Source organism: Argopecten irradians, chromosome 10 (assembly GCF_041381155.1).
Source record: "Argopecten irradians isolate NY chromosome 10, Ai_NY, whole genome shotgun sequence".
Taxonomy (NCBI): Eukaryota; Metazoa; Mollusca; class Bivalvia; order Pectinida; family Pectinidae; genus Argopecten; species Argopecten irradians.
In genome coordinates this window covers 17,576,431-17,864,788 of record NC_091143.1, presented here as the reverse complement: position 1 = coordinate 17,864,788, position 288,358 = coordinate 17,576,431, and the positions used below count along the sequence as shown (strand labels likewise).

The window sequence follows — 288,358 nt, the reverse complement described above, 5'->3', positions numbered from 1 at the left end:
CGTTTCGAAGCAAAAATTAAACAAACAAAAAATATTGGTAACACGATGATGTAAGAACATATACCTATGATTTGACACTAAACAAACTGGGTTTAAAGATCCATGGCAATGCGTCGTACCTTGATGTAGTGATATATAATCAACTATTGGGGGATAATGAGGACGACGCCTGGAACATAAGACCATTATGGAAATTAACAGTTAATTTATCTTTGTAGAATTGTTCTGGTTGTAACGCAATAAGTGTATGATTTACGCGGTAGAGTAATAACTTTAGGAAAACAGTTGTCAAACTCGTTTTGCAGCTAATTAAAAAAATAATAATAAGTCGTTTCGGTTGAAGAATGTACTTTTAAATTTATTTTAGTTGTTATCTTCCCAGAATTTTAGCTACCATTGATGATAAAGTGTTACGTCCTACCATTTATTAGAATTAATGTTGTAAACAATTATTGCTGATCGATTTATCATCATATATATTACGACACATATAATTTTGCGAAATCATTTTACGAATGGCTGATTGTTGTGTTGTTTCTTTTAACTTAGCGTTCTATCAACAGCCGGGGTCATTTAAGGACGATGTCCTCTGTATGTGTGTTGCGTGTGTAAACACGTTAAATGTTCTTTTAATCCATTTTCCTGTCAAACATTAATATAATAAATATTCCGATTAAAATAGAACATTTTTTGTGCTATGAAATTTATATCTGCAAGTTAGAGAGAGAAAGAGAAGGAAGAAAAATAATATCTTAACAATATTTTTCAATTTAGATAAAAACAAAACTACTTGTGTTCTTTATTTATTTTTCTTCCCAGTAATTTAATCAAACATAGTCCTACTCATTACATACGTAATTAATGCAACTGCAAACGGTCATGGTTTGATTGTTAGCATTATAAAACATGTTATACCTCGTTGCAGTATTCCAAGCAATTATCAAGCAACGTACATCATTATATGTTAGCCATTTGTGAATTACAAAGTATACAGATTGTTACTTAGCACGAAAGTCATTCTGATCAAATGCATTACAAACTTTTCCGAAATAATCCAGTTTGACATGCGACCGAGGCTTCGTAAAGATCATCCCGGCGAACCTAAAGAGACTCTCTGAGGAGTACCTGGGCCACATCATAGCCCTGCTTTGTCCGATTCTTGGATTGCCATTTGGATTCCCAAACTTTGCAAAATTTGACCAATAAATTAAAAGTTCGTCGGCGATCCGCTGATCTTCCAGGGATAATTGAAATCCACTGCGATGAACGGTTTGGAACAGATAGGGGATTTCTGCGGAATGACAAGCCTTGCCTCGACAAACAGGTATAAATCGGCTAGAATTGACAAATTGAGGATAATCGAACACGTACAGCCAGGTTGCCCTGCGTCTCCCATGATCTCGCGCTACTTTCCTCGCAGAACATGTGAATACGAGATCTGTCAATAGTTGAGAAACTTCCTCTCTTGATTCTGTCGCACTTCTTGGATAATATCTGAGAAATAATTTCAGGGCAATTTTCGGTTTTAGAAGCAACAAAAATCCAAAGAAACCACGTCGACTTAAGGGTGCCTGAAATAACCCGTATGTGTATGACGTTGCCTCGTTTGCTGTTGACCCGATCATCACGGGCTTACGTACAAATACTCCACTCGCAAACGCGGCTTGTGTGTCCATTGGAACCTCATTTCCATCTAAGTGGGGTATCCATGGCACTAAGCGCTGCACAAAGGTTTCCGTTGACGCTGTTGTGTTTTTCTGAGCGTCAATAATTTCCAATGCGGATTTTTGTTTCATACATTCCATATCTTGGTGTGGACACCCCAAAGCTGAACTGAAACTTTTTCCTTGTGTTAATGCGAGTTCGTATGTTTTAAATGGAACGCTGAAAATCGCGCTCTGTATAATAGCCCTCTGGAATAAATGTTCCGCCTTTCCGGATGTAAGGTGTATGGCGACTGAGGAAGCACCGGCACTTTGTCCAAACAGCGTTACCTAAATACAAATCGTCATTGATTAACAATACATATTTCAATTTTCGTGGCAAGAAAATCGCTATTCTAATATATCAGGGTTACTTACTTCCCTTCGTTTAGCAACATCTACTGTAATAGTGATACAAGAAATCCAAAAAGATAAGAATGGGAATTGCTATGTGATACATAATTATATAAATAGGCACCTGTACAAGTTATAGCTGTGTATCTGTAATTATACAAGAATGTGTTCATAGTGGTATAATACATACTTCGTACGTCCTCACTTCCAACGTTATAACTCGTTTTACAGAAGAAGTTTTATCTGTATCTTAGTTTGAATGGTTGAATGGTTTTTATTGTGTCACATGGAACTTGCAGTATGTTTGTGAAATTATCTGTCACAACTAATTTTTTGTTTAAAGCTGACAATGCAAGTTAAAATTATTAAAATGATTTTTTTTTAAATAAGCATACTCGTTTTTTCAAAAATCGTTTATGAGACATTCCCCGGTTGAGGACAGCCATTTTTGTTTTACATTCCGACGACTCACCGACCCCTATAGAAAGCGCGTGAATCGACACACGTGCGCTCATTCATGTACGTATACACCTAGCAATCTACAGTATATATCACCGACAAATATGTAAACAAAACCCTCACCTGTAAAACTATATGGGACTTTTTTAGCAAGAAAACATGTCAACTCCTCTAAGTTGTCATCTAGATGTTTCTCAAAATAAAATTCCAACGCAAGTAAATAGAAATCCAAACAATAATCCGTCCACATATCTTCACATATATTATCGTACCCGATGCACTCAACTGACCATATACACGTGACTACGTACCTGACCCGAACGAGCGACAACTATCAAGGACACACACGTGTCGTTGTACATGTACGTGTAAAACTTAGTGTATATTGAAGTGTTTTATTAGTTCGTATTGGACATATGTTGGGATATAGCTGACAACACATGCATCTATTACTTCAATGAAATATTGTCAGGTAAGTGCAGTGTTTATTTTCAATTTGCCATTGTAATTTGCAATATCGGGGCATGTGTATCTGAGACAAGACATGTTTAGAATGATACACGTGTGTCAAGTGTCCCGTGCTTTATATAGGGGTATGGCCAGTGAAGGTTACTAAGCAGAGCAAAAGAAAAATGGCTGCCACTTCCTTAGATACCACACTGTCATAACTAGGGGATATCTCAGAAACAATTTTTGAAAAAAAAATATTTCGTTAATATATATATTTTTTTAAAATTTCAAATGCATGTTTTAACTTGCATTGTCAGCTTTAAGATAAGAACCAATCAACTGGTAGGAGACTACATCTTATGCACCTTAAATTCACATCCGAAAAAGCGATATCATGTAGTCTTAACAAAGCATGCAAATTATACCTTGAAATATTAAAGCTGACAATGCAAGTTAAAATTATTAACATGATTTTTTTTTAAATAAGTATACTTGTTTTCCAAGAATCGTTTATGAGACATTCCCCGGTTGAGGACAGCCATTTTTGTTTTACATTCCGACGACTCACCGACCCCTATAGAAAGCGCGTGAATCGACACACGTGCGCTCATTCATGTACGTATACACCTAGCAATCTACAGTATATATCACCGACAAATATGTAAACAAAACCCTCACCTGTAAAACTATATGGGACATTTTTTAGCAAGAAAACATTTCAACTCCTCTAAGTTGTCATTTAGATGTTTCTCAAAATAAAATTCCAACGCAAGTGAATAGAAATCCAAAAATAATCCGTCCACATATCTCCACGTATATCATCGTACCCGACGCACTCAACTGACCATATACACGTGACTACGTACCTGACCCGAACGAGCGACAACTATCAAGGACACACACGTGTCGTTGTACATGTACGTGTAAAACTTAGTGTATATTGAAGTGTTTTATTAGTTCGTATTGGACATATGTTGGGATATAGCTGACAACACATTCATCTATTACTTCAATGAAATATTGTCAGGTGAGTGCAGTGTTTATTTTCAATTTGACATTGTTATTTGCAATATCGGGGCATGTGTATCTTAGTCCGCTAAACCTGCCTATATTATTAGGCTTTTTTAAAAAAAATTTTTGCCTAATATATAGTCAGCTCGCGGTACCTCTTACAAATGTGAAATCGTAGGCCAGATTTGGCCTACGCTACGTCAGCGGTATATTTCTAATATATCGTCCATGAAATGCCGGGAAAACATACACATATACCTATATATTGGGATCTTATGTACTCCACTGCCCCCATGTTACATCCCATTTATGAAATTAAACAACTCTGTACAATGAAATACTTCCGAGACCCTTCTATTTCACACATTTGTAATGGCCGCCGTATACACATTTAGTAGAGCAAACGGCAGCCAATCAACTTCGCTTCCGGTTTTATTTTTTAAAAAACCACGTGTAGTTGAAAGATAAACAAAATGCTAGCTAGTTAGAGTTTTTATAGTGAAATTATGGTCGACATACACGACATGTTGTCAAATATTCAAATTGAACACGACTATTGCTGGTACCGCATCACTTTCGCGATATTCACGTTGCATATATACATGTAGCATATACACAGTTGAATTTTGTTTATCTTTCAACTACACGTGGTTTTTTTAAAATAAAACCGGAAGCGAAGTTGATTGGCTGCCGTTTGCTCTGCTAAATGTGTATACGGCGGCCATTACAAATGTGTGAAATAGAAGGGTCTCGGAAGTATTTCATTGTGCAGAGTTGTTTAATTTCATAAATGGGATGTAACATGGGGGCAGTGGAGTACATAAGATCCCAATATATAGGTATGTGTATGTTTTCCCGGCATTTCATGGACGATATATTAGAAATATACCGCTGACGTAGCGTAGGCCAAATCTGGCCTACGATTTCACATTTTTAAGAGGTACCGCGAGCTGACTATATATTAGGCAAAAAAAAAATTAAAAAAGCCTAATAATATAGGCAGGTTTAGCGGACTATGTGTATCTGAGACAAGATATGTTTAGAATGATACACGTGCAATGGGGACAACCTACGTCACCGGAAGTGATATCGGACACACAAAAACAATGAAAAAACGCCCGCTTCAAGATGAAAATCGGCTGAAATTATGACATAAAAGCAATGCATCTTCTTAACCTATCGTGCGTCAAAGACAGTGTATTGTTAGAGACTCTGTGAAATTATTAGATGTCGTCAAACTAGCTCAGATTATGCAAACACCTCGACACAATATTTTTTGACAGCAGGGATATCGGTCACATTATATTCACTAAAACGTAATAAATTGCAAACAAATAAATTTTGCTGCCACAAAACTGTCCCGTTTACTAATATGTAATATATGGCTGTTGGAAGAAAATATTTCATTCATATTATCTGCTAGTGGAGAATCATATACAGTGCTTAATTAGAAGTTATGAAAGTGATATCGGTCACACTTAGAACTTTAGGGATGACGGTCACATCCAAAGTTACGAAAACTGTGGATAAGACGCCAAAATACTTTTATTGAATTTATCTGATCTTGAAAGACGACTTTTGAACCCCATATCAGCAAATGGTTAACGAGCTATTGAAATCGCTTTTCGTCTATTGCTCATCATCCGTGTCTTTTTTTTCACAGCGTGGCTATTGGTCACATTTTATTCACCGAAAATATGTCAAGTGTAATTTTTTTTAACTTTACTGTTATTTATTGATATAAATTACCTTATTTTTCAAATAGTAGCTATAGCTCATTTTATCCGCTACAAAAGTGACAATACATGTATAACCTAGTTGGCGTTTTTAAAAAAGGATGTCGTTCACAGGGTAACGGTCACATCCAAATATTTTGAAATGCTTTGTCGCTTCGTAAAGATTGCTGAAATATTGCAGCGTTGTTTTCCCTAACTAATCATTCAGGTAAAGAGGAAATACTACCGAGATACATGATACATCATGAACTATTATCGTAACTATTTTTTGCTGAATACTTTGGTTATTCGTACACTACATATATTGTTTAGTTTTTGTCTATACATGTATTTGTACACACCCTTTGTTCTTACATTGTCTTTGCGTATAATTTAAAAACTTCGCAGTGACAATATAGAAGACACTACATAAAACTTAAAGATGTAAAGGCATCCGATGTAAACAAAAGTAAAACCACACTGATCTATAAGCTACAGAAATACGTGAATACATGATAGACAGGATAACTGAGGGTTTTTAGCTGATAGCGTTAGTACAGTTCTGCATGTCAGTTCACTGATAGTTTCTCCACAGATTAAACACACAATAACGATTGAAAAGGTACTTAGAATATATCTTAACAACAATAGCACAAATGATCATATGCAAACAAATTATGAAAGCAAATCAGTTGATAACGAGTTCAACATCATACTTCATAGTTCAGATGTTTATATACAAGTGTATCCTATAGAATATTGACCAATAATCTAGTTCTTATATACCTGTTCAGGATCCCCTCCAAAGTTGTGAATATTGGTTTTGACCCACTCCAAGGCAAGCCTCTGATCGCGTATCCCGTAATTCCCTCTGGCGGTACCGGGTTCGCTTCCGGTCACAAGAAATCCCATTGCACCTACGTACATTAAAACATTAAAATATGTTGTATTCGTTAGTATGAATTAACAATTATACATAAATGATTAGGCTAGGTAATCATTGGCTAGGTAATGTACATCACATGAGTTGTAATATAATACAAACAGGCGAAGATTGATTGTATTTGTATTTTTATTTTTCTTGATCAATTTGCTAATACACAAATTATAACTTACCTAATCGATAGTTTAGAGTGACAAGTATGACGTCACTCTTGCTAACGAAGCGTTCACCGTTATAGGCCTCGCCACCGGCGGTGTCAGTTTCGAACGTTCCACCGGGGATAAATACCATCACAGATTTATAAATCCCGGGCCCGGTGTCATGGGGGACGTATATGTTCAGGTACAAACAATCCTCTGACATCTGAATTAGATAATGACATAAAATCTTACGTGACCACCTGTCTTAAGCGATATCTTTTTTTTAAATTAACTATGTAACTATTGATATCACATGTACTAATAAACTTTACATATTCGTGATTTGTATTTGTTTAGGTATAATCATAACAGTGAACTACTGGTCACAATACTAACACGTCAAGTATAACAGCTATTTACAATCACGTCAAGTATTACAGCTATTTTCCATCACGTCAAGTATAACAGTTTTTTACTAATACGTCAAGTATAACAGTTATTTACTATTACGTCAAGTATAACAGCTATTTACTAACACGTCAAGTATAACAGTTATTTACTATCACGCAGGTATAACAGCTATTTACTATCACGTCAAGTATAACAGTTATTTACTATTCAATATAACAGTATATACGTCAAGTATAACAAGTTATTTACTATCACGTCAAGTATAACAGTTATTTACTAACACGTCAAGTATAACAGTTATTTACTAACACGTCAAGTATAACAGTTATTTACTAACACGTCAAGTATAACAGTTATTTACTAATACGTCAAGTATAACAGCTATTTACTATTACGTCAAGTATATTAACATATTTACTATGTACTTTCACGTCAAGTTAAAAAGCTATTTACTAATCACGTCAAGTATAACAGCTATTTACTAACACGTAACAACTATCATACAACACTATGTACTTCAAATTAAAAAGCTATTTACTATCACGTCAGGTATAACAGCTATTTACTAACACGTCAAGTAAACAACTATTTACTATCAAGTCAATTAAAACAACCATTTACTATCACGTCAAGTATTACAGCTATTTCTTTCATACCTACAGGTGTAATAGTAGCTGGTCTAGGGCAATACACTCATGTGGCTTGAGGCTGTATTGCATGGCTACCCATGCAATAAAGCCTCGTGACGTCACGGCGTCAACAAAATTTCTATTTCCTCGGTAAAATTTTAACATTTTTTTCACAAACTTGACTGGTTTTACAATAAAAGATGCAAACAACGGAATTTATGTTAAAATATCACGTAATTTTTCAAAATTTACTTTCATCCGTGGATTTCTTTGAAATTATTTCAAAATGGTGGGATATTATAGTTGTAAAATCGCAATAAAACATCGAGGTATGAAAGAAAAATACTCTTTCATAAGTGGATAAGAAGGATAGGGATATTCTACCCTCGAGATCACAAAATGTTGCAAAACCCTCGGCAAGCCTCGAGTTTTGCTACGTTTTATGACCCTCGGGTAGAATATTCCTATCCTTCATATCCACATATGAAAGAGTCTTATATTACTATCACTTCATGTATAACAGCTTAGGGTAAATACACCTTCATACCACACTGCCACCGGGGTCATAAATGCACAATATGACGTCAGGAACAATGACGTGACATCGGGATTACGAGGATGGCGGGACAAAATGGCGACCTCGGATTACACTTTGGTGTGAAATTCTTTGTTATGTAGGTATTTGTAGTTATGTGATAAAAAGTATCTTAAATTTGTGTTCATTTGATATGAGGTTTTATGAAACTCGTCTCGAAGTTTTCATGTTTGCTCGCCAAGGCTCGAAAAAATCAAAACTTCTTCGACTCGTTTCATAAAATCTCATATCAAGTGAACACTTAAACATGTAAAATCCCATATGTCTAAAAAGCATTGGCATAGTATGTTTAATAACGGCAAGTTTCAGGACATATCTGTAGAATAAAATACACCGATCAATGCATTGAATAGTAGCGTTTTCTTCATACATTTTAAAATTGAAACTGAAATAATTTAGTCTTTTAGCGATGTGTCAGCTGTCCTGAAACAGTAGTCACATAACAAGGGTGTCATTAAGTAAAACAATTACACTCACTTGAAATTGACATCTTTTCTTGTTTGCTTGAAATTTTACTCAAAATCAATTTGAATACGGCGAAATGTTAACTGAAAAGTGACGTAATGATAGTCTGGTGTTGCTATATGTTTCGGTATACACCTTATACAGTATATGTAGACACATTTTACCTGTGGTAGACAGTATTCTGGGATAGCTCTACATTCGGCCTGTAAACACATGGGGCGAGGGTAAGTGGCGTCCCATACCCCGACCCACCGGCGAGGGGACTGAGAGTGCTGCCATCTATAATTTAAATGAACACGCAAAATTATAACTATTAGTTAAAAGCAGCAGCAGCAATAATAACAAAATTTGCAACAACCCCAATATGAACAACAAGCAAAAGCAATATTAATAGCAACAGCAAAAAAATCAACAGAATGATATTCTGACTATCGTCAATGGTAGCGTACATAAATACCTTGGTATGTCTTTAAACAAATTCAATGACAAAAACATCAGTAAAGGCGACTGAATCATTAAAGAAACTAGCAGCAAGAACAGAAGACAGCTTGAGATAGCGAAGCTGAGAAAGAGGCAGCAGGAACAGTAGATAGCGAATCTGAGGAAGAGGCAGCAAGAGCAGTAGACAGCATAAGATAGCGAATCTGAGGAAGAGGCAGTAAGCGCCGTAGACAGCATAAGATAGCGAATCTGAGGAAGAGGCAGCAAGAGCAGTATATAGCGAATCTGAGGAAGAATATGAAACAACAATTTCTGCATTGTCGGAGCTGAGGAGGACCATCAGAGGGTAAGTTAGATATATATATTGTGAAGGGAGAAGTAAACGGAGAAGAAAGGATGGACAAAGGAAGAAGGAATCCACAAGCACTCTCTTTCAAACTACAGTATTTATTTAGTAAGCACCGAAGGGAAGGTATTTCTTGCTATACTGTCATGAATAAAGACCAATGAGTTTATAGACATCGCTGTGCAGAAAGGAGGAGTAACACAAATTATCAAAGATGCCAATGAAATAAAAAGAGATATGGCTGTCATCTGAATATACCTGACCAGTGTGCTTTGTCCAACCCAGATTCGCCATCTCTTCTAACGAACGTCTTTTAGTAGATATATGTTTTCATTGCATATCTTCACACCCAACTGCAAGAGTCTAGAAAGTTGTATAGTTACCGGACGCACTTTATCAATGATTAACAGTGTCTGAGAAACAAGTATAACATATTGATGTATATAAAGACTCATTGAGCGATGCCAAGAACGAAAGACACACTACCAGCTAGATACGTGGAAGAATTTATCAACATGGCCTCCATTAGTGTATGAAGTGGAAATGCCGACAGTTGAGACAGTGGGGCAGATACATTAACTCCACCCTGTAGATAATATTTAGAAATAGAGGTAACTACATCAAAGCAACACGAACTATATATATACTCCTTACTACTACGATAAACCACTTTATTGTCGAGAGACACAAATAGAGTTCGAACGTAAATTTACAAATGCTTCGCGAATAAATGTATCAAACGTATAGATGAATGCACGATAATCAGTAAGAGCCATTGATCGCGAATTGATGCTGAAAATAACGAAGATGTGAAATATTGTTTACGCGAATATATAGTTATTTACAGTATTAGGATTTAGATTACATAATTATCACTGCCACTGTTGTAACAGATATTACGTCAGATTTTCGGTAGTTATTTTAGTTATAGTACGTACCTTTCTGGTGGTGAAGCGTAAGGTATTCCTTGGAACACTTTTGCTTCTGGCGTGGTGAAACCGCGCACCCAACCGTACAGGGTTTCAACCAATACACACTGACAGGCGGTAACACAGACCAGTAACACGAGAAGTACTGTCGTCATGTAAGGTATCCCCATGGTAAACACTATATCCAGGCAAACGAAAATATAAAATTAGAAAATACTGTCATAACATAATAAATAAATTCCATACGTTACACTCATTTCTATTGGTCTATTTCTATTATTGTAGAAATACAGATATCTTTATTTTTAATACAGATGTCTCTATTTGAGTTAAAGATATCTTAATTTGACATGAAATAGAGGTATTCGTATTTAACCATTCAATAGGAAAAACGACTGCTCCCTTGACTGTCCGTTTTGTGCATGACGGAAGTAAAGCAGTAGTGACGAAAAATGATGGGGAATACAGACCGTGTTACAACCTATCCACTTTTGATATTATTCAGTTAAAGCTGCACCATTTCGCTCTGTTGATCGGAGAGCAGTTGCCGTGTTCTGTACGTAAGAAATTCCCACCGAATAGCACGTTCATCGGTTCAATAGACCTACAGTTATTATACATGCATATGGATTCTTAAAATCCAATTTAATTGCAAGCGTTTCAGCAACATTGATCAGGATAAAGGAATTGTCATATTTTTTGTGTGTTTCACATTAATCTTCGTACCGAGCAAACACTTGTAAATACAGATATCTTGAATTCAAAAAGAGATATCTCTATTTTAAATAGAGATATCTGTATTGCAAAGTAATTGCAGATATTTCTAATTCAATAGAGATATCTGTATTTGAAATAGAGATATCTGTATTTGAATGAGAGATATCTGTATTTAAAATGAAGACATCTCTATATAAACATAATGAAAGATATTTTTGTTTAAAATAGGGATATCTTTAATTCAAATAGAGATATCTCAATTACAATTAAAGATATCCGTAATTCAAATAGATATATCTGAATTTGAAATAGAGATATCTGTAATTTAAAAGAAAATATCTCTATCTTTATTTAAATAGGGATATTTTTATCTAAATTACAGATATCTTTAATTAAATAGAGATATCCTTATTTTAAATAGAGATATCTTTAATCAAATATAGATATCATCATTTCAATTGGTACAAATCCAAACGGTTTGCCATATATACTGATACTTCAAATAAAATAAACACTAATTCCTACATATATAATACAGTTGAACAAAATATGCCGAAAGTGTGTTTTCCCTATGTAAACCATAGTAAACTTTCTCGCTTCCCGGGGACTACCATGATACTCACAGGGCGGACGGACGACGCTGGACAAAAGTCCATCAAAAGTCATTTGAAACTTACTCTCGTATGGAGCTTAACCATCTGAGTCATAAAAGGACGCAGCCATCATGGATAAGAGCATGCATAACATTTAGATGTTGATTACTCCTACTATAAATGATTTAACCAATAATATTTCTCAAATACATAACTTTTGAGGATGAATAATTACCCGGTTTTTTTTTACCTTTTATAAACATCTATAAATTCAAACTGCGGATATCCATGAGAAAATACATATCATTTCAAACAAGATTAAGTTCTTGTAATGGAAATAACACTGAACACTTGTATGAGAGTTTATGTATAGTCCTATAATAGACATAATTGAAAGAAATTTAGCATTTTATGTTATAAAAAAAGTTATTTTTAAAAAAAAGTTAAAATACGTAACATTACAAGCAAAACGCAGACAGATGATTTCCTCGCTACTGAGTTAACACGGCAAGTATTTCTATGGGATCTCAGCCAGTATAGGGACCGAAGAATCAAACCAAAAATAGATTCCTGGAAATCCCCTTTTGGGCACAAGATTTCATAGAGAGGTGAATGTTTCGGAGCCTGCTGATTGGGTATTCAGGGTGCATCAGTTTAAAATGTTAATGTGTGGGTTGGGCAATACATGTAGATGTAAAATATATAAAGAAATTTTAAAATTCTGTCAAGTGTGTGTCTGTCAGGGGGAGGTAATCAATATTGGAATTTCATGAATATTTTGGTCATTTTTTGGTGCGGAATTCAACATAAGATGGCACCCCCCACATAAAAGTTTAGCAAGATGGTAGATCTTTATTTCTTTTTATTCACATGTATGCGAGATGCCATTCTTCAAAATTAGTGACAGGTGACCAGACTTGAAAACTCCATTTAACCTTGAGAGTGGCAAACGTTAATATATCGTATATAGCGAAATCATTTGGTTCTGCGGTCTCTAAATCACTGTAATCGATTCCCGGTGTCATATCTTCGTATTGTAGAAAATATTTTTGAATAAAAGTACACGGAATACAAGTGATGTTGTCAGATCTTCTATGAAAGGAGTGAGGATTTGTATATTAGTCTGATTGCGTAACCACTACCATAACATCTGGAGGTTTGTTTTTGTGTATAATCCATAAATTGAACAATAACAAGTTTATAAAGTTTGCGAGTTAACACGTTTTCCAAATTTTACCTTCTTTTTTATCAATATGTACTTTAGATATGAAAAGCCATACAGTTATAAAGTATTCAATAATATCACTTTGTTAGAAGCATATTTCAATAATTGAGAAATGAGCGGATATTTTTTTCTTAGTAATAATAATATCAATAAATGAATATTTAAACATGATAAAATTTGCCATTCAAAATATATCTGGGGAACGTTATATCAAGGGGAAATAAATATATAGTCATCAAAAACGAATCTGGGGAAACTTGTATTATATCTACGGTAAATATACGAACGAATCATATTTGGTGAATCTAGCTCCCGCTAGATACTTTCTTGATGACCATCAAACATTCTATCCCAAAATAGATATTATACAGTTAGTCCCTTAATATGTAGACACATTTATATATTGACTTAATGCCATCTTTGAATATTAATAGGAAATATATACTGCTCCAGCAGATTCAAAGTTGCTTTATAGTTTAGGAAAAGAAAATTGATGTACCTTAATGGGAAAGGTTGATGTGCAAGCATCAACAGAGGTAAACACGGATACTGTTTTATCTTGATCGCATAGATAATTTCTCTAAATAGAATCATCAGAATCATTCGATAAAATGCCAAATACATATACTTCTTCCCAGGTAATCCAAACTAGCTTACTTCTGAGATGCAATTGTATAAATTGTACAAAAAAAATAATGGACCCACAAAATAATGAACTTGAATCTGTAACTGATACTCTGATAGAACCATTCTATTGGCCAGTGTAAGTTATGAGGTAAGACTTAACGCTATTTTCTCCCAAAAAATATTACAGTAGGTCAAAAGCTTGTCAGTAAATGGAAATCAATTCCACAAGGACAAAGTAATAGTTTTACTTGATAAAAGCTATGCAATTAATTTTGGCTGCGAAGCAAGTTTTTTATTGTTCTATGGCCCCGTAGTCCCTCAATAAATTGGTAACTTACTTCAGCTTTAGTATATTCAGTTATAAAGACTTATATTTTATTATCATTAACACAAATACAAAAAGCAGTGTATATGTGTTGCTTTGCCGTTATTTAGGGTACATTCTGATTTTTGTGATGTTGCTATATATCATAAAATAACATTCAAGTTAAAATTCTTGTAACTTAATCTCTTAATGTATATGTACTAGTTCTACCGTGAAATTCCATATTTCTTGGAGGACTATTTTCTCAGTGTAATCATTACGTCGATGAGCCAATCAACTGTGTTACTTGCAAAAATGAATTATATTAGCCGCACTTTCCGTTGTTTATTGCTAGGGTTTAATACATGGAATCAGACCCAACAATCCAATCCAGGTTGGATTTGTCATTACAATAATTACTAAGGATATATCAAAAGTGATGGTTCAGCTTCCAATATTGGAATATTATAGACATCAAGGGACACCATTGTCAGTAACGAAAACTATGGACCATGAACATCAAATGACTGTCATTAACGGTCCGAAAATCCGTTGGAGAAGATCTGCGATAAGCTGCAGGTAATTTGAGAGTTTACGTTTCCAAGCCAGATAATTTTTACCGTAGGTTTATATATGCCATACGTACAATTATGCATACTATACGTTAATATTTACATTATGAACAGTGATATAAATATTAAATTAGCATATGCATTATGTACAGTGTATGCCTTTATCCACAATCATGTCATGGTATTTTACTCATACTCTAAAGCGAAATTAATAAACAATAGAAATGTATTCTTTCATATTACGATTCAGAGTAGCCTTTAAAATAATCAAAAAAAAATCAATACTTGAAATATTGTCAATGAATCAATATATCTTATTGTCCATAACAATAGTATATTCAAACATTTGCGTGCATAATTTAGTGTTTATAAACCATAAATGTATAGAAATTGTTTTACCTCTTTAGCCTGGCCAATCCTAATAGTATGTGAACGTGTGATAGTGAGCTGTTCACAAGTTTGAACCAGAGCCGGCGATCAACGACCACTCAATGGTATATTTCTTGCGATAAGTACGTATTAAAGTATGATATATAAGTGTGTGATACAAATGTATGTCAATGAACCACCTTGAACTAACAAATATGCTAAATCATATTGAGTATTTTAGGGTTTTGGATAATTATATATGTCTTTTTTTACCTATAAGTCGATCGATCTGGTGTCGCTCGCTGGAAAGGCGATACAATTATGTAAGTGCATGTATATAAATTATATCGAGTCGTAAAGGGATATGATAATCAGAACACACCGCTGTCAATAGATAAGTATTGTTAAAACATGGCTGTGATGTCATCTTTTGTTGTCCCCAGTACTTTATTTAGACTATTGTTCAAGTACTTGTTCTGTCTGTAGATTAGTACACCTTTCACTGTACATTATTTTACCTGTAGCCGTAGATTAGTTTCAACTAATCTACAGTTCCAGGTAAACTAATGTACAATGAAAAGGAAGCGAGTAACACTACATACAGCAATGTAAAATTGGACAGATAAATAACAAGTAGATGTAATCAAATTCAACATAAATGTAATAGAAAACTTCAATAATACATATCATTACATATTTTCTGTTTTATATATTGATTCGTGGACATCGGCATAAATCCAATCACATCAACCACAACGCATAAAATTACTCCTTGTGTTGAAAATCAAGACTCTTTAGTATTTCGACAGCACAGGCATTCCTACAACGATGTTTTGATTTTAAATAGAAATGTGTACTTTCTTTCTTTGAAAATTGAATGAATGCTTTCGGTGTATTTCCAAATAATTTCACTGTTAATTGCTTCATTTCTTGAGTACATACACGTAACACTTAAATCCACGTTTTCCGAATTGAATAATTTCGGTATAATTCCTTATCCAAGAATCACACAAAGCCTAATGAACAAATTTGAAATTTTAAGCTTTCTTTTCATCACTTTGCCGTTTTCACTCAATTTCGGTTAAAAGCGGTTATTAAGGGTTTATGATGAGATGAGTTTTGCGTTATAACTCCATATCAATATAAAAAGATATTCAAGTTAATCCTTATAATTCAATCTATTCAATCTATTCCCGTAAAATCTAAAAATTCATGATGGACTCTATTTTCTATGAAATCAATGCGCCTTTATTTCAACAAATCACAAAGGACGTTACAAACGTCAACGTCATTGTTTAGGCTATGAGATGATATAAAATGAAATATACTTTTAAATTCAAGTCGTTACAAGAAAGTATGAATAATGAAACAAAAATTTTCATTATTTATTCATTAAAGGTAGGTTTCGCCCAGTCAAGTTTTTTTTCTGTAAAATCCGACAAGCCGAAGAAAATATGAAAAAAATGTATTTAAAATATCTCTATTTAATTTATGTATGCGTATGAGATTGAACGAATGTCTTGAACACAATGTTGATAGAAATCCATGATTAATTACGATGTCACACTGACAGTATGCAAATAAACCTGTGAGGGATTGATTTGTCGAAGTTTCGCGCATGCGCATTGTTACGTCCTAAAAGTCAACAAAATGGCTGAACGAAAGCATGCGAGAAAAAAAATGTATCTGAATCGGCAATAAAGAGGAGGAATTAAGAATGGAATCGATCGATAGCACCCTAGGATATCTCTAGGGAATGAAAGTCAGAGATGGCATGTAGCAAAAGAAGAAACAGAAGCCACATATCAAGCGGAACTTGCCCGGACTCTGCCCGGACTCGTGTTGAGGTAAATTTCTGCCAGCAGACATGCAGTGGCAGACTAACTACATACATGTTTAATGTACTAAGCTAGCGAGCGCATATCAGTAACATGAAGTATTTTAGATTATATGATGTGTATAAACAATCAATCGCACTTCGATTTGTTGTTGTTCCTTTTCTTTTTGACTAAACATACTGTGGCAAGACTCACTGCTATCTGACATTTTGTTGCAGGCTTCCGTTTGTTGATGCCTCGAAAAAATACGTCATGCTCTATGTAAAGCTTGACTTCGCTCTATTTTTAGAGGAGTATTTTCCTGGTCAAGCTAGGCAACTGACCACCCATATTGTTCGATATATACATTAAAAATGATCTGAAGATTATATCTTTGTACAGGATAAATTTTATTTTCGTAGTCTTTATATTTCATTCGGCGAAACCTACCTTTAATTATCATTTACCTTTTCAGCTATCATATCAACAAACTTTATAATGGAGGTAAATATATAGTTAATATTCTTTGTTTTCTCAATAATTTTTGAACACTTCAGTATGAAAATATTATAGTACGAACAATATGATTATGAATAACTGAACGAATTTTGGGCTATGCATTTTTGTCATTTATGAACTGTCTGTATAGAAATACATGTACAATGCATTTACTGTACCATATTTTATAAAACACTTGCTGGTATCACTCAGTTTTACAAAAAGGACTGTTTTAATGACCAGTTTTATTTTACGTCTTTATTGAATACATTTTCTTATAAATTTAAAGACACTTTATTCCAAAATCAACCATTGCCATCCGTACAAAACATAAATATAAAGCTTCATTTTATTTCGATTGCAAGCTATACAGATTTGGTATTTAGCAAATATCATTACAATTCATATTATATTATATACGCAGTAGTTTATTGTAATGTAACCATTTTAAGATATTCCGTCTTTATATTATGTTACAGAGTTAGTTCCCTTGCGGGTAGGTATCGAATCCTACGTTATTATTTTGTGAGTGCATATTCACGTCGTTTTCTCCGAAAATTAGACATTACACTCACAAACACATGACATCACAATCAGTACCTACCCACCTAATCGCAAAGGCAGATAACTCTGTTGTATTATGCAAATACGGAATATTTATACATTGAAGCTGCATTATCAGCAATAATCATGCAGCGTGCATCCTCGTAATTAACGGCTAGTCATTTCAAAATTCGACACGGATTGTCCATTAAATAATGGGCACGTTAATTCATACTATTAAATAATGTCACTTAGCACGAAAGTCATTCTGATTAAAGGCATTACAGACTACTCCGAAATAATCCAGTTCGACATGTGATCGAGGCTTCGTAAACACCATCCCGGCGAACCTGAATGGGCCTCTGGAGGAATACCTTGGCCACGATAGAGTTCTATTCTGTACGGTTTCTGCTGTTGGGTCGCCATTTGGATTTTCAAACTTTGCAAAATTTGACCAATAAATTAGAAGTTCGTCTGCGATCTGCTGATCTTCCATCGATAACTGAAAACCTCCACGGTGTACTGTTTGGAACAGAAATGGGATTTCCGCAGCATGACAAGCCTTGTCTCGACAGTAAGGTACAAATCGGCTTGAATTAAGGAACTTCCATGGATAATCGAACACATACAGCCATGTAGTATTTCGTCTCTCAAGATCTCGTGCAATTTTCCTGGCAGGACATGTGAATACGAGATCTGTCGCTAGTTGGGAAAATTCCTCCCTTGCATCCGCCACACTTCTTGGATAATATCTTAGAAATAAATTCATGGCAACTTTCGGTTTCAGAAGCAACAACATAGCCGAAAAGGCACCGCGACTTAAGGGTGCCTGGAATGTCTTATATATGTATGAGGTTCCCTCGTCTGCCGCTGTCCCGATCATAACGGGCTTACGTACAAAAACGCCCCTCGCAAACGCTGCTTGTATGTCCATTGGAACCTCATTTCCATCTAAATGTGGCATCCATGGCATGAAACGCTGAAGAATTGTTCCTGATGTTGTAGTCTTTTTCTGGGCATCAATGATTTCTAGTGCGGTTTTCTGTTTCATACACCCTAGATCCTGTTGTGAGCACCCCAAAGCCTCACTGAAACTCTTCCCTTGCGCTAATGCCTGTTCGTATGTTTTAAAGGGGATACTGAACGGCGCACTCTGTATAATAGCTCTCTTGAATAAATGTTCCGCATTTCCGGAAGTCAGGTGTATGGCGACTGAGGTAGCACCGGCACTTTGTCCAAACAACGTTACCTAAATATGCAAATGAAGAATCTTCCTTGATTTGATAACTAAAAACACGCATTGTAACTTTCATTTCATGAAACCTGTTATCATAAAAAAACAGATAAGAAATGGTATGCAATTATCATATATATGGTCAATTGTAATGAAATATACATTGCAATGTACATCTCTAAATACAATTATCAGAAACATATAAACATAGGTATAGATGTTTCTGCTATTATATAGATATAAAATATTTATATGCATTTAAAAATAATGGCAGAGAGATAATCTACCCCAAGTAAATTTTTGTTTTAGACATTAATCAAACAACTGGTAGTAGATGCACTTTTAAACTTATAGAAATACTTTCTGAAAATATTTTGCACGTTATGTTCACATTTTAAAAGATGACACATCGTAGTTAGCATTGGTAATAAACCATGTTAATTATGTTAAATTAACAAAAATATTGTGCAAAAAACAAAACAACGCAAAAACGGCTTACTCAGATGACAATACAAACATCAGTTATTATATTGATTACCAAAGTCTAATATACCTGTTCAGGATCCCCTCCAAAGTTGCGAATATTGTTTTTGACCCACTCCAAGGCAAGCCTCTGATCACGTATCCCATAATTCCCTCTAGCGGTTCCAGAATCGCTTCCGGTTACAAGGAATCCTAGTGCTCCTATTGTAAATCATAAAAAATATTTTTGTTAGTAAAAGTGTTTGCTGTCAACAAAATTTAGGTTCTAGTATACATACTTGGCATATTACAGAGTTAGCTGTCTTGCTAGTAGGACGTCACACTCAAAAACACATTACGTAACAATCAATACCTACCCTCAAGGCCAGATAACTATAAATATTCAAATACAGAGGTAGCAGTTCACAGTTAGACCAAATGGCCATGGGTGAGATTTTTATCAAGCAGAAAGACCCAGTTTTATTATAAACATAAAGAAAATTAAAAAAATTTGTCCTAAAATTGGTGAATTTAATCTAGAAAATTATATGCAGGTTTCACAATTGCATAAAGAAATTCAACGAAATGGGTTCGAGATTAATAGTTTAGAGAGTATCCGAATGTGCGTCTAAGATGGTAAAACTCAATACTGTAGCAGCATAAATTGATAGCCGCGGTACGAGGTAAGATTGCTCAAAAGTTTAACCTCAAAAGTTATAACTATGTCGAAATAGGCTCAGTTCCGCTATCACGACAGTGATGCTTGATTTTAAACTGTGTCCAATGTGTTTTCATCAAAAAACCAAATTTGGTTACCATGGTTTTTACAGGCTCACAAAACCTCAAAAACAGACCTGTCCAAAAATGAACTCTGCATAATAATTGCAAATGTTTTGTAGATTAAATATATATATATACTTTTATATAGGTGTTATTTAATGTTAAAAAGCTGTTTGCACATAATTAAAGCCTGCAATTTATTTTGCTGACATGCTAACAGGCGAACATTTACTGTCTGTGAAACACAGATCTATTCGCTAATGCACTTGTCAGTGGCCACCACACCAACTATATCTTACCCAGTCTATAGTTGAAAGTGACCAGTATGACGTCACTCTTGTTAACGAATCGTTCGCCGTTATAAATTTCGGCGCCGGCAGTGTACGAGTCAAACCCTCCACCGTGGATAAAGACCATCACGGATTTATTACCCCCGGGCCTGGCGTCCTGGGGGACGTATATGTTCAGGTACAAACAATCCTCTGACATCTGAATTAGAAAATAACATATCATACCTGTGCTATATTTATCTATTAAACATACACGTACATTCAGTGTGCTCTCTTTGTATATTTTTCATGTACTAAGTATTTACGAAATGAAATGAAAGAAAAATGTACCTGTGGAAGACAAACCCCTGGGACATCGTCAGATCCACATTCGGCCTGTAAACACATGGGGCGAGGCTGGGTGGCGTCCCATACCCCGACCCATCGGGGAGGGGGCTGAGAGTGCTGCCATCTATAAATTTTGATAAATTATTTATATTGGTTACTGATGACATTAAAATGAAAAGACAACAATAACAATTATTATCTTCTTACCTCGGAAATGTAAACTAAATTCTATATATCTTTCTTTAATAGAACAACTGTTACATATTCCTTATAATTCAATATTACATGCAATAATCATTTTCATTGGCTTAAAAATTATGATATCAGCACATGATGTAAAAAATGACATTGCCATTTATCACGTCGTATTTGATTGGTTGATATGGTAGCGTAATAATTTCAAAGAGAAAGGAGTCCGTCAACAATAGTGGAATTATACGTAAAATATTTAATTTTAAGGATAAATTAGAATATAATTACATATTATGGAGATTATAAAACAAGAATCAGAGTGTACTACGTATTTAAAGGAGACTCAAAGTTTGCGTTATATCTTCGTAACACAAAAACATTGTCAAGTTGGAATTTTCATTTTCATTGTTGATGCTGCAAAATGCAGCAAATTTTCTATCGCGTAGGATGTTTCTTTCGAAAATATGAAAACAGTAATTACAAATCGATCAATGAATATTTAATTTGCAACTTAAGGACAACATACGTACCTTTCTGGAGGTGAGGCGTAAGGTATTCCGAGGAACGCGATTGCTTCCGGTGTGACTAGCCCGCGTACCCAGCCGTAAAGGGTTTCCGCGTAGACACACAGACAGACAGGAACACAACTCAGTACCACAAGAAGTACAAATGTTGTTGTCACATAATTTACTCCCATGGTATTCACTACTTTCAGATAAAAATGAAAACAATAAAAAAAAAAATTGTGTGATTTAATATCAATTTTGAGCCTTGAATAATGTCCGTTCTTTATCGGTAATTAGTCAAAATTAAATCAATAATAAGTAATCCCGCGAATATATGTTGTAGTTGTTAAACATACACGATATTCAAAGCAGCAAATAATGTGTCCAATACATTGCACTGCTATCTAGCATTAATCTCGTTTACCACAATGAAATAAAATGAAGCAGCTTTTCCTCCGAAATTACTGATCCACTTTCGAAAAAAACATCCCTCCAATTCTTTCAAACGACAGCCGGTCGACGACACAAATGGTTCCAGGTTATTGCGTTCTTGAATCAGACGGCCCAATTATAAGAAGAATCAGGTAAACTACTTAGTACTGAAGTCGGTATCAATGTTTATCTGGTTCTCTGAGTGTGGGGGAATTGATACACAGTCCAGTAACATTAATGACCTTGTTGTCATCCATCAGCCTTTGACCCAAACGCATGTCAGGACATTATTACCCCAAGATGGACAGTGGTCAATTATTAGTTATTGGTCTACATACTAGTAATAGACTTTCCCTAATACACATACCGATGGTTAGTGTGTGCACCCACTTCCGGTCTGATTTACGTCACGTTAAAGATCTGAAACAGTACCGGAAGTTCTTTAACGTAGTTTATTTTTCTTTCTATGAATCAGATAAACGATTTCCGAACTGTGGTGAACGATACTGCTACTCATGATTTAGGTATCCATGTTGACTCAGAGAGAGTTGGTAATATCCAACATTACATATGTATAACATAAAATGTATTAATACATAAATGAACACAACAATGTAATATGGAATGGAAATATTTCAACTGTGGTAACATACATCTTAAAGTCTTCACGTTTATAAGCTAGGTTCAGATTTTTCGAAACAAACTTTATTCAAACACCGACTTAAGTCAGGGTGTTTTCACATAAGTTAAATTAGGTGAAAATCTGAAGTTTTGAATTAAGTCTGCACTTTTGTTTCAAGAAAATAAAGCCAGAAAAGACTTGAGCATAGAATGTAGAGTGAACCCCCAATAATCCGAAAAATTCACAATCCGGACGTAACTTTTATAACAATTACACTAAGAAACGCATTTGATTATTGCATAAGTAAACGACCGTCATGAACATTCGCAATCCATACGGTTTCAGCTTGGAGCGCAAGTGTTCGGATGATCGAGGAGCCATTATAATTATAAAATAATAGTGATATGATATAAAATGGACATAGATCGACCAGTAATAATGATTATCATTCGATTAAAGGCACTATTATATGTATATACATAGTGCCTGTGGCTATACGACGGACTGTAATTGTTCAGCCGTAAATAACTCTCTACTGGTTGGGTAATAACATCTATTGATGTAAAAACTTGTGCACTATATAACTATTTTCAAAGTTATTCATCAAGGATATACTTAGGCTGTGACGCTGTGGTTTATTTTTGCAATGACAATCAATCTCACTTCATTTATAATTTTTTTTAATTATCTCAGATAAATGTTGGTATGTTGGACCACCAAATTTCCATCATTAGACCAGTATAATGTGTTCATTTACCGCATATTCTCATATTTGTTAACAGGGTGGGTGACAAAATCTGTTTAATATTTCTCTGATGAAGGAATTTCTAATACACATGAAGACTTTTAAATAATATATATATTACAACAATTAAGATAATGATATTTCCATTACAATCTGTATCTAAAATAATAGAGGCTATCAGATGAAAACAGATCACAGCTAACAATGCACATATTGAAATTAAAGTATATGTTTTATATAATATGTAAATATCCGTGTACTCCTCAGTATTTGATAGTTTAATTAGATAGTGATATTTTAAAAGATAACACAATACACCCCAACATTATGCATAGTGTATACAAAACGGTAGTGTAACAACTAAGATATAAAACAATTCTTTTTAATATAAATCACGATTTAAACATGAAACAAAGCATAAATATCTTCAAACAATCAGCGTATGAATAGCTATATGTTTTAGTTCTGATTTCGCGTCACATTAGTAAATATATAGACACACGTATATTATTGAACCATTTCGTATATTTCTATGCCCCAGGGTGCATAATTGACCTATATTAACGTCATCAGCGAGGATCGTCACCATCCATCATAACATAATTTACGTATGGCGTGCTGTTAATAAAGAGTTATCTCCCTTAAGCTTTTACAATTTCTCCATTACACCAGGGAAAGTTCTGTACTGAATATGCACTTACATGACTTATAAAGCGCACTTAAGAGCACTCTGGTATACTAGACTTAGTTACTTGCCTTCGTGAAACGAATTCGAAGGGAAGTAACTGTTGTAAAAATCTTTCCTCTAAACGTTTATATTTTTCCCATTAATCCTATTTTAGGGATGCGTTTCAGACGTATTGCGCTAAAATATCATTGAATTTTCTCTACAGCTATTATAGAAATTCTTACAAATTCGCGAATTCACCGATGCACAATCTGTCCAAAATCACATTTGCGCTAAAATTAGAATTACGCCAAAATAAGTTATCTTAAAAATTTAGTCTTATTGTGTTTTTATCTTAGATATAAAAAGAAGAACTATTTTAATTAGATTGAATGTTGTACACAAACCGTCGACAGGCAACTGAAAAAAAATATTACTTGAAAATCAAGACTTGAAATTGTCTTGAAGATCATGACAAAAGAAGTATAGATAAGTTACTATGATAAATAATCGCCTTTTATGTGGTCTTTTATATAGAACAACCCCTTCTTCATGAAATTATATCTTTTTTCGACGATATGTGTTGGTGATATCTTTATAAGCTATAACCTCTCGTGTAGTTCTATGTAAAATACCAATGCAATTTTACATTGTAGTACATGGCAGACAAGTTATATCCTCTTGTCGAAATGAATTAAGGCAACACATTGTGTGATTTTGTTTAATATATATATGCGACCATGGTCTGTACATGTATAATTATCACATTCATTTGAGAATTTTAGATCAGTTGATGCCTTTGCTAATAAATCGTGTTCTATGTAAATATAAATACCATTAATAATACAACTGACAATACAATAACAATACAATATAAATCCTCTCAATAGTAACCAGACTTCAATTATACATAGTTCAGTTTCGTTAATTATTCGTCTTGTTTCGCATATTTTGCGTCCTGCATCTTTTCAAATGCTTTCTGGTGTATATATATGATGACTTGCCTCTAATGTCAGTGTCCTCTAGAAGTCTCACTTCAGAAACAGAATCATATTTACACATTACGCAATGTTCCACCGCTAACTACACGTGCAGTTAGACTAATCAGTAATATGTATAGTTAGTTTCCGGTAGGGCGGTCCTAATGCTGCTATACCTAGTTGGAATAGTACCAGTTCTAGATTTGTCCTCGTAAATCTCTGACCTATCGTAGCTGGACATGCCTCCCTTGTTGGAGTTTATACAGAGTACACAGCCGAATATCCCCAGGACCAGTAGGGTCAGTAGAACGAGCCATACTATAAAACCAATGATGGTATTGCCACTGACCAGTCCAGAGCTGTATTCACATTTAGACTTTTCGTTTTGTGCTGCAGCTGCAAAACAAAAGGTCATGTAGGTAAAGGAAATCAATCTACATACTTAAAACACACATATTATTCTGCATTTGCATATTTCAGAGTTATCTGCCCGTTTGGGTAGGCGTTGATTGTCATGTCATGTATTTTATGGGTATCATCATTTTTGTTCAGAGAAAACGACGTAATTTGTGCTCAGAATGTAATGACGTTATAATCGATACTTATCCGCAAGGGAGATAACTCTGTATTATACAAAAATAGAACACTGGTACTCTTTACTAAATTAATCCAAATGCTTATCTAATATATATTGTTATGTTTTTGTTTTTTAGTTTAGATTTAACTTTTGTGTAGTGTTTTGTTTACATGAGTTTTTGTGTGGAGTATGTGTGTCTTTGTGTTCGTGTGTTTATTCTTTTCTGTTTGTATGTAGAAGTATGATTGATGTAATATTGTGTATTTAAGCATTGAATTAACTATTTTTTATTTCAACGTGGTATGAAAGAAATATTGCAAACTGTGTGAATCCGCGTACGCGTAGCGGATTCTCACAAAAGTTTTCTAACAAAATTTATTTCATACCCCGATGAAATTAAAAAATAGTGACTTCAATGTTTATAATTAATTTTCCAGGCTAATTTATAAAATGAAATACGTTTACACGTACGAGTCCATTGATTTTTCCAAGGGATTATTATTGCCAAATCAATACGCAACGTAAATGTTTCTATTGTGACGTGACGACAAAATCGGAATTCCGCGCCATTCCCGGATTTTTTTATCGTGGAATGCCAATTAGATAGCCAGAAACGAAATAAAATTAATTATTTTATGATAAATTGGAAAAATAAAAGAAATATATTTAAAAAAAAAAGATTTGCAAAACATCGATTTTTTTTCTTCGTCCACAAAGACATCAGTGGATGTTTGATAACCTTGAGCTTTTCTACCTGATGTAAATGAGTTGACTTGCATCAACAATGAAAACCTATTTATAATCCTTCAAGTGTAATCTTACCATTGGTACAGGCTAGAAGGGCGGCGTTATCCACTGTTGACGGCACACAGATACTAGCCCCGGGGGTATTGATACACACCTCGTTCGAGGCACATCCTCCCTGTGTCGAGTTAGAACACTCATTCTGATCTACACACCAAAAAATAATAATCATGATCTAATTGTGACAAGTGCGGTCACATAAAGTTCCCCCAATCTCCACAGAGCCTAATTTGACAAGAGTGACCTCCCCTGAATGGTGACGTGACATTGTTTTTAAATACCGGTAAATAAACTTTATTTCGCAGAAGAAAAATGGTTTTTGAAATGTCATATAAAAGTTAATATATTAGGCACAGCAATAATGTCTTTAATTGTGTTATATTTGTGTTCTTAACAATGTTCCTTTTCGTTCAATTTTGATCAATTGCATGCCGTGGCAGCCATCGTAACTCCTGGTCTGCAAAGGTTGCCCCAAAAAATAACCTCAAACTTGTTTTATGTCACTAGTAACATTATGATCTACAACTTAGCAAATACAACAAAAATGAAATGGACCTAAAAATGATCCCTACTGACCAGTGAATAAAGGGAGATAACTCTTACTTTTTTTTTAAAAAAGAAAATTTGAAACAGTCACAAAATTTGCTTTTTTACTCATAATTTTGGTATTTTTTACTTTAAAAATTTAGATTTGATTTTAACTACATATTGAAACTGATTCCAGACAAATCGGACCAGTAGTTAAACACATATAAGCAGTTCAATTTTGAACAATGAAAGGCTGTGGCTGCCATCTTGGATGCTGGTCGGAAAAAATGAAACCGGTCGACAGATCTGTAGGTCACTAGAAATGACCGCACACAATTTCATGGCGATTCGACTTATAGTTTTCGAGAAAATAGTCGGGCAAAGTCGTGGCGGAAAAAGAAGACTAGAAGAAGAAGAAGAAGAAGAAACGGAGCAAACTAGTTAGGGGAACTAATTAATTAACAAGATATCCAAGAGGGATCTTGGCGCCCACCAAAGAATTATCTATGTCTGACATTTGAAAGAGATAATTCCTCTGCTTTTTAAACTTTGACTATCAAAATCCAAGGTGGTAGCTTGTCGGCCATATTGTTGCATGATCAGTCCCAAAATGCATTAAGCAAATCTAGGGCCGATGTGGAGTTTATACATGTTAAATTTGAGAATGAGCCCTTCATACTTTCTCAGAAATAGCGGTTACAACATTCAACTATCAAAATCCAAGATGGCAGCCTTTTGGCAAAGTTGACAGGTCGGTCCTGAAAATGCAATATGCACAAAAATGGCGTTAGGGACATCTAGATATGAAATATGAGACAAACCCATAGTTATGATTTTTTTCACTCTTCATCATTTTAGACATTTTTACGAAATCATTATGATGTTCAAGGATGAAATTTGTTGAGAAAGGAAATAATTGACATATTTACGAAAACTCTGTTGAACTAGATATTGTGTCATCATCAAACGCACTAGTGCCTAAACGCTGTCTTCTTCTATATTCATAGATTTAAGTCACCAATTTACTTCAGCAAATTGAAATTCAAATTGAAATTCGTTCTTAGAATTTTCCGTCACAAGTCTGTTAAATAGACATATATAAACAGAAATCTTACCTATACATGAATGTCTGTCGGGTCCCAGGTCGTACCCACTGTTACAGCTACACACGTACCCTCCTGTCCTCTCACCACACGTGTGCTGACACCCTCCATTTTGTACACGACACTCCAGAGACTCTGAACAAAAACAACAGATTAACTACACCACACATGGAGCAGAGCTTACAGGCTGGGGACGGGGAAAACAAACTACAACACCTACAATATTTTTTCCCAAATAATTTTGGGACAAGCCGCGTGATTTTATATACTTTCGTGTCTGCGTTTTTGTATCTGGTTTTGTAACAACTCGGGATTTTTTATCCCTTAAAATGATTTTGAGAAGGCTGAGATCCATTTTGTTTCAACCCTGGGAGATGAGCGATAAACTTTCATTACTAATTCCTTCCCTTACCAACTTAAGGATTAGAGAAAAAGACGTCGTATAATTTCTCTGCAATAATCCTCTGTCCTCTTATGCCTAGTTCGAATATTTTGCCGTTCTATCGTAATTTTATTACTTTATGGCTTCCTGTGAAATATGAAACCTCTACAACTTTACAAAGTATTACAATTATTTACCGACACACGTGGAGTTGTCATTTATTAGGTTGTAGCCTGCATTGCACGTACAATAGTAACTGCCAACCGTGTTCACACAATTATGGGCACAGATGCTGGCATTCCTGCATTCATCGTCGTCTGCAAAACAAATATAGTTTCAGCATTGATTAATTTGTTAAGAAATTCTCATTCGGTAAAGAGATTCTCACTCGGTAAAGAATTTCTCATTCGGTAAAGAGATTCTCATTCTCGAAAACCATTTGTTTCAATTCCAACTTTGTAAGATTGGTGTATTCCATCTCTCAATGTTATTCTAATTACCAATTTGGTAAAAAAGTGAAATTATAAGTGACAATATAAAACAAGAGGCCCATGGGCCTTAACGGTCACATCATACTTGATACAAATTAGTTATGTAATTTATAAGCCAGCAGATGTTTTTTGTTCACGAATTAGGAACATGGATCTAATATGTCTACATACAAAGTTTCATTAGCTCGGTTTATATTTACTCAAGTTATCGTGATTACAAGGTCCAATAACGATTATGCAAAGGGCAATAACTCCGTAAATTACTGTATAAAGCTAATTTTCGAACTCGTCTTGAGATATTTCCAATGTTAGTCTACATACAAAATTTCATTAATCTCGATTTATATTTACTCAAGTTATCGTGTTGACAAGGTCCAATAATAATTATTAGTGCAAAGGGCAATAACTCCGTAAATTACTGTAGTATCAAGCTAATCTTCGAACAAATCCGAGATGTTTCCAATGTTAGTCTACATATAAAGTGTTATTAAGCTAGGTTTATTTTTAGCTCAAGTTATCGCGTTCACAAGGAAATGTTAACGCACGACGACGGAAAAAGACTATCGCAATAGGTCACTATGACTTATGGTCAGATGACCTAAAAATCCAAAAACAATAGAATCTTCTACTTGTATATTTTAAAGACAACTCATTAACCTTTACACTTTGGTGTACTTATGCTGCCTGGTCATTTGTTTGTTTAAAGTGACAGGTTACACATCTGACTAGTCATCAAAGCGTCACTCTGGTTATGTAACGATATCACTACATAAACCCATACCTTCCAACATGAAGAAAATGGTTTAATGGTTTAAAATATTGAAACATTTACCTTGAAATGCTGGGCCCTGAAGTCCTGTGTCCCCTTCGGGGCCAGTATCGCCCACGGCACCCTTTATTCCCGTGGCTCCCTCGGGGCCCTCACTTCCCTTTGCCCCAACCGGCCCCGCTTGACCGGCAACACCCTGAATTCCCGGAATTCCATTAGTACCGGATGGACCCGTTTCACCTAAGAACACCGAATGTAAATTCAATTACAGCATTTTGACAGGACGATGTGTATCTAACTGTGGAAATAAATATGAATGCTTATCTTGTTGTTCTCAATATTATAACTGGAAAGCTAAGAAAATATACTTGCAATATTCAAATAAAAGTCAATCGAGCTCCACTTCAAATGTTTGAAGTGACTAGAAATGATACAAAGAATGAATTTAAAAGAAAAAAAACACATTTGAAATTTTGAACGCAAAAATGAATTCCGACTGTTCCATATATCGTCCTTTAGTGGTTCGTCAGTATACTTAAGACCCCAACTACAATTGATGATTATAGAAACGAAGCCATAGAACGCCCACACCTGTATCTCCCTTTCTCTTTATGATTATAGAAACGAAGCCATAGAACGCCCACACCTGTATCTCCCTTTCTCTTTAATGATTATAGAAACGAAGTCATAGAGCGCCCATACCTGTATCTCCCTTCTCTCCCTTTGGACCTGTAGTGCCATTTAGTCCGTTTAGTCCCTGTGGTCCTGTAGCTCCAGTTACCCCTATCGCTCCTACCGCTCCCATGGGTCCTGCAGGTCCGACGGATCCACCCACTCCCTTAGGACCTTGTGCTCCGGTAATTCCCTGTATTCCAGTGGCCCCTTCCGGTCCCGTTAAACCAACAAGGCCTGTCGCTCCAACTGCACCCTTGATACCTTGTGAACCAGTTGCACCCTTGATAGTTGTAGAAGAATACATGTTTTTGTTTTTGGTATTGGTGTTTAAATTTTATATAATCCTTTATAACATTTCTCTTTTAATTAAAATCTTTAGGAGCATGAAAAGCACATTCCGGAGCAAAACATAGGAGGCCAATTCTATTTATCATGGCAGAACATTTAGCACTACAGTTAAGTTCTTTTATAAATAAACGTACTTGTATATGATTTAACACCGAATACAATAGACAAGTCCACGCATTTATAGTTGGATATGGTATGAGATTCCATTCAATCTATCAACCTTACCATGGTCATCAGACTCATCACCTGGAAAGCAAACTAGAACACAATCATATCAGAATTACAAGAGCGCGATTCACTTGGTATTTACCCATATTGATAAATATTTACAATCGCCACTGTTTCTGTATCGGTAAATCATGTTTGGGCAGATCTGGTTATTTCCCAATAACATGAGTGCAGAACGTGACCCGATTCGGTGCGTATGAATACCTGAAAACATTGGCGAGCTTCCTTTGACAATCCTCAAAATCACATGCCACTCTTTACAATTAACACATGTACGAGACAATGGGAGACATACAATAAAACACCTTTTCAATGTATTATTGCTATTTGCCATCAATAAAATAACTGAAATATGAAAACTATTTTTGTGACGTCATGAAAAAAGGCGGGATTAAGCGATTAGTCAACGACGCGCTTTTTTGAATTTCGTTGTTTAAAGAAAATATTGTAAATATAAGGATTAACCTCTTACTTTGCTTAGTTTACGAGATGATAAACCCAATTTACCTCGTGCTCCATTGGGTTTATTATCTCATAAACTAAGCAAAGTAAGAGGTTAATTCTTAAATAAATTATAGTAATACCATAGTGGTATAAATAACCTTTGATATGTGGGAACCGACATGTCGACTGATAAACAGACATCGGATTCATCGACAGACTCTCCAGAACAGCAGCAAGGAAGTCTGGGTAAAATCCAAAGACATGGTTTATTATCATCGCGTTGGTAGTTTTATTTTGGCGCTTCATAGCTCTGGTTTTGAAGCACGTATACATGTACGGCGTTAACTTATTTAAAAAGGTACTGAAACACTAAATTGATCATAATTTACATTTTTCACATTTGCGCTCAAATTGACTACGCTAATATAAGTAATCAGAGTGGTGCGTAAGCTTGTTCTATAGTCGTTAAGTAAACGCAAACGTGGATTTGATAGGATCAGAAAAGTGAGATTTATGCATAGCTCGACAGGATTATACACATGCTGATTACACATGCTTAGCTTTTGAACCACAAGAATATGATGGATATGGACATTTTTTGGATATTGTGAACGTACATATATTTTTACTGTATTCGGCACTGACAGGTTGCGGGTAGTTGTCTTTTCTCTGCCTGTTCATCGTCACGGGCAGCGGTGTCTGTCCTTCTGCCTTTCGTCACCTTGTGGCTAGCACTGTTGCTGGTGACCAATCCACTTCTTCCCCTCTTCCTCCAGATCCAACTGGAAGCAACTTCTGTCTGCCTGCTAACTGCTGCTATCGGGTTCCTCCGGTCTGCTCCGGTTACCCCTAATAGGCGTAGGGCTCTCCATTATGATTTGCCGGGGAAACCCCTGCATCCTATCTCTATCGGTAAGCACCATGTCTTCCATCCTCGACGTTGGCTTTCTTCCACCAGCTGCTGGTATTTCTTTTGCTTCCGTTCATTGGCCTCCTCCATCATGTCTTCCCATGGTACTGTTAGTTCCACCAAGACTACTTGCTGCAAGACCATAACACAACATCGTGGCAGGAGTGGTGTTGAAGCCATCTCTGCTGGGAAAACCATCCTCTGCTGGATGTCTGCCCTCATTTCCCAGTCTCTTGCTGTTGTGAGTTTCCCACCAGCCTCTACGCTTCCTGTAGCCCGGGTTCCAGACTTCACAAATGTGATAAACTTTGGCCCTTTCGATATCGTCCGCTTTTTTCCTCCTTGCACGGTCTAGACTTGCTGCTACCTCCTTGAGGGCCTGGTCGTGGCGCCATGTGTATCTTCCATCTGAAAGTGCCACCTGGCATGATGTGAGGACATGTGCCAGGTTATGTGGATTTTGCAAAGTACACACTCAGTGTTGTCCTTGATTCCCCAGGTGAATAGGTTCACCTGCCTAGCCTCCTCATCCATCGATCTTATCTCTGCCTGGGCCATGTCCCTACGTGTCCGTTGGTTTGCACTTCCCCACTTTGGCCTTGTGATGGTCCCCAGGCCAAGACGCCCTGATGCCATGGACCCTACGATATCACACTGCGTAAGTCTTGCCTCTGCTTCCTTCAAAGCCTGTTTAGCGTCCCACTTTCTTCCTGTTCGTGTAACGACCCTCGCTTCTCTGACCTTGTCATCCGCACTGTCCCTCAACATGATGACCTGACGTACTTTGGTAACCTTGAACTCCTCCGTTAACAATTTGAGCGGGAGTTGGAGTTTGGTCCCTGAGCTGTACAAGCCTACACTGCTGAAGCTGCGTGGAATGTTCAGCCATCTTCGAAGGTGTCCACTGATCATCCTCTCCATTGCCTCTACAGAAGTAAGTGGTACTTCGTAGACAAGCAATGGCCACAAGAGTCCGAGTAGTACGCCATGCTGAAATGTCCAGGATTTGAATTTCCCTGGGAGTCCACTCTTCTCAACTGCCTTCATCCATTCTTCTGCATGCTTCCTCATCTCCACTACACTGTTCCTGTCGTTGAGTGAACCATCCAACCACATGCCAAGGCTCTTCACTGGCTTCTCTGTAACAGTTGGTGTGTCCACTATTCCGATCTGAAACCTTTCATCCTTCACCTTGCCTGCCTTAAGAACGAGACTCCGGGACTTGGCTGGTTTGAACCTCATGCGGGCCCAAGTGATCTGCTCTTCTAGATCCCTCAGGGTCCACCTTCGTCGTCACCGTCATATCTTCCATAAACGCTCTAGTTGGCGGTTGCCTGCTAACCTACTTCCGAGGCGAAACAGTATTTAAAAGACGGACAAATTGACAACAATGTTGGCATCTTTCACCTTAAATGTGTTTGATTGAATGTTGCAGGATAAAAGTATGGATAGTCATGCTTCATTTGTGCCATGGTATTCCCGCATTGTATCCATTTCTGAGCATATCAGGGGTTGCAATCACACTGAGAGGAATTAAAGTGAGATTGGCCATTTGTATATATAGATATTCTAAGGAAACAGATATTGTTTGAAGCACAGTTAAAGAATATTCATAAAAATGTGACCATTGATTTATTCTTACTTTTAACATTTTCAACTTTACTGACCATAAGGAATGAGTATGACCACCCAAAAGTAGCAGAGGCGGCTTAACTACTTCTAAACCATGAACTTTGTGGATATAAAGGACCGCATCCAGTTCATAGCAAGGAGCTTATGGCCCTAAACATTCCAAATGATCAGGTCACAAGGCTACTAGGTTGCAGCATCCGCACATGTTTATAACCTCCTTCAACACGTACAGTCGGGTAATGCTACCATCAGGAGACAACCTAGCGAAGTAGCATAATAAATCTCTAAATCGTATGACGAACGGTCTCATTTAACAAGTATTCCTCACGAAGCGTGACACTGGCTTACGGCTAAAGACATGGCGAAACCACAATGTGCTTAGGCAACTTACAGATACATTGCAGAGGGACAGGAAGAAGGCGAAGCAGGGGTTGGAGGGGCAGAAAATGCCAACATTAATGCAGTTTCGAAAGAAATGGTAGCATCAGTGCAAACGGCAAAAAACACCAATCTAGGAAGTGCGGGAGACTAGGAGATGCAAGTGAACAAGAAAGGGAAGAAGTCAGCCTTCCTAGAGGTAATAGAGACAGCATTCCGACCAGACATAGTACTGTTATCTAGTATTAAATGGTTGAACTAACTAACCCTGTGCTGCGAGACAAGATGTGAATCTACCTATGAGAAGGGAAAGACAACGTATACGGAGCTTACGGACAAATGCGGAAAGAATTACTAGCAGGCATGTAACATCTCTGTGGATGTGGGTTGTCGAGGAATCACCAATCAGTTATGTTGGGTGATGTTTGGGGCCCTACACATCACGGTGACATGTAGAATACTGTCGCTGTATACTAGACTAGTGAGTGTTGTTGAAAGAAGCAGAGAGGATTGAGGTTCACAGAGGCTAGAGTAGCTGGCTGGATGGAAAACAGCCGTCGATGAAGATGGACTTATCACTCTTACTGACCCACAATTCGGAAAGAGTTCCAGGATTAGGGTTTAAACCCTTGGATGGACCTGACTGACGACGACGGTTAAGCAGCACCACCAACAGCTGTATTCAGGTACTTATTAATAAGTACTAATCAGAGCCAATGAGAAAAAAGTCACAAAGAAATGCCAATAAATGTACATATAACACGACGCCAACGGAATCAATTGCTAATATCGTCATTTTTAGCTTTTATTGTTGCCAAAACTGAAAAAGATCTCGAGACTCAGAGATAATTGCGTAAATAATGAAAGATATCAAATTAGTTTGGTGAATGTAACACAATCTAAAATATTCATTGCCACCGATATACTTTTAGCGACAACGATACAGTGGCCTCCTTCGGCGTGGTAAATTAAAGTACACGGAAATAAATGCGCGATAGATTTTTGTTCTTTCTGTAGTACTGGAAATATCAGCATTGAAGTTGTAAGTAAATCTGAGCGTAGATTTTATATACCTTTGAAGTGAAGATTGATATAATATCTTTGTTAAAAATACATGTCATCATGTAGAAGTGTGAACAAACCCAATCCTATTGTCTTCGCAAAAACCTCAACCTCAGTATATCAGAAACGATGACGGTACCGACAGATTCAATATCCACATCATCTTTATTGATACCTATACTACTAGTAACTACTAAAATTATTTTAATTAACGTACGACTGTCATAAATGATGTCCAATGACGGAATTTTGAACATTTTTCTATGTCGCCAGACATTCATTCATCATGGTATGTTTATTGTTGATTAAATGATGCCTCTCCCAAGGGCGCCACGTTTACATGTATATGTCGCTGTTAGAAAGGCACCGAGTAAGTGAAGTCTCTCATAGTTTAATTGAGAATTTTGAATAACGTTTAAGTATTTTTAGCATTTAATGTTTATTTTCATCTCGTACGAACTGTCGATCGTTGCGCTTCTCAGCCGAGGGAGTATTGCAGGTTATATATAATAACAGAGTAGGGCGAATTGATGAAGTAAAATCGAACACCAACAGATTTAATAACTGTCTGTTAACCAATTTTACCTTTTACAAAGTGGTTATCAGTAAATTCTATCGCTGTAGTTTCAAATGTCCCATTAATAAGTAGTCTTGACATTTGATCACCCTTTTCTGCTTCTGATGATTTCAGTTTACCTGCTGACCTATCGGCCCCGTTGCCCCAACAACGCCTTTTTGACCCTTTGAACCCTGAAGTCCTCTTTCACCTTTCACTCCCGTCATCCCCTGCTCCCCAATAAAAGCGTTCAGGTCATTGTCTGCGAGAAATATCATCATGTCTTAATATACACAAACATTGAATAAATATTTGTGAATAATTAAATCTAACAACATCATATGTTTTATTTTGACCACAAAAATATTCATTTTTAACAAGATGAACGACAACTATGTTACAGAATGCATAAATGTACATCAACAGAAACTCATTTATAAAATTATTGATTACATTGTAGAGAAATGTCTTTTTTCATTATTATTCCAAATAATAAAGGCTTACCAAGATTCGTGAAATACTATTTCTGGTATAAAAACATACTAACCGACACATGAATATCCGTTACTCTGAAGTGTGAACCCTGGTAGGCAGGAGCATTCATACCCTGTGATGGTATCTGAACAGTTATGGCTACAATGACTGTCTCCAAAATTGGCACATGTACGCTGAACTGGCACTGAAATCGTAACAGATAGCCAAATGTGACATTTCGTGTTAAGTGTTAAGTTTCCTTAAGTGAATAACGGGACATTTAGCATTTAACAGTTTTTTAGAGTGTGGCGCCGCTTACAATTGTATAATTGCAGTCAAAGAGAGGCGCATTACAAACAGAAGTAATTGTACTTTTAAAGGAACATGCCTTGGGATGAAACGTTTTAGGAAGTTGAAATGAAACTTGATGGGAATTGTGATTCATGGATATGGATATATAAGTGCATAGCCATAGGTCAATAGATAACGGAATCGGTGTGTATCGTAGCTATAATCAACGTTGGTGGAGGCCTGCTCTTAGATCATGAGTGACCACTTTAATACGTTAAACTGGTGAAAGGTACAGTGAAAAGTATACTGTTTACCTGCTTAATACACTGATTTATTCATGTTAACAATCTATAGCGGTGTGTAACACTCTGAAATCAGGAGACTGGACAGAAGTGTTACTAGTTACCTCGAAAAATGTTTGTTTACGCTACATTAATTCCTTGTATTATTCGACCACTGATTATATCACCGATAGCCATTGCAACATGTGTTGATATATCAACTTTAAATCAAGCATGCATTCATGTGTTTGATTTCAACACTTTCCTAATGTCAAATTACAAACTTTAATGTCCGTTTAAAGTTTCTTTACCACTGACAAAATTGGAAAACTGTCTGTTGTTTCTTTTTCAACAAAACAATACGGAGTAATATATAGACTTACCACATGTGCATTATTAGAATATACGAATATACGTACCTGGCCTACTGTCTTTCTAAAGGCGGCGTCATTATCTGTCTTAAAGTCTTTTGAGCTACAATATTGCAGCTAGTGCAGTAAATTGTCCGTTGTTTCTTTTTCCACAAAACGGAGTAATGTCTAGACTTACCACAAGTCGCATTATGTATTGTCTATACTGTTGAAAAATTAGAAAATTGTCTGTTGTTTCTTTATCTACATTACGGAGTAATATCTGGGCTTACCACATGTCGCATTGTCTGCTGGATTCAACTCGTAAAAGGCAGCACAACTACAGTAGTAACCATTGACGTCATCAGTACATAGCTGATCGCACACACTGTTACCTCCTCCCTGGCACGTGGTCACTGTCCTGGTGGCTGTGATAAACAACCAAAGTTTAACATTAAATATATCAATGACAGATTCTTCAATCAGAAGGGAGATCCACCTGGGCTTTGAATACAAATGGGAGCTTCACTGATGAAATGTTTCTAGAACCTGATGTAACTGACCGATAGCCAGGTAATCCGCTAATCATGCCTATATGCATTTTATAATTTCTATATGTATTCGGCAATAAAAACCTATTACATAGGCAGGTTAAGCGGGCTAATTGCCAGGCAGTATGTATCCACACCTCGTGCTCGTACACAAACGTGTTTCCATTGAATATCTGACCATACCACTTTCTTCGGTAACAATATCAATTACAGTCTTAATAGCCACCTCTGTTTAAGACCATCTGGTTATTAAGATCACTTTTCTTGGGTCCGAAATGACCAATTTCAACAATTCAGTCTGTGTATAATGCCTATCTGATTATAAAGACCATTTTCCTCTGTGTCTGTGCACACTACAATCACATCATCTCATCATTTACCACGAAACTTCGTCCACAGACGTTGGTGATGTGTTCCGGTTATGGATACGTGGTATACATGTATGACTCGGCCTTTCGGTAAACTATACAGTGTCAAAGTGATTATCGGTAAATTTTATCAAGGTAAAAATCGATTGTCGAAGTGATTATCGGTAAATTCTATCGTAATAGAGCCTTGCAGATAGGGCGTTAGAATTGTACCTGCTGCCCCTATTGCATGATCGTAAAAGGCAACTAAATTTAGGATCTTATCTTTTCTTCCTAACTGACTTTATCTTTCCTAATGCTTTCCTTGGCACCGCCTCACTTTTGGCCTTGCGTTGAGCGTTCGCCCCTGTGAGGAAGGCTCTGGGTTCTTTCCCCTGGCCGAGACACACCAGAGTCTATAAAAGTGGTAGTTTCTGCTCCTGCTTAGCGCTCAGCAAACGGGGAGTGAGACGACTGGTTCGCCCGTTGTCAGTATAATGTGACCGGGTGGGGCGTGTTGCTTGGTGTCTTCGGCGGCATGTTTCAGTGATATAGCACTATAAAAAGGGCAATAGTTCCACTATACAAGAAGACATAACATGAATTTACCGCAGTCTCCCAAAACACGCACCTCGCACAACATACACGCAACACACCGCATACATGGGAGGCCGTCCTTACAAGACCATAGCTGTTAATAGGACGTTAATCAATCAAACAAAAGTCAAAGTAATTATCGATCAATTCTATCGCGGTAAAAATCGATTGTCGAAGAGATTATCGGTAAATTCTATCGCGGAAAAAATCAATTGTCAAAGTAATTATCGATAAATTCTATCGCGGTAAAAATCGATTGTCGAAGAGATTGTCGGTAAATTCTATCGCGGAAAAAATCAATTGTCAAAGTAATTATCGATAAATTCTATCGCGGTAAAAATTGATTGTCAAAGTGATTATCGGTAAATTCTATCGCGGAAAAAATCAATTGTCAAAGTAATTATCGATCAATTCTTTCGCGGTAAAAATTGATTGTCAAATGATTATCGGTAAAAATTGATTGTCAAATGATTATCGGTAAATTTTATCGCGGTAAAAATCGATTGTCAAAGTGATTATCGGTAAATTCTATCGCGGTAAATATCAATTGTCAAAGTGATTATCGATAAATTCTATCGCGGTATTAAATTGATTGTCAAAGTGATTATCGGTAAAATCTATCGCGGTAGAAATTTATTGTCAAAGTGGTTATCAGTAAATTCTATCGCTGTAAAATTCGATTGTCAAAGTGATTATCAGTAAATTCTATCGTGGTAAAATTATTGTCAGAATGATTATCAAAACAAAGAACTTACATTCGTCCACTAATACCCTCAACGAGAGATACTGTGGTCCAAGGCCCACCCTGTCGAAGGTTTCGATGTTCCCCATAGTTGGAGGTGGGTTCAACAGGACAGAGAAGCGAGTGTTTAAGATGAAGTTGTTATCAAACTGGCTGGTAACGGGTATTTCCAGGAAGTCGCTGTATACACATATGTGGTCTCCGGCAACTACATTTATATAGTCAGCACTAGTGAAGTTTTCCTGCAAAGAAATAACTTGCATAATTTCCAAGCTTTTGGTATCGTTTTCTCGTCTCATTAAAACGACATACAAAATTGGATGTTTTTTAAAACGAATCATTATTTTTGAGGTTGAGGAAATTTGCGAAAAAGTGCTACGGGCAAAATATATTTATTTGCCTCATCACTGAGCTGCGAACTGTTTATCTTGATATGTTGATATCAGACTGAGCATTTGAGTATTTGCCCCAAATCGAATTGCGATTCTAGGAAGTTATACTGAATAGATTTTCATGACAATAAATTCTTTCAAAACACAGTAATACCATTTTCATATTAGATTTAAAATGTAACATCTTCACCTTAAATCGAGAAACATATTTTAATCATCTGTACATATATGAATTTTGGTGATAATCATCCATAAGGAAATGAAGTCGTGAGAGCGCTGACAGACGGCCGGAAGCTGAGAGATTAAAACTATAACTATATCCAGTTTTACCGACAGTTTTACCGGATTTATTGTAACCATGGCAACACGATACTTACCCCTGTTATACCAGTAACCACCGAAGGTTGTGCCGTAACTGAGTAAATTCCAACAATTTCGTACTGGGTCGTAGTAGCAGGAACCCCGACAGGACGAAATATGATGAGGTCGAATTGGTTCCATCCCGCCGTACGGTCAACATAGTAATCTAGGCCTTTAACAGTACCGGTCGGTAACGTTATACCGTCTAGGAGATAATAGCCACTCCCGCCAGGCAGGACACCAAGTCCGGCGTCAAGGTTAGGACCCACGTATGTCAACTGACCACTCACAATTACTATAAAGGAAATTCAATACTTCTGTGAACTCATCCAGGACTATTTATGACACAAAACTAAGTATATTGAAAAGGAGGAAAGCATAAAGTAGTAACGGACACTTTCTGGTGAATGAAATTCTATGTTTTAGGAGTCATAACTGCAATAAACATCGCTCTACCGACACTGATGACGGCCATCTCGGAACATGCTAAAACGACAAGACGCCAACACGTCAAGCGATAAGATGCCAATGTGCAACACGTCAAAGCTATAAGACGCCAATGTTTAACACGTCAAAGCGATAAGACGCCAACTTCAACACGTCAAAGCTATAAGACGCCAATGTTTAACACGTCAAAGCGATAAGACACCAATGTTTAACACGCCAAAGCGATAAGACGCCAATGTTTAACACGTCAAAGTGATAAGACGCCAATTGTAACACGTCAAAACTATAAGACGCCAATGTGCAACACGTCAAAGCGATAAGACGCCAATAGCAACACGTCAAAGCTATAAGACGCTAATGTGCAACACGTCAAAGCGATAAGACGCCAATGTTTAACACGCCAAAGCGATAAGACGCCAATGTTTAACACGTCAAAGCGATAAGACGCCAATGTTCAACACGCCAAAGCGATAAGACGCAAATTGCAACACGTCAAAGCGATAAGACGCCAATTGTAACACGTCAAAACTATAAGACGCCAATGTGCAACACGTCAAAGCGATAAGACGCCAATAGCAACACGCCAAAGCGATAAGACGTCAATTGCAACACTCTAAAGTAACAATTACCGTGCTGATAATGTAACCTGGAAATGGTAAAGATGTCAGAGTGAAATTTAGCGCTAGATGCGCGAATATTCTGTACTTTTCTTATCAAATATGCTTAGACTAAATAAAATTAACCATATATAATGGGAGAGGTGAGTGGTGAGGTGTTGGGGTAGACCAAATGGAATGAGGGGTCATTGAGCGCAAGACCGGCGTCGTGACACATGCTCAACTTACAATGAAATTCGAACCAGACAAGCTGAAATTAAAGCAGTTCGCCTGTGATTTTTACATACTTTACATGTTGTCTTTCAGAACAAATATATATGTCCGTACATTTATGAAACATTTCTATTGATCAATATTCCAGGTCTTATAACTTCGTTTAAATTCGTATGATAGAACTCTAAGTACCGAGTACAAAGTTTGGTGTGGTCCACTTTGTCAACAAGCCAAAAAATTATAATGTTTTCATGTATTTATTGTTAATATCTGATGTTATGCATTGTATCTACAAATGAAAAAGAAATACTTCTGAACATAGAAAACATTATTTTATAATAAAATTTTTTTATTTGTTTTCAAATTAAGTCCTACTTTCTATTGGCGGATACATTTTCTTCAGTCGACGTTATCATGACATTACAATTCCGTCTTTGCATATTACAGAGTTAGCTCCCTTGCGGGTAGGTATCGATTGTTATGTCATTATTTGGTGAGCGCAATTCACGTCGTTTTCTCCGAAATGTATGACGTTACGCTCTCTAACACATGACGTCACAATCAATACCTACCCGCAAGTGCAGATAACTCTGTAATATGCAAATTAGGAATAGAGACGTCGACGTTGTGTATTGATTCAGAAATAATAATCCATTGGAAAATCAATGGAATCTAACGTTAAAACGTATGTTATGTTATCAAGTATAGTCTGAAAACATAATTATAAGCATTAATTTCACTATTTGTTATGAAACTAAATTTTGGTGTAAAATTAAATTTCTTTCATACCCCGATAAAGTTTAAAAAAAATAGTGGCATCAATAATTAAATGAACTTACCAACAAACCGGAGAAGACACAGTATAATCAACAGAACCTTCGCCATCTGTGTAGAAAGAACCCATGTAACTTTACTCAAAACAAGCTAAATTATATATACAAGAAAAAAAAACACGGAAAATTAAAAGTCAATGTTCCATCTAAAATGTGTTTCATACATTGAATGAATTATTGTCCTCATTTATTTTTTATTCTGCCTAACATTATTCACGTAATAAGCAGTTTTAAGTCCGGTTAGAAAGATCGCCGACGAAATATTATTATGCGTTGAACACTTTATGTACCGAACTTGAATATTTTTGTTCACCAATATGGATCCGTACTTTTTGGAATAATCTGCAGAATAATGAAGTCTGTATAAATTGTTATTTTTTCTTTGTCTAGAACAGAATTAATCAAATTAGAGAGGGCTCGCGATTTCATTGCAAAATCTATTTAGTGTCTGAAAGAACTAGAACTGATATGACCAACTGTCTCGCTTACTTGGTTGGGCATCCATAGAAGGATAACATTGATTTTGAAGAAGCGATTATTTCTTGCTAATCTGTATAGAATGAATAGTTAGTATATAGATCTACACTGTATTCCTCAAACGGTTATTAAAGTACCTTTAGAATAATTCCTGTCAGCATGGCTTCATATCTGATATTGTAATAATACTTCGTAAATATGATTGGTTCAATTATCTATTTCATTTTATTTTTAATACTGTTTTCCCAAATCGTATAACTTAGAAGAAATGTCAATGTTCAACATAACGCAAAACGATACAGATTTTACAAGCTTTGTGCTCTTTCATTATATAATTACTCCATATTTGAGGTCATTTGCTCTGAAATTTCCTGAATATCTCAGAATGATAAACAAAACATTTTGGTTATGTTAAGAAAAACAGATATTTATGAGTTGTGACATTTTTGTAGTACTTTTTTTATAATGATTAATGACCATATAATTTATACTGGGTAGTCCATTACAATGAAGTCTTACTAGAGGTGATTTAAAGTGCATTATTTGTATGGATTTCGATCCAGAACTAAGTATTTTTCTCCACTCTTCATCAGATTGCTAACGTATTCTGTACTTCTCGGGGGAATTCTATGATTTCAGTTAAATTCTATTGATCGAATGAAATCCATCCTGTGTTCCTTACACGAATGTATTGCATAAATATAATAGTATTATCTTACAAATGATGATAAATGTACATTACATGCATCAGTTAATTTTTTACCTTTTATTATCAGAAAAAATGTACATTTCTTTGATTTTATTATTGTGTTGGTGTACAGACCTCTTTATACAGTATCAGATCAAGCCTATGCCCTCAGGCAACTCACGCTACTTATTTTTTTCTATTATTTGCACTATTTTTTCCTAGTTTATCAAATATTAATTAATATTATTATCATTATATAATGTCTAATGAACTGATGATAAATACACTTTATCCTCAGGTAATGTTTTACAATATATATGTACATGTATTTTGTTTCGTTAATGTAGTTTATTATCATGTACTTTGGAGGTTAACACAGTAATATTACATCACAGTGATATGTATAGCCTGTCTATGATTTCATTTCAACATATTTTATTAATAACAAATATTGAAGGGATCAGACAACAGGCAAGCCTATATAAGTCTTCTCCTGTCCCGGAGGTTACATTGAATACATATTTACATACATAGATGGACAATATTATAGGATTATTGTAAGTGAATATATACATGTAAACAACCCCCATACATACCCCTCTCTCACACACACACTTACACACATAGTGTAGCTTTACTCAGATTCATGGATTAATGATATAAGATTAAAATTACATCAAGAAGATTAGCATACGATATTCATAAATAAGTACATTTATTGTAAGTGTATTACTAAATAACAAGATTAGCATACGATATTCATAAATAAGTACATTTATTGTAAGTGTATTACTAAATAACAAATTTAACAGGATAGCTAGGATTAATTGAATCTGTTAGTGGCAGAGATATAATTATTCACATTAGAAAGGATGAATTGATTCTCTTCAATAGATAATTGGATATCACCAGATGTTAATAGTTTAGAAGAGATATGATTGAAATAATTAGCAATGTCAGCAATAAAGTGTCTGGAGTTAGTAAAAAGAGGACAGAAGAAAAAATAGTGATCAGCATTTTCACAAGCAGCACCACAGGAACAAGCAGGGTCATCAATAAGGTGGTCTTTATATTTGTCAAAGTTTAGATTGCTCGCATTATTACGTAATTGACATAGAATTATATTAAGTTTTCTTGGATTACAGGAGGTGAAGTTAACAGCATTACTATTAGAGTGAGTTTGAGTTTTATTTAAATTCTTTTTAAAAGTACTAAGAGTAGGGGATGAGGTAATAGAATGGTCAAGATTATTCCATAGGCGCATTGTATCGGTAAAGAAACTACGGTCGTAGGTGCAGGTTCTGGATAGAGGAATATTAAAGAATCTATTAGTGCAAGGTCGGTGATTAACATTAATATTAATGTAGGGTTCAATAGTGTGATATAGATAGTCAGCTGTTAGGTGATTTATTATTTTGTACATTAAAATGAGTTTATGTCTGTTACGTCTATCTTTTAATTTTTCAAACCCAGATTCATAATATAATATTTGATGAGACGTTCCACTTCTGAGGCCAGTAATAATTTTTATTGCATCAATTTGGACAGATTCAAGAAGTTTTTCGTCTCCAATATTACAGTTATCCCACACAGAAGAGGCATATTCTAAGATGGGGCGGATGAAAGAGAGATATAAAGATTCCAACGATTTCCTGTCAATTTTGTTGTTTAAGCATGCGCAGGATATTTAGTCTTTTACAAGAAGTACCATATATATATTTAATGTGATCACCCAAGCTTCCATTTGAATTAAAAATAACACCAAGATGTTTGTGGAAAACATGTTCATTAATTATTTGGTAATTAAAAATATGTGGTAGATGGTATCTCTTTTTCTTGAAACAGATAAAGCAACAGTTTTTTGTGGATTGAAATGAATTTTCCAGAGTTTTGCCCAATTACAAATGGATTTTAAGTCATCGTTGAGATCATTAGCTGGGATAATGACATCTTCATCAACTATAACATAAAGTGATGTATCATCAGCAAAAAGTTTTACATTAGTATTAATTTCATGAGTGATGTCATTAATAAAAAGAAGAAAAAGGACCAAGAACAGAGCCTTGGGGAACACCGGCAGAAATACCATATTTTTTAAGTTTATAAAGTCCTTTGTGCCATACCCTATTAAAAGCCTTACTAATATCTCAAAAGACTAATCTAATATCTTTACCATTATCTAAGTTTTTGGAAACTTTACATCATAATGTCTATGATCTTGATGTAATGGACAATACTTGACATATTATCGTATTCTGGACACTATGTCCACAAGTTGTGCACTCCGTGTCTACCTCATCCTCGATACTCCAGGGTTCCGATCACTTACAAATCTACACCCCTAGAGTTATCCTCAATACTCCAGGGGTTCCGATCATTTACGATCTCTACCCTCCTGGACTATCTCACAGTAAAACTGAAGGCAACAGAACAGAACAGAACAGAACAGAACAGAAAATATTCATCTAAAGAGCCGTATAACGGTACACTGTGGTTGATTGTGCGGCTTTGAAGTCGGGCGTCGCTCTCTATGTAGTCTTCAAAGAATTTTTTGCAGGCCTGTGATTGGTTCAGATTCCCCCCTGAGCTGCCTTCAATTTTACTATGAGATAGTCCAGGGGTGTAGAGATCGTATGTGATTACACCTTGAGTATCGAGGATTTGTCTACCAGTAGTTCACACACATCAACAGCTAGGATGATGTAAAAGCTATACAGTATATACCCTATCCATAAGCGTTAGATTTTCATGATTCTATTATTCGTATTTGCTTATCATCATCATGACCACAGGGATTTGAACACGACGCCACAAACGAATGGGGTGTGTGGGTAGGGGATAACTCTCGGATTTGTCTATGTGATACGAAACACAGGGACTTGGTGCGAATCTTACCATACATGTATACCATTCGAATTTGTTGAAATTCGTACCAAGTCCCTGTGATGGGGAACATATTTATGTAAATGTTGATAAAACCATGTAATTGAAAAGTATAGTATATCTTATAGAAAAATTAATTTAAGCCACAAGCCCTAATCAAACATCTGTATATTACTCATAGACACTATATAACTCTCATAGACACTATATAACTGATCGAAATGCATTAGGTCCCGGTGGCTTATAATACAGGTGATCATACATGTACATAGCTCTCACAAATAAAGATATGTCTTACCTGTCTCACTAAATAAGAGAAATAAAGACGGTATGGTCTGGTATATATCTCCTATCCTCGGTAAATTTGTATCTCCGCTGGTCTGCCTGTGGTCAGACGTCCATTTTATGACACGAGACTTCAGCGTGAGTACAGGTTCGCGCCAAACCTTGTCAAGAGCACGTGCAGTGTCATCAATATGGGACATTTAAATGTCAGTGTTCCCATATACTAGTCTACATTTGATCACGGGTATTTGCAGACTAAAAACAATTTGAACGCATATCTTGTATAAGAGAAAACATATATTATAGTATCTTTATCAAAAACAAAAAGCGTGCGCATGTGCATTTGATAACTAATAATTACAAAAAGTCAGTATAATATTGTGCAATATATCAAAAGGATCTGACAAGAACATTGTTGTTGTATAGAATATTGTCTTTGAAATGACTAAATGATATACACATTATGTGAATATATACATTGTATTGTTATAAATATGTTTCATGATTAAAAAGAATAAAACTATTTTCTGTCAAATAAACACTGCTTACTAAATTGATATCGATTGCAAAGCAAATTATATTTATAACTGCATACAGTGTGATACAAATCACTTTTGACTCGGATGTAAGCGCGAGATTGGGAGAAAACCGGAGTGACCGGAGTTCTTGAGGATGCCCATCACTTCTTATTTACATGTAATGCATTACGCTGACAAGAGAATACAATTATTTCGTATTCCTCTCGACCTGCAGCTACTACTACATGGAAGTCCAGATTTATCTCTTGAAAATAGCATTACAATATATGTCAGAGCACTCAACAGTCTAAGATCTTGTAAATATGTATATTTTTGCCATTTTGTGTTCTTTGTCATATAATTAATTATAATTCTGTAAGAGAAGGGCTTCATATAAGTTTGAAAACTTGTGTCCAATCCCATTGTATATCAATTTCCGCAAAAAAATATGTTCGCGATTTACATCGATTGCAAAACAAATTGTATTTATAACTGCATATAGTGTGATACAAATCACTTTTGACTCGGATGTAAGCGCGAGATTGAGAGAAAACCGTATAAATCAAACCGGACTGCTCATTTGATTGGGCAGAAGACCACTTTTTGTTTTCCTGCCGGGGAAATGACAGTTAAACTAATATAAGACGGAACTAAAAAGACGGACAAGTTTTGTGACATTATCATTGTAATTGATGACGGAATCGATATCCTTATTAACACAGTTTATCGTAAGACTATATTTATGTATAGATGTATGAATAAGACAGAGCCGTATGTATCGACATCTTTGTCCTATATTATCAATTGTCAAAGTCATTTGACTATACGTCCATGTTTATACCCCGACCAAAAAAAACAAAAAAAAACTTATTTACACGTGACAATTTTTAGTTTGTTACATAAGTTAATATTTTAGAAGAAACTGACATCACTCAAATATTTTTACCAAAAACTGAGAACAAAGAAATCACTCAAATATTTTTACCAAAAACTGAGAACAAAGAAAATGTTAAATAAATTAACAAAATTTAAAAATAATACCAGAAACATATACAGTATGTATATATGTTTCTGATATCGATCATACCGCAGTACGTAGGTTATTGAAATAACACTGCATGTGCAGTTATTATAGGAGTTATCTCCCGTCTATAAATGACGTCACTTCCTTTTGAAAACAGCATGGTGGTGAAACAGACAGATTTGTAAACATGAGGCTTGAAAAGTGTTATTTTTGTTCGTCTACAGTGTATCCTGGACACGGTGTTCATTTCGTCAGAAACGACTGTAAGGTATGAACGGAAAGACACCAAGTGAAATGCCAAAGTTTTACTACAATACTTGAATTTTGACAATTTTCTGTAACTGTTGTTCTTTGATAATTCGTCAGTTGTGGTTCGATAATTCCTGTGTTCAATCGGAATGTAAACAGGTGCACTACTTTCTAATTTTGACATTGATATAGTTGAAATAGTCATGTACTGTGTATTTGATATGATAACTCCAGCTCAATAATAAACTCAAGGTACATATACAGTGATCCATCTACATGCGCATCCCGAGTCCTGGACTCACAGAATTTTAAAAGGACCCATGAAATTTCTGGGAATGGGTATCTATAACACTGTGGGGCCCATTGTTTTCACAAAAACCATTGTAAAGGACCCACGATAAATAATCGTAGATTGAACACTGCATATATATGTGTGTGTACAGCACATACATGTGTCAAAATTGTCAAGACATTGTTCACGGATATTGAAATTTCTGAATTTGGTTGATAAACTTGATTTACTAGTAGTTTCAAATTCACGAACCACTGAAAAGCATGGCAAGTGTTATGTAGAATTATAAACATGTTACTCTTTCCGTAAGTGTAACGTAACATTTAAAATAAAATACAGAAAACAGCTTAAATTGTAGTACAAAAGGGAAAATCTCTCTCTACCGTTGTGTCCTCTCTCTACCGTTGTGCCCTCTCTCTACCGTTGTGTTAAAACCGCAAACAGGTTCTTCAACGTATCATATATAGATATAGATCTCCCCTTGATTTGCTACATGTACCAAACACCTTAAATACTCTATATTTCCTCCCACATTCAATCACACAATGGAATCTCTTACTGGTAGCAACAGGTCAAAGAACAACACTTGAAAACTTCAAGGCACACCATTATACAGTCCTTGAAGCCTTCACAACACACACTAATATAAACCAAAATATTCTTTTATCCCAGTCTCCTAGTACACATGCACCATGTAGTTGTACTGTCAACATTTACATATATGTGGTACATACAATTGTATATGTGTATGGGGACTCTTTTTTTGAAATCTTACATGTATATATAGACTTATATGTTGCTATTTGTATACTGATAGTTGGGTAATTTTTAGGTCACCTGGTCCGAAGGCCAAGGTGAACTTATGCGACTTATATGTTGCTATTTGTATACTGATAGTTGGGTAATTTTTAGGTCACCGTCGTCCCGCGTCTGTCCGTCAACAATTTACTTCTTCAACATAACCACTTGTCAATAACTAACAAAATTTGACTGGGGTACTGAATGAAAATTGAACAATGGTCTGGCTGACCCTCAGGGCCTGACGGGCAGAATCAATTTGGCTATTTCCATATAAACGACGTCGACTTCTGCTCTGAAACTAAGCATAGGATAGCACTCATAACGCAATAATAGCATCCTTATAAGGTGGGGATTCAAAATTGTACAAAAGATGGGGCTGACCCCCAAGGGGCCTGAGGGGGGGGGGGTCAAAAGGGGTCAATTTGGCTTTTTCCATATAATATAAATGACTTCTTCTCTGAAACTGAGCATGTGATAGCACTCATAATGCAATGGTAGCATTCTTATAGGGTTGGGATTCAAAATTGTACAAATAATGGGGCTAACCCCCCAGGGGCCTGAGGGGCGGGGTCAAAAGGGGTCAATTCAGCAATTTCCATATATATAAACAACTTCTTCTCTGAAACTATTTCTCAGGCTTTTGAAAAAACAAATAAAAAGAAGATACCTTAAAATATAACCTTTTACCTTTCAGGTATTCCGGTTCTGCCGGTCAAAATGCCACAAAGCCTTTAAGAAAAAGCGTAACCCTAGGAAGACAAAATGGACCAAAGCCTTCAGGAAGGCAGCTGGAAAAGACCTTGCTGTAGATCCATCATTTGAGTTTGAAAAGAGAAGGAATGTACCAGTTAAATATGACAGAGAATTATGGACCACCACAGGTATTATTATACATCTCTTTATCAAAGTCTCCATTTTTATAATTAACTCATTTGCTTTAAAGAGATCTATTTGTTACTATCTTCACCTCAATTGACTGATCGCCAGTTGGCAGTACATAGTAGCCATGCCTTGATTTGTGTACGTTTCCACTTTCCACTCAATTTCGAGAACAAATGTTACTATATACATGTGGAGAGTTTGATTGACAGCTGGTCATAGTAATTCGTTGATTAGAACACCCAAGTTATTTTTTGCAAAGAAAATTTTTATAATATGCAAGTTTTGCACAAAAAACATTTGTTTTGTTTTTTAACAAAATGAATAATTACTCTTCTTTTGAGGTCAACATTCATAATTCAGAAGAAGAAGAAAAATGAACCATGGCGTAGAGTATACAGATTTTTTCATGTTAAAGGGACAATTCACTCAGGCTAATTCTTTTACATAACCAAGAAGCAAAATATGGCATAAATATATTGTTCTACATTTCTTATGAAACATATAACATAAAATATTGACAAATTCCACGTCATTGTTTAGTATTTTAATCTATACCTTTGTAATTATAAATCGTTGATCAATACGATTCAGCAGGTAAAATATGTTCGCTGTATCTATACCCGAGCCAACGTCACGCACGTTTAACAAATGAACTGCATAACCACTGAGGAGGTGATAAAATGATTTTTTTAGACGAGCCAATTCACCTAATAAGGTAAACACACTATTGTCAGAGCGATTTGAGCAGTTCTAGACAAAAGTAGCATTACTCTACGAGCAAGGGACAGGGTTCGGCATACAAGAAGTTCGACCACAATGTGTAATGGCGGACAGCGAGCGAATTTGAACACTCCACACACATTTCACCACCATGGGCTTTTCTGGCATATTACAGTAAAACCAACTGATCTAATTTCCATTAGAACTGGTTTTTTCCGATATATGCACAAATTTTAATGTTCTTTTAGCCTGAATTGTCCCTTTAACTATATATTAAGGCATTTACACATAAATTATGACAAATAATGTAGAATGTCTTTTAAGTTAATATATTATAATAAGTTTGAAATAAAAGTGAAAATGAATAAATTAGATATTTTTTAACTTTTCTTCTTTAGTGAAAGCAATGAAGAGGATTGAGGAAATCAGAGTTAAACGACAGAATCAACATATATTAAATAGGTAAGACCATCAAACAATAGCTATTTGAAATTTTATATCAACATATATTTCTTTGTGTTTTCTTTTCATATATGTTTTCAATGATGTAATTTTCAGATTTGTGTCTGTTTCTTACATACCGTAACATGTGAAATTTAAAAAACAAATTTTCAGATAGACAACATCATATGTAAATATAGAGTAAATAATTATAAATGCTTGTTACTTCCGAGAAACTTACATCTTATATTGAATAGTTATTTTGTTGAGTGAAAATTGTAGAATGTTTACTTATTACCTAATAGTTATTTTTGTGATATTTTATAGACTAAAGAAAGGCAAAGAACTTGAGAAAGCAAACGACATCAAGGAAGTGGAAAAGAATATTCACCTTATCCGATCACCAGCAGGTAATAATTTCATTTTTATAAAGTGTTTTTGCCAGCATAGAGGCATAGGTACAGTTGACTGTAGAATCTTAAGACTCACAAAAATAAATCACTATGAAACTGAAATTTACATGAAAATCATTTGGATTGCAGTATATGGAATATCATATCATTTTTTTAGAGCTTTGAGGTCTCCATGTAATTATCTAATGATCATAATATTATTTGAGGAGGCAAAACCTTTAGGCCAAATTAAAAAAAAAAAACTTGTTTCCGGTAACACTCTTTGAAAATAAAGGGTCAGTGGGTAAAGATTTTTTTTCTTTTTTGAAATATTTTTTCTCTTCATCCCAGTTTCTTGCAGTGAAAACTGAAATAGACTTTATTCAACATTATATAAACCATGGATTTGATTCCAGGGTATAATTGGTGTCTTAATTTTGCAGAATTTGTACAATATAAATTTTGTTACAAGATGTCTATTACGATGCACATCCTGTACACATGTGATATTGGGAATACATTATAATTGATGTTTGTTCTATTTATTACAGCCAAGAGCAAACTTCTGGAGAGGAAAATGGTGCAAGTCATCAAGGAAGAAGATGTGGACATGGACGATGAGTAGATCAACAGAGACCAAGCCTTTCAATACACTGTATATTTTATCTCGCTGAAGTGATGCCTGAAACAGATGTCAACAAACGCGCAAAAAAAATATTGATATTTTCCAGATTTCTCCTCTGCATGAAAAAACTATTTCTGTAAATAACCACCATATACAGTAGAGACTTGATATTTATTTGTGACACCTCAGAAATGTCTTAACAGAAAAATGACAATAATAGTCACATGCTTGTCACGGCAACAAACATTTCTCAGCACTATACTAGAAATTATAACCAATCCAATTATCACAGTCGTAAGTAATAACATAAGATGTGCCCCATGCTTTATGATAATTAAAAATGAAATAAAAAATGAAAACATTTATAACGGTAGTTGTAAATTTACTGATTTGTTATACTGTATTCCACCCAATTACTGCCCTTCACCCTTCTTGAGGCCAAAATTTCAAATAAAGACCAAAACTACACAAAACTATATAGATTTGCAAGAATTTGGTCTTATTAGCACCTTTTTATTTTTTCATTTTTTTTAAATGCCTTGGACACTTATTGGGTCAAATATGGTATGTAAATAAGGATCACAAGCTTACCAACGTGATTATATTGACCAATAAACTATAGTTATGCATTACTAGTTACACATTCTGTTGACCCATATGGAAGAATATTGAGTCTAAAAAAAGAAAATCTTACACATTCTGTTGACCCCATATGGAAGAATATTGAGTCTAAAAAAAGAAAATGTAACTTGTATCAAATCTGGTCAAACAAGCACCCCTAGTACAAGCAATAGACACTCGTAAATATACATGTAGCGGCTTGGTTATTTGATGATAGAAACTTGTACCAAACTCTGTGGACTTACTAAACTGAAGTTAGAACGGATAGACGTACCCGGTCTACTATACCATTCGGTCGAACAACCATATCTGTTGAAAAGTCTTTAGAGCTACAATTTCGCAGCTAAACTGAAATATACAATTTGCAAAAAAAAAAATCTACGACTCGACTGTACAACCTACGGTTAGGCCTAATGCATACACATTTATACCAAGTGACCAGTATTTTTGTTCAACTAGACCTAAGAAGTGGTATATAGACATGCCAATTAACATGTTTAAACAGGGTCTAAAACTTTAAAATCTTTGGCAAAAAATGGTGACAAGTATGAAGAGAAATTTTGAAGACATTTACGCAGTTTGTTAATCCTTGTAAAAATTAAAAAAAATAATGCTAACCCTTCAATAATAGCTACATGTATTATTTTTCTCCATTAGAATATTACTTCCGTTTGATTAACATTCAGCCACCACAATATTGATAGAGGAATATGTAAGATTACAATGTCGTTGGTCCCAAAGGCCTATATCATGCCATATGGAATAAAAAGCTGAACAGTATTTACCAATGAATGGCAATGATGACCTATATACTATAAAGGCATAATATGAATATTTAAATGACACATTTCTCATAGACCCAAAGAACAAACTTTGTAGCTCTTTATCCCATTTTACTAGAGGCCTATATTAAATGTTTGGTCTGTTCTAGATCTTTGGCCTCCCAAGTCGGCTAACACGCCTGGATTTAATCTTTGGAATCAAAGGATAGCCAAGATCTTTAAATTTTCTAAGAAACCAGGTTCTTGAATTTATCATTTCAACATTATTAGTCTTGTTCTCAGCTGGTTGAATCTCCTGGGTTCATATTAGCATTTCATATAAATGTACCTGGTACTGTGGAATTTGTCGGAAGCATGTACAGTCAGTATAAGTGTAATGTTCTGCATGGCTCCAACATATAATTTGTCGGAAGCATGTACAGTCAGTATAAGTGTAATGTTCTGCATGGCTCCAACATATAATTGTTCATGCTTATATTATTGCAGCATTGAATAGTTTGAAATTATTTACAATTAATTGGTTGGTTGGTGATGTTCAACATTCTATTACAACTAACTGCCTCCTGTTCATGTGTTAACCAAAGATTGATCTATGTCTGACAAATTTAAGAAGGATCTTTTCTCTGCTTTTCAAACTTCAACTTCTTTTTTCTGCTGTTCCAACTTAAAACTTCTTTTCTCTTCTTTTCAAACTTCAACTTCTTTTTTCTGCTGTTCCAACTTAAAACTTCTTTTCTCTGCTTTTCAAACTTTAAACTATCAAAATCAATATGCGAAACTAGGAACCTACATATGAAATTTGAAACGATCCCTTCAGTACTTTCTGAGGAATACCGGTAACAAACTTTAACTATCAAAATCCAAGATGGTGACCTTGTTAACTGATCAGTCTTAAAATGCAATATGCACAGCAAGGGCCCTAGGGGAACTTATATATGAAATTTGAGAAAGATCCCTTAAGTACTTTCTGAGAAATAGCAGTAACAAACCTCAACTCTCAAAATCCAAGAAGGTTGCCTAGCGCCCATCGTGTTTACCGATCTGTCCCGAAATCAGCATGACACTATGAGTGCCCTTAGGGAACCTACATATGAAATTTGAGACATATCCCTTCAGTACTTTCTGAGAAATAGCGGTAACAAACATCAACTGCCAAAATCCAAGATGGCTGCCTGGCGGCCATATTTTTTCCCCCGATCAGTCTCAAAATGAGCATGACACTCCAGAGTGCCCAAGGGAAACCTGCATATGAAATTTGAGACAGATCCTTACAGTACTTTCTGAGAAATAGCTGTAACAAACATCAACTGCCAAAATCCAAGATGGCGGCCATATTGTTTTTCCGATCAGTATGAAAATCAGCATGACACTGTACATGCGTGTCCTAGGGGAACCTACATATAAAATTTGAAAAGATCCCTTCAGTACTTTCTGAGAAATAGCGAACTGCCAAAATCCAAGATGGCTGCCTGGTCGCCATTTTGTTTTTCCGATCAGTCTCAAAATCTGCATGACACTACTAGGGCCCTAGGGGAACCTACATAAGAAATTTGTGACAGATCCCTTCAGCACTTTCTGAGAAATAGCGGTACCAAGCATTGTTTATGAACAGACGACGGACCATGGATGAAAGGCGATTTGAATAGCACACCACAATCTGCCAAACATCTGATGATTGTGGGCTAATAAAATGAAAATTGACTATAGAAGCGAACATGGTCCACAACTGTATCTTTAATGCGAGATATAGAATGAAAAGATGAAAGGCAATAAGGATGACAAGATGTATTTATTAACACATCTACAATAACAAAATAACTATATCCAACAAAAATACATGAACTGTACACATATACTCTCAGCTTCCTTACAAACTAGTTAATCCTTACATATCATTCAGCCCACTCATGGAGTAAATTAGTGTGACCAGGTGTACACCTTAATGTTCAGTTTTATCTTCATCAACATATCCTACTTATTCTACATGGCATGATAATACAGTATGCCAATGTACAAAATATGTACAAATAATTAGGTCAATACATATCACTCTCACATTATCTTCGTGTGTCCTACATGTATCTCTATTGAAATGTAAAATTTCAAATTATGTTTTCAAAAGATTGTACTAAAAATCTTAAAAAGCATCGATTTTTTTTTGGGGGGAAAACAAATACATTGTATACTGTATTCGACCCAAAAAGCCCTCATTTCCCTGTAAGTGCCTCTCCACTTTTTGAGGCCTCATTTCAATTGACATAATTGTAATTGGCATATAAGACCAAAACTATCAAAACTGTACATGTGTTTGTAATAATTTCGTATAATTAAGCACCTAAACATTTTTTTTTAATTTTTTAAATGCCCTGGGTGCTTATCAGGTCAATACAGTACGTTTCTATCGTAAAAATTCAAATAATTTGAGATTTTTGTCTATTGCCAGTTATACTACATAAGAATTACGGGTACCTTTATAATTAATTTGAAAACAGACATTTCATCATGTTCTGTTTTTATCTTACATGAACATATCAGGAAATCATAATTATCTACTGTACAGATATAGACAACAGGAATCTGTGTTCATTCCATACTTGTTATGGCAGTGGCATTATTATTAAAGTATAAGTGAAAAATATATGCAGAGCTCTAGAGACTGGAAACAAACTTACTTTCGAGCACATTTCACAAAAGAAAAACACTGAAAAATTAATTGCTGTAAAAATGCTTTGAGCTCTGATACATATATGTAGGACTCAAAATCACAAAAGTCAATCGCTGTGAAAAGGTTATTAAGCTTAACAACGTAAAATTAATTCGCCACAAAATAACTTTGCAGTATTAAAAAGAACTCTAGCCAATGAGATAAAGAGAAATAGCTATATACGTAATCTACTGCCTACTTAATACTACCAACGTTAATTTTGGAAATTAAATTTGATACTAACACAAATGCTTTAAATCATTATTTTCTTACACATGGCTCTGCTCAATAATATGGTGACATCACAAATTTATACAAGTCTTCGATGAATTAACTCCACAATATTTTCATAAATTGATAGTATACTGTTGAAAGGCTACATCAACTTCATATCCAATTTCACTTATAAGGTTTAAAATAATGAATTAGGATATTTATTCTGAAATCTAAATCAATTCAAGTTCACAAGATTTAAAATTTAATATTAAGAAATTAACTTTAGAAATCCACATCATTCTAAAAGTAAATTTAATCATTTTTACATATGAAGTATATTCTATTTTTGTATCCAATACTTTAAAAGATCTTACACTGTTCACTTCAATTGACGTTTTTTTTAGTTCTTCATTTCCTTTAGACTTTATAAACAAAATGATATAAATCTGATGTAGCTCAAACTCCATTACTGGTACAACATCACCCGGTCAAGGGAAAAAAAAAATCATCTGACCTTCTCCTTAAAACAATATTCAAGGAAATGAATCTGCTTGGCTTGTTAAACAATTACTGATGAAGCACCAACTTTAGACAAAATTAGGAAAAAATAACAAATTGCAAACATCTGCCTCATACACAATTGTGCTACAATATTAGAGACAAGCAGACAACCTTCAAAGTTGCACTGGGCTAGGATCAAAATTAACGACAAGAGGAACATAGAATATGTGGGGGCAGTTTGTGAAGAAACTACAAAAACGTCATACAGTATTTTACAACAGTACTTGATACTCCAAATCTTCAGCTTATCAAACTTACAACATGCAAAGAAGTGTAAAGCACATCAAAGACTTGAGGATTAAGTTCATCCACTTTACTGTACCCTTATCATCTGAAACTAGTCGTTTCCTTGTGGACATTTCTGTTATAAACACTCTCAAGTCTAAGGTAAGATATACATTACGCAATAATTAATAAAGACAAACCTGAATTCAACACAGATTAATATATGTATCATGTAATAATTGCAGAGGAAGGATGTTTTGGGTAAGTAATGGCACGACTGTCTGTTACTGTTGTGTAAAGTACTTCACAGAAGTTAAAATGCTGTTACAACATCATGACGTAAACTAATGATTTTCTGATGTTCATTTAGAAACAGATATTGGAAGAAACCACGAAGAGTAGTTACGGATATTTTTAAGTGTATACAAGATTTGGGAATGCTTAACTGTATAATGAAATGATCAAAATGAATGAAGGAAAACTTAAATAAATCTCTTCAAAATGTGACATATCCAGCATTCTATCCTAAAAATAACTCCAATGTTTCTGCTAATGTGCTAAAAGTGACTTGTGGTAGTTATAGCTTCACAATATTGTCATCATTCCATGCATTACCTCATCTTTGCATACTACAGAGTTATCTGTTCTTGCATGAAAGGTTGTTTGTTATTTCATCAGTTTGTGTGCGAAAATTACATTGTTTTCTCCGCAAGACAAACGTATGATGTAACAATGAATTCATAAATGTATGCAAAAGCAGGTAACACAATAATATGCATATATACAGAATGAAGACAAGGAAAATGCAACAATTATGTAATTACTTGAAAATAACGAAAAGAACTCAACAAAAAGACGCGTCAGAAAAAGTTAGCAGAAACAGAGGTAGCTTTCCTTACCTTCACTTTGACAAGTATGATGGTGCAGTGCTTCAATTTATAAAACATGTACCAGAATACATGTGACTTTGTGTATAATGTGAAACAGATTGACCTATTCTTAACAATTTTTTTTCATTCCTTTAAATGTATATTGTACATATTTCAACAACTCCTAAATAGATTTTCAGACGTAATAACATGTTGCAAGTGGACTTAAACAGGAAAAGTAGAAATACAATAAATAATATATTTCATAAATTAGAGAGTACTATTTGTCATGCACCATTACAAATTAATCTTAACTTCACTTTTAATAATTATCATATTTCTATAATAATAAATCTAACCTGCTATTAACAATATTTCACAAGATAAGAAAATTTTTTGGAACATCATGAAATAATTTAATACAGAAAGGCTTATTGCAAGATAATGCAAATTGAATTAATGGATGGATAATATAAAATGCAAAAGAAAAATGATCTTCAGACAGAAATGTTGTAAATAAAAAAGGCTATTTTGATGAATAAATATCTCTGTCATTTAAATTGAAAAGTATTTTAATTAAATTTCATTCTGCAAATGTTGATCTCCGCAACCTTAATATTGAAACAGAAATCGCAAATCGCAAGAAAGTAAGTAGCCGCAAAGAAAGTTGTTCACATTAATCGTAATTTACAGGTTGGTAAAGCACAAGCTATTCCAATAAAACATTTAATTAAGTCAATCAAATCTGTAATCTACATTTGGAAATGTACATGTGATATGACTATGTATATATATCTCCGCACACGCATAAAACATCAAATATAACTTGAAGAAAATTTTTTAGAGTTAACATAAGTGATGTTTAAAAGATCAAAGATCAATTGATCAATCTAGATTCACAGCACTAATTCAGAAAGTATATAATTTACTACTGAAAACTAACTTTCTTTCACGATTTACTTTTACGAAATTAAGTGGCTGTGAAAGAAAGTTGGTTTACTGTAAATGGGCCAATCAATGTTCATGTAAACTCTTTGACTGTCAAAGTTAATGACACAGCCAATCAAAAGGCTAGAATATCCATTCTCAAAACAGAAGATTACAGAATGTTATCATGGGAAAGCTTGAAAATGGCGGCCAATCACTGAAAAAAAAATTATGAATACTGTAGTCAATCTCTGCTTAATATCAAACTTTGCAGCGCTATCACTTTTTATGTAATAAGCAGTGTTGTGTATATAAGTCAACATTGATCACAGCTTCTCTACTGTGACACTGGAATTAGACACTCTGTCAAAGAGGAAAGATCTCTGGACTTTGGGTCTCAATACAGTGAAAGCGACTCACATTTGGACTTTGAACCTCGATACCATGAAAGTGACTCACAGTTGATACAATACATTGTGGAGTCTATAACCAGTTAACTACACGAACCTAAGACTTTAACAATGCCCTATCAACATGTCAATAACATTCCTACAGTATCCAGGTTACAATTAATTGCCTTGCACTTTAGTATCTTATAACTGAGGATAGAGCTACAACTCATATCAGTGGGCCAGCCAGCTGTCCGGATGCAAGTTTACTTGTGGCTATGGAGGCTTTGCGAGGAGGGAGATTTTCTGGAGTTGGGATGGCGTCACCAATGGATTCTTGTAATATCATCTTCTTTTCTTTTGGGGCAAGAGGAATTTTTGGGTTGTTCACCTTTGCTTGTGCCATCATGTAATCGCCAGAATCAAAATATTTCTGTTGAGAAAAAAAATGCAATGAAACTGGTTAACTGGAAAGTGGAAACCAATTAAATACCATGGTATTTAATTATTCTATCAAAATATCTTTGAATTCCTTGTCTATGGACTCCAAAAATACTATGGATCACTTCTAACAATTGGATTTCCTTCCAATAAGACATTTGTTTTAATCTATATTTTTTTACAGTAGCCCTATAAATAAAATACTGATCCATTATGTTTTAAAATTAAAACTCTGAGTCTGAATAAAATGAAAAACCTTTATCTGATTATGTCACATTTTTGGGGCCTGTAGCTAAATATATGGAAATAACTTTTATTAGCTTAGAAATTCATTGGAACTTCAGTACAATATTGAGACGATTTGAGGATCCTTTCAATATTTCCAAGTGAATATTTTTCAAAATAAAGGAAAAAAGCTTTTTAAATATACATATTTCTGACTTTACCCCTTGATTGAAATAAAATATTGTGTACAAGCTAAGGCTCTGAATTTATCAAGTAAGATCAGTAAAATCACTGCCATTTTTCTTCAAAAAAGCTTCTGAATATGACAATTACCAAGTTATTATAGTTACTTATTACAAAAACTAAACTGAATGCAATTAATTCTAAACATATTAAATGACTGTAAATTACCCTCTGCTGCATCCTCTTAGCCAACAAGGCAGATCCTCCAGCTTTGGAATTAAAGTTTGGATATTTGCTCTTTAATTTCTTTTCTTCTTTCTTTTCTTCCTGAAGCATTTCCTCCTGTTGAAAAAAAACAAACTTCATGTATATAAAATAATGATGTATTAATTTAACGTTTTAAAAGTATCTAATATTCCAATCAGACAAGCTGGAAGTTATTTCTGATGAAATTCTTCGTCAATTTTGGTTGTTAAATTTTACTTTTATATGGCTACCAAAACATTGCTTCTCGGATCCCCAACGTCTCAAATATAAGTATAACTAGTGGGACATAACATCGCTAATGAGTTAGGATATGGCATGCATTAAAATGAGTGCCAAATGTTTACCTGTAAAGACGGTTCATTCCCACTCAGCCAACATGTTATTTTTGCTATATAAACTTTACCTGAGTTTACCTGTGTAAAAGTTGGCTATAGTCTGTATCAACTATGTCGATTAATTCCAGGTGTAAAGGTAAAAAGGGAAGCAGAATTTAGCTTTATCCAATGAAAATATATTTCTTATGAAATTATAAATTTAAAAAAAAGGTGTGTACCAAATGTTAAAGTTTTTTTCTGGTTTATTTAATTAATCGGTAATTTACATTTTTTTTTTATTAATTTTAATATCTTAATTAATCACAAATATATTTGAACACATATGCTTTCTTTTGTTTTCCTATTTAGGAAAGATTTTTGGTTTTGATGTATTCAAGTAATGAAACCTGTTGTCAGTTTCTGATAAATTGCATATCACATTTACAATGTATATTTACAAACAAATTTACACTTTTTAGCTCATCAGTTTTCGGATAGCTATACATGTGTATAACAACGTCACTCCGACTATATATATGCTGCTTTGTCTCAATTTTCAGTTATTTTGGAAGAAGTTGACTTTAGTTTTTTATATTTGTTTCAAATTTTGAGAATTCATTAAAGTAAATAATGGTGTAACAATCTTTTAACATACAGTAGATTTAAGGAATCTACACCGACTGAGGGATAAATTAGATAATCATCAAAATAACACAGGCTTAACAGAGATTTGTTGAACATCTCATGACTAGAAGTATCTATACCAAAGGGATATCATTCAACTCAGGAAAAACAAGAGATCCCAGAGGGATCTTGGCGCCCACCAAAGAATGATCTATGTCTGACAATGGAAAGAGGGATCTTTTCTCTGCTTTTCAAACTTTTGCAAACATACTATATATAAAATTTGAGACAGATCGCTTCAGTACTTCCTGAGAAAAAGCAGTAACAAACTTCAACTATCAAAATCCAAGATGGCTCCTTGGCGGCCATCTTGATGATTGATAGGTCCCAAATCGAAATATGCACAACTAGGGCCCTAGGGGAACCTATATATGAAATTTGAGACAGATTCATTCAATACTTTCTGAGAAATAGCGATAACAATCTTAACTATCAAAATCCAAGATGGCAGCCTGGCGGCCATTTTGTTGACCGATCGATCCAAAAACGCATTATGTACAACTAGAGCCCTAGGGGCACCTACATATGAAATTTGAGAAAGATCCCTTCAGTACTTTGTGAGATATAGCGATAACAATCTTTAACTATCAAAATCCAAGATGGCTGCCTGGCGGCCATCCTGTTGACCGATCGGTCCCAAAACGCAACATGCACAACTAGGACCCTAGGGGAACCTATATATAAAATTTGAGACAGATCCCTTCAGTACTTTCTGAGAAATAGCGACAACAAACTTTAACTATCAAAATCCAAGATGGCTGCCTGGCGGCCATCTTGTTGACCGATCGGTCCCAAAACGCAACATGCACAACTAGGACCCTAGGGGAACCTATATATGAAATTTGAGACAGATCCCGTCAGTACTTTCTGAGAAATAGCGATAACAAACTTTAACTATCAAAATCCAAGATGGCTGCCTGGCGGCCATCTTGTTGACCGATTGGTCCCAAAATGCAATATGCACAACTAGGGCCCTAGGGGAACCTACATATGAAATTTGAGACAGATCCCTTCAGTACTTTCTGAGAAATAGCGATAACAAACTTTAAGTATCAAAATCCAAGATGGCTGCCTGGCGGCCATCTTGTTGACCGATTGGTCCCAAAATGCAATATGCACAACTAGGGCCCTAGGGGAACCTACATATGAAATACGAGACAGATCCCTTCAGTACTTTCTGAGAAATAGCGATAACAAGAATTGTTAACGGACGGACGGACGGACGGACGGACGGACGGACGGACGGAAGGACGGACGGAAGGACGGACGACGGACCACGGACAAAAAGCGATTTGAATAGCCCACCATCTGATGATGGTGGGCTAAAAATGTTAATAGTTTCAATGGTATTATGGCATCTAAGAGGTTTTTCTATGATTATATAGATGATCAAACGAAAACGATTCATAAAATTATAGTTTTACTGTTGTGTTATCAAACTATCTACTTATTTGTTTCCCATGTGTAATCTAGACACTTATATATATACATGTACATGTAAAGTGCGGTATATATATGTTCCCCGTTTTGTAAACCATTTGGCATTATTTTCTTTCATATTTTGGAAATTGGCTTAAATATATAAGTCTATATAAGATAATCATTGTTTTACTAGTATTTTACATACAATTTCTCAGCATCTGCATTTATATGAAAACCTATATATAAGAATAGGCTAATGAAAAATAACTATATTACAGCAGTATTAAAAAACAGTTTCTATCATCTAATTATAGGGGAAAAAATACATTTGTTAATTTAACTATAATTTTATATCTAAATGCTCAGAAAGCAAATATATATAGATTTACAAAATGATTGTTAGATTGCCATCAAGATGTGGAAAATTAACTATCTGTAAGTTTTGAATAAAATAATAGATCTTTACATGGAAAATGTGATTTTTATTTTAGAAAAATAATATCAGAATAAAAGTAGAGTACTAAAGTACCTACTGTGTCCTTATGGTACAAGTGTAGCACAGGTAAATACAGGTAAGTCATTTTCTAAAACAGACTATAACTTACCTGTAATTAGCCCCTATTGTTCTCTATTGTTCCTCCTCCTAATGTTAAAATAGGATATGTTGGCTGAGTGGGAAGACACCGTAAAGACATATCTGACCACAAATTAACCTATAGAACTCCTATAACCACTGTCGCCAGATTTGTTAACACAATAAAGATGCTTCACCACATCATCGCCAACATGAGATGTTGGGCCCAAGAGTTATTAAATCAATTTTGTTATAGGACTTTAGTGAGTTTTCTATATGTGAAGAAGGGAATACAATTTTGCTATTTGTTGAATTTGAAAGAAGATTTTTGAAGTTTAAAGTTACATAATGTATAACCTTATGGCAACGTTCGCTCCCGCCCCTCAGACCCCTGGGTGGCAGTCAGAGAAATTTTGTCAACAAAGTTCAGCCACCATCAATCTCATACTGATAATTCTGACAACATATGAACATATGACTCATTTCCAGAATTCCTATAACAAATGATAAAATTCTCAAAAATGTGTTTTCCTAACTTTTCCTTATATAAATTCAAACTATAAATATACTTGCATGACTGTTTCCACACAGGTGGAAAGGTGAGACCCAATTGCAAGGGTTATACAATTCACAATGTTTGGTAAAGGACCCAAGACTTTCTATGAGGAGTACCTGTATTTGATTCTACCATTTCAAGATTTTTGAAGTTTTAGCCTATTTGGCCCCGGCGCTCAGGCCTTTGAGGGTCAGTCATGAAAAAATTGTTAACAGGATTCAATGGCCATCTCATACTGACAATTCTGAGATTTAACTTCTACTTCTTAACTTTGAAGATAATGTCATGAGAGAAATATAAATGATTCAGTCGATTCCCGAAAAACTATATGTAAAATACTCTAATATGTGTATTTCAGTTTTGGGTGTAAACTGAGATCTAGAACAGACTTACATTGTTCAGAGGTAGACAGGACGATATGTGTGATGGGATCTTATTCCATTCAAATGTCATCCTGGGGAAGTATGAGTGATTTCTGTCCATAGTTTTACAGTGTGCGTCGTGTGAATTGTAATGATTGTTGATGAGTATGCCCGAATTGCTTGTTTGCTGGGATGAGTGATCCGTTTTGTTTAGAGATGGCGATTTGGTTATTTGCAATTTTGAACATAATTGCATTGGAAGTCTGAACTCTCCCTCATGGTAGATACACTAGATTCTCTATGTGTGTATAGATGTTCTTTATTCAATACATTACGTGCAGCCCTACATTCTACAATTTCAATTTTAGAGCTTTTGTGTTTGTGCACTGATTGTGACATTCGGCGAGGACTGATTTTCCTTTGCTATCCGCTGGCACAACCTCTGATGTAGCTTGCCGGTGCCAGGCTTACCGTCTTACTTTCTGAAGCGGGCTGTCATTTCATGAGCTGTGGTATTTTTGTTTTTTTTTTAATTTCTTCTAAATCTTTCATCCTTGAAGCAAGTACTAAACATTGTGAAATTTAATAAACTTTACCTTGGTGATCTTTTGACTCGATAAGACTAGTATTTGGCAAGAAAAGTGGCTTTTATTCTTGGGTCATAGGCTTCTCTTGTGGTGTTTATTAGTGTAAAAAGACAGTGAGAAATCCTTCCATATTATAAATCCTTGGTCAGTGTGTACTGCCATGACAATATATATATTGCACTTGATTCGTTGGAAGTACATCTTCCGTATTTTTCCCAAAAGCGTGTTTGTTCAAGTCTTGCTGTAAGGTTTCAGCATCACTGCCAGACCTGACAACTAAGTAGGCAATGGTATCATCACCACACAGACGAATGGTGGAATGTAGGCCTACACTACAGGGAACAGAATTATGTCCTATTACAAATGACTAAATAATGCTAAAATGTGTTTTTCATACTATATCAAACTTGATCCCCTCCCCAGGGCGAAACATGAGACCCCAAGGTCATATAATTCACAATATATTGAGTGATTTATAGGGACAGTTAACATTTATGTCAGGAGAACGAAAAACTGATGATCAATTTCGGCAAAAAACAGGGTCGTGGAAATAGTTTTCTAACAAGGTTAATTTCGTGACATTTTTTAAATGTCTTTGATATCTAATACTAAACAGACACTTTGTAGTTTGCTTTAAGCAACTGCTGTCGTTCAGTGTTACAAATAAAACCAGACACACATAAACTGTGTTTACAAATATTGAGTAGGCTATTTCGTACCCGTGTTGACATCTTCTTGGGGGGTGCTGGTTGAACGAACTCCCCTTTCGGCGTAGGTGATTCTCTCTGTTCTTCTTGACTGTCGCTACCAGTTTCAGTTTGGTCGACTGGCATTTGTTCGGTTGACAATTCTTCCGAAGACATGCTTGGTTTAACAAATTGCACCTCGCAACAAAAATCGAGCGCCACTTGCTCTCTGTACAAAAATATGGCGACTGAGTGACGTCACGAAAATTAACCAATCATGATCTCTGCAATTATTAACTTCAAAATGTCAGCTCACATTGCGTTACTTTGTGTAAATGCGATTTTAACTACCTTTTGGCAGTATATTGATTATTTATCAACGACACCATAGACTCAATAAACATATCAATTTCAGATTTATTTACCGAATCTTTATTTAATAGCTTATACATCAAGCTGTTTAGGTTTGTGAACCAAGGGAGGCAACCAAGCCGAAACACTCTCAAGTTTTACATTCAGACCAATTCGAGTTACTTCCCTTCAATCAGTTGATTTACATTCTTACTTGCGTGCTAAAGTATACTTTAAATTAGTGACATAATTTATTTGTTATTGTATAGCCTAACGTTCAACTTTTCACAGTGTTTTATATCTTATCCTCTCTTGGTATTTTGACAAAAACATGGTTAGCACCATATGCTTATTTTATGTAAAAGTAAAAGATTGGTTACAAACAGAAAAATATAGATTATCTACTGTAATATTTTATGTTAGAATTTTCGTGAAGGAAAAATATGGACAAAAAATGTCGATAGGTCTACAAAATCGAAAAGATCTAAAGAAAACATGGTAAAATAGGGGTAAGATTATGTTAGAGAGAGTAAAATTAATTTGTATTCATTTACTTTTATTTTTAGGACTAAAATAGATGAATACATAAAAAACTTCAACGATTTCTGACAGCATGTAAATGTAATTTGGTATGCATTATGTTTAGAGTATGGCCCACATAAAAAACATATACTTCAGGTAGGTCATGGTATCAAATTAAAATAGCATCTTTAAATATAGAGAATGACACACTGTATCTGGTGTCTATATAAACGAATGGTAGGAGAAAAAAAAGATATTCATTCAAAAGATTCGAGTTATTATTTGGAAGTGTATAATAATCTGCATTACCAAGAAGGTGTTGTGAATTATCAGCCACAATAGAAGGAAGGAGTGTTTTCCAGAAAGGATAGGATTAATAATATATTTTATGATAAAACAGCTGGAGTTTTCTATGAAACCGTCTGTAAGACAATGACTCACGACCAGCTTTTACAATAAATAAATTGTATGCTTGTAATAAAATACGATCTGCTTCCAATTGTATTTTTTCTAAAATATGTGTTTCAGCGACCACACACCCTGGTACATTGTATATTGGTATCTTTGGTGTTTTGAAACTCATGCCATACCTCACTGAATCATAAATGAAAATTGACTTCTCTCCTCCCAATGATTTTTCTCGCGTTTATGAATTTTCTCAAATTTTTAAAAGGTTAAAAATCAAAACATAAATATCAAGAGTGATAAGTCAAAAGTCAATAGGTTATATCTCGGTTTCCATGGTTTATTGACGTAACAAGATGGCGACAAATGCTGGCAATTTAGGCATTTTTCCGGACAGAACAGTTTATATTATCACTCCATTCTTGTAAATTCTAATTCATAGCCTTAAATCAGCATTGTATCGGTATCTGTTTGGCTGTGTAAGTTTAGAGAACATTCTGCCAAAAGATTATGGTAAAATAGACTTAATTAAGTTGTAAATTGATGCAGGTATGGAAATCTAAAATCAAAGATTTTGACTCCGCAAGAAAAGTTACGTTTACAATATGTTCAAAGAACATTTTAAAAATACGTAATACATTTCAACTTGTACATTTTATACTAACAAGCATACCACATGTACGATATTATAGATTCAGTTTACTTTCATTCCATTCAGTTTGAACCTAAAAAAAATTGATAATTTTAATAGCATTCCGAGTTTGAGAGTATCATGTCAGTCGTCAAAAGTTGGTTTCTATGGTGACCGAGTCCTATACGAAGGTTTTGTAAAACAGTCAATATAACAAGTCCGTAGATCCTTTTTGTTTACCCATTGACGTAATTTACTGTGCCTAACTTGACATTTCACAACTGTTTACACGGACACGTAATGGAGGCGTCTGATTGACGATGCTAATGATAATTGTTTTCAACACAGACAATGTTAACTTTATTGCAGTGGTTTAAGGATTATATCTAAGATTATTTATTATTTGAGTACAATTGAAGGGAGAGTGTGTTTGTTTTAAGTGATGATTGAAAAATTGGTCCTTATTTCTAAAAGGAAGCAAATATTATTTGGCATTCCACTTTAGGGGTAGTGCAAATTCTATGTTTCCAAAAATATTTATGATTCCCAATAAAAAGTAGGTATGGTCGAGGGATCCGAAACAAAGATACATTATAATACTAAACAAAATATACCTATCAATTCATATCGGACTAAATATTTTAATAACCCCCATTAACTGAAAATTAATAAGTCATGAAAATACACGTAATAATAGTTATGACAAAGGACCCGAAACAAACATTTACATTATAATAATAAAAACAAATCAGACTCATATATAGGACTAAATATTTGATAACCACCCATTAACTGAAAATTAATAAAAGAAGGTAATATAAAAGATGGTCATGGTCAAAGGATCCGAAACAAACATTTACATAATATAATAATACAAAACAAAATCAGACTATCAATTCATATAGGACTAAATATTTGATAACCACCCATTAACCGAAATTAATCAGTCACGACAAATAATGTCTAATAATAAATAGTCATCAAAAGCTATCTCGTTAGTCCATTTAGGATCGTTCAGGGTTCACTGGTAATACGAATACAACAGGGTTTGTGATATGAAATACAATGTGCAGATAAAACCAGCTGTTTATAGTATTAAAATATTTTACGTGTCATAATGTGATAGGCTCAGAGATCGCAAACAAATGCATCTTGATTGACCACGTCTTAAGGCACCGACGTCATTTCGCTCGCAAAAAATATCAAGAAATAAAAACTCTTGATTGAGACATGGTTGATTTGAAAGTGTGGGATATGAAGCAAAGAACAAAACTCTAAAAGATAATGTTTTTAAATCTTGTGTTCTTGCATGTTTCAAATGAGAACACAATTTCGCCTCTCCAGGATTCCTGTCATGCTTATTACCATTCGTGTACAACTCCCGACAATACGATCTGTCACTGTGACTACCTCTGCCGATGCAGAGCAGAAAAGCAACGAAAACATGGAACTGGATGAGTCACAAATATCGTTATTTGAGAACACAACCTGTAGATTTACGTCCTTTAAGGGAAATGAAAACGTCAGACGCAGGGCGTTTATGGTAACTGCCTGTCCAGCGTCATGGAATGGAAACGATAATATCAAGTATAAATGTGAATCGGCCGCCAACATGGAACTCCTAGAATTGTTTCCTGTTTCCAACTTTGCTACACAGGTAACTTTCAAGAATCAGCATTGTGCACTTTGCCATGATGTACATAAATATATACCGTGGCTGACAAAAGTAACATGCAAAGTTGTTTTGGAGGAAATCAACCATGAGTCAGAAACTATCACACTTAAAGACACCATCATGTGGAGATTAAAACATCCTCTTTGTAACTACAGATTTCAGGCACCGAAAGGTACCAGTCCGAGGTACTGTTTTAATGAGCTCACGTATAAATTAAAAGACAGACTATAAAGGGTTGATGGACTCACCTTGTGAAAATCGTATATTGAGTCCGGATCGAAATATCAACTTGGTCAGGTTTTATAGGGGCATGAATTGTTTGCTCGATGAAACCTAAATCAATGCGAAACTGCTTGCGTAATTGATACCTCCGTTGATTTTCAATTATTCTCGCAGAATTTCTCGACACTAAGCAGTCTTATAGACTTTTCAACATTGTTTCTAAAAGATCAGAAATTCTTCTATCTGATCAGGTAAGAAACGATTCTACATACCATGGAGATAGATACCATGTATTGATATATATTTCACTGGATGCTATGGTATGTGATTTCTAAGAATCTAAAATGTTTTGATTATATTCATTATTACTCCGGTCCCCTCTCGGTGAAACTGTCTGTTCGGATTTGGTTTCCAAATGATAACCTGAGAGAGAATTAGCTTTAAACCAAACTTCACACAATGGTAGCACATGAGAAAATAGAGTTTGGGAGTGAATATGGGAGTCAGAAGGTCAACTACAAAGTTTACTTTATTAAAAGTTGATTGTTTCACAAACTTTAGTTTCCGGACGACAATATAAACAGAATCTGTTCAAACAAATATACAATATTAGCATAACTAGCAATAATAATAATTGCACCACTAACTGTATAAGCTTGTTAATTATCAATTTTGCTTTAAATGTTCTTAATGAAGAGTTATACCTACACTATAAGGAAGTCGTGTTTTTTTGTCATATTACCATACTAATTTTGCGTCGGAAATAATTTGTATTTCAATCTGTGAAGTTTTATAATACAGATACATGTATATTCAGAAGTATTTATTTTTATGTAAAATTATTCTGATCATGTCCTTTTCAATCTTATTTCTTTGTCAGATTGGCTGTAAGACTCTGTTCTGTCCTGCCAAAATGGAATCCACGGGAGGAATATGTGTTCCTGTGAATTACAAAAAGAACATTGTTAGAGCCTTTATTTGAAGCAAACTTTGAAATCAAAACCAAACATCTTGCATTCGTCACAAGTATGATTGAAAGTCTAACAAAGGAAACAAACGGTATATTTTATTTGGATACTATAAACATGAAATTGTTTGTAAAAAATACACTACCTATTCATGGAGGATACGTGTCATCCGGACAGCCTTGTACATTCATGAATCTGCAATATTCAGTACAGCTTCATCCTGAAAGTTTCACGGCTGTGAATTATATGAAATCTGTTATCAGGAACTTTCTTTCGAATTATCGTCACAATATCTCGAAAGATCTCTTCGTAAAACATGTAAATGACATAAACGATTCTTTTTGTGAGAACCGATTTTTGTTTTTAAATTAACAGTCCACGTTATGTGTACAGTATGGCTATATCTGATGTTACGTTAACACGTCCGGCTGTGAAGGTAAGCCTTCATGATAACTACTCAGACATAAATGAGAACTATTTTTTGCAAATAACAATAATAGTTTTCTAAATGAAACACCATACGAAAGGTACTTCTTTTTAGGTAACAATGTTATCGAACCGAGAGATGTTTTATTCAAATTTGGAAACTATTTTCTTAGTGTTGACACATTTTTGTCCCGGTACCAGGACACTTTTGATAGTGACGAGAACAAGGCCTACTATAGATATGTTGTTAATATTGTCTGTATATGTTTATCTATTCTATCCCTGATCTACTCTTTAGTACAATATTGTGGTATACCATTTTTGCGACAGGGTAAGTTAGAGCTCTTGTTTGTGTTGATGTTGTATTTACTGTTTGCCCAAACTTCTTTCTTCTTAGTCTCTCATTTTACCGTAGGAAGGGTTTGTGTGAATGGATCGGGATGCTTCATCATTTTACTTGGGTTGGATCATTTATCTTTATGTTTCTTTGTTGTTAACGTCTGAACTCTGATATCAGATGTCTCGGGACTCAAACCAGATCAGAAAGGGCTTACAAAATCCGTAATTGGCTTCATATCAAATTTCTGTATCATGTTGAGAACGAAAATTTCGAATTGATCGTTGGCACCGATGGAAACCTGGTATGGTGGGAATGTTTGGTTCATTTCGAATATTAAAGTCTTACTGTATGCATTTATACCTCCTTTATCATCATTTCTGTGTGGAAAGGTGATATTGTTTATTTCAATAATTTATTATGTTCGTGCTATCTCAATATCCATCAATTCTAATATCAAAACAGCAATAATTTTATCAATCAAACTTTCTTCGGTGATGGGTGTTAGTTGGATTATTGGAATAGTAGCTGTATTTTTCCAGTCTGAAGTCCTTCTGATAATATTTGAGAACACATCAAGCCTACAGGGAATGTTTATTACTCTGAGCTTTTCGTGTAATAGCCGTATCTTGAAATTTTACTGTGAATGGTGTTGTGTGAGACAACAAACCAACTTATCTGATACTAATCCTAAATATTTAAAGATGCTCCACCGCCGACAGAGAATAAATGATATTCATCATTTGAAAAATAATTGGTGTTTAATCGTTTATATATATGCCTTAACACAAAAAATAAAATGAAACAATTTGTTTTGCCTTTGGTGATGCGCAATCAGTACTTCATTCCGCATAGGATATATTGCCACGAGTTTTTTTCGGAATGCAATTAATTATTTTTCATATTTTTAACTTGAAGTAAAATTAGTAGCTCAAACTTTTCAATGGTGGTGATGTTGTGAAGTAAGTAACTTTTGTAACCGAAGAAAAATATTAAATTGTCTGATCCTGTGTTTGATAGTGAAAAAATACCATTTGTCACCGATGGAGCATCTTTGAACAATGCACACACAAGAGGATGACGATTTTAAATTAGAGAATGAGGGTTGCTATGATATGACTACAATCACTGCCTCTCGGTGATAGGGAATATCATTTTCCATAAACAGACTCTCTAAAGTGGGACCTATGGCAGGAAGCAGAAGTTTCATTTGAAGTTCTATTGTACATTTTAAAGATGCCCCACCGCCGACAGAGCATAAACGATACTCATAATTTTAAAAATACATTTTAAAGATGCCCCACCGCCGATAGAGCATAAACGATACTCATCATTCTAAAAAAACATTTTAAAGATGCCACACCGCCGACACAGCACAAACGATACTCATAATTTTAACAATACATTTTAAAGATGCCCCACCGCCGATAGAGCATAAACGATACTCATAATTTTAACAATACATTTTAAAGATGCCCCACCGCCGATAGAGCATAAACGATACTCATAATTTTAAAAATACATTTTAAAGATGCCCCACCGCCGATAGAGCAAAACGATACTCATAATTTTAACAATACATTTTAAAGATGTCCCACCGCCGACACAGCATAAACGATACTCATAATTTTAAAAATACATTTTAAAGATGCCCCACCGCCGACACAGCATAAACGATACTCATAATTTTAACAATACATTTTAAAGATGCCCCACCGCCGACACAGCATAAACGATACTCATAATTTTAACAATACATTTTAAAGATGCCCCACCGCCGACACAGCATAAACGATACTCATAATTTTAACAATACATTTTAAAGATGCCCCACCGCCGATAGAGCATAAACGATACTCATAATTTTAACAATACATTTTAAAGATGCCCCACCGCCGATAGAGCATAAACGATACTCATAATTTTAACAATACATTTTAAAGATGCCCCACCGCCGACACAGCATAAACGATACTCATAATTTTAACAATACATTTTAAAGATGCCCCACCGCCGACACAGCATAAACGATACTCATAATTTTAACAATACATTTTAAAGATGCCCCACCGCCGATAGAGCATATACGATACTCATAATTTTGAAAAATACATTTTAAAGATGCCCCACCGCCGACAGAGCATAAACGATACTCATAATTTTAAAAATACATTTTAAAGATGCCCCACCGCCGACACAGCATAAACGATACTCATAATTCTAAAAATACATTTTAAAGATGCCCCACCGCCGACACAGCATAAACGATACTCATAATTTTAACAATACATTTTAAAGATGTCCCACCGCCGATAGAGCATAAACGATACTCATAATTTTAACAATACATTTTAAAGATGCCCCACCGCCGATAGAGCATAAACGATACTCATAATTTTAACAATACATTTTAAAGATGCCCCACCGCCGACACAGCATAAACGATACTCATAATTTTAACAATACATTTTAAAGATGCCCCACCGCCGACACAGCATAAACGATACTCATAATTCTAAAAATACATTTTAAAGATGCCCCACCGCCGACACAGCATAAACGATACTCATAATTTTAACAATACATTTTAAAGATGCCCCACCGCCGATAGAGCATAAACGATACTCATAATTTTAACAATACATTTTAAAGATGCCCCACCGCCGATAGAGCATAAACGATACTCATAATTTTAAAAATACATTTTAAAGATGTCCCACCGCCGATAGAGCATAAACGATACTCATAATTTTAACAATACATTTTAAAGATGCCCCACCGCCGACACAGCATAAACGATACTCATAATTTTAACAATACATTTTAAAGATGCCCCACCGCCGACACAGCATAAACGATACTCATAATTTAAAAATACATTTTAAAGATGCCCCACCGCCGACACAGCATAAACGATACTCATAATTCTAAAAATACATTTTAAAGATGCCCCACCGCCGACACAGCATAAACGATACTCATAATTTTAAAAATACATTTTAAAGATGTCCCCACCGCCGACAGAGCATAAACGATACTCATAATTTAAAAATACATTTTAAAGATGCCCCACCGCCGACAAGCATAAACGATACTCATAATTTTAAAAATACATTTTAAAGATGCCCCACCGCCGACACAGCATAAACGATACTCATAATTTTAAAAATACATTTTAAAGATGCCCCACCGCCGACACAGCATAAACGATACTCATAATTTTAACAAATACATTTTAAAGATGCCCCACCGCCGACACAGCATAAACGATACTCATAATTTAAAATATACATTTTAAAGATGCCCCACCGCCGAAACAGCATAAACGATACTCATAATTTTAAAAAATACATTTTAAAGATGTCCCACCGCCGATAGAGCATAAACGATACTCATAATTTTAACAATACATTTTAAAGATGCCCCACCGCCGATAGAGCATAAACGATACTCATAATTTTAACAATACATTTTAAAGATGCCCCACCGCCGACAGAGCATAAACGATACTCATAATTTTAACAATACATTTTAAAGATGCCCCACCGCCGACACAGCATAAACGATACTCATAATTTTAACAATACATTTTAAAGATGCCCCACCGCCGACACAGCATAAACGATACTCATAATTCTAAAAATACATTTTAAAGATGCCCCACCGCCGACACAGCATAAACGATACTCATAATTCTAAAAATACATTTTAAAGATGTCCCACCGCCGACACAGCATAAACGATACTCATAATTCTAAAAATACATTTTAAAGATGCCCCACCGCCGACACAGCATAAACGATACTCATAATTCTAAAAATACATTTTAAAGATGCCCCACCGCCGACACAGCATAAACGATACTCATAATTCTAAAAATACATTTTAAAGATGTCCCACCGCCGACACAGCATAAACGATACTCATAATTCTAAAAATACATTTTAAAGATGCCCCACCGCCGACACAGCATAAACGATACTCATAATTTTAACAATACATTTTAAAGATGCCCCACCGCCGACACAGCATAAACGATACTCATAATTTTAAAAATACATTTTAAAGATGCCCCACCGCCGACACAGCATAAACGATACTCATAATTTTAAAAATACATTTTAAAGATGCCCCACCGCCGACACAGCATAAACGATACTCATAATTTTAACAATACATTTTAAAGATGCCCCACCGCCGACACAGCATAAACGATACTCATAATTTTAACAATACATTTTAAAGATGCCCCACCGCCGACACAGCATAAACGATACTCATAATTCTAAAAATACATTTTAAAGATGCCCCACCGCCGACACAGCATAAACGATACTCATAATTTTAACAATACATTTTAAAGATGCCCCACCGCCGACACAGCATAAACGATACTCATAATTTTAACAATACATTTTAAAGATGCCCCACCGCCGACACAGCATAAACGATACTCATAATTTTAACAATACATTTTAAAGATGCCCCACCGCCGACACAGCATAAACGATACTCATAATTCTTAAAATTACATTTTAAAGATGCCCCACCGCCGACACAGCATAAACGATACTCATAATTTTAACAATACATTTTAAAGATGCCCCACCGCCGACACAGCATAAACGATACTCATAATTTTAACAATACATTTTAAAGATGCCCCACCGCCGACACAGCATAAACGATACTCATAATTTTAACAATACATTTTAAAGATGCCCCACCGCCGACACAGCATGAACGATACTCATAATTTTAACAATACATTTTAAAGATGCCCCACCGCCGACACAGCATAAACGATACTCATAATTTTAAAAATACATTTTAAAGATGCCCCACCGCCGACACAGCATAAACGATACTCATAATTTTAAAATACATTTTAAAGATGCCCCACCGCCGACACAGCATAAACGATACTCATAATTTTAACAATACATTTTAAAGATGCCCCACCGCCGACACAGCATAAACGATACTCATAATTTTAACAATACATTTTAAAGATGCCCCACCGCCGACACAGCATAAACGATACTACTCATAATTTTAACAATACATTTTAAAGATGCCCCACCGCCGACACAGCATAAACGATACTCATAATTTTAAAAATACATTTTAAAGATGCCCCACCGCCGACACAGCATAAACGATACTCATAATTTTAACAATACATTTTAAAGATGCCCCACCGCCGACACAGCATAACGATACCATAAACATACTCATAATTTTAACAATTACATTTTAAAGATGCCCCACCGCCGACCAGCATAAACGATACCATAATTTAAAAATAAAAATGCCCACCGCCGACACAGCATGAATCTCATAATTTTAACGGTGCCGTACTGGGAGTCGCCGTCTTTTACGGTGCTGGGAGCGGACATGAAATAAATAAAATTGTTTCGTTTGAACGAAATAGTATTGCGTGCGAACGAAATAGTATTGCGTTCGAACGGAATATTATTGCGTTTGCACGTAATAGGTTTGTAAAGCTGTTTTTATAGCACACAGACCATGCTAGGTATTTGTAACGTTAACTGTTGAAGTGTAGTCTGTATGGCGTTGTTTAACATTCAAATGCTTTAATGCGTATGCCAATTTTGCAGCGGTTTAATTACCCAATTGACATGCATATAAACTTATATACGTTTAGTTGTATATTGGGCTTGTATCCATGTTTCATTTCCAACTGTAATTATTTCGCGATTTTGTGTTGTCAATGGAATTACGATACAATGAACCGCGTGCGCGAAAAAAAACCTAACTAGTATATCGTATTGGTGACATGCAGTAGCAGCGTTTTAACTAGTACATGTAGGTCTTTAACAATGTATATATTATTCATTCTAGTTGTAAATAATAAATGACGTTGTGCCACATTTGTGGTAAAGTCACATTTTTATTAGTTTGATATTATACGATTCTAACGATTTATGAACTACTATTTGAATTTCAACAATAAATGTATCAGTGGAAATATACTTATTGGGTTTTTTGGAAGATGACGCCTCATTGTTTGGTCAAATCTTATTTTCTCTCTTAAAATGTAAAATTTTTACGAGTGAAGTTGACTTACATAGATTGATCGTTGTTTGGCAAATTTTCCTTTTTTAATGGGGGATAACTCTGGTTTACTGGAATGTGAACACTGTCATTTGTCGTTCCAAATTTACAAAATATATACAAAATATGACTATGGTAATTGTCTCTAAATCAGCCTATGGACAATGAACCTGTCAATTACATTTCAGATAGCTTCATAGCAGGTATTTGTATTGCAAAATGTTAGATTTTAGACATTGTACGGAACAAAGATTATATTCTGAAAACTCTTTTATATCCCGCTCCTGAAGTCGAAAGTTACTATTTTCAATTTAAAGGCATCACGGTTGATCTGTTATGGCTTAGATCTATACAAAATAAAACGTGCTAAAATGTGCTATATGTGACGTCGATAACGTCAAAATAAAATAAAAAAGGTTAATAAATCCATCTTGCCAACTCTCACCAACAGTATAAAAATTGATTAGCTACTTTCGAGATATTTTTTTTCATAATCATTTCTGCCATATCATTTTTAAGAGCTTAGGCTTTTTGCATTTAGGACTGTTACTAGTTTAGAGGATTTAAAAAAATTACAGAAACATATATCTCCATAACACTTTTATTGAATGTCAGTCACAAATGTGACTAGTTAACAACAAATCGCAGGAACAGGTTAACATGAAGACATTAAGAAATGCAATGACGGCATAATCACACATATATATATTAAAATCAAATATTTTCGTAGAGGAAAAGAAAGAACCTTATTTATTAATATATCAAAATGAATTTGTTTACCATCTCTTACATTTGGACATGTAAACTATATCATAAACGACTTATTTTTCTGCATATTGTATTTCATATAATGAACGTTTTTATGTTTATTTCGTATTCGTGGTGAACCTTGAACGATCTATGTGAGAAGAAATGAGCATAACATGGACGTTAGGTATCGTTTTATGGAGGGCTATTAACAAAAGGGAGCTAATGGAAGTAATCAAATACTTTTTTATTTTCGTCCAATGGGTTTTATATCTATTTGTCTAACAATATAAATGTAGCTTGATCTCTTCATTATTAGACATTATTTGAGTGATACAAATGAAATACAAATACGTCATCTGATATGAATTCCTAGGCAGATTTTCGTTTAGTACACGTAAAATATATGTTGGTTTTGTAACCTGCCTTGATTATAGCAACAATACACAAATGTTATCTTTAAAGCGTAAGGTAAAGAGGATTTCTATGAAAGGCCGCTCATGTCACAAACGACAAACTGCATATTACGCGTAAACGCATTTAACGCGTTAAACTGCATTAAATGCAGTGTTTTAACGCGTTAAATGCAGTTTTAACGCGTTAAATTTTCTTTTTAACATTTAACACGTTGAAAGTGTTTTAACCACGTCAATGATTATTTTATCACGTTAACATTTAACGCGTTAAAAGTGACGACCAATCAGAAATATTCTTGTATCTGCACACAGACGTGGTAAAATTTTGTTGACGTTATCCATGTGCTTGACGTCACCCATGTGTTTGACCTTATCACATAACATAGGCTAGCGTTCTTACTGAAAAAGAAAATGAACGTTTCTCGCAGTGCTGGATTTCATAACGTTAATTTTGATTGGTCGGAATGACTTTGAAAGTTTAACGCGTTGAAACAAAAAGTACAACTTTTAACGCGATAAAACAAAAAGTACAACTTTTAACGCGTTAAACATAAAAAATGTGTAACGCGTTAAAACTTTCCGATATTTAACGCATTAAAAGTCACGTTAAATTATAACGCGTTAAAAGTGACTTTTTACGCGTTAAAATGTTAACGTGTTAATATTTAACGCATTAGATACAGTTTTAACGCGTTAAAGTATGTTTAACGTGTTAAATGTTAGCGTGTTAAGATATGTCGTTTTTGACATGAATGGCCTTTCATAGAATTCACACAAACACCATACTTGCTTTGCAAAAAGTATACAGAAATACTATTTATTCAATTTTAACACAGGCTTTCTGCCGTGAAAAGCGTTAAACTAAGGATACCGCGAAAATATGCACATTTAAGAACACACACCAATAAAACAAAACCTATTGTTTTAACTACTGATTGAAAGTTTCTAAAACAAGTTTTCATCTTACCTCTTCCAAAACATGTCTCATCTTATCAGATTGTTTTTTATGCTGTAAACCACTTTGATTTTGCGTATGTATACAACAGTTCGTGACTGCTTTTTTCATGATCACGGTCAGTGGCACGTAATTATAATCATGCATTCCTTTTATGCTGTTTTTTTTACAATTAATCGCGAACAACTGAGTTCGCGTCCGTCTTTTCTCGCTGAATAACGCGAAAATTTTAGCTCCACGAAAATAAAATTGTTAACAGTATGGTTTTCCATAACTAACTTCTTCATTAGTTCCATTCATAACTTTTCAGCACGTTTTGTTTAAATAGTAATAGCCGTAATAGTTCCTCCTTCATGAATTTAGATTTAAAACAGTAACTTTTGACTTTAACAACGGAATATAAAGAGTTTTCAGAATATAATTTGTGTTCCATACATTGTCGAGTGCAAAAAAAAATATATCTGAGATACAAATGAGATGAATCATTGATTATCAGATCAATTACCCGGGGTCATCTAATTAAGAGGTAATCACCATGGTCATAGTTTTAAATGTGAAGTAGTGAGATATGAAAGTAGTAGTTAACTGATGTTTCTTTCTTCTGGGCATATGGTTTATTTCTCGCATACATCTATAAATTTTATACTCATACCTTGAAATTCTGTATTTTAACTCGGAGGATCCACAATACTTTTAATAAATATCTTTGATTCGATAGCAATGCTATCCTGTTAACTACAGTTTTGGTCCTTCGTCCGTATGGGTATTTACATTGGTTATATAATGACGGACAATACTGCCTTCATCCCTGGTTATGACCATTTGATATGAAAGAACAAACTCGGCAAACAACAGTGCTTGCATTCCATAAACCAGAGTTATTCTCCTTATCATATTAATGTGCCAAACAACGATTAATCTGTGTTAGTCACCTTAACTCGTAAACATTCATAAATACATTTGTCCATACACAAATATATTGTAGACAGAAATAAAATATTTTTTTTAAATGTTTCGAATAAAAGACATCATCTTCCAAATATGAAACAAACAAATCGAAAGAAAACCAGATCTAACCAAGAAAAAGTTATATATAAATGTGTATCGTCCCTTCCTGTGATTTTTTTCCATACCTGCAGCAATTTACAATAAAAAAAAAATCAAGCATACGTTACATGTTCTCGTTTGTATAACGTTATGGAAAAACAATATCAATTTCATTAAAACAAGGATGGATAATATATACATTGTAAAAGAGCTACTAATTACATCGCTAAAACTGCATGTCGCCAATGTGGTATTACTGGTATACCAATTATTTCCACGCACGGTTAGTTTTCTCGTAATTCTATTGGCAACACAAAATGGTTATATTTGTAAATGAAACACGGATACATGTCCAATATATACATTTATATATACTTTTCAATTGGGTAATGATAAATGATACCAACTACACTTCAACAGCTATTGTTATAAATACTTAGCATGATCTGTTCGTTATCAAAACAGCTTTAAAAGCATACTACAGAAATTTGTATTCAATACTCGACACGCGAAAAAATATGAATCTTCCTTAAAAATAAGAAAGATGAAAGTTAAATCACTACTTATTAGGACGACATGCTGTTATCGCTTTTAGTGACCTCATCCATTATTTCAGATTATTTCAGATAACCACGATCTATATACTACTTTGGAATAACAACATCTACTTCATTAATACCGAAGTCTCCCACGCACTTCATACGCGCAACACATCACATACATGGGAGGCCATCCTTAAATGACCATGTCATTTTAGGACATTAATTTAATCAAACAAACAATTATGTAACCAAATGTATAAATAAATGGCGAAACATGCGGTCGAATGGCTGTTTAAAACTTACGTTCTATTGATAATTAACTTCATTTAAGGACAATGTAATCAATCTGTGATATGATGTGTTTAGTTTTATGTTTTGGAAATCAGAGGTATGATCATGTTGTGACTTTTTGTAATATTGGACGTTCTGTCCGTTATATAGTGCGATCTTTGAACAACACAACCCAAATGGACACCTTATATTAGCAACCGGTTACCTTATATTGACAACTGGACACCTAATATTGACAACCGGACACCTTACATTGACAACCGGACACCCAATATTGACAACAGGACACCTTATATTGACAACCGGACACCTAATATTGGCAACTGGACACCTTATATTGGCAACCGGACACCTTATATTGACAACAGGACACCATTATTATTGACAACCGGGACACCTAATATTGACAACAGTATCTGAACACCGGACATTATTGACAATATGGACACCTTATATTGACAACTGGACACCTTATATTGACAACCGGACACCTTATATTGACAACCGGACACCTTATATTGACAACCGGACACCTTATATTGACAACTGGACACCTTATATTGACAACCGGACACCTTATATTGACAACCGGACACCTTATATTGACAACCGGACACCTAATATTGACAACCGGACACCTTATATTGGACAACCGGACACCTTATATTTGACAACCGGACACCTATATTGACAACCGGACACCTTATATTGACAACCGGACACCTTATATTGACAACCGGACACCTTATATTGACAACCGGACACCTTATATTGACAACCGGACACCTTATATTGACAACCGGACACCTATATTGACAACCGGACACCTTATATTGACAACCGGACACCTTATATTTGACAACTGACACCTTATATTGACAACCGGACACCTTATATTGACAACTGACACCTTATATTGACAACCGGACACCTTATATTGACAACTGGACACCTTATATTGACAACACCTATATTGACAAACTGGACACCTTATATTGACAACCGGACACCTATATTGACAACGGACACGTTATATTGACAACCGGACACCTTATATTGACAACTGGACACCTTATATTGACAACATGGACACCTTATATTGACAACTGGACACCTTATATTGACACACGGACACCTTATATTGGCAACCGGACACCTTATATTGACAACTGGACACCTAATATTGACAACTGGACACCTTATATTGACAACCGGACACCTTATATTGACAACTGGACACCTTTATATGACAACCGGACACCTTATATTGACAACCGGACACCTTATATTTGACAACTGGACACCTTATATTGACAACCGGACACCTTATATTGACAACTGGACACCTTATATTGACAACCGGACACCTTATATTGACAACTGGACACCTAATATTTACAACCGGACACCTTATATTGACAACCGGCAACCGGACACCTTATATTGACAACTGGACACCTTATATTGACAACTGGGACACCTTATATTGACAACTGGACACCTTATATTGACAACCGGACACCTTATATTTGACAACTGGAACACCTTATATTGACAACCGGACACCTTATATTGACAACTGGACACCTTATATTGACAACCGGACACCTTATATTGACAACTGGACACCTTATATTGACAACCGGACACCTTATATTGACAACCGGACACCTTATATTGACAACCGGACACCTTATATTGACAACTGGACACCTTATATTGACAACTGGACACCTTATATTGACAACCGGACACCTTATATTGACAACTGGACACCTTATATTGACAACTGGACACCTTATATTGACAACCGGACACCTTATATTGACAACTGGACACCTTATATTGACAACTGGACACCTTATATTGACAACTGGACACCTTATATTGACAACCGGACACCTTATATTGACAACTGGACACCTTATATTGACAACCGGACACCTTATTATTGACAACTGGACACCTTATATGATTTATATTGACAACCGACACCTTATATTGACAACTGGACACCTTATATTGACAACTGGACACCTTATATTGACAACCGGACTTATATTGACAATCTGGACACCTTATATTGACAACTCGGACACCTTATATTGACAACCGGACACCTTATATACAACTGGACACCTTATATTGACAACTGGACACCTTATATTGACAACGGACACCTTATTTATACACCTTATATTGACAACCGGACACCTTATATTGACAACTGGACACCTTATATTGACAACTGGACACCTTATATTGACAACTGGACACCTTATATTGACAACTGGACACCTTATATTGACAACTGACACCTTATATTGACAACTGGACACCTTATATTGACAACTGGACACCTTATATTGACAACTGGACACCTTATATTGACAACCGGACACCTTATATTGACAACTGGACACCTTATATTGACAACTGGACACCTTATATTGACAACTGGACACCTTATATTGACAACCGGACACCTTATATTGACAACGGACACCTTATATTGACAACTGGACACCTTATATTGACAACTGGACACCTTATATTGACAACCGGACACCTTATATTGACAACTGGACACCTTATATTGACAACTGGACACCTAATATTGACAACTGGACACCTTATATTGACAACTGGACACCTTATATTGACAACTGGACACCTTATATTGACAACTGGACACCTTATATTGACAACTGGACACCTTATATTGACAACTGGACACCTTATATTGACAACTGGACACCTTATATTGACAACTGGACACCTTATATTGACAACCGGACACCTTATATTGACAACTGGACACCTTATATTGACAACCGGACACCTTATATTGACAACCGGACACCTTATATTGACAACTGGACACCTTATATTGACAACCGGACACCTTATATTGACAACCGGACACCTTATATTGACAACCGGACACCTTATATTGACAACCGGACACCTTATATTGACAACCGACACCTTATATTGACAACTGGACACCTTACATTGACAACTGGACACCTTATATTGACAACCGGACACCTTATATTGACAACCGACACCTTATATTGACAACTGGACACCTTATATTGACAACCGGACACCTTATATTGACAACTGGACACCTTATATTGACAACCGGACACCTTATATTGACAACCGGACACCTTATATTGACAACCGGACACCTTATATTGACAACCGGACACCTTATATTGACAACCGGACACCTTATATTGACAACCGGACACCTTATATTGACAACCGGACACCTTATATTGACAACCGGACACCTTATATTGACAACCGGACACCTTATATTGACAACCGGACACCTTATATTGGCAACTGGACACCTTATATTGAACAACCGGACACCTTATATTGACAAACTGGACTCCTTATATTGACAACTGGACACCTTATATTGACAACCGGACACCTTATATTGACAACCGGACACCTTATATTGACAACCGGACACCTTATATTGACAACCGGACACCTTATATTGACAACCGGACACCTTATATTGACAACTGGACACCTTATATTGACAACCGGACACCTTATATTGACAACTGGACACCTTATATTGACAACCGGACACCTTATATTGACAACGGACACCTTATATTGCAAACCGGACACCTTATATTGACAACCGGACACCTTATTTGACAACCGGACACCTTATATTGACAACGGACACCTTATATTGACAACCGGACATTTTATATTTTATATTGACAACCAAACACCTTAAATTGACAACCGGACATCTTATCTTGACAACCGGACACCTTATTTTAACAACCGGACACCTTACTTTAACAACCGGACGCCTTATTTTAACAACCGGACACCTTATTTTAACAAACGGACACCTTATATGGACAACGGGCAAACTAATGTTCTTACTCATTTCTCGATGAATATAAAACAACAGCATAAACTACTACTTATTTACAGACTATAACGTGTCTCATCCGGGGAAAGCCTGCCTGGCAGGCGCAGGCGCACAACGCGACACCGAAAGCCAAACAATGTCGAGGAAAATGTTAGCAAGAAAAAGTTATTTAGGAAGGGTACCATTATAATCCACTAAGGTTATCTTAAAAACTTTAGTACTAAATTCAGTCTAAGAGAACATCAAAATTTGTACATATATCGGAAAACCCAGTTGTAATAGAAATTAGATATGTCGGTTTACTGTGATATGCCAGAAAAGCCCATGGTGGTGAAATGTGTGTGAAATGTTCAAACTCGCTCGCTGTTCACCATTGCACTTTGTGGTCAAACATCTAGTATGCCGAACCCTGTTCGTTGCTCGTAGAGTAATGCAACTTTTGTCTAGAACTGCTGAAATCGCTCTGACAGTAGTGCTTTTACCTTATTTGGTGAATTGCATTGTCTGCCCTAAAAATCATTTTATTACCTCCTCAGTGGTTATTAGTAGTTCTTTTGTTGTAACATGTGTGACTTTGGCTGAATGGGTAGGCGCGTACACATTGTACCGTGCTTTAAAAATCAACGATTTGTAAATACAACGTTATCAATTAAAAATACTAAACAATGACGTGGAATTTGTGTCAATATTTTATGTATATGTTTCATAAGAAACGTAAAACAATACATTTATGCCATATTTTGCTTTTTGGTTATGTAAAAGAATTAGCCTGAGTGAGTTGTCCGTTTAATTGTTTTAATTGTGTTAAAATATTTTTGAAGATATCATTTATTTATACAATAGTGTGCCATAAAAATTCACACAAAAACATTTTCATACAAATTAAACATAGAAAATTAAGATGTAATGATATACAAAGACAACCAATTATGTACAATTGTAAGAACATCTAATGAATACTCTAAGTTGAGTGTATTACTATCATAATAGATCACTTTTGTCGTCGGGAATAGGGTTGGTCAAACTCAACTAATTTTGATAATTAGCTCCATTCATTTTCCATTTCTGAAATTATACTCGCTCTGCCACAAGCAATGCATAATTACTACTAACCATATGTGTATATATCATTTTTATCCATCAGAGTTATTTCCCTTTCTCTCACTCTGTCAGTAGCGATAACTTGACAGCCGATGGGAGCCGAGAATGGTATATTTGTGCGGAGGAAGAAGTCTTCCTAGAACATCATTTCTGACTAAGGCAGGATGTTTTGAAATGCCCCCCCCCCCCTATAGTTTACAGGTAAATCTAAGGAAACAGTATTCGTAACTACGGTAACTGTTGGTGATTGATAAACTGGTAACAGACTACAGAGGAAATGTTTAGTCTTCCATCAAACTTTAGTTTAATCAATATTTTATTCAATAAGGATACAGTAAAGCATACATACAATGTATCATGAAACATTGAATTCAGAAAGTATAATGTTCTTACATGTTTATAAATCCGTCTACATATATATAACACATGTAGCAAGTGAACGGTACTGATGACTTCTACCATGAGTTATCAGTGCTAATTATAAGGTGCTTGGGTAGGAGAATACAATGAGAACAGGGACTGGGTAAAGGAAATGAAATGGTGTTTATATTTCGACCATACAAAACTTGAAACTTGTAATTTCTTTATTTTTTATTAAAGGACTAGATACGGTAATGGCTCTTTTTGGCCCCTAAATCTACCAGATTTCAAATTAAGTATTTAGAAATTACGTTGCTTCGTTTGAAATATTGAATACGCCCCTGATAAAAACTTGATATTTTTGTTGACAGAAAGTAGGATTTTGCTATATAACCATGGTCACTTTACATAAATTATGCAAATTTGAAAATTTGGTCAATTTTGGCATATTTTTTTTATAGTTATTCTTTTTAAAGCAATAGAGCATAACCTAGAACAAACTTTATATTTTAATGGAATTAGCAGACACGAAGAATACATCATTTTGAGAAATATAAAGTTTGTTCTAGAATGTGCTCTATGTTAACTAGATGAAAAACTGCATAAAAAGGCCAATTTTGATGAATTTTTCACATTTTGCATAATTTATGTATAATAAAAATGGTTGCCATGGCAACTAGAACTGCTATATTACCTAAAAACACTATCAAATATGTCAGGTATGTATTTAATATTTGAAATGCAAGATTAACATCTTTAAATAACAGATTTTAAAAAATAGCTGATGTGGGGGCCACAAAAGACCCTTACCATACCTAGTCCTTTCTGAACCATCAAACTATAAAAGTATAACTTAGATTGCATCTTTCATGCAATCATCATGAATTTAAATGTAAAAATAGAACATAGAACGAACACATATAGGAAAAATACTCCAACTCAACAAACATTTACCTGATTGCTATACATTTAGCTTCTTCAATTTATTTTCAAGTTTACAAATTTAAGATCAACAACAAAAAAGTGAATAAACATTAGTTTAAACAGTGTTTTATTCGCATATTGATACATATAATTTCGTAATCGGGAAACAAGCTTAAAGCTTTTATAAATTCCTTTCCCTGAAATATCAAGCCAGATTGAAACTTGGTCACTGGAAACATATTTTACAAAATATGTATAAAGAAAGTTTAACGCAGAAAAATAAATTTAGAAAAACTGTACATAGTAACAAGTGGTGAATACAAGATAAATACATACCGTGAACATACATGTGGCGATTACAATATAAGAAAATGGATACTTAATTCTATTAAAATTTCCTAAAGTGTTATTGATTAACAGACAGATTAACCACACTGATGAAATTACACAAAATCGTTTACTTAATTTGATATAAGTATGTACTGCTAGAAATATTTCTTTGTTTTTTTATTGAATTGCTATCATCTTCCCAAAGTTAAGTATTTTCAGAAGAACAATATCTAATTGATGTAGTGTATTTTGTCTGATAGTGGATAAAGTTAAAAATAAAACACATGATAAACAAATACTTTAGTAATGGCTAGTTATATTGTATATCAGGATTAAATTCGGTCAAATATATCTTAATATATATGACTAGTAACGATTTCAAGGAGAGATATATTTAGCTGTTGTGTGTGTCTTTGGTCCCTGGAGACCAAAGTGATCGTAATCATACCCTACCACCTTTTACTGTTCACCCTTTTACCATAATGATGTATGTGCACTGCCTAATTATTTAGTATTACCATACGATGGGGTGTTTAGTTGTTTCACACAACATCTTTCGATGTAAAATTTCAAGATACGACTATTACACGAAAAGCTCAGAGTAATAAACATTCCCTGTAGGCTTGATGTGTTCTCAAAAATTATCAGAAGGATTTCCGACTGGACAAATACGGCTACGATTCCAATTATCCAACTAATACCCATCACCGTAGAAATTTTGATTGAAAGAATTAATGCTGATTTAGGATCAGAGTTGATGGATATTGAGGTAGTACAAACATAATGAATTATTGAAATAAACAATACGATATTTCCACAAAGAAATGATGATAAAGGGAGAACAAATGCAAACAGTAAGACGTTAGCATTCGAAATGAAGCAATTGTTTCCACCATACCAGGTTTCCGTTGGTGCAAACGACCAATTCGAAATTTTCGTACTCAACAAGATACAGATGTTTGATATGAAGCCAATCAATATATATCTTACAGTTTTTGTAAGCCTTTCTGATCTGGTTTGAGTCCCGAGACTTCTGATGTCCGAGTTCAGACGGAAACAACAAAGAAACATAAAGATAAATGATCCAACCCAAGTAAAATGATGAAACATTCCGATCCATTCACACAACCCACTTTCGATGGTAATATGAGAGAAGAGCAAGAAATAAGTTTGGGCAAACAGTAAATACAACATCAACACAAACAATAGCTCTAACTTACCCTGTCGCAGAAATGGTATACCACAATATTGTACTAGAGAGTAGATCAGGGATAGAATAGATAAACATGTACAGACCGTATTGACAACATATCTATAGTAGGCCGTGTTCTCGTCACTATGAATGATGGCCTGGTACTTGGTTAAAAACTTGTCTACGCAAAGGAAATAGTTTCCAAATTTGAATAAAACGTCACCCGGTTCAATTGTCGTGTTATCTAAGAAGAAATACCGTTCGTATGGTGTTCCATTTTGGAAACTGTTATTGTTATTTGTATACGTCGAGTAGTTTCCATTTGTGTCAGCGTAGTTGTCATGAAAGTTAACCTTCACCGCCGGACATGGTAACGCAACATCAGATAAAGCCATACTGTACACATAACCTTGATTACTAAATCTTGAATATCGGGTCTTACAAAAAGAATTGTTAATGTCATTTACATTTTCTACGAAAAGATCTTTCGAGAAATTGTGCCGATAATTCAAAACAAAGTTCCTGATCACAGACCTCATATATTGTATTGTTGGGAAACTTTCAGGATGAACCTGTACTACAAATTGTAGTTTGACCAATGTACAAAGCTTTCCGGATGACACGTGTATTCCAGTAACAGAACGTGTATCCTTTTCCAACGATTCCATGTCTAGGGTATCCAAATTAAATATACCAGTTGTTTCCTTTGCTAGACGTTCAAGCATGGTTGTAGCAAAGACTATATATTTTGTATCAATTTTAAAGTTGGCTTCAAATAAAAGATCTAACAATGCTTCCCTCATTTTGTAATGTACAGAAACACATATGCCTCCCGTGGGTTCCATTTTGACAGGACAGAACAGGGTCTTACAGCCAATCTGACAAAGAAATAAGATTGAAAAGGACATTATGAGTGCATTATTCATAAAAATGATTGGCTATATTATTTGGTAATTAATATAATTAATTACATATTTTAAACATACATTAAAACACGGTTATAACGAATTTCTAGGTTGATAGCAGAGCATTGTTTGTTATATACTTATTACAGACATCATTTAGGAACATTGACGAGGAGTGAAAATTGTAACGTTTTAACCATGACTTCGTTTATACTGCAGACAGACTCAAATACAACTTTTAAATAAATCGTCTCTATGTTTTATCATATTTTTCAATGTAAAATATACTCACTTATAGTGTTTAACCTAATGCCGATATTAGTCGACGAGGAATACAATAGTTAAGCAGACTTGTTATAGGGATGGAGAAAACGTCATCAGTATTCGAGATATTCCATATTTCCGCCACACTCCATATATTGACAAACCACACATGCCCACATACATTCATCAATACACTGTACATATTGACTGCTAACGGCAATGAATAGACATCTTAGCATTTATCAACATTTTTTATTTTATGTAAATCATCAAATTATGTAACTCTACAAAACACGTGTATCACTGGGTACAGCAGCTAGTACACGCGCCAGTTTCAGGGACGTCGGAGGGGTACATGTATTTTATATTTATTCATACTTCGCTCTTTAGTAATTTTGCGTGTAACTGCTTCAGTAGTTATCAAAGTGCGACACAGAGTTTTGTTAAAATTATTCATTCTTATTTTGAAAAGTAGAATTTACGTCGAATAAATAATATCATGTTTTAATTTACCCATGCTATCGTCCAGATTTACCTGGTGATGATACCGGGACATACAGACACACAGGATATTTTTAGATCCAAACATGGACGAGTTATATTCTATATCAGGACATACAGACACACAGGATATTTTTAGATCCAAACATGGACGAGTTATATTTTTATATCGGGACATACAGACACACAGGATATTTTTAGATCCAAACATGGACGAGTTATATTTTTATATCGGGACATACAGACACACAGGATATTTTTAGACCCAAACATGGACGAGTTATATTCTATATCAGGACATACAGACACACAGGATATTTTTAGATCCAAACATGGACGAGTTATATTTTTATATCGGGACATACAGACACACAGGATATTTTTAGACCCAAACATGGACGAGTTATATTCTATATCAGGACATACAGACACACAGGATATTTTTAGATCCAAACATGGACGAGTTATATTCTATATCAAGACATACAGACACACAGGATATTTTTAGATCCAAACATGGACGAGTTATATTTTTATACCATTTTCAATAGTCATTTTTATCGAAAGTGTAAAGATTTTAACAAACCTAAGTGACGATTAAGTCATAAGGACTATTAATGTTTTGTTTGTAGTTTGTAGAAGAAAAAAGGTCTGTTTAGGGTTACCCGACCGCCCCTATTTGTTTTGCCTATTTAACCCTAAACATACATATTTTTGGGCCTTACTGGCAGAAACATAACGGGACTTTAACATGAAAACTTGAAAAAAATACAATAACAGTCTTATCGCATAGATAATAATTTTTTTCTTAGAACCAAATACCACAAACATCCAGTGAGTATAGTATATATTTCCAAGGTATGCAGAATCGTTTATTACCTGGTCAGATAGAAGAATTTCTGTTTCATCGCACCGCCCACCACTCCCTTGCTTTTGGAACAATGCTGAAAAATCTATAAGACTGCTGAATGTCGCGAGGTTCTGCGACAGGGACTGAGTATTAGTGATATAGATAAAGCAAAATATAGTTCCATAAGTTCCATTATTCATATAGGTGAGGCCGTATTTATCAATCAAACAATTCATGCTCCTAAAAACGTGAAACTTATTATCAAAAAACCGTAGCGGACTCAGGATACGGTTTTCACAAGGTGTGTCTATTAACTCTTTCAAGTCTGTCTTTAATTTATACGTGAGCTCATTAAAACAGTACCTCGGACTGATACCTTTCGGTGCCTGAAATCTGTAGCTACAAAGAGGATGTTTTAATCTCCACATGATGATGTCTTTAAGTGTGATAGTTTCTGAATCCAGATTTATTTCTTCCAAATCACCTTTGCATGTTACTTTTAACAGCCACGGTGTGTAATTCTGTACAGCATGGCAAAGTGCACAATGTTGATTCTTGAAAGTTGTCTGTGTGGCGAAGTTTGATACAGGAAACATGTCTAAGAGTTCCATGTTGGCGGCCGATTCACATTTATACTTGATATCATCGTTTCCATTCCATGACGCTGGACAAGCAGTTATCATAAACGCCCCGCGTCTGACGTCTTCAAATCCCTTAAAGGACGTAAATCCACAGGTTGTGTTCTCAAATAACGATATTTGTGACTCATCCATTTCCATGTTTTCGTTGCTTTTCTGCTCTGCATCAAAGCAACAGTCGTCGTAATGTCGGCAGAGGTAGTCACAGCGACAGATCGTATTGTCGGGAGTTGTACACGAATGGTAATAAGCACGACATGAATCCTGGAGAGACGAAATAGAGTCATCACTCGAAGCTATATTCAAAAATGATAAGAACATAATGCAAATTAACACCATATTGTTAGGGGCTTTTCTGTGTTGTAAATTGCTGTTTGTCAAATAATACCACACTGACCAGTCTTGTTATTTGTCTAGTGCTTAACGAATTTGGTGTCTACATAATTAGTACATGGACGTGGCCAATCAAGATGATATATTCTATGATCTCTCAACCAATCACGTTTGGACATGTTTTAAAAGGTATACCGTTATATAGAATAAATGTTTGAATGTTTTGTTCTCATATTGCATTTTATATCATAATTTTATGTTATATGTACGTTTTATTACTATTCGCCCCTGAACAGCGAGTTTACGGCGTAAACAAGTTAATAAAATTGACAGATGAGTATAAATTGTATGAGTTTTGGAGGACGATTAAATGTACAAACTTAAACCGAAGCAACAATTAATGATTAGATAGTAACCGTAAAAGCCCATGGGTCACCTGAGTTCGGATACAGAATGAATAAAAGCCATATTAACACTATATTGGCCCATCAGGCCGTTGAAGTCTGTCAGTGACATCATAAAGGACTTTTTAATGTAACAAGAGGCCCATGGGCCTTAAAGGTCACCTGAGTTAGAATATATAATGAAACAAATAATGAAACAAATTAAACACATATAAACACTATATGCTGGGCCTTGAAGTTGGTCAGTAATTTATAAATTTGACTTTTTAGACTATGAAGAGTATTTGCTTCCATCAAACCTGTGAACTTAGAGGTATTTTTTGAAATTTTAATCATTTTGACCCTGTTTGGTCCTGCCCCTCTGGTCCCCCAGGGGGTCATAGAGAACGGATATGGATGTTAAAATGCTATATCTTAGGCTAATAATTCTAATCAAGTTTGACTAATTTCCTTGAAAATTGGGCAAATAATATTCACAAAAATGTTTTTCCTGTATAAACTAAAGTAAACTTGACCCCTCCCCAGGGGGTAACGTGAGACCTTAAGGTCATATAATTCACAATTTTTATAAAACACCTTAAGACCTTTCCATCTATAATTATTTGATTCTACTATTTCCAGAATTTTAGAAGATTTTTGAAGTTTTAGCCTATTTGACCCTTGTTTAGCCCCGCCCCTCTGCCCCCAGGGGGGTCGGCCAGGACCAATGTGGACATGGTATTAAAATGCTATCTCAGGCTAATAAGTCTAACCAAGTTTGACCCATTTCCTATGAAAATTGAGCAAAAAATGCTCATTAATGTGTTTACCTATATAAACTATAGTGAACGTAACCCCCTCCCCAAGGGGAAACATGAGACCCCTGGGTCATATAATTTACAATTTTTACAAAACATACTTTAAGACCTTTTCATCTATAAAGTGTATTTGATTCTACCATTTCCAGAATTTTAGAAGAATATTTTTGAAGTTTTAGCCTATTTGACCTTTTTTGGCCCCGCCCCTCTGCCCCCAGGGGGTCGGCCTGGACCAATATGGATATGATGTTAAAATGCTATTTAAGGCTAATAATTCTAACCAAGTTTGACTCGTTTCCAATGAAAATTGAGCAAAAAATGCTCATAAATGTGTTTTCCCTATATAAACTATAGTAAACATGACCCCCTCCCCAGGGGGAAAAGTGAGACCCCAGGGTCATACAATTCACAATTTTTGTAAAGGACCTTATGACCTTTCTATTTATGAGAAGTATTTGATTCTACCATTTCCAGAATTTCTCATACTGATAATTCTGACAACATTTGACTCATTTCCTATTACAAATGACCAAATAATGCTCAAAAATGTGTTTACCCAATATAAACTATAGTAAACTTAACCTCCTCCCTAGGGGGAAACTAGAGACCCCAGGGTCATATAATTAAAAAAATTTGTAAAGGACCTTATGACTTTCTATCTATGAAGAGTATTTGATCCTACCACATCTGCAAGTAGAGAAGAAGATTTTTGAAATTTTACTCAATTTTACCCCTTTTGGCCCCTCCCACAGCCCCCTGGGGGGGTGGGGACCATATAATGCACAATTTTGATTGGCCGTATGCCTTAGAAGGTTTGTGCAAAATTTCATTGAAATTGCTTCAGCAGTTTTTGAGAAGAAATCGAAAATGTAAATTGTTTACGACGCACGACGGACGACGGACGATGACGGACAAAAGGCGTCTCAGGTGACCTAAAAATGCTATATCAGGCTAACATTTCTAACCCAGTTTGACTCATTTCATAAAAAACTAAGCAAATAATAACTATAGTAAACTTGATCCTCTCCCCAGGGGAAACTTGAGACCCCAGGGTCATATAATTCACAGTTTTTGTAAAAGACCTTAAGACCATTTCATCTAAGAAGAGTATTTGATTCCACCAGTTCCAGAATTTCAGAAGAATTTTTTTTGAAGTTCATCTTAAGTAATTGATATATATATTCCCACTGTTATTAATATTATGTTTCCTTTCTGAAAGGTAGTGGGCCTTTAACACGGAACATTTATTGTGACTATTGTTAATCATTTCGGTGCGTGTAAATACCCAGTACATCCCAATCATTGTCATAACGAACCTCAGATGACCAAAGCGCCCCATAGTCGACAGACCATAACATCGCTCTACTTGATTGGAGAAATACACCTGAAGAAGGTAAAGAGTAGTTTCCAGTCCAGCGACACCTGGAAGAAAGTTACAGTAGAGAAACTTTTGCTCATGATGTCATGAAATCTAGAGTTTGATTGTTTGTTTGTTTGTTTACGTCCTATTAACAGCCAGTATCATGTAAAGAATTGCCCCCAATGTGTGCGGTGTGTTACGTGTATGGAATGTGTGGTGTGTGTTTTGGGAGACATTGGTATATTCATGTTGCGTCTTCTTGTACAGTGGAAGACTTGATCTTTTTATAGTGCTATATCACTGAAGCATGCCGCCGAAGACACCAAGCAACACACTCCACCCGGTCACATTACAACGGACGAGTCAGTTGTTCAACACCCTTACTTCTGAGCACTAAGCAGGACCAGAAAATACCATTTATTATTTTACACTTTGTTGTGTATCGCCCAGGGAACAGAACCAAGAGTCTTCCTCACAGAGGCGAGCGCTCAAACGAAGGCCAAGGTTAATATGGTGTCAAGGGAGACGTTAGGAAGAGTATGTTGGGAAGAAAAGAAAGATAATATCCTAAATTTAGTCGCGTTTTTAGCAGGTACTTTTCTTACAAAGACAACGGCCGAAGGACAGGTCGACATTATGTACACTAGGTGGCTTTGCTGTATAATATAAGGTGGTTGATATACAGCAGTGCGTGACAAAAAAAATCCGGTTCCTATTATATATCATGCGACGTTTTAAATCATACATTCTACGTGTTTCTAATACTAGTCAACCTCTTTAAGATGTGCACTATTTAGCAGGATTCCCTTACTAGTACACCTCGAGTACTACTATAGCCAGCGGTAATCCCTTTAATGGCCATGTCGGGATGAACGTTTTAATGACTAAAATGTATTCCGTATATGGGTCAGTTGTTACCAGAACGTGCTACTTAACTGTAACCGTATAAATGAACGCGATAATCCAGGGTTTACAAAAATAGAATTAAGACTAAGCAGTTTTGGTTGTTTTTTTTTATTTTACTATCTCTGCACGATGCATCTCTGAGGTGAAGTTAATAAATCCCATCCGTCCGTTCTCCGACCTTCGTCAATTTTAGTTTCGACTCTTACTCTTAATCCTTCAGAGTTCAACAATGGAACCAGTTTTATAACTGAAATGATTTACTTTCATTTTTCACAAATCTACCGTATAGCAGGTGATTTAGACGGGTAAAAATATTCAGGGTATACCCGATAAATTTTTTCTCCTTATTTCGCTGATCAAATTTTCTCCCTTTATAGTAGTGTCCAGCGAAATCGCGAAAATATCATCCCACTAAATTAACCGGCTATACGGTATTAATATAACAGCAAAACGCTATAAACAGAGTATCCTGTCTTTGAACTGAAAAAGACTATTCAAAGGCCCACCATTTTTGAAAAAAACAAAATTTAAAAAACAAAACAAAAAAATGATAACTCTATGAAAATTTATATCGACGGACTAAGATAATGTAACAACACCAAACATATCCATGTTTCGTTGCATAATAAAAAAATCAATTTCGCTGTTTGACCGTCTGACGCAGTGATAGTCAAATAAGTCGTAATAATTAGGACGACGGCGGACAGAAGATGATGAAAGGTGTAGTATTAATGTAAGTTTATAATGTTTACATCTCTATACAAAATTATCAAACTCGATTATTTTTATTTTCATTTTAGAAATCAGAAATGGGAAAGGTAGTGGGTCTTTGAATATGGGTACAGAGTGAAAACCAACATAATCGTACATTATGCAGTCCATGATAGAGCTAATGATATATTAGTGCTGTTGAACTCCAAAGGTCTGCCAATCAAAGTAGCAATCATTGACGTATACAAATTATGAAAATCATCAGGTAAAATATCGAATACCCTTTATAGTTTTATTATGACATTGGTGTAGCTTGTTGGCAAGGAATAAACTCTGTCAGATTAAAGTGGTAATCATAACATAGATTATGTACACAAAAATATTCTGTGGGGAGTTATCGCTATAGATTGGAACGACAACCTTGGTGATCACGCTAGGTTAATTAAATAGCTGCAGGCCCATCACACCAAGTTACATGTCTCTAGCCGTAAACATCAACTGGAGACATTAGATAGAAACATGCGAACGGTAACCTTATATCATAAGTTATTTGTTTACAAATACCAAATTTGTGATATTTTTGACAATTGAATTAAGGTGTTGTGTGACAATCAATATATTATGTTAATCAAAGTGTGTGACCAGCGGATAGGACAACTAGAGGCGTTACTTACACTCGAATGTCTCATCGACACTGAGGCCGTTCACATACCAATTATACCCTATAGCATTGTTCATTTTAATATCACTATCTCTCTTCTTCAGTACCAGGCGTAGACGTTCACGTGTAAAACACGTTCGGTATCAGAAATGAGTGCCCAGCAAGCGGTCAACACTTCTAGTGATACCTCTGATTCAAGGACTGGAAGCATAGGGCCGATCACATGGGACGATGCTACCTGGATTCTCACAAGTTCCTTTATCATTTTCACCATGCAGTCAGGTCAGTGGAGAGTTCTTCTATATTTTTGTAGTTTCTGATATCAATAAGTTATAAAGGTTTTTTTTGCTGCAACGTTTGCATTTCTTAATCCAATGGCTTTTGTAGCGCTATTTATACTCCAATTTATCACTCATTACCATTTATATAAGCTTCATTATTCTAAACAATGATTCTGCAATGAATTTGTTTTATAAAGTTTACCTGCCACAAAAATGACATTTAAGTTGAAATACAAAAATAGTCCCTCGACAGCAATACCAATATTACATACAAAACATCGAACATAAGTTGCATTAGTTTTACTTAAGAATTACGAAAATTAACTGTATATCTATCACGATTGTTTAATTTAATACTTTTAAAATAGAGGAAAATATTTCAATCCGACAATATTAAAGTTTAGCATTGTGAGTAGTAGCTATAGAGAATAGGATTAAGTTTGTTTCTCAACCATCAATGTCTAAAACAAAGTTTAGTGTTTTACTGCTAGTTAAGTTTGTTTCTCAACCATCAATGTCTAAAACAAATTTTAGTGTTTTACTGCTAGGTATGTTTTAAAAAGCATACATTCTCGGAGTTTATTGTGTTTTTCGATATTTTTGCATATCGTATCAATTTACTTTCATTAAATAGTAGATTGACTACATTAACACAGATATTTAATTTTCTAAGAAGTGTATTTATTTATTATTGTGTTTTGAAGCTTTAACGTTGACAATTTTAAACTTTTAATTGTCGTCATTTTTCAGTATTATTCTTATAAAATAAAGGTACATGACTTTACGAACAAGAAATAAAGTAGACTGAAGAGAAGCAAATAATCAGACAGCTTTGCATCCCAATAATTTTTTCAATGATTTTCCTGAAATTATGCACCATCATTGGAAAGAAAACTGATCAACGAAATAATACATTGTGACAAAATAAGCATAGAAACAGTGAATTATTCCTTCTAACTATTTTCATTCATATAGCCACGAAATAGTCCAACCCAATAATTTTTTCTCGGGAGGTTCCCCGGATATGAATAACAAGTGATATTTGATATGCAGTAAATACCTCTTAAGAAAAGAAACAATAGGGTATATCATCCGCCATGAAAGGGTTTTAATGGCAACTCCCATTTGTCCTGTTACGTCTCGTCCCGTCCTTTTGTGTGTGGATAGGAGCTTTATGACTTGTTGTTCTCTAGTTCACTAAAGTCGTACCATTTATAATCCAAAGTAGGTTTTATTTCTCGTGTTATTTTAATATAAATTGCGTTTGTCCCTATTATAGGTTTTGGACTTTTGGAAGCAGGCTTTGTTTGCGGTCAAAATCATTTCAACCTTAAGTGCAACCCTCCCGGTGAGACCTGAACAAATTGTCTTATTTGTTTAACTGTTATACTTCTGTGTCATTCGTATTCTTGGATTTGATGCTACTGTGAAAGTCATTCAAATTTGATTAATCATCTAATTTGTTTTTTTAAATTCCGTATTCAATAAAATAAATGTAAACTTGTTCGATGTAAGTGTTTCAGCAAAGTAAATCAAGACATTGACGATTTGGCATTTTTGAGATAAATGATTTTGATTAGAGCAACCGAAATCATCAGAACAAAAACACGAACACTTTAAACTAAACGGTTTTTACTATTAGAACAGCTACACAGCGCAATATGCTGGATTTATCAGCAGTATGATCAAATCCGTTTTAGAATTCGACAGCCTTTGTGTCTTTTGATTACTTAAATGTGTTAAAGTTAAAGTTAAGTTACCTTTTGGTTCATTTTTGCATGACAATGGTGGAATAAAACGTCTGTCGATTGCACTTATAATAGCAACAATTGTTTATTTTAAGCATGTCCAATTCCGATACATAATTTTTTACTTTTGTGATATTATTGTACAATTTTATTTGTAATAATTAGCAAACAAAAACAACAAGTACTAATTGTAACTGTAACAATCAGAGAATTCCCTCATCCCCACCACATCTAATCCTCTATCCCACACCAAGACATATCATTGCATTCGGAAATACTCAAAACCCCCTATAACCAATTTTCACGGAAATCTGATTTAGATTTCAATCAATCAAAGGTCTCTTTTTGTTACCATGACAATGGATATATTCGAAACTATTACCATTGTATCCGGAATTATAATGAAATAACAATAGATATAATATCAATATTTATTAATCAGTGTCATTGCACCTATTATGACTTTTACCTATGTTTTCACGAAGTTACAACATTACGACAACGTTTAATGAACATTCAAAACACTATCACACTATTATATATATCATATAATATATATTAGTCTATATTTATTATATAAATATATCATATAAATACTACCTGCATTAGTGGGTGACGGTGCCTAGTGTCACGCCGAGGATATCACTGTCACCTGAGGCGAGTATTATCTATTTTATTATACCAAACGTCTTCAAACAAAATAAGTTTCAAGTATTTGTAATCTATTGAAACATTTTCACTTATTTTAGCAAAAGTTGAACACTCGCAGTCGGCAGTAAAAATAGCATATCAGCTTCTACACAGTAGCGCTTATTATCATTGCATCATAAAAAAGAATACTCACAATAAGCATTCCGTGAAATATTCTTGTTGTCTTGTCTGATCTCCTTCGTTTGTAAAAATCTCAGGATTTATCCTTAAAATTGGACAAATATCAACGTGAGCCTAATAACGGCATCTTGAGATGTTCAGACAATATACAATCCAAAACACATGTTTATAGATTTTGTCAGGAAATGCTTGCTGTCGATGAATAGTAACGAACCTGGTGTTGATATTGGTAAAAAATTCATATTCTCATTATTGTTTTGAATGTTTTTTTCTAAAGGACACTGTATTTAAAGAAAACGTGGCAATAAAATGAGAAGGCAATCGCAAAATTCAAATTTGATTCGAAAGTTACCTTATCCACAGCTTGAAACGTAAAACAACATATGAAAATATTTTTAATTCATATCCGACGCTTGATTAAAAATGTTTTAAACGTAATTATTTTAAGTTTAACTGATATTGGCAAAACCTTTATTCAACCAATGTTTTCTGAAAACTTTGATTTGAAGGATTTGGCTGTGCGTCCTTATACCACGTGGCAATAAAATGAGAAGGCAATCGCAAAATTCAAATTTGATTCGAAAGTTACCTTATTCACAGCTTGAAACGTAAAACAACATATGAAAATATTTTTAATTCATATCCGACGCTTGATTAAAAATGTTTTAAACGTAATTATTTTAAGTTTAACTGATATTGGCAAAACCTTTATTCAACCAATGTTTTCTGAAAACTTTGATTTGAAGGATTTGGCTGTGCGTCCTTATACCACGTGGGCTAATAAGCATCTTATTTACAGCTGTTCTAAATCCATCGTATCACAAGTAAAACCACACTTTCTTGAAAACTCATGTCGGCCGGGAATCACTGGTCGAAGTTACATTTCAGACACCATAACCACTCCACATATGTGGTGTATAAACCTTAAAGATATTCAGAGCATAGTAATATAACCCTGCTTACGTGACCGACTTAAGGGAGCGGGACGACTGGTTTGCCTTTTGTCAGTATACTAAATAATGTAACCGGGTTGCACGTGTTGGTAAATTGGCAATAGTTCCACTATCACAAGGGGACAGATCACAAATATACTGCAGTCTCCCAAAATACTGACACACACTACTACATACTAATCATCACATACAGAAAAAAAAATCCTCAAAGTCTTATCCCTTAAAATTAATATTGTAATTCGTAAATGCACGTAACCGACATTTGCGAAAGAATGCGAAGAAGTACTATGCACCAAAATCATGTTTTTGTTTTGCAGGGTTTGGGCTGCTGGAGGTTGGGTGTGTTTCTGGGAGGAATGAAGTGAACATCATGATGAAGAATGCCGTTGACGTCATATTCGGCGGTTTATCCTACTGGGCTGTAGGTTACGGTCTCACATTCGGGATGGATTATGGTTCGAATCCATTCTGTGGCGTTGGTGAATTCTTCGTTGACTCCAATGACGAGCGCATGGGTTTACTGTATGCGACGTTTGTTTTCCAATTGTCGTTTGCCACGACGGCAACTACGATTGTCTCGGGAGCTATGGCGGAACGAACCAAACTGATTTCATACATTCTGTTTTCTGTCTTCAACACGTTTGTGTATTGTATGCCAGCCCATTGGGAATGGTCGACCAATGGGTTTTTGCGGACTTTGGGGTGTGTGGACATTGCAGGTTCTGGAGCCGTGCATCTAACCGGTGGTATTTCTGCGCTTGTGGCGGCCATGATTCTCGGGCCCCGTATGGGAAGATACGATAACGGAACTGGTCAGAAAGCACCACCGAATCCAGTTAGTGCCCTTGTTGGCATGTTTATGCTTTGGTAAGTAAACTAAATATTTCCTATTAGATGTATTTCCGGATTGATTTTGTAGTGTGCCCTATATTAATCAGCTTGTCCGTATGTCCGTTTTTGTTTTATTTCATTTACATCTGCCTGTTTGCCGATATCCCACATTGATGGGCACTTACTTGCCTTTCACGTCATCCTGGTGTAACTATGTCCAGAATATTGACCAGATTGGTTCCAAAACAATTTAGAATTGGAATTCCGTGCAAATTCAGCTCCGCACTAGGTCAGCACAAAAATCTTTGACAAACGAAACGAAGACATCAAACAATCTTTATTTAATACTAATAATCATATATTATACTGTATGCCAACTTAGTGTTGTATGAGAACAAATTTGACGTATTTTGTATCTAATTAGAAAATGCGAAAATTTATCATTTGTTTGCTTGCTTAAATCAACGGGATATTAACAGTCAGATTCACGTACAGATTTCCTCCCATGTATGCGGTATGTTGCGTGTATGAAGTGCGTGGTGCGTGTTTTTGGAGACTGCAGTATATTTTTCTTGTATAGTGGAACTCTTGCCTATTTTATATTGCTATAGTAGGTATCACTGAAAGCATGTCGCTGAAGACACCAGGCAACACACCCATCCGGTCACATAATACTGAAAATAGGCGAACCAGTCGTCCCACTCCCTTAATTCTGAGCGCTACGCAGTAGCAGAAACTAACACTTTTATAAACTATATGTGTGTCTTGACCAGAGGACAGTACCAAGAACCTACCTCAGATTACAGAGCGCTTAACAGAGCGGCGATCTCAAGGGAGACGTTAGGAACAATAACGTTAGTTTAAGGAAGAAGAGAAAAGAAAATATCCTAAATTTAGTCACCTTTTACGATAATGCAATAGAGGCAGCAGGTACAGTTCTAACGCCCTACCTGCAGAGCCAAACATAAGTTTACATACGAAATTAAATCACAGTGAAAAAAGATGTTAAGAACGAAAACGCAAAGTTAAGTCGATGAGACGAAAATGATGTGCAGTAATCAAGTGTACAGTCAACACGTAAAGAGCTGATGTATTTACTCCTTATATGGTCATAATCAATTTATCCATTAGTAATTTTTGTCCCATTTACGTATTATACTACGTTAATTTTAAAGTACTGCTATTAGTTGTGTGGAAATAAAACTCAGCCATTATTAGCTTACGCAGAGTGTTAGGATGGGTTTTCTATGTGTCCGACATTTACAAGTGCCTTACGTATGTACTAGCACGCAAGGAAATCACCTTGTCTTTTATAATATCTTCCGCCTCAATAGTTCAATGGAAACAAGATCAACTTTCAAGAGTTCCAGCCGATCGCTGTCACGCTACGGAAGCTACAGGGAGCCAATCATTTCATGTCCTTTTGGTGGGATGGTCACAACCGATGCTTTCCCTTGAATGTCAGTCACGGGTAGGATCCAGGTATCTGGGTACAATGCTTAACTCTATAAATCGGCCAATTTATGCAATTATTTACAGTGTTCCTCCATTAATTGAATGTTCCCTTGCAAACTACGGTTCCGGTACGTCTATTTGGTTTTCAGCGGAGCCTTAAATGTGTGTGTGAAGTACGTCAAACAAATAGCAGACGTGTCTGGGTATAATGTGAAGTTATGCAATTAACGTGACAGTTACGGGTCTGATTTTGGCTATTTATTGGAGAATAGAAATGGTGTGATACCACACAACATGAAGGCCACGTGACTTGTATCTCCTTGGTTACTGGGTAAACATATATTTATAAATAAAATATTTCATATTATAAATCTCGAGATACGTTATTAACAAATTAACAAAGGGAATATCAGGGTTATCAGAAATGGCTTTGTTAAATTGATCTAGTCGTATCGTTAGTGATATCTTGTTTCAAAAACGATAAACGAATTAAATATTAAAAATATGACCTCAAACCAAAACGAAAATGGTATGATGTAATGTTTTCAAACAGCAACATTGTTTTTCGCATTATTATCTTCGTCAATATGCATGTTATAAAGCCTGTGTATGAGCTGTTGACGTCAATAAGTATCACTTTATCGGAAGCAAGTTATTAGATGATTGATTATTGCTTTGCATATTGCAGAGTTATCTCCCTTGTAGGTTGTAACATCATTCTTTTGTGATCAAAAATGACGTTGTTTTTTCAGTAAAATATGACGTTACACCCATTTATACATGACACGTAGCAATCAATTTACATACAAACAAGGGTAGATAACTCTGTGATATGCAAATATAGATTAGGACAGAATCTCCGACAGTTACAGAAAGTCCTAATCTATGCTATAGCAAACATTCTTTAAGTCCAATTAAAAATGTCATACTTGCTTGTTTCCTCTTTTGACTCAATAACATTTATTTAGTATAGTGATTTCCTCCGTTTTAGTGTCTGGAATCTTTTTCTTTTTTTTCAATTTTTGATGTCACATTTATATGTTTACAATAAAAAGTAAGTGTTTTCTATATAATATACATATATAGGGCTTATTTGTACAAAAAATGTCTACATCATTTTATTAGATGATATTATAAAATTTACTTGATTTTTGTTTGAACAAGCACACTCAAAAAACAACAACATGATTAAAGGAACACACATATTATGTTATTCAATGTTTGCTATGTAAACTTGAAAAAAACCCACTCGGGAGTTTGCGTGATAACATTCATAGGACTTTAAGCAGGCAACAAAAAACAAAAACAAAAATTATGAAGACCCAAAGTTAGAATGCTATTTCATCCATACATAACCAGATATAATATACGTTAGTATTAAAGTTAAATTAGAAAAAACATGAAGAACAACTTAATGACGATGCCTTATTTAATATGACAGAGTATTTTAATAGAAATTTCATTACTTTAATAATTATTCTAAAAGACCTTCAATGAAATTCCATTTTTGATTTATAATAATTTGTTTCCTATTTGAATAAGTTTGTAACCCATACATTTCTACATTTCTATAATAAAACATGTGTGTTTTCCAGTCGCTAATTGTAGGGATTTTCTTCTTCAATTTACATAAGTATACATAATATTTTATCATAAGGAATAAAAAATTGATAACATCTTTGTATTTATTATCCAAAATTCCTAGAAACATGATAATTGGGGTCCTTGGCAGTTCTAAGTGATATTTCGTTCTTAAAAGGTATAGAAAAGATGACAAAAATGATTGTATTCCCAAAACAAATGCATTAACGTTTCTCTCCCCACTTCGCAAAATGTGCACCGTTCCGTTTCGCTCATTTTAACTTGCATTAATTTAGTATTTGTATATACTATTCTGTGAAGAAGTTTGAATTGGAAATTTTGCAAAATTGTGTCATCTGTAATATATCTTGGAATTAAGTAAAACTCTGACCAGGATTCTTTGGGAATGTTGACATGTAACATGTCCTGCCAGGAATCTTGACTTTTTTTTGGTACTTCTGTAACTTTTGTTAATAAACATTTATAAAAGAATTTGGTAACCTTTTCATGACTTTTTAAGTATTGAATATGTTTACATGATTTCATTTCCAATTGTGTATTATTTTGGAATAAAATATGTTTCCAAGATCTAGGAATTGCATTCAAAATTCCATAAAATTCAATAAAATTAATATTCAAATTATATTTCAACAAAGTTATATTTCACAAATTCATTCCCAACAAGGTCACCAATAAAGTATACACCATTTTCACACCATTGTTTTAAAAAATATTATATTTTTATCAATTTAATGTAATTATTATACCAGATTGGCTGAGATGCAACGTTGTCAGGGGTTGTGGGGAGATCATCACCAGACAGGTCTGCCCAAGTGTTCAGAATCTCTTTCCAGAAAATATTTAGAGATTTTGAAATTTTTAAAAGACCTTCTCTTTTCATTTGAAAATTTTTATCACCACCATATGGTTCAATCTTATCCAGAAGCAGTGTTTTCCAAGGCGAAGAATTTAAGGGATCAAGTATTTTTTTGATCCAAAACATTTTTAAAGAATGACAAAAAGAAACAATATGTGGTACTCGAAGACCTCCTTCATTATAATCGCTATACATAACAGTGCGCTTTACTTTATCAGTCTTTTCATTCCATAAAAATTTCAAAGAAGCATTTTTGTAATTCACTGATAATTTCTTAGAAACAGTAAAAGTTTGTATAAAAATGGGTAATGCTTACGATTTTATAATAGTTACCTTCCCAATGACCAATCATGCAGAAGAGTTTTGACAGCAGTTAACTTTTGTCTGACGTTATCTTCAAAAATATTTTCGGACTGAAGGTTATAAGTAATTCCTAATATTTTGAATTTACCTGAATGGTTCCAACTCAAATTTCTTTCTGGAAGGATTTCCTCGCCACAACCCCGTTTTGCCCCAATCCAAACTGCTTGTGTTTTTTCAACATTTATTCTAAGACCAGAAATATTACCAAAATCATTCAAAATTTCAAGTACACTATTTAAGGAGTTGGGATCATCAGATAAAGTAAAAGACGTGTCATCTGCAAATTGGTTTATCAAGTACTCGGAGTTATTTATTTTGATACCATTGATGTTCGGATTCATTTTAACGACTGAACTTAGAATTTCAACACATATGATAAAAATATAAGGACTAATAGGGTCGCCTTGTCTTACTCCACGGCATACATTAAAGAAATTAGAACAATGACCATTATTCAATACACAACATGAATTATTATTATAAAAGGTTTTTATCCATTTTATAAATTATGGACCAAAGCCATAAAAATTAAGTGTTTTATAGATAAAATTGAATTCTAAAGAGTCAAAGGCTTTTTCAAAATCAATTAGTAATAATAAACCTGAAATATTGTCCTTCTCTGTATTTTCAATAATGTCATATATCACCCTTGTACATTCGCCAATATATCTATCTTTGAGGAAGCCCTTTTGTGTTTCACTAATGATACTATCTAATGTCTTGAATTTTACCCATTGTTCGAGGGGCCGCGGTGGCCGAGTTGTTAATATGTCCCGACATATTACCAAGCCCTCCACCTCCGGGTTGGGGATTCGAATTCCATGTGGGGTAGTTGCCAGGTACTGGCCGCTGTACGATGGTTTTTCTACGGGTACTTCGGCTTTCTTCCAACAACAAACCTGGCACGTCCTTACATAGCTGCAATATTGTAGCTCAAAAGACTTTTTGACAGAAAATGGTGTCGTCTTTAGAGCTACATTTTGGTGCCTATTACAGCTAATGGAGCAAAGTAATGATTATGCAAACCATTATAAAACCTTTGTTTGCAGTTTTATCGTACTCGTTTGATAACGCTTTCCATCTAGGCAATAAAACTGAACCACATAAAATATCAAATTCTCATCGAGGCATTATTTTTTACATAATACATATGAAGGTCTTTCTGAAGGGAATTTATACGGCAAGTCCACAAATTGTGAATTTGACGTCTTGTGAGCGGTACGGTAGATATTAAGAATGGTAGTTATGTTTGTTTTGGACAAAAATAATATGTAAATGCATGTATACGCATAAAATAATTGGAAACCTATAAAAAGGATAAGAAAACGATGCCCGGGTGATTTTCGGAGGCAGTGCTCCACTACGACACATAGGGACCAATTCGTACCCTGCCGAAAGGTATAGTAGGCCGGGTACGTATATTCGTTCTAGTCCTTACTTGACCCTGGCTGTTAATAGGATGTTAATTTAATAAACCAAACTTAACCCTTTGTTTCTGTCATTTCATGTGTAAGCGTATGCTTGATTATAAATGTTAATTATAAATGTGTCGTCTCTTTTAATCTGTAATACGTATTTGACGATCGTTATGCAGGTGGGGTTGGCTGGCCTTCAACTGTGGAAGTACCTTTGGAATATCCGGCGGAAAATGGCAACTAGCATCTAAGTATGTGATCATGTTTTATACTACAACTCACATCAATGTATGTAATCATCCTTTATTTCACAACTCACATCAAAGTGAGTAACCATGTGTTATTTCACAACTCACATCAAAGTATGTAATCATGTGTTATATAACAACTCGCATCAAAATATGTAATTATGCTTTATATTACAACTCACATCAAAGTATGTAATTATGCTTTATATTACAACTCACATCAAAGTATGTAATTATGCTTTATATTACAACTCACATCAAAGTATGTAATTATGCTTTATATTACAACTCACATCGAAGTGACTAATCATGTGTTATATTACAACTCACATCAAAGTATGTAATCATGTGTTATATTATAAGTTTACAGCTTTTGTTTACACAAGGACTTATAGATCCTTGGTTCTTATCAGGAAAAGTGAAATATTTAACACATTGTAGACATTACTTTTATGACATAAGGACCAAGTATAAAATGAGAAAACTTACGATAAACACTTTAAAACACTGTCGGCTTTCAGCGGTTGGCAATAACAATGTACATGTTATTGTATGATAACATCAATGGGTTTTTTTAACAATTCTACCCTAAAACACAAAATTAACCAAAACCGACATAGAGGAAAAATAAGTGTGGAGACTAAATATGATTATACGAGATGTTCTAGGTGAAACATAGAGTGGCTTATTGAATGTAAATTAAAAAATATACTCACATGTTTCCGAATAGTAGTTTTTGCTATATCAACGACATCTGTAATGCAAATGAAATGAAAAAAAAGGTTTTGTGGCAAATTAATTGCGCCTTTTCGTTCCATAAAATCGCGGCGATTTATTTCCGCAATTAGTTAGTCGTCTGTATTCGAAACGGTGGCCATTAATCTTCACGAATTCTATCTGTCAGCGAATTTTGCAAAATCAAATCGCACGCAAAATAAAATGGTTCATTGTATGTTAAATCAGGTCACAATTTGAACTGAGAATCAGATGGTGTCAACTAGGCCTTACAGATCACTTAGAATCATATTAAACATATCATATAGAGGAGATATATGTAAGCATGTATAAATTTCAAACAAATCAAGGTCAAATTAAGGTCTAGTTAAAATCCTAGATTCAGGAATTGACAGTAGAGTATAACTAAACAATGGAGTTACCTGTCGATTAGGTTTACCATTCGTATACTTCAGCACCATCCCGTCCCAACAAACCTACTCAGTGTTACCACACTATATTGATCATATACGTCTAATGAAGACAACAGTGTGGTTATCGAAACTTCACGAGAAATAATAGTTGAAGAATATTTTTACAATATAATTAGGACTATTTGTTGGATATTGCTTCAGATCGGCTGTTACTACTCTGATTGGTTCTATGGGTGGAGGTGCCATGGGTGTCGTCATCTCGTAAGTATGAGGAAGCGGAAGTAGTTGGATGAAAACTTATTCCTCAGTCTTAAACATTGGAATAAAATCGAAAGTGAGATTTTTTCTCTTTTCCATTATATTCACACGGCAGCAGTTGACATGAAAATTGATAGGAGTTTAACCCCTGCAGCTTTTATTGAAAATTTTAACTTAAAATGTATTCAATCAATACTATAGATCCATAACACTTTTGACACCATTTTAATGCCTTTGCCATGTTTCATTTTAAAAGATATTTTATGTAACATTCATTGTTACAAAACGTGTTTGCTTTTCAAGTAAACAATGTTCTTTTAATGCAATTAGAAATAGCTTGAGGTAATAAAATTCTAAATCTTGATAATAACAACGTTAAAAGGTGTCTGCATAATAAAATATAGCAGAAAACTTATCGATTTGTTTTAATTAACTATTAAACTGCCATCACAGTATCTTCTAAAGATTGGCATTTAATTTTTTTCTCCGTTTCCTTTTATGTAATGTTCAGCATCAGTCATAGTTCCTATGGTTTCCCTTTCTTCAGGTACATTATAAACAACAGGAAGTACAATGTCGATTACCTGGTGAACTCGGTACTCTGCGCCCTTGTCTCAATCACAGGTAAATGACTTTACGTGCTAGTTTCTTGTTCGTAAAAAATTTCAATGCTGAGAGTGCCCGTGCAAAAAACCAGGAAGAGCTACTTAAATGTAGACTGAAAGGGGAAATAATTATGTGGAATATATCCAATAGACTGGTAACTCATCCTACCGTTAGATGTATATTGTATTGATTATCATTTCCTAATGGATGCGGTATGGCACTATATTCCCCATAGACCCAGATTACTTGACCTTTATATAAGTATAGTTATTAAACTCTATCAGTAAAATGTCGATCACACATGTTATAAAAGTGAATGTAATTGAGGTCAACAGAAGATTAGCTTCCTGTTCTATAATCTTTGTATAAAACGTGTCGTAATAATATCTGAGTACACGTGTTACAAGAGCAATAGAAGATTGACCTTGCGTGCTTCTCACGGTCAAAGAAACGTCGTAACCTTGAAAATGTAACATATAATTAACTTAAATTGTTAATAGACGGTTTGATATGCTTTAATATGCTACTTATAGGTCGTAAAGCATTGTATGAGGTATGAAGCATACGAGATATAGCAGACAATGTCAGATTTAGAGCAATTGATCGATGCTTTTCGTTCTCTGGATTATGATGATGAGTATTAAGTTAATTACGCGAAGGACTTGACGCGAAAGTATTTACTTTTACAGTATAAAAGGTTGTAAAGTTTGTGAAACTTTTTGAAGATTTGTTTATTCAAAATCATAAACGTGATTAAAAAAACTGTATGAAAATAAATATCAATTTGAGATATGTTGAAAGAACAGAGATTTCAAATGCATTAAAACCCAGAAGCCGTGATATATCGAATGGTGGTAGTTAAAAAGGAGCCATATCGACCCAAATACAACTGCTATAATAATAAAGTTGTATATATATCAGCGATGTCGAAATTGGCATCGATTACTGATCTTCACCTTTGATTTTGAAGACAATTTCTGCACTTTTTCTTCCTTATGCTGCCTGACAATTTGTCTGGTGATGGTGGCAGGGTACACATCGTCCTAGTTACCGAAATGTCACTCGTACGAACATTATTTCATCACTATTTCTCGTTTGTTTACAGCTGGGTGTGCTGTGATCAGACCCTGGGAGGCCCTCATCATCGGTGCCATTGGAAGCGTCCTCACCATAGTAACGACTAAGGTCATGGACAAACTGAAGATAGACGATCCTGTCGGAGCCACGGGCGTTCATGGGACTGGAGGAGTATGGGTAATGCACCGCATATAAAATGTTAATAAACTTGGAATAGGAGGGGTAATGGTAATGCATCGGATATAAAATGTCAATTTACTTGGGTTGTGTTTGTTTGTTTGTTTGAGGTTTACGGCCCATCGACAACTAAAGTCATTAAGGGCCAAGCTACAGGTCAAGCATTAATAAAGTATATGAACAATGATTGCATCTAAAAGATCAGGATAAGAAAAAGACAAGTAAAAACTTAAACACAAATTGTAAATGTTGATTTAGTTATGAAAAAAATGGTTGGATGGGATGAAATAGTTTTGACTAAAACACAATACAATATTTTTATACAAAACAATATTTTATTTATTAGAGTGTCACACATTTTTACAACAGGGTAAAAAACCAGCCATGATAAATAATTTACAAATTAGAGTAAAAATGCCCAGCCATATCTGACTTACGAGACACTTAAATATATATATATATATTTAAAAAGTATCAAAATATTCAGTTAAAACAAAAATTCGTCACGGGTTAAGAGCACAGCTTCACTTATCTTAAATCGTAAAATGGTATCAGTTCTATCGTATATCGGTAATGAGATACATGATCAGTATTATCTTCAAGACTGGGATTCATAAAAGCATGTACTAGTACATATTGTTATTAAACAAAATCAAAATATAACCTTCGTCTGTACATGTTATATAATGTGGACGCTAACGTGGATTGTAGGTTCGTATTCTGCATAAGATATTGTAATTTAAGAGAAGAATCAAGGTTTATGAAGTTTGGTAAATAAAAAGATGCTTTGTTGTATAGAGAAAGTTTCAAATCTGAATAAAAGTCACAATCTATCAGAAAATGAATCTCATCTTCTATAGAGCCTAAATTGCACAAAGTACATTTTCTCTCCTGTAAAGGTATAACAGGATGAGAATACCGTTCCGTCTCTACTTTATAAGTTTCAAGTTCACACAACGAAATTTTGCTAAGGTTTGTCGATGTCTATAGTTCATTATTTAATTCACATATGGTTCCGGAGCAAGATTATTTTATACGTTCGGTAGGTCCTAAGTTTATTTCCGTTGTCTTGACAGGAGTCGTTCCACATTTGTCTATACCAGTTAGTTACATCCTCCTGTTTGAATACTAGTTTTACATTATTAGGACCTGGTATATAACAAGGGTTAGGTTCTAATAGAGAGTTCAAGTTCCGTATATTTAACATGGATTCCACTCGTTTATCCCAGCTTCTCCCTCGAGAGAGTGACCAGATATGAATTGTTTTTATGAGACGTCGGGGTTCACAACACTTGAGTTTTAGCCAAAGCCTACATACTTCTATTTTTTGTTTCGTTGCACACGAGTTCCACCTAAGAACGCCTCTTGTCGCCACGTTTAAAGCATTTTTCTGGAGCCACTAAAATACATGATAAAACGTTCATTTTTTTAAAATGTCGATCTCTTTGAGATAATTGATGGAACAAAGTGTACATGTCGGAGACATCGTAATATTTATCTCGTATGTGTTTAAAATCATTACAATGCAAAAAAAACATGCTCCACTGTGAGAGGAGAATCAACATCCGGGAGTCCGACAGTGAATAGACGTAGATCATGCTGCCGCAACATTATCACCATCTTTTTAGCCGTCGGTGTAGATCTGAACATGGTCAGGGAAAGCCCTAATGCACACCCGAAAGAACGATTTGTGTTCTTCGGGTAATGCACTGGACTTTGTCCTTTCATGTAGTGATAAATTGATATCTGGCCCTGCAGGTAGGGCTTAGAATTGTACCTGCTACCTCTATTGCATGATCGTAAAATCCTTCCTAATGCCTCCCTTGGCTACCTCTATTGCATGATCGTAAAATCCTTCCTAATGCCTCCCTTGGCACCGCCTCACTTTTGGCCTTGAGTTGAGCTTTCGCCCCTGTGAGGAAGGCTCTGGGTTCTGTGACAGTGTCCCCTGGCCGAGACACACCAAAGTCTATAAAAGTGATAGTTTCTGCTCCTGCTTAGTGTCCAGCACACAGGGAGTGGAACGACTGGTTCGCCCGTTGTCAGTATAATGTGACCGGGTGAGGTGTGTTGTTTGGTGTCTTCGGCGGCATGCTTCAGTGATATAGCACTATAAAAAGGGCAACAGTTCCACTATACAAGAAGACACAACATGAAAATACCGCAGTCTCCCAAAACACGCACATCGCACAACATGTGCAACACACTGCATTTATGGGAGGCCGTCCTAACATGACCATAGTTGTTAATAGGACGTTAATTAATCAAACAAATAAATTGATATCAGGTGTCTGAATGAGTCATGGTGGTACATCCGATACGGTGCACTAGTCCATAGTGTCGAAATTTGTATTTAGTACCTGCAAAAAAATTTAAATGCGGATGCTAAATGTTGGTATGAGGTTTTTTTTGTGTAAATATTTTTTGATGTTGTGGGATAAAAACAGAATTAAATGCGGGGTTTTTGGATTGGATTTCAGTCGAGCTGCATACTGTAAGGATAATTTCTTTCGTCGATCGTCTAGAGATGGCTCATTAGCTTCCACATGGAGACTCTTCACAGTTGTTGTTCAAAAAGCTCAAAGTGCGAGACCAAGTCTCTGATTATGGATAGGGTCAAGCATCTGTGGATAGGAGCTGCGAGCCGATCCATAGACAATCGAGCCGTAGTCATGTTGTGATCTATTAAGTGCACGGTAGATACGCAGAAGCATTTCACGGTCTGCACCCCAATCAGAATGGGAAAGAACACAGAATGTTCAGCGCCTTCGAGCACTTATCCTTAGGATGTTTTATATGTGGAACAAAGGACAGTTTCGAATCAAATATTAGTCCAAGAAATTAAGTTTGTTCAACTGCTGAACTTTTAGTTCCATTGAATATGAGGTCTGGATCATTGTGTGGTTTTCGTTTTTGACAGAAGTGCGTGCAGACAGTGGTCTAAAGCCATTTTCGTCAGCCCAATTTTGTAATTTGCCTTAATATTGTCGTTCTATAGTGTGCATGTTCTTTGATCAGTAACAGATCAAGAAATCATCCACAAATAGAGACCCTTCAGTAGATTGGCGAAGACATTTTGTTATGCTGTTAATTTTTAATCCAAAAAGTGTGACAAACAGAATACCACCCTGAGGGACACCCATCTCCTGTGTTACTGTTTCCGAATAAGTTGAACCCGTTCGAACTTTGAAATGCCTGTCAGATATAAAATTTGAAATAAACTTTGGCAATTACCGCTTATACCGATATCATGGAGATCGTTCATGATTCCATATTGCCAAGTTGCGTCGTATGCCTTTTCAAGGTCAAAGAATACGGCCACAAGATGTTCTTTCTTAGCAAAGGCTTCTCGTATAAATGTTTCTAGCCTAACTAAGTGATCCATCGTTGCCCTGTGGTTTCTAAAGCCGCTTTGCAGAGGACTTAGAATATTGTTTGATTGCAGGAACCAAGCTAATCTAGTATTTATCATACGTTCTAGAGTTTTACAAATGCAGCTCGTCAATGAAATAGGACGATAGTTATTGGCATCAGTAGCATCCTTCCCGGGCTTCGGAAGGGGTATTATAGTAGATTTCTCCAAGACTCCGGAATTTTGCCAGAAGAATAAACTTGGTTAAATATATTTAAGACATTTTAGTGAACGTCTTTGAATTTAATCAAACAAACAAACAAACACAACGGATACAGGGATAGCAGTCCTATCCGTTCGTTAGATGCTACTGAGACACAAAGCATCATTAAACGATTTTATCCTTTGTTATCCTAGGGAATGATGGCCGTCGGCCTGTTTGCCGAGAATGATTCTCTGGAGAATACCACTCGAGGACTGTCTGGGGTGTTCCACGGAGGTGGCTTCTATTTATTGGGAATACAGCTTCTCTCAGTTGTGTGTCTGATAGTGTGGAGTGCACTGACATCGTTTTTGTTGCTGATGGTAAGACAGGGTTTATAAACAAGCTGTTTTATTAGTTTCATTCAATAAGTAAAACAATTATCTTTATTGAGTTTTGTCTTCATTTTGTCTTCATTTGTATTAAATTGTTATCAGATATATTTTAATTGCATCCTACCAGATAATAAATAATGGTAACTTTCTTTTGTGCGAGATCAAAGTAATATCGCAAAAGTTTATCCACGCGTGCTACTGTTAATCTCGCTTATTTTGAAAAGAAGTTTTCATATTCGTGAATAAAATAATGGCGAACTTATTTATTTGAAATTGGAGATCGCGAAATTTGATATCCGCGAAGCGAAAGAAAGTTGGTTTACAGTATAAAGTCGGTCGTCAATATTTTTCAATATGTTTGGTTTCACTATAACAGATAATCAAGCATACAGTTGGCCTTCGTCTGACAGAGGAACAGGAACGACTGGGAGCAGACTTCGTTGAACATAACATTGGCGCGGACGTTATTGGGGGCCAGTTCCTAAGCGGACGGGACAGAGCGTTTTCCATTGGTCGGCGGAGTACACTATGTACCCAGGATGATGTCTCTCAAACTGTTGACACCAACGATAAGACAAGACGTCGAGAGTCTGTCGCCTCGAGAAAGCTCAGATCCACAGCTCAACAACAAATCGAAAACTCTACAAGTCAAAACCCACGCAAATTGCTTCGCCGACAAGATAAAATAATGCCGGAGGCCATACCTGGGCAGTGCATTTTGTATCAGTGAACTTTAGATAATGGATTCAGATTACGTGAAACGTTCTGAGTAAAATGTAGGTTTTTTGAAAACCACAGAAAAGATATGTTAATGCACTACATTATGTATATTCCTTGATGGAACAGAATGTGGCATATCACATCATCTAAAATGTTTTCGTCCGTAAAGGGACATAAGCACTGACAACATCGGTGAAGCTTAAGTATATATCAATAGTACACAATCCCGGTGACCTCTTCAAATGGTTCATCTTGTATTTTATGGTCCTATAGAAATGTCCATGCGAATAATGTCATTAGTAGGACATGTATAATGTAAGACTTAAAATTGATGTTATTACATTGATATATTTTGTATAACTGTGTCGTTAGTAGAGGTACAATGTTATATTGTGAATTGATCAATTATTACGATGACATTATATGTACAACAGTACTGGGACCTTACAATGTACTATGATATTATTTGTGGTACATTCCTGGGACGTCATTTATGTTATGTTACTGTCATATGATTATGACGCCATGTGTTGTATATTGTTATATTTTACTGTGACGACATTATATTTTGATTAATGTTACGAATAATAAATAGCATGATATCACAAAAATGCATGTGGTGTTATATGCAGAAAGTATTTACTTAAGGTCAATCAAGCTGAACCTATCACTATACAGTATTATTATTTTATCATGTAATTTTTGGGTTTTTTTGTTTGTTTGTTTTTTTTAATTGATTTTTAATTGATTATTTCAAATATGCCCTTACAACACTTTCACATTAATTACAGATACATTCATTGTTTACACAACAATTCAGAAAGTTACTTTCAGGGGGAACAACTCTTAAATAAGATAAATATTCTTACATTCATTTATCGTGTAATTATTTAATTCGCGTGTACTTAAAGATGCTCTATCACCGACCGGGCATAAATGATACCCATCATTTTAACAATAATTGATGTTTAATCGTATATATATATATGACTAATTAACATAAAAAATAATTTAAAATAATTTGTTTTGCTTTCGGTGCATGCGCAATCAGTACTGCATTCCATATAGGACATAGTGCCACAGGGTTTTTTTTCGGGATGCAATTAATTTTTTTTAATATTTTCATATTGAAGTAAAATTGAAAGCTCAAACTTGTCAGTGGTGGTAATGGTGTAAAGTAAGTAACTTTTGTAACTGAAGAAAAATACTAAATCGTCTGCTCCTGTTTTTGAAATAGACAATTTACCATTTGTCAGCAGTGGAGCATCTTTAGGTGGTTTAGACCCGACATATTATAACAAGCTATTTCAAATCCCACGTTTTGCTTGCTGGTCGTGGTTTTTTCTACGGGTGTTCCAGCTTTCATTTTTATCTCAAACCTGACCCTGGCTGTTTTTAGGACAAACAAATCAAACCAAATCAAAACTTATCATGGCTGCACACCATCGGTCGCCAATGTCGCATTTTGCGAATAAAAATTCATTGACGATAAAATTATGACCTTGACGATTAATCGCCCATTTAATACTTTCCCCAAAATAAAGCTATGTATATAATTGATTGTCGAGGTAGAAATTGGTCTTATCCAGATAATTCACAGCTCTAGGTAAAATTAGTGGCATACCTTGATTTGCTCGCATGTATATGATGACTAAAATCATTCAGGTAATGACCTTAGCTTTCGGCAAATGACCTTAGCATGCATATTCATAATTAATCAAATATTACATTTGTCTCATTGGTGACATGTCTTATTCCAAACCAGTAAGCTTTTTTTATTTAGTCTTGGTTTTAATCGTGTTATGTTACATGTATAAGTTTATTTGTTTGTTTGATTACATTAACGTCATTTTACTAAGTAACAGCCAAGGTCATGTAAGGACGGCCTCCCATGTATGCAGTGTGTAGGGTGTGTGAAGTGGAGTGGGAGTGCGTGTTGTGGGAGACTGTGGTAGTGGAACTGTTGCCCTTTTCACAGTGATAAGCATCACACCCCATCCAATCACATTATACTGACAACGGGCGAACCATTCGGCCCACTAAGCAGGAGCAGAAACTACCACTGTTATAGACTTTGGTGAGTCTCGGCCAGGGGACAGAACCATGAGCCTTCCTCACAGGGGCACATGTATAAGATTGTCGTGTTGATTCCCTTGAAACATCAACAACCTACGCCAGTTAACAAATACATTCCAACTTGAAATCTCAACATTATTTATTGATTTAATTATAAATCCATTCATTTAATTTCGACAATTAATTACATATTGCTGAATGCAATTTTATTGTATATTAACTGAATTTACTATTCCAAGATAAACAAGCAATATGGATTTCCATAAAACATCTTGCAGTGAAGAAACATTTTAAAGGTATAACTTTGTTATAAATCATAATTACTAAATGTTTAAATTTTTTTTTTTAAATGTAATTTCAATCCTTTAAAGGCCCACTACCTTTCCGAAACGGCTTTTAATTTTTGAAATGGGAATGTAAAACGAGATCAATAATTTTGTAGAGTCGCAAAAGTTATTAACTTACCGTTAATACTACACGTATCATCACCTTCTGAACAATTTGATTGAAATAAAAAACCGATAATTTTCATAACGCGGGTCGTCTTATGTTTCCCGCCGTCGTCCAAAATATCACGCGGTAGATGACTATCACTGCTGCAGACGGCAAAACAGCGAAATGACTCTCCATTGTTATCATATATTACGCAGGAAATTTGCATATGTTTGGTGTTGTAACCTCATCTTAGGCCATCGATATGTATTTTCTGATGTTATTAATGTTTTTGATAAACCTTTATATTTTGCTCCGGAAAGGTAGTGGGCCTTTAAACATTTCCTCTCAATATTTACAATTCAATAACAAGAAGATTTGTCGTTTTGATTAATCAACATAAGTTGTAAGTAACTGAAATGTTCTTGAAAAACGGTCTGGGTAATACATGTATGATCGGCCTCCGCCATAGCAGGTCCCCAGCCCGTGTTGAGAAAGGAGGGGGTTGAGAAAGTCTTAAGTGGAGATAAGTCCCGACTTTTACCACTCACACCAATAAACCCTCGGGAAATCAAACAATTTGTACAGACGAATAATATTAGTTACACATGCTTAAACGAAAACATAAAGAGAAGTACTGAAACAAGCAACATGTCAATATTAGTAGGAAGCCGTCGGTGAGAACAGATATCAACAACAAAAACAAAAGTTTGAACATAGAGTTATTGTGTGAGTTGAAGGTGTGTTGTTGATGGTGGGCGGACTATTAGATATATATGGCTATGGTCGTAAGTGTTGTGTGGTTATGTAAACAAAGGCTATCTGTATCTGGAGCCTACGTGGATTGTGTAACTTCCCAGTCTTTACACGTACATCACTCAATGATCTACTCTGATCACGTAATCCTCTGATGTCCACTGATTTCGTCCGTGTGATATTTTTGACGCATTTTCCTGTGTAATATGACTTATGGGCGTTTTTACTTGATTCAACCTAGCGTTAGGATTCGAGGATAGCGTGACAATTCTGAAATTTCACAGTAAATTTTGATTTCAAAATCTTGCGGAATGTAGGTTCTTCTGATAATATGATATAAAGATATCTTAAATATTTTTTATGAAACTCGCCAGGCTCGCAAAATTAATATTAAACTTTTAAGAGTCGTTTCCGGAAAACTCAAATGAAATTTAAAAAAAAAAAAAACTCTTGGATTCTACAAAGATAGAAATGAAATATTTGTTCCATGTCATCATATAATTCACTTTCAATATCATCTTTTTGAGAAAGTGATGCTTTGTTTGGTAACTGAATCAGTGGTAGAGTTAAAAAGGCAGTCTGAAGGATAATAACCACAAATATTTGTTTCAACGTATTACAGATATAATTCGTATTCACATTAATCTAATTGTTATCAAAACTTTGAACTTGTTATAATGAAAAATAAAGAATGTTTTATCCAATCTAATTAGAAGTCGATATTCATCATCCACTACGTAAACTCTGTACAAACGTCATGTTTTATTAAGATTGCGTTTTTAGCATAATATTACATTTAAAGCCGTAGTTTTTTATATTTACTTTTTCGAGCCTTGGCGAGTGGGATTAAATCTCTGATACTGTTATTTGACACATAACAACAGCAACCTCCATTGCGATGAAATCCGACATAAAAACGGCATTTGGTAGCGCAATCCTGACGTTGCCATTGTTTTCTGACTCCACAATATTTTTTATCATTACCTAATGATGGATTTCGTACCCGGTACAGCCAATAAAAGTCGCTCAACTAAGGTTATAGTTATAATAGCATACTAATGACATATGCAAAGCTATCGGAAGGAGAAGTCACTCGATATCAAACGGATCGTGATAAAATATGTTAATCCTTTTCTCTTTGATTAGATGATTTGACTATTGCGACATCCACGTTCGTTAATGAAGACAAACAGATTTACAAAGCAAATAATTGACATCAAATATGAAACTTTAAAATTGGATGATGCTAATACATTTGCCCTTGCAGTAACCGTTTTCCTTTACTAAATAGTAAGCAATGATTGTTGATTGGTTGGTTTAGCCATAGGTATTTATGGACGACCTTCCGTGTATACGGTAGGTTGCGGGTCTGCCGAAATGCGTTTGTGTTTTGGGAGCCGAAATGCGTTTGTGTTTTGGGAGACTGCAGTATGTGTTGTGACTTTTTGTAATAGGAAACTATTTCACTATCTCATTTACGCATGCCGCCATGTAGAAACATGACCAAGCACACCAGCAATGATTGTAATACCTTACGTAGATTGATGTCACCTGCCTTGACAATATGGCAGTTACAATTAACAATCAACTCTATATCAACATATTTCAGAATAAATTTTTATTTCAAAATCTAGCGGAATGTAGGTTCTTCTGATAATATGATATAAAGATATCTTAAATATTTTTTTTATAAAACTCGCCAGGCTCGCAAAATTAATATTAAACTTTTAAGAGTCGTTTCCGGAAAACTCAAATGAAATTAAAAAAAAAACCTCTTGGATTCTACAAAGATAGAAATGAAATATTTGTTCCATGTCATCATATAATTCACTTACAATATCATCTTTTTGAGAAAATGATGCTTTGTTTGGTAACTGAATCAGTGGTAGAGTTAAAAAGACAGTCTGAAGGATAATAATCACAAATATTTGTTTCAACGTATTACAGATATAATTCGTATTCACATTAATCCAATTGTTATCAAAACTTTGAACTTGTTATAATGAAAAATAAAGAATGTTTTATCCAATCTAATTAGAAGTCGATATTCATCATCCACTACGTAAACTCTGTACAAACGTCACGTTTTATTAAGATTGCGTTTTTAGCATAATATTACATTTAAAGCCGTAGTTTTTTATATTTACTTTTTCGAGCCTTGGCGAGTGTGATTAAATCTCTGATACTGTAATTTGACACATAACAACAGCAACCTCCATTGCGATGAAATCCGACATAAAAACGGCATTTGGTAGCGCAATCCTGACGTTGCCATTGTTTTCTGACTCCACAATATTTTTTATCATTACCTAATGATGGATTTCGTACCCGGTACAGCCAATAAAAGTCGCTCAACTAAGGTTATAGTTATAATAGCATACTAATGACATATGCAAAGCTATCGGAAGGAGAAGTCACTCGATATCAAACGGATCGTGATAAAATATGTTCATCCTTTTCTCTTTGATTAGATGATTTGACTATTGCGACATCCACGTTCGTTAATGAAGATAAACAGATTTACAAAGCAAATAATTCACATCAAATATGAAACTTTAAACTTGGATGATGCTCATACATTTGCCCTTGCAGTAACCGTTTTCCTTTACTAAATAGTAAGCAATGATTGTTGATTGGTTGGTTTAGCCATAGGTATTTATGGACGACCTTCCGTGTATACGGTAGGTTGCGGGTCTGCCGAAATGCGTTTGTGTTTTGGGAGCCGAAATGCGTTTGTGTTTTGGGAGACTGCAGTATGTGTTGTGACTTTTTGTAATAGAGAAACTATTTCACTATCTCATTTACGCATGCCGCCATGTAGAAACATGACCAAGCACACCAGCAATGATTGTAATACCTTACGTAGATTGATGTCACCTGCCTGACTATATACAATAACAATCAACTCTATATCAACATATTTCAGAAATAAATATATCATTCGAAAAAAAGTGTAACGGTGAAAATATTTGTTATGAATTACATTACTTTGTACGAACATATCCAACAGATTATCTGAATCATCAAATAATAACTCAAAATGAATTAACAAAGAAACACTTGGACTTGGTTTCTCAAAAAGTCAAAACAGACTATTGCGAATAAATATCTATTAGTGTTAACATATGCGCTTAATATTGCATTACCACTTTTTGTATTACGCCCAGATTTAAGTGAATTTTGTATAATCATAACTGATAATTATATTTTTATAGCTAAGACAATAACGCTTTGTTATAGCTTTGTATTGGTGGACCTTATTTATAATCTATCTTAAGCACCAGTCACACTCGACCTTGTAATTTGACATGGCAACACTTTAAATAACGGATGTGATACCGGATGCCGGAAAGAGGATTCATATTTTAAAACCGATGCCCAGCAGTTATTGTTGCCTATTTGTGCGGATGGATACAATGTCAGGAATAGTGTACTGTAATTATACACAAACTATCTATCAATGATTAATATATTTTAGTAATAATTTAAACTAAACAGAAAATCTACATTTTATCGATATAATGATCTTTTTATTATTTTATTTTATTTGTAAAAATAAGTATGTTTTCAATTCCATCTTTGCATATTACAGCTATGTATCGATTGTGACATCAGCATTTTGTGAGTAAATACAACTTCGGTTTTACTAAACTACTAAACCAAAGTGACGTTACGCTAAAACATTACATGAAGTAACAACCAATAGGCCTACCTACGCACGAGAGCGGAAACACCGTAAATTGCATAATGGAAGAACTTGTCGGATTTTAACAATATGTTAGCATACTTTACTCCAAACTTTTTTTCGAAAAATGGAATAATTAGCAGTACGAAACAGTGAAATTTGACAAAACACTGGCATGCATAAACAAAAATATAGATTTCACCATAAAAAACGTTATCTACATTATCTGTGACGCCCGTAATGCAAATCTAGGTTAAATCCGGCTTAAGTTAAAATATCTCAAATAATTGTTGGTCGGTTGCTTGGGCTAAACGTCTTGTAAACAGGTCATTTAAGGACGGCTTTCCTTGTATGCAATGTGTTGCGTGTGTGAATGTCTGTATGTTTGGGGAGGCTCTGGTACATCTTGTTTCTTTTGATAGTAGTGGGGCCCTTGTCCTTTTATAACATTTGTGGAAATTAACAGCGTAAACACATGGCGTAACAATGTGTGAATGTGATTCTTGTGGTTTGGCTTATTGGTGTATGAAGCGTGTGGCGCATGTTGCGTATTTTGGGAGACTGCAGTATATTCGTGTTATGTCTTCTTGTATAGTTGACCCCTTGCCCTTTTTATAGTGCTATATATCACTGAAGCGTGCCGAAAAAAACACCAAGCAGCATACTTACCCGGTCACATACTGACAACGAGCGATTTTTCGTTTGTTTGTTTGATTAAATAAATTTCCTGTGTTTGTTTGATTAAATAAATTTCCTGTTAACAACAAGGGTCATGTATGTTGGGTGTATGAAGTGTGGTGTGTGTTTTGGGAGACTGCAGTATATTCGTGTTGTGCCTTCTTATACAGTGGAACTCTTGTCCTTTTTATAATGCTATATATTACTGAAACATGCTGTCGAAACACTAAGTAACACACCCAATCCTTTCACATTCTACTGACAACAGGCGAACCAGTCGTTCTACTCCCGGTATGCTGAGTTCTAAGCAAGAGCAGAAACTACCACTTTTATAGACTTTGGTGTGTTTCGGCCAGAAGACAGAACCTAGAGACTTCCTAACAGGTGCGAGCGCTCAACCGAAGGCCAAAAGTGAGGCTGTATCAAGGGAGACTTCAGGAAGAAAGTCAGTTAGGATGAAAGAATATCCTAATTTTAGACGCTTTTTACGATCACGCAATAGAGGCAGCAGGTACTATTCTTACGCCCTCTCTGCATGGCACAGAATGTGATGCAGTATATGCATGTATAAGTATTGTTGGTGAACAACAGCCATTAGTTATTGGAAAAATCCACAGAAACCTTGTTGTTTCCAAAAAAATTTTTTTAATAATTATAAGAACAGAAATATTACCAGTGATATACCGTTCTAACAAAAATGCATGGATGAATTATCATTCAATGACCAAACACAATGACCATTCCAGAAAACGCAACATCTATTCTTCAACCAAGGATCAAGCAATACTCCAAACTATGAAGCTGAAATACAGAAAAAACGAACTCAAAACAGACTCTACTGCGAATGGGAAAATAACTTGTTCAGAGCTATTAAAGGACGTTACCGTTCAACAGGCCATAATTTGGATAAAAGATCATGGAGCGAGGAGGAATAGGAAACAATAGGAATGTGCCTAGTGAAATAGGCTTTGGTTTATTTGTTTGTTTGTTTGATTAATTAACGTCCTACTAACAGCTATGGTCATTTAAGGACTGTCTCTGTGTATGCGATGTGTGTTGCGTGTTGTTGTGAGGTGCGTGTTTTGGGAGACTGCGGTATATTCATGTTGTGTCTTCTTGTATAGTGGAACTGTTGCCGCCGTGCTATATATCACTGAACATGCCGCCGAAGACACCAAGCAACACACCCAACTCGGTCACATTATACTGACAACGGGCTATATATAATCTTAAATATATAATCTGTGATCTTTTATAGACTTTGGTGTGTCCCGGCCAAGGGACAGAACCCAGAGCCTTCTTCACAGGGGCGAACGCTCAACTCAAGGCCAAAAGTGAGGCGGTGCCAAGCTTAAGGGAGGCATTAGGAAAGATAAAGTTGGTAAGGAAGAAGAGAAAAGATAAGATCCTAAATTTAGTCGCCTTTTACGATCATGCAATCGGGGCAGCAGGTACAATTCTAACGCCCTACCTGCAGGGCTCAATCGAGAACAGCCAACATTGACTATGAAGATGTGGTAGAAAATATTCTTCAGCTGAGGAAGAGGAGGATGAGGAGGAATACGTACCATAAGCTGCATTAATACTACTCCTTTCACTTTGTTCGGATACCCATGCAATGATCTAGCAAGCCTCGTTTACAATTGCAATATTGCTACATTCAATACCATGAGTGGAATTGACTGGTCGCGACCTGCAGATGTACTAGTGAGTGAGTTAAATAGATTTTATTCTGGTGATGACGACGACGGCGACGAAGATGATGATGATGATGATGATGATGATGATGATGATGATGTATCCTAACTACTAACACCTTTCTCTTCAAATCACATTATATCACCTTTATGTACTCTGTGCAATTCTGAAATGAAACTATTCCACATATACTGTGGGTGAAGTACAAAATTTACTAAAAAAAAACTTAGAAACTTTATTTAAAGACGCTCTTTTTATCCCATTTATTTTAAATTAGCAATGCTTTATTTTTGGTCTGATATCTGAAAACCTTGACAAATGTAAAGCTGAAAATAAAATTATATAACACGACAATCCTGAAGATTACAAATTTTAGAAAGGTTACTTCAGATAAAGAAAAAGCAGACATACTAGCATTTTTTTCAAAATGGAGAAATAGCAAAAATTTCGCCTAAAGGAATCAACAAGAGCATGGTCACACTTGCGACACCAATGAAATGATTGCCAAGGTATTTAAAGACCAGCCACTAGGCCTCGATGAAATGCGTCTAGAATTCCTCAAGAAGACTGCACAAGTCATATTAATCTCATTAGCGCGAATTTTAAACAGAGGTCTACGAGAGGGTATTATCCCTAATGTTTGGAAGCTTTCTCGAGTATGTGTCATACATAAGAAAGGAGACAAGAAGGTACCAGGAAAATACAGGCCAGTTAGCCGTACATCCGTTATATATAAGGTTATGGAAACTTTTGTTCGCGAGCACATCAATAAATACATGCATTTAAGAGACAGTATGGATTTATATCAGGTCGATCTACTTCAATGGACGGCTACCACGGATATTGATCATGAAATTGATATATATGAATTATTAAAAGGCTTTTAATACCGTATCTCGCAGCAGATTAATAAGTAATATTAGATCATATAACATATCATGTTTTCTAAACGGAAGGAAACAACAAGTAACAATAAAACAATACGTAATCAGAATGGAAAGATGTTATAACTGGTATCCATCAAGGATCAGTCCTGGGGCCATTATCATTTGTAATAATCATAAATGATTTAACAAAAATTGTAAAATCTTACATGTATCTGTTCGTGGATAATACAAAAATCTGTAGAAAAATTAAAAATGATGAAGACAAAAGTATACTACAAGATGATTGAAATACCATGGGAACTTGGAGCGCTAAATGCTTACTGAAAATGTATGTCAGTCGGTCGAAACACATAACATAGAAATGGATCAGAAACAGTTCGTCATCTACTTGAGAAGGACATACAAGTTATAGAAAAGGAAAAGGATATTGGAGTAATTATTGACTCAGAATTTTCATTTGAAAATCACGTCATAACCGGAAAATTAATTGTAATATTACTATAAATAGCAACTGTTTTTATTTTGAGGAACATTACGTGTTCCTGTACCCGAAAACTACTATACTACTATATCCTACTACTATCAGTTGGCCAGTTTAGACCTAGCTAGAAATGATATATAAAGACGAAAAATGTAATAAATAGAAAATTCCTTGATTTTTGATTACTAACAGTTGTATTTCATTTCGTGAGGTGGAAACTTTGATATTTTTTTATCTCCTTTGCACTCGTGAAATAAATATCAACATTTCCACCCCGTTCGATGAAATTCTCTACATTGAAATATAAACAAGTGTGGAAGGCAGTGATAGCATCAGTAAACACGATATAACATGACAAGGTATCACTGTATACCAGCTCAGTATACCAGTATCACTGGGAATTCCACGGTCCCGTCATGTAAAAACCCATGACATGTGTGCGTACGCACGATTTGTCGGTATTATTTACGTGGAACATGTTATAGTACACAGGGGGTAATAGGTCAAGGTCAAACGTTAACTGGTGCAGCTCTGGTGATTCTAAAAACCCCGTGTGACGTCATTGCATGCCAGCTCTACCTCTCTTTGATAAACACAACTCGAGAGAAGTATAATTTGCAACATTTCATCAGTAACTCTACTTCGTTTCAAAGCGGGTTATTTAAATTTCCTTGTACAGGAAAAAAATAGGGAAAACGATTCCAAATCTAATGGTTGTTTTGGAATTCCTTGCTTTATTGTAACAATATTATATTAGCGTGACTTCAAGGGAAAATCCTACCGGTTTACCTAGGTGGGATTACGAAGAAACATGATTATTGAATCAAGGTTCATTCATTTACTTATTCATTTATGTTCCATTTGACAAAACAGCAAATACTGAAATAATTAAGGGGATAGGGGTTTGGTCGTCATCCTTGATAATTAACTTGAAGAAGAAAACAAAATTTGCGAGTTCCAGTTTTGGCATTGCCATAACCAGTCAGGCGACCTATGGCACGAAAAGCTTGGAGAAAACATGCAAATGTTTCTATGGGTAACAGGGATATTTCGTCGGTCGGATAAACGGAAAATTTTTATAGACAATTGAATATAAGTTATTATGCCTATCAGTAATAGAACCACTAAAGTGCATGATAGTGCGGCGGGAAATGGATTAAGCTCTGGTATTTATTTAATAAATTTTATAGTATTTGTATACTAGTATACATGGTGGGGTATGGAATATAATGAAGACAAAATATACATTGTTAGAATTTGCTGCGATACATTTACCATGTAACATGTTTGTGCTGTTTGTTGATGTTGACTTAGATAGATTTATGTCACGATCAGACTCGATCACCATACGCCCCAGACGCTGAAGGTGTCGTACAGATGGCCCTGTTAGTCATAAGCGTCGGTGCTGACCATAGGTCAGTGTGACCAACTCGCGCTCTAGATTTACATATTACAGTACAGCAATATTTTCTCCAATGCTACGCAGGTCATATGTGTATATCATGATTACATGAATAGATTATTCAATCCTATTTGTGTCAAAACGTTTCACAACACTCAACAATAGCACATAAAATAGTTGTTGAAGATGAGTATGCTGAAAAAAGAACTTGAACAGTGTAGCCAATGAATGTATCCCATTGTGTTTTATTTCTTGAGTAACTTATTACGTTAAATATACTCCAATAATTTTATCCATGTAAGTTTAGTACCAAATTATCAAATATGTGAAATACGCGCATACCTGTATATATACTTCGTTTCACCACAATAAATTGGCTAAACTTATTAATGTATTCTGGCAAAGAAATATAAGAAAGATTAGAATGAAGGCATGAAAATAGCCATGCATAAGTTTAACTTCAGAAATATTTTTTTAATATTACTGCAGGTGTTCAACAAGGGTGAATACTATGTCATGTTTTTCTAATAGTTATTAAATATAGAACTTAAGTGTTTTTGTTTGAGTTTCGCTTCGCAAAACGTGTTTTCGTTCTTGTAGATATCCCATATATGGCACACTGAAAACATACACTGTTATTTTACGTCTTTTCAGGCGTATATCAATGTTGTGTGTTCTTGTATGGTGGAACTCTCGTCCTTTTTACAGTGTTATAGTATATCACTGAAGCATGCTGCCGAAGACGCCAAGCATCACACCCCACCCGGTCAACTTTTGATAACAACGGTCGAACCAGTCCCACTCCCTTATATTATATTTTATTAATGCTAAGCGCTACGCTGGAGCAGAAATTAACTACCACTTTTTTAGACTTTGGTGTATATCGGCAAGGGGACAGAACCCAGAGCCTTCCTCAAAAGAGCGAACGCCCAACCAAAGGCCAAAAGTGATGTGCTGTCATGATCAAAAGAGACGTTAGGAAGAAGAAAGTAAATTAGGAAGAAAGAGAAGATAAAATCTGAAATTAAGTCGCCTTTTAAGCATACAATAGAGGCAGCAGATAAAAAGCATTGACATCTACATCGTAAACGTATCTGAACTTTTAAAGTGAATAGTCGGGCAAAGAAAACCAGTCTAAATGCGTTCATTGGCCTTCCAAAAGTTCTCACATATTAATGCGACGGCCAAGTTCTGCTTACGTTCCCCAGTTCTGACCATTAAAGTAAAGGAAAGTTAAAAGCATTGAAAGCGAGGCTGCGTGTAAATGTAACCACGGACATAGTTAGCCGGGAGGACGTTTTAGGATTCCTATAATTGTAATTAATTTCTTCGTACGCAGACATATTTTGGCGAGAGATTTTATTTTTCTCATTCACACCATTTTACCGACTTTAGCCATCCTTGCCCGACTGTTCACTTTAAAACAAGTGAAATGTAACCACTGTATAAGTTTATAACAACAACAAAAAACAAAGAAAAAAGTGATAACACACAGATCCTTCTTTTGTATGCGTCACAAATAAATACTGTTTCTGTCAGAATCTTGACTGTGGACGAAATAATTTGAAAAGCTGTTTCGTGTTCAAGTCATATCGCCCAAGAAACACAGCAAAGCTAAATGTATATATATGTATACATGGACGAAATGTAGTTTTCAATTGATGTAGCAAGTTGTAGAGAATGCATTTGATCTGAAGAACAGGTGGTATAAAGGTCATCCGAACATATTACCCCTTATGGGATGTTGTCAGATCAGTCAGAGGTGAAATTTGACTTCAGAAACATTAATGCAGGTGTTCCTCAAGGGCTAATACTATGTCCATTATTTTTCTTTTTAATGAAATTTTATATAGTTTTTTTTTCCAAAGGGTCCCTCGATCTTTATGTCATTATAGATATATCAGATATGTAGCAATATGAAGACATTTAATATTAAAGCTCGTTACGTTTCTGAAACAAAAAAAAAATAGATTATCAATAAAACTTATAACTACAGAACGTCTATCACGTGTAAGTTATAATTGAAAGATATGCATTGGTAACATTATAATATTACATAATTCACTACATATACATATAGACATGCATAGGTCTAGATGTTTATATTTTAAGGACTCAAAAATATTACACAATAACAATTTGTTATCAGTCATGCATATAGGTCATACAAGTTCTGTGAAGCCGATTCTTCGAAACCCACGGACAGGAAACATGCATGGTAAACAAATCAGTAAGCTCACGCACGTGGCTTCCCGCCAGTTGTTTATGTTTACAGGCCGGTAGGTCAAAGTTCGCGCGGTCACTTTGATGCTGAAGCCACACGCGCTGTATTAATCCGCACAATAATTGACGTGAAAACTATATTTATGATCTTCGCCACTTGAGTCTTAAATAGCTTTCAAGTAAGCGCATCGTCATTAACCAATCAGATTACACAGTTATACGAGTATAGATTAACGGAAACCACAAACATTAACTCATATCAATGAGGACTATATTTTGGTAGTTTTACGACTTGGAAGTAAGTTGACCAGTTAGTTGTGAAAAAGTTGCTCTCAACACCGAAGCTGAGCAGAAAGAGGGCAAACTATGATGATGGAGGTTGTGTTGTTGTTGATGATGTCAATGACCGGTGTCCTGTCTTCACAGTCGTAAGTCTGTTTGTTTTTTATAATTATTATTTAAGATTGCAAATGTACACCAAAGTTCCTGAATGTTAGTTTTACTGATTCATTTAATTCTTCTGAGAATTAAACTTGTTGATCTATCCGTCTTTATTCGTAAATTTTACTTTGTTAACAAATTTTATAAATTATAGAACAATGTTCCATGATTTTTTTGTTTTGTATAAATTTATGCACCTGTGTATTAAATCGATTATGATTTGCTTGCAGCATGTTAAAACATCGTTTAAAATATTAATTATGCGATTTCCTGGCTTGAAATTATAATTGTAGACAAGATTGGTACTGCAGTAAAGGTCTATCTATAAACAATACATTAAACTTAAGTTGTTACAAACAAGGAACAGATTGAAATAATTGAATTAAAATTAAGAAAAAATATTCTTCTCACTATAAAAGATATGTCTTTTCAATTTTTAATTTTTTTTTTTTTGGGGGGGGGGGGGGGGGGGGTATAAAGTGGGTTTTTTTTTGTAACAAAACAGATTTTTTTTTTTTATTAAAAAGCAACTAATTAAGTTCTATTATAGAATCTAAATATACAATTAACAAACCTTGCTGTTGCTGTATAGATAGATATTATATATGTACACTTACGGGTAGATCTAGTTTGTATTGAGCGAAATATTTTTGTTCAGGTATATATATACAGAACTGTATGCATTAACATCCCAACACCCAATCCCTGCATGTACATGCAGAAATATATATTTTTCGACAAAGGTGTTTGTGATTTTGTAATTTACAATATGTCATCCTTTTTAAGCCAAGTGGTATTTAAAAGGGTGCCATTATATAATACGTGTGTAAATTATCAAATCACAATAAAACCTGGCACATCTATCAGTTTGTATCAATAGACTTACTTCTGGAGTTATGGCCCTTTGATAAAGCAAAAACACATTTCTTTATGTGTATACAATTTACATGTATATTATTTTCATGGTTTAGTACTTCAACACATGCAAACAAAACTTCATTTAAACTTGGTAGCTACAAATGTAGGTTAAATATGCCTGATTTCCAAGGGCTCTGCAAAGTTTGATAAGTTGCACTTTCTATGGACAATATTGATGGAGTGATGACCCTTTATACTTATATAAAACTGTAAGCTTGATAATGAATTGATACTTTTTAATAAGATAAATGCTCACCACTTCATGCGAAATTATTTCAATTTGTTAGAATAAATTATAGCCCCATGATCATGACTTGACCAAACAAGTTGTTTTATGCCCTAACTGTCATCTTTAAAAACATATTTTGTATTTCTCTTTTTTTTCGATAATGTTTTTTATTTTAGCAGCCACATCATCATGAGAGGTGTCTGAATTATACATATTATCCTTGACTAGGTCAGATACCAACAGTCTAGGCCACTTCATCAGATAATCCTACAATGTCAAGAGCTCCTCTTAGCACCACATTCATGTGTATACAATCATTTACAATGAGGCTAAGTGCAATATAGATAAAAGAAACAATGAAAATATAATGATGCCTCTTGAATATGTCGCACCACTTTTGAATAATGAAGCATTGATAACTATATCCTCTGTATTCATACTATCGGAAAGAACCAGTTCACATAGTTCACTAATGATAAGTTATATAGGGAATCTGTTCATATTGCCTCACAAGCTTTAATTGCATTCTTAGTTCAGAGGGAACCTGTTCACAATGCATTATCAGCCTTAATTACATTCCTTAGTTACAGAGGGAACCTGTTCACAATGCATTATCAGCCTTAATCACATTTTTAATAGTTACAGACAAAACCTGTCCACAATGCATAATCAGCCTTAATTACATTCCTTAGTTACAGACTGAGAGGGAACCTTTTCACAATGCATTATCAGCCTTAATAACATTCCTTAATTACAGGGGGAACCTTTTCACAATGCATAATCAGCCTTAATTACATTCCTTAGTTACAGAAGAAACCTGTTCACAATGCATTATCAGCCTCAATTACATTCCTTAGTTACAGACTGAGAGGGAACCTTTTCACAATGCATTATCAGCCTTAATAACATTCCTTAATTACAGAGGGAACCTGTTCACAATGCATTATCAGCCTTAATTACATTCCTTAGTTACTGAGGAAACCTGTTCACAATGCATTATCATCCTTAATTACATTCCCTAGTTACAGATGGAACCTGTTCACAAGGCATTATCAGCCTCAATTACATTCCTTAGTTACAGACTGAGAAGGAACCTTTTCACAATGCATTATCAGCCTTAGTTACATTTCTTAGTTATAGAGGGAACCTGTTCACAATGCATTATCAGCCTTAATTAGATAACTTGGTTACAGAGGGAACATGCTTACAATGCATTTTCTGCCTTAATTACATTCCCTAGTTACAGAGGGAACCTGTTCACAATGCATTATCAGCCTCAATTACATTCCTTAGTTACAGACTATAGGGAGGTGTGTTACGATACGATATGTATCATGATACAGAGTTCAGGATACGATATGTATCGCGACATTTTGATAGAAATTTCGAAAGGTTGTGGTGTCGTTGTAGATGTGTTGTTAGGTTGGTTGTATATCCGGAATATTTTAGTTTTTGCTTACACTCATTGAAAAAAAAAAGATTTTAATTCATTTTACATGTTCCATTTTGTAGATTTAGTAGACAGAAACTTAAAGTAAGACCAGCAAGCGGCCTTATAGGCCACATGCTATGACACAAGTTTAGTGTTTTGCTCTGCAAGGGATTCAGCAATTTTGTTACTAACAAACGTTCGGCTGACGTTCACAAAGGGAGATAATCCAGTAGTCAATTTTTATTTTTAGGTATCGCGATACTAATAAATTGTACACCATGCATCGATGCACCATCAAGCGGTGCAATACATTGATGCATCGGTGAATCGTTACACCTCTATTACTGAGAGTACCTGTTTACATGGATCACCATGCTCTCTTTGTTATCTATACTTTAACGTCTTGTTACAGAGGATACCTTTTCACAATGCCACGGCAGCTGTGGCAAGGAACTAAGGAGAAACTGTGTATCACAAGATTTGAAGATGGTGACCCGATTGAATATAACCTTGACCTTGTACACAAAGATTCCAATAGCACCACTAGATATATCTTTGAATCAGGTAAGTAGATGTTCTTTTCTATGTAGCTAAGTTCAAATTTAACTTACATATAAAGTCAAAACTGCATTAAGTGACCTTCCAATGGAAGTTCAAAATAAGGTCACATATGACAGGTGGTCGCTTAAACCAGAGTCAATAATGAAAATAAATGCACCAGATGCATGGTTAATAGTAGAATGTTTCATTAGGATGCATAATTAGACCTACATGTACGTCATGATTTACATGTGAAAATCGAATGTTTTACTCGCCGATGTATCAAAGTTATACATCAAAATATTCTAGGTAAAAGTGGCTAAAAGAAATAATATCAACTGAAGATATAATAAAGATAAATGTAATTATTATACCTCACTTTCATTTAGAATGTTCTGATTGGATTAAACTTGATCACATGACACTGAATAAGTTAGATGTTTCCCCCGGAATTGGAAGGCGAGGGAAATAACCCCAGGGAAATAACCCCCGAGGGAAATAACCCCCGAGGGAAATAACCCCAGGGAAATAACCCCCGAGGGAAATAACCCCAGGGAAATAACCCGTTGGAAGCTCCGCACGTGACCGGAAGTTGACGTCATCTGCAACGTCAACCAACAATGGCAACGGTGTTGTTTATTTTTTTGTAGCCCAACGAATTTAACAACGTTGTTGTTGGGAAATATCTTCATGGGTTCTTTTAACAGAGATTTCTTTTAATTTTGTTCGGTATAATAAAATAATTGTGTCCCTATGTGTCGGGATACATCTAGAATTGTCTCCCTGAAAAGAGTTATTTTCTCTCGGGCTTCACCCTCGAGAAAATAACTCTTTCCAGGGAGACAATTCTAGATGTATCCCTCCACAGAGGGCCATAATTGTATATTATGTACCAGAAGCATGATCAATCCCAAAATGCTTTAATTCACTGAAAACCGGCCGACTGAAGCGTAGCTGTTTACAATGACAACAAGTGCCAGACTCAATTTGGCTTCAGATGTCTGCGGGATCGTTATAAAGAAAAAAAGTTATATAACCATCAAAAATGATGAAATATCAATACACAAGTTATTTCTATTATTTAAATATCATGTACGTTTAATAAATGTCTGTAGACAGCAATGAAATGATGACTGCTTAAATTGCACACGTGTGACACATATGTTGGCAAACAGGTTATTTCCTGGAATTCTATAAAATCATTTCGCTGTGTTTTCAATGAATTAATTGGCAATCAAGTTTATATACGCGTATATTATATAAAATAAGGGCACAGCCCTTCGTGCCCGAAGGGCACAAAGTGCAAAGCACTTCTAAGGTATCAGATCTTAACCAGAAATAATGTTAATGAATTTGGGATAAGCTTTTCATTTCAGTCAATTTTATTGGATAATCAAAAGGCCTAGGATTGAGCAACAAGATAGCCTTTTATATTAGCCATCTCCTCAGATAATCTTCCAGTTGGCAATTACCAGGCAGTATAAGGTCTCATGCAATACCATTTAAAAGCTTTGTCCTGATTTTTCATTGTTCATTTATGAAATGCATTTGTGTCAACTGAAATAGTCCTATGCATATTTATAGATTTCATGATGTTTTTATAAGAAAATCTGGAGGAATTTTATATTCCCATTAGGCATCAGTATCATCAAAAATTCAAAATTAAATGTATGTGTTGCTTCCCTTTATTTCTACAGGTAACAGTCAGTGTTGGACTTTTGATGTTCCTAGTGCCAGCGGAGGCTATACAGCTACGTTCTCCGGGAGGTATAGGAATGGTGAAGATTTTCATCATGAGACTGAAGTCACCGTCCAGAAAAACAGTCACATCACTCTGATACAGTGTGACAAGCCCATGTATAAACCAGGCCAAACAGGTGAGTCTAACACACATTGAAATGTATGTTAATTAGTACAGTTAAACATATTTATGACCAACATGCCCACAAACAAATTACTAATAATTTTCATTTTATGTCAAGGTTTATAAATATGAGGTTAGTTTATTATAAGGATTGGGGATTATAATCTGGGATATAAACATGAAGTAGAAATAAATAATTGATGGGGGACTTGGGGGTGTAAAAAATACATAAAATACAGATACTGTTTATTTAAGGATTAATTTGAATAGATTTTTAATGTTATGGAGGTATAACACAAAAATCTGAGTGTACTCTAAATAACCGCTAAAAATCTATTCAAGTTACAAACTTTTTTTCAGAGGAGATAACTTTATATGTTTCTGCCTAAATTTCTAGGTGGAAAAGGGAAAATAGTTTTACAAATTCCTAATAAAGAAATAATATTTTGTTACAGTTAAATTCAGAATTATGACCATAGATGGAATGATGAAACCAGTAACAGGAGTGGTAAGTCATTTGTATTTATAAATTCTATGAACCAAAGAACTATTCATTTAATTATAATAACATTTTGTACAGTATAATTAAATTTAAGATCATGTTGAATTTTGTTAAATTGATCATTGGAATGTTGTATCCAAGATATTATAGAAATAATTTCTCATGATAAATGTTTGCAGATTTCTTTGGTCAGTGTTGAAAACCCAGCAGGTATCAGAGTGCGGCAGTGGAGAGAGGTTGAAAATTCAAGGGGTAAATTTTACTATTAGCACCTTAGCTCTGAGAATTACCAGCATTTGAAGAATAATCTCAGATGTATCATTAATTGATGTAATATTTTATAACAAAAAAACGATGATTGCTTAACAAAATGAAGAAATGACATGGAAGCAGATGCTAGTATATTTAAAATGTCTGGATAATGGCATCCTTAATCATGCTAACTGGTTGTTGATAATCTTTATTTCAGGGTTAGCAAGCCTTGAAATGGCCCTATCCGCAGATCCTCCTATGGGAAAATGGACCATCACTGTAGAAGTTGAAGGGAAAAGTGAAAAACAGACATTTGTTGTCAAGGAGTATGGTAGGTCTTAAAAAGAAGCATGTTCTATCGTTAAAGAGTATTGGTTTGTCTAGAGATGAATTCTGTATTTGCATATTACAGAGTTTTCCGCCCTTGCAGGTAGGTATTGATTGTGACCCCATGTGTTTGCGAGCGTAATATCATACTATTCTGAGAAAACAACGGGAATTGCGCTCACAAAATAATGACGTAACAATCGCTACCTACCCACAAGGGAGCTAACTCTGTAATATTGTAATAGTTTCTCAGTGTTTTTATAGAAACACCGAGTCCATATTCCTTTTTTTGAGCGTCATTGTCCAATCACTTCAGGGTGGCATTCTTTGACCAAGATTTTTCTTGTAATAAATATGTACATTAGAGAGTGTGTTTGAAATTTATTACAGAAGCAGTATATCTAACATAAAAATTAAAGACCTTTGTTTCGATCCAAACGGTATTATAACACGCTTGTAGAATTTAATTGTTTATTCTACTCGGGTGATATCACACCATATTGACCTCAACAAATGTCTATAATTGATATAAATGGAATCTTTCAGTTCTGCCCAAGTTTGAAGTGACAGTCACACCACCAAAGTACCTATTACCAGATACTCCGCTGATCCAGGGAACAGTATGTGCAAAGTAAGTAGATTTATCTGTCAACAGGATATACTATAGAGATCATTAGATGGTTCTAAATATGGAATTATAAAAGTAATGAATTCATTAAATGTCTTCCTTTTTTAAATTTTTAAAAATATCCTTTGAGTGTGAAATGAATTTCATACATATCCAACAAAAGTCATAACTTGATGAAGAATCCATCTTAATAATCCTTTTAATTGAGAATAAAATTCATCTTTTAGAATTCAAATTTCTGTTAATAGTTGCTTGAACAGTATACTACTCATTGTTGATCAACTATATATAGCATGCATAAAGATATGATCATCCTTTCAATATTTTTTTGCAGGTATACCTATGGCAAACCTGTAAGAGGGATGATGGGATTGGAGATTTGCTACATAAATGAATATTACTACTACGGTGGTGGAGTCCAAAATGATGTCCGTCCTTGTCATAAAAGTCTGGTAGAGGTAAGTTCTGATGTGAAAGGAGGATTTCATAATTGTTGTTAACTGTTTTTAGGTCATCTGACACATAAAAGATGGTAAATTTTCCCCATGGCTTTTTCTTAATAAAAATAATTTTAAAAAATGAATAAGGAACTTCTCCCAACTTTTTGCATGTTAATTTCCCTTAATGGTGCATATTTGACCCTTTTAAATTTTTGTAAATTCTCAATTTAAGAAGACCTGGGACCTGTTTTACTAACTAGAGAATAGGCCCTGCAGTCTGTTCGTGGAAACAAAAAAAATGACCGAGAGAATTTAATTTTTTGATTGGTGGAGGTTATTATTAGAATAATTATTTAGAAAAGTAGAAAATGTTGATTGTTAGTGGCCAAATTGATGCTTTTGTCAGTGAAAATCTATGGTTCTAATCCTAAGCTTGTTTTATTTCTCTAGATTGATGGTTGTTATGAGTTTTCTGTGAACTCTTCGGACTTGGCAATGTCATCCAATCGCTATAGCCTGTGGGGCAGACTTTCGGTTAAAGCCAACATCACAGAGACTGGAACTGGTAAGGCCTCACAACATATAAAACATACCTGGTAGTAATTTGTATCCCCCTCAGGCCCCAAGATCATGAAACGGTCTTTAAGTTTCGACTTAGCCAATCACAGATGCGGTTAAAAAAGGTAGTCCTTTTTTATTGGTCAGCAAAAACTAAGACTATTTCATAATCCCAGACCAAGTGATACTTTTCCCAATAATGCTGAATAGAACGTAAGTTTTGCTATCAAAAAAGATAAATGTATTACAGTTTTGATATTCATAATAATCAGATATTAAAAAAATAATTTGACATATTTTTAAGTGAAAACCTCTTTAGTGAAAAAAATCAAGAAGTACTTGGTAAATACCAGTATTTTGGACTGACTTGACATTTCTGGTTTGTAGGTGTGACCTTATTTGGTGAGTCGAGTGGACCCGAAATGACCCAGACACCTTATACTCTGACAATGACAGATGAAACAAAGGGATATTTTAAACCTTCTTTTCCATACAGAGTAAAGGTATTTAACGAAATGGAAACAAAATATATTATTTTTCTTATAAAATGTTAATTAAAATTTTGATTCACTTTAAAAATTATAAGCTTGTGGCATCCAGTTGTTAGCAAATCTATTTAGATGGTTTCTTCAAATTTGCTTTATTTTAGGTAGTATATACTTTTAGCTGTATTTTAATTTTAGCGCCTTTCATGTTCATGTCATTTGACTAACATATACAAATTTGTTTGACATGTCATTCTCTATACATGTATGTAATGAGATGTAGTGGTTGCGCGAATTTAAGATTGCCTTGATAAATAGTGATGGGCCGATGATCGAAAAAAATTGAAAATTAGCCGAAAACATATTAAAAAACGATGATCGGTTATGAATTTGTAAAACCAATTAATCCAAATTTTCAAAAGTGTTCTAAATCTTTAGATTTGTGTCATGAAACCTTTGTTTAGTCATAATTCAACTGAATAATTAGCCCATTTTTATTACCCTACAGACATTGTTCCCATACAGTACGGTATCCATTATGACACATTAGTCTGTCGCAGTGGACATATTTTCTTGCCACACCAAGTATAATTATACGTGGAAATCTTGGAAAAAGTTTTAATTTCCAATAAATAGAGAAATTATTTCCTGAATTAAAAAACCGATCATTGTAAATTGATCGATTTTGACATTCCAATTATCGTTTTTGAAATTGAAACCGATTCCCATCACAACTAATAAGTTATTACTGCCTCAGCTAGGTTAAATTTGAATACACTAATTTAAGAACATGTATAGTATATAATTCGATTTATTATGATAATAAAAACACAAGACTTGTTCATTGGCAATATTCAGCTTTTAATTATCAAAGAACAATATTGCTTTCTAATACATGTATAATATAACAGGACTGTTTTATGAGCAGGGGCTTTAATTTGTTTGTATATTTATAAATATAACTGATGTGTATTTGAAAACATAATATGCTATTTTAGTTGACAGCCAAAAAGCCTGATGGATCTCCTGCAGCTAATGAATTGATTGAAGTAACTGCCAGGAACTGGGAGTGGGAATTTTTTCAGAATAAGAATTTTACTACAGATGAGAATGGTATCATCACGTTTGCGGTTACTGATATTCCAGAGAACGTTACAAGTATCAGCATCCAGGTCAGTGATAATCCACTATCTTCATCAGTCTTAATTTGGTTAGGAAGGCCAGGGTTTATGTCCCCTGACCAAGACACACCAAAGTCTATAAAAGAGACAACTGGTTTGTTCGTTTGGTATAATGTGACTGGGTGGGGTTTGTTACTTGGTGTCTTCAGTGGCATGCTTCAGTGATATAGCACTATAAAATGGAGAAGAGTTCCACTATACAAGAAGACACAACACAAATATACCGCAGTCTCCCAAAACATACATCCACACTTAATACATGCAACACACTGCATACATGGGAGACAGTTCTTACATGACCCTGGCTGTTAATAGGACTTTAAATTAATCAATCAATCAAACAAACAATTAAAGGCTTTGTCCATGCAGCTTTTTCTTTACTTTTCTATCGTAAACTGCATTAAATGAGTTTTAGCGTTTTTAGGGCCAGACATTTTGTGTTTTTTTTTATTATGAGAGTGTGAATGATATTGTCTGTATTGCAATTATCAATAATGCTGGAATTTTATCACTGTGTTAACTTGTTCAAAATCAATTTTGCTGTAAAATTTAAAGTATAATGATTAGAAGTGGTATTCAGATGAGTGTATTTGTTGTTTGTTCTGCAGGCTAACAGCCCCAGATACAGAAGGAGTTACGACTACTATACCATCATGGATTACCATCGTCTGTATGAGCCACAGGGATACGCGTCAGCACGGAGATGGTATTCTCCATCCAATAGTTACATGCACATTGAGAGAATTACTTCTACGCCCAGCTGTGGTGAGATGCTTGACGTGAAGGTCATGTACACGACTGATCCAAACACAACATACAGATTCTATTATATGGTAAGTCTTGATAATTGAAATTGGAACTCAAAATTAAATTTTTCATTTAATAACTGAACTCCGATGATTGTTGTCCGCCATCCATAAATTTTTATTTCGATAACTGAAAGACTGCGGGTACTCATTATCGTTGGGCCTGCGGCATGTTGGCATGAAGGGCTACCAAGTTTGTTCAAATTAATGACCTTGGCCTTCATTCAAGGTCAAAGGAAGGTCAAAGGGATCGATGGGCTGCAGTCTTTAATGACTTAATGTGTTCTTCAGTTCTTCTTATGTTATATTGTATTGATAGTCAGATGACAGTAAAGGCCCATTGTGCCTCTTGTTGAAACTCTTATTATGTTTTTCCCAACAGGTGATGTCCGACCGCCATGTTGTTTACCATAGCCATCGACACCATCATTTCCACAGACGTGATGCCGTGGAAACACGACCAGTATCTGATTCGATGACACTAGAAGACGCCATTCCTCCCACTAGACGACCATTCTATAGACCTCCTCGCGTCATTAGAGGTACAGTATAACCAGTCTGATCTCAGTACATGTTGCCTTACTGTAAACCAACTTTTGCGGGGGATTCCGTTTCAAATCTTGATATCCTCAGATTTGAAATAAATGAATGGAATTTTCTCTCGATATAAATAATATTGGTAGATAATAATTTGCAGTGATAAACTTTTGCGATTAAACAATAAGAACCAATTGATTCTGTTCTTCAAGAGTATTTGGAGACAATGCAAAACGTATTGAATGGAAAAAAACTGAGATTCTTTTTGTAAATTTTTTTTCCAAAATGAAACTCAAAAACGTACCCGCGCGCTAAATGCGGGTGCGTACAATACACGCAAAAATACGATACTAGAGTCGCGAAATATGCGAAAGTAAATTACACACGAATGTTATGATGCAATGCCAATAACAGCTTTAGATTTTTTTATCATCAGTGCGTATACCAGTTAATGAAACAGATGAAACAAGTGAATCAGAACCTGAACCAACTGCTGAACCAGAACCAGAGGTTCCTGAACCACCAGCACCTGAGGTTTGTTACAATCTACAATTTTCTGTATTAATTATAACCTTCTCATGACTATGACATATAGTGTATTGCTGAATTAATTATTATTGCTTTAATTTCTGTTCCTTTGTCAAGACACACCATAGTCTATATGAGTGGTAGTTTTTGCTCCTGCTTTGCGCTCAGCATAAAAGCAGTGGGACAACTTGTGGGCCTTTTTCCCACAAGACTTGTTTCTATGCTCTGCATCAAGAGACACAATTACAATATAATTTGATATTTGTAATACATCTCCTCCAAACCAACTGTTTCTCTGATCTGGATCTATCTCTATTTATTTCAGCATAATTGAATAACACATTACTTCTTAATTAAGAATACTGTAAAAGTTTTGTGTAAGTTGGTCACTTTTTTCCACAATACTATAGAGGTACACTGTTATAGATATTTTTAGAAAAAAAAATTTTGGTAGGGGGGATTAAACCTGTATAATCCAGAAACCTGTGAAATTCAGAAACATTTTTTTTTTGGTATCTAGGAGGAGGAGATAGAAGAAGAAGAGGAATCTGAACCACAGAGACTTGTTGGCTCCTTTACCTTACATATACCTATTGTGGCGGCCATGGCACCTAATGCCAAGCTACTGGTGTACTACATACGTAACGACATGGAGACTGTCGCTGATAGCATCTCATTTAATGTAGAGAAGTGCTTTAATAACAAGGTGAGTGGGCCAAGCTGGACATTTAACATTGTCTTTCTCTTTGAATATTTGATGAAGGTTTTGTGTGGTGATATCCGTTTAATGAAGCAAGCTGCTTATATTCTGTATTTTCATATTGCAGAATTATCTGTCCTTGAGGGTGGGTATTGATTGTGATGTCATTTCTTTGGCAGTGTAATAAAATAGTTTTTAGAGAAGATGATGGTGAAGTCACACTCAATGCCTACCTGCAAGGACAGATAACTCTGTAATATTCATACAGAATATATGTAAATAGTGATTCTACAGGTCACTAGCTTCAGCTAATGAGAATTAACCTGAAAAAAGAGTGATAGACCTTTAGCATTGGAGTTGTTTTTAACTATTCAATCCTTTTTCTGCCTTCAATATGTCTTAATATCTTTTTCTAAATCATTTTGAGGAGGATCTGATTTGTTGCCTGGTTACTTCTATCACAGAATGATCTCACTGCTAGCTGGTGACTGGCAATATCCTAATTTACAAATCATACAGTTAAAGGGACAATTCACTCAGGCTAATTCTTTTACATAACCAAGAAGCAAAATATGGCATAAATGTATTGTTCTACATTTCTTATGAAACATATAACATAAGATATTGACAAATTCCACGTCATTGTTTAGTATTTTATTTGATACCGTTGTAATTACAAATCGTTGATCAATACGATTAAGCAGGTACAATATGTACGCTGTACCAATATCCGAGCCAAAGTCACGCACGTTAAACAAATGAACTACATAACCACTGTGGAGGTGATATAATGATTTTTAGGCAAAACAATTCACCTAATAAGGTAAACACACTTCTGTCAGAGCGATTTGAGCAGTTCTAGACAAAAGTAGCATTACTCTACGAGCAAGGGACTGGGTTCGGCATACAAGATATTCGACCACAATGTGTAATGGCGGACAGCGAGTGAGTTTGAGCATTTCACACGCATTTCACCACCATGGGATTTTCTGACATATCACAGTAAAACCGACTGATCTAATTTCCATTAGAACTGGGGGTTTTCCGATATATATACAAATTTTAAATGTTCTCGTAGAATGAATTGTCCCTTTAATGACTCTCTTCACCAATACGATTTTCTAGAATCGTCTAGGAAGAAAATAATTAAATATTTTATTACTTTTTGGTTTCTATGGTTAATATACAAAACATTTGATGGTTAACTAATAGATATTAGGTACAAGTGAATTCAAATAATGGAAAGTTATAGCAGATGTATTACATACTAACCCAATGGCTAACATTTATAGCTGTCAATATCAATTAAGCACCAGCAAACACGATTCTGCCATTTACTTTTAAAGGTGAACATGACCTTTGAACCCAAGACTGCCATGCCTGGAAGTGAGGCTAGGATCCGTATCAAGGCTGAACCAGGATCTTTCTGTTCTGTAGGGGCCGTCGACAAAAGTATTAACTTGTTGGGGGGCAACCACCAACTCACACCAGAAAAGGTAGGTGTTTATATGTCCGAAATGGAACAGTCTACATCAGGGGTTAAACATACAGTAAAACCAAAGTTATAACAAACTTCAGGGGACCAACAAATTCACTTCTTTATAAACATACCATATTCGACGCAATAAGCACCTAAAAGTTTAAATATTTGATAAAAACATAATGAAAAGATGCTGATAAGACAAAATTATTGCAAATCTATACTGTTTTGTGTAGTTTTGGTCTTTATTTACTTTATTTATGCTTGGGCAATTGAAATCGAAGCCTCAAAAAGGGTGAGGAGCGCTTTAAGGACATGGGCGCTAATTGGGTTGAATATGGTAGTTCGTAATACACATATTACAAACGTCATGCAGGAACTTTGATGGGGAATAGAATTGACCACATTATAAACATGAATTTGTTGAAAGTATGTTATAAATATGTTTTACCGTAACTATGCATTTATAGTGCATATAAAGTTTAGGATGTTTGTCTCTCCTATCCTTTAAAGAATTAATGGCTTATCTCTCATAACATAGCGGGAGAGATTTTGCATTTCATTCTTTAGGTGATTGGCCAGTAATTGGCCAATGTTTAAGTGTCAAAGGTTAAATTGATTTATTTTTTCACCTTGACCTTGTCAATCTTTCCAGATATATGGTATGATAGATACCCCATACTTCCATTACGGACACTGGAATGATGATCAGGAATACTGCAAAAAGAACTTCCCAGAGCCTGAACCAGAAGATGAAGAGGGACAAGGTATGAACCATATTTGCTTTGATAACTAAATACAAAAATGTACGCCTTTTCCTTAAGTATTGTTCACACTTTCTGTTGAGCTATTGGAATTGTAAGATGTGCCTTGTAGAGATAAGCTTTTGGAGGTGGGGATGTAATGTTAAATTTTGCGAAAATAGCATGTATAAAGATGTTGAGAGAGCTTACAGGTGGGCTTTGTGAGAATAAAAGTTTGTTATGGAGCTTGTTAGAGTAGAAAACGCGTCAGAATTAGCTGACATCAATTAACCATTGACATTGAAGAAAATGTATCAGGTATGTACCAGGCTGTAGGGATAAACATGATGGGTGTGACAAAATCATTATCTATCTCTATATAGCAGCAACTAATTAGGAAAACAAAATCCTCTCAGGCTATATATTGGAAAGAATATGAATATTCCTATTTCACATTATTTTTTAGTGACAAGGCATTATTATGGATACTATGCCTATGACACCAACACAGTAGATGCCATACAGGCCTTCAGGGTAAGTTGATTAAGCAGTATTACATTATAAATACCCATTCCTCAGCTTTGTTTTTATACTGAAAGGCAGTCGATTGGTATTATTGGCCATGGTATGTACATCTCTCCTCGATACTCAATAGTCCTGTAGAATAATTTGGAAGAGAAAAAAATGAAGGTTGATAATATCAAAAAAAAATGGAGAAAACACCAGGTAATACATTTTACTTCTTATTTGAAAAATCTGACAAAAAACACACAAATATTGGCAGGGTCGCATTGATTCCAGTAAACCTGTGGTCTCTGACACATCTTGCTGAATGATGACGTCACAATAGATATTTGATGTCATGGGAATTCCCTTTACGCTATATTTGGGTACGACCTGGACCCATTAATTGGAATCTTATATCAACCTTTGAAGTGATTGCATTGTCATTTAACATGATGTCACAATGCAATATTTCTATATTTGGGTATGACCTGGGGGTTTTGGAATCTTATATCAACCTGAAATGACGTCACAATGGATAGTTCAGAATTTTCTGTTGGATATCGTGTTGTATCGTGGCGGGAAAGTGAAGTTTCATCCAATCAGGAGCGAGCAAAACACACAGCCATATAATAAACAATTTTATTTTACAAAATTGTGATCAAAAGGAATTAGAAACCTGATCTGTAATATACCATAATATTTTACCTTATAAGCGCCCACGGCTTTTAAAAAAAAATGAAAAAGTGAAAAGGTGCTTAATAAGATGAAATTATTGCAAACCTATAGTTTTGTGTAGACTTGGTCTTTATCGATATTGAAATTGAAGGCCTAAATAAGGGGAAGGGGCACCTATAGGGATATTGGCACTTATTGGGTCTAGTAAGGTAATTATAACCTTGTACTGTAATGATCTGAAGTTATATACATCATGTAGAAATCATTCTCATGCAATTAATTCATTCTCTTTGATGTCACTCTCAACATTGTCAGATTGAAATTATGGGATACCACATTCGACCCATTAAGCGCCCATGTCCCTATAAGCGCCCCTCCCCCTTTTTGAGGCCTCAATTTCAATTGCCCAGGCATAAATAAGGACCAAAACTAAATAAAACGGTATAAATTTACAATAATTTTTACTTATTAGCACCTTTTCATTTTCAGATTGATGTTATGGGTTATAATGCACTTTCAACATTGTCAGATTGATATTATGGAATATATGCACTTTCAACATTGTCAGATTGATATTATGGGATATATGCACTTTCAACATTGTCAGATTGATATTATGGGATATATGCACTTTCAACATTGTCAGATTGATGTTATAAGTTATACAGTATGCAATTTTAACATTGTCTTGTAAATTACAGGAACTTCAGATGGTAGTGTTCACAGATTTAACCTTGGAAACCAGACCGTGTTCTCGTAGACGAAGACTTCCTGTTGCTATTTATAACAGACAATATTGTGAGTTCACCATTTTTTAGATCTAGTGCAAACATCTGTAAAGTCAAGCCTGTCCCAAATCTGTCTATGCAGACCACCCAAGGCGCCAAGAAAAAAAATTGTAGTCAAGTGCAAGTTACCCTACTTAGTCCCCTGCAATTACTTTCTGTTCTAAAATCTAAACTGTCAGAAAAGAGATTTAAGTCAAAAAATGCCCTTTTGTCTGCTATTTATCACTTTCTTATGGATGTGCCCATTGAAGACTTTGATTATTGCTTTCAAAATTGGACTTGCAGTCTTAAGGTGTATTCAGGCAGCTGTTTTGTTTTTTGAAAGACAGGTAAAATTAAAATGATCAAATCACTCACAGTTTGGAGTAATCAGGCCAGTGACATTACGTTTCAAACGACCCTCATACCTAGGGCAATTTGTATTGAAATTGACCATTTTGTACCCTGAGAAAGAGGTTTATAATAAGCAGGTGGTCACTATACGGAGGTGATTGCAGGTTGAAAGCAGGTTTAACTGTACCTGTCTAAATGTTGATTGTATTTTAACTTATTTGCTACTAAGACAACTCACTAAGTGATTATGATGATAGCGACTCAACATTTAGGTGTGATATATTAAAATCTATATAGCACACTGATTTGTTGTAGTAAAACAGTTATAAAACTTTTACATCTCTATTAAAAGTAGATGTTGAGTGGATCAATATTAGTTTTCAAGTCATCTGAATATTTCAATTAAATGAAATCAAAAATATTGTGAAATAGTTAATTGGAAAAACAAAATACCTTGAGCTGAAGAGCATCAACAAGTTTCTTCTGTATTTAATGAACAGTTTTATTGCTGTATGTGTTTGCTGTTGTAGCCGTAGGAATGAGTGGGCCCATTGAACCAGAGCTAGTCGATGAAACAGTAGCGTATGATGTGGAAGGTCCGTTGGATGGTGCCCCACCTACTAAAAAGAAAAAGACCAAGACCAGAAGCTTTTTCCCTGAGACTTTTCTTTGGGATTTGGAGTTGATAGGGTATCTAGAATTTTATTTACTGTTTATTTTATTTTCATAGCCCCCCAGCCCAGGGCGGCCCCAATCCCAGGGATGCCAGGCAGAAAAGGAGTTATGGTACCCCACAAACATGTAACATTAAGAAGCTATTTTCCAGACACATGGTTATGGAATTTAGAGCTTGTGGGGTATGTTAAATATATGGATAGATGTGAATAAGGTCAAGGGAAATATATAGGATATGAAAATTAGTGTATTTTGGGGGGATTTTTTTCTAATTCTTTATCCATTGCGGGTATTCAATTTGCTCTTGGGCAATTTCTGTAGTAGGCATTTATTGAGAATGAAGTTATGAAAGTTATCTTCCCTTTAAAGAAGATCCTTGCATTGACTCATTACTTTGTTTCAGAAAATAACTTTATTTTGTAGACAAGTTACAATGTTATTATCATAACCTACCTGGTACCTCCATTGCACAAGTCTCTGAGCAATGAAATACATTAAAACTTGGTGATGTAAATATATACATAGCTGAAAACTCACTTTAGTTAATAATATGTATAGATGTATATTCTACACATTTGGGACTTTAGATTATTGAGTGAGATGCAATTTATTGGCTTCTAATTGTTTCCATTACGTCTTTGCATATTACAGAGTTACTTTCCTTGTGGGTAGGTAATAATTAGCTGACCTGGTCCAAGGTGCCCGTGAGCTTATGTTATGGCGTGGCGTCTGTCGTCCGTCCGTCCGTCCGTCCATCCGTCATTATTTCCTTTAAATCGCTACTCGTCATAGAGTTCTGCATGGAATGTAACCAAATTTGGGGAGAAAAATATCCTTAGGGGAAGAGGAACAGAGTTTGTATAAGTTTTGGCTTTGACCCACCGGGGGCAGGAGGGGCGAGGCCCAATAGGGGTAAATCCTTTAAATCGCTACTAGTCATAGAGTTCTGCAAGAAATGTAACCAAATTTGGCCAGAAACATCCTTGGGGGAAGGGGGATTTGAGCTTGTATAAGTTTTGGCTTTGACCCACCGGGGGCAGAAGGGGTGGGTCCCAATAGGGATAAATCCTTTAATTAGCTACTAGTCATAGAGTTGCATGAAATGTAATCAAATTTGGCCAGAAACATCCTGGGGGGAAGGGGAACATATGTTGTATAAATTTTGGCTCTGAAACCCCTGAAGCATAAAAAATGGGTTCCAATAGGTAAATTAGAGGTAAATCTTTAAATTCTTTCAGAAAAGAAACAATTATTCTGTATTCAGAACATTACTTGGCATTACAATAACCAGGTGAGCGATACAGGCCCTCTGGGCCTCTTGTAATTTCATTATTTTGTGAACAAAATTCATATCATCTTCTCTGAAAAGTATGTTGTAACTTAAATTACACTCACAAACACATGATGTCACAATAAATACCTGCAAGGGCTGATAATTCTGTAATATGCAAAGATGGAAAACATCTGTCCCTGTGATATTGGTAATTAAACTGAAATATATGATTTATTTTTGCCCTAGTGATAAAGGTAATGGTGTTATATTACTAATTGTAGAGATGAAGGGGAAGTTGTGGTGACCAAGACCCTACCACACACCATTACAGAATGGGTAGGCAACACCATCTGTGCCAACACTGAGGTCGGTATCGGGACGTCGCCCCTGGCAACCATAACTGCATTCCAGCCGTTCTTCCTGTCCTTCACTCTGCCCTACTCTGCTGTACGAGGAGAGATCGTGCCCGTCACTGTTACCATCTTCAACTACATGTCAGAATGTCTTGTTGTAAGTTTTACATACCAGGGGTGTAGAATTCTGAAAATTTTGCACTAGCCCGAGGGCTAGTAGCAACAATTTTTCACTAGACCTGATCCGAATTCTCCTAGCCCTATTTTTAGCCCACCATCATCAGATGGTGGACTATTCAAATCGCTTTTTGTCCTTGGTCCGTCGTCCGTCCTTCCCTCCGTCTGTCCGTCCATCCGTTAACAATTCTTGTTATCGCTATCAGAAAGTACTGAAGGGATCTGTCTCAAATTTCATATGTAGGTTTCCCTAGGGCCCTAGTTGTGCATATGGCATTTTGGGACCAATCGGTCAACAAAATGGCCGCCAGGCAGCCATCTTGGATTTTGATACTTAAAGTTTCTTATCGCTATTTCTCAGAAAGTACTGAAGGGATCTGTCCCACATTTCATATGTAGGTTCCCCTAGGGCCCTGGTTATGCACATTGCATTTTGGTACCAATCGGTGAACAAGATGGCCAACAGGACGCCATCTTGGATTTTGATAGTTAAAGTTTGTTACCGCTATTTCTCAGAAAGTACGGAAGGGATCTCTCTCAAATTTCACATGTAGGTTCCCCTAGGGGTTAAGTTGTGCATATTGCATTTTGGGACCAATTGGTCAACAAGATGGCCGACAGGCCGCCATTTTGGATTTTGACAATTAAAGTTTGTTACCGCTATTTCTCAGAAAATGCTGAAGGGATTCTTCTCAAATTTCACATGTAGGTTCCCCTGGGGCCCTAGTTGTGCATATTGCATTTTGGGACCAATTGGTCAACAAGATGGCCGACAGGCCACCATCTTGGATTTTGACAATTAACATTGTTATTACTATTTCTCGGAAAGTGCTGAAAGGATTCTTCTCAAATTTTACGAATAGGTTCCCCTAGGGCCTTAGTTGTGCATATTGCATTTTGGGACTTATATATCAACAAGATGGTGGACAGGCCACCATCTTGAATTTTGACAATTGAAGTTTGTTACCACTATTTCTCAAAAATTACTGAAGGGATCTGTCTCAAATTGCGTGTGCATGGTCCCCTAGGTCCCTGGTTATGCATATTGCATTTTGGTACCAATTGATGAACAAGATGGCCGACAGGACGCCATCTTTGATTTTGACAATAGAATTTTGTTACCGCTATTTCTCAGAAAGTACTGAAGGGATCTGTGTCAAATTGCATGTGCAGGTTCCCCTAAGTGTCTAGTTGTGCATATCGCATTTTCAGACCGAAAGGTGAACAAGATGGCCGTAAGGCCGCCACTTGGATTTTGATAGTTGAAGCTTAATTTAAAATTGTTACCATTTTTTCTCAGAAAAGTACTGAAATGATCCGTCTAAAATTTTATGTGTAAGTTCCCCTAGGACCTTAGTTGTTCATATTGCATATTCAGATCGGTCAAAAAGATGGCCGACAGGTAGCCATGTTGTTTTTTGATAATTGAAGTTTGTTACTGTTATATATCTCAGAAAGTACTTAAAGGATCATTCTCAAATTCCATATGTAGTAATATGTAGTAAAAGTTTGAAAAGCAGAGAAAAGATCCCTCTTTCCTTTGTCAGACTTAGATCATTCTTTGGTGGGCGTCAAGATCCCTCTGGGATCTCTTGTATATGTAGTATGTTTGCAAATGTTTGAAAAGCAGAGAAAAGACCCCCCTTTCCATTGTCAGACATAGATCATTCATTGGTGGGTGCCAAGATCCCTCTGGGATCTCTTGTTCGTTTATTTGTGTATGCACATTTTACTCGATCTTGATTTTGTACAAACCTGTACAGAACAAGAACTTGTCTAGCTGTGTGTTTAATACCACAAACACGCACCTAGACATGCATGACTAGTAGCATGCAAAATAATTCAGATTTGAAATTATATTTCTTACATCACTCAGATATTTCCTTTAAAACTATCATAATAAGATGTAAAGAAAGAAAACATAATCAGTATATAGCTCTTAAACTTGAATATTAAAGCTTAGCAAGGAAATATAATGTGAATACAATCATTATTTATTATCTGCTGTTTTCATTTTATATGTATGATGAACTTAGAATTTAGTAAATAGTACAGTTCATGAAATTTTTGTAAAAAATCTTTAATCAAAATTACTTTTTACTGATCACTTACTTATTTTCTATGAGTATTGAAAAAACAGTAACATTTAGTAACATTTGCATGAGATTTGAATAAAATGATGCCAATTTCATATAAATTCATTCCAAGAACTGTACACAAATTCAATTTGAAAATATTTCGTAATTGATTATTAAATTGCACTGCTAATTTTCATTTACAAGATTTCAATTAATCATAAAAATATGCAAAAAGATTGTATCTATAATAATGAAAATTCTATTACCGGTAAAGTTATTTTGAAAACATTCTAGTGGATTTATTTGTGTCAATTAACTAAGCACTATGTACTATGTATCTGCAAGTATACAGGACTACAAATTACCATGTATTTTAATTACTTCAAAATGATTCATTTCTCTATTCATCTCACAGCAGTAGTTTTTTCTGAATCCAACCCTCATATACTCAAATTTACAACACTAAAATGATAGTGATGCTAAGTAATATAACTGTCACTTCATAATTGATTCTTATCTAGAGTTTAGAAATCTCGATTTTCCCGTTCCCTGTCTGTCAACAACATCTGCAAACACATGGCCATCTGGGTCACTCAAGTGCTTAATTTTCACCAATTACATAACAAAGCCTTTGATGCACCTAGATGAAAAATGTTATTTACGTTTGGTAACCATCTGTATTTGTAAAACTACATTCATGATATCATTTGCTTCAGTTCTGACCACATATTTACTGCTAGTAGAATTCTGAATAGTAATAAAAGGCTAAACTGCTGATTTACAACTAAAATTTCGATGTAAAGATAGATTTTGAACAGGAATTTTCCACAAGTCTACAGGCTAGTAATGATCATGAAGCCACTAGCTTGACCTGAAATTCACTAGCCCCGGACGTCGGGTTAGTGGAATTGTACACCCTTGCATACCATTTTCAACTCAATAAGTGACCAGTGCAATAAAAAATTGAAAAAATATAAAGGGCACTTAACAGAATCAAATTTGGAATAGCCTTTTATAAATCATTTTGCAAAAGAAATCATATAAAGAAACATAAAAAGTTTTCATATCTTTAGTCTGCATTTAATTTGTGGTAAGAGAAATTGAGGCTTCGGAAAATTGAGGGGATGGGGGTGGTTATCAAGTTGAACATGGTAGACAGGATATATAGAATTCAGCATGCTTTAAACTTTTACGATTTATTAAAGCTGAACAAAAATAATAAATATGGAATACTGCAACAACAAAAATTAATTTGGGCTCTGGTTAGTAAGCCTTGATGTATGATTAGTTTGCATTTCAATTTTTCTGTCCAGATGCTTTTACGACTGGAGCCTTCTGAGGGTTTTGAACTGAGGTCAGCAAATCGAACTGTGCGAACATGTGTATGTGGTGGGGAATCAGAGAGCATCAAATACTACATCAAACCAACACAACTTGGAGAGATTGCAATCGTGGCTGCAGTGAGTCAACATCCCTCTTTATTACAGGGTTATTCATTCAAAATATTTACCACTAGACTTCAAAAACTCACTAACTATAGTTAATGAGATGGTGTAGTGGTTAACCCACCCGCCTTTCCCCTAGCAGGCCGGGGTTCAATCCCGCTTGATGATGCTTACATCTGGTCCATCGAGAGTGATTTACATAAGTTGTATAACTTGTTTCGTAATCGATGTAAGCTAAATAAAGTTTATATTATACATGGATTAACATTCCCTTTTAGCTTATTAATTTGCAAAAAATGTAAAGAAATTTTTAATTACAGATGAGCAAATTAAAATGCTATTTCTGCATGGATTTCATAATGGTTCCTACACTGAGCAAATTCATTCTCTTTAACACAATTTTATTACTTTTACTGATTTTAGGCAGAGTCCATAGGTGATGACGGTATATGTGGTAACAATGCAATCAGTGATGAAACCACTGGAGCTTCTGATGCTGTAAAAAGGATGCTACTGATCGAGGTGTGTATAACAAGTGTTGTCTAGATGATCGATTGTAATCAATATCTGATAAGAAAGGCTACCAATTTCTGATGATCACTTGTGAGGTACCAACATCAATGATTATTTTCAAAACTGGAAGTGCAAGTTTTGTTCACTTAGACATTACAGGAGTAAATGCTATTTTTACTCTTTAGCTATGTCAAGAATTTTGTCAATAGTTCTCTTAGTTCTACTTGAGCTAAGTTGAAAAGAACTATTAACATTTCAAAGAGATTATGTAACAGTGGACTAACAAATAATAATTAATTAATGATAAAAAAATGTTCAATTAATTGGCACTCGCTCAGGACGATAAAAATGGAAATAAGGGGGCATTTAATAGCACCAAAAGGACCAGTCTTTCACAAAATGATTGCACAAGAGTAAGCCATTAATCAATTTGTAAAAGATATCAAATTGAGAAACCTACACATTTTTCATTCTGTCAGATTCATTTTAATGGAGGCGAGTGAAATTGTGTCTTCACAAAGGGGGAGGGTTGCTTATTGGGTAACTCCAGAAGTTTTAATACTATACTTTGTTTATCTTCTAGGCTGAAGGTGTAGAGAAGGAGTATACATTCAGCTCTTACATGTGTTCTGAAGGTATGCATTCAAACTTTTAAAAGCTTGTGTATTTCATTGTCCATTAAAAAAAGAGAAGAAAAATTATTTGTGTCACAATTTTGTTCTAGCTGCTCTAAAACTTACAATTTATATCTTGGTAGTAGATTAAATGAGAAGAGTGGTTTGAGAACAAAAAACTTGCCTCTAGTAGCCTTATCGTTCTAGTACCTTTTTGTCTTCTGGACCTCTTGAATTTCTCAAAATCTTGTGTTTAATGATTGCACATATCCATCTCAAAATTCTGATTTCTCTCTTTGGCAGGTTTGCTTATATTTATAATTTAAAGATTCTGAAATATTAATCAACATTTGTGTATACAGGTGACTCCCAGATTACAACTATTGACCTGGTCCTCCCACCTACTAACTTAGTGGAAGACTCCGCGAGAGGCAAAGTCAGCGTCATTGGTGAGTTCATACGACGGGTTTGTTATACAGAGGCACTACTATATTGTGTTACCATTACATCTTGTCCTGTTCTCTCATGCACTGCTTACATAGTATCCTAAATTAATGAAATACAGGTTCTTTGCTAAGTCTTTTCACTATTTTTTTCTTCAGGTGACATCATGGGTCCGGCATTGTCTAACCTACAGGGAATGTTAAGGATGCCGTATGGTTGTGGTGAACAGAACATGGCGTCATGGTCCCCAAATATCGTTGTCCTTCAGTATCTCACCAACACTAACCAACTCACCAGCAAGATTGAGACTGAAGCCCTCAACTATATGAGGATAGGTTAGTTGGTACACAGGTTTTTCTTTGATTTTGATTTATCCAAATACCACCCAGACTGATTAACCCTAATACCATCCAAGGTAGTGGATTAGCATGCCAGAGTTTGCTGGTGTAGGTCTGTTGGAAAGTCAGAATATGTGGAGAAAATCACTTTCATATTGTTACTGCCATTACCTGACAACTGCCTTATCTTAACGCAGTCTAAAGATTATACGGTACTTATAACTATGTCAAAATTTAGCAGTCTTTTGAGATATTTACCCTTTGTTTTTTCAGGATACCAGAGACAGTTAAAGTATCGCCATGACGACGGCTCCTACAGTGCCTTCGGGAACTCTAATGCTGATGGCAGCATGTGGCTAACTGCATTTGTGGATTTGTGGTCAAATGTTTTGGTCAGTCTTTGCCCTTCATTGACATTGACAATGAAGACCTTGTCAAGAGTCTAAACTGGTTCAGAAAGAGGCAGCTGGAAAATGGTTGTTTCCCTAAAATTGGTTACACTCATAGTTACTACCTGAAGGGTGGAATTAGTAAGGAAAGCAACGAAGCTGCCATGACTGCCTTCGTACTGATAGCTATGTTAGAAGCTGGTGTGAATAAAGACGTACGTAACACTTTGAATTAGATAATTGTCAGAGTGAGAATATTATAGTCAGAAGTCTCAAATATAGACATATTGTACCATTTGTCAGAAAAATAATAAAATTGCTACTACAACAATTCAGAAATGACTAATTTAGCAACTTGTGGCCCTATAACAAGATAGCAAGCTGTGAAGCTAATGCATGTGCTCGTTTTCATATTTCAAATTATTTATTTATATCCCATGTCAAAATGTGAAGTTTATACAGATTCAAATTGTGTGTGTATTCGGAACTTGCACATTACAGAGTTATCTGCCCACGCATTTAGGTATTGATTGTGACCTCATGTGTTTGTAAGCATAACATTATACTTTTCTGAAATAACAACCTGAATTACGATCACCAAATAATGACATTACAATGGATACCTACCCGCAAAGGAGCTAACTCTGTATTATGCTAAGACGGCATAGCACTAAGCTGGTAGTTTGTATGAAATCGTGCAATGAGAATTCATTTTACACATTTGGAACAAAAATTGTTCAAGTAATGTATTAAGCGTGTAGATAATGTTCCTGCCTTATTACAGGACAATTCTGTTGTGAGTGCCGTAAGGTGCCTGGACGTTCAGGATAACAACGACACATATACATTATCTATGATGGCCTACGCCTACACGCTGTACGACATCAACTGGCCAAACAGAGCCGTGGTGATGGAAGAACTCGAGGAGAGGGCTATGTATGCAGGTAATCAAATTAATACTCTGGTCATTGTTTGACTTATAACAATTTGGTACTGTGATCTCTCTAGCCCTGTAATTTATGACAATTTTTAGTGGCTGATACATGAGCAATATTTCTTCATGTGAAATTCATGTAGAGAAGAAAAATTGGATGTCAGGTGACTTTACATTATTTAGCAATTGCATAAAAAGAATGAGTCAACACTTTAGTTCCTTCCAGTAAACTGATTATTCACTAAAAGTGTTGATGACATGTTTTCGCTTGAATGGATTCATCATCAGAACTATTTAGTAATGCTTATAAATCATTTGAATTACTAGAGGATGGTATACTGAAGTACTGGACTCGTAACAATGAGGAGGAGGCAACTCCGGAACCCTACTCATGGCGTTGGTACAGGGCTCCCTCGGCGGAGATTGAGATCACCTCCTACGTCCTGCTGGCTACTATCATAGGGGAACAGGAAAACGCTGTGGTCAATGCACAGCCCATTGTCATGTGGCTCACGAAACAGAGAAATGAACTTGGAGGCTTCTCATCTACACAGGTAATATATAAACACTAGTCGAGACCGAAGAATATGATTTATAACAATGCTTAATACGTATATCTACATATGTTGTTAAGAGGTCAAGGTTGTAGGTCATGAGGCCTTGAATATGTATACACATTGTGTTGCAGAGGTCAAAGTTGTTTGTCATGAGGCCCTGAATATGTATACATGTTGTGTTACATAGGTCAAAGTTATAGGTCAGACATAAGGCCCTGAATATGTATACACGTTGTGTTACAGAGGCCAAGGTTGTTGGTCATGAGGCCCTTAATATGTATACATGTTGTGTTACAGAGGTCAAGTTTGTTGATCATGAGGCCCTGAATATCTACAATGTATACATGTTGTGTTACAGGATACTGTAATAGGTCTCCAGGCCCTGTCAGTGTATGCCACTCTAGTCTATCGTGGAGGGATGCATTTAGTTGTGACCTTCAGAGGAATTCATAATGAGGAGAGAGAATTTGGTATCACCGGCGACAACAATCTTGTCCTCCAGTCATCCTCGTTAGATGTTGTTCCGGACACTCTGGAGACCGAGGTCTACGGTGTTGGCTGTGCTCTTGTACAGGTAGGGGAACTATTGTTTAGTTTAGTTACTATGATGCTATAAAATATGAAATACTTTTTGTGGAGAAATCTACGTTGTGTTTGTGATTGGTGTTAAAACAAAAACATAAAAACAACAAAATTTGGTTTGTATGTTATTACAATCATTGTATACCGTACACCAACCATGAATATATCTACCCATGCACTTCTTTAAATGCTTTTAACCATGAAGGAAAGTATGTTATGTATAACATCCATTTGTAGGTAATTAGCATATAAAACATGACTCTCACTGATCGATAGCTTCACTCCATCTGTTTTTTATTTTGTAGGCCAGCATGAAATACAACATAGATGAAGCTCCAGCAGGACCGGCCTTTAACATACGATTGAATGCTTTCCGCTCAAAGACAATGGGCAATGACTGTAAGAGAAGAACACTCAACATTTGTGCATCGTAAGTACAGTACCGATAAAATTGGTTTGGTCCAGATGCGGGATGGATAGTGGCATATAAAAAAAAACATTTCTATCACCCAACAAATCGTATTTAACACTCTTGCTATTCATCTTAACCTGTTTTATACTTTGTCCTTTACTCATGTTTCCATCCAGGCATCATTATGTATTCACTTCCATCTAGCATTTTGAAAAATACCTATTTATATTTTACTTACACTTACAATTGAAAAGCAAAAAAATTTAAAAAAAAAATAAAAAATGAAGGAGTGCTTAATAGGACCAAATTTGGGAAAACATTTTACAAAATCATTGCACAGAGAAAGCCATTAATCAATTTGCAAAAGAAATCAAATAGTTTTAGTCTGCATTGAATTCAAGATACATGATATTGATGCCTTAAAAAGTGGGAGGAGCGATTTTAGATAAAGGGGCGCATGTGGGTCGATTATGGTGTGTTAAATATACCCCCATATCCTGTGTAAAGTGTTGTGTTTGGTGTGTAACAGATTCCGCGGCCCAGGAGGAATCAGCAACATGGCTATAGTAGATGTTAAAATGGTCACTGGATGGATCCCGGTCACTTCTACATTAGATGAGGTATGTAGACTTATAAAAAAGAAAAATTTCCCTTAACTTTAATGGATGCTACGTTATTATCTCTTCGCCATAGGTCTGATTTGGGAAGATTGATGGAAATAAACCTAGTCAGATAGGATAACACTGCCTAAATATATCTCCTCTAGAAAAGCTTTCAAAAATCTAACTTGTATTTGGCGGAGCAGTTCTTTAATTCCCTCTTGTGAAATCATTTAAAAAAATCTGGGTCCTAATTTAATTATGTACTGGCTGTACAAAAAAGATTAATTGGTTGTACAAGTTATCCCATGATGTTATTGGTCAAAGTTGTACAAGTTTTCCCATGATGTTATTGGTCAAAGTTGTACAAGTTATCCCATGATGTCATTAGTCAAAGTTGTACAAGTTATCCCATGATGTTATTGGTCAAAGTTGTACAAGTTATCCCATGATGTTATTGGTCAAAATTGTACAAGTTATCCCATGATGTTATTGGTCAAAATTGTACAAGTTATCCCATGATGTTATTGGTCAAAGTTGTACAAGTTATCCCATGATGTTATTGGTCAAAGTTGTACAAGTTTATCCCATGATGTTATTGGTCAAAGTTGTACAAGTTATCCCATGATGTTATTGTCAAATCGTACAAGTTATCCATGATGTATTGTCAAAGTTATCCCATGATGTTATTGGTCAAAGTTGTACAAGTTATCCCATGATGTTGTTTGGTCAAAGTTGTACAAGTTATCCCATGATGTCATTGGTCAAAGTTGTACAAGTTATCCCATGATGTTATTGGTCAAAGTTGTACAAGTTACCCATGATGTTATTGGTCAAAGTTGTACAAGTTATCCCATGGATGTTATGTCAAAGTTGTCAAGTTATCCCTGATGTTATTGGTCAAAGTTGTACAAGTTATCCCATGATGTTATTGGTCAAAGTTGTACAAGTTATCCCATGATGTTATTGGTCAAAGTTGTACAAGTTATCCCATGATGTTATTGGTCAAAGTTGTACAAGTTATCCCATGATGTTATTGGTCAAAGTTGTACAAGTTATCCCATGATGTTATTGGTCAAAGTTGTACAAGTTATCCCATGATGTTATTGGTCAAAGTTGTACAAGTTATCCCATGATGTTATCGGTCAAAGTTGTACAAGTTATCCCATGATGTTATTGGTCAAAGTTGTACAAGTTATCCCATGATGTTATTGGTCAATTGTACAAGTTATCCCATGATGTTATTGGTCAAAATTGTACAAGTTATCCCATGATGTTATTGGTCAAAGTTGTACAAGTTATCCCATGATGTTATTGGTCAAAGTTGTACAAGTTATCCCATGATGTTATTGGTCAAAGTTGTACAAGTTATCCCATGATGTTATTGGTCAAAGTTGTACAAGTTATCCCATGATGTTATTGGTCAAAGTTGTACAAGTTATCCCATGATGTTATTGGTCAAAGTTGTACAAGTTATCCCATGATGTTATTGGTCAAAGTTGTACAAGTTATCCCATGATGTTATTGGTCAAAGTTGTACAAGTTATCCCATAATGTCATTGGTCAAAGTTGTACAAGTTATCCCATGATGTTATTGGTCAAAGTTGTACAAGTTATCCCATGATGTTATTGGTCAAAGTTGTACAAGTTATCCCATGATGTTATTGGTCAAAGTTGTACAAGTTATCCCATAATGTCATTGGTCAAAGTTGTACAAGTTATCCCATGATGTTATTGGTCAAAGTTGTACAAGTTATCCCATGATGTCATTGGTCAAAGTTGTACAAGTTATCCCATAATGTCATTGGTCAAAGTTGTACAAGTTATCCCATGATGTTATTGGTCAAAGTTGTACAAGTTATCCCATAATGTCATTGGTCAAAGTTGACCGTAAGGACAGTAGGATTTTATGTCATCGGATGCCTCCTTAATTCATCACAAATGGAGATAAAGAGTAGTGAATTCTTCACAAACCATTGATGAACTTATAGTCTTTATTTTGTTGTTCATTAAAGCTGGTGAAAGATGAGTCTTTGGGTATTCAGAAGTATGAAGAAGACGGCAACATTGTTCACATATATTTTGACAAGGTATTTATCTGGATTTATTTGATCACTTAACACCTAATATGAGGGTAACTTCATATTTGAATTGAATTTAATTCACATGTTTGCCCATTTGTAACAATGTGTTAAAATCATGTGAATTACATCTATTTGCCTATGTATCGTATACTTGTGCAAAATATACATGGATACACATTTTGTCTTGACTAGTTCGACTCGGCTGGCCAGTGTTTCTACTTTGATCTAGAACAAGATATAGAAGTTTCGGACCCTAAGAAGGCATTCATCAAAGTGTATGACTATTATGAAACAGGTAAGATGATGTGTACCACGTTTCCACACATTGAAACACATGCTATTTTGGAATGATTTAGGGGGGGGGGGGGTATACCAGGGGACTACACTTAGGGGTGACTGACCACTGTCTATAATGTTAATTATTGCAATACTAAATACTATTGCTATCAAGGGAAATACTATTGAGTTAGTTTATCTATTACAGAATACAATTCGATAGTATTGTGATAGTATTGCACTTTGAATTCGATTACAATCCTGTCAATGAATTGGCTGCCATGAGATTTATCTAGTGCAGTATTGGTTTAGAGTTATTGTCATTTACCTGATAGCGCCAGTACCAACTCAAAAATATTGTGATTGAGAACATTGTCGGTGTTTGCATTTTGATTGAAAAGCATGGGAAAGTGACAATTTATCGTGACTGTTGGTCTGTTACTGTATCAAACCTCTGTGAGTACATGATTTAAGTCCGAGTTACAGAACAATATCTGACTATTGAAACTATCGGCAATTGTTATCAACTTTTTGAAATTGCTATTGATTGATCAAGCTGTCAAGCTGAGAGGCATACAATCGCAATATATATATCGATAGTTCTATGTATTGTTTCATCCCTACCTTCTATACATATTGTACATGTAGCCAGTTAAAATTTTGAAATGTAAAAGTTTATATTTCTGTGATTGTATAAAAATATGTATTCTTTACTTATAGCACCAAATGGAGCCACTATTTACTAAAACAAAATCATTGCTCTTTTACCAACCCAATTTCCATGCTCTGCCATGAATTAGGTGAGAAGATGGGCATGTAGTAGTTCCCATGTCTGTCCTGTAGTATTCAGTCCCTCTTTGATATGTGATGATGGAGGCAATTCAAACATTTTTAGTTAATATATCAAATGATTTTAATTTATAAAGAGCGTTTGAGAGTTGTACTGTGTTCTTTGTATTTGTATGCTTGAACCTGATTGTAGACCTACAGGCAGTATTACAGTATGGTTTGAAGACCACATGCGGAACTAAAGAGGAGTTACCTGAGATCTCTGTTGACCAATATCTCCGTGGTATCTTCTTCACCTCTGTCGACGAAATCCAGCAAGTTAGGGTTCCGATAGGACTGGGTACGTACATGTATTGAGGATATCAAGCAAAAGGCAGAGTCATTGTGGTGGTAAACCAATAACTAATACTAATGGAGACAATAAAACCTGACAGAAGGCTGCCATATAATGGTTACCGGGTAACATGATCAGTAACTAGATAACAAATATAGTGACAACAAAACCAGGCAATAGGCATAGTTATGTAGGTGGTAAATCAATAACTAATAGACACAGTAAAACCTGACCGAAGGCTACCATATAATGGTTACCGGGTAACATAATCAGTAACTAGATAACAAATATAGTGACAACAAAACCAGGCAATAGGCACAGTTATGTAGGTGTAACTAATAAGTAACAAACTAGTGTATAGTAAGGACAAAATCTAGGAATAGGTTGTTGAGCAATACCTGATAGTGACAATAAAAACCAACAGAAGGTTTATGTAGATGGTAATCAGTAGCTAATTAACAAGCAATGACAGTAGACAATAGGCAGAGTCATGTGATTATATAATCATTTCAAGAGATGATAAAATGTGACAAAAGACAGTCAGGTTGATGGTTATCAGTCATTTAGTAACAGATAGCAATCCAAGAAAACCAGGCAACAGGTAGTGATTGATGGTAACTAAAACAAACAGAAACCTGGTAATATTTAGTGTCAGGATGAGTTCTCAAACATATAGTAGCTTCTGAAATATTTTAGGGGTCACAAATCAGGACTGAGTGATCTGAATTCCAGTATAAGAATGGTAGTGCCTTTTATGCCATTTGGAGATCTTTATGAAATCAATCAAAACAAACATGTAAACACAATAGCTATTTTCTGTGTGGTACAATGTACCAATATAATTGTGGATTCTGTTTTCAGAAAGAGACGGAACCCGCGGACCAGTAGTACCTGATCTTGTAAGTTGTTTTCTAGTTATCACTGAACAGTGTCATTGAGAATCAGTAATCAAGGTCAAAGGTCAAAGGGTTTTAAAATTATGATGTTGATAATATGTTATGATAAAACTCTAAACCACATATAGATGATCATGTTAATGTCATTCATTGTAAGTATATAACATTATATAAATCTTCTTGTATCTTGTAAAACAGGGGTTTATTTAGTTTTAAATTCATTGTCTTTGTAGTTAGTTTTAAATTCATCTGTACTCACTTTGTCTTTGCAGACATGCCCTATCTGTGATATTGCTCTTCCGATGAATAAAGCGGATTTCAAAGAGCTTGTCTGCCAATCAGAAAAAGGTAAAGTCACTCTGTTTTGTATTACTTCATTCAGTAATTCATTAATTGAACATTTGCTTATAGTTATCTGTCCTTGCAGGAACATGTAGGTACTGATTAGTTTCATCATGTTTTTATGAGTATACGTCATATCTTCCAGAGAAAACAACTTACCAGGTAATTATTTTGTCACCTGTAACACAAAGGTCTCACTTAGGTATCATATTGTCAGCGTCAGGGAAATGGTTTCATGGGATAACTTTAGTATTAATTGTCTGATTTCAACCACATTTGGTCTATTGCTTTATTTCTATGTGATCTCGGATGAGTTCGATGTTCGATAATGGTCAAAATCCGTTAACATTTCCAAGAGTTACAGGACTTTAAAATCTTCAAAACAGATAAATCCATGGTTTCCACTCGATAACTTAAATATTTATTGTTCAATTTCAACCAAATTTTAGAAATTGCTTTATAACAATGATATCTCAAATGAGTTCAATAATGGTCAAAATCCGTCGATATTTCCAAGAGTTACGGGACTTTGAAAACAGAAAAATTGATGGTTTCCGCTCTATAACTTTAATATTTATTGTCTGATTTCAACTAATTTTCATGTATTGCTTTATATCAATGACATCTTACATGGATTTGATACTGGTCAAAATATGTCAATATTTGCAAGAGTTACGGGACTTTAAAATCATCAAAATATGGTTTCTTCTCGATAACTTAAGTATTTTTTGTCCGATTTCAACCAAATTTGGTGTATTGCTTTATATCAATGAGATCTTAGATGGGTTCGATACTGGTCAAAATCCATCAATATTTGCAAGAGTTACGGGCCTTGATAACTTCACCTAATTAACATTTTTTTGTGATGCTGTGCAGGCGACACATCCACTTCCGTGGATTTCTTTTTGTGATGCTGTGCAGACGACACATCCACTTCTGTGGAATTCTTGTTATCGATACCTACCAGTAAGGGAGATAACTATTGGGTGCAAAGACAGAATACTATAGTCTTATCTGGTTGTATTCTTTATCTAAGGTTTCTCATGATAGTGTTTTAGAGGGGATGGACTATGTATGAATCATTACAAGTATTAATTGAGCATTTCAACTTTTCATACATACGGTACATTTGAAATGATTTAATCAAGGTTTCATATAGTCTCAAATAGAATTGAACATTGAAAAGGAAGTATTTACCTTTATTTCTTATTTAACAACCTCAGTCTTTTGACAAGTAAATTAAAGAATTGTAAACAGTGGTAACATATATATTCTACAGACATATAAGACCACCTGACCAGATGTACCATAATATGTTTCAGTGTTCAAGGCAGTGGCTGGACGACCAGGCATGTACTCTATGAAGATCTACGCTGACATACGAACCAAGAGGAAGACAAAAATCAACAAATTTGCCAACTTCAGACTCGGACCAAATTGTGTTTGCGACTCCATGCCAGTTTCAGGTAAAAAGAAACTTTAAGTGAAATAATAAACAACACAGCAAAGTAATGTAATAAGAGCAGAGTTCTTTTTTTATCTTTATAATGCAATTCAGATGAATTTTGTATCTAAAGAAATTTTGTTATAGAAAGAAAAAATGGAGGACTTCCTAACTATTTTATATTGAAATATACATGTATTTTAATTCAATTTTAGAATCTGTGAAAATTAATGTCCAACTAGATTTGAAATTGCATTTGCGTAATACAATAGTTGCAGAAGAATGTTGGTTCATAGTATTATATTAGTTGATCATAATGTAGATGTGCAGAATGGGTTAAAGTTTTCATAAGAAATGACCAACATGCACCAAATGAAGTGATCAGAATTTTCTTTAAAATCCTTTTATGTAAATGAAAAAGTTAACCAGGAATGGGATTGTTATCAATAATATGTTCTATTTACAGAGAGTAAAGTGCTAATACTTGCTCATGCCGAGGCCTATGACATGGACAACAAACAACTAACACTGGATGATGGTGTCACTGTCCTACCCTGGTCAAAGCCAATGGAGAAATCGCTACGGAGACTCGTTACACGGAAACGTAGAGGCTGTAACTAAGGACCTAGATAGTGTATCAGTTCAGCAAATGGATCAAATTAACTTTGACTTTGATGGTGACAAGTGGAGATATTCTTGGCATAGAGGCGTATAGGCTATGTCAAGATATGAAATATTCTAAAGAGAATCAAAATTAATACATCTTGTAAATATTGTGTTGAATTTCATTCCAGCTGCCAAACAAAATGTTGTCTTCCCCAGATGCTAAAACTTTTTTCTTTTTCCATGTACATACCGATATCAATATATTAAAGTGTATTACATGCAAAAGAACTCAAAAACATGGGAGAACTATTTTAGCGACAGTAATTTAATACCACATTCAATAACAACCAGGATACATATAGGTTAAAAAATTATTTCTCAGGGAGATGGAATAAGATACTAAATCAAAGAATCACAAGTAGAAGTTCTAGGAGGAAGATGCAATTTCATAGATTCATAATTGTGCCTCTAAAACATATTTCTGGCTATACATAAACTACAACACTTACCTGTGACCATTGCATGCCCAGCCATCTAGACACCAAGTTTTTACTACCAGTTTTTATACCAGCTTTGAAATGGAGATGTATATATATATATATATATATACAAACATTTCTAGTTTTTAAAACAGCTTTCATAGTCAAGCTTATGTTTTTGCTGTAAAATGCAAATAATGAAATCGGAAATGATATATTTATATCATAGTCAGTAGGAAATCTCTTATGAAATGTATTTTTGATATTTGTAGATTTATAAAATAAATTTAATTAAAAAAAATCACGTTTTCAACTTTTGAACTTTTTGACTGGTTTTGATGGCAACCTCATAGTACCGGTAGTTTTTATATGTATAATTCTTATATTAAACATACAATCTAAAACTTCCGATTAACCCTGCATATACATGCTGTAAATACACTACCTATGCTTATACATTTCTAGTCTTTTGTTTTCATTATTTTTTGATGAATTTTAAATGTTAATGATTTTATCAATTTTATTTCTTGAGTATTTTTAACGTATATGATTGAAAAATCCATCTGTTAGAACTGCTGTTTTTATCTGTAATGGCACTTGTTTTTTATTCCATATACCAAAGACTGTCTCATTTTCTACCTCCCATCTTGATATGTATAACATCATACGTTTGGCTGCAAATTATTGTGTGGTTCAAAGCACTAAAAATATGTATGTGTGTATAATGCCTAATAATAAATATATGTATCTTTTCTATGCGTTAATAAATATATATATGTATATATTTGAATATGCTTCTTTTTTATTTTTATTCCCACCCTCCCACCTAGAGGGTATACTCATAGAGATCTGAGAATTAGTTACAGATTATATAATCATGGACCCACCAGAGTGCCCTAAGACCATTTTAAGACGTTTTAGATGTCTAAATGGGGAAAAAACGATAGAAATCATATTCTTCATGGTACTATAATTCAATTTTGCTTGTTACCAGCATTTTCATTGGCTTCAAAATTTACTTTATCAGCCCATAAAGGAAAAAATGGCGTCACCGTTTGTAACGTCGCTTCTGATTGGCTGAGATGACGGCGTAATGATTTCATAGACAAAATAGTCCAAACATGAATTTGAGTATTGAAGAGATTATCTTTAGTTAATTGAATTATAAGGAATAATTTGAATAATTTTTTTATGATATGTATATATAACACAAAAATCTGAGTGTACTCTCATCATAAACCGCTTCGCGGTTTATTTAGAGTACACTCAGATTTTTGTGTTATATCTCCATAACATAAAAATTTATTCAAGTTAATCCTTATTTAAATATTTAAAAAAAAATTAAAGCCTATTTTTCTAAATTATGAACATTTTTTATCGAGATGATATTTCGTTTTATCGGAATACTTTTTCGTTTTATCGAAATAGCATTTCGTTTTATCGAAAAACAATTTCGTTTTTCGAATAAAAACTATTTCGCTTATCGAAACAAAAAGTATTTCGTTTATCGAAATAAAAACTAGATCTATTTCGTTTATCAAATGTCTGGTTTTATCGAAATATCATTTCAATAGCAGTAGCAATAGGATTATAGTAATGAAATATGTTTAAATCAAGTGAAATGTTACTTCGTTTTAACGAAATAGAATTACGTTTTATCGAAATAACATTTGGTTTTAACCAATTAGTAATTCGAAAAACGAAATAGCTAGTATTTATTTTCGATAAAACTAAACAATTTTTCGATATTACACGAAATAGTATTTCGATAAAACCAAATGAAATAAGTGTGAGGCGTATCAGTTAGGGAAATCCGTAGGATTCGCCGTTACTCCTTAAATGTTAATTGACATAATCCGATGTCATGGTCAGAGCACATGGCCTCGTTACTTATGATGATATATATAAGATAGGTCACGTCTATTTACATAACGTGGCCTATCTATATATCATCATTAGACTGCTTTGTGAAGTCTAATTAAATCGAGATTGGTTGGCCTCTGTTGGCATTCATACTAGTATATAGCTAGCTATATAGGCTTACACCAGAGAACAAGAGAGTCTGCAGGTCACTCGGTCAGTTGCCATGGCTCTGTAGATATGTACCTACATGTAACACCTATGACTGACCTAGCTGTGACACGCAACCGTGACGTTTTGGATGAGTGAAGCGGACAAAGTTAATTTTCTCTGATACCATTGGTAAAACAGACATTATCGAGGATAGTTGTTGTACCATAACTTTTAACAGGTAGATATGGCGTACTCACAAGGTATAACTACTACGGAAGCCCGCCTGGGTCGTTTTAAGGACATGTGGTCTACAGGCGATACCAAATGGCATACAAGGGGAATTAACCCACTGCTTCTCAAACATCAAAATATTCTCTTTCCGTCCAAGAGACCATTTAAAGTTTTTGTTCCTCTATGTGGAAAAGATGACTCGGTCAAGTGGTTGGCAGAACAGGGACATATAGTGATTGGACTTGACTTCTCCGATATAGCTTGTAAAGGATTCTTCATTGATAACAATTTGGAATATAGTTTGGAGGAATTCCAGAGTTCGTACTTACAATGTAAAGTTTACAAGGCAGATAACGATAAATTGAACATAACCATTTACTGCTGTGATTATTTCAAATTTGCACCGGAAGTTCAGAAAGATTTTGACACCATCTGGGACAGAGGGGCTTTAAATGCCATGGATTCAATCGATCTGGGAAGATATGTTTCAGTAATGATACCTCTGATGAAGGAAGATTGTATCAACTTCACGGAAATCGTGCACGGTTTCCCAGAATCACATGATATCGAAACTATTCGTGCGGCTTTTGGTGAGAAGTTCAAGGTTGAAAGTGTCGACAAAGTTGGACCACACAGTGAACATTACAGGAAAAATGGAGCTACAGCGTTTGAATTGTTGTGTATAACACGAACACATCCTATTTAGTGAAGTGATGTTGTTAATTAAAAATGATGATTGAGATGCGATAACTTGTTTCAAGTTATTTTTATATCATTCTGTGTTCACGTGTTGCATAATTGCTGTAATTTAATATTGGTCAAAGTAATGTCATCTGTTGTACTATTCCAGATAAAATGTTGTGCGTGATTATAGCAAGGAGTCTTTGTGTTATTTATGTAATAAAGTTTGTTATTAGCAACTCTTATTTTACATTTTTACACTCAAACGTTTGTATGTCCACAACGTCATGAACCAAAGAAGAAAGGACCCGTCTCTTATGGAGATTGAATTAATAACTAATGTCTTTACCGAAGGAGTCTGGTCGGTCATTTGTGCTATTGCTTTCCCTAATCTGTGTTTTGACCTAATTTCTAGGTTCGTGTTTTGACCTAATTCCTAGGTTCGTGTTTTGACCTAATTCCTAGGGTCTGTGTTTTGACCAAATTCGGTTTATTTCTATTCCCCCGTCACTGGGCCTAGAACTTTACAATTTACGTAAATCCTGTTGCATGCACTTCCCAACGGACGTTTATGACTTTATTTGATTAAAATTAATTAAAGTATTTAAGAGAAGTAAAGCTAAAGGAATTTAAAACATGACTGTTACATGTTATATGTTTTAGATTGGAGTATAGTCGATACAAAGTATATGTATTGTAAACTATTCCACGAGAAATGGTGAATTAATTGTCTATTCAACAAATATAAACGCTGAATGCCAAATGAGTCAAATATAATATTATTAAAATGAAAGTTTAAACAACAAATAATGCTTATCTTCTGAGCTACAGGCCATCAAAAACGTACATTTTCATATTATTAAAATGAAAGTTCGAATGGTAATTTGGCTGGACATTTTTTCAAACATGAAGTTTAATGGTTTATGACACAAAAGTGAATGCAATAACAAAAAAACACCTAAAAACCGCCCAAAATGCATTATACCTGTATATCTTTGTAGAATTCACATTTTACAGAAGTGTGGCGTAAGTGAGTTCTCATTAAGGCTATTTTACTGTATGATATTTGTATCTTTTCTACGATAATATTTTCACTCATAGTTGGAGCAATAGTCAAAGTTTTCTTTTATATTGTCTTACAATATTACATCTTCTCAATAAAGAGATCAACCGCGCCAAATGTATTGTATTGCTAATTATTAATAATATTTAGTTTATTTATTTATATTTACAGTTTACACTGACATGGACTCAATAACCATGCTTTCTAGTATTATCATTATCTGTGCATAATGATATTACAACACGTGCGACGATTGCATTTTTACGGGAATAGTCGCTGGCGTAGCAACGTGGGGTGGGAACATATGAATGACTCGGTTCCAATCAGCTGTTCAATCGAATTCTTTGACGATGACGGGAGTGAACAAAATATGGGTATTTTAATAAGAAATATGCAACTGCCGCGAAAATAAATAACATCAATTTGCGTGAAAAACTGTACGTAAATATAAGGAATATACTTTTATTTTGTTGAGGTATAATGATAATGGAGCACGTGTAAATTATGTAACCCCGGCTTCAAATCTATTCCTTAAAGATGCTCCACCGCCGACAGAGCATAAACGATATGCATCATTTGAACAACAATTGGTGTTTAATCGTTTATATATATGTCTAATTAACACCAAAAAAAAAGATTATTTTGCCTTTGGTGCAGACGCAATCAGTACTTCATTCCATATAGGATATAGTGCCATGGAATTTTTTCGGGATGCAATAAATCATTTTTCATATCTTTAACTTGAAGTCTACCTCATCTACCTAGATTTCCAAAAAGCGTTCGATACTGTACCTCATCAGAGACTACTCAAAAAATTATCAGGATACGGAATCACAGGAAATCTACTAAAATGGATTGAAGACTTTCTAACTGACAGAAAACAACGAGTGGTATTAAATGGCGGAAATTCTGACTGGTCTTCGGTAACAAGTGGAATCCCTCAGGGCAGTGTGATAGGCCCCATCCTATTCCTAGTATACATCAATGACCTACCAGAGGCTGTTGAAAACGCTGTTAGACTTTTTGCTGATGACACAAAACTTTTCTCTGTTGTCAATAATGTAAACGATCACCAAAAGCTACAAAGTGACATAAACAATCTAATGACATGGTCCAACGACTGGCAGCTGAAATTTAACTCAAAAAAATGTAAACACCTACGTTTAGGAACAAATAAACAAATTCCTGGGGACTATATCATGGATAATACATCAATCCAGCAAGTCACTGAAGAGAAAGATCTAGGCGTTACTATTGACCAACAACTGAAATTCACAAGACATATCGAAGCATCAGCTGAAAAAGCAAACCAGATTCTAGGAGTGTTGAAAAGAAGCTTCAAATACTTAAACAATAGATCGTTCTGTAACCTTTATAAAGCCATGGTGAAACCACATCTGGAATATGCATCTACCGTCTGGACATCAAATACAAAAAAAGATAAAATAACACTTGAGAAAGTACAGAGGCGTGCAAAGATAAAATAACACTTGAGAAAGTACAGAGGCGTGCAACAAAACTCATCAAAAATATTCGAAACAAATCTTACCCAGAACGGCTACTAGGACTGCCAACCCTAGAATACAGACGTCTCAGGAGTGATATGGTGGAAGTATACAAAATTCTGAACGACATAGACAAATGTGATAAAAATAAATTACTTCCCCGAAGTCATACTCAAACAAGAGGTACTAGTAAAAAACTTGTCAATGGACGTTCCAGACGTAACACCAGGAAAAATACTTTCTCACAAAGATTAGTAAATCAATGGAACTCTCTACCTGAAAATGTCATATCATCAGAAACTTTAAACCAGTTTAAGTCAAGACTAAACAGCCATTGGAAATTCAAGCAAGAGAAGTTCAACCCTACCTGCTATGAGAACACACAACCGCCAAACAACATGAACAATATTCAAATGGGTCAGAGATGCCTACGGCATATTTAAAGACCTCGACGACAGGTAACAGGTAAGTGAAATAAGAAGCTGAAACTTCTCCATGTTGGTAATGGTCTATAGTAAATAACTTTTGTAACTGAAGAAAAATACGAAATCGTCTGTTCCTCTTTTTGATAGTGAAAAAAAATACTATTTGTCAGCGGTGGAGCATCTTTAAATAAAACTTCTACACGTCACGCATCTGTAATTAATCTCTTCAGGTCTGTGATAGGTCAGGGTTTTCTCCCCTTCTCAACCGCTGCCTTCAGTTTTATTATCAGATAGGATTGGATACAACGATAATGAAAGTAAACCATGGAGTATAAATGATAGTAGAAATTATAAATTGACCACAAATTTAATCTACAAAAATGGACATGCGTGAAGCTACATGTATACAGAAACATATATATTATTATATATTACATAGGTAGACTACAATGTATGTTTCTGGTGTACTACTTTAAATTGTTTTCATGTAGCTGCATTATTGTAGAAAATGATAACATAATAGCATAATAATAATCATATTCATGCTTGAAAATAAATGTTTTGTTGTACTTTTTAATTACTGTATAGGGAATTTTGATAACCGACGTTATGGACTAGCTAGTACTGTAGTCTGACACTGGGTCGTCTCAGCTCTGTACCTCTTGGTAATATGTGATCAGATACCATTTTATTTACACAACATGTCATTGCTTATACAGTTTAATTGAATAACATAGAATTAAAATTAATACATAACGGTGCGTTCCGGATATTATCTTGTGGTTATGGTCATCCGGATCTAATTTTATAACAGCACCGGGAGTATAATCACGTGACACCTAAAATGGCTGACGAACGAGAACCACCCCCGTTTGAGGAGGACGACAGCCAAAAAGACGAAGATGATTTATTTACAGAAGCAAGTGAGGTGCGAACGTTTCCTTTATCTAAAACAGTAGAGCATGATGCGTTGTTGTAATATCTTATGACAAACATTAAAACGCTTTTGACATTTTGCCGGAATGCCGACATTTGACAAACCTCACCATACAGAGATGTAATTCCTATTTTTAAACACCACATTTTCAGTCTTTTATTTCGGAATATTTTGTCCAAGTTGCATGCCACTATATTCAAAAACTTGCATATTTTATTTTTTCTGTAATGCTTGGGGTTTTTTTCTACACCGGAATATGTTACGTTTACACCTGTATATAAAGGGGTGTAACCGGTTGATGATTCACAGTCTTATTATGTTAAAGACTAAATGAGGGAGCCAAGCAATAAACATAGAAAACATAGTGTTTCTTTGGTTTTGCAAGTGGTAGGACAGTTGTTTTTGCATTAGTAAATTATAGGGAAAAGATATATGTGAATGTCTCCAATAAATTGTACATGAGAGCTCGAGGTACATTGTACCTGCATTGATGCCTAACATAATCCCGGTGCTGAGAATACTCCCTGCATAGTATACCTCTTTTAAGCTTGATAGGTTGAGCTTTAAACTGATTATCCAGATATATATATGTGTGTTTACGCAAAATTTATTTTTGAAAATGAATCATAATTGACCCCTGGAAACTATAGGAAAAGGAGGTGAAGTCTGTAAAATATAACTCTTTTGAATACTGCTGCTATAATTCCAATATATAAATAAAATGTATCATTTGTCTAGAGAGATTTTTAAGCTCACTAATGGTTGATCAGCATCACACTAGTAGTAATCCATTGGTTCAGAGTTTGATTGATCCCTCCTACCGAAGGCAATGATTGTGTTTACATGTATGTAAAATCCTGCCGGTTGCTATATATAGCTACATTAATATCAGATAATCATATATAGATTTACAATAGAGCTATTATATATTATAATGTTACATTAGAAATGCTGTATGAATTAAATGTATATTTGATGAATGATGCAAATTCAGAAAGAAAAGAGTCCCCCTCCTACTGCCGAGGCAATAATCGACCTAAATGATGATGAGGATGAGGTAATTTGGTCTTTTGCCTACAACTGCACTTGCTGATAAAGTGTGCACTCCAATCTAAGCAATCCTATAATATACATCACCATGATTTAGTACAACACACGGTGCATACAAATTTGAAGCTGTAAATTGAATTTATGATTAGTATCATGACAATTTCGTTTTTATCAATGTCTGGTATCATCTTAATTCTAAAGGCTTTAAGAGTAATTGAACAAAGTATGTAGTCTCCTTCAATAATTCCTCAATGCTTACAGATCATGATCAACACTAGCACTGCTACACCTTCAACATTCATACTATGACTGCCATCTGTATTTAAATTACCATAGGATATACTAGTCAACCTATATCACTTTTAGTTCCCAAATTGCAATCCGATTACCACAACAACCTTCGACATGATAGCCCACCCTTTACTTTTAATTTCAGAATTGGAACACATACATTGTACACATGTATGATATAATGTACAAAGTTTTAGGTAGCATTTATGAAATGTAAAGCACAATGCATAATGCAATTCATAAGCTCGCCTATTCGAAGAATAGGGGGAGCTAATGTTGTCACCCCGGCGTCGGCATCAGCATTGGCGTCCCATTTCACGTTAAAGTTTTTGAGCAAGTTTCTGTTTCGTCAATTGTTTAAGCTTAAGTCATTATAAATGTTTATGATTTTATTTTCCTAATGTGTATGGATGCTGAACGTGATAATACAACCAATTTGGGGCCCTTTTGGGGTTTTTTGAGTTTGTTAATTTGTCATATTTCCACGTTAAAGTTTTTGAGCAAGTTTCTATTTTGTCAATTGTTTAAGCTTAAGTCATCATAAATGTTTATGATTTTATTTTCCTAATGTTTATGGATGCTGAACGTGATAATACAACCAATTTGGGGCCCTTTAGGTTTTTTTTGAGTCCGTTAATTTGTCATATTTCCATGTTTAAATAGTAAATACTTGAACATCAACTTCTTCTGAATAGGCGAGCTTTGCTGTTTTCCAACAGCCCTTGTTTAGAATTTTAAACCAATGGAAAATTAAAGTTCAATACTGCCAATACTAATTTCATGTAATTCATGTGTAAACATTTTTTACCAAAGTTTGATCTACCCGGTAGTTTAATAAGTTCAATGTTTATTTCTTGTAGATTGTATAACCGTATTTGATTTTATGCATTAGGGACGGACACCAGACACAGAACCTGAAAAGGTAGAACCAGAAGAAAACACTCGGAAACCAGTGAAGCCAGACATTGACACAGAGGATTTATTTGGAGGTAATGTTTGGTGTTGTACAAAAATTGGTGGGTTCACCTTTATGAAAAAGTGCTTTATGGTCAGTTGTATTTTGATATGATAGTAGTATATATAAACAATCGTAGACTAATCATTCTAAACAAATCATTCCAGATGATGATGACGGTGATGAGATTAAATTGGACTCTGATGGAGAAACTGACACTAAGCAAACAGATGAGAAGTCCCCATTTCTTGAGCCGTTTGAACCCACGCCTACCAGTGCCCCGGCCCAGGCTGAGGCTGCGTCGTCTGATGAAGAGAAGCCGAATACAGACATGCCTAAACTAGCTGTGACCCAAACAGTAACTTCAACATCCAAAACATCTAGCTCCACAAAAACAGCCAAGGAAGAGGTTTGACATTTGATTATAGTCCTATCATTTGAAAAAGTACTGTCAAAACTTCAAAGTACTGTCAAAACATCAAAGTACTGTCAAAACATCATTTATAACATATTGTATAGCAGATTATTCTCATGTGCCAAAATTTGCATGATTTTGACTTTAAACAAAAACGCAATTAAAATTATTAAATCATACTGGGAAGATTTTCTTGTCAAGTATTATTTTGAGGATTGAAATTTCAGGATTCCAACATTGTGTAAAGAAATCGCAAAAATGTCATCATCCAGGCGGAAATTACTGGCTATATGTGTATGGTACCTTGCTGTTCTGTTATGTTACCTATCTTAAAACATTTGTGTAATAACTGTTTATTATTATGTTTTGTGACACTAACTTTACATGTTATATGATAGTAGCTGTAGACAGTGTGATAGTAATTGTATATTTGGTAATGTAAGTCTTGGTACTATAGAAATAACATGATATATCAAAGTTATTTCCCTTTGTTTCAGAATATGACAGCCTATGTTGATGTGATGGTTTTACTATCCATGTTTTGTAGAATGACGACACTGATTGCAATTTGTGTTGTTGTTGTCGTTGTAGGTTGACGACGGTGCTAACGAGCACACATTAGTGATAAGGGTCACGGAACCACAGAAGATGGGTGATGGTATGAGTGCTTACATGGTCTACAGGGTCATCACAAAGGTCAGTATACTTTTAAAATGGAATTCTTCTTCACAACTTTTATTTTATATGCTGAAGTAAGATTTAGATATTTAAGAGATGCTGATTGTGTAGCTTACTATCCCTATTGATAAATTTGAATTTCCTATCTTTTAATCATCTGTCATTCCTTTGTGAATCAATCACAGGTCATTTTACCTTTGCTGAGATACAGTGTGTGTAAGCTCACAAGTGCTCGGCATTCGAGTATACATGTTTGCTCATATACTGCTCTCTTGATCTCTGCATTTTAAACATGTCTCTAAAATAGTTGATCATATGTTGACAGACCAGCATTCCAGATTTCCAGAAGCCTGAAATGGCTGTTTTGAGGCGTTTCAGTGATTTCCTTGGTCTCCATGAGAAGCTCCAGAACCGATATCTCCATCAAGGTCGAATTGTACCTCCTGCTCCAGAGAAAAGTGTCATAGGTATACTCTATAATTGTAATCTTCTAAATCTGTCACCTCTAAATACATTTTTAAACTCTTTCAGGAGGTCAAAGGCTAGAACAGTCCATTACGAAGTTATAGGGGTGAAGTAATTCTTTTACCTTTTTAACAAGGGTTACAAATACTGGTATCCTTAAAGTCACCAGATGTTGTCCTAGGTATCTTTCTATAGTTCACCATACACAAATATAGATCCTTCTGAATTCTAAATTACTAAATTAATTTAATTGCCAATAGATTTATTTTAAGGTTTTTGACAACGTTTCCCCCATTTAAACTGTATTACCTACGTAGGTATGTTTCTAAACCGATCATTATCTTAACCAGAAAATGTATTCGTAATAATTATTTTGGTTCATTATCCATATGCATAAGCTCTAAAAGGAGAAGAATCTTTTACCAAACAAGGCTTATCACTGGAACAATAAAATAATTATGTTGATTAAGATGATTAATTACTAATGGTATCAGTTCATACGCAGTTTTATTTACTTTTATTTGGTGTTGTTGCTGATACAGGTATGACAAAAATCAAAATGTCAAAAGAGGAATCGGGGTCAGCAGATTTTGTGGAGCGACGACGATTGATGTTAGAAAGGTATGGAACTGCTTTATAACTGTTCGGTCTTTTTGTGACTTATATGTGTAATGAATGTTCTGTATGTCACAGATATCTTATTTGAATACACACAGTTATTTTGTTTAAGGTTGATTTCTTCACAGTAATTTATGTTAAGATTCTTACACACTAGTGTAACTACTAAAGTATGTCTATGACAGACCCATGTTCATCCTAACAGGATAAATCCCTTGTTCTGTTCTGGTTTAACCATTGGAAATCTTTTATAGATTTTGAATTGTCATTGTTTTAATATGCCATATCCAAACTACTGTATATTTTCTTTAATAGTGAGGGATTAAACTCCCACTAAGTGACAAGTAACATAACCTGTATAGCTTATCACAATGACATTGTAAGAAATTTGACAAATACTCTAACATTTCTCCTTGGTAATAATTATCAAAAAGAAAATCACGAAATGTTTGCCATTAAACAGCTATACAGTATGTGAGAGAACCTTCAGTGTTACTATTGAAGTCTTTCAAACACAGGTTCCTGACGAGAACAGCACAACACCCAGTGCTCCGTAAGGACTCAGACTTCCGTAACTTCCTCGAGCATGCTGGAGAACTCCCTAGAGCTACTAATACCTCGGCTCTCAGCAGTGCTGGTGTGAAACGTCTATTCCACAAAGTTGGGGACGTTGTTGACAAAATTTCCTACAAAATGGAGGAAGCTGATGAGGTAAACATATCTTACCAAATTTTAAGCTTCCACATATGCTTTTTAGTTACTTATCAGATGTACAGTACTGTTTAATTGTAGACTGGACTTTAAATTCTCTATAACTAGCTCATTTGGAACAAAAATTTCAAGAAGTTAAATTTTCAAAGCAAACAAGATAAAGTGTAATCTTTGATTTGCCTCTTATGAGATGATTTTCTTGTTTGGTTTTGATTATTTACCTTTTCTTGGTTTCTAACTTTTTTATTAACTTTTTACCTGCATGTTGTAGTTTCCCAAGACTGACTTAACCAAACTTGTTAACAGCTTAGTATATAATCATTAGAAAGTATCAGTATCTGACATTTGTATCTGTTTAATGCATTTAAAGATATAAATCAAATCAATTTTTGATGTCACCATATGTTTTGAATGAAAAAGGAAGGACAGAGAAGAGATGCATCTTGTATAATCACACAAATGTACATCAGCTAATGACTCACAGATTCAACTAGGATTCATTTTTATTGGCATTGATTTAAATGTTTCCATTTTATGAAGTATGTAAAGAAATCACTGTAATTCATTGAATTTCCCTGAGTTATCACCTTCTACCTTCAGCTTTGTCGTGGCACTACTGTTGATGTCACAGATAGATTACAATTCAACTTAACATGAATATCAAATGGATTGAAACTTTTCTGATAATGTACAACCATATATGTAATATACATGTATTCCTTATTTGTAATTGTTATGTTTTTGACAAAGTAAGAAAAGTGAAACATCCAGTCTGGTGTGATTGTGTTTGTCTACTATCATTAATTTAGCTTCATTTCATTATTTTTTTCATTATTCCAAATTATGTTATTGTTTTCCTTTAGCTTTGATTTTTTTATTTCTTCATCATCGTTATCTAATTTTTGCGGTTACTGGGTACATTTTTATTTTATCATTCATTGCCATAGATTTGTTTTGTGTTGTCAATTTTTTTTGTTGGTCCTGATTTTTCTTATAATTTGTTGCAGTTTAAAACATTTTTTTTTCATTTGTTAAGTCTTGATTTGTTAAGATTTCAAACATCAATACCTATGTTATCTCTCAAATTCTAACTTAAACCATAGTTCCTTGTTGATAGGAGGAGAGTAATATTAATCATATATGTATATCATTTTTGAGGAATCTAGTAGCATTTTGTTGATCTAGTGGTTTAACTCATTTATTCCTTTTCTCAGAAACTAATGCATTGTTAAATAATTACATTTATTCTATATTTATCCTGTATTTTGATTGTTATATTTGCTGTTTTATACTATTTTGTGAGGTACTGTAATATTTTCTTACTCAGGGGAGATAACTCTCTCTGCATTATGTGCAAGATATATTTTTGTAATATTTAGATCAGATAATCACTAAGTTCCTATGGCAGAAGTTGGTCACATCATTTTACACCAAATGACATAGCTAACTTTTCTTTTTACCAATAAGACAGTCACACCCTATTCCTATACCAGATGAGCTGGCTAACATTTTATCTTACCAATAAGTCAGTCACACCCTTCTCCTATACCAGATGAGCTGGTTAACATTTTATCTTACCAATAAGACAGTCACACCCTTCTCCTATACCAGATGAGCTGGTTAACATTTTATCTTACCAATAAGTCAGTCACACCCTTCTCCTATACCAGATGAGCTGGTTAACATTTTATCTTACCAATAAGTCAGTCACACCCTTCTCCTATACCAGATGAGCTGGCTAACATTTTATCTTACCAATAAGACAGTCACACCCTTCTCCTAGACCAGTTGAGCTGGCAAACATTTTATCTCACCAATAAGTCGGTCACACCGTTCTCCTATACCAGATGAGCTGGTTAACATTTTATCTTACCAATAAGTCAGTCACACCCTTCTCCTATACCAAATGACATAGCTTACATTTTATCTTACCAATAAGTCAGTCACACCCTTCACCTATACCAGATGAGCTGGTTAACATTTTATCTCACCAATAAGTCAGTCACACCCTTCTCCTATACCAGATGAGCTGGTTAAAATTTTATCTTACCAATAAGACAGTCACACCCTTCTCCTATACCAGATGAGCTGGCTAACATTTTATCTTACCAATAAGTCAGTCACACCCTTCTCCTATACCAGATGAGCTGGCTAAAATTTATCTTACCAATAAGACAGTCACACCCTTCTCCTATACCAGATGAGCTGGTTAACATTTTATCTTACCAATAAGTCGGTCACCCCTTCTCCTATACCAGATGAGCTGGCTAACATTTTATCTTACCAATAAGACAGTCACACCCTTCTCCTATACCAGATGAGCTGGTTAGCATTTTATCTTACCAATAAGTCAGTCACCCCCTTCTCCTATACCATACCAGATGAGCTGGTTAACATTTTATCTTACCAATAAGTCAGTCACACCCTTCTCCTATACCAGATGAGCTGGCTAACATTTTATCTTACCAATAAGACAGTCACACCCTTCTCCTATACCAGATGAGCTGGTTAGCATTTTATCTTACCAATAAGTCAGTCACCCCCTTCTCCTATACCATACCAGATGAGCTGGTTAACATTTTATCTTACCAATAAGAAGGTCACACCCTTCTCCTATACCAGATGAGCTGGCTAACATTTCATCTTACCAATAAGTCAGTCACCCCCTTCTCCTATACCATACCAGATGAGCTGGTTAACATTTTATCTTACCAATAAGTCAGTCACACCCTTCTCCTATACCAGTTGAGCTGGCCAACATTTTATCTCACCAATAAGTCGGTCACACCGTTCTCCTATACCAGATGAGCTGGTTAACATTTTATCTTACCAATAAGTCAGTCACACCCTTCTCCTATACCAAATGACATAGCTTACATTTTATCTTACCAATAAGTCAGTCACACCCTTCACCTATACCAGATGAGCTGGTTAACATTTTATCTCACCAATAAGTCAGTCACACCCTTCTCCTATACCAGATGAGCTGGTTAAAATTTTATCTTACCAATAAGACAGTCACACCCTTCTCCTATACCAGATGAGCTGGCTAACATTTTATCTTACCAATAAGTCAGTCACACCCTTCTCCTATACCAGATGAGCTGGCTAACATTTTATCTTACCAATAAGACAGTCACACCCTTCTCCTATACCAGATGAGCTGGTTAACATTTTATCTTACCAATAAGACAGTCACACCCTTCTCCAATACCAGATGAGCTGGTTAACATTTTATCTTACCAATAAGTCAGTCACACCCTTCTCCTATACCATATGAGCTGGTTAACATTTTATCTTACCAATAAGACAGTCACACCCTTCTCCTATACCAGATGAGCTGGTTAGCATTTTATCTTACCAATAAGTCAGTCACCCCCTTCTCCTATACCATACCAGATGAGCTGGTTAACATTTTATCTTACCAATAAGAAGGTCACACCCTTCTCCTATACCAGATGAGCTGGCTAACATTTCATCTTACCAATAAGTCAGTCACCCCCTTCTCCTATACCATACCAGATGAGCTGGTTAACATTTTATCTTACCAATAAGTCAGTCACACCCTTCTCCTAGACCAGTTGAGCTGGCAAACATTTTATCTCACCAATAAGTCGGTCACACCGTTCTCCTATACCAGATGAGCTGGTTAACATTTTATCTTACCAATAAGTCAGTCACACCCTTCTCCTATACCAAATGACATAGCTTACATTTTATCTTACCAATAAGTCAGTCACACCCTTCACCTTATACCAGATGAGCTGGTTAACATTTTATCTTACCAATAAGTCAGTCACACCCTTCTCCTATACCAGATGAGCTGGTTAACATTTTATCTTACCAATAAGTCAGTCACACCCTTCTCCTAGACCATTGAGCTGGCAAACATTTTATCTCACCAATAAGTCGGTCACACCGTTCTCCTATACCAGATGAGCTGGTTAACATTTTATCTTACCAATAAGTCAGTCACCCCCTTCTCCTATACCATACCAGATGAGCTGGTTAACATTTTATCTTACCAATAAGTCAGTCACACCCTTCTCCTATACCAGATGAGCTGGTTAACATTTTATCTTACCAATAAGACAGTCACACCCTTCTCCTATACCAGATGAGCTGGTTAACATTTTATCTTACCAATAAGTCAGTCACACCCTTCTCCTATACCAGATGAGCTGGTTAACATTTTATCTTACCAATAAGTCAGTCACACCCTTCTCCTATACCAGATGAGCTGGCTAACATTTCATCTTACCAATAAGTCAGTCACACCCCTTCTCCTATACCATACCAGATGAGCTGGTTAACATTTTATCTTACCAATAAGTCAGTCACACCCTTCTCCTAGACCAGTTGAGTTGGCAAACATTTTATCTCACCAATAAGTCGTCACACCCTTCTCCTATACCAGATGAGCTGGCTAACATTTTATCTTACCAATAAGTCAACCCTCCCTTCAATATACAGTCACACCCTTCTCCTATACCAGATGAGCTGGCTAAAATTTATCTTACCAATATGACAGTCACACCCTTCTCCAATACCAGATGAGCTGGTTAACATTTTATCTTACCAATAAGTCAGTCACACCCTTCTCCTATACCATATGAGCTGGTTAACATTTTATCTTACCAATAAGTCAGTCACACCCTTCTCCTATACCAGATGAGCTGGTTAACATTTTATCTTACCAATAAGTCAGTCACACCCTTCTCCTATACCAGATGAGCTGGTTAACATTTTATCTTACCAATAAGTCAGTCACACCCTTCTCCTATACCAGATGAGCTGGCTAACATTTTATCTTACCAATAAGTCAGTCACACCCTTCTCCTATACCAGATGAGCTGGCTAACATTTTATCTTACCAATAAGTCAGTCACACCCTTCTCCTATACCAGATGAGCTGGCTAACATTTTATCTTACCAATAAGTCAGTCACACCCTTCTCCTATACCAGATGAGCTGGCTAACATTTTATCTTACCAATAAGTCAGTCACACCCTTCTCCTATACCAGATGAGCTGGCTAACATTTTATCTTACCAATAAGTCGGTCACACCCTTCTCCTATACCAGATGAGCTGGCTAACATTTTATCTTACCAATAAGTCAGTCACACCCTTCTCCTATACCAGATGAGCTGGCTAACATTTTATCCACAATCTTACCTCTGTACTGTGCCGCCCATTGACCAGTGGGACTATGACATGGAGGTAAATCTACATTTTGTACGCTGTAAGTTCTCCATCTTCCTGGTTTAGGTTTTATTTTGTAAGATTAATATAAAAAAAATATTCATTTTCTTTGAAATGAAGGGGAAAAAATCCAGAATTTGAAATAAACGAACACTATTAAAATTGATTATTCTTTTTGTAATGAAACAAAAATTAAAAAAGAAAATCGAAGTCCCTTATTTGTCGAAACATATGGACTTCAAATATCCAAAAAATCATTTTTGAACAAGGTCATCATAAATCAGATTCTACCATGTCACATAATTCAGATATACCAGATTTAATATGAGCATGGCTGTTCATTAGCAGGAGATTGTTTTTCGTGTTTGTACAAAAAGTATATTGCACATGATTATATTTATTATATCTAGGCATGTGCATGTTTTTGTCACAGGAATATTGATTTTGTTCAGGAATGGAACAACACTATTTTCTCTTGTGACATGGTAGACTATATACAGTAAAATAATAGAATATATAGAGTAAAATATATGGTCACATCTTGGGTAGAAATACAAAAATGTAATCAACTTTATCTGAAGGACTAACTACGTATATATTACAACTGGTGAATGATGGAAGAATAGAGAACTTATAGACAACAGATGTAAATGTATGTGTTAATTGTACTTGGTTAATATGATTTAGTTAAGACTTTCAGTTCATTTTTAAGCTTACTTTTGTTTAAGTTGGCATCATTGGCATGTTGCTGTATACTGATTTATTTTTCTTAGACGTCAAACATTAATAGGACCTGTGGTTGTTGTAAAAATCTGCCCATGATGTAATTGAGTTTTTTGTTTTTGCGGGGTTGTCTTTTCTTGCAAGGTGGTATACTAGTGGTATCTCAGGGCCCATTTTCACCAACATTCCTAAACTTAAAGGATTTCCTGAACTTAAAATTTCTTATAGGAAATTGAAGTTAAGGAATGCTCTTAAAGTTAAGGAGCTTTCCTTAAAATATGTAATTGTTTTTTTATAGAACATTTTAAATTAAGGGATTCCTTAAAGTGAATAGTCCGGCAAAGAAATCCAGTCTAAATGCGTTCATTGGCCTTCCAAAAGTTCTCACATATTAATACGATGGTCAAGTTCTGCTTACGTTTCCCAGTTCTGACCATTGAAATTAAGAAAAGTTGAAAGCATTGAAAGCGAGGCTGCGTGGAAATGTAACCATGGACATAGTCAGCCGGGAGGACGTTTTAGGATTACTATACTTTAAATTAATTTCTACGTACGCAGACAGATTTTGACGAGAAAGTTTATTTTTCTATTCCATAAGAAATTATACTGGATACATTCACACCATTTTTACCGACTTTAGCCATCCTTGCCCGACTGTTCACTTTAAAGTTAAGGAATGTTCGTGAAACTGGGCCCTGGAATGCACACACAAATAAGTAAACTGACAATAATTTCTTTTCCTGGGCCATGTGGGATTTCATTTTTAAAGTAAAATATTTTGTTTTCTTTGATTCAATAATGATGGAAAAGAGCTTGGAATTAAATTTTATGTGAAAGATGTGATGTTATTTATAATGAATTTTTTTCACAATATTAAAGGGACAATTCAGTCTAAGGGAACATTAAAATTTGTACATATATCAGAAAAACCAGTTCTAATGGAAATTAGATCAGTTGGTTTTACTGTGATATGCCAGAAAAGCCCATGGTGGTGAAATGCGTGTAAAATGTTCAAACTTGCTCGCTGTCCGCCATTACACATTGTGGTCGAACATCTTGTATGCCGAACCCTGTCCCTTGCTCGTAGAGTAATGCTACTTTTGTCTAGAATTGCTCAAATCGCTCTGACTGTAGTGTGTTTACCTTATTAGTTGAATTGTCTTGCCTAAATAACATTTTAGCACCTCCACAGTGGTTATGTTGTTCATTTGTTTAACGTGCGTGACTTTGGCTCGGATATGGTTACAGCGTACATATTGTACCTGCTTAATCGTATTGATCAATGATTTGTAATTATTACGGTATCAATTAAAATACTAAACAATGACATGGAATTTGTCAATATTTAATTTAAATACATTTATGCCATATTTGCTTCTTGGGTATGTAAAAGAATTTTCCTGAGTGAATTGTCCCTTTAACTATTGAATGGTTTAGATATATGATGTAATTTAGTGTTGCATATGTAATTTGATTTTTTTTTTTTTTTTCATTGATAACTTTTCTCTGGCCATTGTTTGTTTACTAGGTTTCTAAACCTAGCATGTGTCAGCATGTGCACAACATCTAATGAATTGTTACGTTTTGAAGAAACAATATTCATTTTTACCACACATGAGGTCTCTTATGACCTTGATAAAACAATCTACTGTAGTGTCCTGATGATATGCTGTAGATTAACCATCAAGTTGATTTTTCTGTTGTTAGACTGTAGATTGTTTAGAACCAGACATATTGTAATGAGCATGTGGAGACACTATGAAGCTTTTATACCTAGTACAGAATACATATAATATGGTGTTTCTGGTCCAGGGGAGATAACTTCCAGTCATTTTAATTTGGCATTATTTCTGTCTGTCATAAAGAATCATTTTGTGTAGTGTTCAAATTTAGATTATGTCCAATCATGAACTTAGTACGATTCTTAATGATAGCATTGTAAAATTTCCAATATCGCTTTTGAATACATTGTATAAGATGGTGAAGTCAAAGTCCTGATATGTTTCAATGAATGTGCATTACGATGGAATAAGTAAACACCAGCTCATTATTCAGAATGGCACATTTGATAATCATACAGAAATGAAAATCAATTTGACTTTTGTATTTCAGTGGTTTGAAGAGAAACAGCAACAAGTTGAGTGTTTGGATTCACAGTTAAGAAAATTACATTCCAGTATGGAGTCTGTGGTCAGTCACAGAAAAGGTAGGTCATCTAGGTTAAAGGTCATAGGTCAAATGGTGCAGAAAGGGTGTAGTTCACTGATGTGATTCTGCAAGGTTAGAGGTCATAATACTAGTTTATATAGGGTAAGTAAGAAGTGAATAGTTAAATTTTGATTAAAGATAACTGAAACGATAAAGGTCACTCAAAAATGTTTGTTACTGTCCATGAACAGACAATACATTATTTGTTTTCTTTAGTAATGATTATCATAACAAAACAATTGTTTATCCATATGTACATGGTTCAAAAGTTTTAAAAAGTTCACATACTTTTAAACCAAAATTGATGAAAATTTTAAGGATGTTTAAATCTTTTTATTTATAGGTAATATTTCTAAGATGCTTTTTGAAGATTTTAACTGCATATGCTATATCTACAAATGCATATACAGTAAAAAAATGTTTATAAAGTCCACCCAATGGACATCAAAAAAATTGGCTTTATAGCCAAGAGGTCTTACACACAGGGCAAATTGTATTGAAATTGGCCATTAGGACCCTAAGAAAGTGATCTTATAAAGCAGGTTGTCTTTATACAGAGGCAGCCTTGACTGTATAGATATATATGTATATATGTATATAGCTATGTGTTTATGTATATAGCTATGTGTTTAAATATCCTAGACCTGAGTAATAGCACTGCTGCTTTTGCCAAGAGTGCGGCCATGTTGGGTAACGCGGAGGAGCACACTGCCCTGTCTCGTGCTCTGTCACAATTGGCTGACACGGAGGAGAGGATTGAACAAATACAACGCGAGCAGGCCGACCAAGACTTCTTCGTCATGGCTGAGCTGCTCAAGGACTACATCGCTTTATTGGGGGCGGTCAAGGTAGGACAAACTTTTTCATTTCTGTCTAATGATAGAGTCCTAGATTGTTTTTAGGTCACCTGAGACAAAGCCTCAAGTGACCTATTCTAATCGAAATAGAAAGGTCTTAAGGTCCTTTACAAAAATTGAATTATATGACCCTGGTGTCTCACGTTTCCCCCTGGGGAGGGGGTCAAGTTTACTATAGTTTATATAGGGAAAACACATTTATGAGCATTTTTTTGCTCAATTTTCATTGGAAATGAGTCAAACTTGGTTAGAATTATTAGCCTGAAATAGCATTTTAATATCATATCTATATTGGTCCAGGCCGACCCCCTGGGGGCAGAGAGGCGGGGCCAAAAAAGGTCAAATAGGCTAAAACTTCAAAAATATTCTTTTAAAATTCTGGAAATGGTATAATCAAATACACTTTATAGATGAAAAGGTCTTAAAGTTTGTTTATAAAAATTGTAAATTATATGACCCTGGGGTCTCCTGTTTCCCCTTGGGGAGGGGGTCAAGTTTACTATAGTTTATATAGGAAAAACACATTAATGAGCATTTTTTGCTCAATTTTCATAGGAAATGAGTCAAACTTGGTTAGAATTATTAGCCTGAAATAGCATTTTAATATCATATCCACATTGGTCCTGGCCGACCCCCTGGGGGCAGAGGGGCGGGGCAAAAAAGGGTCAAATAGGCTAAAACTCCAAAAATCATCTAAAATTCTGGATATAGTAGAATCAAATAATTATAGATGGAAAGGTCTTAAGGTGTTTTTATAAAAATTGTGAATTATATGACCTTGGGGTCTCAACGTTACCCCTGGGGAGGGGTCAAGTTTACTTTAGTTTATATAGGAAAAACATATTTGTGAACATTATTTGCCCAATTTTCGTAGGAAATTAGTCAAACTTGATTAGAATTATTAGCCTAAGATATAGCATTTTAACATCCATATCCGTCCTCAATGACCCCCTGGGGGACCAGAGGGGCAGGACCAAACAGGGTCAAAATGATTAAAATTTCAAAAAATACTTCTAAGTTCACAGGTTTGATGGAAGCAAATACTCTTCATAGTCTAAAAAGTCAAATTTATAAATCACTGACCAACTTCAAGGCCCAGCATATAGTGTTTATATGTCTTTAATTTGTTTCATTATTTGTTTCATTATATATTCTAACTCAGGTGACCGTTAAGGCCCATGGGCCTCTTGTTATATACATGTTCTGTCAAATTTTCTTAGCTTTTAGCTCAAAGGCCCTGTTTTAATACAAAATGTTCTGTAGGTTACATTTGAAGTTTACACTTGAAAAAAGTACTCTCAAATGTTACCATTGTCCTGTCATCATAATTCCTTGTAAACAAGTCAGATATTCATGAGACAATGCATTAATTCAATTAATTATATGTAACAAAAAGCATCAGTCATGTATACCAAGTAAGTCATATATTTTTAGTAGAAGAATGAAATAGGTTACTTATTAGACACAATACAGTGAAACCTCTGCAAAATAGCATGTGTCAATAGTTCAAATAACTATGTATGTAATTATGCATTTGCTATCACAGCTATAACATGACGCTTTTACACAAACATAAATCTTGAACCCAAAACTGTACCATTCCTTTGGACTTTATCCTGAATATCAATATCATTCTTTCCAGACAATAAATATTGTCTCACTATTCCATAATTGTCTTTGACAGGAGGTATTCCATGAGAGGGTTAAAGCTTACAAGAATTGGAAAGATGCAGAAGCAACATTGACAAAGAAGCGTGAAAACAAAGCCAAGTTAGAGCTAGCTAATAAAACAGACAAAATCTCCCAAGCCAAGCAAGAGATTTCTGAGGTAGGTTCTTCAGCAGTTGTAAACAAAACCCGATGCAATTTTCAGGAAATTAGAATTTGAGAATTTATCTGTAGTGACTTCATATCTATACAAAATCAGAATGTGACAGCGACACAGAATGTGATGGGGACATGCATGGGTAACACTAGATTCCCCCATTCCATGGTCTCCTATTTGATGGCCAGACTATTAAAACAGATTTCTTTCAATTAAAACTAATAACTATACAATATTTTTCAAAGGTTAATATTTCTTTAGCTGATTTAAAAACATGTTGGTCCAAGAAATGATGCTAAAATTGACTTACTTAAATAGACACCAAAAATGATATTTTGCAATTAAAAACTTTAAAGCAAAATTATCTTATTAATTTTATTATTTTATTTGGTCTGTACATATTAAGCAGTTGTCCTTATTATTCTCATTTGCAGTGGGAGCTAAAAGTTGAGAGGGGAAAGGATGATTTTGAAAAGATATCTGCAATGATACGAAAGGAAGTGGCTCGTTTTGATAAGAAGCGTGTAGAAGATTTCAAAACTAGTATCATCAAATATCTAGAATATTTAATGGAAAACCAGCAACGGGTAAGTTACATTTAATTACAGAGATCGGACAGAAGTATTCGGACAAAATGGCCGCCATAACGTCATGTGAACATCTCGCTAGGAAAATAAAACCTTTATAAAAAATATATGTGTTGTGACACTGACCTAATATTTGGTGATCTGACCCTTGGACTTTCGTACTTCCTTCAAACGATCAGGAATCGATTGGTATAAACCTTGAGTGTATTCTACATCAATGCCTTGGCAGATGATTTGTATTGCGTCAAAAAGTTTTGTTTGATTAGTGATGTTTTTGACCACTGTTTTTAGTCATAGTTTGAATTTTAACCACACATTTTCGATATTTAAATCAGGACTTTGTGGGGGACATTCTAAAATGGGAATACCATGGTTTGTAAAATATTCAGACACAACACGAGCCTATTGAACTGGAGCATTGTCCTGTTGAAAAATGTAGTTTTGGTTTGCGAAGTGTTTCGCTAAGCAAAATGTCACATGTTTCCTCAAATTGACTTCACGCACAACCATGGTTTTCTTCACTACCCTTCTACGGTATCCCTGATTTTTTAAATTTCGGTCAATCGTTTTACTACTAACCTGTACATCATTTACAGTGTTCCTGTAGTCATTTAATTCGGCTGTTACTTCATCCAATGTTTTTCTCCTATTTCCGCCCACAACTTTTAAGAGCCTTCTCTGGTCGCGATCTGTCAAATATGGCGTCCTTCCACATCGATGTGTATTTTCAATGTTTCCTCGTCTCACATATCGCTTCCAAATATCAGAATTTGTAGATTTTGGTATGCCTAACCTATCTGCAACAATTGTTTGTTTTATCCCACCTTCTATCATCGCTACGACGGCTTTTCTTAAGCCTGATGTTACTTCTTTACCACCACAACCCATATCATTTCCGTGAATTCCTGCGATTCCGTCAGCAGACGATATAATTTATTTTTACCGCCACACCATTAAGCATGACGTCATAATTCCGATGACGTATACGATGACGCGAACCAAGCCTCCAAACTGGATTTAATCCGATTTTTATGCGCTGCACGAAATTAAGCGGTATATATCACGAAGCGTTGGTCCGAATACTTCTGTTCAGTCTCTGTAGTTTTGATAATGACATATTTTCAAACATTACGCAGTTGCTTCAGTGTAATGGCTCTGTTTCCCTCTCACTTTTCAATAAATAAACTAGATAGGGGTTCTAAAACCCATCTTGTCCTATATAGGGGACAGGTAACTGACTTGTTATGCAGGGCTGCTGTGGCCGAGTGGTTAATATGTCTCGACATATTACTACAAGCCCTCTTCCTCTGGGTCACGAGTTTGAATCCCATGTGGGGCAGTTGCCAGGTACTGACCGCTGGTTGGTGGTTTTTCTTCAGGTACTCCGCCTTCTTCCACCAACAAGCCTGGCACGTCCTTACATGACACTGGCTGTTAATAGGACGTTAAACTAATAAAACCAAAACCAAATGTTATGTTGACATTCTACTAGCAATATTAAAATATTATGATATTTGTATAGTATCGAGGGGGTACATACTTCAGAAATATTGACCTTTTGTTGATTATTACAAGGAATTGTTGACTGGGGAATGGTGATATTATGAAATTCTCTGATGTTGGATGTTGAAGGTTATATCACCTTTTAAAGGTTAACAACTTCATGCATTAACCCACAAAAAGTCAATATCTAAAATTATCCTGACATAAGGCATTAAACATACTAAATCTGTCAAAAAGAGGTACATAGTATTTATCTTAAATTGCTGACATAGACTGTGTTTTATGTTGACAGGTGATCAAATGTTGGGAGGCCTTCCTACCAGAAGCTAAGGCTGTGGCATGAGGTGTCAAACAAACTACAACAGAGAACATTCTAATGACACTGAGATTATAACTAGCCACACTCACGTTACTTGTGGCTGGTTCCCTGTCACTTTTCGGTGACTTGATGTTAGTGGTGGTATAGACACAATACTGAGATTTTCTAGTGCTACATCTAATGTGCAATGTACTTATTGAACTGGTCAACACACAGACGGCATCACACTGTCTAATTATTGTTTCAACTTTTTTTTCACATTTGGTTTGACAAGCAGTCATTACATGGATGATCATTATTTGATTAATTTTTAAAAAAAAAATCAAATTGTATACCATGTATTTAACTCACTCACCCACGGAAATGCTAATTGGACTTGTCTACTTCAAGAACTAGAACAGTCCATTATGAAATTTCAGGGAATGTGTAAAGATGGATAAAGATTAGTTTATATTCATCCCATCAGTTTTAGCTCACCTTATATATGAATAGTAAACGGTTGTAAATTTCATCATGACATCTTTTATAAAACTTTGGTGTGCTTACAATACAAAACTACCACTGTCATAAAATACCTTTTAGTTCTTGGAATTTTGATTCATGATAATGTAATTGCAAAACCATAACATTAGTCTTTATTTATTGGTACAAATGGTCCAACAAGTGCTTGAATGGGTTACAAATGCAATATCATTTATCTTTTAATTTATACATGTTGATACAATGATTAAATAGTGTTTTCTTTGAATAACATTGGGGCCAATTGTGTGTAATTATAGGAAAGGTTAGGAGAGAAAAGCGAATAATTATGCTGTGCATGTAAGTTAATTATTGAAGTATTTTGTGTTTGACGCAAGGTTTGTTTTTGCTTTGCCCATGTCAGCTGTTTTTGCTAATAATGTTAAATTCTATGACATTTTGGAGCAGTAATGGTTAATGTTTGTCAATTATATAAACCATTGTATTTCTAATGGTTTGTATGTATATCGAAGAACAACCATATATTATAGCCTGAGAGGTTCAATGGTTGAAACTCATCAAGTTGTTGTATTACAGACTAGCCCATATAAACATTTGTAATGACTTAAATGTGCTAATGATGTAAATGCATCAAGCTCGTAAGAGATTCACATGTTTATGATAATTATATGATTACAAGTTTAAAAATGTATCGTATTTTATAATGTACAATTTTAATAATGAGAAACTAAATTAAAATATATATATATATCAAATGAAGCAATGGTATTGATTTGTAGTCAGTTTTGTAATTCCTGACATCTGATGTAACTACATAACATGTTTTGACCACTTCAACCGCTTAGAGAGTGGACGAATGGTTTAGATGTCAACAATAGTATACTCCAACTCTTGGCCTCTGTTTAGCAATACAGAAGTTTTGAGATACCAAAACAATGCTGGTAAAGTATGATGACACAGTCACTGGAATGTGGGACTAATCGTCGTAAATTGTACTATACCCTACTCGCGTCATTTTGGTATCTCAAAATTGACGCATTGTAATGGACAAAGGTTGGTAGGGTTCATGTTGCCTGCAAAATGCAGGGGACCTATTGATATTAGAATAAGATATTCCAATAGTATCTCAACAAACGTTTCTGTCTGATAATTTAGATGATGAAACAACTCGCACTTGCACAGACCTTACATAAAAGTAAATATAAGATATTCCAATAGGATTCCATCATACTTCATGCAGATTTTCCTAACCTTGAGTGCTTGCTTAGAGTGTTCTTTTGGGTCAAAGTTCAAGATCGTACCCGTTATAATAGTGTTTATTATGAAGATTCCTTTCAAAAAGACTCATGCCGAGAGACACATTTGCTTCCGTGGGATTCTTGGAATTTCTGTGGAACATATTTTGTTGTATAAATTTGCTACATCACGCTTCAATAGCTGATATGATGAGGGCATAATGAAATCAAAATAATGATCAAACACAAGTGCATTGATTATAAAGATTATTTTTCTGAGGCAATAACATTTGTTTCTACGATTTCCCCAAAACCTGTGTTACATCTTAGACATATGGGTATAATTAACATTAACTGAATTAAAATTCCATATTCAGTTTTATTGTGAAAACATAGCTATTATGTGTATATCATAGTGAAGAAACAGAATATGTATCTGTATTTTACAGAACAGGTACTTCAATTAGAGATTTTTTTCTTTAATACAAAAATATTAGCCAAAAAGCAAGTTTGACCATCATATCTACGGTTCTGAAGTTAGTGTTTGAACGAGAGTTTACAATGAAATTAACCTTTTACCTTTTGTTTTACCTTTGACCTTGTGGTCAAGATCACAATGACCCAATAATGGTACATTTTACATCAGTTTTAGGCCCATAAGTATCCTCCAACTGTCAGCACCATTTCTTTTATGGTTCAGAAATGGTGGCACAAACAATTTTTGTTGAAATGTTAAGCACTCTCTTCATTAGATAAGGAGAGTCACAAATCGAATTCATACCAATTGCCACTTTCATATGTAGATACACAAATGTAACGACCATTGCATCTTCGATTTCCAAGGGTTACGATCACTTACAATCTCATAACCCATGGACTATATCATAGCAAGGAACTGGCCAATCACATGCCTGCAGAGACTTCATTTGAAGATTATGTAGAGAGCGACGCCCAAATTTGAAAATCATACAAAGTACAGTTATTCGATCGTTTGGTGTACATGAAAGGACCAAATTACCGGCTTATCAATTGTTGCACAGAGCCTTGATCTTTGATATGGCATATTCCAGAGATGTAGAGATCGTAAGTGAACGTGACCCCTGGAAATCGATGATGATATAATTGCTGATATAATTTGCTTCTTGCACAGATTATCATGAATCCTGATCCTGTTTATAGAAGACATAATATCCTTTTAAATTTCCAGCACATTATATTGTATCCAGGAATGTCCTTATATTGTTCTTTGAATCATGACCGTATAGATACCAACAAGTGTTTGGTCCTCTTAAACTGCTATTTGTCTCAGTAATAAGGTGCAAGTACCGCCCTTGGAGTAGCCCTTAATGCTATAGGATAGGGGGATACTGCTATAGGTCTTAACGGCTCGGACCTGAGGTTTCTGGAGGGAAGGCGTGAAGGAGGCGTGATCGAGCGTCGCGTGGGAGGGGGCGTGTCGCTGTTGTCATAGTAATTACTGTCGTCCTCTAGTTCTGGGATAAGAAGCAGACCAGCTATGATGGCGAGAATTCCGCCCATCACTGTCAGACCCATGGAGTAGCCAACGTAGAAAGGAGTCGTCACATAGGTCAGCCATATTATCATCCCTATCGTCACAAATAGACCTGGCGTGAAAATAGGACATGTTCATTAACATTTCATCCAAATATTGGTTAAAAATGAAATGCAAACGATATCATATCAAACTGAACAGAAGATAATCACAATTTCATTTGATGGTTGCAAAAAAGATACGAACCCTATCAACGAAGTAACATTTCATCCAAAGATTGAAGAATAAGAAATGCAAACCATATCATCTCAGATATGTAATAAAAAATATAATCACTATTCCACCCAAGATTGCAGAACGATGCAAATCCCATCATCACAGTCACAAAAATGAGTACATACGTAACTTTTCCTGCGATGTAAAGTTGATGAGCTTTTAATTATTTCCAATTTTACCAAGAAAGCCAAAACAGTTATTTAAAAACAAACATATCTTCCCGAGAAGTATTTAAAACCCATGATAAAGTAAATAAAGCCAAACCTACCTGCTGTGAAGCACATCATCATACAGACGAAGGCGAACGTCCATGTCCTGAGGTTCTCCCCGACCACATACAGGAAGACAGCGATTGGTGCTATCAGAAGGACTATCAGGGCGATCACCTCCATCGCCTGTGTCCCACGGTAACCATCTGAACAAAGAACAAAACTTTGAAAAAAGGGAATAAAACAATAATCTATTAAAAATTCACTCATAGCAATTTTAAAGACAAACATCAACCACAAACAGGTACGCTAGAGCGTCAGAACACTGTAAATCAACTGATTCTCGTACCCATTTTTTGCGGATTTTGCTTGCGATAAGGAATCATGAAAATAAATTGCAGCGAGACTGTTTTTATCGATAATAAAAATCCTAACAGAGCTAAATAAGGTATTAACAGCAGAAAACTGATGGTCATTGGGTACAAAACAGACCTGGGTGGATATCCCAACAAGGAAAACTACATTTTCTATAAAATAATCATGTCGACAAAATATAACAAGTTTCAGTTCGGACGAACTTTTATTTCTCCATCGGCAATTATCAGTTAGTTCTAACGCTAAAATGATACAGGTATACGGCAATAAATCGGGAGATAGGATATAAAGACCAATGGTAGCTAGGTAAAGCAATTCCATTGTGTTATATGATGATAAACGACTGTAACGAGAAACCTTTATAGATTACTTGAAGTCTAGGGAAGTCAGATATCGGTATCAATTCAATGGTCAAAATGGAATTAAATTGAATAATGTCTGGATATGTAGACCAGGCACATACCGGCAGTAGCCAAAATATAATATGGAATATCATAAATTGTAGTGGCATTTAAAACTAACACTAAAGTGTTATAACATCATAATCTCAAAACATGTATAGTATTAAAACTAATTCACAATACATAATAAAATAACACAACAAAAACATACTATACTTCAATAACAACGACCATAGAACACAACCCTGAGGAATTCAACGTTTTTGCAGAACCGGTTGGAATATCACACTTGCAGAACCGGTTGGAATATCACACTTGTAAAATCGAATTTTCCTAAAAATGAAAACATCGAGTCGATATACTAAATATCGATCTCCACGTAACCATATATTAATCAACGAAAAAATAGTAAATGATTTTACAAAGCAGTTTGAGACCATACACTGGATCTTTTCGATTGTTTTCCATTTTTGGTCATCGACGGAAACCTTTGAGCCATTGCTTCATTGTTTGTCAAAAAATTACATCGTCTCTGGCACAAACGGCAGTGCAATGTAAACGGCTTATGGATTTCCTACGGTGGCAGACATATCCAGGAAACTGTATATATTATCGTAATGATATGCTATGTTTTCATTAATACAAACAAATTGTAATATCATAAGATATTTTATGTATTTTACATGATTTTTCAAATTGTTGTTTGAATGCACTTTACATCAACTTTTACTACCATGAATATAAGACAGCTTGATTTACCAGACGCCTTTAAAGGTGTTAATGATGACGGAAGCAAATACACGTCTTGAGTTAGTAATTTGCATTAGTTGAAAAAATCAAATTAAAAAAAAAAAAACATTTAGTCACATTTAGTCACTTTTGATTCTCTTAGCGAAACACCGCAAAAATAAACACAACGCGAAATGAAAACTTATTGACAGTAATATCTAGAACCACACTACTTAATAAATCACCTGTTTTGTATGAGTCCGGTACTGACCGGTCAGCACAAGTTCCTGTCGACGTACATGCCTCGGCCTTCCATAGACCTACCCGGATTTTAGCTCCGGACGAGAAAGAGTAGACCATCCAAGATGTTGTCGCAAATCCAGCAATAAAGAATATCATAGAAAGAACTATAGCCAATAGGGCCAGTCTCGCCCAGAGTGAGGATGTTCCACACATTGGTATGTCCTTTCTGAGTTTTACCAATCAGAAGTGATAACAAAATTATTCCGATTTTTTTTTCGTCTTGATTATTGGCACTAAATCATTTTAAAGTTGTCCACATGTTTCTCTAAATGAAACGCACATTTACAGTAACTAACGTTATATATCTTATCTAAAAAGCATTTTCACTTTAAACAGGACGAGAAACATCCTTTTACATATACACATATATCTAACTGAAAACGAGTCTATATCAGTCTTTCTATGATCGAAGTTCTTTATGCGAAATGATGAACTGAAGTAGATATGTACATAAATTTTTATACAAAACATTCAGAACGTCAGAACATGACGGGGCGAAAGGAATTCTAATAAAATCATCGCGCCTAACTGCACCTTAAAGGTGTTTGATTTGAGCCATGTACGCGGTCCGCATGGGTAGGGATCCTGTTGTTGACATATCTCTTACAAAAGTCTGGAAATAAATACAGTCTTACATAAATACATACTGAGGTTTGCATCTTGTTTATCTAGTGTTGGTAGAATATAAAATCGACGTACACACAGTCAGGCGTGCATATTCATCGCATATTTATATTAGATAGACCACTTCGACATTGCTTTTAAATGTCACAACGGTAAACTAAAGAAAGCTGAGGGTTTTAAACCGCTTAACGTTCACAGTTATTTGTATTCAATGGTGTATTCAGCACACAAAATTACGGATAATCAGACCATGAATATATTGCGTTTTCATTTGAACGATTTGAACCTTCAGGTCGTGGACCTTTACAACACACAAATTAAATCGTCATGGCTAATTATTTGTCAGGTCATTAACAATTGAATTGACTTTATTTCCCTTGATGCTGCATATGTCGATTACTGAATTAGTTCCAAAATATTACCACTAAATGTCATCTACCTTCCCTGTAAAAACTATCGTAAAGGCGACTAAATTGGTATATTAATTCTTTATTTCGTCACCTTTGAAACCGCCTCACTTTTGGCCTTTGATCCTAGGTTCTGTCACCAGGCCGACACACAATATTATTATAGTATTTAAAAGTGGAAGTTTCTGCTCCTGCTTACCGCTCAGCAGAAAGGGAGTCAGTGCTCGTTCGGTGTCTTTAGTGGTATCCTTCAGTGAGATAGCACTATAAAAAGAAGCAAACTCTCCACTATTAAAATGAGACCTAAGACGGATATACCATAGCCACCAATACATACAGACATTCACACACCGACACACATGGGAGACCGTCCTTTACATGAATTTGGTTGTTAATAGGTCGTTAAACCCACAAACCTAAACCAAAACAATCCAAGCGTCTGTCCCTTGGTATAATATACTGTACAGGAGTTTTTGGCTCTTGTTTAGTGTTCATCATAAAAGAAATGGGGACGAAATGTTCGTTTGTTGCAAGCATAATGTAACCGGGTGAGGGGAAGGGTTGCTTTTCGGTGTTAGTTGGTTGATGAGGCTTAACGTCCTATTCTATGAACAGCTCCGTTCATTCAAGGACGGTCTCCCGTGTGGACAATGCATTGTATGTGTACATGTCTGTATGTTTTAGGTGGTTGCGGATGTGTGTCCTTGCAGTAGTGGAACTTTTGTCCTTTGTATAGTGCTACAAATGTATTAACTATTTCACTGGCAAGCCACCAAAGACACTGAACAGCACTCGCCATCCGATGACATTGTACTGCAAATGGACAACCCAGAATTAAAATTGAACGTAAAAGGCGGCTAATTTTGGGATGTTATCTTTCCTCTTTTCCTACCTTTCTACTAGTCTGGGCCTTGAATTGAGCGTTCGCCTGTGTGAGAAAGACTTTGTGTTCTGTTCCCGGGTCGAGACGTTTGGTTTGGTTTATTATGTTAACGTCAAACCAGGGCCTACCAAATATGGCATGTGTTGTGTGATGTGTATAAGTTGCAGCATAAAGGATGTTTAGTTTGCACGATGTCAGTATAATGAGACATGGAGGGTGTGCTGTGGTAGAATGCTTCATGCAGTCATATGACACTAAACGGCGAGAGTTTCCACTAGTACAAGGAGATATTATGCGAGCATACCCCAGTCCCGCACCTGAACCTAGTCTTCATTAGGGCGTTAGTATTGTACCTGCTGCCCCCATTGCATGATCGTAAAAGGCGACTAAATTTAGGATCTTATCTTTTCTCTTCTTCCTAACATACTTTCTTTTTCCAAACGTCTCCCTCGACACCACCTCACTTTTGGTCTTCTATTGAACGTTTGCCCCAGTGATTCAGGCTCTGGGTTCTGTCCACTGGCTGATACACACCGAAGTCTTAATTTGTACATTATATCTAGTTTCTGCTCTTGCTAAGCGCTCAGCATACAGAAAGTGGGACGACGGTTCGCCAGTTGTCAGTTCAATGTGATAGGGTAGGGTATTGCTTGGTGTCTTCGGGGGCATGCTTCAGTGATATAGCACTATAAAAAGGGCAAGACATAACACGAATATACCGCAGCCTCCCAAACCACACATCACACATTCATACATGAAACACACCGCATACATGGGAGTCCGTCCTTACAAGGCCCTCGCTATTAATAAGACGTTGATTTAATCAATCAAAACAAAAAATACTAATTTTATATTGTGTGTCAGACATATTAAGATATCTCTACTTTATAGACAAAAGGATGTCTTAAATTGAGGACAGATTCCAGACTATTCCTAATGGGCACCAAATGAAGAACTGAAGAACGAGGTGTTGGCCCTGCAGGTAGCACGTTAGCATTGTACCTGCTGCCCCTATTGCATGATCGTAAAGGGCGACTAAATCTAGGATATTATCTTTCTCTTCTTCCTAACTGACTTTATGTTTCCTAATGCTTCCCTTGGAACCGCCTCACTTTTGGTTGAGAGTTCGCCCCTGTAAGGAAGGCTCTGGGTTCTGCCCCCTGCCCACACCAAAGTCTATAATAGTGGTAGTTTCTGCCCCTGCTTAGCGCTCAGCAAACAGGGAGCGGGACGACTGGTCCGTCCGTTGCCAGTATAATGCGACCGGTAGGGGTGCGTTGCTTGGTGTCTTTGGTGGCATGCTTCAGTGATATAGCACTATAAAAAAGGGTAACAGTTACACTATACAAGAACATACCACAGTCTCCCAAAACACGCACCTCACACTCGCTACACACTGCATACATAGGAGACCGTCCTTACATGACCCTGGCTGTTAATAGGACGTTAAAATAATCAGACACACGTACAAAAGTCAATACAGACAAAGTATACGGTATTAGAAAGATCGTCTTTTGCGACTAGAAAAGTGGCCTTTTCTGATCATCAAAATACATGTAGAACGGTTTTGTCGACAACAATTATAATCATGGAGTGGTATGCAGTGAATATCGCTAGTTGAACTTAAAAAATATCTTGCACACTCTAATAGTGTGTAATATTCCTCAATTCGTCCTGTTCTTAATTGATTTCAAATAAGATCAAACAAATTTCTGGTATCTATGCTAATGGAAACTTATAACAAGTTATAAGGCCAATAATACAGTCCTTACTACAGAGGAAATACCAATCATGAGTATAATGAGTAATAATGTTTGTGGATTCATGTACCAAGCGTGAATAAAGAGAGATGACCGTGTAAACATGTGTACAAATAGTTCACCTAGTAAAATTTAGAAAATAAGGCCTCACAAAAACTGACTATGCTATCAAAGGCATTAGGCGGGGAGGTAAATGGCGAACATTTATCGGTGGATAAGTTTTGATTACTTGTTTTTAAAAACTTCCATGCGTCGCAACTTTCATCCATAAATATGTACAACCAATATAGCCTTTATATTTAGATTAATACCTTCAAGAGACAAGTATCATTGCAATTTCCGCTCGCTTTAAATATCAACGATATTATAAACGAAGGGCACACATCTGGGGGCCCCTCGGATTGCCGTCATAGCGTTTATTTCTCCGTAGAGTATATTTTCAGAGCAAGTCGAGCTTAAAATAAAAAGTTTCTCCAACCTGAAGTGAGGGCTGACCCTTGACCTCTGTCAGATCTGGCCGGGGCTTAGTTCCGGGTAATTAACAGTAACATCTGTATCTGTGTTACCGTGTTTTACGAGACCTACTTAACAACTTGTAAATTTATTTATTTCCACTCTGATCACCATGGCTGGCCCTCTTTGTGTCTTCGCTCTGCTCCTTGTGACGTTACCGTGTGTTATTGGATATAGCTATTGTAACTTCGATAGACTCATCCCCAGAGATTTTGACGTCGGCCGCGTAAGTGTTTCTATATTCGAAAATAAGTTTTAATGAAACAATGAAAGCAGTTAAAATCTGTATTTCATCTTTTTGCAATAATCTGCAGTGAATGTAATCTCATTTGTGTCTTTTTTAGGCGAGTTAGAATCTTAATTTAACCTTTATCATACAACATAACGAAAAATTTAAAGAGGAATCAATAAAGATGCTTAAGTTACTAGATCTACATCAATAAGCAAGAAATGAACTATTGTTAGTGCGAAAAGAGACAAATTATCACCACTAAGATGTCAGTTGATGCAAGCTGTATCAAAGTATCGAAGCTAGTAAACTAGAAAATAAATTGATAAAGTTAAATGTGATTTAACTGGGCGGAATTTTTGACGTGCTATTTTTCTTCAGTAATTTACTGAAAACCTTAAGGTTTGATGAATTAAGCTGTGAAAATCATTCTCTTGGACAGACAAACATGTATGACGCCTTATACGTTCAAATACAATATGGTTTGCCAAAACAGAAATCACAATTATAGTTAAAAATGCAAATAAGAAAATATACGATATAAGGAATGTTCTGAGGCCAAATTCCAATCTTTCCTTTGACAGTTCTTTGGACCCTGGTATGAGATCGAACGTACAGAGATGAAGTTCGGCTATTATACCTTCATCTCGCAAACATGGGCCTTCACAGAATCCTACCAGAATATACATAACATGGTGTATCACTACGCTGGCAGACCGTAAGTATCTCAATTCTAACTATTATTTCTTTGTTGCTTTATTTAATTCCATAAACCAACTTTCATGTCTCGATGACTTTGAGTTTATAGACGTAACGACCCTTTTTATGACGATTAATAGTGAAATCATCGCGATCCCCGGGTTAAAGCTCTATTGTAGGGATAAGTTGATTGACATTTTTTTCTTTTAAGATAGCAAAAAATGATTTGTATTTTTTGCAAAAAAAAGAAACATGATAGTTTTTGAATCATTTTAACTGCAATTGTGAATTAAGTCATATCATCTGATGTTAATCGCACTTGTTTGCCTAGCTTATTCAAACATGCCAAATATGGCTTTTATTGTTTGTTTTAATTGTTAAGTTAACTTTATTGGATTTATAAATGTTTCTTGCGAGCCATGATTACACGTGTATTGTCTTTAATACGAGAATGTCGATTTCTTGTTATGGTTGAATTGTGTAATGAACCGGAACATTGAATGGTTTCTCACCCTTAATCCACAACAGATGTACAATAAAGTTCATAGTATAGGCACTTCTTAAATGGATGGTGGGGGGGATGCAATTACTTGTCATGCGTGATTGAAAATAAAATATTTCGGTTTAACATGCATGTTTGACATTTTAAATGTTGTTATCACATTGAACCACGTTAATACTGGAGGTGGTGTGTGAGAAAACACCAGGATACCAGTCCTGTTTTATCATTGGGATTATCTATGCGTTACAGTTCCGATAATCTGTTTCCATACTGTAGGAATTGTCTGATAGCTGATACAGCAATACGATGATAAGATAACTTCATTAGCAGTTAACACATGCTACTGATCGACAAAAAAGCTATAATCCATCCGAAAAACTTAAAGATGCTCCACCGCCGACAGAGAATAAACAATATTCATCATTTTGACAATAATTGATAGTTTATTTGTGTATATACAATGTATATGTCTAGTTAAGACATAATAGATATAAAATGATTGTTCTGCTTTTGTCGCCCGCGCAAACAGTACTTCATTCCAAATAGGGCATAGCGTCATGGATTTTTTCGGGGTGCAATTAATTGTTATAAATATACTTTTTTTATTGAAGTAAAATAAGAAGCTCAAAATGTCAATAATGCTAAGATGGTAAAAGTGTAATTTAAAAGTAATTAACTTTTGTTACTGAAGAAAGTTACTCTTTTATCTGCTCCAGATAAAACTTCAATTCGTTGGCAGTGTATCATCTTTAACTCAACATTTTAATCGATAAACATTTCGATACAAGTCTACGTTTACCTGATTTGCATTGGTTCACTTGGCTAATTATCCAGAGAGGTAAAATTATTTGTGTGATAGTGAATCCCAAAATAATTTAAAGAAGTATGATTATTATCACTATTCAGTATGCTTTCAGTATAGAATAATATTTACTCTATATTATTCAGTATCTTTTCAGTATAGGGTATGTTTTACACTAATATGGATTTTTCGGTAAGGAAAATTATACACTATTAGTAAGTTTTCATTATAGAATATGTTTGACACTATATGTTTTCAGTATTGGATACAACTGTATGCGAGGATCCCACGAGCTCATACATTATATTGGTGCCCCAGGCCGATTCATTATGGAGGGTACAAATAGTAAGTGCATTGTACTGCGGGATACAGATAGTAAGTACATTGTACTGCGGGATACCAATAGTAAGTACATTGTACTGCGGGATACCAATAGTAAGTACATTGTACTGCGGGATACCAATAGTAAGTACATTGTACTGCGGGATACAAATAGTAAGTACATTGTACTGCGGGATACCAATAGTAAGTACATTGTACTGCGGGATACAAATAGTAAGTACATTGTACTGCGGGATACCAATAGTAAGTACATTGTACTGCGGGATACAAATAGTGAAGTACATTGTACTGCGGGATACAAATAGTAAGTACAATACAAATAGTACTGCGGATACAATATAGTACATTGTACTGCGGGATACCAATAGTAAGTACATTGTACTGCGGGATACAAATAGTAAGTACATTGTACTGCGGGATACAAATAGTGAGTACATTGTACTGCGGGATACAAATAGTAAGTACATTGTACTGCGGGATACAAATAGTAAGTACATTGTACTGCGGGATACCAATAGTAAGTACATTGTACTGCGGGATACCAATAGTAAGTACATTGTACTGCGGGATACCAATAGTAAGTACATTGTACTGCGGGATACCAATAGTAAGTACATTGTACTGCGGGATACAAATAGTAAGTACATTGTACTGCGGGATACCAATAGTAAGTACATTGTACTGCGGGATACAAATAGTAAGTACATTGTACTGCGGGATACAAATAGTAAGTACATTGTACTGCGGGATACAAATAGTAAGTACATTGTACTGCGGGATACAAATAGTAAGTACATTGTACTGCGGGATACCAATAGTAAGTACATTGTACTGCGGGATACAAATAGTAAGTACATTGTACTGCGGGATACAAATAGTAAGTACATTGTACTGCGGGATACAAATAGTGAGTACATTGTACTGCGGGATACAAATAGTAAGTACATTGTACTGCGGGATACTAATAGTAAGTACATTGTACTGCGGGATACTAATAGTAAGTACATTGTACTGCGGGATACAAATAGTGAGTACATTGTACTGCGGGATACAAATAGTAAGGACATTGTACTGCGGGATACCAATAGTAAGTACATTGTACTGCGGGATACAAATAGTAAGTACATTGTACTGCGGGATACAAATAGTAAGTACATTGTACTGCGGGATACCAATAGTAAGTACATTGTACTGCGGGATACCAATAGTAAGTTCATTGTACTGCGGGATACAAATAGTAAGTGCATTGTACTGCGGGATACAAATAGTAAGTGTAACATTGTACTGCGGGATACAAATAGTAAGTACATTGTACTGCGGGATACAAATAGTGAGTACATTGTACTGCGGGATACCAATAGTAAGTACATTGTACTGCGGGATACCAATAGTAAGTATATTGTACTGCGGGATACCAATAGTAAGTACATTGTACTGCGGGATACCAATAGTAAGTATATTGTACTGTGGGATACCAATAGTAAGTATATTGTACTGCAGGATACCAATAGTAAGTACATTGTACTGCGGGATACAAATAGTTGTACTGCGGGATACCAATAGTAAGTACATTGTACTGCGGGATACCAATAGTAAGTACATTGTACTGCGGGATACCAATAGTAAGTACATTGTACTGCGGGATACCAATAGTAAGTATACTGGTTCACTGGTTTTATCATTTGTTTTTGTAGTTTATCTTCTTTGCTTAAATATATATATATATATGCATACTGATTGTGGAATATTTGTTTCGACCACAAAATAGAACTTTAAATACGCCATTCCGTCATACTGGTATGATTTCTTTGCAATTACATTATGTATGCTGTAGCCTGGCCAATTTTGTCTTTCGATCTGGCTCTTGTTTACATCGAAGAACACCATTTTGTCAAAGCAATAATCTGTTCATAATTATCATAATTTCAAAATTTGCATTCAAGGAACCTTAATACAGAACTTTTTACCGAGTATTTCGAATGTCCAGTAAAACCAAATGACATTTCTCTAGATTCCAAGCCATGTTGGCATGGATGGCAATGCAAAAGCTGATAAAAACAATTTTTAAACTACATCGATATAAATTTAATTCAGTCAGCCATCAAGAATCATTGACAACAAAGGTGGTCTATCGAAAATTTTAAAATACAACCTAAATTTAAACCTGGCCCTGAAGGTATGGCGTAAACATTGAACCTGTCACCCCTATTGCATGATCGTAAAGGCGACTAAATTTAAGATATGATCTTTTCTTTCTTCCTACCTTACTTTCTTTTTTCTAACGTCTCCCTTGACACCACCTCAATTTTGCCATTATGTTCAGCGCTCGCCACTGTAAAGAAGGTTTTTGGTTTGTCCCCTTGACGAGACACACCAATGTCCATAAAAATGGTAGTTTCTGCTCCTGATTAGTGCTCAGCATACAGGGAGTTGGACGACTGGTTCGCCCGTTGTCAGTATAATGTGATCGGGTGGGGTATGTTGCTTGATGTCTTCGGCTACATGCTACAGTGATGTAGCAATATAAAAAGGGCAATAGTTCAGTTATACAAGAAGACACAACACGAATATACCGCAGTCTTCCAAAATTGAGAAGCCGTCCTTACATGACTCTGTCTGTTATTTAAACCTCATCTATCAAGTCGCAGCGATCGCACCTTTTCATCAAAATCGTGATTTCAACGATATCTTAACTGAAATATTATATTACAAATCGCAGCCTTTTGTATGCCCACGAGAATATTGATTTTTTTAGAACGCGATTGCTTACTTTTTACCTTAAAAGTTTAGCCCTAGATAACCCTGGCTGTCGATGGGCTCTTAAACTTCAACAAACAAACAAACAGGTCAATTATGTATTTTTCTCGTTCTGATTTTACATAATCAGTTACATATATAATATTTTGATTTTGAAAATTATTTTAGTGCAATGGATAACACCAGAAGTTTTAACAGAAGATTCCGTTATGTGAATGTAATGCCCGTATTTATCTTTTCTGTGTTTCAGACGTTTTCCAGGTAGTTGATACAGACTATGACACATACGCTCTCGTCTACATCTGCTATGGACAGCGACTGAAGCACGGGCACTGCCATAAAAGTAACATGCACGTGTCCTTGTTGTCACGGCACCCATCGGCAGACTTCGCGGAGCGTGACATCATCCAGCACATCAGCAACCGATGTATCACGAGAAAGGATATCATCCGGGCACCAGAAATCGGTAGGAAGCCTTAAATATGATTACTTATATGTACTATACTGGCGATAAAAAAATGCTTTTGCATATAATTATATTTCGCGACCAATCAGATACCGCGAAAATCAACCGACGCGAAAATGTTCTTAGCACAGTAGTTTTCCTGAACTTAAACACCTACACTTAAACAGCCTATTTCATAAGGGAAAACATTAATGAATTACACTTGATGTTAACCAATCACAGAATCATATGACTCCAAATCGCGAAATTAAATGGTCGTTAAAACCCCGTTCATTGTGAAGATGCAAAATCACGCGTTGACGCTTACCTAAAATCAGAACTCCAATCTAACCAATGTAACGCACACAATATTTCAACTTGCAGAAGATGTATCAACTTGAAGCTAGAGCGTTTAACTTCTTCGCGCAACGCACGCAAGTCACCGCATACAGGACATACTGTCATTAAATGATATATTTAATCAAACAAAACCTAATTAACTTCTTCACCGATTCTTGACATTTTAATGCCTACTTTTCTTGTGATTTTGTGGATTTTACTAGAGGCAATCAACAAACGTTGTGATCGGGCGGTGTAGTGATTAAGCCATACCCGTTTCACATAGCCGGACAGGGTTCGATCCACCACACCTGCCCGATCACATGGATTTTCTCCTCCAACTCTATGACCCCCTCGCGTTTTTACATCCCGACCATCGACAGTGATTTGTTATATAACTTGTAAAATGCAATCCATGTTAAACAATAAAGTTAAGAAATATTATTAATATATAATTACTGTATAAAAAAATGATTTTTTTTCTTTAAATGTGTGTTTTTATTATCAATTAAAGTCAAACTGACCAACTGACCAGTTGATGTTACATGTACATTTATACGAGTACTGTTTGCTAGTATATGGTTTACATTTCTCAAATACTGACTGTGCAATAAAAAAGCAAGAACTTTTCTTACCTTGATATATTTGATTTACAGCAAGCTGTCGCCTTTGAAGTTATGATGAATTCACGGATCGAAGAGAAGACAAGTTTGTGTGATTGGCATAAAAATCATCTCAGGAGGATCAACTCATCATTATCATATAATACATTACTTCAACTAAAGCTAATGCTTAATTTTACTGTCACAAAATTAATGTTTGTATGCTTTAATCTGTATATTCATTCTAAACTCATTAAACGGCAAAATGATTGTCAAGTGTTGAATTTTCATTCATTACAGAAAAGGTTAAAGGTAATATCATGGGTATAAGTAACTTGTTGTATGTTTTTCCTGGGTACCCTTCGGCTCACTAACACACCGATTATACACAATAGAAGATCACACAATTGTAATACATTGTTTATTTTCCATTTCGCTAGTGAGAGGATAGCGACCTCGTACTGTCAATTGATCTTATGTTACAAATTAAAAACAATTTTGGCAAGAAATCGAAAACCCATTTGAGTAGACAGTGGATATAAATTGTTGTCGCATGTTATGTTTTCATGTAAATCCTGCGGCTTCTATTATTCGTGAACATGGCAGACGAGTAGAAACCTTAGGAAGAAGGGCCGATGTCCTTTTAAACCTTTGTAAGTATATGAATAGAGCACAGAATTCGTTTAATGTTAGCACCTCGATATTAACTATAACACATTCGATACGGGTAACTCAGTGTGAACTATAGAGGTCGTATAATAGAAAGTACTGAATAGCAATTCATGCAAGTTCCTTACTGTTAATATATTACGTTCATACCTCGTTAACTGTCAAAGCTTCTGAACGTCATACGTCTATGTCACTGCGACAAACTCATCCTTGGTGATCTGTTAAATATGTATAAACAGGATTTTAACGTGAAGATAGGATTAATATCAGCTGTATATGACATGGAGCTTCCATAACGATAGACACGGAAAACATATTTACGGTAAAATGTTTGGGGATACCATGGAAAGGGTTTGGTAAGGCATATGAACAGCATTACTTGGATACTGAGGTCCTCGTATCAAGGCTATGAGCAAGAATCAAAATACAGAATCTGAATTGCGAATGTGTGCCAAAATGAAAGTAGCGTAATATTTGACAAATCAATAAAGACTTTGCGAGAAGACTACCTATGGCGTTAACATCAGTGAAGAAAAAAATATGACGATTTTCTGAAAGTCTAAGAAACCACGTGATATCCGCCATCAGTTTCCTTGAAGATGTGCTGTGGTACTTCTTCTCTCTGGGTGAGGTTTGCCCTCGTCTTTATCATCATTGGGTTTATATTCGAAACGGTTGGCTTTGCAACGGCAACCTGGATGTTCAACAATACAAATGGCGAGACAAAGATAGGGTTGTGGATCTCTCAGACTTGTAGTGGTTCCGTGTGTACCGACGATGAGGTCCCCTCGTCCTACAAAGACGGTAAGTAAACCTGTATGTACCGACTTAAAGACACATTTGTCATACAAAAATAAGAAAACCTGTATATACCGACTCAAAGATGCATTTGTCATACAAAAATAAGAAAACCTGTATATACCGACTCAAAGATGCATTTGTCATACAAAAATAAGAAAACCTGTATATACCGACTTCAAGAAGTTAACATGTATATACCGACTTCAAGATACATTTGCTATACAAAAACAACTAAACATGTTTATACCGACTTAAAAATACCTTTGCCATATGCAGGAAAGTAAATAATATCTGACATTCTACCACTTGCCCTTGTCTACCATTCTATAACTCTGAATACCTAGCTCTATATTTTCGCTAAATCTGCCTGCATATTGGACTTTTTAACTAGGTAAATCAAAGTCTGATACATAAGTAAGTTTAGCGGACCACTGTATATGCCTATACTTGTCGTAGGCTGAAGGTCATCCTCGATACTCCAGGGGTTCCGATCACTTACGATCTCTACACCCCTGGACTATCTCATAGTGAAATTGAAGGCAGCTCAGCGGAAAACATTTGACCAATCACAGGCTAGCAAATATTTCATTTGAAGACTACAGAGAGAGCGACGCCTAACATCAAAGCCACAGAGTCAACCACAGTGTACCGTTATACGGCTCTTTTGATGTACATCAAATGACTAAGTTACCTGTTCTATTCTGTTGCCTCCAGTTTTACTATGAAATAGTCCAGGGGTGTAGAGATCGTAAGTGATCGGAACCCCTGGAATATCGAGGATGGCTGAAGGTATATCTCTGTGTATTGATTTTTTTCGATCATTACAAACATTTTAAGAATAACAAAGCTTACAATGCATAGGATTTAATTTCATATTTTGCAGTGTTATTAGTAATTATAATGTGATTTCTGCTGCTATAACATACATGCATAAAGTCAGTAACAGTGCATAAATTGTGTGTTGTAGCTACAAGATGTTTATAAGGCATCATACATGTTTATCTGTCCATTTGAACGATTTTTACATCATTCATCAAACCTTATCGTTTTCCAAAGATTAGAAAAAATAACAACAAAATTGTCGCCTAATTACGGCACACGTAGCTTTAAATGGCCATATAGATATTTCTTGGTCATACAACACACACAGTCAGTGATAGAACCTTGATTATAACTAAATATCTGGGGCATTGTACTTCGTCAACGTCCATTCAGATAGCATTTGTTTATTAGATTAATTATGTTATATATATATATAAAACATATCACTCAAATAATGATGAACGTGTCTCTAAACAGACCAATCATGTTCCTTATATAAAAAAATACTTGAAAGTATTATGATTCCCCCAGTCAATTTCTGTCGTTTCAAACATTCTATAATTTGGAAGGGGAAAAGTGCAAAATGCATTAAAAACAATTCAAGCAAAGAAGAAAGAGGTCTGTTAGGAATAAGAGAAATGATAATATCCCGAAATAATGCGCCTTTTTAACTTTTTATAATGTCTTTTGAACGAAAGGAAAGTGGCAAGCCAATGGCAAAAGATCCGAAATCTGATTTTTAAAACAACGCGAGTAATACAGTAATACTGTTTTTTACAAATTTATTTACAAATAATTAACTAATGAGCATATAGAATATAAGAATTGTACATGCTGTCCCAACAGCATTTTCAACAAACATGGCATTTTGAAATCATACCTTTGATATTTCTTTTCGGAACACGGTTCAGCTTCGTATTGTCACCCTTGAATTCTTTTGATCCTAGAGTTGAACGATCGCCCCAGTAAAAAGGCTTTAAATGTTGATCTCAGGGTACTGCACAATCAGTGGCCGTCTTCATCTTACTTAACACTCAGAAAAAAGAAGTTAAAACTGACCGGTCCGATTGTTGTTCACCTTCAGGTCGTTCGGTTCCCAAACTTCCAATTCTTATAGATAGACCTAAGTGATGTAGTTACGGGGGACAGAATATTCAATAATATCAAACGCAACCCGTTTTCCTATGGAGCAGTGTAATGTAATATTTCACTCTTTTTCTTTCTCCTGACCCAATCCATTGTCTGGTTTATACTCGATTTCCTCTCTTTCCTGATCAACTTTTACTACTAATTCACCAGCAAATGTAATGCAAATTACATGCGGAAAGTTTTCAGTGCTATGGTTATGTTAAAAAAACCCACAATAGTAACCCCAAAAGTAGGTAAGTTTAAAAGCAAGTTAACGAACGCTAGTATTCTGGAGACCAAAGTACTTGATGTACAGTAATATCATTGAAAGGTCCTCAAAAAATCCTTGATGCTTCATTTGAGTTATATTGTGCAATTTGTTATAGATAAGTTCCATCTTATTTTAAAATATTTTGTATCTCTATTCTGTAGACAAATACAGAGCCACCCAAGCTATTGAGATCCTTGCCTTCATACTGTACTTGGTGGCGCCGTTCCTTATCGGGACGTTCGTCTTCGTGGAGTCATCCAGGGGTCAGAAGCTGGTCATTGTGTGTATGGTCGTCTGCTTCGTAATTGGTGAGTACGTCGGAAACGTTGTATATAAAATAAGATAATGTATAACCGGTTATTTACGTGGGTCAAAATGTTCGAGTTCTTTACTAAAAACGGGAAAATTAAATTTTTATCGTTTGATAATTTTCGCGATCTACCTTTCAATGTTTCTGACTCAATCGTTTCTCGATATATCGCGGATACAATTTTCGGGATTATACAAATGTAGCAATGTTCCGCAAAATTGCAAAAATATCATCCCCGCGAAAATAGTCAGTTATACGGTACCTTGTAAAAGATACCGAAAATATATAACCATTTAACACTTTAAGGGGGGGAGGGGGGGGTCAACAATTTATAATTTCCTCTGAAATAAAATTAATGAAGAATGGCAATGCTAACATTTTGAGTCACTGAAATTGTTACCACAGAAATAAGGGTTCATAGTATCATGAGTTACTGTAAACCAACTTATTATCGCGTGTGGTAAAATTTCGCGGGTAGTTAAAACCGATAAAATTATTAGCCGCATATCTGAGAACATCCGCGATACTCAAGGGGTTACTATCACTGTCGTTATATCCACGAATGTCAGTTATAGTAAACCCTGGAGGCTCGAGGAGGATCTGAGGATATGTACAGTTGAACCACGTGGATCTCGGTCGCCGTGAAAAAGTCGTCGAGCTTGGAAACGAAAAATTAAAAAAATAGGTAGGTTTAAAATGTAGAGTTCTTGCTACTGGAACATGCAGCAAGTCTTAATGAGGGGAAACATTCGTAAGTTATTATTTCGGAACTCTCTAAGTCTTTGGGTTGGTGTTTCTGCAACTATCAAAAGTACAAATGTAAGGATTTTTTCGTTAGAAATTCATACAGGAAAAACATCTATACCATATCCTGGTATAAACATGCTGTTCTTGTATTACACTTAGTGTGTTCTTTTCATGGTTAATAAATAGACGATTTTTACGCTGTAAGTTTACATAATACACGACAGTGTTAGGTAATAAATCCACACCCAGTATCACCCAGTAAAAGCTTTTGATGTTCAATGTATAAAAGCGTTTGACATTTATTGAAACGACCATTAAGTTCGTATGAATACATTTCAGTATGTGCTCATCTGTTTCCGCACATTTAATCGATATCAATATGTTTTCAATCCAACATTACAGTACATTAATGTGATAGGATTGTGGTGACTATGTCAATATAAACACAGACCATGACTCATGCTTCTAAAAGATAAAGATCATATTTTTTCTAATTTTAATTATGATTAAATCGCAATGTTCAATATGCTCCTGGGAGAATGTGTTAATGACTTTGCCTTTAGTTTGCATCATAACATTACAATGTGTCCCACTTTTTGACGCTGCTCTCATTATCAATGACGTACATATATCAATTAGCGCCTGCTCGTAAAAACAGCCTCCATTACAAAAAGTTTTGCAGATACTTGTAAATCAGAAGAATCGTGCCATACCTGCTGCCTATGACATTAATTCATTAATACCTATGTCCATCTTACTTTGACGTCATAAACTACTGATATCAATCACCACTTTCCCCGAGATTCAAATAGCTCTCTGTAATATACACGGAAGGAATATTTTAGCCAAAGTTTCATCAAAACAAAGCTCCTAATCTTATGAAATATCCTTCACTTCAACTCCATTTTCAGGCATTTCAGAAGTAAAAGAATACGTCTTGAAGAACCTTTGTAATGTTTCCCGTGCAGACGTCTCTTAACATTAAAGAATTCCTTAGCATAAAATTATCCACTGGAAAACACTACAGAAGTTGAACGAAAATTCCTTTGTTGATTTTTCCTTAACTTCTGTAATGCTTTCCAATGTAGAATTTTAAGTTAGGGAACGTTTATGAAACTTGGAAAGACGGTAACTCTGTAATATATACAGATCTATAATAAACACTAACGCCACCTATGTCTGCTGCCATTTCAGGAGGTCTGCTTGGTATAGGACTGATAGTATGGATGGTGTACGTTCAGACTCAGGCAGCCTTTACTCCCGGCTATTCCATGGGACTGACGATTGTCGGCGGAGTCCTCGCTGTGTTTGCTGGTCTTCTCTTCATACCAGAGACAGGCGACGATGACGAGTATGACGATCGGATAGTCAAACAGCGTGCTATGACGCCACGGTACTCTCACCATCACGCGCCTCGTCGCGTGCACGTGAGGTCCATAACCCCATCTGACGAGTCGTCGCGCGGGTCGTCGCGCGGATCGACGCCTGATTACTTCACTTCTCGACAGTCCAGGAAGACGTATGACTCTATGCCATCTCCCATGGATACACCCAAAACATACGACTCCATGCCCACCCCAATGCCACAGTCCGTTTCTGAGACCGGAATTTCAACAGGGCGGAACTTCCGACCACCAACTTATAATGATGTATCGTCCATCACACTTCAGAGAGATCGTGTTTGATTAGACACATTACAGACTGATCATTGACATATAGATATCTTCATTATCGTATTTCCATTTTGTGCGCGATCAATCGTATTCATTGTTTATTTAGATGGGTCACATTAGTACTGTACTGTCCAAGATGTTTTTGTTGCAAAATTTAATGGGTTTGAGTTTTATTACACAAAAAATGTGTTTGTTTAGGGTTACCCGACCGACCCTCCATCCGAATTTTTTTTTCAACTTTTCAACGAAAAAAAATTTCAGAGTCGGGATTTCGATCTCAGACTCCGGTTCCGGCCATTATTTAAGAAGTGAAAGACACTAAAAAAACAAAAACTAAACATACATATCTACTTTTTAGTCTTAGTATAACGTTCTATTGACAACCATGGTCATGTAAGGTACCAGGTTTGTTGGTGGAGGAAAGCCGAAGTACCCGTAGAAAACCACTGACCAGCTATCAGTACCTGGCAACTTCCCAACGTAGTATTCGAATTCGCGTCCAAGAGGTGGATGGCTTTTTGTAATATAACGATTTATCTTAACCACTCGACCACACCGGCCCAAAATTAAACTGTTTAACTTATTTAGAGTAGAATGCCAAACAGGTTTTACTTTCGTCGGGGACCAACGCTCAATGCTCTAATATTCCATAATTCTATTATATTTTCATATGGATTTCGATATACATAACATATCGACTCGATGCTCTAATATTAGAAACACTGAGTCAATATTTCTTTGCGGTCGTACTAGGGATTTGTAAAGGGTTCTGAATATTTGTGGACCCATGTATGTGATGGTCTTAAAAATGACTCCCATGATGCGATTGTCTTTATGCGCTACTGTGTTAGCTTGGTCCGTAAAGTTCAGCTTTTCATCTATGACCACACCGGGACCGATTTGTTGAATATAATGATTAGAACAGTCCCAATGGTTGTGGCTTTGTTAGTTTCGGCTCGATCATATTTCTAGGATAACTTTGTATTAGTTTTGATCTTGTAAGCTAAGACTTTCTCTATATTAATATTTGGACTGTCTCAAAATCTTGTGTAGCACGGTTTCTAGCTGTTTCATAATCGGCAAAGTTGTGAGCTAATTAACAGTGTATGAATTGGACCAACATATCTATTTCCGTCTGACTGCTGTACTGGCTACCAGACCCTAAGTTGTTGAGCAGATCTTTACTAGATTATCTCCTCCTAGTTTGAAGATTTGAATGAGGCATGTAGTACAGACAAAAATAACCAAGCCAAACTTTGATGATATTTTTTTAAAGGGACAATTCATTCTAAGAGAACATTAAAATTTATACATGTATCGGAAAACCCCAGTTCTGATGGAATTTAGATCAGTCGGTTTTACTGTGATGTGCCTGAAAAGCCCATGGTGGTGACATGTGTGTGAAATTACACATTGTGGTCGAACTTCCTGTATGCCGAACCCTGTCCCTTGCTCGTAGAGTAATGCAACTTTTGTCTATAACTGCTCAAATCGCTCAGAATATAGTTTGTTTACCTTATTAGGTGAATTATCTTGCCTCAAAATCATTTTATCGCCTTCGCAGTGGTTATGTAGTTCATTTGTTTAACGTGCGTGACTTTGGCTCGGGTATAGGTACAGCGCCCATATTCTACCTGCTTAATCGTATTGATCAACGATTTGATATTTCAACGATATTAATTAAAATACTTAACAATGACGCGGAATTTGTCAATGTTTAACGTTATTTGTTTCATAAGAAATATAGAACAATACATTTATGCCATATTTCACTTCTTGGTTATGTAAAAGAATTAGCCTGAGTGAATTGTCCCTTTAATATTCTAGAGACTGGTGGCCAGTCTATCTGACTGCGTCCCTGGTCATTTTGGTTATAAAGGGTTTTGAATTTCTAAGGTGTTCACCTATATGTAGTGAAATATGCTCCTCTATCTCCTTAACAAGGTGCTGGCTGAGGACTTTCCAGGCTACCGAGACATTTTGACAATATCACGTAGTTGTTAGATGGTAAGATAATGTCTTATATTTTCCTATTCTCCTCTGTGGAAGTTATGTCTTGGATGGGGTGTTTCCAGGATTACTGTCAACGTACACGATAAGGTCAAATGATAGTACTAAGTGGTCTCTGTAGCCTAGACTAGGATTACATTCTAGATTTTCTACAATTACATCTTCCTTCATGATGACCAGATCCAAGATGTTACTGTTTTGACCTTCTAGTAGGTTACTTAATATGTTGGAACATGTAACAGTCTTCAATTGTAGACAGAAATTGTTTTGCAAGATGGTTTGGTCCAACCGACGTTGACATTGTCTCCCAGTTTATTTGTTTGTAATTTAGATCTCCAACTAAAATAATATATGGGTGAAGTTCATACTGTTCAGTCTCGCAAAGATTTCTGTGATTTTGTTGTTATTTTCTTCTGTGTTATTAGGGCTCCTGTGGATATTCCAAATGATAAGAGATGATATCTATTTTTTAGTTTGGTGTTACAAGATACCTGGTCTTCAATGGAGTCTAATTAAGATATTCTGAACTGATGCTATTTTTAATGTATACCACTGGTCCCTTCTTCATGTTTTACGCTGAATAACGATGTTTGTTATCTATTCTGTAGTGACGATCGTCGTAGGTATATGATGGTGTTTTTTCTCTTCTTTTTTGGAGAATCTCGGGCATATTACGTCAAGGTCCTTCATCCGAACATGGCCCTGCGGGTAGGGCGTAAGAATTGTACCTGCTGCCCCTATTGCATGATCGTAAAAGGCGACTAAATTTAGGATCTTATCTTTTCTTTCTCCCTAAATTACTTTGTTCTTCCTAGAGTCTCCCTTGACACCGCCTCACTTTTGGCCTTCTGTTGAGCGCTTGCCCCTTTCAGGAAGGCTACACCATAGTCTATAAAAGTGGTAGTTTCAGCTCCTTCATGGCGCCCAGCATAAAGGGGGGCGGGTGGGGCGTGTTGTTTGGTGTGTTCGGAGACAATCTTCGGTGATATAGCACTATAAAAAGGGCAAGAGTTTCACTATACAAGATATACCGTAGTCTCCCAAAACACGCAGTGCACTACATACACGCTACACACAGCATACATGGGAGGCCGTCTTAACATTACCCTGGCTTTTTATTGGACGTTAAACATTGGTAGGATGCACCCCATATCCTAGTCCGCTAAACCTGCCTACTAGATAGCTTTAGGAGGCTGTTCCTAGTTCTCGGTTTATGAAATGGATGCCTTTGTTTAATTCATCTAGTTTCTGTCTTCGAAATGAATCCTAGTCGACAAGTGATTCCGCGTTAGTATAGCCTTTGTTAACGTTCCATATCCGAATACCGGCGAAGTAGGGGCATTCTAAGATTGTGAATTTGGTTGCATCTCCGTACTTTTTACTAATTAAACGAGTCTCCCGTATTGTTCTAATACATTTTTGACGGTGTCATCATGTAGACTGGTAAAGCGGTCAACTGTCCAGAGAAATATCGACAGCATTGATATAACATCTCATGAAGGATCCTTTGTTCTCAACTATGTAATTTATTGATGCTCAGGTATTCCTGTTAGGGCGACTACACCACACAACACTTTTTTCCAAATAACGTTTCAGCTAGGCTCTTAGTTTTAGCAGAGATATAGATAGTACAGTTGTTACTTCTCTGGTATAGCCGTTGATTTCAGAAACGAAAAATTATGTATGATCGCTATGTGACGGGTTCCAATCGAGATATTGTTTAAGTTTCGTAACGCTCATAGGGACAACCTCGATACACTACAGGGCCGTTGTCGGTTATGCGCTTTGACTGGTTGTACCTAGTTGTTCGTTTATAAACTAAAGATGGGCCTGGTGCTTTTATTTTGTTTTCAGACGAGCTTTGACAAAGCCCTGACAGGCCTGTATTCTAAACTGCAGGTCCGTCAGTATTTATACTTGAAATAATAACTTTTACAAACGGTCGAACTGTTGTTCCGAATAAACGAAAACGACCCAGGGGTTCGATCACTTACAATCTCTACAGTACACCTCTGTACTATATCAAAGTAAAACTGGAGGCAATAGAACAAAAAAGGTAATTTAGATATTTAGAGACGTATAACGGTACACTAGGGTTGACTGTGTGGCTTTTTAAGTTGGGCGTCACTCTCCCTGCATGTGATCTTCAATGCACAGTTTTGCTGGTCTGTGATTGGTTCAGATTTTTTTCCTGTTACCTTCCTTCAGGTTTTCCCCCTCTATGAGATAGTCTAACCCCTAGAGTATCGAGGTTGTCCCTATGAGCTTCTAGAAACATCGATGTCACGCCAGAGGTACATGTAACTGAAAATTCTGCTTCATATATATATTAAAACTTAAAAGTGTACCAATTTAGGTAGCATACCAATTTGGGAAGCGTCGACACGTTAAGAGTGTTACTGCATTACCGTAAAATTCAAAATCGGGTGCTTGGAAATTGAGAAAATTATAGGCAAATGCCAAGGACGTTTATGAGAAGGATAAGTCGTCCTGGATTAGGGGCAAGTACGACACAGGAGCTTTTGTGTTTGTGCACTAACCGTGACGTTGGGCGACGACTGATTTTCCTTCGATATTCGATATCGCCGGCGGAGCCTTTAAAGTAGCCTGTGGGTGCGAGGGTTAACGTCTTACCGCAGGCACTTTGCTCTATAGACTTCGTGCCCTTTTTGGCACGAAGTGAGAAGCACTTCTAAGGTAACACATACACGAAATATAAATATAAGAAACAAGAGATCCCAGAGGGATCTTGGCGCCCACCAAAGAATGATCTATGTCTGACAATGGAAAGAGGGATCTTTTCCCTGCTTTTCAAACTTTTTCAAACATACTACATATGAAATTTAAGACAGATCGCTTCATTACTTTCTGAGAAACGGTGGTGAAATCCAAGATGGTGGCCGCTTGGCCATCTTGTTGACAGATTAGTCCCAAAGGTACTATGCACAACTAGGGCCCAAGGGGAACCTATGCATGGAATTTGAGAGATATCCCTTCAGTAATTTCTGACAAATAGCGGTAACTATTAAAATCCAAGATGGCGACCTTGTTGACCGATAAGTCTCAAATTGCAATATGCACAACTAGGGCCCTAGAGGAACCTACGTTTGGAATTTGAGAGAGATCCCTTCAATTCTATCTGAGAAATAGTGGTAAAAAATTACAACTACCAAAATCCAAGATGGCCGCCGGTCGGCCATCTTGTTGACCGATCAGTCTCAAATTGCAATATGCACAACTAGGGCCCTATAGGAACCTACGTTTGGAATTTGAGAGAGATCCCTTCAATTCTTTCTGAGAAATAGTGGTAAAAAAATTACAACTACCAAAATCCAAGATGGCCGCCGGTCGGCCAACTTGTTGACCGATCAGTCTCAAATTGCAATATGCACAACTAGGGCCCTAGAGGAACCTACGTTTGGAATTTGAGAGAGATCCCTTTAATTCTTTCTGAGAAATAGTGGTAAAAAAATTACAACTACCAAAATCCAAGATGGCCGCTGGTCGGCAAACTTGTTGACCGATCAGTCTCAAATTGCAATATGCACAACTAGGGCCCTAGGGGAACCTACATATGAAATTTGAGAAAGATCCCTTCATTACTTTCTGAGAAAAAGCGGTAACAAACTTTAACTATCAAAATTCCAAGATGGCCGCCGGTCGGCCATCTTGTAGACCGATCAGTCTCAAATTGCAATATGCACAACTAGGGCCCTAGGGGAACCTACATATGAAATTTGAGAAAGATCCCTTCAGTACTTTCTGGAAAAAAACGGTAACAAACTTTAACTATCAAAATCCAAGATGGCGGGCTGTCGGCCATCTTGTTGACCGATCAGTCTCAAACCTTTTTTCACAACTAGGGGCTAAGGGGAACCTACGTTTGGAATTTGAGAGAGATCCCTTCAATTCTTTCTGAGAAATAGTGGTAAAAAAATTACAACTACCAAAATCCAAGATGGCCGCCGGTCGGCCAACTTGTTGACCGATCAGTCTCAAATTGCAATATGCACAACTAGGGCCCTAGGGGAACCTACATATGAAATTTGAGAAAGATCCCTTCAGTCCTTTCTGAGAAATAGCGGTAACAAACTTTAACTATCAAAATCCAAGATGGCCGCCGGTCGGCCATCTTGTTGACCGATCAGTCTCAAATTGCAATATGCACAACTAGGGCCCTAGGGGAACCTACATATGAAATTTGAGAAAGATCCCTTCAGTCCTTTCTGAGAAATAGCGGTAACAAACTTTAACTATCAAAATCCGAATTCACGGAATCTTTGGTGTTGATGATCCATCCTTCTTCATACTTGTATCAAAATCCAAGATGGCGCCCGGTCGGCCATCTTGTTGACCGATCAGTCTCAAATTGCAACATGCACAACTAGGGCCCTAGGGGAACCTACTTATGAAATTTGAGAAAGATCCCTTCAACACTTTCAGAGAAATAGCGGTAACAAACTTTAACTATCAAAATCCAAGATGGCCGCCGGTCGGCCATCTTGTTGATCGATCAGTCTCAAATTGCAATATGCATCTTTTATTCACAACTAGGGTCATAGGGGAACCTACATATGAAATTTGAGAAAAATCCCTTTTGTGCTTTCTAAGAAATAGCGGTTACAAGAATTGTTAACGGACTGACGGACGGACGGACCACTGACGAAAGGCGATTTGAATCGTCCACCATCTGATGATGGTGGGCTAAAAACCCAATCTTCAAAATTCAATCCTATATACTGACAGCTTCAGCTTGCGGTCGCCATTTTTTATACATATGAGGACGGGAATCATGGGTAATCACTATGACGCTTTGAAGTAAGCTCATGATATAATTGAGCGGTTCAAACGCTCTTGTGATCTGACAAACGTAATCTTCATCCGGCAGACGCTCAATGCTAAGGTAGCAGTGTACAGTAGATTTGAAAAATTCAGCAAAATAATGTGCAGGCTTTAATCATGTACACACAGTTTTTTAACCTTAAACAACACCCATATAAAAGTATATATATTTTTAATCTACACAACATTTGCAATTGTCATGCAGAGTTCATTTTTGGAGAGGTCTGCATTTTGTTGTTTTGTGAGCCTGTAAAAACCATGGTAACCAAATTTTTTTTCTTTGAAAAATTGCAAAAAAAATGGCATTTTCAACCCAAAATTACACCCCCTCTACTAGAAATTTTTTTTCTTGAATACAGTTTAAAATCAAGCATCACTGTCGTGATAGCGGAACTGAGCCTATTTCGACATAGGTATATTATTAAACTTTTGAGCAATCTTACCTCGTACCGTGGCTATCAATTTCTGCTGCTACAGAATTGAGTTTTTCCGTCTTAGACGCACATTCGGATACCCCCTAAACCATTAATCTCGAACCCATTTTGTTGAATTTCTTTATGCAAATGTGAAGCCTGCATATAAGTCTCTAGATTGAATTCACCAATTTTAGCACATATACATTTTTTAATCTTTCATGCATATAATAAAACAGGGGCTTTCTGCTTAATAAAAATCTCACCCATGGCCATTCGGTCTAACTGTACACTGCTACCTATCTGCTCTTTATTTGCAAACGTTCAAGTGATTTAGATCACCTTCCAATATAATCAGCTAACCAAAAACGGAATATCTGTTACGGAAATAAAATTTCTTCATTCTCTTATGGGTGTTTCCTTCTCAAATGCGGGCTTTGGGACAAGGTTAGAGCGTGAATATATGAATAAGAAATAAACAGGAAATTCGGCTCAGTTATTTCCATAAATTGCACTTTTGCTACCATCTGGGATGGTTTTGCTACCGTCTGGGATGGTAGTTATGCTACCGTCTGGGATGGTAGTTATTATAATCGATCGCTTTCCCTGCCATGTTGTTGGGATTTCACATGGTTAATATGACTGAAAGCAAAGCCTAAAAAGGGCGCAGCCAGATGCTTTAATATGAATCATGCACGGGCATAGGAAGGGCGAAGCTCTATACTTGTTTATTTTATTTTCTATTTCATGTAGAAGACATTTTGTTAATAGTCATACTTTTTTCTGAAATTAGGTAGTGTTATATGGCCGACCGAGTTATAGACCTTGACACAGTATATATACATTGTGTGTATATATTAGAGAGAGAGAGAGAAAATGTCAAATGCCTGTGGTCTTACTTTCTGAATGTGCTGCCAATTTCATGAGCTGTAGTATTTTTTAACGAAAATTTTAAGAAATTTCTTCGAAGTCATCCGTCCTTAAAGCAGGTAATAAACGTTGTGAAATTTAATCAATTTTACATTGGTGTTTAATATGGTTTTAATCCCGGTTCATAATAGTCGTCTCGCGTGGTGTGTTAGTAATGTTAAGAGACAGTGACGAAACCTTTTCACTTATAAATCCTTGGCAAATGCATACAATATATCATTCATTTGACAAAATGTTTCAGTATATAATAGCACTCTATTCTACTCTTATTCCAAATAGCATTTACATGATTTAATCTGTGTGCAATCGAACGCGACAACAACAAAGGTACCATTTTTGTCATGGTGCTATTTCAGTCGACACCGTCTTTATCTTCGGGCTTCTCGACGTTTTTAAAACATCCGATGTGTCCCGGATCTATTTGCACTTTGGCCAACGACAAGCATGTAAGCGAAATTACTAAATCAATTAGCGTTGATATTGGTGAAACTCGACAACATGTCTACAAATCCAGATCTCGCAACACAGATCATCAAATTCGGGGGTCAAGCAAATGGCAGAGACAAGCTATTCAGGTACAGTTAACTCCAGATTAATCTAAACCATAAAACATACCGGTACATTTTTTCTGTTGACAGATCACGGATCCAATTAATGCATTTTGATTGTGTGTTTATCACTCTGACACGGTCGGTATGATTATATTTGTTTTAATGTGTTTTGAACCAATAACCAGAATAAATTTCACATCAGAATCATTGTTTTTCCTGCTGTACATTATACAGACTGAGAGATATAAATTATTAAAAGTAACAAATAACTCGCTGTTACATGTGCACTAAGGATTACATTACTGAATCAATGTTAGAGGAGTAGGACGATGAGACACTTTTGATCATTACAGTAGATATTGCCCATCAGAAGTTTCCCAATATCGACGTCTGATATTATTGGATTAATTAATGCTTACATGTACCTAAATAGATAATATACGTCCTTTATATGGCTACAATGAATGGAGATATGCAAGTGTCTAATACTATCATTTTGTCAAGACCAGTACACTGTACTATTCTCTAGATCTAGTAGTATTACAGGGTCACATGTGATGATCAACTTATTATCAAAGGAAGTAACATGCCCAAAAATGTTAATACATAAAATATTAATTGAAATGTTTAATATTTTGAAAACAATTAAGAGCAAATTATAAGAAACCATATTTATTTTGCACAGAGTGAGTCATAACGCTACATCAGAAACATATATACATAGAGATTGGCAACTTCACCAATTTTACGATAGGCAGATGTACCTCTCTATGTCCCTAGGGGCTTTTACATGAACTCTTAAATAGTTAAATACAGCAGAATAACTTTGATATGTTATAAAAGTTAAGTAATTTTCAGATGGTTTGAGTACGATTTTGGAAAGAAAAAATAATATTTTAACTTATATGTTAATAAAACAAAATGCACTTCCGGTTTTGAATGCCTGATTTTCGAAAAACCAGGTGAAAATTGCTCATATTGATACTTTCAAAAATTATATTAAATAACATCAATTGGGAAAACTGATCACATCAAACCATGATATAATGTTTAAACTTTGTGTTGATGCAAAAGTATCATGTTTAAAAGAATACACTTAAATGTAGTTAGCCAAGGGGAAATGCCTATAAACTGGAGGTCCCTCTGCCTGTCAACATAGACAAAGAAGGAGTTTCCAATCTCTATGTATATATGTTTCTGGCTACATCAATAAATTATGTATCAGTTGATTTATAACAGGATCCTGGTGACTCTGGAATATTAAAATGATCTTGACTACATTTTACTTTGTTTTGAGAAAATTGTTGAGTTTCACACTAGGGGAGATAATCCATTAAGTTAACAAATGTAAAATTTAGCTGGGGACCTGGGTTAATTGTTTTAGGAGCTGAGGGCTCCTTGTTAACCAGAGGGACTGATAGTGACAGTATTACACATACAGTTATATCCCATTTATGTACTAACTTGAACTTTCATTACTGAAAGACTCCATTTAATTCATAGTATTTTATAGGTCCAGGCATAGGTACAGTATTTAGCACGCTTGTCAAAGACCCACTATAGACTTATATCTCTATATATATAGTCTATAGAGGGTCTTTGACCAGCGTGCTAAATACCTATGGTCCAGGTCCTGACCTCCATGCAAGTGATTTAACTTTAATATGTACATGACAGTTGACATCCAGTCATTGTTAGCAAATAAGACCATTGCTCATGAGATTAAAAAGAAAATGATTCCATTTACATATACCTGGTGATTAGCTTTAAACTCTTATTTTTGGTGATGAAGAACAATCTAGGGAAAAATACACTTTCTTGTTTAGTACCCCAGAATCAAACACATTTACTATCCTACTTTGTACAAGCCTCTCCGATCCACTACTTTTACAGTATAAACATAAAATTACCTTTGAATTTAAATACTCAGATTATTCAAAGTTTAACAAACTCTGTTCCAGCCTGCTTTTAATTATCGCAGTTTCAATATTTTTATCCCCCGCCCAACGAAGTTGGCGGGAGATATACAAATGGGTTCCGTCCGTCCGTCCGTACGAATGGTTTCCGGAGCATAACTCTAAAACCAGCAGAGATATTTCCATGAAACTTCATAGACACATTGTTCTTATGGTCTAGTAGTGCCTGCTGCTATTTTTAGGTTTTCATTTTTTGCACTTTTTCCGTAACCATGGAAACATTGCTGAAAATATCATATTTTTGTACCAGGTTCGTTTCCGCCGCATAACTGGAAAACCGGTTGAGATATATGCACGGAACTCCATAGGCACATTAGTCTTATGGTCTAGTAGTGCCTTTTGCTATTTTAAGGTTTTCACTTTTTGTACTTTTTTCTGTAACCATGGAAACATTGCTGAAAATGGCAGATTTTTGTGTAAGAATCGTTTCCGGAGCACAACTCTAAAACCAGCAGAGATATATATTTCCATGAAACTTCATAGACACATTGTTCTTATGGTCTAGTAGTGCCTTTTGCTATTTTTAGGTTTTCACTTCTTGTGCTTTTTTTCTGTAACCATAGAAACATTGCTGAAAATATCATATTTTTGTAGCAGGTTCATTTCTGGAGCATAACTCTAAAACCAGCAGAGATATTTCCACGAAACTTCATAGACACATCCTTTTTATGGTCTAGTAGTACCTTTTGCTATTTTTAGGTTTTCATTTTTTGCACTTTTTCCGTTACTATGGAAACATTGCTGAAAATATTATGGTAAATGGTAAATGTTACTTTGCAAAACTCCACCCATCTTTGTGTATATAGTCTAATATAAATGTCAAGGCTGTATACCTGATTCAACAACTGCAGCCCCGCTCTACTTGAATTATACTCCATCTTTCTTTAGCTCAACTTCCTTTTTCCTGTTTTTTTTTTTCCATACACATAAGTCTCCACAATCAAACTTACTTCAGCTTTGATATCTCCATTGGCGGGGGATCTGAATGACTATGTCCGTGTTTTTCTTAAAACATAAAATCATTACATTCAAATGTCATATCAAATTTATTTGTTGCGCTATTCCAATTAACATCTGTGATAAAGTTAAAAAAAACTCCAAAAAACTGAAACATGTCTCGATTTAGGTACATCAGCCTATTTGTTGACCCTTTGACAGAGATGATCTGTGACATTTGTAGACTGACTGACCTAAAACAACATGACCTGATAAGGCCCAGGTAAATAGGCCTCTCGATAGATTTGTGTAGTTGGGAAAGGTGAGAAATGATAACCATCAGTCAATGAACACTCGGTGATATACCCAATATCATGATAGCAACTGAAAATACATTTATATATAAAAAAATAAAATAAATGAAAAGCCAAGTTCAACTATATAACAAAGTTTTAGTGGCTGTGGATACTGTAACAAAATTCTCTATTCCTGTTTTTTGTTTACTGAAAAATAAAAAGTGGAAAAGCTGTTATGTACCAGTATATTAAATTTTAATTACATTGAAACCTTTTAAGCTTAAAGTTGGTTTTACTTAAATCTAGAATTATTAAAGCAAGAATTTGATATTAGTGTATTTGAATATCCGGTACATGTATTATATTATATGTATGTTGTAAAAAAAAATAGTCACAACCACAAAAAACCCTTTTAATTGAAACAGGAAGCCTGTCAGTTTGAATTATTTGAGTTTGAGATTATACATGTGGTGGGCTGAGGTATAAGTAAGGCAGGTACACATTGACAGGTCAAAATCTAGGACGCTTAAGGTGAATATTAATTTCTGTTTATGTGATAACCATCCTTGATAGCTGACAGAGGATGGACTTTGTACCTTAATTGAGCAAAGCACTATCGTAATGATATATTCAAATTATGATCAATATACAATGTAGAAATGTTTGAACATTTTAAATACTTGAGTACCAAACTACACTTTGGGGTGACAGCTAAAGGTATGAATGATCCTAAACCTAAGGACAAATAGTTTTTAATAGTATTTTACCCTAATTAATACTCCTTAAATTATGCAGATAAAAATAGTCGATGGAACAAAACTTAGCAATAGGCAGAATCATATAGGCAGTAAACCAACTGAATGACAATTATAGGAAGATGAAAAGACAAACCTTGTGGGTGAATGTCCAGTTGGCTTTTAATATAAAAGGATGAATGACATTCATCTTCCATAATTCCCAACTGTATGCAGTTCAATGCTTAAAGTTGTATTGCTGTTAATTTCACTGTAACGATATGTAACTAAACATTTGATATTCAAAAACATGTAACTTGATGATTTAGCTCCCAAAAAGCTTATGTCGGCCTATAAGAGAGCCGAAATCTAGGAATCATATATTCCTGGTTTTGAATAAGGCGCCTTCAATCACCGCCATGTTCAGTGACTTGGGTTTTGTCAATTCCTAATCGTATCACGTGACTGACGTTCGACACAACCTGCATGTGGTGAGCCAGGTAACTAGCATAAGCACACATGTGTTTGTTTACGTTTTCCTTCTGGCCTATATGAGCAAATCATGCTGGTATATGTCCACAGATTGAGTATTTGAAACATCCAATTTACACATTACCGTAAATTTGTTGTATAATATGATAGATTCTGAATTTAGAGGAAGCTTTCCTTAATGCCCAAAGCTGATGATAGCATGTAAAGCAAAGATTGATTTAAAAAACCAACAGATAATAAGTTTTCCCTTTGATTTCAGACTCATCCAGTATGGCAGTAAGTTGGTATGGTGGCACCTCCACAACAATGCCAGAGGTCCGGAGATGGTGCAAAAACTCAAGAAACTCGAGTCCTCCCTCAGCATGACCAGAAAATGTGAGCATTAAAAATGAATAACACAATTTTGAAAAATTAGTGGAATGACTTAAAACATGGTCCGAGACCCACATGTGATCGCACTACACACTACACTTATCAAGTGATGGGTGTAGCATATAGTGTAGTGCGATCACTCGTGGGTCTCCAACGATGGACTTAAAAGAATGGACTTCTAACTGAAGAATGTGACTCATATATTTTAGATACATATATATGAGTTCTTGCTTCTTAGTACTACAAACAAATAAAAAGTAAGGAAAATTTGTAGCAAGTTGGAAGGAACCTGAATGGCTTTGGTCTCATTCCAGGATCAGAAATAGCAGTAAAAGTGAGTCCCCACTCACATAGTCCTGTGTTGTACACAGTACAATATTGGTGCTGGTTTAATTATTTGGTTTGATTAGTTAAGTCCTATTAACAGCCAGAGTCATTTAAGGACATGTCAGGTTTATAGGTGGAGGAAAGTCAGAGTACCCGGAGAAAAAAACGCCGACCTGCAGTCATTACCAGGCAAATGTCCTACATGAGATTTGAAGTCACAACTCAGAGTTGGAGGACTTTGATAAAATCTTAGCCACTCTGCCACTGCGTCCTTTGTTGCGTAATAAGACCTCTTTATAACACGCTTTCATCCAGAACAACAACCGTGTATATTATTATTTTTGCACTAGTCCTGTACTAAAAATTGTTAAATCATAACTACATTTGTATATTGACAATGCTGTTTATCTGTTACAGTGTTGCGGATGGGTAAGAGTTTGGACTTTATCATGGCTGCCCTGAAGAGCGTCCACATCAAGGACACAGCTCTTAGACTGACCATTACGATGTCCAAGCTGAATCAGGCCTGCTTCCTGCTGTTTGACCACATCATATATGCCCACAATGTTGGACTTATCAATACGGACAAAAAGAAATGGTCAGAGATATCAGCCAGATTCTGGGTGGTCAGTCTGATTCTGAATCTGGCCAGAAATGCATACGACCTAATGAACATTATACAAGAGGAGCTGAGACAAAGACAATCACGCGAGGCAAAGCACGGTCAACAAGTAAATGGAGACTCAAATCATAACAGGACAACCTATTCACAAGACACAAATATAGTGGTGAAAATTATAATGCAGAATAAACCAGTGGTACTGGATCTGGTTAAGAACTTAGCGGACCTTGTCCTACCTTTGTCTACGTTAGGAAAAGTGAACGCTTCCGCGGGCACGCAGGGATTCCTGGGACTAATATCCTCGGCAGCTGGGATGGCAACTGTCTGGGACTCATCACTCAAACTTGTTCCATAACGTGAGACTAAATCTAGGAAATTCATATAAGTATTTATATACCAGATTTGATATACCTTTTTTGTATACAAAAAGGATAATGGTATGCATCAAGATAAAACAGTTTCCATTTCTATTAATTGTATAAATCTTAACAGGTACTCGGTTTTGTGAAAGAAACTTTGCATGCATGAAATGAAATGAAATCACAATATAGGGAGTTATGTCCCATTTTACTTTTTTTTTTAATGAGTTATGCCCCTTTCTGGGTTTTTTAAATCACGTCTTTTAATTTATTAAAAAACTAAAGGTTTGATTAAATCTATTATTGCCCTTTATTTGTAGGTTTTTAATATGTTTTTATTTAATCAATTAATAATGTAAAACTGGAGCTGAAAGATCATAATTACTAAATTAGTATATTTTATTCAGGGTTTCTGAGCTTAAATTTGAATTTTTCTCTCTTTTTTGTTTTGTTTGTTTTATATTAACATTTAACATTCCAAAATTAGGCAAGATCTATGATTGGATATATTTTAAACCTCTAAGTTTTAAATCAATATTAAATTAACATTTTTTTAAATGTCAAACTGAATGTTATATGTATGAAAACTAACACATAGAAGAGTGCCGATTGGAGTTATTTCCCTTTGTATCGCTTTGTCATGTACTGACAATGAAACCAGGGAAGTAACTCTGATATATTGGAATGCTATTAGAGCATCAGAAGTACTTATCTGCAACTTTTAATTTTGTGATATTGTTGAAAATGACTGCGAGTCCAGATTGAATGTAATATTGAGGTCATGGTAGAAAATTTACCAGTTTTACGGTATCTATGAAATATGAAAACTATCTGTCGAGAGAGTGTGACATTATAATCTATTCATTCCCCAGGCAAGTGATGTTATAATGACATTAAGACAGACACTTGCATGTGTTTAAACATGTGTAACAAAGTGTGATAAATACCTTCCATAATCATAAGTGCCTTTTTATAAATTACTTAATGCTAAGTTACACATATGTCCTTTTAATTTGTGTGTTGAACTCCTATCTAATAAAAAAACATAAGATTTAGTAATATTTATAGTAGAATTTGTATAAAAGTGATTTTTTTCTAGTCCACAATTGAAATCATGTTATTATCTTGTATGCATGTACATTCTAAGTAATGTCTATGAGAAAGTATTACCTTCTGTATTCCTTGATAATTGCTCATATATATTTATGGCATCAGCTTCTATTCATATCAACAGATAAAAATGCTATTAAATGCTCTAAAATGCTATTGATATAATTCCCTGTTTAACCATATTGTATTTAGTTAATTAAAAAATTAATAACTTCATTTCATTTCAAAATCCTTTATTAAATCATATAACCTCTCTATATAAGTGGCCAATAGGATGTTGAGTACTATATAACAATCAGGACATCCTTCTGGTGACTGTGGCATCCCTATTTTTGCAGAGATTGTATGTCACCATAATATAAAGTGGGATTATTCTTACTCAAACAAATGTTTTTTCATCTCTTATCGAGCATATTTATGTTTGAAATAAAGTGAAAGAATTTGTCATAACTGCAATAAGTATGTCACTGTGACCTTGAACTTACACCCAATGTCAAATCTTATTTGGGTAACAAATTTTGAACGAATTACAGATAAGGATACAAATTTAAGCAATGTGTAGTGCAATGATTACTGATTACTTGTAGGTTTAATATTTTTGTCTTATCCCAAAAGGTCAGGAATGGCTCTCAAAGTGATGGAAAATGTTAAAATAAATAAAGGAGAGAATTGTTTTTTTGTAAATGACAACAGTGAGCTTTATTTTTATTGTCATTATTTTGTTGATAATTTACTACTTGTGTATACAGTATACCCTGTCATTGGTGATATTAGTCATGGGGAAAATCTCATATTTATATAAACTCATTTCTGTACAAACCCTGAAATAAATTATGTTATCCAGTACATATATTATTGAAGACTTTTCATAACACCAGTAGATGAAAATAGCTATATCTGTGATTGTTAATTGTGTTTCTCTTTCTATATTGTATACTCTTTATATCTTTACATGTAGTAGGCAGAAATTAAAGATGACGTCATACTTGATTGATTTAATCAGTTACTTAGTGGACTTTACCTATAACACATAAAATAAGTAAAAAATTGTACTATAAATCTCTAAAATGAGTGAACTCTTTACTCTTGATTATGTGTCCAATTGTATGTCTATGATATATTTATAATGTATTTACCCAGTATTCCTTTAATTTTGATAAAAGATGATCTCAGTTGTTATTTAATTATTTCATGTTGAATTAAGATTATGAATATTTTACTCCTGAAATGCCTTTAGTTTAATTATGACATTGTCCAGGGGTGGATGGAACAACAGTGATAGTAACCATTGGGATATGAAGGATGACAATTAATGTGTCAGTAGTTTACCTAATGCTATGTTTTGTTTTACAATCATTCCCTGTCAATCTGTTAAGAAGATTATGACTGTGTAGTGTGCTATGAAAGCCTTTACCATCTGTTGTGACACGTGACTTATATCCCTCTGTTGATGACATGCTAATTACATGTATAATCATGCATGTAAATACACTAGCATATTATGTATCATACTATGTACATGTTTATTTATAAAGATTTTACATGCGGATTAATACTTTGTTAAGCTGTATAAAATCCCTATAAAATGGTCACTGAATATATACAAAAATGCAGAAACCGTATTTGATCCGATAAGTACTTTGGATGCTTGAAATTCAGAAAATTGAATGGGGTGTTTTGTTGGGGCTATATTTTGAAATTTCACAAAATTATTGCACAAATTCAAGAAATGAAATAAGGAAACTGTGGTGCTCATATTTTCAGCCTGCATTTAATAAAGATTTAAATTCATGGTAAATGAACTAGATAACTTGAAAAGGGGAAAAACATTTGGGGCCGCGGTGTCCAAGTGGTTAAGATGTCATGACATATTATCACAAACCCTCCACCTCTGGGTCGCGAGTTCGAATCCTATGTGAGGCAGTTGCCAGGTAATGACCGTAGGTCGGTTGTTTTTCTCCAGGTACTCCAGCTTTCCTCAAGGAACAAACCTGGCGCGTCCTTACATAACCCTGGCTGTTAAAGGCCCACTACCTTTCCGAAACGGGTTTTATTTTTTAAAATGGGAATGTAAAACAAGAATGATAGTTTGGTAGAGTTGTAAAAGTTATTAACTTTCTGTTAATACTGCATGTATCATCACCTATTGAACAATATCATTGAAACAAATAAAATATTAATTTTTATAACGTGGGTCGTCTTATGTTTTCCGCCGTCGTCCTAAATACCATGCGGTCACTGCAACAAACGGCAAAACAGCAAAATGATATCTTTTAGAAACCTTTAAGGTTAGCTCCGGAAAGGTAGTGGGCCTTTAATAGGATGTTAAACTAATAAAACTCAAAACCTGAACAGAAAGGGTGGGGGGGGCAATTGATAGGGTTGGCAGGGGAGCTTATTGTAAATTAAATATGGTAATGCATTTTTTGTACGCTCGGACTTGATGTGTGGTGCAAGAGTTGCCCGCAATGTCATAGTAACATATCAAATTAATATACAATCATGTATGCAAAACTTCAGATAATTCAAAAATTGAAAAAAATAAAACAATTAGGAGTGAAAATAATTGTGTTTTTTATTTGTTTATGGCAAGAATATTGTATTTTGTCAATATACTTTATTCAGATATACCCATTATCTGAAATACAACAGACTGTACATAAAATACTGCAATATCTTTATATAAAAGTACACTAGTAAGTATATTTATCATCATTAAAACAATAATTAAACAACAATTAATAAAATCATCAAATTGCTATTTGATACTGTATATAAAATATTTGAATGTGCTTTCTTTTTTGGTTATGAGCTTTGATACCATTTCATGGATAGAAATATTTGTGGTTCGCTGATGGAGAAATTTAGTGACAAAAATAGCTGATGGATGGATTTAGTGACAAAATATAAAAATAAAATTCATTATTTATATATTCATGGTTTCCATACCAACCAAGAAAACAATAAAACTTTTTACACAACAAACATTTGATGTTATACAGCTTAATACAAATACTGGCAATTACGTAAAAATTAATGCTTGAATATAGAATTAATTAATCCCTGATTATACATGTATAGCTGAAGTTTTTATGGTACAGTGTACAAGTAAATATAAACTGACAAAAAAATTAACTTGTTTTTCAAAATTGATCATTTGAAGTTACTTTCAGATAACAATTATAAGACAAAAATTATGGCATCAAATTAGAACCAATCAAAATTAGAAAATGATAAAATTTTAAAAGAAAGAAATCCCGATAATCATGAACAAACCATGTAAAACGGGCAAGCAAATATATGTAGGCAAGAAAACTCTATATTTTAAATTTTAAACAAGGATTAAAGCTAAAATTAAATGAATAAAACCTTTAAAACAAGCAAATTAAGGTGTTCAATTCTTAATTGTGGACAAATAATTTATAACAGACTACCTACCTACGTACAGTCAAGTTCCTGGTGAGTGGTTCATGAATATTGGCCTAGAATGTGTCACCTCTATTGTAAAGGGGACTGACACTAGAACGTCGGACACCAGTCAAGCCATTTAGCCACAATCAAGGAGAAATTACAGTCAATCTTCATTATTTCTTATAAATTCACTGGGTTCAATTGCTATTTGAACACATGTATATTTATTTAAGATACTGTTTAATTGATTAATTTCGCAGGAATGGTATTTCAATAAGTTCATGGGTTATTGATATGGTCACAAAAATTTGATCTGTGAAATATTATGAAATAAATGAATGAAATCAATACCTATGTAGCCTGATAGCAAAATTTGGATTGAATGAAATCTATGTTTTTCTCATTTGAGGTTCAAATCGCAAATTATAAATGTTTTAGCTGCAAAATAGCTCGTGATGTCAATGTGAATTTTGCTTGAACCAATGGATACCTGTTAATTTCAATCTGTTCAATATGAAGGCCTTGAAATCTCTTTATACACTAATTACAAAAGAATACAATAGTGTTTATTAAAACTACAAATAAGGGTGGGATATCTGAGCTTATAGATGATCAAATTGCCGATTGCGTCTATTTCGTAAATTATACTTCCTGGATTCGGAGCTGACTCCTCCAGAAGAAATTTTGTCATACAGCAGTCCTTTGTCTGGAGTAAGCTCTAAAGCTGATCTGCCATTACTGGTCTCCGCTACAACTACGGCTACATGTTTGGTTGTCATGGTTACACATCTGTATGCATAAAGGTGATGTACGATGAAGAGTGTCCCGTTGATGATCCAAAACACGATGTGATTACCAGGGGGAAGTCGTGAGGCGGCTCGTGTGGACGGATGAAGGGAGGCCCCAATAAGGGAAAACTGACCCTATGGACAGGAAAAATAAATAGATAAAAAGGAGGCCAAAAAGGGGAAAACTAGATCTCATTGACAACAAAGTAGAGACGCAAGACACTGCTATGACCACTTGTACAAACCATTGCAAGAGATTTAAATCCTTCCTCTGAAAATTGCCACCCATAAGTAAATACAATGTATCTTGCAAAAATAAAAAAATGATTTTCAGTATTAATAAGAGACATTACTATTTAATTCTACAAAACAGATGTAGACAGTTTTTTTATACAAATATTCTTTATCTGGAAATGAACAGCATCAAACACAACTTGAAAGACAAACTGTTACTTCAGTAACATATATCACTGAGCACACGACAGAGAAAGGTACCTGGTGAATTAAAATAAGTATTTACTGCTGAATAAGTGAAATGTTTTAAAACTTACCTCTCCTACTGCTCCGGCCATTATCAGTGACCAGTCTATCACCCAGGTTTGACCACTCGGGTACAGCAGATCTAAGATCACCATCACATAGTAGGGAATATAGTAGAAGAAGTAGAGCAGCATCTAAGGAGGAACAAGACGAGGTGTGAAGCATGATTTAGGTGTTTATTAGCCTACCATCATCAGATGGTGAGCTATTCAATTCGCTTTTCGTCCGTGATCCGTCCGTCCGTCTTTCCGTCCGTTAACAATTCTTGTTACCGCTATATCTCATAAAGTACTGAAGATATCTTTCTCAAATTTCACATGTAGGTTCCCCTAGGGGTCTAGTTGTGCATATTGTACTTTTGGACCAATCAGTCAACAAGATGGCTGTCAGGCCGCCATCTTTGATTTTGATAGTTAAAGTTTGTTACCGCTATATCTCATAAAGTACTGAAGATATCTTTCTCAAATTTCACATGTAGGTTCCCCTAGGGGTCTAGTTGTGCATATTGCATTTTGGGACCAATCGGTCAACAAGATGGCCGACAGGCCGCCATCTTGAATTTTGACAATTGAAGTTTGTTACTGCTATTTCTCAAAAAGTGCTGAAGGGATCTGTGTCAAATTGCATATACAGGTTCCCCTAGGGGTCTAGTTGTGCAAATTGCATTTTGGGACCAATCTGTCAACAAGATGGCTGACAGGCCGCCATCTTGGATTTTGATAGTTAAATTTGTTATCCCTATTTCTCAGAAAGTGCTGAAGGGATTCCTCTCAAATTTCACATGTAGGTTACCCTAGGGCTCTAGTTATGCATATTGAATTTTGGTACCGATCGGTGAACAAGAGGGCTGAAAGGACACCATATTGGATTTTGACAATTAAAGTTTGTTACAGCTATTTCTCAGAAAGTATTGAAGGGATCTGTGTCAAATTGCATGTGCAGGTTCCCCAAGGGGTTTAGTTGTGCATATCGCATTTTCAGACTAATCGATGAACAAGATGGCCAACAGGACGCCATCTTGGATTTTAATAGTTAAAGTTTGTTATCGCTATTTCTTTTGAAGGGATTCTTCTCAAATTTCACATGTAGGTTCCCCTAAGGCCCTAGTTGTGCATATTGCATCTTGGGATTGATCGATCAACAATATGGCCGACAGGCCGCCATCTTGGATTTTGACAATTGAAGTTTGTTACCGCTATTTCTCAAAAAGTAATGAAGGGAGTTGTATCAAATTTCATGTGCAGGTTCCCCTAGGTCCCTGGTTATGCATATTGCATTTTGGTACCGATCGATGAACAAGATGGCCGACAGGCCGCCATCTTGAATTTTGACAATTGAAGTTTGTTACTGCTATTTCTCAAAAAGTACTGAAGGGATCTGTGTCAAATTGCATGTGCAGGTTCCCCTAGGTCCCTGGTTATGCATATTGCATTTTGGTACCGATCGATACAAGATGGCCGACAGGCTGCAATCTTGAATTTGGACAGTTGAAGCTTGTTACCACTATTTCTCAGAAAGTACTTAAGTGATATGTCTCAAAATTTATATGTAAGTTCCACTAGGACCTCAGTTGTGCATATTGCATTTTCGAACTGATCGTCAAAAAGATGGCCCACAGGTAGTCATCATGGATTTTGATAATTGAAGTTTGTTACTGTTGTGTATCTCAGAAAGTACTCAAAGGATCTTTCTAAAATTTCATATGTAGTAATATGCAGTGACAGTTTGAAAAGCAGAGAAAAGATCCCTCTTTCGTTTGTCAGACATAGATCATTCTTTGGAGGGGTGCCAAGATCCCTCTGGGACCTCTTGTATATCAATTATGGACCTTTGTTGAGGTCAATATGGTGTGTAACTGCCAAAGAGCAAAGGTCAAGGTAATTCATTTTAGCTTTTAGACTCTATCAGGGTAGGGATCAAAATGGCAATAGCATCAATATCATTTGATATGCATATGAACTACAAGAATAGAAATTGTCTTAGCACACAGTCTTGAGGAACTCCATGTTGGGATACAGTGAGTTCACAAGCGCAATATCACAATACATGCACAATACCGGGTATAATAATATTAACTCAATGTTTCTAAAATGGAAAAAACAAAGCCGAAAATATATGCAATATATACATTCACCTCAAATGTGACTACCTGGTATGTAATAGCCAATGAAAAGAGTAGAAAATCAGAGCATACCTCCTTGTATAATTTTGGTGATATAGCTACCAAAGTAAAATTTGTTGACCTACCTGTGCTTTAGGGAATGCCACATCATCTACAAGGTAGGGCTCCTGCTCCCGTATATATGTTTTGGCTACTTCAGATGAACTCTCTAACACTGCCTGTAACATCGACATATAGGAACTCATCCTCATACAAATAACAGTAAAAACAATTCTCCTTAAGAGGTCAACAGTTAATTCTTGTCAATCAAACATTTTCCTTTAAAATTTAATCTTCTTTCTATTACAATCATTTGCAGAGAGCTGTAAGGTGACCAAGTGGTAAAGATGTCTTGATAAGCATATTACTTCTAGTCCTCCACTTCTGGGTTACTTGCTTGAAACTCATGTTGGACACTTTCTAGGAACTGTTGTTCTTTGGGTACATGAACTGGTCAGAACTACAAGTTTTCTCAAATTCCTAGCCCGGGCATACTCATAAACATTAATCCTGGTTGTTATTCCTTGAAGATTTGTTTGTTTAATCCTACTGTGTATACTAACTGAGCAGAGTATTAATACAAATAAATATTCTGATTCTGTCTCAGCTAGGGATCAAACAAGGGACCTTTGGCTTACAAGTCTAATACTCACCTGATCAAGCCAAAGAGAATATCTCTCCAGCATTGAGGTATAATGCACCTATATTTTAGTACTCAATACTCCTCCAGAAATAACTCATTTTCGAGATCCCTAGGGTCAAAAGAATATCCTCTAAGTACATACTGTATTTGATCCAATATGTGTCCTGGGTGCTTAAAATAAAAGGGCGCTTAATAGGACCAAATTTGGGCTAACATTTCATAAAATTATTGCACAGAGAATAACTTCAATAAGCCATAAATCAATTTTTGAAAGAAATCAAATGGAGAAACCTACAGTTTTCATAGTTTCAGTCTGCATTTAATTAAGGAATGACTTTTATACTTCAAGCCGTGTTATTTATTATAAACAAACATTACACAGCACAGGGTTTGCAACAATGATTTCATATCGAAGGATTGTTGTAATAGGTAACCCAAATTATGACTTTTTTTTGACAAAAGTATCTGGCCGATGATTTATAAGCCCAAAAGTCACTGAGCAAAGCAAAGATGATACACTTGCAAGCAGCCATGTTTAGTCTTTCTAACAAGAAAATCACTATATAAATATATCTGGAAACATCGCAATATTTCTGTTGTAATTTATATGAATATTAATGCTAACTTATTTTCTTTTCTTTTTAAAGAGACATTGGTGAAATTGATAATTATCAGTAATTATCTAATATAGTTGTACTGTAATATAGATTACTATACATGTATTGGTATTTAAAACGAAAATGGCACTCAGAACTTTTACCAGATTTATTGGTTTAATAAATCTACTTTATTTCAGAAATAAGAAATTGTAATATCAACTTTAATTATAATAAAATAGTAAATATCTTTTGTTTAACTCCAAAATTCAACATTGTACATTATATATATATAAATACAATGTTCTACAACATGTTAACTAAATTTAATATATATGATAAACCAGTTCTTTTATTCCTTTGTTTGAGTCCTTCATTCACAGCATCTATGAGTGGCCTTGGCACTTTGATTTGTGCTCAGCGATCAAAATTGAAATCTTAAGGCATATTATATAATTTTAATTTTGAAGATATCACTACCGAAATGACAACTTTTAGGTCAAACTACAAATCTACAAAGGTGTACATGTACTTTGAAATCAGCAAGTCATGTATGATAATCAACCTTTCCAGCTTCATATACATGTATAAGTATTCATACAGGATACTCCACTGGTTTAGATAACTAGCAACTATCAACATACAGTTGTATGTGATAATCTCCCTCGCTTTAATTACTACATCCATCTCCCTCGCTTAAAATATGTACATTTACATGATAATCTTCCTTGCTTCACATACGTACATATACGTGATAATCTTCCTTGCTTAAAATACGTTCATTTACATTATGTATGTGATAATTCCCATGCTTAGCATACGTACATATACGTGATAATCTCTCTTGCGTAACATTCGTACATATACGTGATAATCTCCCTTGCTTTAAATACGTACATATACATTATGTACGTGATAATCCTTACATAAATTACTAGAAACCTTCATACAAGATAGTTGCCAAAACTTGAAATATTCTAAATATTCTTTTATGATACAGTAATGGTGCAAATGTTTGAGCAAAATCTGTTTTGAATTAACTTGTAATTTTTATGCGTTAAACGTAATCATTTAATTCTGTGGCACTAAGCTTTCTTGTTATTTTTAATGCTTTAAACGTAATCATACAATTCTGTGACACTCATGATCAGTCTATTCTTTAAATGTATAATCTCAGTTATGGCAGTCACTCATTATTTACATGTAATCAAAGTTATCTTTTGAATTCGAATTCTTTTACCTTAAACATGTTTATACTGGTATACCACACGGATTCGAGAGGTAAATAATATCTGGTTATAAAACTGTGCTGAATCTGCCTTATTCATTAATATTGAAGCATGTATTAATTGTATTGATTGATTGTTATAATTTGCTAGCATGTATTTTAGGTTACATTGCATGTATGTATGCTTTGTGGATGAAAGTAAGAACGATGTATTATATATCTATATCTGGCTTGTATTGGTATGTACAATTGTACTATGTAATTTTTCAAATCCTCATTCGTACCATTTATTTTCATGAACGTTTATTTGTTTTAATTCATCATTCCTAACGTTAGTAATATTCATTACTGGAATTGTTTTAAGTGCAATAGTCTGGTTGGTGGGGGGCAAAGAAAGGGTGGGACTGGCAGTCTAAATGCGTTCATTGGCCTTATTACAAGTTTACGCATATTAACACGACGGTCAAAGTTCTGCTTAGTTTGTCCCAGTTCTGACCATAAAAGTAAAGAAAAGTTGTAAGCATTGAAAGCGAGGCTGCGTGGAAATGTAACACGGACATAATTTGAGACGGGGAGGACGTTTTAGAATTTTCCCATACTTTAAATTAATTGCTTCGTACGCAGACAGTTTTAACGGAGAGATTTTATTTTCCCATTTCTAGAAGTTATCCTGGATACTTCCACACCATTTTACCGGAACTTTAGCCCCATCCTTGCCCGGACTGTTCACTTTAAGTCATAATTCGGGCCGTTACTTTCTTTTGAATGTAATTAATCCAATCTTTTTAAACCGTTGTGTTCATTAATGTTTACTAATTGTTTAAGTCTTCCATACTTATCACGTCATCATTCCTTAGATTCGTAATTGTTATAAAGTTGCATCTCCGAACCATTTGTTCATGTTAAGTTCCATGGAGATGGAAGTGTATTCACTTTCAGCTATCGATTATAAACATGATGATATCAAGAATTAAATGTAGAATATTAAGTTATTTAACTCCAGATTTTTATGTCACCTGGCGTAGATATCTGCCCAAAGATAATCTTACCGCTAAAATATGCGGGTTTTATTTTCTCAAAACAACATTAATTTAGATAACAAAAAATACAGTTTTAGCGGATATAGGATAAAACGTTCCTAAAGTTAGAATTATTCTGAAATATATAGAACTGAAATCCAACGTCTTTCACGTTCTAATAACGGTCATCTACAAAAAAAGTACTTTCGCAATTCACCGAAACACTTTATTGTACTGATGGGTTTTTTTTTCGCACGGTGATTCATTTTCGCAAGAGTCTAATTGCTCGCAAATACCCATAAAATTCAATCCCACGGCGAAAAAAGGACGAGTTCGGACAGTGAAATTTACAGCTACAATTTCAGAGGAAACGTATACAATCCTATATTTATATTTATAGAGGTGGAGCGGTATATAGGGGGGATTACTGCGTAGAACCATGCTGTCCTCCTTGACTCAATTGGGTAAAATTTTCTATTATCTTTCTGATTAATTCATTCTTAAACAATATCGAAGTGTATTGGGGGTAAACTAAAGGCAAAACTATTTTAAATCATTCATACATTTCATTTGACGATTACTGTAAAATTCCGCATATTATTCGTGAGGGGAAATTTAATTTTCGGGGAGAGATGCGCGGATTTCGTTTTTTGACCGTAAAATTAACGAATTTACGATTCCACGATCTTTTTAATGCCATGCATACAATTTGTCAGGCACATTTAGTCGTTAATTTGATGATTGGGTACACTACTGTATCAATGAGCTACTATCAGGGAGCAAGATAAAACGTTTGGTTAAAACAAAGTCCCTTATACTACAAAATTTAGTACTTATATACTATTACCCTGCCATCAAATAATATGATTGAGTCTATCAATTAAAATTATCAACGCATGACACGATATTTGTTTTTTCACGGATATAATGTAAAAAACATACTGGGGGCTGAGTATCAACTGTGTATTTTCGAACAGTAATATAAATGTTTGTATAACGTCTTCCCAACACGAATTTAAGTTCCAAAAACGAAATTGTAAAAAAAATTATTTTAATCCACGAAAAATTTAGCAAATCGAAAAGGATAAACCTATTTCGCAGTACACGTCAACACTCAAAAAACTCACAATAATACATTTCACATGGATATTGACGTGGAGTGATTGTCGGTATTATTTGTGTCACACATTGAACTATTACCAAAAGTCCATTAAGAATCCATTACAAACGTGACCAGAACCCCCGTGCTTATTTGAACGCACATAGCTTAATTGATCAATGGTCATTCAACAATGCAGTATATTATTGTCTGATGCCATGGGCAAAGAAAGAATAAGGCAAGTCTATTAAACCAGATTCCCTTTCCTTTGTCTTTTGAAGGGATATTTCATCTCATCAATTGGAAAAAATGTTTATGAAGCTATCTTTTTAAATGGAATTAATACTGTTGCCTCCAAAAACTATACCTCATCGTTTGAGCTGTCCTCACAAGAAATTGGAGGTCGGAGAAAAATGATTTAAAAGAAAATGAATCAGTGCAATAAGGCCAACACCAATGATCCCGAATTCCTTGGGCAGACGGAGCGCGAGTCTGGCATGCTGTTGAGTTGACGGAAGTATGAAGATAGTTCTGTGTAATTTACTGTTAGTTTCCCCCTTTTCGGGAGTTGTGCCAGTTTTTGTTGCAATTCTTCTGTGGTGAGAGAGCCGTGACGTTTTTAATGGAACATGCGCAGAACACATTGTGCTGTGTTTTCCGCAGCACTTCCCTGGTTTGTTCCTTCGCTGGTAGCCAATTATGTCTGTACTTGAGCTGGTGTGTCCCTGTGTCTTAGGGGTTTTAGTTGTAGTTTCTGTTACAGTAGATGATTGGCTCATTATTTGTCGTATGTTGTAATCCAGTTGTCATAGCATTTGTGGTGGTTGTGGAGGTTGTAGATAATAATTGGTGTTTGTGGTTGTTGTGTGCGTTGTGTAGTTGTTTGGCGATGTTGTAATTAGTTGTCAGTGCAGTTGTTTGGCGGATGTTATAGTTGTTGTCAGTGCAGTTGTTGGCGATTGCTGTATGAACTTGTAACTTGTGGCGATGTTGTACTTGTTGTTGCCGGTGTGGTTGTTGTTGTCGATGTTGCAGTTGTTGGTGCAGTCGTCCCGTCGTCGTTGTTGGTGCAACTGTGGTTGTCGTCGTTGCTGTTGTTGATAGATCTGTTGGGAAAGTACCTGCAAATCCGAACAAAACTGACAATTTGATTTTTTTTCTATCTTTATGACGTAATATAATCGGATAAGGAAGTTCTTCTAGTCGTTTCGTTAGATCTAAGTAAAACCTGTCTCTAGCGTAACCACTGTATAAGGGACAATCTGCTTATTAAGTCCATTTTCTTTGGATCCAAAGTGGGCTATTGCATGAAAGATCGACTTTAATAAAAAGATCATTTGTTCCTTGTCAGTTTGAGATATGCTTTGTGGACTAGAGACCGAAAATGCAATGTGAAAAAGCGCTCGAACAAGGTTGATATATCATAAAAGATAAAAAAATTGCATTTGACTGACAAAAAAAAAAAAAAAAATTAGTAATCCACACTTTAAAAATTTTAGACCTACAATTTTCTTTAATGAAAATTAAAATAAAAACCACCAAATGAACAATACTACAGAAACGGAGCCTACATTTACATAATTTTCGTTTGTTGATGTTATTGTAAACGTCACAAAATTGATTTATGAATCAAAATGACATTAGTTAATTTTCTAGCCGCGTCTCCCTGGTGTGGAATTTTGATATGGAAATCAAATTGAAACTGGTTGATTATATAAAACGTCCTCGTACAACCCATCGGTGTTTGGTAAGTATTATACTTTATTACTGGAAAAGGGTCTATTGAAGGAGTATATAATGTTCATTGACAGATAAGATAAGATAATTTTATTAACGTTCTCACCTTCAAGAGATTTACAATCATATTAAAACATTAAAAGGTACCAATCTTAAAAAAACACTCATAAAAAGAGTTATGAGAGACTACTCCTAAAAAAAGGTCAATTTCAAATTTTATTTTACATAAAATACATTGTACATTTCTTCTTTAAAATATATCCATACGTGGGTATAAAGGTATTATAAAAGAAAAGAACATATTGCACCTACTTCACCACGTGAGTCCGTGGGTACATAATGTATTAAATAAATGTATGGCTTTAGTGAGTGGAACACAAGCGAGAGTGGTTGGGTCCAACCCTAACCTTACAATTCGCTTATCCCACATCAAAGTCAATATATATTATGACGCACTTTTACCTTTATATTTTTGTGTAGCCAAGTGGTCGACCCATGGCATTCAACTGTTCCTCTAAATAATATAATAAGGAAGAAGAAGACGAACAAAATGAACATTTATCAAGAATAGTATTAATAGGGCTGAAGTAGCTGTTTATAATTCACGTGCTATGAATATCCCATGTGTCCGCTCACACTCGGACTTAGTCCCTACTATTTTCCGTTATTCTTACTGAAATATTTTCCGATATAGCCTCTTTGTACTTCACAAAGTTTTACCGATAACGTTAGCAAAAAGATAGGTGTATGTATGTCCCATCATGTCAAGGAGCAACCAAATGTAACTTGGTTCTTATATTTTTATGTACGAAAAACTTCGACAAATATATGTAATGTAAAATTCAGTCCATAAGATTTTTTTTTGTAGAAAATGTTTTATTGATTATACAGCCTGAGCTACAACAAAACAATTTGCTATACTCTGATTGGACGTTCTTACAACACATTATTTTTTGAAACAATTAATTATCCTGTCAAAGTTAAATTGCTGAGTGAATTTTACAAACCCGAATTTTGGGTCCTAATATTTATGCAAATCTTATCTTTTGTTTTCTTGTTTTTCATTATGCAAAATGATAATTTATTCAGTCCAATTTACATTAAGAATAGAACCTAAATTGGAAAAAAATATGTGGCAAAAAAATTAACGTAAAATGGCTGAAAAAATCAACCGAAATTGCTGGGGTCGATATAAAACTGTGAATTTAAAGCTCATTAAACAAGGAAAGATTCAATATATAATTGCACAAAAGAAAAGTATTTTGTCAGGTTACAACAAGAAAAACGTCAGTTATATGAATTGCTGTGCCCATCTAAGCCCGTTACGACGGTTCTTTAGTGTTCAAAGTTAACACTTAGACTTTCGGTTAGATTTGAAAAATATGGTTACCTTTATTTTGGTCTTTCAAATTTCATTTATATGTGCTGCGACGTACGTTGAAATTACGTACTTGCGCCCCGTCTCGACGGAGCTCACAAAGCTTCTCATCATTTGAACATTAATTCGTGTTTTACACATGCAAATGTATGTCCTCATTAGAAAAAAACAAACAGTAATATGAAATATTGACTTTGCTTTTGGTGGATGGCGCAGGCAAAATATTAGACATAGAGTCATGGACTGCTATTCATTATTTAAAATATTCTTTCATCTTGAAGCTCTAAAAAAATAAATAGTGTAAAAGGGCCGGTGAGCTTATGTCATGGCGCATGGCGCGCGTTCCGTCGTCCGTCCGTCGTCCAGTCCGTCAACATTTCCTTTAAAAAAATCGGCTACAAGTCATAGAGGATTCTGCATGGATTGTAACCAAAATTTGGCCAGAAACCTATCCTTGGGGGAAGGGGAACAGAACTTGTATAGATTTTGGCTCTGATCCCCCAGGGGCAAGAGGTGCCGGGGCCCCTTATGGGAACTATAGGTAAATCCTATAAATCGCTACTTGTCCTAGAGTTTACGCCATGGATTGATAACCAAATTCGGCCAGAAACATTCATTGGGGAAAGGGGAACAGAACTTTATAAATTTTTGGCTCTGACCCTCCGGGGCAGGAGGGGCTGGGCCCAATAGGGGAACTAAAGGTAAATCCAATAAATCGCTACTTGTCCTAGAGTTCTGCATGGATTGTAACCAAATTTGGCCGATAGAACATCCTTGGGGAAAGGGGAACATAACCTGTATAGAATTTTAGCTCTGACCCCCGGGGGCAGGAGGGGCGGGGCCCAATAGGGGAAATAAAGGTTAAATCTTATAAATCGGTTACTTGTCCTGTGGTTCTGCATTATAGATTGTAACAAAATTTGGCCATAAAACATCCTTTGGGGAAGGGGAAGCAGAAACTTGTATAAATTTTGGCTCTGACCCCGGGGGCTAGGAAGGGCGGGGCCCAATAGATTAAATAGAGTTAAATTCTATAAATCGCTACTTGTCCTAGAGTATTTGCATTGATTGTAACCAAATTTGGGCCAGAAGCATCCCTTGGGGGAAGGGGATAACAAAACTTGTATAAAATTTTTGACTCTGTCCCCCCCCGTGGGCAGGAGAGGCTGGGCCCAAAATGGGAAAAAATAAAGTGTAAATCCTATAAATCGCTACTAGTCATATAGTTTCTGCTTGGATTTTAACCAAATTTTGCCCAAGAAGACATCCTTGGGGTTAACAGAAATTTGTATAAATTTTGGCTTTTGAACCCCCCCCCCCCCCGGGAGCAGAAAGTAGTGGGGCCCATTAAGGGGAATTAGAGGTAAATATTCAAATTCCTTCAGAAAAGAAACAATGAACCTGTATTCAGAAAACATTACTAGGTATTACAAACCTTATTAGCGATACAGGCCCTCTGGGCCTCTTGTTGTAATTTAGAAAATAATACTAATCCCTCTTCTCCAGGTTTTTTAAGGGGAAAAAATGCCATTTTTCAGTAGTATAGCATCTTAAACCAAATAATGCTGAACGTGTTTGTTTGGGACTTAATGTATACAGGTACCAAGTGTCTCTAAATCACACATTCCACGGTATCTTCCTACGTGCTTCCTTTACATCCAGACAATTGGCACAAAAAAACCAGTTATAGTTATAACTTACCATTTTGCAAAACAGCCAGTTGATATCTTACCATTTTGCCATATATAAAATTAAACAGTTTTGACTAACCATTTTAGCCAAAAGCCCAACGTTAACTTACCTATAAAGCCAATAACCCAACGTCTAACCATACCATTTAGCCAATAAAACAAAAAAACCCAACGTTAAACTTACCAATTAGCCAAAATACCAACGTTAACTTCCCATTAAGCCTAAACCCAACGTTAACTTACCATTTGGCCCAATAGACCCAACACGATAACATTAGCACACTTTTAAGCCATTTAACCACACTTTAAAACCTTACGCAATTGAGCCAATACCCCATACGTGTTCATTTAACCATTTAGTCCAATATCCAAACGTTAATTTACCAACTAGTCAAACCTTAACCCAACGTATAAAAACCATATAGCCAATAACCCAACGTTAACCTACCATATTAGCCCCAATAACCCATCGTTAACTTACCATTTAGCCTAGCCTATTAAACCCGACGTTAACTAGCCATTTGGCCTATAACCCAACGTTTAACTTTACCATTTGGGCCAATAACCCGACACGTTAACTTTACCATTAAGCCATATTAACCGCAACGTTAATAATCTTACCATTTTAGTCAATAACCAAACGTTAATTTACCATTTAGTCAATTACCCAACGTTTAATATACCATTTAGCCAATAACCCAACGTTAACCTACCAGTTTAGCCAATAACCCAGCGTTAACTTACCATTTAGCCAATAATCCCAACGTTAACATTACCATTTGGGCCAATTTTTACAATAACCCAACGTTAAACTTACAATATGGCCAAAACCCAACGTTAACTGTACCATTTGGCCAATAAACCAAATCTTTAAACTTACCATTTGGCCAATAAACCAAAAACTTTAACTTACCATTTGGCCAATTAACCAAGTGTTCACTAATGCGTGTGCTTCAACGAACTGCTCTGCAAAGTGATTTCAAAGATGGACATTAATGATAAGAAAGATCAGCGTTTTGTCAACTTTTATATTTCTTATGTATCATAAATCGCCGGAAAAGGTGGACTTGGCATAAAAAAGGCTCTATACTGCATATTCTGTTTTTATCAATAATGTACTATCATTATACCATGTACTACTTTGTCGATTCTTTAATTTATGCATTCTGTAAAATATGGTTTGAAGTTGCATTATATATGTATATACACGTGGCGGATCCGATATTTTAAATGTGTCTGTTACTAATTACACACACACTACTACCAAAGTTTTAAGGCGCACACTTTATTTCTAAATATAGCAATTTCCACATCAGTTCGGACAACGCTTAAGCGGAGGAAAGAGATTGGTTTTGCTTGTTATTGTCCCGCAGATTATGACCCTTCTCGGCAATGCTAGCAAAAACGTGTTCTGATAACATTATATTACCTCTGATATTTCCGTCTATGAGGAATTCGCGAAAAATATTATTGTCGTGATATATGTTTTAAACATAATAAACTCACCCTGAATTCATTGAGATTAAACGCGAACGATACTACGGTCACTTCGCCGAAAATAAGGTTGGTGTAGTTGTCAATGTTGAATGTTGGAGTAGTGTAGAGAAAGTCTCGTTGAACGTATAATTAATGTCATTCAATCACCAATGATTAATTAAAGTTCATGGTACCAAGTAGATACCCGACTAACGGTGTTGTGCGGTTAACGTAGCTTTCAGTGGTTGATAGAATGTGAGCTCCTTTTGTAATCTGCCCGCTGGTGGTGTGACGTTAGATGCGGGAAAAATCTCTCACACAGGGGTGCATGCATTCGCTGGGCCCCCACAATTGCATATCTGTATGCGGATCCCCTGCTCGATATTTCAAGATTTCATGATAAAACGGCATTTAGGTGATGTGTAGTAAAGTTCTGAAAGTAACTTGCTTGCTTAGTTTCCTTTCGTAGCTGTAGTGACCTGTGTAACGTCTCGTTCAAGTGTCTGGTCATGATTATAAGTAGATAATTCGAATAATCAAGAAATCAAAAACACAATATGATTTCTTTTTGGCGCGTTACATCGTGATTTTCCTTGAATGAAAATATGTGAAGCGTTTGGCATTACGTCGACACGCTCGTTTTAAAAAACAAATCATGATTTGACGTCTTATGTATAGGGGGTTGCAATGGTACATGTAATAATGTTGTCTGTCAAGACCGATCATATGTGTGTACTCCGAGAGTTCAACGCAGACACGGCCAGTTCGTGAGCCGTGTGATGTGGGATATATGACCAAAATGAAAACCACGGAGCGGTGATTGGTTGCGGTATCATCTGTGTTAACGCTATTCCGTCACTCATATAGATATATCAAGTGGTGTCCTCGCTCATACTCGAGTCGTGATCGGGTATCCAAGGGGTAGCGTGGAGTTTATACCCCATTACTGTAATGTCTGAAGGACACGGAAATTAGTGTAATTGGAATTGCGATGTATTAATTTGGAGGGGAACTATATGTTGAATTATGAGGGGGTCAGTATGAACAAGCCTCGACACAGATTCAAAACCCAACTTTTTTCGAACTTGAACTGACATTACAGCTGCGGTGCCTACATCGCACAACGAGTGTTTATCTGGAGAACAAGAATCGCGTCACGAGTTCCTGCCCTTGCGGTAGGGTAGTAGTATTGGTTACTAGGCGTGGGTAGGGTATGGTTCGGTTATGACTTCATGGTGTTTGCGAGCATTTACTAACGTATACTTTTCCAAAGAAAAACGAACATGATTTTACTCCAATAATGAGTCAAATGGATACCTAGTCGCAAGGGGGAGGTAACTCTGTGTTATATGGGCCGTGGTGGCCGAATGGTTAAAGATGTCTCGACATATACTACAAGCCTTCACTTCGGGGGTCGCGAATTCGAATCCCGTGTGGTGGCAGTTGGAAGGGTACTGTCCCGCTGGTCGGTGTGGGTTTTCTCCGGGTACTCCGTCTTTCCTACACCAATATAAACCTGACACGTCTGGGCGGTTAATAGGACGTTTTAACTAATAGTAAAATATAAAAAAAACTGTTGATATAAAAACCCTGTGATATACACCTTACCTGTGATAGTCCTGCCGATAAAAGAGATAGTCGCTCCATCTGGAATTGGTTCTAGAAAGTTGATCGTCAAACAATGTACAGGTGAGGTATATATAGGGTTTGTCGAAATCTTTGTCGTAAAATTCTGCAAAAGAATGGACTATGCCTTTTAAATTTTATCATTGGTTATTGATACAAATTTTAATGCCATAACCAATTGGAAATCATCGTGGAATCGACTTTTGTATATGTATTTGCATGTTATACAGTAATCTGCCCTTACAAATAACACGTCATGTGTTTGCTAATGTCTTACAGAGAAAACGACGTGAATGTAACTCATAAAATATTGACTTCACAATGGATACCTACCAAAAAGGGAGGTAACTATTCCTTCATTCTCCACTAAATGTACAATTTCCATTATAAAGTGTCATCTTATGTAATCAAGTACAATGAGAGGGGTTAGTGACAGATACGTTATGGAAAAATACCCATATCGACAGAAACTCTCACGCATGTCATAAAACATTCAAAATTAGCTTAAAAAACACGTGGCAAGTGTCCGAGGGTTTGTCAATAGTTTACAAGCGGGAAGATTCGTTGTGTTACCAGTTTTAGGAAACTCAAATAAGAAAAGCCCTCACTTCCCTTTAGTATATACATGTACATAGTGACATATATAGACATTTCTGAAAATAATCACGTGCTTTCTAACACTAGTTAGCGGTATTGATAAAGGTATTATGCATAGAATTATTGATAAATATATAAATTACGTATCAAAATAGTAACGTATCTGGTATAAAAGATCACGTATCTGTTTGATAAAAGATGTACCGTTAACTCTAATATTTAGCGTAAAACTAATAAAAATACTGTAACATCGACTAATTCAAATACATGTTATAGCCAGATGTTGTGAGAATGCTTGTTTTACTAATTATACGGTAATGTGATATATAAACATGAAATAACGTATCTGTTTATTTGGTAACGTATCTGTACTTTTGTACGTTGAACTCCAATTTGAGTGAACATGGTTTCATTTGAAGCAATTTGTTTCAGAAAAGATATGGTCAGAAAATGCAAGTTTAGGGTTGTTTGTGGCAATCGAGTATGACGGAGACTGATCCGTTTCTCAGGTGAAGGAAAGCGAGGACAATGAGAATGAATTTTTCCCTTCCTTCATGTCAAAAAACATCAACAAAGGACAATTGAGGTTTCGTTGGCCAAAATAACCAGAAGAACTGTTTATCCTGAGTTATCACATCTACTTGTCGGCCGTGCGGGTCGTTTTTTCCAAATATAAATGACAAGGACGCCGAAGCCATCCGCAGTCAATGGGAATCGGTGTATACAGATACGTTATCAATATGGTAAAACACAATTGTTCCTTCATCGACGCCGCTTTCAATAGTTTTAATCTGAAGTTTGATAATTCTGATGTTGTAGTTTTGAGTACAAGTTTTGAAACAGATTCTTGTTATCGAATTCATTTTTTTTCTAATAATTCATACAGACATTTATACCAAGAGAATAGATACGTTACCGCTGCTAATTAAGTCAAAAATCAACAAAAGTATTGCAGAGAAATGAAACCACTGAAAAGTACATTTTCTTTGATGCATTTTGACGAATTTATGAAACAGAAAAACATGATAATCCTGTCAGGTTTCTACAGTCATACATTTAGTATGTTGTAACATATATGTTAATTTTTAAAGCAGGATTTTAATGTCCTATTCAGTAATATGTGATGTATACAAATACAAAATTACTGACATGTACAAATGCAGATATAAGTGCAATTTGATAATGAGGAAAAACATAGAAACAAAATACTTTGGTCTTTTTTTTAAAATGAAACTATTCGAACACACTTATGAATTATAGAAATCATTATTCACTAATGAACTTTCATAACTCACTAATGAACTTTCATAACTCCAATCGATAAAGACGAGCAAATGTATTTGAACGGAAAGAAAAGTGCAAAACCGAAGTAAAAATTCAGTTAAATTGTATATATTATGTGGCATTTCTAATGACAAACCTCAATTTAGTTCATTTTAACAAAGTCATGTTTCTGTTACTTATCAAAATATGGTGGTTGACTGTAACAATTATAACTTTTCTATGAGTAAATATAGGAGTCAGCCCTTTTGGATTTAAAAAGTAGAGATATTTGCCAAACAAATGACAATATATAAGAACTTTGTTTTCAATTTTTATTTTTTATGTTTTTTATTTCTGAAAACATGCAAATTAGTGGAGAATGAACGTTTTCTCATAGCAGAAATCATATATTTAAGACTTGAACGAGTTACCTACCATTGTCTTCCCCGTTTCGTCCAGATAGGGGTCGCCCCAGTCAGTATCATTACATGGCAGCATGCCAAAATAGATGTTGTAGAGGATTTTGTATGAAGCAAAAAATTTAAAGGCGTTAACTGTTTGACGAGTCAGGAATATGTAACTGTTCCCTGTGTCTGAGAATTCAGACAGATCCACCTGCAAAGCAAGAAAAGGAACTTATTGCACAGGGGCACGGTACGTAGTAGGTGTGCCTTTTACGCAATCTGGGCACAGATGCGCGATACAATGCCAAAACAAATACCCATATGATACCGCAAAACCTGCTTATTTTCGCGGCGACTTCTTTTAACATTTCCATACAGAATTATTTGGTGTTTTTTGTGATTTAAAGTGATTAGTTTTACTGTACCTATAATTTATACTGGCGCGGTGATTAATACGCCGTTTCCGGAACACAACATTCACTCAGTTTAGTCATTTGACTTTCATCACCACGTGACTTTATATAGGGCACATTTGAAACAAAATGGCGGCATATGTAATGATTGAAAACGGGTGGAAAATTACATATTATGACAGAACACTTAACATTTATTATCAAAACATAATATATTAAATATAATCTTAATATGCATGAAAATTGAATATAAACACTTCACCAGGAAATTACATGTTAATGACGCCATCAATCTCTGGAGCTGTCGCCCAGCAGTTCGAAATCAACGGTATCGGACGTCTCACTCATAACTTATATTGGGTACTTTTTTCCATAAATCAATAACAAATAAAAAAAAAAAAAAACAGAAAAAAGTGAACAGTTCATCTTGATTCCGTTATCGAGTAAGCATTACCGACAATGGCCTTTACTTTACATTGGTATTATCTGCCTATAAGTGAATACCGCCATGAAAAAAAAAATGTGCCTTAAAATTATATGTGCCGTATTTTTCATACTCACGAATCAAGATGAGTTTTTAATATGTTATTCATCACCAAACATTACACTTTTTAATTTTGAAAATTACAGTACTTTCAATGCATAGGTTTTATTTTCACATATACATGTACAAATTTACTTAAATATGCTGTGCTGAAAATGATTTTTTGGCAGTACTGCCAAAATCATTTATTTATATCAATAGTGAAGTGAAATGAGTACATACGGTCAGACCATGAAGCCAAATTGTGGTCTACAATTTCATTACACATACACATTTTTACAATGTTATTAGTAATTGTAATGTGATTTATGCAGGTATGTTGCCTTCTACACATCGAACATTGGTTGTTATTATCAGTACATGCCATTGGATATTTTTACAGTGCGACGCCATTACGAAAAAATGTGCCTTAAAGTTATATTGAGCCGTATTTTACATACCGACAATCACGAATCAAGATGAGGGAAAAAAATTTTAATAGTTATGTTATTCATCACCAAAAATTACCAACTTTTTGAAAATTACAGTACTTTCAATGCATAAGTTTTAATTTTACATGTACAAATAAGTGCTGAAAATGATTTTTGGCAGTACTGCCAAAAATCATTTATTTACATCAATAGTGAAGTGAAATGAGTACATACGGTCAGACCATGAAGCCAAATTGTGGTCTACAATTTCATTACACATTTTTACAATGTTATTAGTAATTGTAAAGTGATTTCTGCAGGTATGTTGCCTTGTAAACATATTCAAGGCATAAAAACAACAATTTTACAGTACAAAATTTCTGTGTTATAACTAACGTTTATAAGTCATCTGAAGCCATTTGAATGATTTTTATAGCTTTATTCATCTAACCTTATGGTTTTTAATAGATTAACGATGAAAAAATAGCGTGTCAAAATTTTCGCCCAGTTACGGCACATATAACTTTAAAACATTCGCGGTCACATGACCAAATCTACGTTTTCTGCCTCCTACCTAGAAGAGTTCCTTGTATTCCGGAATCGGCGTATTCTCGCCACTTCTGTTTATCCGCAAAATATTTGGTTGGACGCGAAAAGTAGCTGGTTTTCAGTTATCATTGTACCGTGTACGCAGATTACTATATTTGCGGGGATGACAATTTCGCTATTTCGCAGGACATTACAATGGTTGCAAAAATTGACCCGGGAAATATTGACAAATGATTAAGTAAAATGTGCATTGAAAGCTATATTTCGAAAATTTAAAACCGCTAAAATTCAATTTACTCTCTCTTTTGATTTAAATCTCGAAAATTTTGCCCTGCGTAAATAATCGGCTATTTGATACACTGTATAACGTAGGTAGGAAAATTCCTTGTGTATTACATCATTTCATAAAACCCTTATAGTTTAAAAAAATGGTTCATACATATTTGAAATGAATTAATGATTCAGATATTTAATCAGATATTGTTTCGAAACACGCTTCGAACGCACCTGCCTGCAAACATTTTTTTAGTTATTTTGTAGGAACGTGTGAGCTTTGCTCATCGTAATGACCATTCCTGCAATCTTTTTGAAAACCACATCACAAATGCGAAAAAATGTTCCAAGGTTATTCGGATTCGGCCATACTTAATAAACAATCTGCAGGTATATGTAAAGTTAAAGTGTGGCAATTGAAAAGGAAACTCTTGAATTTTACCTGTATCGTTTGCTGGCGTGCAAGAATCTTAAAAACATAGTCATCCCACCAATCTGTTCCAGAGGCCGCTGGAAAAAAGAAAAGACGGATTTTACCAATAATCTTAGTTATCTCGTTTCATGTAAATAAGGTCAGATATTCAAAAACAGGGTTTTCTGACAAGGTATCGCAATTCTAGTTGTCACTGGCATAAAGGAGGTTATCTTATGCTGAAATTAAGTGATTTGTAATATGCACGATGACATGTGAAATAAAACTTAATAGCAAGAACAATATATAAATCACACGTATGAGTTGTATATGAAAGCCAGGGCTGTGTAACTGACATCGATATCTTCGCTATACTTTAGAATTGACAAGCCATTTTTTTCTTCCAACATTGAGAAGTTTCCAGAAGCAGAAACATATATACATAGAGATTGGAAACTCCTTCTTTGTCTTTGTTGACAGGCAGAGGGACCTCCGGTTTATAGGCATTTTGCCTTGGCTAACTACTTTTAAGTGTATTCTTTTAAACATGATATTTTTGCATCAACACAAAGTTTAAACATTATATCATGGTTTTATGTGATCAGCTTTCCCCATTGATGTTATTTTATATGATTTTAGAAAGCACGAAAATAAGCAATTTTACCTGGTTTTTCGAAAATCAGGCATTCAAAACCGAAAGTGCGTTTTGTTTTATTGATAAATAAGTTAAAATATTATTTTTCTATCCAACATCGTACTCAAACCATCTGACAATTACTGAACTTTTACAACATATCAAAGTTATTATTTTATATTCGACTATTTAAGAGTTTATCTAAAAACCCCTACCACATATCTGCCGATCGTAAAATTGGAGGCGTGTCACATGTTTGTGATCGTTATGACATATTGTTAGATGTCAATTTGAAACTTTTCTATTCCTGGAAAATCTTTTGCATATAAAAGCATCGTTCTGATAAAAAATATGCTCCATACCAATATTATGACTAATCAAGTAATGACGGAGTAAAACAAAGGGTCAAAACTCTGGTATAATGTAATGAACACAAATGTATTAACGTACTTACATGGATACATGTCCTGAGAAGATGTACTGTTTCTAGTGAGATAAAACTTCGGGTGGGACTGTCCACTTTGATCCAAGTAGAACCATGACATGTTCTTATTGGAAGCTAACCCAAATGACACATCCAAATAAGGCTCCCTTTGCATAAAATAAAATACCGAGGACATATGAACAAAAGCTAAAAATGAAAGCGACATGACAAAATAGACTGCAAACCAGCTAATTTTCGCGATATTGATCAGTCTCTTCGTTACCTATGAGTAAAAGAATTTAGCAATTATTCATTTTCGCGTTTTCCTATTTGTTTTGCGAAATACGCAAAATCAATAGCACGCAAAACTATGTTGGTGTATAGTGAATTATATTTCATGTATACAAAGTATTTTAACGTTAGCTGTTTTCGCGCGAGAAATTTTATGTTGTGTTTTTCTTTTTATATTTATGTAATCTATTAAGAGCCCCTTTGTTGTATGTCGATACTACAGTGAGTAAACATTGCAAACTTTGAAAATTCGGAATGATCAATCTAACTTGTTAACGAAATGAAAGGTGCATAATAATTTGGTTTGATCAAAATTAGAATGTTTTCATTGTACACATGGACTAACTTAAGTGATTAAGAATATAGATGTATGGTTTCAGTCATATTATCTATTGAAGGGTCTGTAGTGTAAATTTCTTTGTTTACATTATCAATGTAGTTTGGGATTTACTTTTACGAAATTCACGGTCCAAGTAAATTTGCAAAAAGTTCATCTTCGTGAATTAATATCTACCAATATTGATATGAATGTTCTTTTTTTTTAATCTCTGAATGTCTAATCTTTGCGAATTTGTTTTGAAAATGGAAATTGCAAAAATCAGTATCCGGGAAAGAAAGTTAATTAATATCATCCATTGTAAAATATGGAATCATATCTTTTAAATAATGTAATTGAAAAACTTTGAAATTTCTTCATATTTCGTTAATATTCATCGAGGCATTGATTAACTCTCACTATATATTTACTTTGAATTGTTTAACTGTTAGGAGTAACGTTTTCTTTCATACCTACGGGTGTAATACTGGCTGGTCTAGGGCAATACACTCATGCCGCCTGAGGCTGTATTGCATGGCTACCCATTTTAACATTTTTTTCGCAATCTTAACTGGTTTTACAAGAAAATATGCAAACAAAGGAATTTTTGTTGAAAATATCACGTAATTTTTCATGTATAAAAAAATTGATTTCTTTTGAAATTTATTTCAAAATGGGGGGATATTATAGTTGTAAAATTGCAATAAAACGTCGAGGTATGAAAGAAAAATACTCCGGGGGTTCAGAGCCAAAATTTATACAAACTGGATGTTTCTGGCCAAATTTGGTTACATTCCATGCAGATCTCTATGACTTGTAGCGATTTAAAGGAAATGTTGACGGATAGACGGACGGACGGACGATGGACGCCGCACCAGGTAAGCTAAAAACGAATTGATTCAACAACTGCAGCCCCGCTCTACTTGAATTATACTCCATCTTTCTTTAGCTCAACTTCCTTTTTTCTGTTTTTTTTCTCATACACATAAGTCTCCACAATCAAACTTAATTCAGCTTTGATATCTTCATTGGCGGGGGATCTGAATGACTATGTCCTTGTTTTTCTTAAAACATAAAATCATTACATTCAAATGTCATATCAAATTTATTTGTTGCGCTATTCACAATTAACATCTCTGATAAAGTTAAAAAAACTCCCAAAAAACTGAAACATGTCTCGATTTAGGTACATCAGCCTATTTGTTGACCCTTTGACAGAGATGATCTGTGACATTTGTAGACTGACCTAAAACAACATGACCTGATAAGGCCCAGGTAAATAGGCCTCTCGATAGATTTGTGTAGTTGGGAAAGGTGAGAAATGATAACCATCAGTCATTGAACACTCAGTGATATACCCAATATCATGATAGCAACTGAAAATACATTTATATATAAAAAAATAAAATAAATGAAAAGCCAAGTTCAACTATATAACAAAGTTTTAGTGGCTGTGGATACTGTAACAAAATTCTCTATTCCTGTTTTTTGTTTACTGAAAAATAAAAAGTGGAAAAGCTGTTATGTACCAGTATATTAAATTTTAATTACATTGAAACCTTTTAAGCTTAAAGTTGGTTTTACTTAAATCTAGAATTATTAAAGCAAGAATTCGATATTAGTGTATTTGAATATCCGGTACATGTATTATATTATATTGTAAAAAAAAAATAGTCACAACCACCAAAACACTTTTAATTGAAACAGGAAGCCTGTCAGTTTGAATTATTTGAGTTTGAGATTATACATGTGGTGGGCTGAGGTATAAGTAAGGCAGGTACACATTGACAGGTCAAAATCTAGGACGCTTAAGGTGAATATTAATTTCTGTTTATGTGATAACCATCCTTGATAGCTGACAGAGGATAGACTTTGTACCTTAATTGAGCAAAGCACTATCGTAATGATATATTCAAATTCTGGTCAATATACAATGTAGAAATGTTTGAAAATTTTAAATACTTGAGTACCAAACTACACTTTGGGGTGACAGCTAAAGGTATGAATGATCCTAAACCTAAGGACAAATAGTTTTTAATAGTATTTTACCCTAATTAATACTCCTTAAATTATGCAGATAAAAATAGTCGATGGAACAAAACTTAGCAATAGGCAGAATCATATAGGCAGTAAACCAACTGAATGACAATTATAGGAAGATGAAAAGACAAACCTTGTGGGTGAATGTCCAGTTGGCTTTCAATATAAAAGGATGAATGGCATTCATGACCATCTTCCATAATTCCCAACTACATGCAGTTCAATGCTTATATGAATATAAAAAAATTTGGTCTATACACCTATTTTTCTGTTCCATAGACTAACAACAAATGTTTTACCTATGATATACTTTGAAAGCTCCCAGCCATACAAGAAACTACCCATGAACATTACCTGTTATAGGATATTCTGAATTTAGAGGAAGCTTTCCTTAATGCCCAAAGCTGATGATAGCATGTAAAGCAAAATAAAACCAACAGATAATAAGTTTTCCCTTTGATTTCAGACTCATCCAGTATGGCAGTAAGTTGGTATGGTGGCACCTCCACAACAATGCCAGAGGTCCGGAGATGGTGCAAAAACTCAAGAAACTCGAGTCCTCCCTCAGCATGACCAGAAAATGTGAGCATTAAAAATGAATAACACAATTTTGAAAAATTAGTGGAATGACTTAAAACATGGTCCGAGACCCACATGTGATCGCACTACACTACACTTATCAAATGATGGGTGTAGCATATAGTGTAGTGCGATCACTCGTGGGTCTCCAACGATGGACTTAAAAGAATGGACTTCTAACTGAAGAATGTGACTCATATATTTTAGATACATATATATGAGTTCTTGCTTCTTAGTACTACAAACAAATAAAAAGTAAGGAAAATTTGTAGCAAGTTGGAAGGAACCTGAATGGCTTTGGTCTCATTCCAGAATCAGAAATAGCAGTAAAAGTGAGTCCCCACTCACATAGTCCTGTGTTGTACACAGTACAATATTGGTGCTGGTTTAATTATTTGGTTTGATTAGTTTAAGTCCTATTAACAGCCAGAGTCATTTAAGGACATGTCAGGTTTATAGGTGGAGGAAAGTCAGAGTATTCGGAGAAAAAAACGCCGACCTGCAGTCATTACCAGGCAAATGTCCTACATGAGATTTGAAGTCACAACTCAGAGTTGGAGGACTTTGATAAAATCTTAGCCACTCTGCCACTGCGTCCTTTGTTGCGTAATAAGACCTCTTTATAACACGCTTTCATCCAGAACAACAACCGTGTATATTATTATTTTTGCACTAGTCCTGTACTAAAAATTGTTAATCATAACTACATTTGTATATTGACAAGGCTGTTTATCTGTTATAGTGTTGCGGATGGGTAAGAGTTTGGACTTTATCATGGCTGCCCTGAAGAGCGTCCACATCAAGGACACAGCTCTTAGACTGACCATTACGATGTCCAAGCTGAATCAGGCCTGCTTCCTGCTGTTTGACCACATCATATATGCCCACAATGTTGGACTTATCAATACGGACAAAAAGAAATGGTCAGAGATATCAGCCAGATTCTGGGTGGTCAGTCTGATTCTGAATCTGGCCAGAAATGCATACGACCTAATGAACATTATACAAGAGGAGCTGAGACAAAGACAATCACGCGAGGCAAAGCACGGTCAACAAGTAAATGGAGACTCAAATCATAACAGGACAACCTATTCACAAGACACAAATATAGTGGTGAAAATTATAATGCAGAATAAACCAGTGGTACTGGATCTGGTTAAGAACTTAGCGGACCTTGTCCTACCTTTGTCTACGTTAGGAAAAGTGAACGCTTCCGCGGGCACGCAGGGATTCCTGGGACTAATATCCTCGGCAGCTGGGATAGCAACTGTCTGGGACTCATCACTCAAACTTGTTCCATAACGTGAGACTAAATCTAGGAAATTCATATAAGTATTTATATACCAGATCTAATATACCTTTTTTGTATACAAAAAGGATAATGGTATGCATCAAGATAAAACAGTTTCCATTTCTATTAATTGTATAAATCTTAACAGGTACTCGGTTTTGTGAAAGAAACTTTGCATGCATGAAATGAAATGAAATCACAATATAGGGAGTTATGTCCCATTTTACTTTTTTTTTTAATGAGTTATGCCCCTTTCTGGGTTTTTTAAATCACGTCTTTTAATTTATTAAAAAACTAAAGGTTTGATTAAATCTATTATTGCCCTTTATTTGTAGGTTTTTAATATGTTTTTATTTAATCAATTAATAATGTAAAACTGGAGCTGAAAGATCATAATTAGTATATTTTATTCAGGGTTTCTGAGCTTAAATTTGAATTTTTCTCTCTTTTTTGTTTTGTTTTATATTAACATTTAACATTCCAAAATTAGGCAAGATCTATGATTGGATATATTTTAAACCTTTAAGTTTTAAATCAATATTAAATTAACATTTTTTTAAATGTCAAACTGAATGTTATATGTATGAAAACTAACACATAGAAGAGTGCCGATCGGAGTTATTTCCCTTTGTATCGCTTTGTCATTATGTACATGTACTGACAATGAAACCAGGGAAGTAACTCTGATATATTGGAATGCTATTAGAGCATCAGAAGTACTTACCTACAACTTTTAATTTTGTGATATTGTTGAAAATGACTGCAAGCCCAGATTGAATGTAATATTGAAGTCATGGTAGAAAATTTACCAGTTGTACGGTATTTATAAAATATGAAAACTATCTGTCAAGAGAGTGTGACATTATAATCTATTCATTCCCCAGGCAAGTGATGTTATAATGACATTAAGACAGACACTTGCATGTGTTTAAACATGTGTAACAAAGTGTGATAAATACCTTCCATAATCATAAGTGCCTTTTTATAAATTACTTAATGCTAAGTTACATATATGTCCTCTTATTTAGTGTGTTGGACTCCTATCTAATAAAAAAAAACATAAGATTTAGTAATATTTATAGTAGAATTTGTATAAAAGTGATTTTTTTCTAGTCCACAATTGAAGTCATGTTATTATCTTGTATGCATGTACATTCTAATGTCTATGAGAAAGTATTATTACCTTCTGTATTCCTTGATACTTGCTCATATATATATTTATGGCATCAGCTTCTATCGATATCAACAGATACAAATGCTATTAAATGCTCTAAAATGCTATTGATATAATTCCCTGTTTAACCATATTGTATTTAGTTAATTAAAAAATTAATAACTTCATTTCATTTCAAAATCCTTTATTAAATCATATAACCTCTCTATATAAGTGGCCAATAGGATGTTGAGTACTATATAACAATCAGGACATCCTTCTGGTGACTGTGGCATCCCTATTTTTGCAGAGATTGTATGTCACCATAATATAAAGTGGGATTATTCTTACTCAAACAAATGTTTTTTCATCTCTTATCGAGCATATTTATGTTTGAAATAAAGTGAAAGAATTTGTCATAACTGCAATAAATATGTCACTGAGACCTTCACCTTACACCCAAGGTCAAACCTTATTTGGGTAACAAATTTTGAACTAATTACAGATAAGTATACAAATTTAAGCAATGTGTAGTGCAATGATTACTGATTACTTGTAGGTTATTTTCGTCTTATCCCAAAAGGTCAGGAATGCCTCTCAAAGTGATAGAAAATGTTAAAATAAATAAAGGAGAGAATTGTTTTTTAGCCAACTATCATCAGATGGTGGGCTATTCAAATCGCCTTTCGTCCGTGGTCTGTCGTCCGTCCGTCTGTTAACAATTCTTGTTACCGCTATTTCTCAAAAAGTGCTGAAGGGATCTTTCTCAAATTTCATGTACAGGTTCCCCTAGGACCCTAGTTGTGCATATTACATTTTGGGACCGATCGATGAACAAGATGGCTGACAGGCTGCCATCTTGGATTTTGATAGTTAAAGCTTGTAACCGCTATTTCTCAAAAAGTACTGAAGGGATCTTTCTCAAATTTCATATATAGGTTCCCCTAGGGCCCTAGTTGTGCATGTTGCATTTTGGGACCGATCGGTGAACAAGATGGCCGACAGGCGGCCATCTTGGATTTTGATAGTTAAAGTTTGTTACCGCTATTTCTCAAAAAGTACTGAAGGGATCTTTCTCAAATTTCATATGTAGGTTCCCCTAGGACCCTAGTTGTGCATATTGCATTTTGGGACCGATCGGTCAACAAGATGGCCGACAGGCGGCCATCTTGGATTTTGATAGTTAAAGTTTGTTACCACTATTTCTCAAAAAGTGCTAAAGGGATCTTTCTCAAATTTGATATACATGTTCCCCTAGGACCCTAGTTGTGCATATTGCATTTTGGGACCGATCGGTAAACAAGATGACCGACTGACGGCCATCTTGGATTTTGATAGTTAAAGTTTGTTACCACTATTTCTCAGAAAGTACTGAAGGGATCTTTCTCAAATTCCATGTGTAGTTTCCCCTTGTACCCTAGGTGTGCATAGTACATTTAAGGACTGATCCATAATGCCTTTCGGGACTGATCGGTAAATAAGATGGCAAACCGGCCGCCATCTTAGATTTCATTGTTAAAGTTTGTTACCACTATTTCTTAGAAAGTACTATAGCGATCTGTCTCAAATTTTATATGTAGTGTGTTTGAAAAAGTTTGAAAAGCAGGGAAAAGATCCCTCTTTCCATTGTCAGACATAGATCATTCTTTGGTGGGCGCCAAGATCCCTCTGTTATCTCTTGTTTGTAAATGACAACAGTGAGCTTGATTTTTATTGTCATTATTTTGTTGATAATTTACTACTTGTGTACACAGTATACTCTGTCATTGGTGATATTAGTCATGGGGAAAATCTCATATTTATATAAACTCATTTCTGTACAAACCCTGAAATAAATTATGTTATCCAGTACATATATTATTTAAGACTTTTCATAGCACCAGTAGATGAAAATAGCTATATCTGTGATTGTTACTTGTGTTTCTCTTTCTATATTGTATACTCTCTATATCTTTACGTATAGGAGAAACACCTCAAACTGTACAATGCGAGGCCCAAAGGGCCGAGCATTGTTCATTATCTTGACTAATCTACAGTTTGAGGTGTTTCTCTTACTTAAAACATGGCACTCTGATGTACAGTGCTAACTATGGCTATTGTGTAACTAATCTACAGATACAGGTAAGGCCTTCAACCATCTTTGACACTGAACATATCAGCACAGTAACTGTTGTAATATGTTTTTTCTGGTTGTACATGCATTGCATGAATTTTTCATGAAATTCCATACCAATGTACATGTTATTACCACAGATTTTTTGTGAGTTTGAGTTCTCTTCATTCTGAGTGGAGCAGTACAAGAGGCAACATGGCAGACAGTGCAGATCAGATCTTAACAAAGTCAAACTATCTAAAATGATTATCAAATTTCCAATAAGAGAGTTTATTTTGTGATATTTTAATTTAACTGCTCTTTATGTCAGAGGCAGACCCTTTACTTGGATATAACTTGTCGAAAATTCACAAGATATGGAGGATTAGCATGGAAATGTATTAATTTTGAATATAACGCTCTACGTTATGAAATGAAGAATATGATTGGTCCTAAAACAAAATATCAAGATTTAGTGGATTCTAAAGGAAACTACATTGAAATTCAGTGAAAACGGCAAAATGATGAAAAGAAAGCTTAAAATTTCAAATTTGTTCAGTAGGCTTTGAGTGATTCTTGGATAAGGAATTATACCGAAATTATTCAATTTAGGAAACATGGATTTATGTGTTACGGTATGTATTCAAGAAATGAAGCAATTAACAGTGAAATTATTTGGAAATATACCGAAAGCATTCATTCAATTTTCAAAGAAAGAAAGTACACATATCTATCTAAAATTAAAACATCATTGTAGGAATGCATGTGCTGTCGAAATACTAAAGAGTTTTGATTTTCAACACAAGGAGTAATTTTATGTGTTGTGGTTGATGTGGTTGGATTTATGCCGATGTCCACGAATCAATATATAAAACAGAAAATATGTAATAATATGTATTATTGAAGTTTTCTATTACATTAATGTTGAATTTGATTACATTTATTTTTTATTTATCTGTCCAATTTTACAATGCTGCATGTAGTGTCACTCTCTACCTTTCATTGTACATTAGTTTACCTGGAACTGCATGTAGATTAGTTGAAACTAATCTACAGCTACAGGTAAACTAATCTACAGTGAAAGGTGTACTAATCTACAGAGAGAACAAGTACTTGAACAATAGTCTAAATAAAGTACTGGGGACAACAAAAGATGACATCATAGCCATGTTTTAATTGTAGTAGGCAGAAATTAAAGATGACATCATACATATGTACTTGATTGATTTAATCAGTTACTCATTGGACTTTACCTATAACACATAAAATAAGTAAAAAATTGTACTATAAATCTCTAAAATGAGTGTACTCTTTACTCTTTAGTATGTGTCCAATTGTATATCTATGATATATTTATAATGTATTTACCCAGTATTCCTTTAATTTTGATAAAAGATGATCTCAGTTGTTATTTAATTATTTCAATTTGAATTAAGATGGTGAATATTTTACTCCTGAAATGCCTTTAGTTTAATTATGACATTGTCCAGGGGTGGATGGAACAACAGTGATAGTAACCATTGGGATATGAAGGATGACAATTAATGTGTCAGTAGTTTACCTAATGCTATGTTTTGTTTTACAATCATGCCCTGTATATCTGTTAAGAAGATTATGACTGTGTAGTGTGCTACGAAAGCCTTTACCATCTGTTGTGACACGTGACTTATATCCCTCTGTTGATGACATGCTAATTACATGTATAATCATGCATGTAAATACACTAGCATATTATGTATCATACTATGTACATGTTTATTTATAAAGATTTTACATGCGGATTAATACTTTGTTAAGCTGTATAAAATCCCTATAAAATGGTCACTAAATATATACAAAAATGCAGAAACCGTATTTGATCCGATAAGTACTTTGGATGCTTGAAATTCAGAAAATTGAATGGGGTGTTTTGTTGGGGCTATATTTTGAAATTTCACAAAATTATTGCACAAATTCAAGAAAGGAAATAAGGAAACTGTGGTGCTCATATTTTCAGCCTGCATTTAATAAAGATTTAAATTCATGGTAAATGAAAAAGGGGAAAAACATTTGGGGCCGCGGTGTCCAAGTGGTTAAGATGTCTTGAAATATCATCACAAACCCTCCACCTCTGGGTCGCGAGTTCGAATCCTATGTGAGGCAGTTGCCAGGTAATGACCGCAGGTCGGTTGTTTTTCTCCAGGTACTCCAGCTTTCCTCAAGGAACAAACCTGGCGCGTCCTTACATAACCCTGGCTGTTAAAGGCCCACTACCTTTCCGAAACAGGTTTTATTTTTTTAAATGGGAATTTAAAACAAGAATGATAGTTTGGTAGAGTTGTGAAAGTTATTAACTTTCTGTTAATACTACATGTATCATCACCTTCTGAACAATATCATTGAAACAAATAAAATATTAATTTTTATAACGTGAGTCGTCTTATGTTTCCCGCCGTCATCCTAAATACCATGTGGTCACTGCAACAAAAGGCAAAACAGCAAAATGATATCTGTTAGAAACCTTTAAGGTTAGCTCCGGAAAGGTAGTGGGCCTTTAATAGGATGTTAAACTAATAAAACTCAAAACCTGAAAAGAAAGGGAGTGGGGGTGGGGGGGGGCAATTGATAGGGTTGGCAGGGGAGCTTATTGTAAATTAAATATGGTAATGCATTTTTTGTACGCTTTGACTTGATGTGTGGTGCAAGAGTTGCCCGCAATGTCATAGTAACATATCAAATTAATATACAATCATGTATGCAAAACTTCAGATAATTCAAAAATTGATAAAAATAAAACAATTAGGAGTGAAAATAATTGTGTTTTTATTTGTTTATGGCAAGAATATTGTATTTTGTCAATATACTTTATTCAGATATACCCATTATCTGAAATACAACAGACTGTACATAAAATACTGCAATATCTTTATATAAAAGTACACTAGTAAGTATATTTATCATCATTAAAACAATAATTAAACAACAATTAATAAAATCATCAAATTGCTATTTGATACTGTATAAAAATAAAATATTTGAATGTGCTTTCTTTTTTGGTTATGAGCTTTGATACCATTTCATGGATAGAAATATTTGTTGTTCGCTGATGGAGAAATTTAGTGAAAAAAATAGCTGATGGATGGATTTAGTGACAAAATATAAAAATAAAATTCATTATTTATATATTCATGGTTTCCATACCAACCAAGAAAACAATAAAACTTTTTACACAACAAACATTTGATGTTATACAGCTTAATACAAATACTGGCAATTACGTAAAAATTAATGCTTGAATATAGAATTAATTAATCCCTGATTATACATGTATAGCTGAAGTTTTTATGGTACAGTGTACAAGTAAATATAAACTGACAAAAAAATTAACTTGTTTTTCAAAATTGATCATTTGATGTTACTTTCAGATAACAATTACAAGACAAAAATTATGGCATCAAATTAGAACCAATCAAAATTAAAAAATGATAAAATTTTAAAAGAAAGAAATCCCAATAATCATGAACAAACCATGTAAAACGGGCAAGCAAATATATGTAGGCAAGAAAACTCTATACTTTAAATTTTAAACAAGGATTAAAGCTAAAATTAAATGAATAAAACCTTTAAAACAAGCAAATTAAGGTGTTCAATTCTTAATTGTGGACAAATAATTTATAACAGACTACATACCTATGTACAGTCAAGTTCCTGGTGAGTGGTTCATGAATATTGGCCTAGAATGTGTCACCTCTATTGTAATTTGTAAAGGGGACTGACACTAGAACGTTGGACACCAGTCAAGCCATTTAGCCCCAATCAAGGAGAAATTACAGTCAATCTTCATTATTTCTTATAAATTCACTGGGTTCAATTGCTATTTGAACACATGTATATTTATTTAAGATACTGTTTAATTGATTAATTTCGCAGGAATGGTATTTCAATAAGTTCACGGGTTATTGATATGGTCACAAAAATTTGATCTGTGAAATATTATGAAATAAATGAATGAAATCAATACCTATGTAGCCTGATAGCAAAATTTGGATTGAATGAAATCTATGTTTTTCTCATTTGAGGTTCAAATCGCAAATTATAAATGTTTTAGCTGCAAAATAGCTCGTGATGTCAATGTGAATTTTGCTTGAACCAATGGATATCTGTTAATTTCAATCTGTTCAATATGAAGGCCTTGAAATCTCTTTATACACTAATTACAAAAGAATACAATAGTGTTTATTAAAACTACAAATAAGGGTGGGATATCTAAGCTTATAGATGATCAAATTGCCGATTGCGTCTATTTCGTAAATTATACTTCCTGGATTCGGAGCTGACTCCTCCAGAAGAAATTTTGTCATACAGCAGTCCTTTGTCTGGAGTAAGCTCTAAAGCTGATCTGCCATTACTGGTCTCCGCTACAACTACGGCGACATGTTTGGTTGTCATGGTTACACATCTGTATGCATAAAGGTGATGTACGATAAAGAGTGTCCCGTTGATGATCCAAAACACGATGTGATTACCAGGGGGAAGTCGTGAGGCGGCTCGTGTGGACGGATGAAGGGAGGCCCCAATAAGGGAAAACTGACCCTATGGACAGGAAAAATAAATAGATAAAAAGGAGGCCAAAAAGGGGAAAACTAGATCTCATTGACAACAATGTAGAGACGCAAGACACTGCTATGACCACTTGTACAAACCATTGCAAGAGATTTAAATCCTTCCTCTGAAAATTGCCACCCATAAGTAAATACAATGTATCTTGCAAAAACAAAAAATGATTTTCAGTATTAATAAGAGACATTACTATTTAACTCTACAAAATAGATGTAGACAGTTTTTTTTATACAAATATTCTTTATCTGGAAATGAACAGCATCAAACTCAACTTGAAAGACAAACTGTTACTTCAGTAACATATATCACTGAGCACACGACAGAGAAAGGTACTTGGTGAATTAAGATAAGTATTTACTGCTGAATAAGTGAAATGTTTTAAAACTTACCTCTCCTACCGCTCCGGCCATTATCAGTGACCAGTCTATCACCCAGGCTTGACCACTCGGGTACAGCAGATCTAAGATGACCATCGCATAGTAGGGAATATAGTAGAAGAAGTAGAGCAGCATCTAAGGAGGAACAAGACGAGGTGTGAAGCATGTGTAAGATGGACAAATCTCAGTAAAATGGTTAGGGGGCCTTAATTTCATAAACTGCTGTACTTTAGGTAAGTTATTTCGTATCAGGAGAGTAAATACGGTAATTTGGTAAGTACGGTAGTGGAGCAAGTTCACGTGATCTGTTGCGCGGGAAATAGAGTGCCCGGATTCAGCCATTAAAGACTGATGTGACTTAATTCTCGTCTCCTCATCTTTTTAGATTCACCGCATGCACAGATCCCATGTAACATTTTGGGGGCTTGTCCGGGATTGCAGAGAGGTGATGGTGAGAGGACAGCATTAAGAACAAGAGGACAGATTGAAACATGGCAGAACCAGTGGTTGCACGGCGTCAAAAACTCTTAACGGCCATCAGAAGGAAACTCTACCAAGTCGACATGGCAGCAGTCAAACAGGTCGCGGCAAGTTTGGAACTTGATAAAGAGGAATGCCTAGATTTGGAGGGAGAAACGATGACGACTGATGTTATCATTGCTGCTGTGGAGGCAAAGATGGAGAAAAGCTTAAAGGAAGAAGATAAAGGTATCACACTTCTGACCTTTACTTTTGGATGTCTCCTGGAACAGGAAATAGACTTTGAACAAACTCCGGAAACTCGAGGTGTTGTTTCAGTTTCAACAACCAGATCCTGGCGGAAGGATTTCAAAATTCACGGCCAGATTGGTGATGCTGAAGGGAACATTGGGTATATGAGTTTCCTGCGACAGGTTATGGTGGCGGAGGAGAAGGGTCACACTGAGAGTGAAATTATCAGTGGTGTCATACAAGCCATTAGTCCTTCAGCTAGGGTTCGAGGTTACTTGGAGGGGCGTCGTGATCTAACTTTACCAATTCTCCAAACCATAATAAGAACATTCTATCAAGAGAAGACCGCTACGGAACTTTATCAAGATTTGTGTACTTTAGTACAGGGTCAGAAAGAAACTGTACAGGATTTTGTCTTCCGAGCGTTAGAACTCCAACAGAAAATTCTCTTTTCATCCAGAGAGGACGGTAGTAGCTCGTATAATGACGTGTTGGTTAGTAAACAATTCAGACAGGCTGTGTCTACAGGAATTCGGGAAGAGGCAATCAAGTTAGAAATACACCAGGCCTTAGAGAGTTCAGCCAATGATGAAGTCTTACTGAAAACTGTGAATGATATTACAAAACGCCACATGGAGAGACAAAACAAAATTGGTAAGGTAGATGTGAAGTCCGCCTCAAGTTCTACTACTGGAATCTCCGAAAATGTGTTGAAAGAACTACAAGCATTGCGTGTAGAAGTAAAACAACTTAAGAGCTTGCAGGGAAATCTTAATAAGAGCGGAGATGTTAAGACGACAGACAAACCCAGTCAGAGTTCGCAACGGACACCAGCTGGTCAACGCCCGAAACGCGCACGAGGATGTGACACTTGCCAGAGCTCTGGTCAAGGATCTAGATGCAGTCATTGTTACAAGTGCGGAGGTGACGGTCATTACAGAAGGAATTGTGGGACTTCGGGAAACGCAGAGGGGTCGCTCCAGTGAACAAGGGGAATGTGGTGACCCATGATCAACAGAATACCCCATCTTTAGTGAACATTGACAGTATAAAAGGACAGGTGTTCATCTCGCCAAAGTCTAAAAATAGACTCATTAAATTGATCGGTGACAAATGTATAGTGAAATTGGGTATGGAAGACCAGATTCATGAAGTATTATGGGATACTGGTGCCCAAGTGAGTTTGGTGGATGAAGAATGGTTGAGAGAACACAGGATTGAGAAGAGAGTGAGAAATATCACAGAGTTGTTTGAGAGAGAGCTGGTAATAAATTCAGCTAGCGGGGAAGAGATACCCTACAAGGGTTGGGTTGAAATTGATGTGACTGTGGAAAATGTGAGATTACAGGTACCATTCTTGGTAACTGGGTGTAAGGTTGATAGACCCATTGTAGGGTACAATGTAATTAGCCATTTCCAGTCGTGTGAAGGGTTTCCTACCCTCTTTCCAGATAAAAGCGTTAGTACCATTAGTGCTGTGAAGGCTGTTCTCGAACATGAAACAACTGGTATCATATGTACTGTCAAATTAGGTCAAACATATACCATTCCTAAGCACTCCACTATTTTAGTTAAATGTGTGACTCATGCAGGTATTGATCATGGTGGAATGACAGCAATGGTAAGTCCAAACAGTTTAGGTCAGAGCTTAGATGAAAGCCTGGAAATTGAGGACACCCTTGTGGAGGTAAAAGAAGGATCAACCTCAACAGTCAAATTCCCTGTCAAAAACATTTCCGATAGAGACATACGTCTAAATAAAGGTAAGTGTGTGGGTTCATTGATCACGATACAGTCATTGATTACCATGAGGTTACCAGAGGAAGGTGAGATTGTGAAGGAATCAGATCAAGACAGTTGAATTTTGGTGAATGATGCACATGTTTCCTTTAGCAGGGAATTCACTCCATCCAGTGATACAACCCACATTGGTGAAGAATATAAGCAGGTTGATCATAATCGCACGCCAGATACTGAATGTTTGGGAAACTCGGACGGTGATTGTACCTGGGATCCACCCATTGATATTGGTAAGGAATTTACTCCAGAATAGAGAGATCGTATACGACAGATGTTAAGGGAAGAATGCAATGCTTTTTCCAGAGATGACCAAAATGTAGGGGAAGCCACTGATTTGAAGTTGACTATTGAGTTGAAAGATAAGGAACCAGTGCGCAGGACCTATAATTCTGTCCCACCACCTCTGTATCGGGAAGTCAAGGACTACATCATAGACCTTATCAATAGAGGTTGGATTCAAAAGAGTACGTCTCCATACTCCAGCCCAATGGTATGTGTGAGGAAGAAAGATCAAAGCTTACGTCTTTGTATAGATTACCGTGCTGTGAACCAGAAATCCATTCAAAGTAGAAGACCGATACCCCGTATCCAAGATGCCTTAAACAGCTTGGGAGGTAATAGTTGGTTTTCAACACTTGACCAAGGCAAGGCCTACCACCAGGGATATATGAGCAAGGAGTCCATTCCCTATACAGCGTTTATTACACCATGGGGACTCTATGAGTGGCTGCGTATACCCTTCGGTTTGACAGGGGCCCCAGGAGCATTTCAAGAGTTCATGGAACGAACCCTCAGCGACCTTCGAGATGAAATATGTATCCCGTACCTTGATGATGTTTTGGTATATAGTCGTACTTTTGAACAACATATAGAAGATGTGCGTAAAGTTTTGAGAAGACTTAAGGAGACAGGGATAAAACTTAAACCGGTCAAGTGTAATTTGTTCAAGAGGGAGGTTAGGTTTCTTGGTCAATTGGTCTCAGCAGAAGGATGTAGAGTGGATCCTGAAGACATAAAGGCTGTGAGTATACTGAAGGAAAAACAACCTAGTACGATCGGTGAGGTTCGGCAACTATTAGGACTGCTTGGATATTATCGCAAGTATATTCCTGATTTCAGTAGAAGAGCCAAATTATTGTACGACTTGTTGAAGGATCCAGAAGATGTCACTCAGAAAAAGAATAAAGCTCAGAAAAAGACTTCATCACGTCAAAAGAAGTTTGGACAGAAGACATCAAGGATGGCAATACAATGGACAGAAAAACATCAAGCCGTTTTAAGTGAGCTGATTGATATCTTGACAGATACACAGGTGATGGCATTTCCAGACTTTAGCCGCCCATTTTCGCTTCATACAGACGCATCACAAGAGGGCCTTGGTGCAATTCTTTATCAGAGTCAGAGCAATGGTAAGCAAGCTGTAGTGGCGTATGGGTCCAGAACATTGACACCTGCTGAGAAGAACTACCATCTACATAGTGGTAAGTTAGAGTTTCTAGCTCTTAAATGGGCCGTAACAGAACGCTTCCGAGATTTTCTGTATTACGCGCCATCTTTTGATGTGTACACGGACAATAATCCGTTAACCTACATATTGACGACAGCCAAGCTGGATGCTACCAGACAGAGATGGGTAACAGAACTGGCTGATTATAATTTCAAACTTCGCTATAAGCCAGGCCCGTTAAATACAGGTGCTAATGTGCTCTCCAGAATACCGTTGGATATAGATGATTTCTGAGTGCACCGAAAGTAGACGGAAAGAAGAAATGGTTGAAGTATTAACATCTGTAAAAGTTGGTGAAGGAATTGAAGGTCTGAGACAATGTCAGGTGGCAGCAGTGGAAGAAGATGGTTGGAAAGGTCTTGGAGCAGCTATCAAGACGTTAAGCAGAGACGAGATAGCCAAGGCCCAAGAAAATGATCCTGTTCTCAAGAAAGCAATATCTTTTGTAAGGCGTGGGAAGGAACCATCCAAGAGAGATTTACGACACGAGGAACCATTCCTAAAGGCATGGCTGAGAGATTGGAGCCGGTTGCGTCTGAAGGGTAATGTATTGTACCGTTCATGTTGTCTAGACACTGGTGAAACTGTCCAACAGCTGTGTATTCCTGCTGAGTACAAGAAGATAGTGTTCCAAGAGTTACACGAGAAAATGGGACATCTTGGAGCTGAACGTGTTTACGGCTTAGCGAGGGAACGTTCCCATTGCCCGAAAATGCGAAAGGTGTTATGCATTATGCCATTACGATAAGGTGTGTCATTGCCTTATGGATAGGAAGCCGCCCCCGTTCAGCCCAGAGCAGAACTTAAACAATTCCATACTACTCATCCTTTTGAGTTGGTGGCTATTGATTATGTACATTTGGAACGCGCCAAGGAAGGTTATGAGTACCTTTTAGTTGTGGTGGACCACTTAACGCGCTTTGTCCAGGCATACCCGACAAAGAATAAATCGGCAAAGACAGCAGCGGACAAACTTTTCAATGACTACTTCCCAAGGTTTGGTTTTCCAGAGAGGCTATTACATGATCAAGGAGCTGAGTTTGAGAATAAGTTATTCCGAGAGCTACAGAAGAAGTGTGGAATCATCCATAGCAGAACCACCCCTTATCATCCAGCAGGAAACGGGTTATGTGAAAGGATGAACCGGACAATCCTGGGTATGTTAAGATCTCTAGACAAAGATGAAAAGTTGGACTGGAAGAGCCATGTACATCGAGTAACGCACGCTTACAACTGTACTAGAAATGAGAGTACTGGGTATTCACCTTTCTATCTCCTTTTCGGTAGGACTCCGAAGTTACCGGTAGATGTTCTGTTTGGTATCCATAACGGACACGACCGGAAAGCCATAGGGAAATGGCTGGAGCAGATGAAAGAAGCTCATATATGTGCTGAAGAGAAAGTCAAAAGAGTAGCCGGTCGAGCTAAGGCGAGATATGACCAGACCTTACGAAGCTCGTCACTAAACCAGGAGACAGAGTGCTGGTAAGGAATCTTGGTGAACGAGGGGGACTAGGTAAACTCATATCCTATTGGGAAAGAAAGATTCATGTGGTGAGAAGAAGGCTATAGGAGGACTCACCAGTTTATGAAGTAGAGCCCGAGGATGGATCAGGTCGGAAGAGAATTTTACATAGAAATCTCTTGTTTCAATGTGGAGTATTTTACCGAGTGAGCGTGTAGATAGAATTCCTCCAGCTAACAGAGATAGGAATATCCAACCTGGACGGGTGAGTCGGAGACGAGAACTGGTAAATACGAGACCTCGAGAGACCACTGTATCAGGAAGGCAGGAGCAGTCTGATAGTAGTAGTTCAAGTGGGCCAGATGAATATGTATTTAATCGTGCAGTGCCTACACGTAACACTAGAGCTGTATCTGAACAAAGTAGGGAACTCGAGGCTGACAATTCACCGCCGATAGGCAGCGATAAAGATACTGACCAAAGAGAGGAAGGGACCGAGACAGAGTCATCCGAAACAGAGAAAGGAACAGCTGCGGACGATGAGGACTCGGAAGCAGAAATGTTGAACCATAGCACAAGTAGTAGTGGTAGAAGTTCGAATAGTTCGAGGAGACCTCAAAGGAGAAGGAAACCGACCCAGCTATTGACATATGATCAGTTAGGACAACCTACATACCAATCAATGGTACAGAAGGTATCTGGGTTTCTGGGATCACCTCCATGGGCTTATCCAACCGAACCTTATACAGGAGGAACATCAAAATCTACATCTTTATCAGTACATGGCAGAATTCCTTGTTATTAGAGATGTTCTGATAAGTCCTGTTTGGAACTGCTGATAATGCTTGATTATCTAATTTACTGTTAGACAAGTGGAGTCCGGAGATATATATGCGAGAACCAGATAGATGAATTCTAGGGATTTACAGAAACAAGGCAATAGCCAGGACCAATGGAGAGTGTACAGCTTCATTTAATCCTATTGTTACAAACAGACAATTGTGGCAAGTTAAACAATGTCTGGTGCTGAAGCACAGGAAATTATCCCAAATACTTGTTGGTTCTAGTATCTTCTCAGAATGTATTATATGCTAGAAGGACTCTTAATTTTGTTGAGATGAATGTCAGCAATGTCGAGGACGACATTTTCTTTGGGAGGGGAGAGTGTAAGATGGACAAATTTCAGTAAAATGGTTAGGGGGCCTTAATTTCATAAACTGCTGTACTTTAGGTAAGTTATTTCGTATCAGGAGAGTAAATACGGTAATTTGGTAAGTACGGTAGTGGAGCAAGTTCACGTGATCTGTTGCGCGGGAAATAGAGTGCCCGGATTCAGCCATTAAAGACTGATGTGACTTAATTCTCGTCTCCTCATCTTTTTAGATTCACCGCATGCACAGATCCCATGTAACACATGATTTAGGTGTTTATTAGCCTACCATCATCAGATGATGGGCTATTCAATTTACTTTTCGTCCGTGATCCGTCCGTCCGTCTTTCCGTCCGTTAACCATTCTTGTTAACGCTATTTCTCAGAGAGTACGGAAGAGATCTTTCTCAAATTTCACATGTAGGTTCCCCTAGGGGTCTAGTTGTGCATATTGTACTTTTGGACCAATCAGTCAACAAGATGGCTGTCAGGCCGCCATCTTTGATTTTGATAGTTAAAGTTTGTTACCGCTATATCTCATAAAGTACTGAAGATATCTTTCTCAAATTTCACATGTAGGTTCCCCTAGGGGTCTAGTTGTGCATATTGCATTTTGGGACCAATCGGTCAACAAGATGGCCGACAGGCCGCCATCTTGAATTTTGACAATTGAAGTTTGTTACTGCTATTTCTCAAAAAGTGCTGAAGGGATCTGTGTCAAATTGCATATACAGGTTCCCCTAGGGGTCTAGTTGTGCAAATTGCATTTTGGGACCAATCTGTCAACAAGATGGCTGACAGGCCGCCATCTTGGATTTTGATAGTTAAATTTGTTATCCCTATTTCTCAGAAAGTGCTGAAGGGATTCTTCTCAAATTTCACATGTAGGTTCCCCTAGGGCTCTAGTTATGCATATTGAATTTTGGTACCGATCGGTGAACAAGAGGGCTGAAAGGACACCATATTGGATTTTGACAATTAAAGTTTGTTACAGCTATTTCTCAGAAAGTACTGAAGGGATCTGTGTCAAATTGCATGTGCAGGTTCCCCAAGGGGTTTAGTTGTGCATATCGCATTTTCAGACTGATCGATGAACAAGATGGCCAACAGGACGCCATCTTGGATTTTAATAGTTAAAGTTTGTTATCGCTATTTCTTTTGAAGGGATTCTTCTCAAATTTCACATGTAGGTTCCCCTAAGGCCCTAGTTGTGCATATTGCATCTTGGGATTGATCGATCAACAATATGGCCGACAGGCTGCCATCTTGGATTTTGACAATTGAAGTTTGTTACCGCTATTTCTCAAAAAGTAATGAAGGGAGTTGTCTCAAATTTCATGTGCAGGTTCCCCTAGGTCCCTGGTTATGCATATTGCATTTTGGTACCGATCGATGAACAAGATGGCCGACAGGCCGCCATCTTGAATTTTGACAATTGAAGTTTGTTACTGCTATTTCTCAAAAAGTACTGAAGGGATCTGTGTCAAATTGCATGTGCAGGTTCCCCTAGGTCCCTGGTTATGCATATTGCATTTTGGTACCGATCGATACAAGATGGCCGACAGGCTGCAATCTTGAATTTGGACAGTTGAAGCTTGTTACCACTATTTCTCAGAAAGTACTTAAGTGATATGTCTCAAAATTTATATGTAAGTTCCACTAGGACCTCAGTTGTGCATATTGCATTTTCGAACTGATCGTCAAAAAGATGGCCCACAGGTAGTCATCATGGATTTTGATAATTGAAGTTTGTTACTGTTGTGTATCTCAGAAAGTACTCAAAGGATCTTTCTAAAATTTCATATGTAGTAATATGCAGTGACAGTTTGAAAAGCAGAGAAAAGATCCCTCTTTCGTTTGTCAGACATAGATCATTCTTTGGAGGGGTGCCAAGATCCCTCTGGGATCTCTTGTATATCAATTATGGACCTTTGTTGAGGTCAATATGGTGTATAACTGCCAAAGAGCAAAGGTCAAGGTAATTCATTTTAGCTTTTAGACTCTATCAGGGTAGGGATCAAAATGGCAATAGCATCGATATCATTTGATATGCATACGAACTACAAGAATAGAAATTGTCTTAGCACACAGTCTTGAGGAACTCCATGTTGGGATACAGTGAGTTCACAAGCGCAATATCACAATACATGCACAATACCGGGTATAATAATATTAACTCAATGTTTCTAAAATGGAAAAAACAAAGCCGAAAATATATGCAATATATACATTCACCTCAAATGTGACTACCTGGTATGTAATAGCCAATGAAAAGAGTAGAAAATCAGAGCATACCTCCTTGTATAATTTTGGTGATATAGCTACCAAAGTAAAATTTGTTGACCTACCTGTGCTTTAGGGAATGCCACATCATCTACAAGGTAGGGCTCCTGCTCCCGTATATATGTTTTGGCTACTTCAGATGAACTCTCTAACACTGCCTGTAACATCGACATATAGGAACTCATCCTCATACAAATAACAGTAAAAACAATTCTCCTTAAGGTAGCTCCATACTTTTGGGAAAACCCATGTCATTTTTTTCTAACAGGTCTTATTTTTCTTGCATTTTTCATGTAGATTTCAAATCTGTAAAGATAAATGGGTGTTCTCGAACTACTTTTTGAGCTATTTGAGCTTGAAATATACCATCCATGCAAATTTGCTGACCGAAAAATAGAAAAATTCGTAAAATTATGCTTTCTGTAATATTAGGGTGAATATAGTCTCGATCCTGTTGATTTTTTGTCCTAAATTTCTTACGATAGAACAATATACAAAACTATTTTATTTTTACAAATGCTTACTAATTTTTGTTATTTCCAAGGACCCTTTCTATACGTAATTATCATGTTTTGCCATATTTTTCGCCCGTAAAAAATCAATGAATAGACCAAAAAGGAAATGAAAACTCATGTCAATTTCACAATATTTTGTATATGATATGCCAAAGGTAATATGTTTTTCAAATATCATACAAAAACACGGGGTCCTCGATCAAAATTTCACAATTTTGTAAGCTTGAAGTTTGTAACTCGCAACCCTACCCCCATTTCATCCAGTGCTAAGATGGGTTATATTTGACTATTTTTTGAAAATCATGCCGCAAAAAAAAACATTCCACATCAGTTCATACGTTTTTGTGATATTATATCTGGTTTATGTCTGTTTGTTTTTTATGATTTTCTCCAAATTGTGTGTTTAAAGGAAATCCGTATGCGATTTTTTTAGAATTCCGGAATTTCGGTCCGGCTGGGTCCCCTCTTTATGATTTATAGCGACGAACGCCACTTCCGGTGTTTAAAAATCCATTCCCATTTACGACAGGGACCGCAAAAACCACAGAGATAGCATATAATTTTCACTTCACTGCTTTTATTTGATTTATTTAATGATTTTTTAAACATTCAATATTATATGTAGACAATTTTCACCCATTGAAAAAATATCCAAGTGTGATGTCGTGGCGTATCGGAAACCATTCTGGAATTCAAAACAACCTCCGCAACTTCCGGTATAGCGTCATATAAATTGGCGCGATTTTCAAAAGTATGGACCTACCTTAAGAGGTCAACAGTTAATTCTTGTCAATCAAACATTTTCCTTTAAAATCTAATCTTCTTTCTATTACAATCATTTGCAGAGAGCTGTAAGGTGACCAAGTGGTAAAGATGTCTTGATAAGCATATTACTTCTAGTCCTCCACTTCTGGGTTACTTGCTTGAAACTCATGTTGGACACTTTCTAGGAACTGTTGTTCTTTGGGTACATGAACTGGTCAGAACTACAAGTTTTCTCAAATTCCTAGCCCGGGCATACTCATAAACATTAATCCTGGTTGTTATTCCTTGAAGATTTGTTTGTTTAATCCTACTGTGTATACTAACGGAGCAGAGTATTAATACAAATAAATATTCTGATTCTGTCTCAGCTAGGGATCAAACAAGGGACCTTTGGCTTACAAGTCTAATACTCACCTGATCAAGCCAAAGAGAATATCTCTCCAGCATTGAGGTATAATGCACCTATATTTTAGTACTCAATACTCCTCCAGAAATAACTCATTTTCGAGATCCCTAGGGTCAAAAGAATATCCTCTAAGTACATACTGTATTTGATCCAATATGTGTCCTGGGTGCTTAAAATAAAAGGGCGCTTAATAGGACCAAATTTGGGCTAACATTTCATAAAATTATTGCACAGAATAAGCCATAAAACAATTTTTGAAAGAAATCAAATGGAGAAACCTACAGTTTTCATAGTTTCAGTCTGCATTTAATTAAGGAATGACTTTTATTGTTTGTTGTTTACTGGTGTGTAAACTGCACTTTTTGTACAGATATTTTAAATGACGCCCGTAAGCATGTCATGTTGCAATGCAGTTTACACACCAGTAAACAACAAACAATAAAACTATTCCTTATATTTACACTTCTACCGACTATTTCATTTAAATAAAGTGTTCAAATACAATAAAATTTTGTTTTTTCAATGTTATACGATTGTTGAAACAGCCTGTCAAATGATAGAATCCCGGAACAGCTGGCTTTAATTTAGCGGGAAATGTTGTCAAATTCAGAGAGTACACAAAATATAGTTCCATATTAACTTTATCTTTTTCATCCCATTTACACAATATTTGTTAATTTTTTTGATTTACTGATACATAATTTAAGATTTACATTACATTCATACATGTAATATATTGAAGATTTTTCATACATATACAATAGGCCTAACTGGATGCGCATTCACACTACTTGCGGAAGTTAGTGTCCCAGTGGGTGTTTTCTTGCACGGCAACCACTGCGTTTACGCAAGTGTAAACGACTTCGCAGTTGGTAAGGTTATATAGCAAAGAGAAAACAGAAACGTAAATATTTTGTCGTTAGTGAAATTGATGCCTCAATATGTGAGAGGGGCACTTATAGGGACACAGACGCTCATTAAGTTGAATACAGTATATAGCATAGCTGGTTAATATTCTCAAGTCCCTACATAGGTGTCAACGGGACAGAGCCAAGTTTACTTGAATATGTAAAGAAATTTTTATAGTCCTGCAACAAAGTGCTTTGAATTAACACATTGACCCCTAAAGATGCATATAGATTCTTGTAGATCAAACACTGGATTAGTCTATTTTGGAAATTCAGGGGTGAAGGAGTTAAACAGAATCTTTGTGTTTATTAGAATTACCGCAGCTCTCAGTATGTGGGCACCAATAGCAGCCAAGAATACCGCAATAAACATCAGGTCTCCGGGTCTCTCTAGTATAGGCTTAGTCTCTTTCTGGTCTGTATCTAATCTCTGAAAAACAAAAATGTCAGTGACTGTAACCAGAAATATATATATAGTGAAACGACATTGACAATTCCATCATTTTTACCATTGGCAGAGGGGCACCTGTATCTGGTACGGGTGTAAGTGAACCATATGTACAATTTTTTAGACAAGTTATACTGTATTTGATATTATTCCCATGTGATCACTAATTAATACATGTATATATACCTTGCCATAAGTCTGCTGCTTTGGAGGTTCAGTGAGGAACTTGTAGCCCATCCATACAGGTATAAACAGGTAAGGTGTGTTGAGTAGGATAGGCCACCTCACGCCATACTCACCTGAAATATTTAACATCATACAGGTATAAACAGGTAAGGTGTGTTGAGTAGGATAGGCCACCTCACGCCATACTCACCTGTAATATACAACATTATCATACAGGTATAAACAGGTAAGGTGTGTTGAGTAGGATAGGCCACCTCACACCATACTCACCTGTAATATACAACATTATCATACAGGTATAAACAGGTAAGGTATGTTGGGTAGGATAGGCCACCTACCACCATACTCACCTGTAATATACAACATTATCATACAGGTATAAACAGGTAAGGTGTGTTGGGTAGGATAGGCCACCTTAAGGCATACTCACCTGTAATATACAACATTATCATACAGGTATAAACAGGTAAGGTGTGTTGGGTAGGATAGGCCACCTCACACCATACTCACCTGTAATATACAACATTATCATACAGGTATAAACAGGTAAGGTGTGTTGGGTAGGATAGGCCACCTCACACCATACTCACCTGTAATATACAACATTATCATACAGGTATAAACAGGTAAGGTGTGTTGGGTAGGATAGGCCACCTTAAGGCATACTCACCTGTAATATACAACATTATCATACAGGTATAAACAGGTAATGTGTGTTGGGTAGGATAGGCCACCTCACACAATACTCACCTGTTATATACAACATTATCATACAGGTATAAACAGGTAAGGTGTGTTGGGTAGGATAGGCCACCTTAAGGCATACTCACCTGTAATATACAACATTATCATACAGGTATAAACAGGTAAGGTGTGTTGGGTAGGATAGGCCACCTCACACCATTCTCATCTATAATATACAACATTATCATACAGGTATAAACAGGTAAGGTATGTTGGGTAGGATAGGCCACCTCACACCATACTCACCTGTAATATACAACATTATCATACAGGTATAAACAGGTAAGGTGTGTTGGGTAGGATAGGCCACCTCACACCATACTCACCTGTAATATACAACATTATCACACAGGTATAAACAGGTAAGGTGTGTTGGGTAGGATAGGCCACCTTAAGGCATACTCACCTGTAATATACAACATTATCATACAGGTATAAACAGGTAAGGTATGTTGGGTAGGATAGGCCACCTCACACCATACTCACCTGTAATATACAACATTATCATACAGGTATAAACAGGTAAGGTATGTTGGGTAGGATAGGCCACCTCACACCATACTCACCTGTAATATACAACATTATCATACAGGTATAAACAGGTAAGGTATGTTGGGTAGGATAGGCCACCTCACACCATACTCACCTGTAATATACAACATTATCATACAGGTATAAACAGGTAAGGTGTGTTGGGTAGGATAGGCCACCTCACACCATACTCACCTGTAATATACAACATTATCATACAGGTATAAACAGGTAAGGTGTGTTGGGTAGGATAGGCCACCTCACACCATACTCACCTGTAATATACAACATTATCATACAGGTATAAACAGGTAAGGTGTGTTGGGTAGGATAGGCCACCTCACACCATTCTCATCTATAATATACAACATTATCATACAGGTATAAACAGGTAAGGTGTGTTGGGTAGGATAGGCCACTCACACCATACTCACCAGTAATATACAACAATATCATACTTGTACAGATAATTATATCAGTTGATCAATAATCTGTCTGTAAATCTACCACTAGCCCTCACAAGTTTATGAGATTTAGTGCACAGGTACTTGTAAATCTGTACACTTTAAGTCAAAGTAAGAGTCTTGCTGTGGTATGATGCCTATATAAGTCTGTTGTCAGTCACTGATCTTAGATCCTACTGGGATGTAAATTGTAAACTTTTTCATTCATAAAACATGAGGATATGACAAACATTAACCACTAGAATGACAATAGTGTCATAAGAATGTACTAATGACATAACTGGAAATAGCAAGTCCTCACCAACCAGTAACCTTTACTCACATACATGTGTAAGACCTAAGAGGAGATGACAAGGTCAACTCCCAACAACATGACATTAAGTGACCTTGATGGTCATAAAAAGGTCACTAAATAATGATCTTTGTGAGAATGATAAGGTCTGCAACTAATGACCTTTGTGGAAATGTCAAGGTCACATTTCAATGACCTTAATGGACATAACAAGGTCATGTACTTCTGACCATTGAGAAAAGGACATGATCACCTTTGTGGGAATGATAAAGATAATTAGGTTAATTAACACTTGTTAATTACCATTGACTTAAATAATGTAAAAATGACCAGGTTACTTACCAATGAGGCCAGCCATTAAAATAATCAGTAAACTGTTAACAATGGATCCTACCCAGTACAATCCTGCCTTCCTGTACTTCTCACTGTAACAAAAACGTCAATTAAGTTTATACTGAATTCCAATGTATTCATGTTGATATTATAAATGATGTTAAAAATTAATTTCTTGTTGACTTATTTTTTGTAAATCCTTGATTTCATAAACACTTACTGAGTGGCTAGTTTGTCCCAAATGAAGCTTTTCACTCCAACATAATTGTATTATCTTACTTTTTCAGTCTTTTTGACATAGCCGGTATATTCCTGTACATAGATTCATTATCCATAGCATAGTGACTATGAAATCACAGAAAAAACTTTGTTAAATCTAACTGCTTTAACTCAGACCCCATTCACTTTTTTCATTGCTCCTAGCTTTATACCACAATCTCATTTTCACTGACTTTAGACTTAATATTATAGTTAATATATGGGACTAGGTAAGAAATTCACTAAACTATGGGGAAACCATACATGTACTTCACTATGTGAAACCCTTTTAAAATTACTTAAATAAACTTAAAAGAAGAAACACATTGTTTGTGAAACAAGTTATACAACTCATACAAATAACTTTCTATGGCCCGGCTAGTTGAGAACCACTTCACCTTCCAATAACTCCAAGATACTTACTTGTATGATTTCTGTGTCAGGATGTACATGTACAGTCCGAAGTGTACTGATGCATCCCAGTAATTGATAAAGGTCCCGTGTGTAGTCTTGAGGTAGGGTTCACCCTCCAGCAGATAGAATGCCATAAAACTGTGGATAATGCCATCATTCTCAAGGGCAATTATCAAATCCACAACACAAGCGAAAGCAAACAGACTCCAAACTGAAATTCACAATCGTCATACTATTTAATTATATTTACAAGGTTATTTTCTCATTATACATCCTTGATGCTCCAGGGGTTCCAATCACTTCCAATCTTACACCTCTGGACTATCTCATAGTTAAACTGAAGGCAGCTTAGGGGAAGAAACATGAACCAATCACCAGCCTGCAAGAAAATCGTTGAAGACTACAGAGAGAGTGACGCCCACTTCAAAGCCATACAGTCAACCACAGTGTACTGTTATACGGCTCTTTTGATGTACATCAAAGGACTAAATTATCTGTTCTGTATGGTTGCCTCCAGTTTTACAATGAGATAGTCCAGGGGTGTAGAGATTGTCTGTCATCCGAACCCCTAGAGTATGGAGAATGCTCATTATATTGATTCTATCAAAAGTAAAGATGGTTTAAAATCATATCCCCTTTGTTTATCCATCCCAGTGTTTGTCTAAAGTTTGTTTCAGAATGTACTCCGTGATTACAAGGTTTCAAAGGTCAAACATGGTTCATCTGACTGTGACCTTATAATTTAAAACTAAAGTATTGAAATTTCGATTAATATTTATTTCTTAATACTTTCAAACCCAAACTCAGTCTATTCTACAGTTAATAATATTGTGTTATCAGAAGAGGTTTGATATATCAAGTGTAGATAAATACCGTAAAAGTATGGATCCCGTTTTGGAATGTCAGTGTTCCGGGCGTACAGGTATGGTATGAGCGCTACCAAAACTAGCACGACCCCGCCTATTCCGAGGATAATTACAGGGTTTGTGACAGAATCCTTAAACAGATTCACGCTGTATGTAAGAGGAATCCCAAACAAAGACGTCAGACAGATCAAAGAAAGACTGGACAACGTCATCTTCAACTTATCGTCCGATAACGAAAGTACGCGAAATAATCGGTATCATGTAGACGCTTCACTGTCAACATTTCATTAAGGATGCATGCTCCGTTGGTGTGCATGATACGGAAAATTGTTGCTTTTTGTATATATTTTGGATCACAACGAAATGCTAAATGAAAAATTATTTACGTTGTATAGATACTTATCAGATATTAATTTATTACCAGTTAATTACCTGCTCAATCTTAATCTGAAATGTCAAAGTACTGAACGTACTGAATATTAATGCAATGGCAGCAATCTTTTTCAGCTTTGAATGTTGTATACAATTTTTGTCCTTTTCAATCCCTAAACCCTAGCTTTATGATGTAGATATTTTCAGTTTCAAAACATTCCATTTACACCATTTCAAACATTCAAACAAGCATATATCTAACTTTAGATTAGATAATCAGTCCAATTTGATAGCGATATCAAAATGATGGTTGGATCAGTCTGGACTGAGATTTAGATAGCAGATTGTGTAAATTTCTGTGTAATAATAAAAATTTATAATGTAACACTATCTTTTTACGAGTAAAATCACAAAAAAATCATGGATGTATATAATTTGTGTGTTTTTATTTCAAACTTCTGCCATAACGATACAAACACGTCACAGTTTTTGAGTAAAAAATAAAATGTGGACGGTTGTCAGTTATGTGATATTGGAGTAACAGTACCGATCTTATACCGAAAATAACATGTACATTTATATTGTTGCATTTGAAACTTTATCCAACGTTTACTAAAAAGCAGAAATACATCAATGATATTTCTGATATATGTTTTTAAATTACAGTATAAGTGTATAGATTTTAAAAATAAATAAATCATTATTTCAAAATTATACTAAACCCTTAAAATAGCCTATTCATTATCGATCGTTTTGTATATCATACCGAGATTTAAATAGTGTGATATATGAACATACTTAATGATATTTAAATAAGTATATTTAGTTTGGTAATGCTGTAACCCTTCTTGTATGACTATACATGTAGATTCGAAACGGTGAAAATACATGCTTAGAATTCTTACTAATACCATAGAAATTACGGAAATTACAGTGCTTGACTGGAATAATTTTTAAGGTTAAACCTTTAGTTAAGATAGTTTTTAGAACCATTTTTGTTTCTGAATAAGTCAACTTCCATTATTGTTTTACCTGTGTACGACATATATATATATATGTTAATTTAAAGAAAAATCCTTACGGACGAAATCTATAAGTAATAAAAACAATAACGACTGACTAGTGAGCGCTTTCGCCCCATTCAAGGGAGCTCTTCAGAAAGCTTACAGGTTATTCCAGTCGTGCGCGGCACGGAGAGGTTTCTATAAGTGCTAATAAAGCCATTTCCAGCATAAACTGAAATTATCATTTTTGACTGCAAAAATCCTTTCAGTGCAGTGTACATATACTTAAGTTGCAATGTATCCCTTTAAATGGTTTCAAAGTTTTTGGTCTTACTAATTCCAAATAAAAATATTATTGTCTGCCTTCATTCAAAGCAAATACAGTATCTGTCTCCACAAATACTCAAAACGGAGAAAAGATCTATGAGAATAACTCTGATGATGGGTTCGTTATTAAGGAAATGTTCCAAAATATTATTAACGAAATTTTTTTAATAATTAGAATATTAAATAACATATACATCTTACTAATTTACTATCTTAGTAATTATCTTAGCCATCACAAATGAAATTTTACTAAGGGGAGCTATAGTTCTAGCTAGAACTCATTGGTAAAAGTTAACTATTCAAACAGGAGTCAATTTCATTAATAATAAACATGTAGTCAGTGACCACATGCTTCATTTATCAACATAGAAATCCCAAACACCTGTATTACCTGTGTAATTTCTTCCCAAATAATTTTTCAGACAAAAATATGATTTTTTACCTATAGAACATCCTGTTAACCCTAATGCAGAAATCACAAAACTTACATGGATATTTTCTGTTCTGTTAAAGAAAAGTGTTTGCCGTTAATGGCATACTATATACCGGTAGTTAAAGACCCTCTACCTTTCCAATACAAAATATTGAAGTTTCTTAAAAACAATAATAACATAAGAAAATGTATATTGATGGCCTTAGATGAGGTTACAACCCCAAATAAATGCAAGATTCCCTCTGTAATCTATGTTAACAGTGAAGATTCATTTCGCTGTTTTGCTGTCTGAAGCAGTAATAGTCAACCTAAATAAGAGGCCCAGAGGGCCTGTATCGCTCACCTGGTGTTTTTTTTTTTTTTTTTTTTTTTAGTAATTATCACAAAGACTCTGACAATTAGAAAAATTGACTCAAAAAGTTTGATTTTGAATCACAACCATGTAATGATGCTATTGATACCATACAAATATGCTATCCAATACATAGGTTCGAATTCAGAGATGAAGATATTAATTTATATGAAAAATAGTAGCCTAATTGACCTTTTTGACCCCGTGTCTATTGCAGTCCAAGGCCCCGGGGGGTCAGCCCTTTCATTTGCACAATTTCAAATCCCAACCCTATAAGGAAGCTACCATTGCATTATGAGTGCTCTTCCATGCAGAGAAGTCGTTTATATGGAAACAGCTAAATTGACCCCTTTTGATCCCACCCTTCAGGCCTCAAGGGGGTCAGAACCATCATTTGCAAAATTTTGAATCCCAACCCTATAAGGATGCTACAATGTACCATTGCATTATGAGAGTAAGCCCATGTTCAGTTGCAGAGAAGAAGTTGTTTATTTAGAAATAGTAAAATTTACCACTTTTGACCCCGCCTCTTAGGCCCCTGGGGGGTCAGCCCTATCATTTGCACAATGTTGAATCCCTACGTACCCTATAAGGATGCTACTATTGCAATATGGGTGCTATCCCATGCTTAGTTGCATAGAAGAAGTCATTTATATGGAAATAGCGAAATTGACCCCTTTTGACCCCGCCACTCAGGCCCCCGGGGGGTCAGCCCCATCATTTGTACAATTTCAAATCCCAACCCTATAAGGATGCTACCATTGCATTATGGGTGCTATCCCATGCTTGGTTTCAGAGAAGAAGTCGTTTATATGGAAATAGCCAAATTGACCCCTTTTGACCCCGCCCCTCATGCCCCCAGGAGGTCAGCCTTATCATTTGTACAATTTTGAATCCCCACCCTATAAGGATGCTACCATTGCATCATGAGTGCTATCTCATGCATAGTTTCAGAGAAGAAGTCATTTATATGGAAATAGCCATATTGACCACTTTAGACTCGGGCCCCCGGGGGGTCAGCCCTATCATTTGCACAATTTTGAATCCCCACACTATAAGGATGCTACCATTGTATTATGGGTGCTATCCCATGCTTGGTTTCAGAGAAGAAGTCATTTATATGGAAATAGCCAAATTGACCCCTTTTGGCTCCAACCCTCAGACACCTGGGGAGTCAGCCCCATCATTTGTACAATTTTCAGTTAGTATCCC

The 288,358-nt window shown here is 35.4% G+C and overlaps 16 protein-coding genes across 18 annotated transcripts; 9 read left to right on the top strand and 7 right to left on the bottom strand.

Annotated features, from left to right (window-relative positions):
- Window positions 1-705: 705 nt before the first annotated feature.
- LOC138332755 (crystal protein-like) lies at window positions 706-11,240 on the bottom strand. Its single transcript, XM_069280724.1, has 5 exons — window positions 10,601-11,240; window positions 9,040-9,154; window positions 6,809-6,998; window positions 6,479-6,609; window positions 706-1,994 (listed from the first exon to the last, which is right to left on the bottom strand). Exons 1-5 carry the CDS (start codon window positions 10,759-10,761, stop codon window positions 999-1,001), a joined length of 1,593 nt encoding a protein of 530 aa, XP_069136825.1. The 5' UTR covers window positions 10,762-11,240; the 3' UTR covers window positions 706-998.
- Window positions 11,241-15,636: 4,396 nt separating this feature from the next.
- LOC138333298 (crystal protein-like) lies at window positions 15,637-24,684 on the bottom strand. Its single transcript, XM_069281586.1, has 5 exons — window positions 21,672-24,684; window positions 20,953-21,073; window positions 20,632-20,821; window positions 19,644-19,774; window positions 15,637-19,105 (listed from the first exon to the last, which is right to left on the bottom strand). Exons 1-5 carry the CDS (start codon window positions 21,836-21,838, stop codon window positions 18,104-18,106), a joined length of 1,611 nt encoding a protein of 536 aa, XP_069137687.1. The 5' UTR covers window positions 21,839-24,684; the 3' UTR covers window positions 15,637-18,103.
- A 136-nt stretch (window positions 24,685-24,820) lies between these two features.
- Window positions 24,821-46,974, bottom strand: LOC138333297 (uncharacterized). The gene is made up of 13 exons (XM_069281585.1): window positions 46,822-46,974; window positions 42,482-42,527; window positions 40,383-40,660; window positions 39,627-39,855; window positions 37,670-37,804; window positions 36,528-36,659; window positions 36,121-36,242; window positions 30,450-30,702; window positions 29,811-29,987; window positions 28,685-28,804; window positions 28,118-28,240; window positions 26,493-26,621; window positions 24,821-25,489 (listed from the first exon to the last, which is right to left on the bottom strand). The coding sequence occupies exons 2-13, from the start codon at window positions 42,525-42,527 to the stop codon at window positions 25,218-25,220; spliced, it is 2,016 nt and encodes a 671-aa protein (XP_069137686.1). The 5' UTR covers window positions 46,822-46,974; the 3' UTR covers window positions 24,821-25,217.
- A 1,487-nt stretch (window positions 46,975-48,461) lies between these two features.
- LOC138333296 (probable ribosome biogenesis protein RLP24) lies at window positions 48,462-53,120 on the top strand. The gene is made up of 5 exons (XM_069281584.1): window positions 48,462-48,618; window positions 50,387-50,573; window positions 51,693-51,756; window positions 52,063-52,145; window positions 52,679-53,120. The coding sequence occupies exons 1-5, from the start codon at window positions 48,538-48,540 to the stop codon at window positions 52,750-52,752; spliced, it is 489 nt and encodes a 162-aa protein (XP_069137685.1). The 5' UTR covers window positions 48,462-48,537; the 3' UTR covers window positions 52,753-53,120.
- Window positions 53,121-55,925: 2,805 nt separating this feature from the next.
- Window positions 55,926-66,615, bottom strand: LOC138333295 (alpha-endosulfine-like). The gene is made up of 3 exons (XM_069281582.1): window positions 66,381-66,615; window positions 61,124-61,237; window positions 55,926-60,479 (listed from the first exon to the last, which is right to left on the bottom strand). Exons 1-3 carry the CDS (start codon window positions 66,522-66,524, stop codon window positions 60,276-60,278), a joined length of 462 nt encoding a protein of 153 aa, XP_069137683.1. The 5' UTR covers window positions 66,525-66,615; the 3' UTR covers window positions 55,926-60,275.
- Window positions 66,616-98,265: 31,650 nt separating this feature from the next.
- Window positions 98,266-116,896, top strand: LOC138332576 (putative ammonium transporter 3). Its single transcript, XM_069280579.1, has 8 exons — window positions 98,266-98,398; window positions 102,247-102,796; window positions 108,631-108,702; window positions 110,049-110,108; window positions 110,653-110,729; window positions 111,817-111,965; window positions 115,735-115,902; window positions 116,291-116,896. The coding sequence occupies exons 1-8, from the start codon at window positions 98,266-98,268 to the stop codon at window positions 116,642-116,644; spliced, it is 1,563 nt and encodes a 520-aa protein (XP_069136680.1). The 3' UTR covers window positions 116,645-116,896.
- Window positions 116,897-131,221: 14,325 nt separating this feature from the next.
- Window positions 131,222-167,269, top strand: LOC138333290 (alpha-2-macroglobulin-like protein 1). The gene is given in 40 exon segments (XM_069281574.1): window positions 131,222-131,380; window positions 134,385-134,536; window positions 136,210-136,389; window positions 136,832-136,884; window positions 137,058-137,130; window positions 137,348-137,461; window positions 138,004-138,088; window positions 138,420-138,543; window positions 138,976-139,090; window positions 139,471-139,586; window positions 140,567-140,740; window positions 141,358-141,582; window positions 141,938-142,097; window positions 142,529-142,626; window positions 143,141-143,326; window positions 144,667-144,816; window positions 145,456-145,567; window positions 146,010-146,077; window positions 147,427-147,523; window positions 148,377-148,536; window positions 150,076-150,304; window positions 153,716-153,862; window positions 154,271-154,369; window positions 154,944-154,995; window positions 155,337-155,423; window positions 155,577-155,753; window positions 156,030-156,127; window positions 156,130-156,360; window positions 156,930-157,089; window positions 157,407-157,633; window positions 157,995-158,210; window positions 158,524-158,648; window positions 159,160-159,250; window positions 161,245-161,319; window positions 161,506-161,608; window positions 162,572-162,718; window positions 163,574-163,611; window positions 163,881-163,956; window positions 165,273-165,416; window positions 165,861-167,269. Coding segments are annotated over 40 exon segments (5,181 nt in total). The 5' UTR covers window positions 131,222-131,318; the 3' UTR covers window positions 166,016-167,269.
- Window positions 167,270-168,462: 1,193 nt separating this feature from the next.
- LOC138332754 (probable thiopurine S-methyltransferase) lies at window positions 168,463-169,722 on the top strand. Its single transcript, XM_069280723.1, has one exon. It carries the CDS (start codon window positions 168,737-168,739, stop codon window positions 169,427-169,429), a length of 693 nt encoding a protein of 230 aa, XP_069136824.1. The 5' UTR covers window positions 168,463-168,736; the 3' UTR covers window positions 169,430-169,722.
- Window positions 169,723-173,199: 3,477 nt separating this feature from the next.
- Window positions 173,200-192,977, top strand: LOC138333289 (sorting nexin-2-like). Of its 2 annotated transcripts, XM_069281572.1 has the most exons (13): window positions 173,223-173,325; window positions 174,329-174,391; window positions 175,568-175,664; window positions 175,798-176,039; window positions 176,637-176,741; window positions 177,049-177,190; window positions 177,731-177,809; window positions 178,325-178,517; window positions 186,556-186,649; window positions 187,294-187,499; window positions 189,193-189,336; window positions 189,768-189,920; window positions 191,716-192,977. In XM_069281572.1, exons 1-13 carry the CDS (start codon window positions 173,242-173,244, stop codon window positions 191,764-191,766), a joined length of 1,653 nt encoding a protein of 550 aa, XP_069137673.1. In that variant the 5' UTR covers window positions 173,223-173,241; the 3' UTR covers window positions 191,767-192,977. The 2 variants fall into 2 exon arrangements, with proteins under 2 accessions (XP_069137674.1, XP_069137673.1); XM_069281573.1 differs by lacking the exon at window positions 174,329-174,391 and having other exon boundaries at window positions 173,200-173,325.
- A 781-nt stretch (window positions 192,978-193,758) lies between these two features.
- LOC138333288 (uncharacterized) lies at window positions 193,759-197,672 on the bottom strand. The gene is made up of 3 exons (XM_069281571.1): window positions 197,206-197,672; window positions 195,515-195,661; window positions 193,759-195,082 (listed from the first exon to the last, which is right to left on the bottom strand). Exons 1-3 carry the CDS (start codon window positions 197,414-197,416, stop codon window positions 194,763-194,765), a joined length of 678 nt encoding a protein of 225 aa, XP_069137672.1. The 5' UTR covers window positions 197,417-197,672; the 3' UTR covers window positions 193,759-194,762.
- A 3,739-nt stretch (window positions 197,673-201,411) lies between these two features.
- LOC138332752 (uncharacterized) lies at window positions 201,412-208,437 on the top strand. The gene is made up of 5 exons (XM_069280722.1): window positions 201,412-201,676; window positions 202,264-202,397; window positions 203,942-204,027; window positions 207,032-207,247; window positions 208,222-208,437. The coding sequence occupies exons 1-5, from the start codon at window positions 201,563-201,565 to the stop codon at window positions 208,236-208,238; spliced, it is 567 nt and encodes a 188-aa protein (XP_069136823.1). The 5' UTR covers window positions 201,412-201,562; the 3' UTR covers window positions 208,239-208,437.
- Window positions 208,438-208,970: 533 nt separating this feature from the next.
- On the top strand, window positions 208,971-218,394 carry LOC138333287 (uncharacterized). The gene is made up of 3 exons (XM_069281569.1): window positions 208,971-209,640; window positions 212,020-212,166; window positions 214,110-218,394. Exons 1-3 carry the CDS (start codon window positions 209,436-209,438, stop codon window positions 214,598-214,600), a joined length of 843 nt encoding a protein of 280 aa, XP_069137670.1. The 5' UTR covers window positions 208,971-209,435; the 3' UTR covers window positions 214,601-218,394.
- A 4,771-nt stretch (window positions 218,395-223,165) lies between these two features.
- On the top strand, window positions 223,166-232,747 carry LOC138333293 (peroxisomal membrane protein 11B-like). The gene is made up of 3 exons (XM_069281580.1): window positions 223,166-223,358; window positions 228,028-228,143; window positions 228,885-232,747. The coding sequence occupies exons 1-3, from the start codon at window positions 223,282-223,284 to the stop codon at window positions 229,442-229,444; spliced, it is 753 nt and encodes a 250-aa protein (XP_069137681.1). The 5' UTR covers window positions 223,166-223,281; the 3' UTR covers window positions 229,445-232,747.
- Window positions 230,775-238,301, bottom strand: LOC138333294 (transmembrane 6 superfamily member 2-like). Its single transcript, XM_069281581.1, has 3 exons — window positions 237,545-238,301; window positions 235,309-235,431; window positions 230,775-234,892 (listed from the first exon to the last, which is right to left on the bottom strand). The coding sequence occupies exons 1-3, from the start codon at window positions 237,668-237,670 to the stop codon at window positions 234,572-234,574; spliced, it is 570 nt and encodes a 189-aa protein (XP_069137682.1). The 5' UTR covers window positions 237,671-238,301; the 3' UTR covers window positions 230,775-234,571.
- A 20,541-nt stretch (window positions 238,302-258,842) lies between these two features.
- On the top strand, window positions 258,843-265,781 carry LOC138333285 (peroxisomal membrane protein 11B-like). Of its 2 annotated transcripts, XR_011209969.1 has the most exons (3): window positions 258,843-259,103; window positions 259,843-263,461; window positions 263,587-265,781. XR_011209969.1 is itself a non-coding variant. In XM_069281567.1 (2 exons), the coding sequence occupies exons 1-2, from the start codon at window positions 259,052-259,054 to the stop codon at window positions 260,400-260,402; spliced, it is 612 nt and encodes a 203-aa protein (XP_069137668.1). In that variant the 5' UTR covers window positions 258,843-259,051; the 3' UTR covers window positions 260,403-265,781. The 2 variants fall into 2 exon arrangements, 1 of the variants encoding a protein (XP_069137668.1); XM_069281567.1 differs by having other exon boundaries at window positions 259,843-265,781.
- A 143-nt stretch (window positions 265,782-265,924) lies between these two features.
- LOC138333283 (transmembrane 6 superfamily member 1-like) lies at window positions 265,925-285,368 on the bottom strand. Its single transcript, XM_069281566.1, has 8 exons — window positions 284,666-285,368; window positions 283,802-284,003; window positions 283,130-283,212; window positions 280,757-280,869; window positions 280,442-280,552; window positions 277,594-277,686; window positions 268,625-268,747; window positions 265,925-268,208 (listed from the first exon to the last, which is right to left on the bottom strand). Exons 1-8 carry the CDS (start codon window positions 284,868-284,870, stop codon window positions 267,888-267,890), a joined length of 1,251 nt encoding a protein of 416 aa, XP_069137667.1. The 5' UTR covers window positions 284,871-285,368; the 3' UTR covers window positions 265,925-267,887.
- Between the last annotated feature and the right edge of the window lie 2,990 nt (window positions 285,369-288,358).

What these genes read in the sequence shown, in the direction of transcription:
- LOC138332755 (XM_069280724.1), bottom strand. Translation starts at nt 10,761, where the DNA reads ATGGGGATACCTTACATGACGACAGTACTTCTCGTGTTACTGGTCTGT. An exon ending in TACGCTTCACCACCAGAAAG is followed by an intron (nt 9,155 to 10,600) that starts GTACGTACTATA and finishes TTTAAATTATAG; the next exon opens with ATGGCAGCACTCTCAGTCCC. An exon ending in CACTCTAAACTATCGATTAG is followed by an intron (nt 6,610 to 6,808) that starts GTAAGTTATAAT and finishes TAATGTACGTAG; the next exon opens with GTGCAATGGGATTTCTTGTG.
- LOC138333298 (XM_069281586.1), bottom strand. Translation starts at nt 21,838, where the DNA reads ATGGGAGTAAATTATGTGACAACAACATTTGTACTTCTTGTGGTACTG. An exon ending in CAGGGGTTTGTCTTCCACAG is followed by an intron (nt 20,822 to 20,952) that starts GTACATTTTTCT and finishes TTTCTAATTCAG; the next exon opens with ATGTCAGAGGATTGTTTGTA. An exon ending in TTGGAGGGGATCCTGAACAG is followed by an intron (nt 19,106 to 19,643) that starts GTATATTAGACT and finishes TTGCATATTTAG; the next exon opens with GTAACGTTGTTTGGACAAAG.
- LOC138333297 (XM_069281585.1), bottom strand. Translation starts at nt 42,527, where the DNA reads ATGGCGAAGGTTCTGTTGATTATACTGTGTCTTCTCCGGTTTGTTG. An exon ending in TGGTTACTGGTATAACAGGG is followed by an intron (nt 39,856 to 40,382) that starts GTAAGTATCGTG and finishes ATTTCTTTGCAG; the next exon opens with GAAAACTTCACTAGTGCTGA. An exon ending in CGACAGACATTCATGTATAG is followed by an intron (nt 26,622 to 28,117) that starts GTAAGATTTCTG and finishes TTTGGTGTGTAG; the next exon opens with ATCAGAATGAGTGTTCTAAC.
- LOC138333296 (XM_069281584.1), top strand. Translation starts at nt 48,538, where the DNA reads ATGAGGCTTGAAAAGTGTTATTTTTGTTCGTCTACAGTGTATCCTGGA. An exon ending in TCGTCAGAAACGACTGTAAG is followed by an intron (nt 48,619 to 50,386) that starts GTATGAACGGAA and finishes TTTACCTTTCAG; the next exon opens with GTATTCCGGTTCTGCCGGTC. An exon ending in AATCAACATATATTAAATAG is followed by an intron (nt 51,757 to 52,062) that starts GTAAGACCATCA and finishes GATATTTTATAG; the next exon opens with ACTAAAGAAAGGCAAAGAAC.
- LOC138333295 (XM_069281582.1), bottom strand. Translation starts at nt 66,524, where the DNA reads ATGTCTTCGGAAGAATTGTCAACCGAACAAATGCCAGTCGACCAAACT. An exon ending in CCAAGAAGATGTCAACACGG is followed by an intron (nt 61,238 to 66,380) that starts GTACGAAATAGC and finishes TTTTTTCAACAG; the next exon opens with GAGGAAATGCTTCAGGAAGA. An exon ending in CTAAGAGGATGCAGCAGAGG is followed by an intron (nt 60,480 to 61,123) that starts GTAATTTACAGT and finishes TTTTCTCAACAG; the next exon opens with AAATATTTTGATTCTGGCGA.
- LOC138332576 (XM_069280579.1), top strand. Translation starts at nt 98,266, where the DNA reads ATGAGTGCCCAGCAAGCGGTCAACACTTCTAGTGATACCTCTGATTCA. An exon ending in CATTTTCACCATGCAGTCAG is followed by an intron (nt 98,399 to 102,246) that starts GTCAGTGGAGAG and finishes TTTGTTTTGCAG; the next exon opens with GGTTTGGGCTGCTGGAGGTT. An exon ending in CATCGTTTTTGTTGCTGATG is followed by an intron (nt 115,903 to 116,290) that starts GTAAGACAGGGT and finishes TCACTATAACAG; the next exon opens with ATAATCAAGCATACAGTTGG.
- LOC138332754 (XM_069280723.1), top strand. Translation starts at nt 168,737, where the DNA reads ATGGCGTACTCACAAGGTATAACTACTACGGAAGCCCGCCTGGGTCGT.
- LOC138333289 (XM_069281572.1), top strand. Translation starts at nt 173,242, where the DNA reads ATGGCTGACGAACGAGAACCACCCCCGTTTGAGGAGGACGACAGCCAA. An exon ending in TCTACAGGGTCATCACAAAG is followed by an intron (nt 176,742 to 177,048) that starts GTCAGTATACTT and finishes ATATGTTGACAG; the next exon opens with ACCAGCATTCCAGATTTCCA. An exon ending in AAATGGAGGAAGCTGATGAG is followed by an intron (nt 178,518 to 186,555) that starts GTAAACATATCT and finishes TTTGTATTTCAG; the next exon opens with TGGTTTGAAGAGAAACAGCA.
- LOC138333288 (XM_069281571.1), bottom strand. Translation starts at nt 197,416, where the DNA reads ATGTGTGGAACATCCTCACTCTGGGCGAGACTGGCCCTATTGGCTATA. An exon ending in ACCGGACTCATACAAAACAG is followed by an intron (nt 195,662 to 197,205) that starts GTGATTTATTAA and finishes TTCTTTGTTCAG; the next exon opens with ATGGTTACCGTGGGACACAG. An exon ending in GATGATGTGCTTCACAGCAG is followed by an intron (nt 195,083 to 195,514) that starts GTAGGTTTGGCT and finishes TTTTCACGCCAG; the next exon opens with GTCTATTTGTGACGATAGGG.
- LOC138332752 (XM_069280722.1), top strand. Translation starts at nt 201,563, where the DNA reads ATGGCTGGCCCTCTTTGTGTCTTCGCTCTGCTCCTTGTGACGTTACCG. An exon ending in GAGATTTTGACGTCGGCCGC is followed by an intron (nt 201,677 to 202,263) that starts GTAAGTGTTTCT and finishes TTCCTTTGACAG; the next exon opens with TTCTTTGGACCCTGGTATGA. An exon ending in CATTATGGAGGGTACAAATA is followed by an intron (nt 204,028 to 207,031) that starts GTAAGTGCATTG and finishes TCTGTGTTTCAG; the next exon opens with ACGTTTTCCAGGTAGTTGAT.
- LOC138333287 (XM_069281569.1), top strand. Translation starts at nt 209,436, where the DNA reads ATGTGCTGTGGTACTTCTTCTCTCTGGGTGAGGTTTGCCCTCGTCTTT. An exon ending in CCCCTCGTCCTACAAAGACG is followed by an intron (nt 209,641 to 212,019) that starts GTAAGTAAACCT and finishes TCTATTCTGTAG; the next exon opens with ACAAATACAGAGCCACCCAA. An exon ending in GGTCGTCTGCTTCGTAATTG is followed by an intron (nt 212,167 to 214,109) that starts GTGAGTACGTCG and finishes CTGCCATTTCAG; the next exon opens with GAGGTCTGCTTGGTATAGGA.
- LOC138333293 (XM_069281580.1), top strand. Translation starts at nt 223,282, where the DNA reads ATGTCTACAAATCCAGATCTCGCAACACAGATCATCAAATTCGGGGGT. An exon ending in GGCAGAGACAAGCTATTCAG is followed by an intron (nt 223,359 to 228,027) that starts GTACAGTTAACT and finishes CTTTGATTTCAG; the next exon opens with ACTCATCCAGTATGGCAGTA. An exon ending in CCTCAGCATGACCAGAAAAT is followed by an intron (nt 228,144 to 228,884) that starts GTGAGCATTAAA and finishes TATCTGTTACAG; the next exon opens with TGTTGCGGATGGGTAAGAGT.
- LOC138333294 (XM_069281581.1), bottom strand. Translation starts at nt 237,670, where the DNA reads ATGAGGATGAGTTCCTATATGTCGATGTTACAGGCAGTGTTAGAGAGT. An exon ending in TGGCATTCCCTAAAGCACAG is followed by an intron (nt 235,432 to 237,544) that starts GTAGGTCAACAA and finishes GTTCCTCCTTAG; the next exon opens with ATGCTGCTCTACTTCTTCTA. An exon ending in TGGCCGGAGCAGTAGGAGAG is followed by an intron (nt 234,893 to 235,308) that starts GTAAGTTTTAAA and finishes TCCTGTCCATAG; the next exon opens with GGTCAGTTTTCCCTTATTGG.
- LOC138333285 (XM_069281567.1), top strand. Translation starts at nt 259,052, where the DNA reads ATGGTGCAAAAACTCAAGAAACTCGAGTCCTCCCTCAGCATGACCAGA. An exon ending in CCTCAGCATGACCAGAAAAT is followed by an intron (nt 259,104 to 259,842) that starts GTGAGCATTAAA and finishes TATCTGTTATAG; the next exon opens with TGTTGCGGATGGGTAAGAGT.
- LOC138333283 (XM_069281566.1), bottom strand. Translation starts at nt 284,870, where the DNA reads ATGACGTTGTCCAGTCTTTCTTTGATCTGTCTGACGTCTTTGTTTGGG. An exon ending in AGCAGCAGACTTATGGCAAG is followed by an intron (nt 280,553 to 280,756) that starts GTATATATACAT and finishes TTTGTTTTTCAG; the next exon opens with AGATTAGATACAGACCAGAA. An exon ending in CCCACATACTGAGAGCTGCG is followed by an intron (nt 277,687 to 280,441) that starts GTAATTCTAATA and finishes TCGATGTTACAG; the next exon opens with GCAGTGTTAGAGAGTTCATC.